Below are 288358 nucleotides of genomic sequence, written 5' to 3' on the forward strand. Positions count from 1 at the left end.
ACAATGAGTACAGAGCAGCAAAGTACTAGCCAAGAGGCGCCATGTAATTATTTTATAAATTATGTGAAAATGCTTATGTTTAACATTACATTTTGAAACATTTAACTTTTAAAATTTTTATACCATTTTAAAAAAAGGTGTGGAGGATGCCATTGAAGAGGCTGCTGGGCATAGTAGGCAAACTAGGGCCAAAAAAAAAAGACAGCCACAATTCACAAGGAAGGAGATGGAGGTTTTGGTGCAAATGTGCAACGACAACCTGGCACAGGCACCAAGGAATATGGGTGCAACCAAGAGATGGAAACTGTGGGACGACATAGCCAGTGCTGTCAATGGGGTGGGTGAGTTTGAATGTTCAACCCGGGAGGTCAAACGCCGGTACGTAAAAACTACATTTGAATAAAAAATGGTTACCGGTCCAAATACTGCAGTAATAATGCCAACTTTTTACCCAACAGATGGAGCGACTTCAAATATCGGCTTAAACAAAAAATGGCTGTTTGGGCTAGGCATGCAGGGGGAACAAGTGGGGGTCCCACCCCTGTGTCACTTGAGCTCACGGATTTGGAGGAGCTGGCCCAGGGGTGTGTGCAGGATGAGGAGGTGTTTGGCGTGTCAAACATGGATACCGACATGCCAGACTTTGCGGCTCCTCATGTTGCCCCAGGTAAATGTTGTAATGTTAAGAACTCAGAAATGTGTTTTGTAAAATATCTCATTTTGAATTTGAATATTTTCTCTTTTTTCACACAGAGATACAGGCGGATGAGTCTGCTCCAGAGGTGAGCTTTGGCCGCAGAATTTCTTCTGGCTCTGCAGGGGAGGAAGCAGTAGATCCGGCTGGGGACCCTGTGGCAGACAGTCCATGGCATTCCCCCTTGCAGGCAGTGGCCCTCCTCACTGATCTCAATGTTAAAATAGATCAGCACACCAAGATTCTGCTGAGGATGGACGCCAATCTGCTACGGCGGACACCCTGGAGCAAAATACTGTGGCCAATGTGAGAATTGCAAATGCCCTGGCAGAAAATACTGGGGCAAACGTACGAATTGCAAATGCCCTGGAGCAGCTCGTTTGCCAGCACATGTTGGAGCCGGCCTCCCTTCCTGCCGGAACATCAGGACCCTCCACCTCTGGCACAACAACACCCATCCCTCCAAATGTGCCTAGCCCTATGCCTAGTCCAAAGGCAACAACATCTGCCTCTGGCCAGGCCAGCCAAAGGAGCTCCCGGGCCCGTTCCGGCTCCCTCCAAACCCCAGCCAAAAGGCCTAAAAGGCGATGACAGCACTGGCTAATTACCCCACAATCCATCTCTGTGTTTGCCCCATATTCCTTCATGACAACAACCTCCCTCTCCTTTCTTGTGAATTGTTTTTTTTTTATTTTTTACAGTTCAAATGACACTTATTTTGTGTGTGTGTGGGCCAAATAATTTTAAAGTTTTTTTTCCTTATTAAAAATATGTTTATTGGAAAAACAAACGAAAAAAAATGGACACAATCATTTAATAAAATTATGATAAAAATCTGCAAAATTCTATTGATGATTTATTCCAAAACGGGATAAAAGGTAATCCCTCAAACAAACTTAGAAACAATAAAACGGAAATAGAAACATTTAATTTGTTAAACAAAACAAGGGTTAAAAACAATTTATGAGTTTGAATTAACACTTAGCAATAAACAAAAGGACGAATGGTTTCTTGTCCTCCAAAAAAAAAGCAAATAAAAAAACATGCGTACAATATTGTTTCCATAAAAAAGAAACACTTACAAATATTTTAAAAGCCCCAAAATAAAAAATATTTGTTAGCTAATTTATTGTATGACCCAGAAATTAGCAGCTGAGTAGTTCACCTGCGTTCGGATTTTAGCTACTAAAAAAGGTCTATTTCCTAAACAGATAATTCACAGCGCAGGAACTCAGTGCCTCCAATATAATAGATAAAATATATCGTCAGCCATGGGAGGAGCCACGGGGAAGCGCCTCAGGCACTACCGCTATTATTCATTTACATGAGGATCACTGACCAACAGTGCTGACGGCTGCATACACCGGCAAAACACTGCCAGCAGCCAGGATCCTTTCATCCCTTGGGGAGCATTGGACATCATTCCTGCTTGTCGCAACATAGATCCAACTTACGGGCTGACGGGTTACCAGGCTGCCTCTGCCATTGTGCTGAGCTCTACATGGCTTGAATCACTGCCGCACCTGCTGCATCTGCTGCACCTGGACCCCAGCCGTACTGGTGTAACTCGCTACTAGCATCGGCTGGTTAGCTGGAGATACACGTGGCATCCACTTTGTTCCTTGGAGATCAAGGACGTTGCTGGACACTCATTCACACATAGGTGAGAGCCCTCTTTGATCCATCTATAGGACTCTCCCATTGCGTATTCAGTTGCTAGCGCTTCACATCTGATTTATCCATACAATGGGATATCAAGTTATTCCGGGACAAGCATCCTAGGAGACCTCTAGTGAGGGCAGAAAACACTTTTTTTCTCCAGCTCAGCCGGATTATATCCATTGATTCAAATTTACATTAATGCATGCAAGTACTTATTGTTTATACAGCATTGTTTTTTGGTTTTGATTCTTTATTTGTTTTACATGTAATTATATGGTTATTTTTATATAACACCTTTATTATAAATAAATATATTTTATCTATTATATTGGAGGCACTGAGTTCCTGCGCTGTGAATTATCTATCTAATCTTCTTGAGTTCAGTGTACTTCTTTGGGAGTTTTGACACAACTCCCCACAGCTGCAGGACGGGTACCTTATTTATTTAATCAAATCAATAGTAGCGCCTGTTTTTAGGGATTTTTCTTGTTCCTGCTATTTCCTAAACACCTTACAAGCAGATTTGCAATTAAATGATGATTGTTTTTGTGACCTCAATTGATAAATCGCTACACCATCGATGAGCCCAGGGAAGTACGAAGAGACCATCGTCATTGTGGTAGACTATACCAGACCACAAGCTGAGAGAGCAGTCTTAATGGAAATTGGATGAGACAGTGACGTATCACTTGCTCCGTTCACATTTGGCGCTCGCATAAAATAATTTATGTATGCCCAAAAAACGCCTCGACACGCCTGCGTTTTCCCATCTCCACCCCCGTCACCACCCCAAAACAGACAATTCTGTCAATCACATTTGACATGTCACTTCCTGTTCACTGTGTCTACGATCGACTGAAAAATGCCCACAATCAGACGTACGCACATGCGCACTGTTACACCGACGCATGCGTGGTTGTACAACATCGACTGACTACGAACGAGCGGCCGCTTACGAGCGGCTCTGAATCAGGCCCTGAGATCCTTGAAGGAAGACAAGGATTTAATAATAAAACCAGTGGACAAGGGTGGAGGGGTAGTTTTTATGGGCAGGGAGAAACATATGGTAGAGGTGAACAAACAACTAGAGAAGGATGGTACATATAAAAAACTTTTGAATGATCCTACAATGCGAATAACAAAGGAGTTATTAGAACTAACAGAGCGTTGGATAAAGGAATTTTAAGTAAATCAGAATATTATTACGTTAACATTAAATATCCCTCAGTACCTACCACATATATTCTACAAAAAATCCATAAGGACCCCCTCCACCCACCAGGAAGACCGATAGTTAGTGGTACGAATAGTATTACATCTAACCTGTGGGCTATAATAGACTTTTACCTGCAACCACTGGTTAAAAAGACCAAAGCCTTTTTAAAATATACAGGCGATGTACTTAGAAAGCTAGAAAGAATGGAGTGGAAAGAAAACTTCATTCTTGTTAGTGCAGACGTCACAACACTTTACACTATTATTGATATGGAAAAGGATCTACATGCTGTGTCATACTTTTTAGAGACCTCTGAATACACGGTTGAACTAAAAAGATTTATCTTAGAAGGAATCAAATTTATTTTAACTAATTAATTATTTTTATTTTAATGGATTTTATTATATGCAGGTAATTGGTACCGGCATGGGAAACAGGTTCGCTCCCAGCTATGCCAATTTATTTATGGCGCTTTTGGAGGATCTAATGATATGGCAAGGAGAACAGCTGGGAGCAAACCTGGCCTCATGGCATCGTTATATAGATGATATATTGTTCATTTGGACAAGAACGACAAAAAAACTACAGGACTTCTGCTGTAAATTAAATTTAAACAATATGGCACTATGTATCATTGGTTCTTTTTATTTGAGAAAGAAAAATATGAGAACCCCATTGAATTGAACATTACCATAAGGAGTAAAAGAATCATCTTGGAAAGAGAAATAAGAAGGCTGATTCATTTAGAGAGTAAGAGCCTTTCTTTTGGACTTTTGTGAACTCTGACGAATTGTGATATTGTGCCATTGTGAATCACTTATTATTTTATTTATATTGTTTATAGAAAAAAAGAGTGAAGGTTCCTCTGCTGTATTCACAGGCAGCTATCAAGGCTTTGCGCAGATTTTAAATTGTTTTTTGCTTTTGTCAATCCATTCTTGCCTACCCCTGATTTGGCCGAGAGCCTCCCAAAAATCAGGTGCTGCTCCCAGCCCTCCGGAAAGGCAGGCAAGCCTCCCAGCGGCCACCGACCCCCGATGACGCAATTCACTCTGAATTGTGTCATTTTGGCCCCACCCCCTGCTTCACAATGCTGGTAATCTCTGCTTTGTGTAGTGGGGGCGAAGACAAAATTAAGTGATCATGTGGCCACGCCATCTGTTCCACCCATAACTGTAGTGTAAGCTGTCCAGCCTGGCCCCCTTGTGCTGGCCACGCCCCCTGCTATGCCAATCTGGCTGCTCCCTCCCAGAAGGGGTAGCAGGAATGTTGGCAACCCTGCGTCAATCTCTGAAACAGGGATCTTATGGTTTCCAATGCATTTTTCCGACTCAGATGATCCCCTATTGGGTTTAAACTCTTTTCAAAAGCACTATGCAAGTCTTCTATAGGACAATATACAGAAAAATCATGTAATCACGTCCTAGTAGATAATCACGTGAACATGTTTAATTACCAGTATGGCATAATTTATTCACCCAAGCTGTAAATAACTATCCAGATATATGGCTAGCTCTCATGGAGACTTCAAACTTTTAACAGGGACACATGTGGCATTATTGTATATAATTGTTTGACAAAGATATCACTAGTGGATCACTACTAGATATAGGGACATATTTATCAAGCACCCAGAATGTCCAGCAGACCTCCGAATTTTAGTGAGGTCCCCCACACTCTCGGGGCAGTAGTCCACCATCCCAATTTCCCGAAAAAAAAGCTACAGTGCAAATCCCTATTTCACATGCAATTTAAGGCAAAAGAAACCTGTATTTTATGAACTCTCTCTGTTAGGTAGGGATGTGTGCCGACCCCTGTGCTTTGGTTTTGGATCTGTATCTCCTTAAAGGTTTTGGATCTGGATTTGGTTTTGCAAACCACCCTCAAGTGTTTTGGTTTTAGATCTGGATTTTTGAAATAACAAATAGATAAAAAGTTTTAAAAACAGCTAAAATCATGTAATTTATGCAATCTAAAATGCGAAATTCAGATTTCAAATCCGAACCACAAAAAGATCAGAACCGCGACCCAGATTTACCCGGATCTCCTCAGGAGATTAGAACCGCGACTAAGATTTACCCGGATTCACGAAATTCGGGTGGATTCGGATTTCTGGAGAACCGAACCGCACATCTCTAGTTATAGGTGTAGGCCTCTAAGTACTATTGGCCCCTTCCTAGTATTTCTGGCCTCTGGATATCAGAAATATGTGCTCCACTAATAAATAAAGCGATTTATGTGAATCCCCTTCGCAAATAAAAATATTTTTTTCCCCCATCATAGGTAAAGAAAATATCTGTCCTCCCTTTGTAAATAAAACCTTCTTAATGGATTCAAATAATGTATAAGACCCTCTTACAATTGAAAATAATTATTATGCCCCTTACAGTATTTCTCATTATTACCTGAGTCCCCTGAGTATATAATTTTTTAACTGAAGTTATATTATGATTTATTGCCACATGTTTTCCCGAGTGTCAGGTTGCAGCCTGGGATCGGCCGCCTCTCACCTATGTACCAGCATCTTCGATCTCTCAGGCGGTCAGACGCCAGGCACGCGGGTGAGTAGTGGACTGAGTATTCTCCCCAGGGTTTGCTAGGACCTCCATGCTGCGTCTCCTTGTCACGATTGCGTTCATGGGCGCAGCCATCATATGATCTAGGCCCCCCCCAATGGTAGTCTTGCTGTCACTCAGCTGATCTCACAGATACCTAAGTATATTTAAGTCCGGCTTCATGAACAGGAAATTGCCTGTGTAACTTCGTTTCTTTAGTGTTTATTTGCTGAGACTGCATCCTAGGCTCCACACTATACTCTAGTGTTCTCTATCAAGAAATCTTGTGTTACTCATCGCTATTCAGCATCTGGATACCCAGTGACCTACCCTTTGCTATACAGCGTCATGATGACCGGCTGTTACCCATCCCTATTTAGTGTCTAGATTCCCAGTACAGCTATTAGTGACCAAAACAGTATCTGGATCTCCGGAGTTGTCTCCATCACGAATCAGTGTCTGATTCATTGTAGCAGATATTTCTTGACTACATTCCATCATCACTTCTCAATTACTCCTTGACTCTGCCAGTACCAGTTCCTACATTCCTAGTTCTGTCTCTTGTCTTCTCGCTTCTCACAGATACCTACTCTGGGGGCCGTGACCTGTTCACTTGGTGCAGCGAAACCCATATCCCGCTTGGAGGAGTCACTGGTGAATACCATCAAGTGGATTAGAATCAACGACTCAGAGTAGGTCTCATCAATATCTGAGAGTAGACTATGAGGAAGACATATATTGCCTCCTCGTCTTTTACCATCAACTCACCCAAGCCCCCCGCATCCGAGGACAATTTACATTGGGGCCTGACACAGAGTGAAGTAGGTAGTACTTACAATTATTGATCTTCTTTGCTAGTTCATGTAGCTTCCCGATGCTAATGAGTTAAGATTTGGCAAACAAGTCTACTATATAGACGGGCATCCATTCAGGGCTAAGCTTTCATTATCCACATTAAAGACTCCTCCAGATTGACGACCGGTTCATAAATGTAGAGCAGACACGCTTTCAAAACCTCTCTCATTTCAGGACAGCAGCAGACATTTGGGAACCCACTAGATTTGACTGGGTATCAGAACCAAGAATTATTGTTTGATTTGTGGAATTTTATGATTTAAAAGCTATAAAACGCCTAAAATCAAAAATTTTATTTTGAACTGAATCATATTTTAAGCCATAGGGGGTAATTCAATTAGCCCGGATAGTTTACAGGGTGTGAAAAAGGGTGGTAACATCTCAGGCTTTAATGCCTGGGGCTAGTCAACTAGAGCCCCTTTTTCTCACCTGGTAAATTAACTGTTAACGGGTGTTAACACAGAATCTCAGCCTTCTCAGGCTCGAAAAAAAAATTGCTGTTAACTGCAGCATGCCGGCTGCTTTCGGGACTAATTGAATAGTCCTGGGGGATCAGTTAGCCCGCAGTTAATTACCGCAGCTAATTGAATTCCCCCATAGATTCCATCCAATATAAGCTCTGTGTCCAGCCATGCTCCGAAAACAATGTTTTTGGAAAGATGGCTCTGTCAAGGAGGGTCCCCCTCTCTGGTTAGAAGACCTTTGCTACTAGATAATTTAATAATGTGATTTACTTAATAATAATCTTTAAAATGTGTCAGTAAATAACTTTTTGGGCAATTTTTACAAACCAATACAAGATTGATAATCCTACATAAGTGCTCCTGAAATCCTCCTTGCTATATGCTGTAAGTTTTATAGACAATATATTGAATAAAATCAGTATAAAAGTGCCAGATTAATCACAAGATGGGTGGGGGGAAGTCTCCTAGACGGTCCCACATATAGATAGATCACCGGCATCATACTGGCTCATGGAGGGAGCAGGCTGCAACAAATGATGATGTGGGAGGTTCATGAAGCAGGTGTCACAATTTGTGCTCACGGCACTCACAGCCACTCTGGCATTGTCACTGGCTTCAGCAGGGCACCTTGCTAGGGAGTACTGGGCAGCCGGCCTTTGACATTGAGGGCAGCTTGGTTTAGGAGGCTGGATAATGACTGAGAGGTGTCTGGGTCTGCTGCCATTGCCACCTGGAGCCCATCCCTAAGACGATTACGCCCTCTGGTAGCTATTATCAGCTCTGTTTGAAGTTATTAATTCCCCTATTTAAGGAGGAACTGCCAAGTAATCTGTGCTTGATTATTGCAAGTCTATCCTGCATTCTGATCAAGAACTTTCCTGTGACCTGTGTACTGGCATAAGATCCTGGTTTTTGATTCATCTTTGGGTTACCCTTGCCCATACTTCTGCCTGGATATATCTGATAACTGTGTACCTACCCTGCCTACTGACCACAGTTACCTCATTAATCCTTGCTTGTACATCTGCCTAGATACATCTGATCATTGTGTACCAACCTTGCCTGCTGTCCATGTTACTGTACCTCATTAACCCCTGCCCTGAGGCTCCCACAAACCTTAATACATCCCTGCAGTATAGTATTACTTAATGTACAAAATACTTTTGTTATTGGCAGACACTACTGTGGTATGTTGCAGTGGAGATTGACTTAACAATAGAGTGGTTTATTAACCAGGTACAAAACAGGTAGCAAGACAACACAGGGTTAACACTAATGCAGTAGGGACAGGAACATACTAGTTGCAGCCAGGAGCATACAGGGTATGCTGGACATTGTAGTTCATATTCTACATATACTATATATGTCAGCACATATACTGCAGTGGTGGCAATGGGATCTATGCAATATGCTGTGGTGGTGAAACAGTGGTCTTTGGGGTCTCATGAGGCCTCTCCATGCTGGGAGATACTCATATGAACGTCCACAGATGGTGCATGGAGGAATGAGAAAGATGCATTGTGTAGTCACAGGTGCGCAGATGCTGATTCAGAGGTTGCGCCTCCAGCAAGCTGCTGGGTCCTAGTGTCCCACAGCTGGTAAGGCTCTAGCAACACAGAGGCAGTGTAGAGCATGCCTGTAATATTTGTCAAAGTGTACTATTTAAGTGATATCTTATTTGAGATCCTCTACCATTACCACACTAAGGCCCTGATTCAGAGCCTGACGCTCTGACCAGAGTGCTCACTCTGAATCAGGGCCCACCTCCATAAATATGGAGCGTCCTCCTGGACGCTCGTATAGCTGTAGGTCACCACCAACAGCCTATACGAGCGTGCAGGATGATGGTCGCGATGGTCTTGACCATCGCGACCATCGCCAGTGCGAGCAGAAGCCTGCGGTTGAGTTTCTCAACCGCAAGGCCAGGAGTGATTTTGGCTCTATCAGAGCCAAAATCACTCCCACTGACATCACTAGTGATGTCAGTGGGGCCGGCTTCTGACGGTAGGCGTTCCCTTGGGTACGCCTCCGTCTGGCAGGCACGCCCACGGCACGCCCACCAAAGGGGGTGTGCTGTCAATCAACATCGACAGCACGCCCCCTTTGATCAGACACAACGAGCGAAGGAAAGTCCTTCGCTCGTCGCGTCTCGCGCATGCGCACCACCGACCCACTTGCGAGCGGACAGCCGCTCGCGAGTGGGTCTGAATCAGGCCCTAAGGTATTAAAATCTGTGCACTGGGCATGGTCTCGTGGCAAGGGGTGTTGTCTCATGAGAATGCCATGCCTGCAAACCACTTCCTCTTTTTTATCATGCTGGGGGCATGCACACCGCTCCAGGAGCTGATGGGCATGCCCACAGTCCCTTCCAGTGAATAAGCACAGCAAGCATGTGAATGAGTATTACCTTACCTATATGATTTCTCTGCAACGAGAGAACCTCTGAAGAAATTGATCCTCCATGGACAGGCAGTGTCTTGAGTCAGTATTCACTATTCATGCAGGAGATCTCATGGTCTGGAAGCCGCCTGTTTCCGTACCAATAAAGTCAATGTCATCATCATGCAACAGAGGTTCAACCAGATAATACATAGTAAAAGAAATTTTAGGGCAGGACAAAATGTGAGTTACCATTATCAAAAAATTTTATATTAATTAAATATATTTGCTCATGTGGTGCCATTTGCATCAGTAATATGATTTTATTAGAATTGTCTTACTGAAGATTACTGCGCCCCAGTATTTTCTTCTAATAGTACCAGTGGTCCTACCATCTTATTTGTGTGCCTCCAGCACCATCACCTTGGTGTGTCTCCAGCTCTCCCACCCCCCATTTGTCTCTCCAGTGCTATCCCCTGTGCCTTCCCAGCACCATCCCCCTGCTTCTCTCCAGCATCATCATTCTGTGTCTCCCCAATGCAATCATCCTGCATCTCCCCAGCGCCATTATCCTGCATCTCCCCAGCATCATTATCCTGCCTCTCTCCAACGCCATTATCCTGCCTCTCGCCTGCGCCATTATCCTGCATCTCCCCAGCGTCATTATCCTGCCTCTCTCCAACGCCATTATCCTGCCTCTCCCCAGCGCCATTATCCTGCCTCTCCCCAGCGCCATTATCCTGCCTCTCTCCAGCGCCAATATCCTGCCTCTCTCCAGCGCCATTAACCTGCCTCTCTCCAGCGCCATTAACCTGCGTCTTCCTCCTGCCCTAGCACATAATAGCCACCTCTACAGATAGATCATTTCCCCTTAGCACTAAATAGCCCCCTCCCCTCAGACAGATCATCTCCCTCTTGTACATGTAGCCATATTTTATACAGTATATGGCTAATATTTAGGGAAATGTATGTGGACATATCTGTACGTTTAAATAATGATCACAAGCAGAGGTGCTAGCGCTGCGAGATAAAGCTGTGATCTAATAAATGGCTAGGTGTTTATGCTATTACTTGATTATTGGTTTTCTTACATTAAGACGCATGTAAATTAAGCTAAAAGCTGAATGTAAGATATGGTGTAATCCACCTACTATACTGTAGGGTGGGCTTTCTTATGACAAGGTCTATTGTCCTGGTGTGATCCACCTAATAAACTGTAGGGTGGGCGTTCTTATAATGAAGTCTAATGTCCTGGAAGTATATATGGGGCCTGTGTTTGCAATAGCTTTAGGCAGGATGTTCTTATACAGCCAGTTGTCAGTACTTCTAATGCAAGTCACTGATGAGGTACTCCAAACAAATTGATTCCCTTTATCCACTGGTATATTTCAGTCTAATGATTCTCTTCCTCGGACGTCACCCATATGAGGAAAAGAGAGAGACCGGAGCATCAGGTGCAGGCATGCAATGGTGCTATGATACAAGGTATATTGTGCAAACTTACCCAGATCCTGTAGCGGGTTCACAGGTGCACCTGCAATCCCTGCTCCACGGTCCAGTGTGTGCGGGTATAGGGGTGGGTGGTGGTCTGGCTAGACCATATATACACTATGAACGTGGATGTATGGGAGTAAAAACTGTATTTATTGCCTGTCCACACACCTAGGTGCTACAAGTGGTACAGGTAGAATAAAAATGGCAATAATCACGTATACACATACAGTAGTGCCAAATGTAAGAGTTCAGGGGTAAAAAGTCTGTAGCTGGTAGGTCCCCAACGTGTTTCGTCCCCTGTAGGGACTTTTTCAAGGGTAGGTGGTCTGGTGGGCACAATGAACAGCCTTAAATACCTTAGTTAAGATCCCCATGTGGTGTTCATCATGCTGCTTCCGGTACGCGCTATCCACTGCGCGCTGGTCCCGTCACTAGAATGTACTAAACCCTCTGCATTTTGAGATGACTGCGCATGCTCCGTGCGCTATCTGTAGACACTACATATCATAGTAAGGTGTGGTGGATTTAGCTGTCTGTAACACAGCATGTATTGCAGCTATCTTGGTCTCCCCTGTCTCCCTAATGCAGGCGGCCATTTTGGGTGAGATTTTTTGCTGTGTTAAGCAACTATAGAGCCGTGATTCCCATGATGAGGCATTGTGTGCCGCAGGATAATTCCTTGTTTCCCAAACGGAATATCCCATACAAATTAAATGCACAATTATTTCCTATTACTCAACCATCCACATCTGTAGTGATATTAAGTGTACACTATAAGGTTAATCTCTCTTAATATAATGCATAATTCTAGTTAAAGGGGCAGTATAGTTCTATCCCCCATGTCATCCAGTTAATCCTGACTTACCATTGCTTTCTATTCTTATCTTACATATGTTTCAGAACTGTCATGCTGTATGGATGGGTATTCATAATATACCTCCTCACAAAAAAATTTATTTGGACCTATTGTACTCCATTGTTCAATGTGCATCTAATTTTGGACAAAAATTATGACTTGATCTACTCCATTGTTCAGTGTGCGTCTAATTTGGAAATAATGGCTAGGGTTCTTGTGATTAAAGGTACCATTAGAATTTAAATTAAGTTGTGACTTATATTCACAATATTGTTAGTATTGCATCCCCTTCTCCTAACAAAATGACACGGCTGTATTTTTGGACTTCCTTAAGGGTCAATATTTAGACCCTCCGGTTGTAGGGTTCTCATTTCAAATATCCACCGACTTTCTATTCTGTCAATTCTAGTTGTGTGGTCCCCACCTCTCCAATTGGGTTCAACCTTCTCTAGTCCAATAAATGTAAGACCCTCTGGTTTGCACGCATGTAAAAATCCCTTTTTAATATTGCTGATATGCTCATTGATTCTGATTTTAAGACTGCATGTGGTCCTTCCAATGTACTGAAGTTGACACGGGCATTTTAGTACATATATAATATTGCAGCTGTCACAGGTAATTGTGGCCCTGATTCAGACCCACTCGCGAGCGGCTGTCCGCTCGCAAGTGGGTCGATGTTCTGCACTGAGCATGCGCACGACGGAGGGAGCTCCGTCGTGCGCATGCGCCAGACGCGACGAGCGAAGGAAAGTCCTTCGCTCGTTGTGTCTGATCAAAGGGGGCGTGCTGTCGATGTTGATTGACAGCACGCCCCCTTTGGTGGGCGTGCCGGGGGCGTGACTCCCTGACGGGGGCGTTCCCACGGGAACGCCTCCCGTCAGAAGCCGGCCCACTGACATCACTAGTGATGTCAGTGGGAGTGATTTTGGCTCTGATAGAGCCAAAATCACTTCGGGGCTTGCGGTTGAAAACCTCAACCGCAGGCTCCGGCTCGCAGTATCGATGGTCGCGATGGTCACGACCATCGCGGCCATCAAACTGCACGCTCGTATAGGCTGTGGGTGGTGACCCACAGCTATACGAGCGTCCAGGAGGACGCTCCATTTTTATGGAGGGCGGCACTCATTCAGAGCGTGCGCTCTGCTCAGAGCGTACGGCTCTGAATGAGGGCCTGTGTCTTTTATCTTGTATTTCTTACCTGTTATGACCGATGTTATTTCTTTTGTGGGTGCCGTGCTTCTATACTTAAGTTGTATACATGACCTACATCGGCCGCAGTGATAAAAACCTGCATTTACCCTTTGCCCATCCAGGGTTTGTTGTCTCGAAAAGTTTTGTTTTGGTCTAATGTGATTCGTTACTACTTTCCTACCAATATCTGGTGCTTTTCGGAAAACTACATCAGGGTGATTAGGTAGTATATGGTGTAGTTTCTCATCCATATGTAATAAACCCCAATGTTTTTTTTAAATATTTTTCACCTTAAATGCAGACCCCGTATAATTAGTTATAAAATAAACTTTGTTTAGGTCTTCCTGTTGCTTTTTATCCTTGTATTCTAAAAGTGGTGCCCTCAGTTGTGTTAATGATCTAGTATAGGCCTTCTCTACATGGTTCATGTCATATTGCTTTTCTTTAAATTGATCTTTCAAGCTATTGCTTTGGTTCACAAAATCTGTTAGGTTGGAACAATTCCTCCTAATCCGAGTGAATTGACTCATGGGGATGCTATTTAACCAATTGGGATGGTGATTGCTATCGACCCTGATATAACTATTCACATCCACCTGCTTGTGATGTGTCCTAGTGTGGATCTTATTGTCCTGGATGAAAATATCCAGGTCCAAAAATTGGACCTGTTCCTTGCTGAAATTGGTAGTAAAAACCAAATTGCGGACATTCGCATTGATGTAGGTCCGAAAATTTTCTAGGGATGCCTTATTGCCTCGCCAGATGAATAGTACATCATCTATGTACCGTCACCATAGGACCAAGCTTGCTCCAAGTTCACAGAAGGACCAGATGGTATTGTCCTCCCAATGACTCATGAAGAGATTCGCGTAGCTTGGAGCAAACTTGGTCCCTATGGCTGTCCCGCACCGTTGCAGGTAGAATTCATCCCCAAACCACATGTAATTGTGGCTGAGGATGAACTCTATACCTTGTAAAATGAATGTGCCCTGTTGTTGGTCCAATTCTGTATCTTTATCCAGGAAGTATTTTATGCTATTTAGACCTTGAGTGTGGTTAATAACCGTATACAGCGACGTGACGTCGCTTGTGGCTAGCCATAACTCCTCGGTCCAAATGATATCTTGCAATACATTGAGTACCTGAGTCGTATCCCTCAAATATGATCTTTGTTTTTTCACATATATCTGTAAAAATTGATCTATGTATTGGGACAATGGTGCAGTTAGGGAATTAATCCCAGATGTAATCGGCCTTCCCGGTGGATTTGTCGAATCCTTGTGCAATTTTGGGAGATAATAGAACACAGGGATCACAGGGTGGGGGTTATTTAGGAATTCAAACTCGTGTTTCCTAAGGATCCCTACTCTCAATCCTTCTTTCAAAAGTGATGTTAACTCCTCATGGTAATTTTTTGTGGGGTCCCCTTTTAATTTGGTATAGGTGTCGGTATCTCCTAGGATTCTCATGGCTTCTTTCTGATAGTCCTCCTGATTGAGAATAACAATTCCCCCCCCCCCCTTATCTGCCGGCTTGATGACTATGTTAGTGTCTTTCTTTAAATCATTGAGCGCTTTAATCTCTAATTTAGTCAGGTTGCATGTATTGCGTCTTGATTTAGTATTGATTTTATCGATATCATTCATAACTGCCTTTTCAAAGGTCTGGGCATAAGGGCCCTTTAAATGACTTGGATTAAACTTTGACTGTGGTTTCAGTGTAGTGTGCCTGTATCTGTCACTATTCAGGTTATTATTCAGACCAGCTAGTTTATCCAAAAAATATTTTTCTAAACTGAGTTTTCTGGTGAAACTCCTTATGTCCATGTATGTTGAGAATTTATCAATCTTATTGCTTGGGGCGAATTTTAATCCTTTACTTAGCACTGAGGTTTGAGTTGGTGTTAATATTTTGCTACTCAGGTTATAGATTCCTATTGGGTGTTCAGCATTGGATTGGGATCTTGAACTTTTTTGCATTTTTTTCCCTCACCTACAGCCTCTTCTACCGTGTTTAATTTCCTTTTTTGTGATAATGGGTTCCGGTTCTTTGAAATGGGTATTTGAGTCCCTAAGTCTAAAAAACTGTCCCCCCATTTTTTTGCTGATGTGAGGTCCTCCTGCACAGCACTTAGTAATGCCTCTGACGTGTTGATGCTTGATAATGTGATTGGGGTGTTCCCCTCTGGAATGGTCTCTTTCGGGGCTAATGAATCCCTCCACCCTCTTTCAAAAGACTGCCTTACAGTATTCGTGTAATGATCCTTATTTGGGCTTGAATCCTTAATGGAATGAATGGAAAAGCTATTCGTATCATCCTCACTGTAGGTGCTCAAATTAAGAAGATCAATCACTTCACTGTTCACTGTTGGTTTTGTATGTATACGGGTCATAAACTGTTGGTAGGTTAGGTTAAATTTTTTATATATCGGGGTGCCTGAAGCATCATACTTTTCATATTTAGGATTTACGATGATCTTCCCTAATTTTTGATTGCTCTTAATTGGTGAATCTTGACGACTTGTACTAAATGTTGGTTTCCTAATATGCTTCTTGGTTTGTTTCTTTAATTTCTTTAGTGGGTCCTTTGACTTGTACCTGTGTGAGCTAATATTCCCATATCTGTCCCTAAATATTTTGGACAATTTTATTTTTATTATTTGTTCTTCTTCTCTATCTAATTTTTGTTTTATAAGTTGTTCTAAGGTTTGATATTCCTTATCTGTTTTGTATGGTTCCAGGCTAGTGTCTAATGTGTCAATCTCTTTTTTTATTTTTTCAAGTTCAGATTCTCTCTCTTTAATAATCAGTTCCATCAAATTAATAGAGCAATCATGTAACACTTTGACCCAATTTTTTAAGAACTCCACATTATCCTTGTTGTGAGTGGGTCTTTTCTTAATTTTTAATCCTTTGGGTATAAGATCTTGTGATCTGTACCATTGTAAAGTGTGTTTGTCCCACCATATTTTAGTTTCCTTCTCTAGTAGTTTCTCCAATTTCAGCAAGGAACAGGTCCAATTTTTGGACCTGGATATTTTCATCCAGGACAATAAGATCCACACTAGGACACATCACAAGCAGATGGATGTGAATAGTTATATCAGGGCCGATAGTAATCACCATCCCAATTGGTTAAATAGCATCCCCATGAGTCAATTCACACGGATTAGGAGGAATTGTTCCAACCTAACAGATTTTGTGAACCAAAGCAATAGCTTGAAAGATCAATTTAAAGAAAAGCAATATGACATGAACCATGTAGAGAAGGCCTATACTAGATCATTAACACAACTGAGGGCACCACTTTTAGAATACAAGGATAAAAAGCAACAGGAAGACCTAAACAAAGTTTATTTTAAACTAATTACACGGGGTCTGCATTTAAGGTGAAATATATTTAAAAAAAACATTGGGGTTTATTACATATGGATGAGAAACTACACCATATACTACCTAATCACCCTGATGTAGTTTTCCGAAAAGCACCAGATATTGGTAGGAAAGTAGTAACGAATCACATTAGACCAAAACAAAACTTTTTGAGACAACAAACCCTGGATGGGCAAAGGGTAAATGCAGGTTTTTATCACTGCGGCCGATGTAGGTCATGTAAACAACTTAAGTATAGAAGCACGGCACCCACAAAAGAAATAACATCGGTCATAACGGGTAAGAAATACAAGATAAAAGACACAATTACCTGTGACAGCTGCAATATTATATATGTACTAAAATGCCCGTGTCAACTTCAGTACATTGGAAGGACCACACGCAGTCTTAAAATCAGAATCAATGAGCATATCAACAATATTAAAAAGGGATTTTTAGGCCATAGTGTTTCAGACCATTTCAGGTTAGTACATGCGTGCAAACCAGAGGGTCTTACATTTAGTGGACTAGAGAAGGTTGAACCCAATTGGAGAGGTGGGGACCACACAACCAGAATCGACAGAATAGAAAGTCAGTGGATATTTGAAATGAGAACCCTACAACCGGAGGGTCTAAACATTGACCCTTAAGGAAGTCCAAAAATACAGCCGTGTCATTTTGTTAGGAGAAGGGGATGCAATACTAACAATATTGTGAATATAAGTCACAACTTAATTTAAATTCTAATGGTACCTTTAATCACAAGAACCCTAACCATTATTTCCAAATTAGACGTACACTGAACAATTTTTGTCCAAAATTAGATGCACATTGAAGAATGGAGTACAATAAGTCCAAATAAAAAATTTTGTGAGGAGGTATATTATGAATACCCATCCATACAGCATGACAGTTCTGAAACATATGTAAGATAAGAATAGAAAGCAATGGTAAGTCAGGATTAGCTGGATGACATGGGGGATAGAACTATACTGCCCCTTTAACTAGAATTATGCATTATATTAAGAGAGATTAACCTTATAGTGTACACTTAATATCACTACAGATGTGGAAGGTTGAGTAATAGGAAATAATTGTGCATTTAATTTGTATGGGATATTCCGTTTGGGAAACAAGGAATTATCCTGCGGCACACAATGCCTCATCACGGGAATCACGGCTCTATAGTTACTTAACACAGCAAAAAATCTCACCCAAAATGCCCGCCCTCATTAGGTAGACAGGGGAGACCAAGATAGCTGCAATACACGCTGTGTTACAGACAGCTAAATCCACCACACCTTACTATGATATGTAGTGTCTACAGTTACCGCACGGAGCATGCGCAGTCAGCTCAACATGCAGAGGGTTTAGTACACTCTAGTGACGGGACCAGCGCACAGTGGATAGCGCGTACCGGAAGCAGCATGATGAACACCACATGGGGATCTTAACTAAGGTATTTAAGGCTGTTCATTGTGCCCACCAGACCACCTACCCTTGAAAAAGTCCCTACAGGGGACAAAACGCGTTGGGAACCTACCAGCTACAGACTTTTTACCCCTGAACTCTTACATTTGGCACTACTGTATGTGTATACGTGATTATTGCCATTTTTATTCTACCTGTACCACTTGTAGCACCTAGGTGTGTGGACAGGCAATAAATACAGTTTTTACTCCCATACATCCACGTTCATAGTGTATATATGGTCTAGCCAGACCACCACCCACCCCTATACCCGGACACACTGGACCGTGGAGCAGGGATTGCAGGCGCACCTGTGAATTTGCTACAGGATCTGGGTAAGTTTGCACAATATACCTTGTATCATAGCACCATTGCATGCCTGCACCTGATGCTCCGGTCTCTCTCTTTTCCTCATATGGGTGACGTCCGAAGAGGTGAGTCATTAGACTGAAATATACCAGTGGATGAAGGGAATCAATTTGTTTGGAGTACCTCATCAGTGACTTGCATTAGAAGTACTGACAACTGGCTGTATAAGAACATCCTGCCTAAAGTTATTGCAAACCCAGGCCCCATATATACTTCCAGGACATTAGACTTCATTATAAGAACGCCCACCCTACAGTTTATTAGGTGGATCACACCAGGACAATAGACCTTGTCATAAGAACGCCCACCCTACAGTATAATAGGTGGATTACACCATATCTTACATTCAGCTTTTAGCTTAATTTACATGCATCTTAATGTAAGAAAACCAATAATCAAGTAATAGCATAAACACCTAGCCGTTTATTAGATCACAGCTTTATCTCGCAGCGCTAGCACCTCTGCTTGTGATCATTATTTATTTGTATGAGGTTGGGATACCTCTTTTGTGTATAGCAGCTAGAGGTAAAATTACAATCCTGTAGCGCGGACCACTATAGAGCATATCTGTACGTTTGGTGTATACTTCCAGGTATATATGGATAAACTCTTATGTTTAGATGTTATTTATTCAGAAAGGATTGTCACTATAATATAGGTAGGAAATATATATATATATCGAATATATAACTGCATAAGATAAAATCTATGTAATGGAGTGTATTATATGTATTGTGTATATTAACATTGTATATTGGGTCCTCGAGGTAGACCCAGTAGCAGTGGCATGAGACTACCTAGGAAAGTGCTAGAAATGGCATGAGCAGCTGGGTAGTCTATTAGTAATGCAGAGACAGGAGAGAAGGGTTTGTGCTGCTGGCAGATAGGGACTGGTCGCACGGATGTAGAGTGGGGATATATAGGTGCTGGGGTGACAGTTAAGTCAGTCTGCAGTTCTCCCTTCAGCACTCAGGTCGTATAACCTCTCTGGTACCGCTTGGCTATTAGGGACAGTTGGTGGCGGCGCCGGAGAGCCTACGGCACTGAAGCCAGTGAGGGCTCTTACCGTGAGCTGGGAGAAGTCACCGCAGGACCTGCTGAGCTCTGGCGGGCCGCAGACTTTGTATCTGCAGAAGTGCAGCAGTGAAAAGGGGCAACGGCCATTCCGGAAGATCCGGATGCTGGTAGTAAGCAGGATGCCGTATCAGAAGGGTGAAGAAGCGGAGAGTCACCTGACAGGCAGTTAGAGGAGGAGAGCCACGACAGGCAGCTACAGAGGCAGTGGGCAAGGCCTCCATTCGGTCTCCCTGTACATCAGCTAAACAGTGTAACAGAGTTGCAGTTACAGACAACTGGAGCCCTAGCCCACCCTTCATGATCAGCTGAGTCGCAGCGCAGAACGGAGCGAATGAGTAAAAGAAAAGTACACTGCCCTGCAAGCAGCATTAAGTAGCCACAGTAGTCCACTAATTGCCCTGAACTCAGGGAGAAACATATATAGTATAGAAGCTGACACCAATACTGTGGACACTGAGTTTCAGACTAAGGCCTGTATTCAATTTGGAGCGAAAAGCCGTTTTCGCGTGTTTTTGGCGAAAACTTTTTGCCGATGATGTAATTTTCGCATGTTTTGGTTTTACCCCGTATTCAATTTGAAAGTCTTTCCACCTAGGCGGAAAGTCAATGCAATGTACCAGGCGAAAAAGTGTCGCCTATGAATAGCAGGCAGAAAATAGTGCAGAATTGGGGTTTTGGGGTGCAACGTTGCGGGAACCCCCCTGCAGCCTTTAGACAGACCCCTAAAGGTAAACTGTGTAAAAAAAAATGTAAAAACATTAAGGACACCCCAAAAAATTACTTTGAAAAAGGGGGCGAAAAAATAAATTGGAGTGCAAAGTTAAAAAGTAGCGAACTTGACTCTGGGGGGGTCCCCAAGTATGCCCCAAGTTTTTTTTGATTGCAGGTGTTTGCGGCAGGTGGATTTTTCACAATTTTTTTAACTTCACTTTAGCAACTTTTAAATATGCTGACCCCCATTTTCAAGTACCCCAAATTTGCTGAGTTAACTTATTTTCTGCAAAAAATACTCCAGAATACTATTCTGCACCACGTATAGAAAAACGCTATTTAGCAGCTATTGAGCCAGTTTAAAAACTCCAAATACTTTCAGCAAGCCAAATCGGGGGGTACCATAGTGAACCCCCATGTCAGAGCATCTTTTGGGGGGTGTCAGGCTGATTTCCCCATTTCTGACAGTACTTTTCACCTATTTAAGTTTCGCCGGGTCCCATTTTCGCGTACTTTCAAATTGAATACGAGGATACGCGGGCACGCGCACGATACTTTTCTGCCTGCAAAACAGGCGAAGTAGGCTAAAAGTCCAGGCCGCGAAAAAGTATCGCGGCTCAGCTCAAACTGAATACTGCTCTAACAGGGAAAGGAAAGGATAAGACTATAAGACTAATGCAGAAACTAATTATTGGTCTTACATTTGCATTTATAAAGGATTCGGGGGAGGAAAAGGTAGTTTGAGGAAAAATCACTTCAGGAATGCTTTTTAGGCGGCTCCGTCGCTATGGGTCTCGCTACAAAGGGGGTGTGCTGTCGATGGTGAGTGACAGCACGCCCCGATTGGTGGGCGTGCCTGGCCAGACGAAGGCGTTCCCATGGGAACGCCTACCGTCTGGGGCCGGCCCCATTGACATCACAAGTGATGTCAGTGGGAGTGCTTTCGGCTCTGATAGAGCCAGAAGCACTCCAGGGCTTGTGGCCACGAGACCCTACCACAAGGTTCTTATCGCAAGCCCGATGGTCGCGATGGTCTTGACCATCGCGACCATCTTCCTGGCCACTCGCTATAGCTGTGGGTGGTCACCAACAGCTATACGAGCGGCCAGGAGGCCGCTCTAAAAATTCAGAAGGACGGCCCTGATTCAGAGCGAGCACTCTGTCAGAGCGTCCGGCTCTGAATCAGGGCCACTGTGTTGAACTTTAATGGACTTTGAACTTCCTTTTGCACTGCCAAGTGATACTAGGATCTATGCTCAAGTGGTTCTGGACATATTAAGGACCCTTATCTGCTACATTAATGAACTTCATAGGCAGAGACTAAAATACTGAGCAACGTTTTATGTGTAAAGGTATTAAACTTACTAATAGTTTATATTAGTGTAAAAGGTATTCCATTTGCATATGGAAGTAAAATTGGTGTTATATATGTAGTGAATCTTATATCAATATGTTTTTCCTCTGAATTTATGACATATGTAAATACAAAGTGTTAACCTACTATAAGCAGTGTGCAATACTTACCTCTAGGAATTGGAATAGCGTCATCGACGGAAACCTGTGGAGAAAAGTAACAGGTGGTCAATTCATTATAGTAAAGTGTTAATGCACCACTATTGTATGAATGACATGTCACATTAAATTCATCATATTACACCATAACTTAGGGTGTCTTTATAAGGTACGGGAGAGAGGGTTACATACAAAATAACCCCCCTCCCCTCAGGCTGATCATTATTTCCCCGCAGTACAGAATACGCCCCCCCAGACAGATCTCCATCTCCCCCCTTCAGCTAGTGCAGCTCTGCAGGCAGCCTGTCAGTCTTTAAAAAAATGTCCTGCAAGATGCTGGAAGACTGAAAGACTGGCTGCAGCAGGTGCCAATGACAGCACTGGGCTGCAAATTGCAATCACACTCACTCAGTGACTCTTACCCTATCTGAGTCTCCCGGCACCTGGTTGTCTCCACTACCTGTCCCCTCCTCCCTACAGTCCAGCTGACAAGCGGCAGCTCATGGAGGCCCAGCGAGTGCAGTGCAGACAGTGCTGCTGAAGTTACCTTTCCTGCCGGACGCAGACCCGCTCTGCTTCTGAGGAGTGTGACATCACTGACGTTTGTGTCGTGCATAGCTCTCTTTCTGCTTGGTGGGGATTTGCAGCTTCTCCTCTTCTCACAGTACCAACGTGCCGCACTACTAGCTGTAACTGGTAGCCGGCGTGCTGCCTGTCATGCAAGAAAGCCACGATCAGGTGACACGCTAAGTGGGGGCGGGGTCACAGGTGATAAGCGGCCCCACACACCAATAGGCCCACGGGGAATCTTCCTGCTGTAGGTAATGGCCAATCCGCCCCTGATTCCAGGTCTGTTGCAAGGCAAACTTGTGTGGCACCTGCTTATGTTGGCTGTGGCAGCTTCCAATCAGCTGATGACTTCACCATTTCCAACACCATTTGAATTTTAACTGATGTTTGCAGTTCTCTAGGTTTTGGAAAATGTCCCAGTGATCTTCCCTCATCTGGGCCTAATTCAGAGGTGTACACAAATCCTGTCTTGACAGCATGTTTTTACGCAGCCATTCTGCAAAAATATGCAAATGTCACAGCTGGTGGTATTTGTACTGAGACGTCCAGGGCGTCTCAAATCCATCGCTTGAATACACAGGCACAGCATTGTTCAGACATTGGTTGCATCATTGAACCATAGCAGGGGCATCTTAAGTGAGAAGGGGGCCCTGTGCACTCCTCGTGCGGGCCCCCCTCCTCTCTCCCCGGTGGCCGGCAGCCGACTAAAGCGGCTAGCCAACCACCGGAGCCTTAGTAGACTCCTGGCACTAGAGTGTGTCTGGAGTCTACTGTGCATGCGCAGAACGGAGGCTAACGCGCATGCGCAGAAAACCGGGAAAATGGCCACAGCGGCCATTTTCCGGTGTTCTGAGCAGCGCAGACACCCGACGTGGGACCGCAGACAGGTAAGTCTAAAATATTATGGGTGCAGTGTGTGCGGTGCGGGGCCCCCCTGGACCCGGGGGCCCGTGTGCCCTGCACACACTGCACCCATTATAGATACGCCACTGAACCATAGGGTTGCTCAGAATGTCCATCGGAAGCAAGAGCCTTTACAACTGCATATGAATTTGCCGTCGCACACTGACACATGCTCCCAAAACAGTCACAACACGTCTACTTTTCAGTTATCGCACTCCTGCTACCTCCCACAAAGGCTAACTATCTCTCAATCACTCTGCATCCAAATCCTCACTGCGACCGCCATCATTAATAAAACTTGGCACAGAAGTATCGTTCAAATCCGCAAACATTGGCATCCATCTTTGAATCAGACCCGGATTTATAAGATGGACACTGATACCAGGGAATATCCAAATGTGGGACTTTCCTTTACTAATACACTACAATTATTAAGATGAAACCGGGAGTGCTCTAACCCGGAGAAATGCATCAAGGACTAGAGATTGTGTGGGCACTGACACTGCCATATGGTCTGCTATTAGACACGGATTGTACATCTGGATTTATATCCCCATCGAGAGGAGATGGAGCACCAAATTACCGGAACAATTGCACGCCCACTGTCATACAAAGGCGGACGTAGTTCATCTAGCGGGACAAGTGAGTATTAACGTCCAGACATCCATCCACTGCCACTGGAAGTATCACCGAGGTGACAGCGTAGATCACTGCTAGCCACTATCACACCAGCAGATTAAGGCAGACGGACCATCCGTGCTCTGGTAATATCTGACTCCCTCCTTATAGAGGGTATAGTGCTGTTAAAAAATGGAATAATTGTGCCTTTCAGATCCTACGGGGCTTGCAAATAGGGCTGATGGCACAGCCCAGCCCTGGCTGTTGGAAGTGCTGCTAAGGCATTGAATTACTAATTAATAATGCGGCTTCATAAAACGAACTATGACAGATGGATCTGTATGTGCACTAGTCCTAATAAGTTTATACAAAACTTTCCCATTACAGCTCTATTTAACAAATTAAGTTTTGTCTGTTACAATCAGTGTTCTTATGACCATATAAATCCACCTAATAGACAGTGATCTGTTATCCTCTATGTTGTGTTTACGTAAGGGACTTCACGGTATATAAGAATTGTTCCCAGACTATGGGTCTCATTCAGACCCGCTCGCAAGCGCTCGCAAAAGGGTCGATGTTGAGGCCATGCGCACGCGCAGCGGCCGCACTGCGCGCGTGCAAGCCCCAGAGCGAGAGAATTTCTCTCTCACTACAAAAGGGGCATGGTGATCGACAGCTTGCTCTGATTTGTAGGCGGCCCAAAGGAACGCCTGCCGTTTGGGGGCGGCCCCACTGACATCACTCGTGATGTCAGTGGTGAGCTTCTGGCTCTATTAGAGCCGAAAGCTGACTGGGGCTTGCGGCAGACGAGATCCTACCACAAGGGTCTCCTTTCAAGCCCCGATGGTCGCGATGGTCTCGACCATCAACCTGATCACTCGCTAAAGCTGTGGGTGGTCACCCACAGCTTAGCGAGCGGCCAGGAGGCCAGATTTTAAATGTGAAGCGGCCGCCCTCATTCAGAGCGAGTGTTCGCATGGCTCTGAATGAGGTCCAATATACTGTGTCCACGGAAAGAGAGAGACTATTGATAATTTTTCTCTTTATCTTATAACACTGTGGTAATTATTCATAACATCATATCCCCATCTTGTAATACTGTTTTGTTTAAACATGTGTCATGGTTTGCCTTAATTAATTATAATACTAATGTTTATGCCAGGGCATATATGGACCGGCGGTGGCTGCGCTGGGCCGGGAACAGACGGGGCGTTCCGCGAGGCCAGCCCCCGTGACTCACAGCACGCCCCCTTTAATTAACCACGCCCCCTTCACAAGCGAGTGAAGGGCGAACTGCCACGGCTCATATACAGTCCCAGTCTGTCCCTGGTTTATGATAAGCATTTTTACGTATTGATTATCTTTAAATAAATATTTTTATATTGTTTTTGTTTCTTGGTCGTTTATATTTCTCATTTTTTAGCTGGCTGTAGAACCAGCTGTGGGAGCAGCCTGCTTGATTATGTTTATAGGTTATATCAACTTATTGATTAGCGCACCTTACTTTTTACATTTATAATTATTAAGATGTAATTTACGCTTGTTTACCAATTGTTTAAAACAGTTCTGTAGTTTATACAGTATTTTAATTTTATATCATGGATAGCGAAAGCAACATGCAGTCTCCTTTTGCAATTAATTAATGTGTATATCTAAAAAAAGATAATTTTCTGGACTGAAGAATGCATGTTGGTATCTTACTAAACATTTTATGGAAAGCGAAATAAACCTTAATCACGAGAAAGGTATTTTCCTGACGAAATCTATTTCGTATTTGAAACTGGAATAAAGATGAACAAAACTTTTTATTTACTTATAATTTTATCCAGATGAGCTGATTATTCGGTACCTGCATGTGCTAATAACATGAATGGCTCTCACCAGATACGAGTAGATACAAAACTTTTCCCAACTCCTACAAGCTGAGCTCTAATCTGTTGTCCTTTCTTGTCTAGGTATTGTGATCAGTGACTGCAGCAAGTATGAAAGTAACATTGATGATGTGTCAGTTTGCTAAAAGCAACTAACAACGTGCTCTGTGGTTGTCAACAGTATTCCCAAGTTTCCAACATGCTCTCAAATCATTTTTCCAACTATATTTTTTTTAGACAATATTTTGGCAAATTGACCACAAGTAGAAGAAGCCAATAAATCTCAAATTGGTCAAACAACTACAAAACTGCTTCATCTCTAGACTAGAATCCAAAACGTATGATTATATTTTAAATGATGTTATCCGGAAGAGTGTAACAAGCATTGTAAAAGTGAGACTGGGGACAATTTAATAAGCAGCGGGTTTGAAATCCCAGCAGTTTTGCTGCTGTGTACCAGCTGGATTACATCCGTCAGATTTACTAAACTCACCACAAAACCACAGAGAAAACACACTTTGGAATAGAGGGCCTTATTCAGACGCAGATTCCCGATGGTCAGGAATCTGCGCAGGACCCATACTGAGCATGCAGTCTGACAGCAGACTGTCAGTGATTGACAGTATGCTGCCGTTTATGGGTGGGGCGGGGCCAGCGACGGAATCCGTTTTCCAAAACAGAGGCGTGTCGCCGCAGTTGGGGGGGTGAGGGAAGAGGCCAAGATCTCCATCTGCTGCGACGGCCGATGGAGCATGGTCACTCAATCAGCCAACAATCACAAAGATGACCCAATGCTGTGTCCAAGGACGCAGCCAGGATCATTAATGCATGCAGGAGGCATGACGTCTCCTGTTGCATTACCTATAGGTGTCGGAACAGGGAGGGCAAGGGGACGATATGCCCCCCCATAAATTTCTGAGGCACCAGGGAACGGTGGTATAGAAATAGGCTGCACAGTCCCTGCACTGCACTGAGGAGGTGTAATGTGCAGGGCCGTAGCTAGGGTAGTGCGGCCGATGCCATGGCACAGGGCACCACAGGTCAGGGAGCGCTGTTTGGGCCTATCAAATTTCTGTTTATTATCATTCTTGCTTGTAGCTTCCTCTTATTTCATCCCCAGCATCTCCAGGTCTCTCCTATCTCTTCCTTGGCCCTTCCCCATGAAGCCATGGCCCTTTTTTGGGTGCATTATGTCCCTCTGAAAAATGAGGGGGCTCCAATTCTCTTTCTGGCACAGGGCACCAAAAAGTCTAGCTAAGGCTCTGGTAATGTGCTCGCTTTAAGTTAAAAGACTGCACATTACACTTTATCCTTTTAGCAGTGCAGGGGCTGTGCAGCCTATTGATATAACGCACAGCCCCTGCCTCCTGGTCCCACCCTCCCCTTCCTCTGTGGTACTGGCCTCCTGCTCCCCCATGCTACCGACCCGCCTCCACCCATCAACAGGTAAGTTGGAGAGAGAAAGGGAGCCAATGTTAAATTATGTTTTGCCGCCCCATATAAAATCGTTCTGACACCCCTGATTAGCATATTAGCAAGGACAATGGGCCTGATTCAGAGCCGCTCGTAAGCGGCCGCTCGTTCGTTCCGACCGATGTTCGCACAACTGCGCATGCATACGGATTTTAATACGCATGCGCGTACCAGTCAGTGCGGCCGAAAATCGTGTGCTCGCTAAATAGCGAATGCCTGCTATTTTGAGTGACAGAATGAGGCGTTTGTGGGTGGTAACAGGGGAAGGTGCTTGAAAACGGGGAGTGGAGATCCGAACGCAGGCGTGACGAAAGGTCAAAACGGGTGTTTTAAGGGTGTGCATAATTAACAAAGCAGCGTCATTGCCCATGTCACTTGGTTGTTTTATAGTTAGAACTGCTCGCATGATTGTAGTAGGAGAAACCAACCACAAGAAAAGCAAGCAGTTCATACGCCGTCCGATGTACTCGATTAATCTAATAAATAGCGGACATGACGTATGATGCGAGCGGCCAGGGGGCGTTTTTTTCGAAATTACATTCGCATGTTTCGTTCGCTCGTTCAGACATAGAGGCGTGAACAGACCACAAAGAGCGAACGGTTAATTTAAATAGCCAGCCCCTTTTTCTGGACTAGCGAGCGCAAATAGCGTCCGGCTGCTTGTGTGCGGCTTTGCAATTCCTCCCTCTGCTGAATCAAGCCCAGAATTGAATGACCCTCTATGTTTTTACCATTATAAGTATAGAAACCCCAAATTTATTACGCGTCGGGTTTAGAAACTGTAGCAAACCCACAGAAAATAAAATGAGGTGGTTGACAGGTGATCAGGAGGAGATGAATCACTATACACTTAGAGTATAGTGAGGGCAATCATTATGTATTGAATAAGGAAAAAGATAACATTTATAATTCTCTTAAGGAAGAAATACTATTTTATTAATATATTACTGTGTAAATGATTGCTTATTTTTTTATTAAAAGAGCAATATTATTTATTAATTAAAATAAAAGGGCAATATTAATTAATTAATTGATCATTGGTGTTTAAAAATATTTATATGATCGGGGTCAACATTTATTATTTCATGACTTTATAAATGGTGATTCATCATAAAAATATTTAAAACCCCAATTAACAATTAATATTACCGCTTTATCCCCTTCACTGTGGAGGACAAGTGGGGCTCATCATCAACATATACCTTAAATCTGCGGCTGATGAGTCAGTGTGATCACATGGAAAAAAACCCTGAACTATAGAAAAATCATGTAGTCCAGAGATGGGAGAAGGTCTCCCCCTAACCTAGCATTCACGAAGTCTTCTTACCGCATCCCGCATCTGACACTTCGCCGCTGCCTCGCCGCCCCGCACTGGCCACCACTCACCTGAGTGTCCTGGTCGTTGGCCCATGCTCCTCCTGGGTCCTCCGCCTTCTCCTAATCTTCCGGGTGCAGGGAGGAGGAGGAGGTCACCAACAGGAAGCTCCCGGGGCTCGGAGGGGGTGGGGACCCCATCACCCGGCGTCGGCTGCTTCGCAAAGGGCAGCTCTTATCGCAAGAGCTGTTCTTTGCGATACTAATCGCATATGTTAGTAAATATGCGATTAGTAAGGTTGCGGTGACGGGTGGAATGTTCACCGCAACCTTAGTACATCCCGCCCATTGTCTGGTGATCACCTATGATTGTGGAAAGCTGTGGTGGGATCAAGTGCCTGATCCCAGCACAGCAAGCAGAGATGTGTTCCCTGCGGCGCTGGGATGCTGTGTCTGCTCCCAGCGCCGGGTAAGCAGAGGCGGCGGGTAGCCGGCGTTGGGACAGAGTATCTGTTCCCAGTGCCGGTCAAGCGTTGAGCGCGGTGGGCAGTACTTGGCTCCGGGTGCAGGCTTACTGTAGCCCACCGCCCTGTAGCCTTGAAGCAGCGGCGGGTGGTTGGCTTTGGCCGCGAGCCAGCCAATCACGGCTCGCCGCGTCATAGCCCCACCCACTCGCAGCATCTTGTAATAGACGCCGGTGAGCAGGAAAAGTCAGTCTGGCGGCGGAGGGGGAGGAGAGAAGACCTCCTGAAGAAGAGAGGAGCATCGCAGCAACAGTTCCGGCGACCGCGGAAGAGGCCAGAAGACGCCGTGATCAAGACGGAGGATAGAAGGCACCGGCTGGAGGAAAAAAAGAAGAGGCGGTGCGGCTGGCCAGGACAGGCCAGCGGCAGAAGAATGCGGCTGAGGACCGGAGAGGACTGCAGTGGTTGAAAATAAAAGAGCTAACAAAGCTCCCCCCGCAGCGCCTCCACCATAACAGGTAGGCCCTCTGTGAGGCCTATCATTAACCCCTCCCTAGACCACTAGGGTTGTCGTGCACTAGGCCCGTGGGGCAAAGTAAGGCATTAGGCCTGTGGGCATATAAGCGGGCACTAGGCCCGAGCACTGTAAGATGGCATTAGGCCCTATAGAGTTTAATTGCCCCAATTAGGTGCAAGTAACCTGGGTATTAGACCAGGTCACTAATCAAGAAAGTAGGCGGGCACTAGGCCCGTGGATGCCTTAGGCCTGTACACATACAGGAGGACACCTGGCCCAATTGATTGAGCCCTATATAAAGTGGCCATGGGCATTAACCCCTCCATTAGGCAGGCTAGGAGCCTGAGCCACTGGTAAGACCCCATTGAGAGTGGCTCTTGGTATTAGGCCCAGTGGTATGGTAAGTAGGGAGCCCCCCCCCCCCCCTCAAAGTACCCAGTGGAGACCTGTTAGGCTCCCACTGAAAATAACTAACTCTCAAAGTACCCCGTGGAGAGCTTTCAGGATCCCACCAAAATGTAGTGTTTTCCCAGTCAACTAGAAAAGGAGCTGGCCAGCAGGTAGCAACCAGTTAAAGAGACAGTACCGTGTTTTACACACTGTAGGTTGAGGATGATAATGTCATAGTATGTTTAGTGACACAGGTTTAGTCCCTGCATGGCTGTGGTGTTTGATTATCTCCTTACAGGTCCCTGTAGGCGAGTGAGCAGACGAAGAACAAGAATGGACACAGGAGACAGCGCCGGAGCGCACTGCTCTCTAACAGTAATTGCCATGTACTGTAAAGCTCCTGTGATGTCACTAGTTTCTTGCTAATTCATAGAATACTTTTGCCCCTAGAGAATATAGTACATGTCACTTGCAGGTTACAAATGTTATCAGATCCACCAGGCCAATGTAAGCATGTTCCAAGCATGCACTCAGCTGTGACCTGGACATAAAAGCACAAGAGGCCGCATGAAGGTTCCACTGCGGTATCACAAATGACTCTGTTTTTCTGTTATTTATGGCTTGTAATTGTAGAGATTGAGATTAACTGGTACGGTGAATGTCCACTGACCTGAATAATACTCGAGGCAAGGGTACACTGCCAGCGCAAGGGATGAGAATCTGTCTCTCTGAGCTATAGAGAGCACGAGCAGCTAATTAGTGATAATACAGCTACCTACTGCTTTGTAGCACAGTGATATATAGAAAGTCATCGAGGCCAGAAGAGAAAATCACAAAAACACCAGCTGCAAATTTAGCAATATAATGATGTATGTACAGTTTGCAAAAGTATGCCTCTAATAAATAAACAACAAGCATTTCTTATGTATATGTGTGTGTGTATATATATATATATATATTTATTTATTTATTTTTTATTTTATTTTTTTGTGTATATTTGTTTTTTGCAGGAATATGAATTACACAATTTCTGCAATAGCCTCCCTTGAAAATACATATATTTATGACATGTAAGGTACATTTGGAGGGTAAAATATATATAATATATACAAGTTAAAGTGACAATAGAGTTCTTTCACTAGTTGCTATATATGCAGACAGAGGTAAATGAATGCCTACAGGGCCTGTATGCAGCAGCCCATCCTTCTCCATGCAGCAGAGACAGAAAAGACTATGGCACAGTACCGAGTCTTTGTTTATACCTGCACAATCTTTATGAAGAGATTAGATTACCCAGAAGATGTCACTGCAGGCCGATTGAATAGGATGGATCCACTGAAGACAAACCTAGGGTTTGTATTCAGTGCGGGCCCTTGTTGACCTGGGGTCCTGTGTACATTGGACAAGCTGCACCCATTACAGATATGCAATATAAGCAGATTTACTGTTGCATGAACATGCTAATTTGTCTGTCTAGTTCATGGTAACATGCACACACAAGTTCTGCTTTCTGGAACTGCCTCTGGTGAGATTTGTGTGATTGTGGTGGGTTATGATAATAAGTCCACCACTTTCATTGGTTTAACATTTTCTTTTTGTTTTCTAAAATACAGCTCAATTGTGCTTCCTCTATTTTTAAATGATTCAGACTGTCTTTATATGTGTTCTATTGGTATGGGTCTTTAAGCATATATTAAAGTTCTCCTTACGTGCATGAAATGCACTTGAATTGTAGAAAATGTTTCCCATTCACATTATAGAACAACTCAGAATTACCAGCACCTCCATTTTACTGTACAGTATATACTGTACAGTGGCTACAGTTTTGCCGTACCTCTTGCATTAAAACTGCATTGATTGTTTTAGTGCCCTACTGTTCTGTGGCTAACCCTGAATAAACAGTTAATCTGGGCAACCTAAACTAACAGGAAAGCAAAGTGTTTGAAGATCCTGCATCAAATCCGTTACCTGTATTTGGGCACAAAGGTTCGCAATTATCTCAGAATTTTGTCTTCAGTGTTCCATAATATTGGCAGGGCTGGAGCAAGACTCTATGCGGCCCTGTGCCAGCCCCGCCCCCATAACGTCTAGAAGTTACGCCAAGGTTAACTTAAAACTTGGCATGTTAGGGTGCCTAAGGATCAGGTTTGGGAATATTGATCTAGGCCAAAAGATCTTTGTTTAATGCTACGTGGCCATGTGGCCAAATAATATAATTTGCATTAGATTTTTACCTATTTTTATTTTCCTCACTGATGTGAGTATAACGCAGTGTTTCCCAACTCCAATCCTCAGGATTACCCTAAGGGGTAAATTTACTAAAGTGAGAGCTTTTAGAAGTGAGTTTTAGAAGAGATGTTGCCCATAGCAACCAATCAGATTCTATCTATTATCTTCTAGAAGGTGCTAGTTAAATGTTAAGTATAATCTGATTGGTTGCTATGGGCAACATCTCTTCTAAAACTCACTTCTAAAAATTCTAATTTTAGTAAATTTACCCCTAACAGTGCATGTTTTCCAGATCTCCTTGCAAAACCACAAATTACATAATTAATTTAATACAAACTGTGAATCTTTTAAAATGGGTCAGTCAGTAATAATTACACCTGTGCTTCAGCAGAGAGATGTGGAAAACATGTAGTGTTAGGGTTTCACACATTTGCTGAACATAAACTACATAAATTTGTACAGTGCATGCATACCCAAAAAAAGTCAGTATGCAGAATGGCAGACATCTTCTACTTGCGACTCATTTAGCTAGGTTGGACGGGGAGAGAACGGGCGCAGAGTTAGATCTTGATATAGCCACATATACATATCTGTCAGATAACGTATCTATTGAGGCTGGGCCAAGGTATTAAGCACAGATGTAGCTAGTACTAAAAAAAAAAAAAAAAAATTCTATAGAAATGTAAAAAATTTTTAATAAAACTTTTCCCACCCCAAAAATTATTCCCAGCAATGAACTCTTGGCCATGCCCTGTCTGACAATTTCCTAGTTGTTACTCTTTCCTTTGGAACTGTGGGCCTGATTCAGAGCCGCTCGTAAGCGGCCGCTCGTTCGCTCCGAGCGATGTTCGCACATCTGCGCATGTGTATGGGTCGTAATGCGCATGCGCCAATCAGTCATTGCGGTCGGAAATCGAGCGCTCGCAAAATAGCGAGTGCCTGCTAATTTGAGTGACAGGATGAGGCATTTGTGGGTGGTAACAGGGGAAGGTGTTTGAAAACGGGGAGTGGTGATCCGAACGCAAGCGTGCCAAACGGTCAAAACGGGCGTTTTAAGGGTGTGCATAATTAACAAAGCAGCGTCATCAACCACGTCACTTGGTTGTTTCTTAGCCTGAACTGTTCGCATGATTGTGGTAGAAAAATCCAACCACAAGCACTGCGAACAGTTCAGACGCCTTTCGATGTACTTGATTAATCTAATAAATAGCGGAGATGACGTAGGATGCGAGCGGCCAGGGGGCGTCTTTACAAAATAGCGAGCGCATGTTTCGTTCGCTCGCTCAGACATAGAGGTGTCAACAGACTGCAAAGAGCGAGCGCTCAATTTAAATAGCCGGCACCTTTTTCTGAACGAGCAAGCGCAAATAGCGTCCGGCTCTGAATCAGGCCCTGTATCTGGTTTATCATTTTCATTAGTCCCCCGCTGATTATTACACAGTATTTTCAGGATATGACTAGGCTGATCTGGTGGGAGGTGGTGACTTGTCACCTTCTGACCAGTGGCATCCCTCACAGCTAGGGCCGGCCCAAGCCAATCTATTTTGGTAAGCGGATATACATTTTGGCGCCCCTCAGTGGACCTTCATCTCAGCTCACTCATCCCCCCCCATGGAGCCCCTCACAGACCAGCACTCCCCATCACAGCTCCTCACAGCACTCCTCACCAAAGCCCCTCACAGTCCCCTCACCACAGCCCTCATATGCCCCTCATTGCAGCCCTCATATCCCCCTCATCACATCCCTCATATCTATCCCGCTTATCACAGCCCTCATATCCCCCTCATCACAGCCCACATATCCCCTTCATCACAGCTCTCTATCCGCTCATCACAGCTCTCATATCCCCCTCATCACAGCTCTCTATCCGCTCATCACAGCTCTCATATCCCCCTCATCGTAGCCCTCATATCCCCCTCATCACATCCCTCATATATATCCCGCTTATCACAGCCCTCATATCCCACTCATCACAGCCCACATATCCCCCTCATCACAGCTCTCTATCCGCTCATCACAGCTCTCATATTCCCGTCATCACAGCCCACATATCCCCCTCATCACAGCTCTCTATCCCCTCATCACATCCCTCATATCCCCCTCATCACAGCCCTCATATCCCCTCATCACAGCCCTCATATCCCCCTCATCACAGCCCTCATATCCCCTCATCACAGCCCTCATATCCCCTCATCACAGCCCTCATATCCCCTCATCACAGCCCTCATATCCCCCTCATCACAGCCCTCATATCTCCCTCATCACAGCTCTCTATCCCCTCATCACATCCCTCATATCTATCCCGCTTATCACAGCCCTCATATCCCCCTCATCACAGCCCTCATATCCCCTCATCACAGCTCTCTATCCCCTCATATCCCCCTCATCACAGCCCACATATCCCCCTCATCACAGCCCACATATCCCCCTCATCACAGCTCTCTATCCGCTCATCACAGCTCTCATATCCCCCTCATCACAGCCCACATATCCCCTCATCACAGCCCACATATCCCCCTCATCACAGCTCTCTATCCGCTCATCACAGCTCTCATATCCCCCTCATCACAGCCCACATATCCCCCTCATCACAGCCCACATAACCCCCTCATCACAGCCCTCATATCCCCCTCATCACAGCCCTCATATCCCCCTCATCACAGCTCTCTATCCCCTCATCACATCCCTCATATCTATCCCGCTTATCACAGCCCTCATATCCCCCTCATCACAGCCCTCATATCCCCTCATCACAGCTCTCTATCCCGTCATATCCCCCTCATCACAGCCCACATATCCCCCTCATCACAGCCCACATATCCCCCTCATCACAGCTCTCTATCCGCTCATCACAGCTCTCATATCCCCCTCATCACAGCCCACATATCCCCCTCATCACAGCCCACATATCCCCCTCATCACAGCTCTCTATCCGCTCATCACAGCTCTCATATCTATCCCCTCATCACAGCCCTCATATCCCCCTCATCACAGCCCACATCACAGCTCTCTATCCGCTCATCACAGCTCTCATATCCCCCTCATCACAGCCCACATATCCCCCTCATCACAGCCCACATATCCCCCTCATCACAGCTCTCTATCCGCTCATCACAGCTCTCATATCCCCCTCATCACAGCCCACATATCCCCCTCATCACAGCTCTCTATCCCCTCATCACATCCTCATATCCCCTCATCACAGCCCTCATATCCCCCTCATCACAGCCCTCATATCCCCTCATCACAGCCCTCATATCCCCTCATCACAGCTCTCTATCCCCTCATCACAGCCCTCATATCCCCTCATCACAGCCCTCATATCCCCTCATCACAGCCCTCATATCCCCCTCATCACAGCCCTCATATCACCCTCATCACAGCTCTCTATCCCCTCATATCCCCCTCATCACAGCTCTCTATCCCCTCATCACAGCCCTCATATCCCCCTCATCACAGCCCTCATATTACCCTCATCACAGCCCTCATATCCCCTCATCACAGCCCTCATATCCCCCTCATCACAGCTCTCTATCCCCTCATCACAGCTCTCATATCCCCTCATCACAGCTCTCTATCCCCTCATCACAGCCCTCATATCCCCCTCATCACAGCCCTCATATCCCCCTCATCACAGCTCTCTATCCCCTCATCACAGCTCTCATATCCCCCTCATCACAGCCCACATATCCCCCTCATCACAGCCCACATATCCCCCTCATCACAGTCCACATATCCCCCTCTTCACAGCCCTCATATCCCCCTCATCACAGCTCTCATATCCCCCTCACCACAGCCCTCATATCCCCTCATCACAGCTCTCTATCCCCTCATATCCCCCTCATCACAGCCCTCATATCCCCCTCATCACAGCTCTCATATCCCCCTCACCACAGCCCTCAGGGCCAGATCCAAATATGTTCGGTCGCACTGGGGCGCCGGTGTCCGGCAGTAGTGCACAATGTAGGCACAGGGGCAGGGCGCAGTGTGGGAAGAGGCGGGGTGAACACAGGACGGCGCAGGGTTCGGCGACACCTAGCGCCGGACCTGACAGCCCTCATGGACAGGTGACATGTACTCCCCGTGGCCCCACCCTGCTCCCGTGCACCGCCAGACATCACCAGCTACTCACCCGTCAACGCGACGTCACGGCTCCCCGAGAGAGGTGAATGGGGATTTTATGTACTGTATAAAAAAAAGCTGTGCAGGCTGATCATGGCGCCCTCTGCTGGCCGCTGCTCTACGCAGCTGCGTAGTTAGCGTAAAGGGTGGGCCGGCCCTGCTCACAGCGTTGTCACCAGGTGCGGGGAGGGATGTTGGCCACCGATAAGGGGCGTTGCCTCATGGGAAGGGAGCATTGTCTCATGGGAAGGGGCGTGGCCTTGCGGCCCAGACCCCGTTATCCTGTGCTTTTTACCGGAGGGTCTGAGTAGGGGGTGCAGGAGGTGCGGACTGCCCTGTCCTGTGTGCAGTGACGGCTCCCTCACAGTGTCAGGAGTCGAGTGCTGCACTAAATACTACAGTGCAGCACCATGCTCCTGTCACTGAGGGTGAGTCTGCACCTTGGTGTCATCCCTCAGCGGGCGAAACCCGGGTGTGCGGCCCGCACCCCCCTTGTGACGCCACTGCTTCTGTCATTAAATATGTGCAGATAAAGCTGAATGTGATAGTCACTACAGTACTTGTGCAGTGGTATTTATAATTCCATCACTGGAAGCTTTATTTATAATCAAGATTCTCACTTTATTATACTGTGGCTGAAATGTGGGCACACAGCTGAAGTACAACTATTGAAACATACAGTATAACGTAAATAGTTGCTTGTATCTGTATCTGAAGCTTCAACCTCTAATGAAGATCAAAGCTGGAAACACTATATAGTAATAGAAGTCGCCAATACATTAAAATTTCTCTGTCAGGCCTGATGAGTGCAGTGACTGAACCCGATATTTGTGTAAACCAATAGAAGGAGCCTCTGATTTTCACCTACAGTATAGCGAGACCTTTTGCCGTAGAGCACAATGAGCTCACTGGTGCCTCCAAGACTAAAGCGGGCCATACACGGGGCGATTTGAAAATGTACGAAACCTCGGTACGTTTTCAAATTTAGACCAATGCATCGCATGCTGTTGTGAATGGTAAATGATGCATCTTACAAGATGCTTCGGTTACCTATTTAACAGCATGACGGATCGCAGATCTTATGGTTTTTCCATAAGATCTACGAAGCCGATGTACAACGGCGGGGATAGGCATCACCGTCATACAGCATGCCAAACCACACACGATATGCACGATTAATCATTGCGATCGATCAAAATCGTGCATATCATGTGTAAAATTGCCCCATGTATGGGCTGCATAAGAGGTCTATTTACTAAGCTTTGGATGGAGATAAAGTCGACGGAAATAAGGTACCAGCCAATCAGCTCCTAACTGTCATGTCACAGGCTGTGTTTGAAAAATGACAGGAGCTGTTGGCTGGAACCTTATCTCCGTGCACTTTATTCTCTCAAAGGCTTAGTAAATAGGCTCCTTAATTCAGGTAGTGCAAGTTTACAACAAACTGGCACAGCCAACAAAGATATATGTGTGTGAGACAAATGTCCGTATCCCTCCCTGTCATCCCTTACGGGTGTATGCACAGCTCATAGACAGGGTCGGACTGGCCCACAGGGGTACAGGGGAAATCCCCAGTGGGCCCCACTGCCTGAGGGCCCCACCTCCTCTTCCTATATCAGGTTTCAGACAGTGCACTGAAATTATACATTGTTCCTCTATTACAGGGTCAGTTACTTGGTAGAGCAGGAATATGGATGAACAGACTATGCACTGTAGTATTCATGTTGTCTGCAGGCTATGTCCATTATAATGATTGGCCAAGCCTCTGTGGCAGCTGGTCACACCCTTTAAGCATAGGCCCCTACCAGTGCCTTCCCTGGTGGCCCTTTCATGCCTTAGTCCGACACTGCTCATAGACACGTATGCATAATGCATATTAGCGTAAGCTATGACTTTCCTTTTCTTAACCGAATTAGCCATTATAGGATCTCGTTCCCAGCAAGAGTCACTTAAAAATTATTTCTTAGAAATATTGAATTTACTAACAGGGCAGAATACTGAATATTGCTATATTTCCCCCAGGGTTGGTAGAAAACAAAAATGTTTTTTGTTTACAACGTTGTTTTTTTTTTGTTTGTTTTTTTGTTTTTTTAAACAGTTTTTTTTGCAATAATATTTTAATACAAAAAATTAATCCTGCATATTATATTACTGTGAAACATTGCTATGTATTAGAAACCTTGATCAATCACGGTTTAATGCTTTCTAACCATGGTTGGAAAAAAAAAGATTTTTTTGTATGTTTGTTTTTAAAAAAAAAACGAAAAAAAATTTTCCAACTCTGTTTGCCCCCAAGTGTTATACACTACACCTGACAAAGATCCACAGACATGGGTGGATAGAGCAGGGATTATACAGAACGCGGTAGTGATGTCAGGCTTCCGTCACACTGATGCAGTAATATTGTTGTACCAAGTGCAGATCTTTGTCACTCTGTGTCTGTAAATTCAACTTTTTTAAGCTGCAAATTATTTAAAGAAAGCACTCATGCTACCTTGTTTTCAATATGATGAACATGGACTACTGTAGGGTAGTAGAGAAATAAGGCCCTGATTCAGAGCCGGACGCTTTGACCAGAGCGCTCGCTCTGAATCAGGGCCCACCTCCATTAATATGGAGCGTCTTCCTGGACGCTCGTATAGCTGTGGGTCACCACCCACAGCATATACGAGCGTGCAGAATGATGGTCGCGATGGTCTTGACCATCGCGACCATCGGAACTGCGAGTAAAAGCCTGCGGTTGGGTTTTTCAACCGCAAGGCCAGGAGTGATTTGGGCTCTATCAGAGCCAAAATCACTCCCACTGACATCACTAGTGATGTCAGTGGGGCCGGCTTCAGACGGTAGGCGTTCCCTTGGGAACGCCTCAGTCTGGCTGGCACGCCCACCAAAGGGGGCATGCTGTCAGTCACCATCGACAGCACGCCCCCTTTGATGAGACACTCCGAGCGAAGGAAAGTCCTTCGCTCGTCGGGTCTCGTGCATGCGCACGACGGAGCTCCCTCCATCGTGCGCATGCGCAGTGGGGACCATCGACCCACTTGCGAGCGGACCGCTGCTCGCGAGTGGGTCTGAATGACCCCCTAAGTCCATCAAAATGCAGGCGTCATCTACAGTTTACTGATACAACATCAATTATTTCCCATTATATGATCAAGTGTGATCACTGCCCTTGTACTTGCAGAATAAACTCACCCAGGGCTGTAGCAAGACAATATTTTGCCCTGTGCTGAGCCCGCCCCCATACATGTGATGTCATGGCGTCCCGAAGAAAAGCGCCACATGGACATACCTCTGGAGTGGTGACCAGAAGGACACTCCTGGTGGCTCTATAGGTTTCCCCCTGGCAACAGATGCTGGCATCAAGGGTAAGCAACGGTTCTGCCCCCTAGGTCCTGTATCATGGCACCGATCGCCCACCCCTAGTTAAGGTGTGTACACACGGTACGACTTTACAGGACGATATGAACGATATCGATCATATCGTTATCGTTCATATTGTCCATTTGTTTGGCACCTTCCAACCCCCAAACGATGGACGATGCGCGAGCACGGATGGTCGATAACGATAATGACCATCGCCCGGGCATGCAGTCCAACCTGGTTGATTACTATAGGGACCAGCGATCGGTAATCACGGGTTGTTATAATCGTTTGGGGGTTGGTGATGTACTGGCTGACCGATATCAATCATCCAGCACATGCAGGAGGATCAGACAACGATATCGTTGTCTGATCTGACCATATGTATGCACCATTACTGCCCGGAACTCATCAAGTTTTCATGTCTTAAAAAGATGATTGCTGTAACCCAACTGGAAGCAAATTAAGTTAAAATGTGTCTCTTCATTAATTGTTGTGTCAGTTTGTCATCATTCTGTGAATTTGACTCAGAGCTAGAAAATGACTTCTCCAACACCGCTCGGAAAAATCTTTTCTAAGTCAGAAAAAAAGGAAAGCCTTATAAAATGTCTTTTAAAAATTACTTTTTGAGTCAGTATTAAGATTTGGGAATATATTCACCTCATGTTGAGAATTGTGCCACAAACCAAAATGCAGGAGTTTTTTTTCATTCTGATTCATCAAGTATTAACAACCGGGGAATGAGCGATGTCTGTCAGTCCGATGCAAGTGGTCAGATTAGGTGTGCCTTATTTTCTGCTCTATAAGGCACATAACAGAAAGTCTCAGCAACTATCATTGCACAGATATATTATTGAATAACAATAAAGGTCAGTGTAAAAGTGTAAAAACACAGAATATTTCTATGCCCTGTGAGTTCATGTCTGCACATCCACATTCTGGTCTACACCCTTCTTTAAGTTCACATTTCCCATTTTTATTACAAAACACTGCAGTAAAATGATCATTGGAGGGATGTACATTGGGATTCTCTTCGTTACATGTGATGTTTCCCCTGTGTGTGACTGGTTTTAGTACATAGAGACTAAGCGGTTTATTTACTAAGCAGTGTTAGGAGACAGAGTGAAAAGTGATAAGGTGCCAGCCAATCAGCTCCCAATTGTCATCTCACAGTCTGTGTTTGCGGTCTGTTGACGCCTCTATGTCTGAACGAGCGAACGAAACATGCGCTCGCTATTTTTTAAAAAACGCCCCCTGGCCGCTCGCATCCTACGTCATCTCCGCTATTTATTAGATTAGTCGAGTACATTGAAAGGCGTATGAACTGCTTGCAGTGCTTGTGGTTGGATTTTCCTACCGAAATCATGCTAACAGTTCAGGCTAAGAGACAACCAAGTGACGTGGTCGATGACGCTGCTTTGTTAATTATGCACATCCTTAAAACGCCCGTTTTGACCGTTTGGCACGCCTGCGTTCGGATCTCCACTCCCCGTTTTCAAGCACCTTCCCCTGTTACCACCCACAAACGCCTCATTCTGTCACTCAAATTAGCAGGCATTCGCTATTTTGCGAGCACACAATTTCTGACCGCAATGACTGGTTCGCGCATGCGTATTACAACCCATACGCATGCGCAGTTGTGCGAACATCACTCGGAGCGGACGAGCGGCCGCTTACGAGCAGCTCTGAATCAGGCCCACTGTCTCCTAACACTGCTTAGTAAATAGACCCCTAATTCTGAGATGGACGTTATTGCCACCATAGCTGGGATCCTGTACGCAGCTACTGTGCGAAAATATGCAAATGTCATGGCCGCTGGGAGATGTATCGAGACGCCTGGAGGCATCTTTGTAAATCCAAGCATCTGTGATGTCAGCAGGCTTGAGTGAGTATGAATGGCTGCAGGAAATGCCATGTCTGAGCCATATTTCTTGTGTACAGAATCGCAGACGCAAGATGTGATACGCCCCTCAAGCGGTCGCCACACGCCTGCGTTTTTAGCCGACACTCTTCGTTACCACCCCCAAACGCTCCCTGTCAATCACACCCCGAGTAATACTTTCTACGGGCAGCTACGGTAATGTACGTTGATGCATGAGGCCAATAAATGCTCAACTGCGAAAACATCAGCATAGCGTACAACTTTGGATCAGTCTCCTGGGTCAACATAGAGAGATGTGTTTTCCCATAAACATGAACCTACTATATACAAAAAACAGCCATCCCACAAAGGTATAGGCAATAAGGTGGTAGGTGTGTGGGAGGGGGGGTGTCGGGGAGGAATCTTGCTGCGATGACATGATTTAATGCACGTCACGTCATACGCGCTCATCCCAGCGAAGAGAGAAAATGAAAGAGTTATTTTGCTATGCTTTACTGCCAGGTTCAGAAGGGGCTTACATACTGCGGATGTGCAGCTATCAGACCAGGCGTGTGCACAATATAGCCTGCTGGGGAGGGATCCAAAAATCCCTCTCCAGGGACACTGTAGCCTATAGGCTGCAATGACTAATACCACCTGAAGTTGACATGAGCCATCGGCCCAAGGTCCATAAAGCAAAACACTAAAGGAAATGCAATTAGTCGTCCACACAGAAAATTATGGGGATGGAGGTACAGAATGGACATTTGGTTAAAGTAAGACATACTGAAATTTTAACCTGTTTAACCCATTTGTTAAATAGGCATAATATTAATATTGCCTTAAATATGTGGAAACAGACATTCCGCATGTTTGAAGGTAAATACTTAATAATACCACTTTCAGACAGAAAAAGCCAAAAAACAGGCTTTTACCTGGCATTTGTGTGCCGGGTTGTTTTGCCAGTCCCTGCCTGTACCCCCCTTCAGACAGAAGAGCAAATTAACGGGTCATACATTTTTACCCAGTAATTTGCTGATTAACAAGGGTATTTCTTTTGTCTGAAAGGGTCAACCCGGGTCTAAATTCCCAGGTCTCCGACCCTGGTAAATTTCTGGCTCGAAGTCCTGGGAATTTCGACCCGGGTTGACCCTGTCAGACAGAAAAAAAACCTGTGTTGATAAATTACCTGGTAGAAATGTATGTCCAGGTAATTTTTTTTTTCTGTGTGAAAGGGGTAGAATTAGGCCCCTTAATCAATAATCATATTTCTTAAGTTTAGACTAACCTTTCCATAGATGTTAGATTACTGTGACCCTTGTATCCAGCCCATCTGTGTCACCCATGTTTGTCTGCCCCCTCCCCTTTAGAATGTAAGCTCTCAGGAGCAGGACCATCTTCCCTCATGTGCTTCTCCTTGACTTAATTATACTCTAATACCCCTTTTACACCGGAGCTAAAACCCGGGTTTTTGAAGGGTTGACCCAGGCAGCTCCCTGGTGTAAAAGGGGAGAGGGTTGGATCGCCGGGTCGAGTGACCCGGCAATCCATACCAGGTAACTAGCAGGGTTTAACACGGGAGTAGCCCGTGAAACCCTGATGTGGGAACAGCGCACTCCGGGTCACGATGACCTGGAGTGTGCTGCTAGCCAGCCGATTGGTCCGGCTTCAGTGGTGCTTGGAGATGACGTCATCTCCAAGCGACCACTTTCACTCCGGAAAAGCCGGGTCTATACAGACCCGACTCCGGTGTGAGCGGTGCCGACTCGGGAATATCCAGAGTCGGCACCGGCAAAATTCCGGGTCTGATCCGGATAGGAACTCTGTTCCAACTCCGGGTCAGACCCGGAATTTACATGGAAAAGGGGTATTATTTACAATAGCACCCAAACCTTGGTTACAGACAGCATGCTGCTTATCTTATGCTGGGCATACACTATGTAATTATCTGTCAGATATCTGTCTGGTTGGAATGAAAATCTGGTAATATATGGGATCAAATAACATTAGAAATTTCTCCCAAACACTAGAAAACGGACCAGATTTTCCTTTCCACCAGACAGATTTGACAGATATCTGACAGACAATTGTAGAGTGTATGCCCAGCATAAATGTTATGCAGCAATGTATAAATCATGTATCTGTCCAGCATTGTTTGTACTGTTAATATCTGTTTTTTTCTTGTGTGCTTATTTGTTTATGTACCGTGTAAGGTGCTGCGGAACCCTTGTGGCACCATATAAATAAAGAATAATAATAATAATAATAATAATAATAATTTCTAAAAACAAAATCCCTACCTTACATGTGATATAGATATATATATATATATATATATATATATATATATATGATATATAACAAAACCTGAACACAATATGACATCATAAAAGCATTTTGCACATTTGTAAAAGACCTGATCTGGTTTTCATATTAGAGCAGTAATACCTCCTGGTCTCTGATTATGTGGATAAAATGTGTCATTCTTTTCTAACGACGATGATTTTTTTTCCTGCAGTTTGAGGTTTCTTGGAGCATAAAAAATATATCTGTGCAGTTTTTCTTTTTTTCTTCTTCTTCAGTTTCTGAACAAAGAAATGTAATCAAACAAGAGATCAGCCTGACATAGAAAAGTGCTCCATTTCATATGACAAGTGTCCCTTTCACATTGCTACAGCTCCATTGTACATTACTAGGGTCTTATTTACTATTATTTTTACAGTAAATGACAAGTCTGCCTTAGCATTACAGGTGTCCCATTGTATATTAAATACAGGTCTGTCTTGTGCCATACATTTTATATTATACCCACCATGTAACTGCTGCATTTACCAGCTAATATCACAACTGAGGCACTTTACAGTACACCAGCCTCCTTTCCCCCACTCAGTGCCCAGCCTGCAGAAAACGATGCATCCTGTCCCTTCCCTAAATCACTGGGAAGCCGGAATGAAACCTTTCCCACACCTGCAGGGAAGCAGGCTTTGTATCTAGAGCATGCATATATAGATTGTAGAAAAGCAAGCAAGCCGGCTAAATATCCTATGGCCAATAAGAAAGCAATAGGGATTGTACAATAGGGAGGTCCTGGATTCTCCAATCAGGCATTGCAATACATCACAACTACAGCTGAACTGATTAACAGCTGCAATTGCCCTGGTGAGCTCCAGTAGAGGAGTGTTTGCAGCGTTGCAGACACTTTACTAGTCTTTATGAACCTGCAAGGAGCGGAGGAGATTATGGGAAAAGGGACTGCAAGTGACCTGGCTGCATTTGCGTTATTTGTTTTATTACACGCAGCTCTTCTGTTTTCTCATGCTCTGCCTGCGCTACACTATTCTCCCACACTGGTCACTGGGACTGATTAACCATGATAAGGCTGCTGCTAATACATGTATCTGGAGCAGACTGTGCCAGGGGATGCAGAAGTAACACAGTGGGTGAGGACTGGGACTGAGATCCAAACTGTTGTGTGTTTATTTTTGTACGAGGCTCCTGAACCTGCTGTCAGATTCCTCCGGTCTCTGTGAAAGCTGGGGGCACGTTATAGAAAGCAGCCCAGCTCACTCTATGGACCTGGCAGAGGTACTGTACCTTTTATATGTACCTGAGCTTGATACATTGTATAGTGTTTATAAATATCTAGAAAATATCTATATACTTGTGACTTTTTTTTAATTCTGCTTGCTAAATGTTAAGTACTGAAGGATGACTGTGAAGTTTTGGTTGGGAGTAGTGACTGTAGACCAGGTTGCAATCTTACCCCTAGGGTTCCTGGTGGTTCCGAGCTCTGTAAGGCAGCGGTTCTCATTCTTGGTCCTCAAGGCATCCTAACAGTTCAGGCTTTAAGGATATCCATTTTAAGCAGAGGTGACTTAATTAACACCTCATTCATTTTGGTTTAGCTGTACGTGCTCAAAAATGGATATCCGTAATACAGGACTGTTAGGTTGCCTTGAGGACTGAGGCTGGGAACCACTGCTGTAGTGTGTGAAAGGACTTGATGGTCAGTTGTCTGAGTGATTCTGTTATTACTTCTAGTACATGGCGATCTTGTGCTGAGTGACTGATAACTCTCTTCATTTTGCCATCACTCCCTAACAGCCTTTGTTATGCCAAGTGCTGGATGGCCAGCATGAGAGATTTGGTTAAACCCTGGGTGTGTAAGAAGTGTGCTGGGTTGATAAACTTCACTCCAATCTGGTACACTTGTGGGTGATGGTTATTATTGCTGGAGGCTAAACAAGTCCCTCATGTAGAAGCATTGACAGTGATGGGGATAATAGCACTAGCACTGATGGGGATAATAGCACACTATTAAGATCACTTACAACACTCAAGATTAGAGATGCAAATTATATCAATTACACTTGTTCTTTTCTCAGGTGCTCAGTGTGCTAATAATAGAACTACAGCCTTATGTACTTTCTAATAGTACGCTGTAATATATAAAATTTGTATTTTCTTATTAAATGTTAATGCAATGCATAATGTGTGGTTGGTGTTAATAGACCTATATTCGTATATACACTACAAATGTATTTACGTGTTGTCATTTTGTGTGTAACATAAATAATAACGCTGCACATGTGAACAACTTGCGCCAGTGTTTTTCCCGCTGTGCGTATTTCGCATGTGGACACTTGCGCTTTGTGAATTATAAGGGGAAGATGCACAAACCCTAAGGGGTCTATTTACTAAGCAGTGTTAGAAGACAGAGTGAAAAGTGATAAGGTGCCAGCCACTCAGCTCCTAACTGCCATGTCACAGGCCTTGTTTGAAAAATGACAGTTGGGAGCTGATTGGCTGGCACCTTATCACTTTCTTATCTCTTTTTACTCTGTCTCCTAAATAGACCCCTGAAAGTGATAAAGTACCATCCAATCAGCGCCTAGCAGTTAGTTTACAGACTGTTTGAAAAATGATAGGAGCTGATTGGTTGGTACTTTATAACTCTCCAAGGCTCAGTACATTTCCCCCCCCCCCCAGGTCAGTTGCTTTCACACATAACACAAGTACAGAAGAAAAGTGCGATGGTGAAGACGTAAGTATGTTCCTTTAAGATTTGTCTTATTGGGTTACTCATATCTCTGAAATAAGTTCCTTAACCCAGGCAGATTCTGTGCCTATAAGACTGGTGCAGTTTGGAGATGGCAATGAGTGACACACGCCTGCTCCAAGTACATCCGTATCCCAGGTTTAAGTTTGCACTTATACAGTATGCATGCAACACACAATTCAGATGAGGAAATGGAAGTGTCTAGGTGCATACAGGATCTGTACATACACAAACAGGTAACTTTTGACATTTATTTGTAAATGGCCTCATATATAAATGTTGAGCTTTTTACCCCGCTGCTAAAAATCTATAGTATTACCTATATATGTCATATACTTTGGCTCTAATTCCCATTACATTTTGCAATATACTGCAAGCTGTAAAATGTATGACCGCGTGTGAAACAGATGAACACATTGATATCATGCTGAACAGGGTCCATTAATTCACAGTGAGTCCTTATTTTATGCTATACATACATATAGGCGCTCTAGGTCTCTGTAGGGCTCGCCTACCTCCACATCTAAAGCAGAATGCCCAGTTTGACTTATTCAGTTTAATGTTGTGAAACAAGCACCTTGCTGTAACCTCTCAGCTCTCCTCATTATGTACATGAATTGGAGCGGAGATATTTTTCCTACACAGTGGGAAATTGAACTGTCTGTGTGCTGCATTGTGGAATAAAAGCGTGTCAGTACAACAGGGGCATCTTTTGTATATTAAGGTAATAAATGGCAGAACTGGGGATTTCACTGTAATAGACTTCCTGTATTATACTGCACTCTTTTTCAGCCATATGCTTTCGTTCTTGACCTATTTTTTTTTCTTTGGTAATACTGTACGTTGCATGGTGTTCCTGTATAATCAACATGATCTGATGTTAATATCAGTGCTGGTATTAATAAGAACAAACCGAATTACATATCACATAAATAATGTCCAAACTTCACTGTCTGGAAATAAGCTTTCATGCATTCATTCTAGGCAATGTGCTCAAACTCAGATGCAATTTAAATGGTTATTATATAGGAGGGTATTTATCAAAGCTTGGGGTGAGTTAAAGTACCAACGAATCCGCTCCTGTCATTTTTCAAACCGTCCGTAAAATGTAAGTTAGAAGATGAGTGATTAGTACTTTTATCTCTTGCAATTTTAACTCTCTCCTAAGACGGGATGCATCAACACCAAAAATGTGGTCAAACCTCCGAAACATGCAGTTTTTGGAGGATTGACCGCATTACCCATATGCACCAAGCTTTGGAAGAGAGAATCATACCAGAGCTTGAACCCGATAGGCAACGCCATCCTAATATAAGCCTAAGGGCTTGTTTTCGGAGACTACCTCGCAATGGGTGCACATGCGCAGTAGGACTCCCGGGTCATAACCCGGGAGGGCTGCCATTTGCAGCAGTAATAAACGCCGCTATGCATGTGATAAGTGGCAGAATGCATAACATCCAAATTGCGATGCTTAATGCATCCCATCCCAAGTTTTGATAAATATCCCCCATATATCTTAGTTTAAAAACAAACCTGCAATAGTAGTTATTTGATTTCCCAAGTTCATAATCTAAAAGTTCAAGTGGCTGTGAATGAGTTGTTTTGAAAACAATAATCACATTGTGTCTGTGGAAGAACCTTGTTACAGTAGTTGGGTCTAACTTGCTGATATCTGTTCAATTCACCCACTGGTTCTGCCACATACTGAGCTACAGTATAAACGAGATGTAAAACACCTGTTACCTGGACCACAAGCTGTGTCCCAAAATCTGGTTCTGAAGGGGTATATGTACTAAAGTGCGAGTTTATAGAAGTGGAGTTGTTGCCCATAGCAACCAATCTGATTCTAGCTGGTGCGAGATAAATAAGTAGACTCTGAATGGTTGCTATGGGCAACACCTCCACTTCTATAAACTAGCACTTTAGTAACAGTGGAACAGATGTATTAAGGTTCAGAAAGTGATAAAGTGGAGAGTGAACAACGACCAGCCACTCAGCTCCCAACTGTCAAAAATGACAGTTAGGAGCTGATTGGTTGGTTGTTTATCACTCTCCACTTTATCACTTTCCAGAGCTTAATACATCTGCCCCAATACCGCTGAGTCTCCTGATTGTTGGATATGCGATTATATATCCTTCTAAGAATTACTGCTTTTTAGGTCACAGAACAAGCGCAAACGGGCACGGAGTGCAACTTTAATAAAAAGAATAGTGCTAGCCCCGCTGGCATAACTATTAGCATGTTAGTGAAAATAATATAAATGGCTATTGTTTTGCAGCAAGACAAATAAGAGAAATTGAGGCAGCAGTAACCTACAGTGATAACTACCAATTCATTGCACAGATGCTTTTATGCCATCAAAAACACAAACATAAAACGTAAACCCAGGCATTTAATTTGACCTGTAGAAAATCTAGAACAATGTTGCATCACAGCTGTAAACTATAAACTAAACAGTTTGGGGGGGAATTCAACTGTGGTTTGTGCGCCCTTAAGTAATGAATGCCCGATGGCAGATATTCAATTGTTTGCTGATCTACTGCTTGCATGAAATCTGCGAAAGTCGGCTGTTTGGGTGCACTAGCCAGGACTTTGCACAAGTTTATCCATTTTACATGGCTAAACCCAGTGCACTTGGGAGCGACCAGAGCCATAAGTAATGCAGGTGCACACAATCGCAAAAAAACAATTTAATTGCTCCAACGGGTGCCCATTACTTATCTCCGTCAAAAAAAAGCAATTTAATTCCTTCCTTTGATGGTAAAGTCCCCTTTATGAAAGAGTATGGGGTCAATCCAATTAGCCACGATGATCTCGCAGGTGCCAGTCATCGCTGCAATGGCCGCACTTTACGGCAGCCCGGATTAGCTTAAAATTGCTTGCAGCCCCTTAGGGCACAAAGCAAAATTCTGCGATTTTGGGCCGTGAAGAGTGCAAGGTGCTGGTCCATTGCCGGCGTATTAACTCTATTGCACCAGCAACTTGCACCCTTCGCATTTAATTGGATTGACCCCCTAAGAATGCATTTCATATTTATAAACACATCTTTGCTATTGCGATTCAATGCTTTGTTGTCATGTTTGTGGTTCCTGTATGATCCTGCAGAGATATAAGGAGAATTATTTTCTGCATCACAATAGACTTGTATAGCCGGTGTTTATCTATCACCTTGCTAAATCAGCTGTTGGGATTGCAGCACAAACAGATTTACTTTGTAAATACTATTTTATTATGTCAAGATAGAGCAGGAAATATCTCTGAAAAGATTTACAAGGGAAATTATGTGCTTTATGGAACTCCTGTAACACTACAGGTCCCAGATGTGGGACTTATCGAGTACTGAAGCAATTCAGGAATAAACTACTCAATCAGAATGGCTTGCTAACAATTGCACTTAGCTTTGACATTTGGTATAACATTTTCCCATTTGGGGTGCATTAAAATGGTCATTGTAAAGTTCTACAGCTTGTTCACATGTAACTAAAGCTGAGGCAAAAGCCAGGTAACCCGCAGTCTTAAGTATGTTGTAAAACAAGTCCTAACAATGTCCTTCCAGTCAGTCACTGTATAGCTCGCCTAAGCCTGGTATAGGCAATGTAATAAACTGGAATTCCCTCCCTCGCTCGACAAGACATTAATTTAAGTTCCCCAACCTTTAAGCATTCAATGTAAACTTACAGTACTTGTTCATGCCAGCTTATCAATTTCCTGAACCACTTGTGATCTTCTTAAGTTATTCTATCCAATTACATTACCTGTACACAGTTCACACAAAATTCTCATGTGTTTCTTTTCTACACTCAAACAACCCTCTGATACCAGACTAGCATTATTGCCGGATTGGATAATACAGGCCACCAAGCAATTTTTACCTTAGCACTCTGGACCGATAGGCAATATTAAACACTTGACCTTATGTATTATGTAATTCTATTGATTGTATGCTTAGAAGATATTCTTTCAGGTTTCAGAACAAATGGATGATCTATGTGCAGAAAGGAACGGCACTCTGGAAACCATTTTAATGCAAAAACAACTTGAATTTATTTGGTGCAAGAAACAGCAACGTTTAGGGTCTGCTCAGCTTTGATTAAGGGTCCCGAGCAGACCCAAAGCGTTGCTGTTTCCTGCACCAAATAAACTCAAGGAGTTCATGCAGTTGCTTTAATAAATAAATATATATATATATATATATATATTTTTTTTTATTTAATATATCTCAATTGCACAAGAATAGGTTATTAAATATTTGTACAAACGTTTTCACACTTGAAAGTTGCACAGGCTAGCTTTCTTTTAAACTGCAACTGCTGCTAAATCTGTCTTTTCATTGGTAATTGGGATTACACTATTAGTAAAGGGTTGTATAACCACCACCAAAAATGTGTGCTTAAACGGACTGGGGTGGTTACTATGGTAGTTTATGGTGTGCAACTGATATGGCAAATATGACGTCAGGGTGACCTGCCCACTGTAAAAGTCCACTAACCGCTAAATCATTTGATAAACTTTTGTCAAAGCCAGATGTGCATTTTAGAGTATTGCAGTTTTTTTTTAGTACGTTGCATATTAGTGCCATAGCAAGTTACAGTATGGCTGGCTAGGGCAATGATGCGCTTGGTGAACATACCATGAAAGTGAATGGGGCACATTGTACTAATTCTGCTACCGATACATACTGAAAAGAATGGCATTCGTACCTGCTCTTTGTTACTCAAATGCAACCGGTAAAATGATTTGATGGTCAGCTTCTGGCAGTTGTGCATTGTCGTCTTGTATTTGATTGTAGAAAACATCTATGACCTCGACTACTTGTACAGAACCTGATTTCAGAAAACGTTATGAAACCTTGTCCCCGGGAAAATAAAAATTGTGACATTACTGTACCCATAATAGCAGCATAGACATTTAGCTTTTATTATGCGCTGGGAAAAATGAAAGTTCAGATGTGAGTGTTATGGAGATCTGCACAACTTTTGATATCCTCTATAGTTTTCCATGGCAATGTATTATATAAATACTTAATCATATTCATTGTCATAAGTTCTGCAAGTTGTATTTTTTTTTTTTTTTTTCACAGATTGTCATGCAACTCCAGGCACACTTATATTTCACACATTTGCAGGCTATTTTAAGCTTTAATTGCATCGCAGATTTGTGTAATGATCATAGAACAAATGTAAAAGTCCAAATATATGTTTCCTTATAATTATATCAACACTTGTAAGTGAATTATAATTGTTTTAAAAGTATTAAACTCATTGTTAAGTTGTCACACCAAAAACTCAGCGGGATTGTTTTTTTTTTTTTTTTAAACTTGTTGATAGAATAATGATGACCTGCAACTCATAGCAGCCAATACAATAAGATTTTATTTATCTGACTTTACTGGTCTGGTATCTGGTAACTACTAGTATAAGTTGCAGCACATTTTAATACATTATGTTTGCAGATGAAAGAAAAACTTGGTGTTCTTCATAGTCTCGCCAAATTTATTATGTATGTTCAGATTGCACAGATCTGGTTGTTCCAATTGTTTGGTCAAATGAAAGTGTTAAGCCGGGTACACACTAGACGATATGTCTACATATGGGGCAGTGAGTACTCGCTGTGTCGCTGACTATGCGCACTCCCGCGCATCGTCAGCGACATCGCCCGTCGGACCTGCATGCGGGTCCGACGGCTGATATTGTCAGATGGGGGTCATGCTGTTGAATGCAACATGGCCCCCACTGTCTCGCCATTGATCCCGGCACCGGAAAGTGTGTACCCACTTGCCATTGCCGGTACCCCACCGGGTCCCGTCGTTAACAAGGTCTGTACACACTAGACATCGTCTAGTGTGCTCCGGCCTTTAGACTTGCACACCCCAAAGGGGTCATTAGCTGCCTGGATTTGTATTGCAGAATGTTTTGCCATTCTCAGAACACATAGTTATAACATAACTGGGATGGGTACGGGATGCCAGCACTTGGGATCCTGGCGGTCAGAATCCCGAAGTCAGCATCTCGACATAACCTAACCCTCCCCCAAGTGCCTGAACATAACCCACCCCCTAGTTCCTAACCCCACTACTCACCATCAGGATGCCGGCCAGGATATCATTTACCTCCCACATAACTGTGGGTTAGCTCTTGTGTGCCTACACTATAGAATATCTGGGAGAGTCCAGAATTTCGGGGAGTAGACAAAGTTCCCTCATCATATCCACTTCTGTAGTGGGGAGGACGGGTCCACAATGACCCGATTAGTTATGAATTGCGTCACTATGGCCCCTCTAAATTGCGCTATATTTGCCTAGGGGACTGAGCTATGGTGGCGCAATTCATGACACCCCTTTCTCCACCGGCAGTTGCCTTCAGAACCTTCACATCCAGGATCTCCTAGAGATGTGTCCTGCAAAAATCAAGTCTTCCCTTGTGACATTTCTAGCCCTATTTGCCATTCCATGCTTGCTGTGTAGTGCCTATTGGATTTGTGTTACAGGCCACATAAATTGCAGCTAGGAGTAAATAAAAGTCCCTGCCTTCTGTGATATGAACTGGCATGAAGAAAATTCCAGAGAATGAATGAATGAAAAAAAAAAAAATAATATAATTATATATGTGTATATATATATGTATATGTGTGTGTGTTTTGATTGCATTAGTGTAAATCTCAATCAGGCCCAAGGACTGCGGCTTGAATGGATCTGATCACTCGGATCCTTGCTATCCGCAGTGGGATCTGTCTGGACCCACTGATCTTGTTCAGTTTGCCTGCTGTGTCTAAATGCTGCTTGTGATAGGTTTGGTCTAGCCACGGTGTGAAACAAGTGTTATTCAGTACAGGCTGTGCGGTTCCCATAGAGATCAATAATTTCTATTATCTGGACCACTCCAGCTACAGTAGGCAAATGGGACCAGACAGATGCATCAATATAATTTCAAGTGGGTAAATAAACTTATTTTCTGATCTCAGGCAAAATGCATGTTAACTGCAATGCCGTCATGTATGTGTTTTACTATGCATTCACAAAGGTGTGCAATCTGTATTTTTTAAGCCTGCATCTGCGACTGGATGTTTATCTTGTTCAAGCCCAATGAGTGCTGAAACGTATATTAAAGCTTCTTATCTCATTGCGTTTGCCAGGTGCTCCCATTGAGATAAATGTAAGTTTTTAACTGCGTTGACTTGTGTCAGATACACTGAAATGGAACAAGAGGATGCGTTCAAAATCCATGGGTTTTTCTTTCCTTCTCATCCTTTTGCATGGGCTTAACTGGCTTCAAGAAATGCGGCTTAAACACTGAATTTTAATGCCAGCGTCTCCGTAACCTAACTTTGAAAGCTTCAGGATAGTGTTAGATATTATACTGTACTAAAAAAAGCAACTGAAAAGTCTGAATAACATTTTGTCATTGAAGATGAGAGAGAGAGAAGGGCATTCTGTCTATACCAGGGATGGGGAACCTCAGGCCCAGGGGCCGTATAAGGCCCCCGGAATAATTTGGTCTGGCCCTCTGAGCTTTTTTCTGCTAGCTTCATCTGGCTAGCAGTGTCCCTATAATGGCACCCTGCAGGCAGAATCTATGCAGCAGTGCCGTCTGGAGCGCCCTTAAGACGCTACAGATGGTCACACCGCTGCCCTTACAGCTCCCTGGAGCATCCTCAGGATACTCCGGGCATTGCTGTAATCCCTGGCGATTGTGACCCCGTCCCTGTGTGACATCACATTGAGGGAGCGTGGCCTGCCGTGGGCCCGCGAACAATGTTCTATATATCAAAATGGCCCTCGGCAGAAAAAAGTTCCCCACCCCTGGTCTATAGTATTCATTATGAAAGGTCTGTGCTTGTGCCATAGAGTTCGTGCAGCTGTTTGTATACAAAGCACCTCTGGGATCTACGTCTCTGCGCCTTGTAAGTACAACTTTGTATGCAAAATCCATGCACGTAAAGGCTGGTGCACATACGGAGATTGGGTCGCAGCTTACACTTATGATATCTTTGGACAGGGGTGGTGGGTTGGAGCTGGCAAGCATACAGTAGATCGTATATAATAAGAACGTGTTCACCAAAATGCGACTAAATTAGAACTAGAGATAGACTTCCCGACAGGTGCACATGAGTCTATCTCTTGCTGGTGCTTGACTCTAGGTGTAAAATACACATTTATGATGAAGACAAACAGCAGCCACTTCTGATTGCAGCTGGAACCTGACAAATGAAAGTATATAAATCCTTAGGGTGGCCTCGATACTATACGAAGTTATGGCCAATTTCATTATGAGGTGTAAAGGGGAAGATAACAGATGTTTGTTTTAAATTGAATTTCATTTGCAGAGTTATTTTATTTGTTTTCAACTGTATTATTACATGATAGATGCGTTATTTAATGCCCACAATGGGGCAGATGTATTAACTGCCGAAGCGTTATCAGCTTGCCTTATGTGCGCTGATACTGCTTCACCCCCATGTATTAATGGGGGGCTGGGCGGTAATTGACAGGGGCGATATGCGCTCCTGTCATTATCGGCGCTGCTATGTATGAATGGTCAGTTCGCCTGACCGTTCCGCCCGCTGAAGCCATCAATATCGACAGCTGCAGCTGGTGATGCCCTATCCCCACTGCAGGTGCAGTCTCTAGCAGGAATCGCTGGAGGGGGGAGTTTTCACACCCCCGCTCCGGCCAATGAGATGTTAATACATCTCCCCTTTAAAGCTTCCTGCTTCGCCTCGGTAAAGAGGCAAAGCAGGAAGCGTTATAGCGACACGATAAGTCCCGCTATAATACATCTCCCCCAAAGTGCATTATGGAGGGATCCCGTTGCCTAGAACCCACAATCGCCACCAGCGGCTTAAATCATGACCACAACAGCAGTAGTATATAAAATGATTTTTACTAGACAAGTTCTGTATCCCCAATGGCAGCAGCATCTCCTACCATTTGGTGGTCGGTAGGCTACCCCCCATAGTGCCTAACCCTACCCTCCCACTCCCCAGTTCCTAACCCTACCCCCTTAGTGTCTAACCCTAACCTCCCACCCTCCCCCCTAACACACCAATACTTACCCTCTGTATCCTGGCGGTTGGGATGCTGGCGCCGGGCCTCTGACCGGCATTGGGATTTCGGTACCGGCAATAGGAGCCTCTGCATCCAGACTGCCGGGATTCTGAAAGCATACCGGGCAGAGCACAGCTGCCAGCAAGAAGAAACAGGCCTTTTAACTTGAGATGGGAGGTGGGAGATGTGTGTGTGTGTGTGTGATTATATATATATATATATTCGGATGTTTAACCTTTTCCTGACTACTTATGCAATTTTATATGAGCTTAAAATGTTTGATACAGAAAGTTTGTTTTTTCGACTCTATCCCTTAGAGCCCTATAGGCCATCTATAAGGAGAGCAATGTGTACATAAATGTCCTGGGCCAGTGCTAGGTTTTTCTACCACTCCCCAAAACTCCTGAACTCGCAGAGAGAAGGACTTGGATTGGAGAACGGTGCCCACATCCGGAAGAATAAATACATTCAGCTCAGGGGGTCTGGCTCTAGTGCCCCATCTAACTGCTTACTGTGATTGTAGACCTTGTATCATATCATATATATACTTGCTGACTTTTAGTTGCTACCCTCTGGGAGAAATCCCGTGAATATGTGATTCTGTAGTAATGGGTTGGGACTAGTGGCGGCTCCAGAGGTGAGGCTGCAGCGCGATTCAAATATGGGAGCCACACCAACTGCCACTGATATTTGGGGTGGCAGTTGGTGTGGCTCCCCTATTTCAGTTTTGGATGCACTCCAGCCCCACCTCTGGAGCCACCACTGTTTGGGACTAAAATTCCATGAATCGTGCCAGTTTAAACCTGCACCCTCACTATGGAGCCTTGATTCCCGGTATTAACTACCCATCCTGCCCACTTCGCTAGGAAGTGGGCAGGGTATGGAAATCCGCCCACTGTTTCGGGGGTTCGGGAGACTACCTGAAAAATCATGAGTAACAAATATGACTTTTATACGTCTGAAATATTACATACACTGCACAAACTGGCTTGTTGAATGCTATTTATGCCTCCCCATGGGCTGGCCACACTCGTTCTAAAATCAAGCACCAAGAAATCTTGTATTTGCCCCTGGTATGGGTGCTGAAGAGTAAAGTAGTTGATAACAAGGTACAGATCTACCTGAAGAAGTTGAGTTTGGATTTTAGAGTTTGATCAGAACATCTTGGTGTTTTTTCAATTATTCACCCATTTTCAGATGCTGTGCATTTATTTTTTTGACTCTCTTATTTATGAACCTCTTAATATCTTATCTATTTTTGTCACCCCTGTGGCTGGCATTTTTCTTGCCTGCAGGAGGACAGATTGTTTCTGATGTGCACTCACAAAGCTGACACCCCACACATGATCCTGCATCTCAGCCTAAACTCATACTCACAAGATCTGATTCCAATCCAAGTGGCCAATGTTTGGGACCTTCTTCTGCAGAGTACTGTAGATCAGGGTCCTCACTACCTCACCAAATAAAAAACGAAGGGGACAATCTAGGTGATGACACCATTTGGGGACATTTTGCATCATAGTGCTAAACTGCTCCTATTACCCCCCCTTCCCTGCGATGCCACAAATCGTGGCAGGGTTGTGTTTCATGGCACCATGCACACATACCCCATGTCTCACTTCTGCTTCCCTTTGAGGATTTCCAATTGCAAAACAGTGTATAGGAAAGATTCCTAGACTGCACACCCCTAATATATATAATGGGAGGTGCTACCTGTTGAGACTTTATTGCAGGCACAAAAACAGACAAATCACAAGTGCACAACTCCAAATTACTGATTGCAAAATTTTATTGCATAATGTATATATAATCAATAGAGGTTTTTAGCATAATCATGGCCAAGGTTATGGGCCTACCCACCATATCCAGGTAACCTCTGTAGAGTAGGTCCCTAACATACTAGGGTTGAATCCAGAGAGCAGGACACCTCTAAATCGGCACAGCCGAGCCACCCCAGGGCATCACTATAATGAGAAAAGTGAAGTAAGAAAGGGAAGAGCAGCTACAGTAGGTGCATAAATATTGGGACATTGACTGAATATTTCATATTTTGGCCTCTATTCACGACCACAATGGCTTTGAAATGAAACAAACAAGATGTGCTTTAATTGCAGACTTTCAGATTTAATTTGAGGGTAATTACATCCAAATCAGGTGAACGGTGTAGAAATTACAACTGTTTCTATATGTGCCTCCCACTTTTTAAGGGGCCAAAAGTAATGGGTCAAACTAAACAATCCTAAAGCTAACTTTCACTTTTTAATACTTTTTTGCAAATCTTTTGCAGGCAATTACAGCCTGAAGTCTGGAACGCATAGACATCACCAGACGCTGGGTTTCATCCCTGGTGATGCTCTGCCAGGCCTCTACTGTAAATGTCTTCAGTTCCTGCTTGTTCTTGGGGCATTTTCCCTTAAGTTTTGTCTTCATCAAGTGAAATGCATGCTCAATCGGATTCAGGTCAGGGGATTGACTTGGCCATTGCATAACATTCCACTTTTTAGCCTTAAAAACTGTCACAATTGGTGTCTGCGAGTTACCTGTCTCAGGTGGTGATCGGGTTTCAACGGAGGCCGGCATGACTGGAACCACAGATGATGTAGATAGCTTTATTTACAAGACTTGTGTAGCAGTGAAAACTGCCTTTGATGATAAATGACAGAAACTGGAGGGACCGGACTGGGACCGGCAGGAAGACTTGTTGAATTTAACTGATGAACTTGACTCTGGACTGGAACAATGTGGACTGAACTGATGGGAAATCAGGTAATGCTGAGACGAGGGTTAAACAGGGTGATCCGGAAATGCTGTGACAAGGTTGGAACTCAGGTGCAGGCTGGATAGGATAATTGGGAATAACAGGTTTCAGGAAGGAATGGGTAGGTTTGGGAATTTTAGGTTCAGGGAGGGAGTAGGTAGGTAAAAGGAGCAGGAGTTGATCCACAGCAGGAAGCAAGGCAGGGTGACACGATGCAGGTTTACAGAGTGCCAGGGACCAACCAGGAGTAGGACTAGCAGCAGAGCACAGGCCAGGTATTGCTGTAACAGGACGACTGGATGCCAGGTATTACTGTAGCAGGTTTTCGGGATGCACCAGGGGTTGCTGTCAGCAGGCTTACTGGATTGCCAGGTTTAGCTGTAACAGGTTTTCTGGATGCATCGGGGGTTGTTGCCAGCAGGTTTACTGAATTGCCAGGTATAGCTGTAACAGGTTTTCTGGATTGCACCAGGGGTTGCTGTAGCAGGTTTCAGGGATACACTTGAATACAAAAACAGCATGAACCATACACCACGGGAAGACGAGATGTTCAGGCCCAGAATGCTATCAGGAGAGGATATATATACCATGGGTCTGGCAGCAATTGGTGGATATGGACACGTGGTCTGGCAGTAGCATTCTGAGTGGTGGAAGGCACAACATGCAGAGGGAGTATTCATCTCTACAGCTCTGAGAATCAGAACCACACCTGTGATTCCAATCAGGGCTAGCAGTGCTCACAGCCAGGTGCAATAATCAGAGCAAATCCTCCAGGCAAATTACACACACAGATCCATGGGGCAGCTGACAGGGGTAAGTCTCAAGGCAAAAAAGGTGACAACTAGACAGGGTCGTGACAAAAACTCTTTGGTTGCTATTTCAGTATGCTTCGGGTCATTGTCCATCTGCACTGTGAAGCGCCGTCCAATGAGTTCTGAAGCATTTGACTGAATATGAGCATATAATATTGCCCGAAACACTTCAGAATTCATTCTGCTGCTTTTGTCAGCAGTCACATCATCAATAAGTACAAGAGAACCACTTCCATTGGCAGCCATACATGCCCACGCCATGACACTACCACCACCATGCTTCACTGATGAGGTGGTATGTTTTAGATCATGAGCAGTTCCTTACCTTCTCCATACTCTTCTCTTCCCATCACTCTGGTACAAGTTGATCTTTGTCTCATCTGTCCATAGGATGTTGTTCCAGAACTGTAATGGCTTTATTAGATGTTGTTTGGCAAACTCTAATCTGGTATTCCTGTTTTTGTGGCTCACCAATGGTTTACATCTTGTGGTGAACCCTCTATATTCACTCTTGTGAAGTCTTCTTCTCTTGATTTTTGACTTTGACACATATACACCTACCTCCTGGAGAGTGTTCTTGATTTGGCCAACTGTTGTGAAGGGGTTTTTCTTCACCAGGGAAATAATTCTTCTGTCATCCACCACAGTTGTTTTCCGTGGTCTCCCGGGTCTTTTGGTGTTGCTGAACTCTCCAGTGCGTTCTTTCTTTTTAAGAATGTTCCATACAGTTGATTTGGCCACACCTAATGTTTTTGCTATCTCTCTGATGGGTTTGTTTTGATTTTTCAGCCTAATGATGGCTTGCTTCACTGATAGTGACAGCTCTTTGGATCTCATATTGGGAGTCGACAGCAACTGATTCCAAATGCAAATGTCACACCTAGAATCAACTCCAGACCTTTTACCTGCTTAATTGATAATGAAATAATGAGGGAATAGCCCACACCTGTCCATGAAATAGCTTTTGAGTTGATAGTCCAATTACTTTTTGGCCCCTTAAAAAGTGGGAGGCACATATAGAAACTGTTGTAATTCCTGCACCGTTCACCTGATTTGGATGTAATTACCCTCAAATTAAATCTGAAAGTCTGCAGTTAAAGCACATGTTTCATTTCAGAGCCATTGTGGTGGTGAATAGAGGCCAAAATATGAAAATTCTGTCAATGTCCCAATATTTATGCACCTGACTGTACCTAAAATTGTGCCTATTACTAGTGTGCGTAACAATACCAGACTCCATGCTTTTAAACCAATAAGGGAGGGTTGCTAGTCCAGGCTGAAGGCGTCTCCTCTCCCTCAAGTGTGTAATGAAGCACATTCAATGGAGTGTATAGGAAAGATTTGGTGGGTAGGCCCATAACCTTGGCCATGATTATGCTAAAAACACTCGATTGATTGCAAAATTGTATTGCATAATGTATATCTATTTATATATAATCAGTAATTTGGAGTTGTGCACATGTGATTTTGTCTATTTTTGTGCCTGCAATTACAAAACAGGGACGTATGTTCTGTGATATTATGCCAATTGTCGGAGATTCAAAATATTCATGTTTCATTTCCAAATTGTTATATGTAGGAAGTGTATGTTTAGATGCTGATTTGTCATCTCTTAGCCATCCCAGTATCTGACAGCGAGCATCTATGGTAGCAGGGGTCGGACTTACTATTCCTATTCTGACTAATTTTAGATGTTAAATTGTTGCCTTTAATTCCCTGCCAAGTTTAAGGGTGGTTAAATAGCAATTATCCCTTGAAATCTGTTAATATCTCCACATCACTGCCTCACCATGCACGCAGGGACGGCAATCTGAGTCCTCCTATTTGGTCACGGCTCAAATTCTTGTGTGCATGTATGATCATACATTTTTTTAACTGGTTCTTCTAATGTTCTGTTTAAGCACTTGTTGTGTCGGTGTAATGAACATATTAGAGCGCATTTTGGTATTGCAGTATTACTTTTACGTTTAGAATGTTGGTTTTGTTTTACGTAATGAATAACGAACACCGTGCTTGTTCTTCTACAGTAACAGCTGACATATTTTCTACATATGTCTCGTTTTAAAATAAATGTGGTTTGCTTTTACATTTTGCTGAAAACAGATGGAAATGCTTCAATCTTGTTTGTGAATAAGTTTAACACCTTCAGGATTTAAAGTGTCTGTTGATTGCAGAGCTGTGTGAAACACTGCTGCGTTATTATTATTATCTAAATATAATTAATAATTAAAGGTTTCTGTTGATCTGTTGCTGCGAGGAGTGCATTAAATGTTTGCTTTGTATTAGGAAAGAGCGGAAGAACATCGTGTTTTTTTATTTTGTTATTTTTTTTTTGGTATTTCTATCTGTAAAAGCTTAACCAGAAAATTATTTTAAAAAAGTCATACCTCCTCATGTCAGATGTTGTTTTTTTTTTTTTTTTTGTGGCTGTTAAAAATATTTATGATGCGCCTTTGACGTCCTCTTTTGTTTCCCGGCTAAACTAATATTTTCCTAACATGGGGTATCCAGCATTAACCACTGTATGGGCTACATTCCTGCATGGGTTACAAGGAGAGGGATACTACATACTTGCCTATCCCCTCAGAATGGCCGAGAGGCTCCCAAAAGTCGGGTGGCACTCCTGCCACCCGGGAAAAGAGGCAAGTCTCCTGCACCCTCCTCCACCGCCCGCACCTCCCTGCGGCCCTCCCTCCGCCCACTGGCAAACTCCCCATCCCCTTCCGCAGCCCCCCACTTACAGATCACAAGTGGACGATAAGGGGGGCGAAGACGCAATTCTCTTTTAATTATGTCATTTTAGCCCACCCCCCGCCATACAATGCCTTTTTTCTCTGTACTGTATAGCAGGGGGTGGGGCCATGATGATGCAATCATACCACCACGCCCACTGCACAGCCCACTTTCCTGGCCTCCACACCACCTCTCTGAGTGGGGCAGCAACATCTGAAAGTATAGGATACTGGGGTTCCCTCCTTGGCACTCTCCACTTGTGCATGCATAGTCCACAGAAGGAAAAGCAAAGTGATGGCGTTGGCAATAAATTAACTTCTAACACATTGCATGGATAGGATCCTTTGGAACCCCTGTCATTGTATGCCTTGTTTCATACATTTGGGGCAACTTTCATTTTCCTAGTGCCGTGATAAGAAATGATAATTATATGGTCTAAAACCCGATAATTAATAAATATGCCCCTTAGGCATAGATATTGGGCCTAAGTCGCACACAGGTCCAAATGCTGGCAAATTTTGAATGCATGTAAATTGCTAGTGTGACTATATGCATTTACTAATGTGTACACATCCCACTGCCCACTTTATACGCATACGAGAGCAGCCATCCTTATCATCGGCCCTTGCACCTACTCCATGTTAAGTGCAAGGGAGAGATGACTGAAATGAGTATTCCATGTTTGCTGCCGGAGGGGGCAGCCAGGTTGGCTCAGTGAAGGGTCGTGGCAAAGTGGATGGGCCGCTTGGCTTGAAGACGTGGTTTGCGTCATCGTAGCCCCATGCTACACAATGTTGTGATTACCGGCATTGTGAAGCGGGGGTGGGTCCACAATGACTAGATTCAGCGCAAGACGGGTAATCAACCACCCACTTCACTCAGTAGGAGACTCGCTCTTCTGGGCGTCCGGGTGCACCACCCAATTTTCGGGAGCCTCATGGCCATTCCGTGAGAGATTGCAAGTATAGAGCATTCCCTCTGCATAGCCACGACTCAAAATATGGTAAACTCTGGCTACGCACCCACAAGTTCTCTTGAGTATGCCCAGTTGCCACATAGTCACTACCCAGAAACGCCCATCTCACGGATGGAGAAAAATGTCCATGATGCAGCTGAGAGATAAACTATGGAGCATGTATAGTTTGCTAAAACTCTTTAGTTGTCACTTAATTTGAGCTTGTACATGACCAAGCCCTTTGTCCCTATAACTTTATATGGATTCATACATGAGCATGGTTAGTGCCAAACTTGGTAGTAAAATTTTAAACAAACATAGTAATCTATTTACTAAGTCTTGGATGGAGATAAAGTCCAAGCCAATCAGCTCCTAACTGCCATGTCGCAGGCTGTGTTTGAAAAATGACAGCTAGGAGTTGGTTGGTTGGTACTTTTTCTGTGAGCACTTTATCTCCATCCAAGCCTTAGTAAGACTCTTTAGACTTTACTCTCTGCAGTTTGACGGGTTTAGCGCCCCCTTGACTCATGATCACTCTTCTATAAAATGTAACATACCACAGCTTGATGTTTCTGTCTCCTGTCCCCCAAAAAAATCATAATACAAAAAAGCAGAAAAAATGTAGTGAGCAAAATCAACACTCAGGCCCGTATTCAATATTTGAGCGAAAAGTCCGTGCTGGACTTTTCGCTCCACATCGGATATTTTCTGGGGATAAAGTTTCGGGCGTGTGCCCGCTTTATCCCTGTATTCAATTTGGAGCCGGCGAAAACAGGAGCCTACGGAAAGGTAAGTATCGGGAAAAATAGGGGAATTTTCGGGAATTAATCCTGGGACCCCCCTAATGATGTTCAGACATGGGGATCACTGTGGGTACCCCCGTTTAGCTCTGCAGAATGTGTTCTGCATTTTTAAATAGCTGCGGCAGGTGTTTTTTTTTTTTTTTCCCCGAAATTAAAGAAGTGACGCAGAAGACCACTTAGGATTTTTCTTTTTGTTTTAAAAAGTGGTCCCATCAAATTTGGGTACATAAAAATGGGTACTAGCATATTTTTAAGTCCCTAAACATATTTTCTTTAAATTCTGCAAAAATGCACCTGCCGCTAATAGCCTATTTTAGAAAACACCTCCCGCACACTTACAGAATACCCCTGAACCTATAGCACTATTTTTAAACACTGTCCCCCTTCTTTTTTTTTTTTACCCCAAAACTTAAATTTTTGGGGGTGTCCCTATTTTTTTATTTTTTTTTTTACTTTTTTTGACAGTTTGTTTTTAGGGGCTATTCCCAGGGATGCAGGCTATTTTTTTTAAAGCCTGCACCCCTAAACCCCAATTCTGCACTTTTTTTCGCCATGTAAAACATGGTGAAAACTTATCCCCTCTTTTTTTTTTTTTTTAAATACTTTTCGCAGGTTCGAAAAGTCTTTGGAAAAAAAAAAAGAGGGGATAACTTTTCACCATGTTTTACATGGCGAAAAAAAGTGCAAAATTAAAATAGGCGAAAATGTCGTCATCGGCTATAAATTATCGCCGATTCCGACTTTTCGCAGCCTAATTGAATACCCCCCTAAATATTCCCAGAACTCTGGAGCTCTTACTTAACTCTAGCAATTTTGTTTTATGCCATTTTGCATATTGATTACCTGTCAGTACATCTGTTCTAGCAAAATGAAACATTTTAAATGTCATAATAGTTTTGATAACCTCATGTAGCTCATGCACATTGTACATTTTTAAATTTCATTTTTTTTAATCTTTTTGTATCCTGATAGACCATAGTAAGGCAGCCTGCGTGCCATGCAGCCTTCTGTGAACTTCTAGGTCATTTAGAAGTTCAGCATTTGACATGTTCACTCGAGAATGAAGCAAGAGAAAAGCCTTATTATTTTCATACTCTGCTGAATTCTCACGCTATCTCTAGCATTCTAGATCGACAGCGAAATCTAGTAGTAAAACACACAGTAAAAAAAAAAAAACACTTAATGTTTTCTAGATCTTTTGGCCTAAGTAGAGTACTTTAATTTTTATTATTTTTTGAAGGGGGAGGTGGTAAAAAATATATATATATATTTTTTTTTACTTTATACATTGTCATATTATGGTAATGATGATTAAGTGCACGCTATTATCCTGTTCTACTGTTAGAGGGGAACAAAAACATCAGAATAATTTTTCTTTTATGACCGAGAAGACCTTACAGATTTTTCCATTATTGTAGATGGAAAATGAACTGTGATGCTCAGAGGAATAACTGCTTTGCTTCCATAATGAAGCAGATTCCTTTAATCAAGTGGAAACCAATGGGGATACAAGAACAGCAGAAATGGCTTATTTTGCCTTTAGGGAGACATTCAGATTAATGCTGGCAGCCATAAATAGTAAATGCTGAAGAAGGATTTTTAATTATTTTTTTTTCCTTGTCATGTGGAAAGAAATTCATAGTTGCCAGCCAACCTATTACACCTTCCTTTATGTTTAAGTAAAAACAATATATTTTTTTTTTTATTCAATCTATTTGGTATCTTTAGATAAGTGGACACCTAGACAAATAGGGGAGAGGGTGGGGAAAAGCCAGTGCCTAATTGGATCCTTGGCATTTTATTAGCAGCACAGAGTGTTTCATGTGTAGGAAAGTGGAAGGGTCTTGGCCAAGGTACATCCGTTGTCCTCATCTGAAGGGGAATTGGATAAACCTGGGTTCAGTAAGCCGTTTACTATATATACTGTAGTTAATTTAATACAAGCACCTCAGTTCAGCTGAAGAGAATCCATGTTGACATGGTGGAGGGACCCTGGGAGATCTTCCCAGACATTGATTATGACTCTCTATCTAAGATGTAAGCATGGATCTATAAAACTACTTGTATACCCGTTCTCCTCTCACACGCCAGAGTTTGACAACAGACTCCTGCTTATTCTGATCTAATCAGCGCATGTTATTTGCAAGCTTAACAAGTAGCTAAACATGCAGACGAGAGCCAGTTACCTAACCCCACAGAGTAGTCATGTGAAGCTCTAGTCGAACTGATCTAGGAAGATTGTGGTTGTAAATAAGGTTTCTCTAGTTTCAAAGGATGTGTAGTGGTGGATTTTTACCTAGGGGCTGGAGAGCTGTAAACCCCCCCCCCCCCCCACCACCACCACCCCCAATGTAATCTGACACCCCCCAGTAGACTCCCAGTACATGCACTTTCATTAGAATCCCTTTCATCTATAGGTCGGTCAGGCAGGCAGACACAAGAGGAAGGTATTTTCCCCGACCAGTAAATGCCAGTCCTGGCTGTGATTAGCAATATGATGCCACTCCCCTTCTATTCCAAAAACCTTACCTTGCCTCTAGGAGTTGCAGTCCCTAGCAGCTGTTTGTGTACGTATATGCAAGTCTTGTTTGGTGTCTTTTTATTTATTTTTAGCCTTCATTGTTTTTCCGCGATAGTGACAAACTGGCGACCGGATGGTCTGATATTGGCAGACCGGATGGGCAGATATTGGTAGCCCCTTGAAGTCTAAAGATAGGAGCAGCCACTGCATATGTGTTTCACTGATAAAAATGTACAGTAATTCGGTACTGTGCGTTTCGATACATTTACAAACGATAAATCATAGTGATTTATTTTTTGATGTTTGTCACTTGCCTATATTAAACAGTATGCCAACCCTGCCCTCATTTGGAAAATAATTTTAGGGAGACTACAAAAGCAAGACCTATGTGCGTGGCACTGAAAGGGCATGAAAATCTCCTCCTGAGCACGCACACAGATTTTTTTTATTTTAATATCCTAAAAGGAGTAAGATCCAAATGTGATATGAGGCTGTGCCAGGGGCAGTTTGAGAGGAGGGGGTCAGTTTGCACTCTCCGAGCACCACCTTCTCTCGCTGGCGCAATTAAAGAGCCAAAGTCTACTACACAGGTCTTTAGGAATATGCCGCCCGTGCCATGTTACTGGAGATTTCAGCAACATCTGTGCCAGAATCCAGAGAGGAGAGTATAATATATGGGTGCAGTATGTGTATAGTGGACCGCATGCACACCACACCCTGCACCCATTATAGATATGCCCATGAGCTGTGTTTGCACCAAATATTTAAGTTTTGCAAACCATGTACAGCTGTTACAGTAGAAAAATGACAGTAGAAATTTTTTTTTGCAATGATCAGAGAAAGAACCTGAAAGATGACCTGGCCAGTAAGTCACCACTAAACTAAAATCAACATTTTTCACTTTACTGTAAATGGGGCACACACCTGGCCAACCCACTGGCCTACTGCCCTGCCAACCGAGCAACCGATTTGGTAAGTATACCCAATCGGCTGCTCAGTATGACTGGCTAGACATCACAACTTGGCAGGCATATAAATTTGCCCACCCATTTGTGATGTCATTGTCAGAGGTTCCTGCGGAAAGAAAAACGAGTCAGTGTCCCAAACACACCGGCAGAGGTAGCAAGTATTGTGAAAGCAAAAAAGATGGCCTTTAGGAAATACAAGCAGACGCAAAATAATGAGAACAAAGGTGTATCTTGTAAAACAGAAGGAGGCTAAGAAAGTAATCAGATGTGCAAAGGCAAAAGCTGAGGAGGAAATGTCACAGTCAGTGGGTAAAAGGGGCAATACTTTTTTTAAGTATACAGTATAAGCGAAAGGAGAAAAACAAAAGGTGGAATCAAAAGACTAAAGACAGAAAGAGTGAGTCTTGTTGAGGGAGACAATGTAATAGCTGATCATCTTAATAATTATTTTTGTTCAGTATTCATTACTGAGAGAGAGGGCAAGGGGCCACAGGTAAGTTGCAGGTGTAATCAGAAAAATGAGGTAGGAACAAGCACATTTACAGAGGAGAAGATCCTATCAGAACACTCAAGACTGAAAGTGGATAAATCAATGGGGCCAGATGGGATACATCCAAGGATACTAAATGAGCTTAAAGGGTTGCTGGTAACACCATTAACAAAATTATTCAACCAGTCACTAGCTACTGGAGTAATTCCAGAGGACTGGAAAAGAGCAAATGTCCCACTGCACAAAAGTGGAAGCAAGGAAGAGGCAAGCAACTACCGACCAGTGAGCTTTACATCAGTAGTTGGGAAATTGATGGAAACACTCTTAAAAGAAAGAGTCGTAGATTATCTCAAATCCAGCAATTTGCAGGAACCCAAACAGCATGGATTTACTAGGGGGAGATCATGTCAAACAAATCTTTTTGACTGGGTGACTAAGGAAATGGATAAAGGGGGGGGGGGCATAGATATAGCTTACCTAGACTTTAGTAAGGCTTTTGACACTGTTCCACATGGCAGACTGTTAAATAAACTGGAAAGCATGGGATTGGATACAAAGATAGTTGAATAGATAAGATCATGGCTGCAGGATAGGAAACAGACTTGTAGTAAACGGAGTGCAGTCTCAAGAGGGAAAGGTTACCAGTGGAGTACCTCAGGGATCTGTACTTGGACCATGCTGGGAGGTCTGACATTACGGTCCATATTACATGGTGGGTGGTCTGACCTTATGGTCCATATTACATGGGGGGAGGTCTGACCTTACGGTCCGTATTAAATCCTAGAAACACAAACTTGCAGCTCAGGCTTCTTTAGCTTCCGGAAGGTGACCAGTGGTTTTACACCTGTCAAAGCAGATAATGAGTCTCCAACTCTCATAACCAAAAATGAAAGTGAAGGAACATCGATATCTAGATCATAATGAGTTGTTTTTTTTTTTTTTTTAATTTAATTTGTTCAATAGACTAAATGAAAATGCACTTAGTCAGGATACATTGTGTACTTTCATGTGCATTAAATATCCAAACATGACCAATTCTATGTACAGTCTATTTTTTGCCTTCACAGAAAAGTAATTCACATATTATGGAGTTTGTCATAGGGTGCGGTGTGGGTTGACTGCATCAGCGGGATGCCCACGAATGTGTCGTCTTTTTTTGTTTGTTTGTTTTTTTAAATATAGCATCCCTAACCCCAGTGTCCTTCCCTGGTCATTCTGCCAAGATGTGTACTCCGCTATTCTTTAATAAACAGGTCCGTTCTTTTGTTACAACCATACTTAAGTGCAAATGCAAAGGGACAGATGGTGTTCGTGTTTGCATGAAGAAATAATGGGCAAACACTTAGTATGGTGTTACAATTCTCCGTTACTTTGCTATATTTCCCTATTTTTTTTTTTTTTTTTATTCATGAGGGTTAAAGCAACTAGACCATGTGATTTATGGATTGCTTCTTCATTCAAAGATTAGAAAAAAAACTCTACATAAGATTGAAATAAAACTTTGTAACGATTGTATATATTATTATAGTACTGTCTAATACCCGCATATATTTATTCATACTTGCCTACCCTACCGGAATGGCCGTGAGGCTCCTGAAAATCAAGTGGTGCTCCCAGCCACCCAGAAAAGTGGACAAGTCTCCAGGGACGGTCACATACCCACGGACCCCTCCTGCATCCCCACACACACCCCCACAGCTGTGGGAGGGGGCGAGATTACATGAATCGCATAGTTATGGCCCTGCCCCCTGCTTCACAGTGCTAGTTATCTCTGCATTGTGTAGCCACAATGACGCGGTCACATCCCCAAGAGGGGACAGCCAGAATGTCGGCAAGTATGTATTTTTTACCTGTGTTTGTGCTATTACCATACTTACCTACTCTCGTGGAAGTTGCGGGAGACTCACGATTTTTTAGGTAGTCCCACGCACCACCGTGCAACTATGTGACTCTCTGATACATTTGAAAGTATTTTTATAACTTTATGCTCTAGGTCTGGGGCATATAAAGAGAGGAGGGGGTCCCGTGTGCAGTCTCCATGCAGGCCCCCTCCTCTCCAGCTGGCAGCACAGATCAGTAAGCTCTGGCTCTGTGCCTAAGTCTACTGCACATGTGCCGGTCTCCGGGAACATGGCGCCCACCTCATGTAAAGTGCCAGGAAAATGCCCACCGCACCATTTTACTGGTGATTTGTGAAGCACTGCCACTGCCAACGCGTTACTATGAAGTGGCAAGTATTAAACCTGGATGCAGGGTGTGCAGTGTGCCCCCCTTGGACCCAGGGATGCGTGTGCACACCACATCCTGCACCCATTCTAGATTACGCTACTGCTTTGGTTACAAGAACATACGTATAGATCCATTTCCTCTCATTTCATTGTATTCAGGTTCATATGTAAGTAAATTGTGTCTAGTGTAATTCCAGGTAAAGGCAAGTGCTGACCTCATTGTTTTTATGTATTTATTCCCAATGTATTTAGCACATCCTATGATGATGGTTTTGTTTTAGATCATATTTACTATTTATTATATTTATTTATATTATGTTTTGAAATGATTACATAAGGTATAGCTGCCATACCCACTTTGAAACACCGTTCTCTATTGATTTGTGTCCTTAGCAGACCAAACAATTTGCAATTACTTAATTGTTCTACTCTCATGAAGCTACTGTAGCGGACGATCTTTCTCAATAAACATGAAAGAGTATTGAATCTCCTGTAGTTATCTGCATACAATTAAAGTTGCGTAAGAGACATTTGAAATAGTAAAAATAAACTGGTGAGGGACTTAAAGCAAGCATTTCTGTTTTAATATGGAGTATAGAGAAAGTTATTATGTATCGGTAATATATACCAATTTTATGTAGATTGAGTTCATTTATGGTAACAGGAATTCTATGTCTTCTTTTACAAACCAGATTCCCTTTAATGTAAAACTGTAGCCAGATCTAATTTGCCAAATATCTACTAAAAAAAAAAAAACTCCTATATTTAAATTTCATATACTTTTTTTTTTTTTCTTCTCTGTAAATCTCTTTCTGAGCACAAATCAAATTGACAGTTTTAATAGCAGGCTGTCTATTCATACAGTATGATAACAAATATTTTCTAAGAGAAGTAGTCGATGAGGTAAGGTACAGTAGGATGGGAGGGATTTTTCCATCCTACCTTATGAGTATTAGGAGGACTAGTTGTAAGGTATATGGTTAACAAGAACTAGATCCTAATACAGAGGTACCCAGACTCTGTCCTCAGGGCACCCTTAAGCTACGTACACACCTATAGAAATCTGTCCAATCTGTCTGGTGGGAAGGAAAATCTGTTCCGTTTTCCAGTGTTTGGGAGCAAATTACTATTGTTGTTTGCTCCCATACATTACCAGATTTTCCAACACACCAAACAGGCTGCGTACATGATTATAGATATCTGTCCAATCTAACTCCAGGTTTTAAGGATATCCATGCTTGACCACAGTACCGTAGCTACCGCTTCCGGTGCAGGACACGCTCTCTCTGTATGACATCACGTGGAGGGGGTGTGGCCTGCACCCGGCGCTGGGAACGGGTGATTACAGCAATGACCGGAGCATCCTCTGGATTCGCCGGGGTGCTGTAAGGGCAGCGTTGCGACTGTATGGAGCGCCTTAATGACGCTCCTGGCGGCACTGCTGCAGAGACTCTGGCTGCAGGGTGCCGTTGCAGGCACCCTGCTAGCCAGATGCAGGAGCTGTGGGTGTGCGGCGGTGCCACCCACAGTGCTGCACTCTGTACGGCCGCACTACTCGCACACCCCTAGTTACGGCCCTGCTTGACCACAGGTGACTTAATTAGTACTTCGGTCAATTTGATTTAACCACCTATGTTCAACTATGGATAACTCCTAAAACCTGAACTGTTTGGGTGCCTTGAGAACAGTGTTTGGGAACCTCTGTCCTAATGGTTAAAATGCAAATGGATTAAAAAAAAAAAAGCATTGCTGAGTTGTATAATATGTTCACAACTAATTCCATACTTTAAAGCAAATCTAAGAAATAATAAGACCAGAGTTACTAAGCTGATCCATTGGCAGTTGTTGCATTGAAGATTTCTGATTGAAACTGTATAGGGGCCTATTTATCAATCGTTTCTCACACCCTTTTCACATTATTTTAGTATCCATTAAATGTATCAAAAAGGCTTTTGAAGCAGTTCTCATAAAAAAAAAAAAAAGAAAAGACTTCAAGCTCTTAAATTCGCATTCTTTTAATAAGCAAAGAGCATTTCCTATATTTGTAATGGGAAATTCGATCGGTTTCAGATTTACTAAAAGAAATAAAAAAAAAAAAAATACTGGGAGGGAGCCCTGCAATAATAATGCTATTTGGAGATGGCGTTAAGCAGGGTTCCCCCCACCACCCACCCTTTTCACATGTTCTTGCTCAGCCTTCCCTGCCTGCTGAAAGGAAGAGCAGTACCCGGATTAGGCTTCTGTGTTCAGCCATGTGTATCATATAGGCCACAGGCTGATCACAGTAAAAAAAGAAACCCATCTCCATTCGGTTGATCGGTGACCCGCGAGTTCCACGTTCACTCAGTCATCTGATTGGTCAACTGATATGCTATGAAGTCCCAGCGGCATCCTAAGTTTACTGCAGGAATCAGATGACCAGGTCTCCAAGGAGCTCACCAATCACCTGAATGGAGAAGTGTTAGCTGAGCAAGGAGCGTGGGGGGGGAAAAGAGCAGACGATCCATGCACAGGCACAGTCTCTGTATTTTTGTGAAAAATACCTTGGGAAGTGAGGAGGGAGAGGATTCGCTTGTACAGAGCATTCTCCCAAGCTATGTCCATGCATGCGATATTTGATACATCCTTGTGATGTATTCAAATAACGCAATGCAAATTTATCACATCCCATCTGCATCTGAGATGTGGATTGTGATAAACATGCCCCTTAGTGGATCCAGGAACTGGAAGAGGGAGTAAAATACACTTGGGAGAATTGGCAACCATAATGCCTTTAAAGGTCTGCACCATTTTTCTGACCTTAACCGATGATGTTTATAATTTATTACAATCCCACCGGAGAGAAGATAAATATACCACCTGTTGGCATTGTATCCAAACCAGGTACAAGATAGGTAGAAATAAGGAATGGATTCTGGAGGGGGCAGGGTGCAAATTATATTAATTCTATGCAGTGACCTGACTATTTATATGACTAATATTCATTAGGTTTGAGGATCACTTCCCAAGTAATGTTTACATTTGATTTTTTTTTTTGTGTGGCCGCCTTTCTCCTCCCCTGGACACAAATGTTGCAGTAAAGTAATTATTTGTGCAGTGCAGTGTGGTGTCTTATACAGGTGCATGAATTTCATGCTCGCTTGGCAGACTAGTGGGGTCTCTGTGGAACTGGTGGTGTTAGGCTGCTGCGGCTTAGGTCCTGACTCTGAGGAGAGCTAAAGTTCTGGAGGTCCTCCAGCAGCATTGGGCAGTGGTGCCCTGAGTGGGTGGGGTAGCTACAAAGTATTCAAACCTCTTTGGGGGTGTAACCACACACTGCAAGATGGCTCAATGAAACTTTTTTGGCGCTCAACCACGTCATGGTGACTCATAGTATATGTAGAGAGCATCCGAAGGGGCATAGCGTAGCCATACCTATATTGCGGCCTGCTAGCCACCAATGATAAATAAACCCTTGTGGAAATGGTTCTTTACAGTAAGAGCAGTAAAACTGACACTTTCAGGAGAACTGGCCTTAGAAGACACTGTAGAAAAATGTAAGAAAAGATAAGATATTTCCCTAATGTTACAGAAAGTACGATGATCCTGCCATTAAAAGCATATTTTGTTAAGTTTGTTGAGATCATTCTCTGAATTGTCATTATGTGGTCGAAAAGAAATGTTTGTATCCAGAAGGAAGATTGACCTTCAATAGGATCTTTCTTTCAATCTAAATACCTTTTGTAATTAACAAACTCTCGTATCAATCACAATTAAATCTCTCTGCATCTGTCAGATATCTAAGATCTTGGGCTTTCCAGCTTTTATTGCACTTAGCAGCTACCCACTGGAAATGCTGAAGATGATATAATATTGACCTACAGAAAATGAGATAAAAGTCAAATGAAAATACAGTATAGCAATAATAAATGTAAACATTTCATATAAAACATGGGCTTTTGTGATTTATCAGATAAGATATTTTAGTTGCATTCTCATGGACGGCTTTTGTGGTGACTACAAACTAGTAAAATACTGTACTGTATAGTGCAATTCAGGGACAAAAGCAAGATTTACAAAGGTGGTAGTTACAAATGCCTTCATATGGTATAAAGAGAAACTTGGGGGGAAAAAAATTACAGAAATCTAATTTAACAGTTTTAAAAATAATAGTGTGTATGTGTATATGTATGTGTGTGTGTGTGTGTGTGTGTGTGTGTGTGTGTGTATATATATATATATATATTTATATGCACACACTCTAATTGACATGATAGGAATTTGTAACCCAAAGTTTTTATATATATATATATATATATATATATATATATATATATTATATATCATTAATTATACTATTGTCTGTCTTTTATCTAGATCAAATCACTCATTCATGTGTATGTAACACGCTTGCCTATTCTCCTGGAATAGACATACAAAAAAGAGAAGTAGGTACACAGTAGGGCGCATCACATCAAAAAAATGAAATGTCTAATTATGGCATACAATAAATGCATTTAATACGTTCCTTTTGTAATCGTAGGTATCTTGTACTGTAGTCTGGAGGTTCACATATATATCTTCTCCTTGTTATGAGCGATGTGACATATGAAAAGAAGGAGAAACCACTGTATCAGTCATCAGTACTCTTGTGTGAAAAATATGAAAAGTGGAAAACAGGATGTGTGGAACAAAGTGTGTAGAGCACCCCTCCACACAAACAGTGTGTACCCCACTCACAGAAAAAGGGTGACTACTGAATCCTCAAAAGGTATCTTTTAACTTTCCAATCGCCCAAAAACGTGATTCCTCAGTTGTATAGTCTGCGTACCATAACTCACTTATAGAAATAAAGACGAAAGCCTCAAAAGGTATCTTTGCATGCAACAATGGCGTACCACAACTCACTCTGACACCAGCAGAATCCTCACATCAAGGTTTCTTTTCCTGATATTAGTATATTCACTCTTTCTGTCCTCAGGTTATAATATAGTTTCCATAAAAAATATATATCTCAACATCAGGGATGGAAAAAATCCAAAAAAAGGATATGTTTATTCAAAGAAGGAGCAACAGCATCCAAACACATAAAAAGCAAAACAAGCACACATCAGTCTATTTCTCCAGCAGCAAGACTGTTTTGTAAAAAATTTTTTTAAAACATCTATGTTAAAAATAATTAAAAAAATTCTTTCAGCCATGTGGAAAATGCAGTTCAAATTCTCATCCACATACCTCAGCAGGCTGAATGTATAAAAATACGGTCACAGAAATCCTTCAAGTCAACGCGCGTTTCGGCTCAACCTGGAGCCTTTGTCAAGACATATGGATAAAGTGTGACTTAGTGAATAATTTATACTCCCCCCCCCCCCCCCATCCTATCGGAATAGGGCATAAATTTAAAACAAATACTGACAGGTGTGGGAAAACCTCCATACATCCACCCACTCGTCTAACCTCGCATGTCATCCCCACATGGATTGGTTACACAAGGAACCCCGTGGTGTCTACATCATCCGAAACTGGAAATGTATACCCGGAGACCTGGCGGTGCAGCATATAATGCTGACCGCGTCTCCGAAGATTAAGGGCAAGTGTTTATTTCCTGTATCACCCCACGTGGTGTCCGCATCATCTGGGACCGGAAATACGTAACCGGAGACCTGGCGGTACGGCACTTGAAGCTATCTGCATCTCAGGAAACTGAGGGCGGAAGTTGGTTCCCTGTCTCGCCACACATCGGAGGCGAAACTAGTGAACAGCAACCTGTAAACAACACAGGAATTTGCATTGTCGTCTTGGTAACCTAACAATATGGCATATGGACAAAGTGACCTGACCTTAAACATGACCAGTTATTGATCTTCATGGTACAGATTTTTACCCACATGAACAATATACAAAAAATATCAAATGTACATACACAAATACAAAAATAAAATCAAAATGCATATGCAAATTCATGTTGTCGAAATCTTCATATATGAATTCACAAGTGGCGCAGGTAAACTATAAACGAAGGTCTGGAGGGAAGAGAGGAGGAAAGTTTAAAACACCCCTCAATAAAATTAAAAGAAGGAAAAAAAAGAGGAAGACAAAGAAGGAAGAATCTAGGGTTAACAATGGAACAGAATGTGTGGATATTCTGGAAGACACACAAATGTACCAAGAACTGTCAAAAGTAAAATTTTTTAACCTAAGTTCACATATTTTGTCCAAAGACGAGACATCACTGTTAGAAAAGGGTCTCAAATTTGCCCCTAGCAACCCTATGAATTCATTTAATATTTTTGTGGATGTACAAAAATTTATGAGGAAGCTTACCTTTTTAAAAAAAAATTTTTAACCAAAATGAACAAGTAGGATGGATCTGGAAGAGACATCTGTCACTCCATTCCATCCTAAGTCTATATTTTATCCACAACATGTTAGGGGCCCTTTTTTTAGATACTTTTTGCGCTTTGGTTTTAGAAGATTTACGAAAACTAAATGTAGGAAAAAATACGGGGAATATGAGTAAGTTTAACCTAACCTTCAAAGAAAGAAAAGCATTAAGGGATCTGAAGGGAAATAGTAACATCGTAGTGAAACCAACAGATAAGGGTGGCGGTGTTGTCCTATTTAATATTGGGGACTATGAGACAGAAATTAGTAGACAGCTTGATCGCAGCCAAATGTATAAAAAATTAAGGGGAGACCCTACAAATTCCACTCTGCTTAAATTGAAGGATTTGGTAGAGAAGTATTTAAAAATGGGTACCCTCACTGAAAAGGAGGCACAATTTATTGTTAATGAACACCCAATAACTCCAGTCATTTATATATTACCCAAAGTGCATAAAAGCCTCACTAACCCACCTGGGAGACCGATAATTTCTGGGATTAATTCGATATCATCGAATTTGTCGGAATTTATCGATTTTCATCTGCAGCCTTTGGTAATAGGTAATAAATCTCACTTGAAAGATACGAAGGATTTTCTGAAATCTGTGGCGGATTTAAGTTGGAATGATCATTTCTTGAAGGTGACAGCGGACGTTAGTTCACTGTACACCATCATTAATCACGACGTGGGTATTGAGGCAGTGAAATGTTTTTTTGACAGAGTCCAATTTATCCGGTAATCTACAGAAATTTTTGCTGGAGAGTATTGAGTTTATCCTTCGGAATAATTTCTTCCTTTTCAAGGATGAATTCTACCTCCAGAAGACTGGCAGGGCGATGGGCACCAAGTTCGCGCCAAGCTATGCCATCCTCTTTATGGGCAAGTGGGAGGAGGAAGCCGTATGGGGTTGCGGCGGGCTTGGCGCAGGCTTGGTGTCCTATCGTAGATACATAGACGATATATTTTTTGTATGAGAGGCGACCGATTGAGTCTAGATGCTTTTTGTAATCATTTGAATGGTAATACTAAGAACATCATTCTGACTTTTGAATTCAGCAATGTAAGTTTAAACTTTCTGGATGTATCCGTATATATTGAAGGGGGGTGTTTACACACTAAAACGTATATGAAACCAACAGATTCTGGTGCATACATAAATAGAACCAGCTGTCACCATAAAAACTAACCAGACTAAAGAGAAACTGTTCAGAACCACAAGTGTTTCTCTCCCAGGCAGATAATAAGAATAATAGATTCAGGGCATGTGGGTATGAGGAGGCGAGCATTAGTAAAGCCTTAAACAAAGTTAAAAATCTGGAACGAAAAGATCTCCTTAGGGATAACCCAAGAAAAATAGCAGAGGAAGTAGGAGGTAAATTCCAATGGGCCTTTATTACAGAGTTTCCAGATAAATATAAATCGATAGAGAGGATTCTACAAAAACACTGGGGGCTATTAAAAAAGGATCCCGGATGATGCGGACACCACGTGGGGTGATACAGGAAGTACACACTTGCCCTTAATCTTCAGAGACGCGGTCAGCATTATATGCTGCGCAACCAGGTCTCTGGGTATACATTTCCGGTTTCGGATGATGTAGACACCACGGGGGTCCTTGTGTAACCAATCCATGTGGGGATGACATGCAAGGTTAGACGAGTGGGTGGATGTATGGAGGTTTTCCCACACCTGTCAGTATTTGTTTTAAATTTATGCCCTATTCCGATAGGAGGGGGGAGTATAACTTATTCACTAAGTCACTTTATACATATGTCTTGACAAAGGCTCCAGGTTGAGCCGAAACGCGCGTTGACTTGAAAGATTTCTGTGACCGCATTTTTATACATTCAGCCTGCTGAGGTATGTGGACGAGAATTTGAACTGTACTTTCCACATGGCTGAAAGAATTTTTTGATGTATTTTTAACATAGATGTTTTAAAAAAATTTTACAAAACAGTCTTGCTGCTGGAGAAATAGACTGATGTGTGCTTGTTTTGCTTTTTATGTGTTTGGATGCTGTTGCTCCTTCTTTGAATAAACATATCCTTTTTTTGGATTTTTTTCCATCCCTGATGTTGAGGACAGAAAGAGTGAATATACTAATATATCATGAAAAGAAACCTTGATGTGAGGATTCTGCTGGTGTCAGAGTGAGTTGTGGTACGCCATTGTTGCATGCAAAGATAACTTTTGAGGCTTTCGTCTTTATTTCTATAAGTGAGTTATGGTACGCAGACTATACAACTGAGGAATCACGTTTTCGGGTGATTGGAAAGTTAAAAGATACCTTTTGAGGATTCAGTAGTCACCCTTTTTCTGTGAGTGGGGTACACACTGTTTGTGTGGAGGGGTGCTCTACACACTTTGTTCCACACATCCTGTTTTCCACTTTTCATATTTTTCACACAAGAGTACTGATGACTGATACTGTGGTTTCTCCTTCTTTTCATATGTCACATCGCTCATAACAAGGAGAAGATAAAGATATATATGTGAACCTCCAGACTACAGTACAAGATACCTACGATTACAAAAGGAACGTATTAAATGCATTTATTGTATGCCATAATTAGACATTTCATTTTTTTGATGTGAAGCGCCCTACTGTGTACCTACTTCTCTTTTTTTTTGTATGTGTAGATTAGTATTTTTTGAAGTGGGTGTTCTTCATATGAGTTTGTAGGAATATTTGGGTTGCTGTGCGCAGTGGGTTTGACATTTTCCAATTTCATTTAAGTGTCTATTCTCCTGGAATGTCCGGTAGACTCCTGTATCTAGTCTACTTCTGGAATGAAGTGGGCAGGGCCGTGATGGTGCCGTTCAGTGTAAATTGCGGCTCCCCTTGCAAAATGGTGTGACCTGTGGCTGTTTGCAGTGTTGAGGCAGTACCACAACCCCTGCAGTTGATCCTTGGACTTACACCTTCAGGATCTTCTGAAGGGCAGTCCCACTAAATCGCCAATCATGCTGTGTGACAACCTATCCCACGTGACCATATTTTTATGGGGATGGGTACAGGATGCCGGTGGTCAGAATCCCGATGCCAGCCAGGTTACAAACCCGTCGCCTCCATATAAGTAAGCCTAACCTAATCCATAACTCTCCCTCCCCGTAACCTAACCCAAACCTCCCCCCTATTGCCTAACCCTATCCCTCCCTCCCTGCAATATAAATCTAACCTCCCCCCGCAGCCTAACCCTAACCCCAGTACTTACCTTTGGGATCCTGGAAGTCGGTATTCTGAACAACAGAATCCCATTGGTCGGGATAATGACTGCATCCCTTTCTATGTGCCATCTGCTCTATAAATGGTGTCTGCTGCTGAGGAGGCCCTTTAAATCAATGGCCCAACATAATGCACAAATAACTTTTTTGGAATGCCCCCACTGAAAAACAAATGTTCACAAACCTGAGCATATTCATTAAAGCCAAATATAGTTCTGCATTTCTCATTCATTATGCTGTACACCAAGATTCTGTGCAAGTACCTAGTGCTGCCGGAAAGAGTCAATTGATGACACATCAGTCTGATTGCAGCCTGGACAGGTTGCGGTGTAAACTTATTCAAAGTAACATCGTAATTGTATCGTCGTTTCCCATCCCCCGCAGTGACTACACTGAAAGATCAGTCGTTCAGTGTAGGCACCCTCCATCATCCCCGAACATGGTCAATCTGTTATCGGCAGATTGACCAGCATGTTCGGGCGATGATTGATGTCGGAAACCACCCTGTGGGAGCACCCATCGCCGGTCGTTTCCATCATTTGCATGCCCGATTTGTGCCCAATTAACAAGCGATTGAATGATAACTATGTCGTTATCGTTCAATCGCTCTGTTTAATCGGATAGTGGATACACGCCTTAACTGACCAAAGTCCTCACAGGCTAAATCACAGCAATAGATAGCAGTAGGAACAGTGACACCTACACAGCTGTTTAAAAAGAACTACAGTAATATAAAGGTTAAAGACAAAAGTGAAATATTGTGTGCAGGCACAACATTGTACAGTAATGTCAGACAGTTTTGTTTGCCTTTATTTTTTATCAGTAAAATACAATTTGAATTGAATGCAGGATAAAGTAACTGGTGGGAGTTTGGCAGTGGTTGAAGTATTACGTAAGTTGTGCGTGTGAGGTTTGTTCTGGGAATATCTAAGGTGGGAATGAATGTATATAAGGTGAGAGCAGAACAATGCTTTAAGTGATAGGTAAATAATTCTGTGCACTAAATCCAACTGTGAGCAGAATTTAGCACTGTGCCTATATTTTTGCATGGGAAGATGTCTTGTGACTTGTTGAATGTTGTAGGACAACATTCTGCTTATTTTACTTAATGTTATGGTGTAATTCTAAAACGTGTAACCCCTGTTGTCCTGACAACAGGTGATGGGGTTCCCTTGAACTTGATCCTTCTGTCTTCGGTGCCTCCATCCAAGATGTTTGATGCTGAACCATATGGTTGGCATGGCAAACCCCAGAGTAAGGAGGAACTATGTAATTTTCCTTCAGATCAATAATAGGCACCAGTAGAATATTTTACCCATGAGGGTATACATTTTATTAACATAAAATATTATTTTGAAAGCAGTAGTAGTTCTCTACTCATATCAAACATCCTAATAATAAATTCTAATATGACTGCACTTGCCTCGGGATGCTTTTTGTTAAGTTATCATTCTATATCAATAAACTTGTAATACCCAAACTTAAATCTTGAGTTCTCTGCTATATACTGTATGAACTATGGGCCTGATTCAGAGCCGAACGCTCTGACCAGAGCGCTCGCTCTGAATCAGTGCCCTCCTCCATGAAAATGGAGCGGCCTCCTGGCCGCTTGCATAGCTGTGGGTGACCACCCACAGCATATGCGAGCGTCCATGATGATGGTGGCGATGGTCTTGACCATCGGGCTTGCGACGGAGACCCTGCGGTAGGGTCTCGCTGCTGCAAGCCCTGGAGTGATTTTGGCTCTATCAGAGCCAAAATCACTCCCACTGACATCGCTAGTGATGTCAGTGGGGCCTGCTTCAGACGGTAGGCATTCCCATGGGAACGCCTCCGTCTGGCAGGCACGCCCCCAGCACGCCCACCAAAGGGGGCGTGCTGTCAATCAACATCGACAGCACGCCCCCTTTGGCGCGAGACCCGGAGCGATAGAGAGCCCGTCGCTCGCCGGGTCTCGCGCATGCGCACGACGGAGCTCCCTCCATCGTGCGCATGCGCAGTGGGGGAACATCGACCCACTTGCAAGCGTCCTGCGCTCGCGAGCGGGTCTGAATGACCCCCTATGTCACGAACTCGCACAATTTCCTGAATTGACTTAGAGGAGATAGGCCTTTTGTTTACTCTTGTACTCTATTCTGTATAATGTAACAGATTTTCCGCAAAATACACATACACACTATGCTCACTCACTACCTATAAACATACACTATAATCAATCCCTAGATTAAAACTTACTATGCATCATGAACTCAACCCTATACAGTTAATGTTGTGGCCATTAAACTGTTGGTACACATATGTAAATTGAAGTAAGACCCGGGTCTCAATTCTATGGCCTGAATTAGTTTGGAGCTTTCACTGTCTCAACACTAAGATACAAATTCCACAGAGTATATTTGTCACAATAGTGTGTAGAGTGTATACTTTCCATTTACTCTCTGTTTCAAAGTAGTTGGCTCTCCTTGGCATAAATTCAATAGCCGATTCATAGTAGGATTAAAGATTGCAGTTCTCCAGAGTCTTGTATCTGTCAGGGGTCAAGTATAGTTTAGATTTTCCCTGGCTAGTTATGGTGTAATTCCTTTAGCTCTAAAGTACATATAAAATATTGGCAGCTTCCAGTATTTGCCAGTGCCGATATTTAAAGGGACTCGAGAAATCCGATAAAAAGTTGGTTAACTATTAATAAAGTGTGCATATATAGCAGGATTTAAAGGTTCCTATTTTCTGTATCAGGTACGCCTAAATGTGAGTGCTGATCTAGATGTGGGCATGTGTAAAGAAAATCTTTATTACTGCTTCTGAATGATGACTAGAATCTTAACACATGGCTAATTCCCTGATCTCCTTCAACTGTACTACAGAAGGGGCAGCTGGCTAATTGTGTGTGGAGGATGAGTACTTTTCCTGTAATTCAGCACTTGGACACCACAGCTCCTTCCCTCTTCTCACTCGGGCAACCTGAACTAGCTCCAGCTCCTGTCAGCTACAGCCAATCTGCCTCATGGTGATGATGACATGTTTCCCTCTCTGGTAGTACCGGTCCTCCCACCTACACTCTGCACCTTCTTCTCCTGCTCTGTGTGGAAGTCCCTTTCAAAAACAGGTACCTACCAAGGATCTCGTCTAACTGCCCCGCCCTTCCCCTCTTATGTCCTTCACATGTTGTTCTCACTTCCCGTCCCGGGCTCAGTCAGCTGCCTGACTGTTCTCGAAGAGCCACCATGCTCTTCCCCACAAAAGCCTGGGAAACCCTGGCCACTATCCTACACTCTGTGCTTCATATTCTTTATTTATTAAGCTCCCAGTATTGTAACCTAACTTCAGGGGGCTACAAACCTAAAAAGTGTATCTTCCCATGTATAAAACATTAAGGGGCCAATGTATCACGACACTGATTTTGCATATTGCAGCAATTAGAAATTGTTTATCACTGATATGTATAATAACCCCTTGCAGGGACACAAACGCCAATAAGAGCCCATGCCTGTGAAGAGAAAAAGTAAAATGATGGCCACAGCGATCACTCCTAGATTTGGATTTTTTTTTTTTTTTCAATGTGCGCCCATCAGACGATGCATGAGCAAGCATTCGTTAATAGTAAGCCATTCTGTGGATCCCTCTCTGCAAAAACAAGTCACACAAGTGTAGGCTATACCCTTCAATGGCTGACGCCATCTACAAATGTAGGCTATTAGAGGGGCCAAGCTTTATACATCAATTTGATTTAAAGGTTGAGGGAACACTGCACATATGTCTCAATACAGAACATTAATATTCAATTCATGTAGTAAATCTCTGAATACAACGGATTTTCCACAGAATATGATTTATACACATGCCCCTAACTGTATGTCTGTTCTACTTCAGCCATAAGGTGGCTGTCAGAGCTGCACTGTCCTGTCATTCCTGTCCTCCTGCTCTGCATGTCCCTTTATTTTATCGGGCATGTTGGTGTCACAAGACAGCATTAATCAACTGTTGATAGCTTCCCCTTCATCTCCGGAATACATTGATATGAATAATGTATCAATAACAAGAACTTGCAATCAAATTATTGGGCACAATTACTACAATACATTTTTTTTTTTTTACTAGCACTTTTAATATTTGATTAACTCTGGAGAATGTAATGAGCCTTTTGATTTTAATGTGTTTTTTACTGTGTCAGGTGACATGATTTCAGTGTAGACGTGTCACGTGTTTTGAATTGTAAACCAACCTTTTAAGACTTCTTTTTCGCATTTGCCATGCAAAACCATTTTAATTTTAAGTAACTAAAATAACTTAACACCTGCCAGTCAGCATGTATTTTTCAGATTTTTATTTTTAAATTGAAGATGAGATCTTCATAACAGCTTAACGTGTCTGAAAATAGCTTGTATGACACTGTAGTTTTAAAAATTTGCAATCTAAATCTGGTTAACTTTGCATTAGAGATGTGCGCTGACCCCCGTGTTTTAGTTTTGGATCAAGATTCATCTTCGTGCTTTGGTTTTGCAAAACCACTCTCAAGTGTTTTGGATCTAGATTTTTTATTTTTTTTTATTTTAAAATGATAGTTTTTAAAAACTGCTAAAGTGATGTAATTTTTGCAATCCAAAACCCAAAATTCGACTTTAAAATCCAAATTGCTGGAAGATCACATCCGCGACTCTGATTTATCCGGATCTCCTCAGGAGATTAGAACCGTGGCTACGATCTGTCCGGATTCACGAAATTCAGGTGGATTCGGATTTCTGGCGATCCGAACCGCACATCTTTACTTTGCATATACTGTATGGGGGCTTCTTGTCCTAGTGTGAGTGTTGTGCACCTATTTGGAAGCCTGCTCACTCTCATTTAGCAGGGCTATACTGTCCAGGATCAATCAGAGTTCATTTACTACTTAGCAGTGCTAGTCTCCAATTTTGTGTTTACATGTGACTCTGCAAGGAAACTGAAAACTCAAATTTGAACTTTACACTTCTAAGAAAAAAAAATAATTAAATGAAGTCATTTATTTGAAATATGTTTTAAAACTATTATGTATTAAAAATGCTTTTTTCAAAAAGTTTTTTTTTTTAACTGCTTTTAGTCTGTAATTGCCATCCTGATCTGGTATATGCTGTCATCATGTCATCATTCATAATTTTACACTGGCTCTATTTCTCTGCCTGATCAACAGGATAGTGTGCTGACGTGTTTAGTCATCTAGGACTTCATCGGAGGCACTCTCTCAAGTCCTTAATGGGGAAACACATGAAAACGTGGCTTGGGGTACTGTAGGGTCACCTAACAGTGGTTCTTTCTTTCATTTGTTCATGGACAGCATTTCATGTACAGGGCCATTCCATGTGACTGAATGGGACTTTTGTTAATTTAGAATAATTTGCGCTGTAAGTATTAGTATCATGAAGTCTGATATGTGAAATAAAGAATACTTGTATAGTACACAACAAATGTTTTATTTTCTAACACAGAGTATATAAATTCATATTCAATACAATCTAAAAAATATATACAACCGGTTGTATTAATAAAACCATGGTATATATCTCTATACACACAATTATGTTAATCCTAAAAAGCTATATAAACCTGAGCTGATTGTAAAGAATAAAATCACTCTTAATAGCTGAATTCCCTTTTGTAGCTTTATAAAAATATTGCTCTCTTTGTATCAATTAGAAGTTAATTTTCACCTGGTATCTGACTTTTTTTTTTTTTTTTTCACCTCTCATTCCACTGAAGATAAAATATGTAATGTGTGGACAGGTTAAATGGCTGCTTTCAATGAATGACTTATAATGATCTTCCTTTTATAATATTAAATTCTCCAATTATGTGGGTTGCTCAATTCCTGATAAGTGGCACGGAATGAATATCCGGATGCATAAAGATGGTGTTTCAAAGGGAGCCATATTCGCATGCCATGTTGCACGGATCTCCCCACTTCAATCGCCTCCGACCGTCTGTTAGTCCTCCCGGGGCACTTAATTAATCCACACGTAGGCCTGTATGCGTCCAGCAGCTGACCCCTGTCTCAATGGTCTCTACAGGACAGATGATATCCCCGTTATGCAAAAAAAGGAGGAGACAGCCTCAGCAGCAAATATTCCAATATGGGTATATACCCCCAAACGATACCAAGTCCACTTGGTGGCAAAGCAGGTAAATCCTCTAACTAGATTCCTTTCAACCTGGGAACTTTATCAAAGAGACTTTTGGATAAATTTAAAATGAAGTCCCATTCCATGAATAAGGTTGAATAATGAGATTAAAATTTTCTGTCTTTTAGCATAAATTAGTTAAAACTTAACATTGATTCTAGTACAGGTTGAGTCTCCCATATCCAAATATTCCGAAATACGGAATATTTTCAGCATGACTGAGATAATGAAACTTTGATTTTTGATGGTTTAATGTATATAAACTTTGTCTAAGGCACAAATTATTAAAAATATTGTATAAAATAACCTTAAGGCTGTGTGTATAAGGTGTATATGAAACATAAATGAATTTCATGTCTGTACACAAACTTTTTTTGATGCACAAAATTATAAAAAATATTGTATAAAATGACCTGCAGGCTATGTGTATAAGGTGTATATAACACATAAATGCATTCTGTGTGTATATTTGGGTCCCATTCCCAAGACATTTCATTATAATATGCAAATATTCCAAAATACGGAATATTCCGATATCCAAAATACCCCTGGTCCCAAGCATTTTGGATATGGGAGACTCAACCTGTAATATAAAAGTTTAAAAAAAAATAAAAAATTTGCAATGTACTTGTGACAGGATGGGAATGCTTCCAAGGTAACCGAACATTAAACTTCTGTGAAATTAAACCAGGCTGGGCTATGAAATTTCATGTGCAGAGTAAGCACACCCAATGGTCTCAGAATATAATAATCTAAATATTTGTTAATTTTCTCTTTCTACAAAATAAAAACAACTGTCTTGGTGACTGAGTGGGACATCCAGTGTGATAGAAAGGGACATGTGCAGTTTTGTTGTCTAATGGAGCATGAATGTAAGTCACACAGCTAATTGTGTGTGTGTGTATGTATGTGTGTTTGTGTGTGTATATATATATATATATATATATATATATATATTATTATATTTAGTAGTAAATGTGTACAAAACATTATATTATCATTGAGTCATAACAAACCTTTTAAACTTTCTCTTGAAATACTGCTATTCACGTGCATTTGTTCCCAAAAGTAGCTTTAGGATTAGCATTTACAGAAATACTAGTGTTGCCACATATCTCTCTTCACCAGTATAGGAAACACTGATGTTTTGTAGACAAAATTTACCTTGAAAAAGCAGTGATTTTGCTCATTTATTTCTTGTCAGTTTGGTTTAATTTTCTATGGAATGGCCCTACAGATTGCTTAGTAGAAATGGCCATCGGTGGGGCCATCAGTGATTTCCATTGATGGCACACAAACCATCTCTGGTGAACATCAATGGTTTGCACCCTCTCGTTGGCCACCGCTGCTGAGGGATGCCGGGCCACGAGCCAATAAAAAATGGGGGCAGGGCTTAGTAGCCCCAGGGGGGAGGGGGGCGGATCTGAGCTCTGTAAAGAGAATTTTTTAAAAATCGTCTCCCAGTCATCCATCGATGGCAGAGAACCATTAGTTCTCTGCCATCGATGGCAAAACTAGTTTACATCAGCCGGCCACCATCGATTGTTTTTTTTTTTCTTTTTTATTAACGTCGATAGCCATCCTTCTTGCTTAGCGTGTTGCGAGGGGCAAGCTGCTGTATTCTCAATGAGCCTGATGTGGAAAGAACATACGTTTTTATTTATTGATTGATTAAGAAAATCTGCTGGTTTAAACTATAACTAATGGATACCTTGACATTATAACACTATGTTGATACATTATGGATTTTACAATATTAAGTGACGCTCACAATATATATCTATAAGTGTGTGTACCCTATAAAGTATAGTTTAGACATAAACCTTACATTTTAATATAAGAGTATGTTTTGTACATGTTTACTTTTGATGTAAAGGCTATGAGCATGACTCTATGAAAAGCATTACAATACATTGCAAGGCGCTGCGGAACTTTTGTGGTGCCATATAAATAAAGGATGATGATGATCTTAGTAATAATAACATGAACATAAATATTGGACCAATTCGTAGCAGGATCTCTTCTTACGAAACCATCTCACAGGCTCTAATTTAATACCAGCTCCATAAATATTGATGAGTACTAAAGATGCTGTAAAAAAATAATGTTTAACACAAAAAAGTATTTACATGATTCTTCTGCTCCATTACTCTGTTAAATCAAGAAATTGATTTAACAGTAACAACGTAGTAAATCATAAAATGTAGCCTCACCATGAAAGTATCTATTGGACGGAACGCAAGGGATTTCTGCGTTTAAAAATAAATGGATTATTAAAAAGGTTCTTTTAATAGAAATCTGAAGCGCGTGTTTCATGCACTTTTTCTGGTAGACTAAATTGTCAATAGCTCTATTCTTTTTGGTGTATTGTAAGTGATTTCCTTAGTGCTTTGTAAATATTTTATGGACCATGTTGGAAATATGCAGCACACTTTTTTTTTTTTTATTATTTTATTTATGGTAATGGTAAATCTGGTTTTCTTTTATAAATTCTAAATTGTTAATGTTTTAAAAGTTTATCAACCAAATGGAAATTGGCAATTTTACCTTCTGAAGTTGGCACAAGCTTAACAAACAAACTAACCTGCGGAAGATCTCCTATGATTGGGCAGTGCATAACTACCACCATTAAACAGCCCTGGCTAACCTATGGCTCTCCAGCTGTTGTGAAACTGCAAGTCCCTGCATACCATCCCACCGATCAGCTTGTAAAACTTGCTGGAACTTGTAGTTCACAACCGCTGGAGAGCCACAGGCTGGCAAGGCCTGCTCTATAACTTTCTCCATACATTTGTGACGAAACAAGTAGTAATGCTTATAAAATACAAACTATGAGCCACCAAGTTTTGGAAGCCATGCAGTGCCAGATTTTACCTAGGGGCTTCAGCCCCCCCCCCTACCGGTCAAATCCGCCACCTCAGTGAGTTAGTGCAGTTCGTGACTGCACTGGGTACACTGTGACTCGAGGTGGCTTCTTGCCAGTCACTTTTTATTAAACTGGTTTATTATGGATGCAACAAGAATGGAGCTGGTAAATACAGGATAAGTAGTTAAAAAATTGCATATCTTATTCAGAAGTAACCACGTCCACACTTAGGAGAGGCTGGGTAGGTAGTCCCAACATGTTTCGTCATTCAGAACTTCCTCCTTTCATTTTTTTTTGTTGTATTCATAATAAAACCTTTTAGTTCTTTTTAATGAGGGATCATCTCTATTTGATTTGAAGCTCTCCACCTGCCTATCTGGTTTATGCTAATAGAATACTAGAGGCACACAGGAAGAAAATCCCAGGAAATAGCCTGTAATAATATATAATTTTATCATCGGTTACACAGTCCTCATTTCTGTTTCTATGCTATTTATATACTGTGTGTATGTATATGTATGTATATATATTTATATTTTATAAATAATATTACATTCAAATGGGATGATTAGTATAATTTCTCTGAATTGGTTAGAAGGCACAATGTTCTCTATGACTACATGTAATTTCTGGAAAGTATTAGTGTGTTTTCATCAATAAATAGACCTTACTAACTGTTTTGGGGGCTCGTTTACATTTGGATGTTAGTCAGTGCTAGGACACGCCTCTCAGAAGTAGCAGGACTTACCCACTTTAACGCACGCTCATAGGTGTTGCTTTCACAATCTCCCTGAAATGCTTTTTCAACAGTAGGCAAGTATGGTGTGTCCATACAGTATATGTATATATATATGTGTGTAACTAGAAACCCTCCTGGAAAAATCCTGCGTTTGCCCCTGGGCCCAGTGGCTTAGGGGGCCCAGCAAGCAAACCACTGCACCGTGCAGACTTTTTCAATGAACAGGTAGGGATAGGAGGGGGGAGTCACACGGACTGAGTGGGACGGGTCACTCACTTTGTCTCCACCCGCCGCGGCTGCAGAGCTACTGGTCTGAAGTCCTTGCGAGATTTCATCCTCCCGTGAGTCTCTCTTCACCAGGCCTCTGACGGTGGGCAGGGACTGGGAGGGAATTGGCGCTGCAGTGAGTTGTCGGAGGCGAGTGGAGTTCAAAGGAAGACCGAATGCTGTTGTGAGTGACACTAAGAGTCAAACTGTGATGCTGCAGCCAGCCTCCATATTTGTATGTGTGTATTATATATATATATATATATATATATTTATTACACACAAGTGTGTGTTTTGTATGTGTACATATATGTATGTAATGCGTATATTGGAGCTTATTCAGACCCGCTCGCTGGCAAAAAGGGGCCGGATATGTAAATTAAGCGCTCTCATTGCGTCGTGTAAGGACGCCCACTGTGTGTTAGCGAGCTACGGCAAAGTGTGCTCGCAAGTGTCTGGAAATGTATGATTAATCGGGAGCATCGTGAGACATCGGAGCTGCTCGCAGCCCTTGGGGTTGCCTTTACCCACCACAAGCACTGCGATCAGTGCTGGCTGAAATACATGCAGGTGACGTCTTCTTTGATGCTACTTTGCTAATTATGCACGCCCTTTAAACAGCGTTTTAAGGGACTGACACACCTGCGTTCGCAACACCATTCCCCCGTTCACAAGCACTGTGAACACCCTGTTACCACCCACAAACAGCACTATCTGTCACTCAAAGCAGCGACCTGATAGTGGCTTACGAGCTACCAAAATCAGGTTGCAATGAATTGCTTGCGCACGTGCACTGCGAATTATACACATGCGTACATGGGCGAAAATCGCTCACAGCGAGCGATCTTGCCTTAGCGGGTCTGAAGAAGGTCCATAGTGTAGTGTATAATAATGACATTGAAAAAGTTTGCTGGATATGATATTTGTTAATGACGATGATGAGGAGATGTGATAACGATAGAGTGATAGGCAACACTAACCACGCCTCTTGTGTGGCATTCAACATGCCCACTCTGGTAGAGATCTGCATTTGGGGGGCCCCTTTAAAAATGTTGCTATGAGGCCCATAAAGTTCTAGCTACGCCCCTAGATTCTGCCTTTCACTCCAAGAACTAGTGACTTTCTTTGCATTTTTCAATTTATTGGTTTATATATTTGGAAACATTTCCACTAATTATATGTTGTATATTGCATAAAGTTTCTTGATTTGTGCGCTGTATTTTTACCTTTTAGGAAGTAATGTGGAAGTGAATAATCACTGGTTCAAAGTTCAAACAGGGGCGTCGTAACGATTTTATGTTGTGGGTGGCATTATATTAATTTTGGCGGCGCTCCCTCTACCATTCTCATCTCTCCCTCCTTCCAACTTACCTGTTGCTGGGCGGTGGGCGCATAGGCATCGGAGTAGCATACCCTCCAACATTTTCCAGTAAGAACCCGGTACATGGGGGGCGTGGCCACAGATAAAGGGGCGTGGTCACGTATAAAGGGGCGTGCCCATGGAGGCTGCAGGCATCGGGCGCTGGCTGGTTTAGAACTTGCAGTAAGTGTTATACTGCATGTTCTGTATGCTGACGCTGGCGACGGTCAGGGCAGAGAAGCACGGAGGTCGGAGAAGATCGGGCTGTCACTCAGCAGCGCTGCGGGAGTCCTGTGTCCCAGCAGTGCTACTCAACTGCTTAAGAAATCTGGTGAGTGTACCAACCCGGTGCAAAATGGTACTGCCCCGTTTGCCGGTACAGGCCATTAAAATACGGTACTGTACCGGCTAAAACAGTATAGTTGGAGGGTATGGAGTAGCAGGAGGCAGGGACTGGAATGGTGGCCGCGGACAGTCAGGGGCTGTGCCTTATAGCATTAGGCTGCACAGCCCCTGCACTGCATGGAGGAGGAGGGGTAATGTGCAGTCTTTTATCTTATAGACTGCACGTTACACCAGGGGCCATGCCGCCTATTGCTATAAGGCACAGCCCCTGACTGTCCCTGGCCGCCGCTTCACAGTGTTTGGGGAGTTCATCTTCACCTTCTTGCTGTCGGGAGCAGCATGGGGACTGCTTTGGTAGATTACACTTATAGCATACTTGCCTACCCTCCCGATTTGGTCGGGAGCCTCCCGAAAATCGGGTGCCGCTCCCGACCTCCTGGGAAGGCAGGCAATTCTCCCGGCTGCCGCTCACCCCTCCTATCCCCCCCCGCTATAACCCCTGTAACCCCCGCAGCGGGCAGGGGCGGTGACACGTTTCACGTCATTTTGGCCCCGCCCTCTGCTGCTCAATGCCTATTTTATCGGCATTGTGTAGTGGGGGCGGGGCCAAACTGCAGTGATCGCGTGACTCCGCCCCCGCCACGCCCACAAGTGACGTCACCCGACCGGCCACTCCCCCTTGTCTCGGCCACGCCCACCCCGTCCTGCCGATCTGGCTGCTCCCTCCCGGAAGGAGCAGCCAGAATGTCGGCAGGTATGACTTATAGTCAATGTGTATAATTATGCAGAAGTTTATCAAATGCATTTATTACACATAGCTGTAAAATAATAAGCATTATAAAAATAGGTGGTCTGAAAAAAAAAAAAAAAAACCTTCTAAATTTGTCATTTAGATTTCTTTCATGTAGTAGTTTGTTTTAATAAGTTAGTCTAGTAATTTAGTTTTAATTACTTATTTGTATGCAGATTTTGTTTATACAATATTAGCTCACTCTCCGGTCCCTATGGCAAACATTCCCTTATCACAGTTTGAAAGTAATCATCTCTGTTACTTCATGTTCATTAACACTAGAGATATTTAAAAGACGTTTATGTTGGGACTCATGGAGACTTGTCTGGAAATTGTGCTCCCAATTAAAAACTGGTCTTCATTATTTTAATTGCAATTTATTTATTTATTTTGCTAATAATTATCAGATGAAGGGTACAACTTACTTCTGATTTGGGCGCTCCATACAGTGCAAGGAAATGCTGATAACAAGCGGTATATGGACAGATCCTAATTATCCTCCATGTAAAAAGAGAGAGACTTGCAGAACGCCGTCCACTTGTTAAATCATTGGGGTCTTTTCATTATTAATAAAAAGTATTTGGAGATAATTTAAGTTTAGAACTCTCATGGAGTTCTACCTAATCACCGGAGGAATTCATCATTACTCTCCTTAATAAGTATCTATTCCGTAAAGCTGTCATTCTTGCGATGACAGCTTTTCGGAAAATAGATACTTAGCTCAGCCTTCGTAATGCATACTGCACATGTGCTGCTTCCATTCACCGAATGCATAACAGCAGTGGTAAGTGTTTTTAAATAATATTTAAAGTACATTTTTTTTATTTTTTTTTATTTATATCGCTACAGCTTGAAGCGTCTCACCTCTGTCTGTTCCCCAGTGGCACTTCTAAGGGAAATGGTATGAAATGCCGGCGGCTCATTAGCTGCCGGATGAAATACTGATGCCGGAAGCCCGAACAGTCTACATCCCGACTTGGTCTGGTAAGTACCCTAACCTTCCCTTAGTGGTGCCTAACTCTACCCACCCCTATTCCCGCTCCTTATACCTAACATTCCCGGGGGGGGGGGGGTGCCTAACCCAAATCCCCCCAGTGGTGCTAACACTCCCCGGGCAGTAGTCCCCCCATGGGTACCTAACCCTCCCTCCCCCCAATTCCTGTGGGGCTAAAGATAGGCATCGGTATTTCAACACCTATCTTTAGTTCCGGGTCGGGGTTCCATCGTTGGGATTCCGACAGCGAGCAAAGTAGAAGAAGCACTTACAAGGGGATGCAGTCAGATTACCGGCTGGTGGTAATCTGGCTGCATTCCCTTGTAAGAGCTTCTACTATTTTATGAATTAACTGTTTAAAGTAAATGGTTAAATAAGTGCTTACAAGTGCCACTGGGGACCAGACAGAGGAGAGACATGCTTCTCGCTGCAGCGGTTGGGTAGGGAGCCTGCAAGGACGCAGCGCCGATAGGGGAGCTCCAAAGCAGTCCCACTGCTTTACAATCTGCTGTGTAAGCAACAGCTTGTGAAGCATTTTGGGGGCTGTATGCCCTCTGAGGATGGCGTACAGTAACACCAGCAAATTCCAAAAATTCAGAATTTGATGAATGCCGCACTTGTAAGCGGTGATATCTCCTGCATTATCAGTTTTTAATGAATGGCTCCCTTTAAAAATTAGAAATGTTGGTCAAAAAAAAACTTTACTTAAGTTATGATGAATAGGACCCATTGTCTTATAAATAAAGCGCATAGCGCCGATATTGGATAGTGATGTCCACCTTCATTTGCACTAGGGAGGATGGGACAAGAGGAAATTGGAACTAGAAAAAAGGATGGGACAATGGGTCTAAATTAGAGTTGAATGCAAAGCCTGTCACTGCTTTGTCTTCATTTGCAGCGGATCTGTGAAGTAATCCATATGACGCAGCTGCCATTTTTTGTACAGAAATGGCTACCGGCACCTTCTCAGATTATTCGCTTGCTTTCAAAGATACAGCATCTGAAGGAACATCGGATCTCTGAGTAACCCTATGTACTGTATATAGCTGACCAGTTCAAATGGGTATAAACTTGATAGACAATAAAACTAATTTTTCCATTTATTTTCATGTAAGGAAATGCTGATAACAAGTCTGTATACGAAACCCAAAGGAACTTGGTGTGGAACTGAATATACTTTTTTTTGAGCAAATTTGAAATAAGGCTTATTAGGGGATTAAATATGGAGTTTTATTATCCCTTTGATATCCGTTTTTCTTCTTCGGGGTCCGTGGGGTCCACAGCCATTACGTTTGGGTATGAATCCCGGTCACCAAACAGTTAATACAAACGAGCTCTCTGCTCCCAGGATGCACCGGGTTTCCTCCTCATATACCCCACCTCCTGCCTCAGGTAGCCAGTTCTTCCTGTTTGGTGTGTTCACCACATAGACAGTGGGACTGCTGGAGCAGTCCTGCAGACGAGTACAAAAAAAAAAAAAGTTTTACTCTCTATCTCAGCGGGTGGCCTGAGCTGTCCTGGAAGCAGCCTCGCACCTGATTGGAGGCGCACCGGCCACCCGCTGCAACTACCTCCTCTGGCGCCGCACCGCTAGCCTTGGCAGGGGATTCGGCAGGGGCTTTCTGGCCCTGGACCGCAACCGGTCAAGGGGATGGCAGGTAAGCAGGTGGTCGCAGCGGCCGCTGACGCCAGGACCACGTGGCGGTCCGGCCTCCGGCGGCGAGACTGGCCGGAGGCGCGCTGCAGTCAGGCATACGGCTTGTTCTCCTAGCCTAGACCGCCGGGATTTGATGTTCCTGACCAGCCGGGGCTTGTGGTGGCGGCCAGGTCAGTTTACCGGGCAGGTCCAAGCAGCATAGCGGAGGTACGCTTCCCTGGTGGCCCCTCCCCCAATCCACACGCTAGTTCAATCCTCTGGCACAGTTGATTGTGGATTGTTCCTCCCAGCCTCCATATAGGGCAGCCAGAGTGTATGTCAGTTGCTCTCTGAATGCTGCTCCTACAAGAGGGACGCTGGGCAGTCTCCCTGTATACCTTGCCTACTGCTGGTCTAGGTTTTTACAGGGCTCTATCCTACCTAAGCTTAGGCTGATTGTGGTAGTGAGAGCTTATATGCATATGGCTCGCAGAGTATTTATGCACGACATGTGATTGTTTATGGATACTGTTTCTTCTGTAAAAGACCTGTAATTCCTGTATACTGTCACTGTCTCTCCCCTGCCCTTGCTACAGGTGTGTGGGTTGAGAGTAGAAAGCAGCACATATATTCTCAGAACCAGTGGCATAGTGATATGTCTGAGGAGTCTGAGGGTCAGGTGGCGGAAGCCCCATTGCTGATATCCTGTGTAGCCTGCAAGGCAGGTCTGTCCCCACAGGACTTTCTACAAAATGGGCTTTGTGGGAACTGTTTCATACAGCCACCACACCAATTAAGTTTGCCTGTTTCAGGCCCTGAGCCTCCTTGGGCATCATTTTCTCAGGTGGCGGAATGGCTGGCTGCCCCGGTACCACCGGTTTGGGGTTTGCCTCAGCAGATGCATCCTATGCCCATGATGTGGCCGCCTTGGATGGAACCTGGTGCTGGTAAGGTTATGGCATCATCCTCAGGGTTTTTTCAGCCTCAGGCTGTCAAGCCAAAGCAGCCTAAATCTAGGCGCCATGTACCACCTTACATGGGTGAGTACTCGAGTGCCTCCTCCGAGGAGGAACAGGCACAGGACTTTTCGCAGGAGTCTAGCTCCGAGGAGGGTGATGATCATTTCCCAGTAGCCGATGTCCCTTTTCTGATAAGGGCTGTAAAATCGGTGTTAAATTTCGAGGAAGGGGATCTTCCGCTTAGGAAAGCCCCCCTGTTCAAGCGCCAAAAAGTGGTTAAGGCAGAATTCCCAAAGTCTGAACATTTATCAGAACTAAAAGAATGGCACTTCTATATCCTTTTCCAGCAGAGGACTGTGCCAATTGGGAGAATCCACCATCAGTTGATGCGCATGTGGCATAGCTGATTAAACGTACCACCACGGGCCTCTTATTTGGGTGATGCCGCCTTGGATGCAGGGATCCTTTCCTCTAAAGTTTCAGCTGAATTTGTGGTGGCACATACGATCCTCTGGTAGAAAGATTGGAGGGCAGATGTCTGGTCCAAAAAGGCCCTAGAATTCCTTCCATTCACAGGAGGTGTGCTCTTTGGTCAAGAACTGGACAAAATTGTATCCTCCATGGCAGCCTCAAAGACGGCAGGTTTACCATCAGCAACCTTGTCTAAATTGAGGAGGGCGTCCTTTCGGGGGTTTTGGCCGCAGGGCAAGGCCAAAGGTCAGCCCTCAGCGAGATTTCCACCAAGAAAGGCAGGACCCAGGAAGCCCTGGCTGAACAAACGTCCAGGATCTAGGGTCCAGGATAAACCAGTGGCCTGATGGGACTGGCCTCCCCCTGGGGGATCCCAGGGTGGGGGGCCGACTGCTTCGGGAGGATGCCTGAGTTCGGGGAGTTGTTTCCCGAGGGTACGCCCTGAAGTTTTGGAGGACTCCTCCTCAAAGGTTCTTTTGTTTAAACCTGCAGGTGGGTTCAGAAAGAGCTTTGGCCCTTCAGAATGCTACTCTTGCCTTACTAGCATCAGAAGTAGTGATTCCGGTGCCAGAGAACCAGTTCAGAGAGGGGATTTACTCCAATCTGTTCTTGGTTCTGAAACCGAAAGGGTCATACCGGCCTATTCTAAATCTGAGAGAGCTCAACAAATTTATTCAAGCCCCCTGGTTCAGGATGGAAACTTTGCGATCGATTGTGTTGCCAATGGAACAGGGGGGCTATATGGTGTCCCTAGACATACAAGATGCATACCTTCACATCCCAATCACACAGGCTCATCAAAAATTTCTTCGTTTTGCGGTAGGGGAGGACCATTTTCTGTTCCAGGCCCTGCCGTTTGGCCTGTCCACAGCCCCTCGGGTATTCACCAAGGTGATGGCAGTGATGATGGCATGCCTCAGACGCCAAGGCATCAGGATTTTGCATTACTTGGAGGACCTCCTGTTGCTGGGGCAGTCCCCACAGCTGTTACAGGATCATTTGAGGCTGACAGTATCATGTCTGTACAGTCACGGCTGGATCATAAACTGGCAAAAGTCGTCACCCTGTCCGGTACAACAGATGTGTCATTTGGGAGCGAGATTGGATTTCATGGTGCAGAGAATATATCTGCCGGAGGAGAAGATCCTCTACAATCATGAATACGCAGGTTGCTTTGCAACAGGCAAATATCCGTTCTAGTAGCCATGCAGGTCCTGGGGTCGATGGTGGAAAATGCTCAATTCCACTCCAGACCACTGCAGCAATTCATTCTGTCTCACTGGAACAAGGATCATCGCACGATCAGGTCCCAGCTGCTGCATCTCTCTCCAGAGGTATGGTTGTCCCTGACCTGGTGGTTGCAGACAAAGCATCTCAGGCAGGGTCGCCCCTTTTGGGTGTCGGATTGGACATTAGTCAAAACCGTCCGCCAATGTTCAAGGTTGGGGGGCGATGACTGGGTAACACACTTTCCAAGGAAAGTGGTCAGTGACGGAAAGCTGGCTACCGATAAATATCCTGGAACTAAGAGCTATATTCAAAGCTTTAGTGCAGGCTCAGGAAATCTTAAAGGGCAGGTCGGTGCAGATACAGTCGGACAATCACACAGCGGTCACCTACCTAAATCATCAAGGGGACACGAGGAGTCGGGCCGCCTTGGCAGAGGTATCAAGAATCCTGGTATGGGCAGAGACTCATCTGCCCACGATATCTGCCGTGTTCATTCCAGGAATCCTGAATTGTGAGGCCGATTTTCTCTGTCGGCAAGAGATAAATGCAGGGGAATGGGCCCTACATCCACAGGTTTTTTGGAACTTTGTGGGTAGGTGGGGTCTACCAGAAATAGATCTGATGGCATCAAGAAGGAACAACAAGGTTCCCAGGTACGGATCCTGGACAAGAGATCCGAGAGCCGAGTTTGTAGACGCACTGACAGTAAAGTGGCGTTACAAGCTGGTATATCCGTTTCCCCCATTTGCTCTTCTGCCCAGAGTGGTCAGAAAGATCAAACAAGAGGGCAGCACCATCATATTAATAGCTCCAGCATGGCCGAGACGGCACTGGTTCACAGATCTACAGTCTCTCTCCATAGACACTCCATGGCCTCTGCCATTGAGACCTGATCTGTTGCTACAGGGTCCCTAATGGTACCCATATCTTCATCGGCTATCTTTGACGGCATGGCTCTTGAGGCCTCCGTGTTGAGGGAAAAGGGGTTTTCCGAGTCTATTATACGGACGATGCTGAAGGCACGGAAACCATCCTCAGCCCGTATATATTATAGGGTTTGGCATACTTTCTTTCAGTGGTGTGAACTGAAAGGGTATGATCCACATAAATTCCTGATATCCAGAGTGCTGGATTTTCTTCAAAGCGGTCTGGAAAAAGGGCTACACCTGGACTCTTTAAGGGTACAGGTGTCAGCTCTTTCAGTCTGGTTCCAACATAAAATTGCTCTGAGACCGGATATAAAGACCTTTTTTCAGGGGGTGTTGAGGATTCAGCCTCCCTTCATTTCCCCGGTTGTTCCGTGGGACTTGACTCTAGTTCTGAAGGTTTTACAGGCTCCTCCCTTCGAGCCTTTAAATTCAATAGACATCAAGTGGCTAACAGCAAAGACGGTATTCCTCCTTGCTATGGCATCTGCACGTAGAGTGTCGGATTTAGCTGCGCTTTCCTTCCAGGAGCCGTTCTTGATATTTCATCAAGATAGAACAGTACTACGTACTAGGGATGGTTACCTTCCGAAAGTGGTGTCTAAATTTCATATTAATGAAGAAATAGTAGTTCCAGCATTTCAGGGCACAAGTCTCTCACAAGGTGAGGCTTCCCTGGATGTGGTCCATGCGTTGAGAATTTATGTCAAACGCACGAGCAAATGGAGGAAGTCCGATTCACTTCTTGTGCTTTATGGTTGTCATAAGCGTGGCTGGCCAGCCAATAAACAGACACTGGCCAGGTGGATTCGCATGGCAATTTCATTGGCTTATACACAGGCTGGTATGCGTGTGCCGGATTCAGTGACGGCACATTCTACTAGGGCGGTAGGTCCATCATGGGCGGCCCGCCGGGGTGCTTTTGCTGAGCAATTATGTAAAGCAGCCACATGGTCTTCCATCTATACCTTTGTCAAATTTTATGCCTTTGACACTTTTGCCTCTCAGGATGCCTCCTTTGGGCGTAGGATTCTCCTCTCTTCCGAGAGTCAGGAGCGTCCCCGCCCGTAGGGTTAGTGCTTTGGGATATCCCCAACGTAATGGCTGTGGACCCCATGGACCCCGAAGAAGAAAATAAGAGTTATGGTATAACATACCTTTGTTAACTCTTTCTTTTTCTTCGATGTCCATGGGGTCCACAGGACACCCACCCAGACGCACCTGTAGTTCTGGGGGAGGTTTTCCGTAGTTTCTTCTCTTGAGAGTCTGGACTCGTAAGTATGGGTCTTTTCTTACTTACCCTTTGTTTGTCTCTGCCTGCTTGAGCTTGTTAACGAACTGACTACCTGAGGCAGGAGGTGGGGTATATGAGGAGGAAACCTGGTGCATCTTGGGAGCAGAGAGCTCGTTTGTATTAACTGTTTGGTGACCGGGATTCATACCCCAACGTAATGGCTGTGGACCCCCTTATTTTTTTTATATCTTTATCATATATCTATATATATCTCTATCTATATATACTTTATACCCATATGAACTTGTCAGCTCTGTACAGTACTGTGTAATTGTAGACATCCTCATTGGATGTAATCTATTTTGTTAGCTCGCTAATGATCCCACCTGCTTCCACAAACAGAAATCTTCAAAACATGACCTGTTGGGAAAATTTGAGGGTTGAGATTAAGAAACTGGTTTATACAATTTCTCTACACAAGGCATCTTTATGTATTAGGGATCTGTACTTTTAGGGGTCCACTACTGTGCATCAGTGTGTAAAATTGCTATGTGTGTGTCTCTGGGTGCCCCGAGTTTGTTTGTTGGGGGTGCCAGTGGGAGAGCTGAGACTGTTGGAGAGCCTAGTTACAGAGAATACTGGGACCTGAGCTGGCAAGTGTTGGGGGAGTGCAGCTCATACTTACTGACTTTGAACTCCCTCCTTCTGGGAGGGAGCTGTCGGTCTTTCACAGTGTGGGGCGTGTCGCGGCAATGTGAAGCAGGGGCAGGGCCAGAGCCGGATTTAGACCTCATGGGGCCCTAGGCAAGATACCGGTTTTGGCGCCCCCCTCCACCAAGCAATCCATAGCACTATATTTTCATTCCAAATTCATGCTGCTGTACAGGACCCTGGTGCGCCAAGGCCTTAAATACACTTGATTTTTGCTAAGGTTTTCAGAGTTTGGCCCCACTGATTGCCCCCTCTATAGCTCTCACTGCCAGTCCATATCACACTGACTCTCACAGCGATCACTCATTCAGCACACTGACGTTCATCCCAACCCACTTGTTTCCCCCATAGCACATTGACCCCCCCAATGCACACACTGACCCAGTTACTAACCCACCTCACAGCACCACATACTACCCCCCTTCAATGCCCCCTCATTTATGTACTAAGCACCTCGTCCCAGAGGGTAACGCCACCATATGCTCTTCGGCACTAACACTGTGTAGTGGCTAAAGTTGTTCAGGTGGCCTGTGTGTATGTATGTATGTGTGTATGTATATATATATATGTATGTGTATATATATATATATATATATATATATATATGAACAAACAAGACAAAGGCGGCACACCCATATTGACAAAAACACAATAATAGTCGATGCTTTACTGAGGGCGGGGGGCTGACCCCGAAACGTTGATATGTAAAGCATCGGCTATTATTGTGGGGGTTTTTTTCAGGCTGGGTGTGCCGCCTTTTTCTTGATTGTATATGTGGAGGGGTACATTTCCCCAGGGTGAGCACCTCAGCAAGCAACCAGTTAGATTGGATCAAGTATGAGTGCCAGTAACCTTTGTGATAGATAGACACGCATATATATATATATATATATATATATATATATGCACATGTACGTGTATACATATGTGTGTGTGTGTATATATATATATATATATATATATATACACATAGTCCAGAAAGCTGCACTCACTGTTATAAAAACTCCAATAGTGGGGTGCTCCATTATAGACATAAAAAAGTCCAGATGTAGATAAAGTCCAAATGAATGGGATAGGCACTCACCAGTTAGTAGAAAAAAGTTTTAATCACTCACATGATGTAAGACAATAGTCGACGTTTCGGTCCAGGTAGACCTTTATCAAGACAAGAAATTCACCACCATGATTCAGCCACAGGTAACCCCTGTGGCTGAATCATGGTGGTGAATTTCTTGTCTTGATAAAGGTCTACCTGGACCGAAACGTCGACTATTGTCTTACATCATGTGAGTGATTAAAACTTTTTTCTACTAACTGGTGAGTGCCTATCCCATTCATTTGGACTTTATCTATCTATCTATCTATATATATATATATATATATATATATATATATATAAAACATATATAAAATACATACTTAGAGTATATACACATAAATATACACACACACATTGAGATTGAGATATATATATATATATCTCAATCAATCGAGTGTTTTTAGCATAATCATGGCCAAGGTTATGGGACTTCCCACCAAATCTTTCCTATACACTCCATTTAATGTGCTTCATTACACACCTGAGGGAAAGGAGATGCCTTCAGCCTGGACTAGCACCCCTCCCTTATTGGTTTAAAAGCATGGAGTCAGGTATTGTTACGCACACTAGTAATAGGCACAATTTTAGGTACAGTCAAGTGCATAAATATTGGGACATTGACAGAATTTTCATATTTTGGCCTCTATTCACCACCACAATGGCTTTGAAATTAAACAAACAAGATGTGCTTTAACTGCAGACTTTCAGATTTAATTTGAGGGTAATTACATCCAAATCAGGTGAACGGTGTAGGAATTAGAACAGTTTCAATATGTGCCTCCCACTTTTTAAGGGACCAAAAGTAATGGGACTATCAACTCAAAAGCTATTTCATGGACAGGTGTGGGCTATTCCTTCGTTATTTCATTATCAATTAAGCAGGTAAAAGGTCTGGAGTTGATTCTAGGTGTGAAATTTGCATTTGGAATCAGTTGCTATCAACTCTCAATATGAGATCCAAAGAGCTGTCACTATCAGTGAAGCAAGCCATCATTAGGCTGAAAAATCAAAACAAACCCATCAGAGAGATAGCAAAAACATTAGGTGTGGCCAAATCAACTGTTTGGAACATTCTTAAAAAGAAAGAACGCACTGGAGAGCTCAGCAACACCAAAAGACCCGGAAGACCACGGAAAAACAACTGTGGTGGATGACAAAAGAATTATTTCCCTGGTGAAGAAAAACCCCTTCACAACAGTTGGCCAAATCAAGAACACTCTCCAGGAGGTAGATGTATATGTGTCAAAGTCAACAATCAAGAGAAGACTTCACAAGAGTGAATATAGAGGGTTCACCACAAGATGCAAACCATTGGTGAGCCACAAAAACAGGAAGACCAGTTTAGAGTTTGCCAAACAACATCTAAAAAAGCCATTACAGTTCTGGAACAACATCCTATGGACAGATGAGACAAAGATCAACTTGTACCAGAGTGATGGGAAGAGAAGGAAAGGAACTGCTCATGATCCAAAACATACCACCTCATCAGTGGAGCATGGTGGTGGTAGTGTCATGGCGTGGGCATGTATGGCTGCCAATGGAACTGGTTCCCTTGTATTTATCGATGATGTGACTATTGACAACAGCAACAGATTGAATTCTGAAGTGTTTCGGGCAATATTATATGCTCATATTCAGTCAAATGCTTCAGAACTCATTGGACAGCGCTTCACAGTGCAGATGGACAATGACCCAAAGCATATTGCAAAAGCAACCAAAGAGTTTTTTAAGGCTAAAAAGTGGAATGTTATGCAATGGCCAAGTTAGTCCCCTGACCTGAATCCGATTGAGCATGCATTTCACTTGATGAAGACAAAACTGAAGGGAAAATGCCCCAAGAACAAGCTGGAACTGAAGACATTTGCAGTAGAGGCCTGACAGAGCATCACCAGGGATGAAACCCAGCGTCTGGTGATGTCTATGCGTTCCAGACTTCAGGCTCTAATTGCCTGCAAAGGATTTGCAACAAAGTATTAAAAAGTGAAAGTTAGATTTAGGATGTTTAGTTTGTCCCATTACTTTTGGCCCCTTAAAAAGTGGGAGGCTCATATAGAAACCGTTGTAATTTCTACACCGTTCACCTGATTTGGATGTAATTACCCTCAAATTAAATCTGAAAGTCTGCAGTTAAATCACATCTTGTTTGTTTCATTTCAAAGCCATTGTGGTGGTGAATAGAGGACAAAATATGAAAATTCTGTCAATGTCCCAATATTTATGGACCTGACTCTGTGTATGTATGTATTATATATATATATAAAATATATATGTATGTGTGTGTGTGTATATATGTATATATATATATATATATTTGCATACACATGTACATATATACACATACATGTGTGTGTGTATGTATGTATATTATATATATAAACACATTTAATGCTATAGGACCCAGTGCCTTTAATAACAGTAGTTGCATTTTATTTGGTGACAAAAAAAAAAAAGCCCTTCAATACTGTCTTACTTTTGTGATGGCAAGATGCTGACTGACTGTGTGACACACTGGCTCAGCCACAGCCATCCCCAGCAGTATTGTGGCATGTTCCAGCTTCCACCTTCTCTTCTGTGGCTGTGTGCCCAGCGCCCGCCCCTTCTTTCACGTCACGCCCTCTTCTTCCCTGCAGCGTGCACGCCAACCAGTCACTGGGAGCCGCAGGCTGCTACTCTGTGTCTGATTGGTCCACCGCCGGCCCGGCAATTCAGCACTGCTCTGCGGCGCCTGTGGGGACTATGTGAATGCTACTGGAGTGGCTGTGGATCGCGTGGTCGGATCCGAGCGGCGGCGGGGGGGGGGCCCGGGAGGACTTCCCTCCAATTACCCTTTAATCCAGCCATGATCAGTACGCTTCATCCCCGGGCCCCGGCTGGTGCGCTCAAAACTCAGAGCAGCACTGCAGGTTCTCTCCAGGGCCAGATTACCGGGGAAGCCCGGCTACGGGCCCCTTGGGACCCGCAGGGCCCTAGGCGGCCGCCTAGGTTGCCTAGCGGTAAATCCGGCCCTGGGCAGGGCCACGATCATGCGATTCAGTGCGAATCGCGTCACTGGTCCCCCTGCTGCCAGAGTTCATCATGGAACCGCGGGGGAGGGGCCTGGGGCCAGGAGGCTTGCCTGCCTTTCCGGGGGGCCAGAAGCGATTTTCTGGAGGGTAGGCAAGTATGGTGCAGCTGCGAGATTCTGCCCAGGTACAAAATGACTGAACAGCAGCATTTAATGCAGCTTCCCGCCTCTACCGACTTCTAGTTTTCTTCATTATAGGTTTCCAAATAAGTGGTCCCGACCTGCACATAACCACTTTTTTTTTTTTTTATGTTTTGGCTTGTTTCATTCAGTGTTAGAGAGAAACAAAAATCTCATTCTGCAAATATTTGAATTCCTAATTAACTGGCGTTTTGAAGTCTCCTATGTAAATATTAACATGTATTTTAAATCCTCAAGTGGAGAACAGATTTATTTTCCTAATTGTACACCTGAAACTCCGGAAATTCAGCTCCATTCCTCCAGATTTTTTTTTCCTTTAAACTACAGCAAACATTAAATGCCTGGAACACATAATGCAACAGATTTATTTACAAAAATACTTTCCACAGCATTGTCGCTGCCAAAATCCACTACTTAATGGATAGATAAGATGGCTCAAACTGCATGGGGTGGAAGCAGACTGCCCATGTTCCTCTTTGTGTATTCACTTTCAAAGGAAAGGCAAGGGCACTGCGATGTAATATTATTCTAATGTAACACAAAGCTTTTCAATATTAATACATAATAAAATGACAACACACTTTTTTTTTTTTTATTATACCACAATGTTTGAAAGCCATGTAGACTTAAATGCAAAAATAACAAGGTCATCAATCTAAAAATAACTTAAAACAAAACAAAACACTGATTTATATGACTCTATTTCTAGTGAGTGAAGTGTGATTTTAGTTTTATTTTACTATTCCAAAGTTTACTGCACAAAGTGTTACTCTTCTGTGGCTGCATTTCACTAGGAAACTAAGCTTTATTATTATCGCCACCATAATAAGCAGCACTATACAGAGAATGTAATTTACATCCGTGCCTGCCACAATGATCTTACAGTTTGAAACCTCTAATAAACAAGCATATGCTGTATAGATACACATACTGGGGCCGTTTTTTAGTCTGTAGCCCATTCACTTATTGTTTTTGCAGAGTATGAAGAAACTGGAGAACATAGAGAAGGCACAAGAAAACACAGCTAGAACTAGGTATGACCATCTGTAGGTTAACCATTGATGGAAACATTGCTGGTTGATCTCGATGGTATGAAACCATCGGCTGGCAACTATCAAATAGTTCATCCACCGATGATCATCCCTGCGTTAGTAGTTGCCAGGCAGCAGGCCAATGAGGAAGTGGGGGCGTGGCGTTGTGGATTGTGTTTAGGGGTGGAGCTAGGCTCCGTGACCTAGCACATGGAGAGAAAAACCAACATAGTTTGGCTATGTGCCATCAATGGTGGAGAACCATTGAATCTCCACCATCAATGGCAAACAATTGCCCATTGGTATTAACTATCGATGGCCATCCCTAGCTAGAACATAACATTTCCTAGTTGGGGCTGTGAGGCAACACTGCTAACTACTCTACACAGTTCTGTATGAAATCAGAACATTTCTGGAACGGTGAAGGTTCTACTCATGGATGGTGTTATGTATAATAACAGGGCAGAAGATTATACAAGTGTCACATATCAAATTCATCTGTGCAATCTTGTGAAGTGGTTTGTCGCATCCATTTGCGACGAAGATGCATTTTCGGGCACAAAGAGGCGTTTGGCGCAAGCCGAGATGGGCTGTTTGGAGACACATTTGTACATTCTCGAAAATATTGGTTCAATCCACAAAATAGCCGTTTCCTGTGCGTATTTTTGTTTGTAGTGGACAGTGCTGCTTACGTAAACCCATTGTTTCTCTCAAAGCTTTAAACAAAATATTGCCATTTTGCTCTTGTTTTGTTGTTGTTGAGATGCACATTGAAAACTCAAGTGTTCTACTTTTTGTTTTTAAGATTATCTGTGTCTCTGTTTGCAAGCAAAACACTGAGCTAACCTACTGTAATCCGAAGCTCTTCTGACAGAACATTTGATCCTTTTGTCTGTTTTGTTTGTGTGAAATATGCATTGAAATATTTTGACTGAACTGCTGACGTTGCGCTTAATTAGAGAGCCCATCACAACGCATGCAAACCTGTAGCAACTGAGAGCAGCGGGTGATGACAAGGATGATGCACGTGTCAGCTCTTATGTGGCAGGTGTGTTGCAAATAGATGGGGTAACTTTGTTGTTTTTACAACATTCTTTCATTCTTTTTATTTATTTTTTATTTCAATTTATTTGTTTCTGTTGATTTTTCTCAGGTTGTTTGCTTAACAGTGAGAAGTCATGAATATCTAGGGAGAGATCAAATCGTGCCAAGGGCTTTATTTATTATACGGAGGCAAGTGCTAGATCAGTGGTCCTCAATCTTTTTCAGCCTAGCATACAATACAATACAAGTGGGCAATACAATACATAAGTGGCGGTCCAAGGGGAACCGATGACGTGATTCGTGCTAAATCAAGTCATCATGTCCCTGCACAATTATTTGTAATCTTAACATTGTTTAACCAGGGTGGGGCCGGGATGATGCAATTGCACCCCCAAGCGTGCCTCACGCACCTAGTCATCCCACAACGCTGTGCCGGCCTGGGCAGATTGTCGGCAACAATGATCCCTCTCTCTCTGTCTATATATATATATATTTTCTTATTCTCTATCCGGTCTGTTCAGAACATGCTAATTAGCATTGCTTTGCCAAAGGGTCTTTCTTAATCGTATCCAATATCGCCAATTCATAATATATTAAAAGTTAGAGTCATTGTACAGAGATTGCTTTACTGAAAAATGCAGAAGATGTCTATTCTGAAATAAAGTATTAATAAGATGAAATACATAGACAGGAGTTTGAAGGTTACCTGGTAATAAAAAATAAATTGAATTTAAAAGGGTGATTTTTTTTTTTCCTGCTCTATCTTTCAGCAGTTACAGATAGGACTTCCAATGCAATATTCAGCTCATACTGATTAGCGGTAGCTACAGTGCTGGCATCTCAACTGCTTACTTCACCGACAACAACTTGAATGCTTGATGTTCTTGAAGCTACTTTTTATATCTATAATAAAAACTTCCTGGAGTTATCCCTACTTTTTTCATCTTTTTACCTCCATCATAAGGGCACTATTATTTATTAAAAAGTGAAAAACTCTCTCTCTCGAAAATGTTTTTTCTAGAAAGATGTTATCTCCTGGTCAAGAGCTACTGCTGTGCCGTCACTGGTGCTAGACCCCACCAGCAAAAAAAATGGAAGCCTATTTAACAAGGATTAGGGAGGCACTCCAGATAATGATAGCAGAATGTTTTTATGTAATATGTTAAAAAAAAAAAATTAATAGTTTATGCAGTTCTCCATATCCCAATACCCTACTCTATGTGCAAAAGATATGATTCCTAAAAAGCCTCAGTTACGCCCAACTATGCATTGCCCAAAGTTGCATTAAGCGTCTCTGACCTTTACCAATGTGAGCATGCACCATTACATCTCAACTACGCAGGTGACCCACAGAAATCATGAATTGTCAACTGGAGTCTTCAGAGGTGACAGCGCCGGCAAAAACAACCTGATTTAAAGTTATGAGGAGGGAAGATCTAATATGCAATGTGCAGGCATATTTATTTATTTATATTTATATATGTATGTATATATATATAAAATGTGTTTGTGTGTAGTTTTTAGAACTCCTTTCAATTCATCACAGTTCCGCATATTTTGCACCAAAACAAAACAAAAAAAAAATAGCAAAAGACACATGGTAGCTGCAGATGTGCCCAGATGGTTTGTTGCTCCATATGCCATGTAGTGCTCCATGCATCTCGCACCACACACTACGCCATGAGTCGCGCCACACAGAATGTTACGGAACATAGCGTAGCACTGGAAAAAAGTCCTAATGTGTAATATAACTTTTTGTCCACCAGGTGTCACTTTTCCTAAACTACACAGCGCATGCGTCTGATTTCCAATGCATTTTCTGTATCACCGCCTGATGATTGGCTGACAGAAGCAGTGATTCTGTACAATATAGTACAGCGTTTTCCTCATGGAATCAGAGCTGTAGAATAAAGTTTTAAATCATTAAGTGTGTGAGTCCTGTACTTTTATATGAAAATATTTCACACACATGCACAGCTCTGTATTACACACTGACTGTGCATTTTGAAGCTGCACACTTGCATCAATGTCTCCTCTGTCCCAGACTAGTGATTTCATGACTTTAGGGATTATTAGCGGGCTGTTTGAAAGAGAGATCTCTGTATTAGAAACTGACTGTGCATTTTAAAACGCACACTTGTGGCACTGTCGGCACTGCCCCAGATGCTAGTAGCTAGTAGCGGGCTCTGTTTAAAAGTAAGGTCTCTGTGTTACAAACAGTGCATTTTAAGGCGCACACTTGCGCACTGTCAGTTTTATTCACCACTGTTTTCTGCACCACTGTATTCTGCAGTTCCGCAGTGACCAACACATTCATAGTAGCACATTAGCTGTCCTAGCAGATGGGAGATGGTATCCTTGGCAATGGTCACCATTCATCCCCTTTTCAGGACATAAGGGCAGACCTTGAGCTGACTGCTTATATGGCTAACAGAGCATCCTTTTATTATGGTAATGAAAGGCTCTTGCTTGCTTTGGGGAAGGGACCTGATCCACTGTGTGTGACTCTTGACCTACTGGGCATGCGCAGTGCTATGAGCCTCCATACGCCACAGCATAGCGCAACTAGCAGGGTTCTACATGGCTATGGAGTAGCTCCACTGGGCATGCACCAGAGAAACCATGTGCAAGCCCCAAAGTTTGTAATCCAGGGACCCCTGTGACTCAGACACCACTATTAGTTTCTAAAACATGCATTCTCTACAGTATATATGTCTGGGACAGTGCCACAAGTGTGCGCTTTTAAACGCACAGTCAGTTTGTAATATACCGACACATTCATAGTGGCACATAAGTTGTTTTAGCAGATGGGGGATGGTGTCCTTGGCAATGGTCACCATTCCTCACCTTTTGAGGGCACAAGGACAGACCTTGAGCTGACTGCTTATATGGCTAACATAGCATCCTTTAGTATGGTAATGAAAGGCTCTTGCTTGCTTTGGGGGAAGGGACCTGATGCACTATGTGTGACTCCCGACCTAGTGGGCATGCATAGTACTATGATCCTCCAAACACCACAGCATAGCACGACTGGCACATGGAGTGGCTCCACTGGGCATGCGCCAGAGATCCCATTGCAACCCCTGGAGCAGGCAGCCACCACAGTGCCGACTGTGCCACAAGTGTACGTCTTAAAATGCACAGGTTGTAATACAGAGACCACATTCAAACAGGCCACTACTAGTTTCTAAAGTCAAGAAATCATTATAGTGTCCAAGTCTGGGACAGTGCCGACGGTGACGCAAGTGTGCATCTTAAAACGCACTGTAAATTTGTATTACAGAGACCCCACTTTCAAACAGCCCACTGCTAGTTTCTAAAGTCAAGAAATCAATATAGTGTCCAAGTCTGGGACAGTGCCGACTGTGCTGAAATTGACTTCAACCGCATAGTCAGTTTGTAATACAAACAGAACCCACTACTGATTTCTGAAGTCATGAAATCACTATAGTGTCCAAGTCTGGGACAGCGCCAACAGTGCTGCAAGTGTGCGTCTTAAAATGCACTGTCAATTTGTAATACAGATACCCCACTTTCATTGCGTGTGACTCCTGACCCACTGGGCAAGCGCAGTACTATGATCCTCCATATGCCATAGCATAGCGGACTGGCGTATGGAGCAGCTCCACTGGGCATGTGCCAGAGATCAAATTGCAACCCCTGGAGCTGGCAGCCACCACAGCACCGACAATGCTGCAAGTGTGCATTTTAAAATGCACAATCAGTAATGCCTCACTTTTAAACAGCCCACTACTAGTTTCACTATAGTGTCTAAGTCTGGGACAGCGCCGACAGTGCCAAATATAAATTATTATTTTCCAGGGCTCGAACCTGGCACAAGACGATCACCTAACCTCTAACCCGCAAGGCGATCACCTAACCTCTAGCCCACATGCCAGCTATATCAAGAACGACACAAAGCGGGCTCATCCTTGTGCACTCCACCCACCCGCTGCTGTTTTTAATGATAAAAAAGTGTTTTCCTTTCAAAATATTTTACTAGTATGTGTATATATATATATAATATACAGTACCCCACCATTAGAGAATAATTCATCCTATCTCATTGAAAGCTGTGCGTACATCTCATTAATCTACGGTATCAGTTATATCGTTAACTACACTACTGCTACAATACACAGCAACTACACTACTGTAAAGTTATGAACAGTATGTGTACTGATTTGCGTACCGTTCTTATGTGATATTAAAAAGATTAGTTGTGTGAACATGCATATACAGTGCGTGAATGTGATATCCATCCAATTTAACAGTATGGTATTCCGTACAAATTACAACAGTGGAGCACTCGCAGACCCAGCGGTTAAGCGCTGTATTACATGTTGTAGCATATCTTTCATTGAATGCCAGGGTACGCCAAAGTCCAGCCATCACGTAACGTTCCATGGTGCGACACAGAGGCGCTATGAGCAACAATCTAGCTGGGCACATCTGTACATGGTGTATGAAATGTATACAGTAGTTGCAAATGGACCTGGTCTGTTGCCGAGGGTAAAACTGAGCTGGGTAGATCCCTGATTGGATATGCTTATGTATACCCTGCCATACCTCCCAACTGTCCCGTTTTTAAGCGGGACGGTCTCAATTTTCAGACATTGTCCCGCCGTCCTACTTGCAGGCAGTGTACCGAAGGCGGGAGGGGGTGGAGGTTGAGGGAGCATTTGATCACCGCTTTATTTAGGATATCCAATTGTTGGGTGGTATCATGTATCTGCCAGTTTTAGAGGAGGGGAAGACACCCTCCAGTGGACGTGACATAAACAAACCTGAAGTGGCCCTGTGTAGCCTGACCATGCCTTCTTCTCATGAGTTTGTTCCCCTGATGCCCAAACTGAAAATGTTATTGGGAAGCTGCTACTCATACATGTCAGTGGTAGATGTCAGAGGCAGGTGTTCCATTTGGAGGTGATGGGGGGGTATTATATGTATTAAAGAGAATTTGCGTGATAATCCCCCAAAAGCTGCAATTCCCCTCGCACAATCAGCAGACAGAGCATGCGCAGTGCGCTGCCGGAGTCCTGAAAGTAAAGTGATTGCAACAGCGATCACTTTACTTGTACAAATCGCAGGGACAGGCTCAAATTGTAGGACCTGTCCCTGTATGTGTATTTTAGTACATCCCGACAATCAATAATTTATAATTGCCAAAATAAACGGCGATAAGAAATGATCATTATTGGGTTTAAAACCTGATAAATGATAAATATATCCCAATGACACTCATACGGGGTTTTTGGGTGCCCCAAGTCAACTGCCTAGATGGCCCTAATCTCCCAATCCCCATGAGTTTTATATTTTATCTATGTGCACGATTGTTGATTTTTGTTAATGTGTATGGAATGTTTTATTTTGGGTGTATTATTGTGTGTATGTAAGCATGTCATTAGCATTGGCTCCCTGTCACAGAATGCACTAATTACACACTGCACGCTACATGTGCATTGTGTATACTACAACACCTGTGATGGGTAGAGGCACCCACTCTGAGCATCCGTCAGAGAAGGCTTCTGCTTTGAGTGGGGGAGGCAGTGGACTGTATGACGCACACCGTAGAGCACATGGGTAAATCATGTGTGTGCTTTTGTTGTTAGCACAATGTGTTACAGATGACAGCAGTTACTAGACAGGAAAGTGCTGACTGACTTGATAGACAACCCCTTTGATACTGTAACACGCTGATTCATTTCATGCATTAGGCTTGTTTCATGATTACCTTTTGTTGACTTCCAGCAGAGAGATTTGAATACAGATTATGTTTCACCCTTTGGCGCTACCATCAAATTGAAAAGTCTCTTACACTTTTACGCCTCCATAGAGACCACAAATCACAATGATGTCCTCCACATGGAAATCTTCCTTTACTTTCTTCTCCAATTCCAATTTAGTGTAATAAATTCCAACTCCAATTCCTTTGTGTCGATTATCTCAAAAGAAGAAAGATACCAAAAATAGTGCAATACTATTTGTGAAGACACATGTATTGATTATGACAATAGGACACTCACATTTCTAAAGTGAAAAAACAGCATGTAGTATCCCCAATCTGATAAGTCATAGGAAACTCCAAGTTCCGATGTGGGTTAAGTCAAAGGAAAAAGATAACCACAAATAGTGCAATACTGTATGTAAAATCACACGTATTTTTATTGAGACAACAGAACACTCACATTAAAAAAATGAAAATCAGCATATAGTATCGCCAATATGATACATCACATGGGAAAAACAGGATGGGGGTACCAATGGTAGATGTTAAGTGGAGAGGTACCAAGGGTTCCAGTTACCAAAATAGTCCCTCACTCAGTCCACAGTTTCCCCAATCTCAGCGTCCCGTATGCGGTCACCTGCTCGTTATTTCATTATTCAAGGAATATCATTGGTCCATGGATATAGTGCAAAACCGATCTTAATAGATCATTTAAAGTGCAAATGCCCAGAGTAGGGTTTTAACCAAGTGTCTCTGAACAGGCCAGACTGCCAGCTCCCCCCAGGTGTGAGCAGAGAGATTTGCTACATTTCCAGAATATTAGACTATAAATGTGATGCACATTACATCAATGTATTTAGAAGTAAAGATGTGTGCAGAACCGCATGTTTTTTGTTTTATTTTGGCAAAACCGCCCTTAAGTGTTTATAGTTTCGGTAAAACCACTCTTAAGAGGTTTTTTTTTTGTTTTGTTTTTCTGTCTTGGTTTTGGATTGTGTTTAAAATTGGGAAAAACAGTTAAAATCATGTAATTTGGACCTGTTTACATGCAATCCGAAACACAAGACTGAATTTTTAGATCTAAGTTCCAAACTTACAGCACACCCGAGCCGGGAACTCTGCACCCCAAAAGTGACCTGAGCTGGGACTCTATTCGACTCGGAACCCCAAAGTTCGGATGTATTCAGTTTCCAGGAAAAGCAAAACCGCACGTCTTTATTCAGAAGTAAATCTGCACACTTGTTTTACTTCACAACTCAATCTCCATATTTAGATTCAAATATGTCCTATTACCCTGTCAACTGGGCTATCTTCCTGTCCTCGACTTGTCATTCTTGTCTCTCTCTCTCTCTTTCGCTCTTTCTCTCGTTTCCTATTATTGCCCTTTTGTGCCCTCATGACAGGAGCACTGCAATGCCCACTATCTGGGACTCCCAGAATTTCACTGCGCGCAATTGCCATAAAATGCAGCAGCCAGGCTATTAACTAACCATACCTGCTCCTTCCACACAATACCTGCTCCTCATTCCTTTCAATGTCTCATTGACTATTAGAGCCCTACCTAACCAGGCATAGTTACCTACTCTCCTGAGATGTCTGAGAGACTCCTAAATGTCCTCCCACCACTTCCTAGTACAATGGGTGGGATGAGTAGCATAATGCCACAAATAGTGGGTCCAAGAGCAAGGGGTAGGGTCAATATGTGGCATTATACCTCACGGGGCATAATGACAAGAGGTGTCAACCCCCACCCCCATTAGTGCTCGGTTGCATTTCTTCTCCAGGCATCACTTGGAGGGAAGAATTACAAAGTCGGGAAGCATGTAACTTATACTTATACTCCTACTAGATTCACAGATGAATAACCGTTAGCAGTACCTAGAATCTTCCATATTTAATTTGGGGGTTGATATTTTAACTTTATGGCTCCTACAATGTTCCAGAGCAGTCCACTCTATAACATTTCTAAAACACACTGAAGACTTACCTGTTTACGCAAGCATTTCACTAACTGCCCTTTTTGAAAACGTTGTTTTTCGGAGTTTGCTGCCGAGAACAAGCGCCATGTTCAGACGGCGCTTGCTCTTGTAGCCCTGCTCCTTCCGATGGAAAGGAGTTCCGGGGATGCGAAGAGGGATCCAATCGGATCCCTCCGCTGCCTCCTCACTACCTCCTCTGTGGCTGTGCGCATGCATGACCTCGGTTCACGTATGTGTAGCCGGGCCGACGGGGATGAGGTAAGTAATGCAGCTACATCTGACAGCTGCTTTTCGGAGCATTTGTCCCCTAACCGGAGCAATGATGAATTGCTCTGGTGTAATCTATCCCCTGCTACAAGTTGGTTAGTTAAGTATCCCTCGCAGCGAGTTCAATACTTCATCATCGGAGGCCATACGGCTGTCGATGATGAATAGGCCCCTCAATGTGGATTTATCATCTGTTTCTTTTCATCTCAGGTATGTGAATTTCCTTGCCATCCTGCAAACTACAACTCCTAATCTATATTTGCACTGATGTAAAATCAGCTGTGTATTTAAAAGTATGTGTGTAATATTAGTACATGATGCTTGTAATTGGTATTGAAGATTTTGTTCAGTGAAGTGTCCTTTATGGCCTAGTGTTTACTTAACACAGGGTAATTCAAGTCCTTTGATTAGATGGCCATGTGGCTTCAGCTGTAGCGTGTATTAATCAGATGTACTATATATTTGCATTCAGTTAAGGGGGCTGTTGTCTGAGTTTGGAAATATATGAAGTGAGGAAATTACAAAGTGTGAATAATTTTGAAATCACAGTTAAAAAAACAGTTGAACAACATCTGAGAGCTGGTAATTCCAAAATTCTTTTTATAAATTGTCATGTTCAAATATACTGTCTGACCATGTCTAGAAAAAAAAGTTGTACAAGCAAAACTCTTATGGTGCGTACACGCGGTAAGATAAAAATGCACAGTATGAACAATAACGATACCGATCATATTGTTATCGTTCATATCATGCCTCCAACCCACCAACGACCTGCGATGCGCGGGCACGTATGGACAATAAAGTTATCGTCCATCAACTGTGCATGCAGGCCAACCTGGTCGATATCGACCAGGTTACTGTAGGGGTTGCTGGCCATTGTTGGTAGTGTGCTGGATGATCGATATCAATCATCCAGCACACCAGGAAGGTGCAGGGAGATCGTTCAGCGATATCATTGTCGATCGTCCCATGTGTATGCATCATAAGAGCTAGGTGTGCAAATGCCAGAAGCATTACTGACAAAATCCCTGAACTAATTGCAATAATGACAAGAGATGGACTAGATATTGTAGCAATTACAGAGTCATGGTGTAATGAAAACCATGACTGGGGCATAGCTATACCAGGCTATACTCTATTTAGAAAGGACAGAATGGGGAAGATTGGAGGAGGAGTAGCTATGTATGTGAAAAACAGCATAAATGCTGCTATGATAAAAAAAAATATTGAAGAGAAAACTGAGGCCCTTTGGGTGACCATAGAAACGGGGACAAGGTCATAATTCGTACTGGGGTGGTCTATAGACCACCTGGACAGGAAGAGGAACTGGACAGGTACCTATTGCAGAACATTACTAGAATGGCTTGAAAAGGAGAGGTCATAAATCATGGGAGACTATAATTTACCGGAGGTAACTGTGAGTTGTCTGCTGCTAGTTCCTCTAGAAGTGGGCACTTACCAAATTCCCTTCAGGGAGCATCTCTAAAACAATTGGTGAGGGAGCACACTCGCAAAAATGCTATTCTGGACTTGATACTCTTAGGATCCAGTGATCACCAAGCAGTATGGTTTAGTATAAAGACAGGGTCCAATTCATGCCATACACAAAGTGTTAGATTTTAGGAAGGCTGACTTTGCAGAGATGGAGAGATGTGTTACTGTGTCAGTGACAGATTGGAGGAACTTGGAAGGAGCGCAGGAGAGGTGGGAAAAAAAAGCAATACTAAAGGCTACAGACCTTTGTATTAAAATGGTTAGGAAAAGCACCAGGAAAAGGAAGCCAGTGTGGTTTATAAAAGAAGTATCAACTAGTGAAAGCAAAAAAGATGGCTTTTAGGAAATATAAGCAGACCCAATATAATAATGACAAAGAGGTGTATCTTGCCAGAAGGATGGAGACTAAGAAGGTGATTAGGCGAGCAAAGGCAGAAGCTGAGGAGAAAATGGCCCAGCCAGTAGATAAAGGGAGCAAGACTTTTTTTTACGTATAGATGTGAAAAGAGGAAGTCAAATGGAGGAATAATAAGTCTTAAGACAGAGACTGAGTATATGATTGAGAGAGACAAAGAACTAGCAGATCTAAACAATTATTTTTTTCAGTATTCACTACAGAATGAGAGGGGAAGGGCCTACAGGTAAGTTGCAGAGGTGTTCATAAAAATGAGGTACATGATCGGACCCTCTCCTCTGTAAAAATACTAACAGAACTCTCAAAATTGAAAGTGGATGAATCAATGGGGCCGGATGGGATCCATCCAAGGATACTAAAAGAGCTTAAAGGGGTTCTGGTAACACCATTAACAGAATAATTTAATCAGTCGCTAGTATCAGGAGTGATTCCAGCGGACTAGAATAGAGCAAATGTAATACCACTGTACAAAGATGGAAGCAAAGAAGAAGCAAGTAATACAGACCAGTGAGCCTTACATCAGTAGTGGGAAAAATTATGGAAACACTATTAAAAGAAAGAGTGGTGGAATATCTCAAATCCAACAATTTACAGGATCCCAAACAGCATGGGCTTACTCAGGGAAGATCATGCCAAACTAATCTTATTGACTTTTTTTGACTGGATGACAGAAGTAATATATCAAAGGAGGGCCGTAGATGTAGCTTATCTAGACTTTAGTAAGGCTTTTGACACTGTCCCACATCACATGCTGATAAATAGACTGGAAAGCTTGAGATTGGATTCTGTGAAGATCTTGGTTGCAGGATAGGAAACAGAGAGTTGTAGTATATGGAGTGTATTCACGGGAGGGAAAGGTTACCAGTGGAGTACCCCAGGGATCTGTACTTGGGCCAGTACTTTTTCATATCTATGTTGGTGATATTGCAAAATGGTATTGAAGGGAAAGTATGCCTTTTTTCAGATGACACAAAAGTATGTAACGGTGGACACACCAGGAGGGGTTAAACAAATGACTGAGGATCTGGGTAGACTAGAGGAATGGGCAAGAACATGGCAACTACAGTTTAATGTCAAAAAATTAAAAATCATGCACTTGGGTTTGAATAACCTAAAGGCTAAATATATGATCAAGGACACTGTAATGGAAAATACAAAGGAGGAAAGGGAGTTAGGAGTCACCATTTCAGATGACTTGAAGGCAGGCAAGCAATGCACCAAAGCAATGAGGAAGGCAAGTCAGATGCTTGGTTGCATAGGGAGAGGAATCAGTAGCAGGAAAAAAGAATATCCAAAAAGCCATATCTCCAGAAGGATATAAATACATTAGAGACGGTACAAAGAAGGGCAACTAAAATGGTGCATGGCCTACAGCACAGAACTTACCCAGAAAGACTAAAAGATCTTAATAAGTATAGTTTGGAGCAGAGAAGAGAAAGGGGGGACTGTTAAACTTTCAAATACATGAAGGGTTGTAACAAGGTACAGGAGGGAGATATTCTTCAAAGGAAGCGAAGTACAAGAACATGAGGACATGTTGTGACACTGTAGTGAGGTAGGCTCAGAGGAAATTTGAGGAAAAACTACTTCACAGAAAGGGTAGTGGATAAGTGGAATAGCTTCCCATCAGAGGTGGTTGAAGCTAAGACACTGACGGTCGAACATTTTAAACACGCTTGGGATAAGCATAAGAATATCTCTTAAGAGACCTTAGGTGCAAATAGGGTCGAAGTAGCCAAAAGGATAAATGAAAAGGAACAAACTAGATGGCCAAGTGGTTCTTATCTGCCATCAAATTCTAGGTTTCTATACATTGGTAACATCAGCCCCTCATGCAGAATCACAGCAAGTCTGACCTGTCTCGGAAATTGCAAGTCTCGTCGCACAAAGCGAGTACTCAAGCTGCAAACAGTGGCTAATTTATGCACCCCACCCCCAAACTCTGACATCCCATCACTCAGTCTGCGATGGCTTCGTATCTACGTACGTGATCGCAGTGCGATCACAATGCTCACCCGTGCACTGGGGTGCGATGCATGAGCAGTATGCACCATCGGCCAATCTGCGTTAGCTGTTGCAATTGCGGTCCCTGATGAATCAGACTCTCTGTCCTTTGTGAATGCAAAGCATTCTGTAGCTTGGTCCTGGCAGCTAACGCCATCTTTATATGGCGTTAGCTGCTGTATCTTATGGGCTTCAGATTGCCGAAATCACCAGGAGAGGTGACTATGGATACGCATGTGTGCGGTCAGCAGAGTGCAAATGTGCAGTGTCCCAATAGAGAGGTGATCACATTAGGGCGAACAATAATTGCCATAACGGCAATAAGAAAGTTTATAAAACCCAATAATTGATAAATGTAAAGTATTTTGAGTCCTTCTGGGAGACAAGTGCTACATAAAATAATTAATTAATCTTATCATGGGCGGGCCAGGCCGATACAGTTTTTGTATTTTGGGCCGTGTGCATGCGACAGACGGCCGGGATTCGGTCAGAGGACACTCCCCAGCCACTCCGATTGTGCTTTATTATAAATATGATCAGAGTGGCCGGGCAGCATCCTCTGCCTGTCACACACCATCCAGCTATGCCAATGGTGGGATTTCTCCACAAACTGATTGATGGATGGCTAGAGCCATCCACCAATCACAGCGCATTAAACTGTAAGGGCTGAGAGATGATAATGCTGGAAGTAGCCAGGACCAAGTCAGTATATTCGTTATTTGCTTTATATTGTGTTATCGTCTCCACACAAATCTGACATCCCATTTTTAATAGGGTTGGAACATAATGATTTTAAATGATGGGGTCAAATCTGGAATATGATTTTTAATCAGGAAGATGGATTAGATGTGGGGTAAATTTTTGGATGAGGACGGGAAGGTCAGTCCTATTATTTAATATTTGTGACTTTACCAACTATTTATTGTCACGCCCCTTTTTTTGTTGCTGTATTCTGGTAGAATAGGCGGGGGCCACTTGCTTGTGTTTGCCCACAGTCTGAAAGTTGCCAGCCGGTCCCTGATTATTTTACCCCGTGTATCTGTCTTACTTTATTTTAATGAACATTGCCTTCTCTCTCTGCGGCTACTATCACCTCTGCCATAGCCAGCATATTTTATCAACAATTTTATTGGTATTTTCGCCCTCAAATTAGTTGCCCTGGGACCCCTGAACCTTAATCTGCCTTGGCTGGCGCATTCTCAGAAGAGGCCTCTGCTCTAATCTAATGAACCATCTCAGAATGTGGACAGAATGTTCACACATCTCCATCAAAATTTCTATGGCTCCCCTCAATGCTGTGTTCTACCCCTACATACAAGGATGGAACACAGCTATCCAACGTTTTGGGAATACACAAGTTTTGATGGGGAACATTGACTGCTATAGGCCAAATAGCCTAAGGCTTCTCTTTTCCATCCTTGTGGTATTATCTCTGTTTTGTCCATCATGCTATATTGATGGTGTCTGTGTCCTGTTTCATGTTTGCATTGTCCCCTCCTTGACTACCAGGGGAAAATTTACTAAAGTGTGAGTTTTAAGAAGTGGAGATGTTGCCCATAGCAACCAATCAGATTCTATTTAACATTTAACTAGTACCTTCTAGAAGATAATAGCTAGAATCTGGTTATTATGGGCAACATCTCCACTTCTATAAACTTTCACTTTAGTCAATATACCCCCCAGTTTATATTTGACCCTATACTGTATGTAGGGGTGGAACACGGCATTGAGGGGAGCCATAGAAATTTTGAGGGAGACTACGAAGATATCTGTCCACAATCTGAGATGGTTTATAAGATCAGAGCAGGGGCCTCTTCTGAGAATGCACCAGCCAGGGCCAGAGTAACTTCTTGGGTGTGTCAAGGCAACTAAGTTGTGAGGGCCTCTACCAATAAAACAGTTTGTAAGGTACGCTGGCGATGTTATTAAAAAGTATACTGCGTACATACTCCCAGCACCACAAATATGTAAAACACACTGTAGTGCCCCCATTTCACATATGCTGCACTGACCTCCACGCTGGCAAAGTAGCTGTGTGTGGGGGGGCCCCCTGGTGACCACCCCAGTCTTCCAGTTAATCTGGCTCTGGTGCTAGCCCCTTGCAAGTCCATTGAAGTCCTGAATGGAGCACCACTACCCATGCACCAGCCTCATAAAAGCGATATTAAGCAGAGCTGGAGCCTTAGGAGGGTGGACTGTCATATGCGGGATTCCCTCACTGCAGTGGCAGTAATTCCACTACTGGCTGTATGACTACACACTACAGACTTTTGGCCATGGCCTGACTATTCTCCTCTTGTGACTCATGCTCTTGGATGCTGTTGGTTTCTGTTCTGTCTATATGTCCTCCTAGTATATGCAGGTTCCTGCACTGCAATTCCACCCTCTCTCACGTCCAGATTTACCATCTCTTGCTGATTGTTACTGTTCAGCGTCTCTTGCAAGAGGACAGAACATGTAGGTCTCTGTCTGTGTGTGTGATGCAAAGAATCTAATGTGTCAGCTCTCCAGGCTGCTTGGTGCCGGGTTGGTCAGTAATGTGCTGGTAAATCTGCTTGGAATATAGATTGTAACGTAATGAAAAACACAGCTTTGCAATTAAGGCAAAAGCATTTCACATAACGAACTGTAACTGAACTTTAATTACTTTTTTAGTGTTATTCCTCCCTAGGTGGAAATCTTCTTGTGGTGGATAACAAAGGTCTCACTAAGAAATGCAATTTTAGATATTCCCCTGAAACTAATTAGAACAAATTTAATTCTAAAGTAAGGGATGCTAGAGGACTAGAATGATGCTGCGGAGCCTTACAGACTATGGGAGACGATATGTAGCCAGTCTAGTAAGGAAACCGCTGCCAAATTGTAGCATTATTTTCATCTGTACATTTACATGATGGAGCAAGTGGACACAAAACATGTATGGACATTTCAGTTTCAGGAAAGGAGCCCAATGAAAAGGTTTATACCAAAGATGCTCTTTCCTCTTAAGCATCATAGTTTAAATATATGAAAATATAAAGTTTTGTGTGTATTTGAATCCTGCCGCACCTAGCGAGTTTTAGCAATCTGCATGTGACCCACAGCGATCATATGTCTCTTGGGGGATGTAGTTAGCAACCCAACATGCGGAATGCCAGCGATCAAAATACCGGCGCCAGAATCCTGACCGCTTCGGTATCCCGGCTCCCGACCGCTGGAACTTCGAAGGTAAGAATCGGGGAGGGTTAGGGTTAGGCACTAGAGGGAGGTTTAAGGTGCGGGGAGGTTAGGTTTAGGCACTAAGGGCAGGGACGTATCTATAATGGGTGCAGGGTGTGTGGGGAAAGAGGGCCCCTGGGTCCAGGGGGCCCCGCACCGCACACCCTGCACCCATAATATTACTTACCTCTCCGAAGTCCCACGTCGGTGCGGGGGTCCGGCGCTGTAAATCGACTGTAAAATGGCCGCGGTGGCCATTATCCCATCGTTTGCGCATGCGCAGTACATGGGAAATGAGCGCCGCGCCATTTTCCCGGTGACCTGTGCATACACTATAGACTTTGGGCACACTCTAGTGCCCAGAGTCTATAACTCCGGCGCTGGCTGCGCACAGCTCGGTGTGCTGCCGACCACCGGGTGGAGAGGAGGGGGCCCGTGTTGGAGACTGCACACGGGCTCCCTCCTCTCTAGAAACGCCCCTGACTAAGGGGGTGGTTAGTTTCAGGCATCGGGGAGGGAGAGGTAGGGGCAAGGATTAGTGGTAGGATACTTACCTAAAGGTGTCAGGATTCTGACTGTGTGGGTGCTGCTGTCGTTGTTCTGACCACCGGAAACCCATGCCCAACCCGCATTTTGGATCTCTGAGCAATTCTGAGTTTTATGGATCTCAGGGGTTTCTCTCCATCCTTGACATAGGCTTTTTCTGGGTCTCAACTGGGCGTACACACGGAACCATGTTGTGGGTGAGTAGGTAGAGTTGCGACCTTTAATGAGTCATGTGGATGGAATTTATGGTCGTATCTCTTGCACCTCGTATGTGGATAGGATCAGTGCCGATACCTATGATGACAGTGGCGCTAACACAGCCGTGGCAGTTTGTAATTGCACTAGACTTCTGATCGCAGCTGGAGTATGAAACTTTGTTATAGTTACGTGGGACTCTGTCAGGCTCAACAAGCTGAGAATTTGTATATGGTCTGGACCCCCATCCTTAAATAGCACCTCTTGAATGCTGAATGCAAATGAACTACACTAAGTTTGATATAACTCTCAGAATCGAGGACAGGGACCCTAAATTCGGACTGTCTCGCCTCAATAGGATCAGGTGGGGAGTATGTTTAAAACACTATTACTCTGCACAGTTCGGTTTTCCAAAACCACTGTCCTGTGTTTGGAGGGACATAACTGATATTTTTTGGGTAAAAAGTATAATCTATGCATCAGGGTGTAAAACAATGAATTACATTTTGCTCATAATTTTCCTTTAAACTTATTTGTAGCCACTAAAAGTAAGGGACAACATGTTGATATTGTATATAAAAATGCACAATGTAAAATATTGTTTTGGGAGTGGGAGGGTGGATGGTGACTGAAGGGTGATGTTAACTTAACTAAAAAAGTTTTTTGGTTGTGCTGGGACTTAAAAAATATAGTGAAGTTGGAAATGAATGTGCAGGAGAGAGTTACTGACAAATGGAATGTGACTGTAGAGATTAGTGACGTTGTGTCTCTGGGTGAATAGTCCTCAGCGTCAGACGGAATCTATGGCATTGTAGACGAAGGCAAATCAAGATAGAAATTGAAAAGCTGAACATCCGTTTTTGCTTTAAAATTCATTTGTGTACCACTTGTATTTATTTTGATTTAACAATTTATTCTACATGCTTTTATCCTGCTGGAATGAAATGGAACAATTTGTGTGCAAATCGAGCAAGGAAACGTGTATGGACGAAATGTTAGATGGATTAGGAATGCATCAGAGTGCGTGTTGGCAAAAACTGATTTGGCTGTCTCTGTGTAGTAGCATCTGGGATTCTGTAGTACCCAAATTGCCTATTTCCCCAGTGTCATAGTTGTTGACTGCAGACATTTTCAGATTTCTCCATGTTTGTCTAACTCTGAGGTTCTCAAAACTGCTCTCTGGGTTCACAAACAGGGCATGTTTTGTGGATTTCCTACTATAGGCATCAATCCTACTCTATTCAATTTATCTAAAAGCATAACATGTTCTCCTATAAGAGAATCCACAAAACCTAGCACCAATTATTAGTAAATGAAGGTTGAATTAGAAATATGGATGTAGATGGCCTATTATGTATAACACACAGAATAGCAAACACTAGATCACTGTTTATTAACTGTAGTCCTCAAATACCACACTAGGTCACATTGAGAGAATTTTCATGTTGTGGGAACAGTTGTGATATTTAAGGACTCAACAAAATTGAGTGAAACCGTACGTGGTTTGTTCCATCATTAATCATCTTACCTTTTGCCTCTGAGAGACTGAAAACATGGCCTTACGGGCTATTCCTGTATTAGGCAAATGGAATACAATTACCCTTGTAAGGTGTTACACTTTACTTTCAAACAGAGCTGTTACTCCAGCAAAGAACCTTGTGATAGAACGGTATGCAGTCGGGAAGCCGGCGGACGTAATCCCGACAGCCGGCTTCCCGACTGCTTTATCCCAGCGAGGGTTAAATGACAGGCATCTAAATCTAGATGCCTGTCATTTTTACTGGCGCCCGGCATCCCCATCGAAGTGATGCCGAGCGCGGATAGCCGCGTGGGGGAGGGTTAGGTTTAGGGCTCCTGGGGGGACTTAGGGTTAGGCACCCCCCCGGGGGACTTAGGTTAGGCGGCGGGGAAGGGGGGGTTAGGTTTTGGCATTTAGAGGGGGGATTAGGGTTAGGCACTGGGGGGAAGGTTAGGGTTAGGCACCCCTAAGGAGGGTTAGGGTTGGGGGGGAGGTTAGGTTAGTAAATACTTACCTTGGGACGATAGGGATTTTCAGCCATGTCGGCCAGCCACTGTTGGGATTTGAACCGCCGGACGTAATTCATACCGATTCCGATAGAAAACTAGGGGCTCCATTAACAATGATACTATTTGCAAGTTTAGTATAGGTATGCTTACTAATATGGAGCCAGTATTTAACTAGACTTGCCTAGCGATGTATGCCTCCTCTGCAGCATCCTCTCCTGTGTCACTGGCAACCTAGTGATGGGTTATTGACTAATATGAAATAGCAATGTCCATCTGCTTTAACCCAATGAGGACATAGTGCTTTAACCCAGCCTTGAAGCCAAAAATGCTTAGTTGGTGAAAAAGTTCCTTTATAAACAGTGGTAAACTAAGCTTACTGCTGTTTGCTAAATGTTGAACTGATGTCATAATCTCTTTTAGCGTCAAACAAATGTTAAATGGGTTATGACTGGTTCTTATATGGAGCCCAATGAGATACAGAAAAGAGGACTCGTTCCTGGTGTAATACTGTTCTCTATTCTGTGGTTCGCTGCCCTGTGCCAGCCCCACTCCCTTTGCACATGACATCATATCATGTATAGGAGGCTAGGCCAGCCAGCATCTGGAACCACGGCAGTGCATGGTGCATCTAGAAGACGCTCTGTGCCGCTGAACACACTGCAGGGTGCCTGCCTGTAGCATCCTGTAGGGGAACATGGTTTTGCCCAGGTGCAAAGTAACTTGCTTTTTCATTTTTTGAACTTTGCACCACATAGTGTATATATTACTTGTAAATTTCATTCAGTATTGAAAAATTATTGGGGCTCTATTTACTAAAGTGAGAGTTTTTAGAAGTCGATATATTGCCCATAGCAACCAATCAGGTTCTACTTAATATTTAACTAGCACCTTCTATAAGATAATAGCTAGAATCTGATCGGTTTCTACCTGCAACATCTCCACTTCTAAAAACTCTCACTTTAGTAAATTTACCCTCTGGTCTAATTTACTACACATAAGTTTCATCTCTACTTTATATTAAACATAAATTTCTACTGTTAGGAAATGGGAAAGATGATCCCTTTTTTATATTGCAGAAATAGTATAACCAGAGGAAAGAAAGATTTTTCTTACAATGGCTGTGCCATGAAAATGCAGATATGAACCCCTGTGTCAATAATAGAACAGAATAATAATAATTGAATATTCCTTTCATCTCGGAAACCTTCCAACCTGCTCACTTGTTATGTTCCTGAGCAGATGAAATAATTGGTCTCCCATGAGGTTTTACCTCATTACTAATCCGATTTTTATGGTATTGCAGTTTATCAAGTTTTGCTAATTTTTACTTTAATTAGTTTCTCAAGTCAATATTTGATTATATCTTTACATTAATTTGGTTAATGTATGTTCAAAATATTCCCATGTTATGACCTACATAATCCACATTTTCTCCCATAAAATATGCAGACATAACATTCAAGATTCTAAATTTGTTAACCTATTTAAAAAAATGTAACACATGCGACGCCTACAGTGACATTGCATATGTGGGACACTGATTTGTAGCTACTGTGTATCTCATACGGCATAATTTATTCCCTTGCCTCAGCATGAAATGCCATGACAAATGCAGATACCTCCATCTGAGAGTAGAAAGAGCCTCATACTAGTGTTGATACACTACAAAAATTTTTTATCATTAAGCTCCAACACATGCCTGTAATACCCCAAAGGTGAGGATGTTGGTGGTGTGATGTGAGCTAGAGTTATTTTACTGGTAGTCTTGTCTACTCGGCCTCCAAATTTTCAGCAGCAACTCCTAACTAGACCATACCCTAGCAGAGAGGCAAGAGTTCCCCAACCAGACAGAAAATTGCAGACAGGATTTTGCGACCAAGTTATTTAGACTACAGCTTGGTACACACTAAACAATTACACTACTCAACAAAATGTAAAACAGTCTCTGAATCTGTGTTTTCAAAAAGTGGGCCTCTAACATCGAAGCTTGATTTGAAAACAAACACAAAAATCACCCTAATATGGACAATGACTATCAAATAATTGAATATAATTCAATTAAATTGACCATATTGAATACTAGATACAATTCAGTAATTTGCCTGCAGACCTACAGTACTTAATATTTCAATTAATTACCTACAGACATACTCCATTTGTAATAAGATAGATGTGTACTGTATCACACTTTAATTATAGAATTGGAGTGAATATATTGAGGTCAAATAGGATTATACACTCTAAATGTACTTTAAATATGCAGACCAAATAAATTTCTATTCCCTACATTAAATTGATAGTATTGAAGAATAATGTCCTTAAGACAAAAGAGCAGTGTCCCAGTGACTATAAGAAGGTGGACCTAACATTAACAACCCAGGTAACTATTAATGCTGAAGGTATATGTTGGGGCCCTTTAAATAAAGAAAAATGCATGTCTTCTCCTTTTAAGATACAAACATTGAGTGTTGTGCTAATAGTTGGGTTACTTGAATGGCTCACTCCTAGTGGCACATACAGTACATTATTAAGATGTAACTTGATTGAACTAAAATGCTACTTGGTTGCATGTAGGGACAAGGGGCCTGATTCAGGCTCGTTCATTATCTGCGTACGCTAGCTAGATGCATATGCAAATTTGTCAAAGTGACGCCACGGGAAGCAATCGCTCGCCAAGGCATAAGCACGCCCACCATGTCTTAGCGAGCGCCCACTTTGTGTATGCGTACGCCCAATTGCACAGGCAGAGCCGCCCACAAGCAACACGTCATCTCCAGGAAGTGTATTAAAACATTGGTACATCGAGCACCATCGGCTGTGAACGTAGTGCTTGAGGTAGCTTTACCCTACTGCAAGCATTGCGAAGAAATCAGTGTAAAAAAAAGGCAAGTGACGTGTACTATGACGCTGCCTGTTAATTATGCATGCCTCTAAAACGGTGTTGAAACACTCAGGCACGCCTGCATTCGCATCTCCAACCCCCCTGTTATTAGTGTCCTGCCCGTTACCACCCACAAACGGCCTCTCCTGTCACTCATTACCCTGGGCTGCCTTTGCTGGGCGAGCGTGAGGGTTGCAATCGCAGTGTGTAGATTGCGCACGCGCAGAACGAAGTGTATGCATGCGCGTACACAGAACATCGGGCCGCTTGCGAACGCACAATGCGAGCGAGCGGCTTTGAATCAGGCCCAATGTCCATAACACATAAGTGTAAGTGTGTGCAATAATTGATTTTATCTCACTAATTCTTGGAGGGCTCCTGGGACAGCTTCCCCTCTGAATACAGGCACACTTGTTTGATAGATAAGACTTTATGAATTTGTCACTGGTCTTTAGGATATAATGGCTGTTGCTGGCTTGAGGGCTATTTAAATCGAGTGAAGCTGTTGAAATAATAAATTTTTTAAAATCTGATTTAGGGGGTTATTTACCTTTGATAAATAGATAGTTGCTGGTCAAGCTGATAATATGAAAGTCTTTGTCAGTCTAATGGGGAGTATCCACTTAGCGATATACAAACGAGAGCACAATTGCGACATTGCAATCATGCTGTCGTTTGTATAGCTAGTGATGTGCCTATACTGAGCATTCACTCGTTCAGTCCCGGCATATCCCTCATCCCCGCACATGCTGAAAACCTGACTAGATTGTCAGGTTGACCTGCATGTACGGGCGATGTCGGATGACGGAAGTGACCCGCGGGCACGTGCATCGCGGGTCGATTCCGTCCAAAACATGCCTGATGCATGTGCGATTTGTGGATACCTCCCATTACTTTTCCAGTTCCTTCTGTATACTTTGCAGGCATATTGCCACATATGAATGCAATTGTCATATCTGTGTATACCTAGTTCCCTGTCCCCGTGTTGGGACCATACAGGTGTCCATTGACTGTCCCACTTCTACCATTCAGGGTGATACACTGGTCATCTTGGAATATGATGGTATTGCAGATGAGTCCTTCTGCCAATCTAGAAACATACGGACAGCATGGTATTTTACTGGTACTGCTAGATTATTTCCATTTGTATTGGAGCACGAGTAGACATGGCCCAATTCCTTCAGCAGTGAAAATAGTTCCATATGCAAAATAGATTATCTCCACTGATTTGTGCATGTAAGTGAGTGTTTGTTTGCTTGGGCCTTTCAGAAATTTTCTCTGTTGCCATAGTATGTAACATGCTTTTTTTTAATGTGTCTTTTTTTTTTTTTTTTGCACCTGAAACAATTTTATTCTTATGTAACTTTTGACAATTGTTACAAACAAGAATTGTCCATGTAGCTGTGGTTTTTATTTTGGTTTTTTTTTGTGTGGTTTTATATCTTGACATTTAAATGGGTTGGGTACCAGTGCTAAAACTTTTACTCTACACATGGAATATTAATTGATAAACCGCTTCTCTGCTAACTTCAAGATGCTCCTTTAAAAGTACTATTCGAAATGCAACACAAATGTTTTTGTAAACTGACACTATCTAATTTACAGCAGGTAGAATTCAGAACGATCGTTGGGATGTAGCGGTTGCAATAAATTATTGAAGTGCATCACAGTTACTCTGGAAGGTTTAAAGAGCATCTGAGTAGCATTAAATGTAAAAGCGAGTAAAAAATGGCTGTGTTGAGTACAGCTTCTCATAATGCAGTCTGCTCTGGTCTTTCTCCACCTCCCAAGAATTATAGGCGCATTATACCATCTGCATCATTTATATCTACATGGATTGCTTCCCTCTTTCCGGTCACGGGTGTCCTTATTATAACATGGCTTGAAATTTCATTCCAGATCCCTTGACTTATCATGCATTTTGAAGTTGGGCTGAATTTTTACTTAAAGACCATTTGCAAATTGAAAAGACTTTCACATTTTTTATGGAGTCATTAAATGTTTTATTAAGACAACTTTAAACTTCAATTAATACGTTATACTTAGTGATAAAGTGTGTACGTGTGTGTATATTATTATTATTAATTTATTATATATATATATATGTATGTATGTGTGTAATAAAAAAAAATATATATTTTTTTTATTTTTATAGTGTGTGTATGTGTGTATATATATATATATATATGTATGTATGTGATATACACAATTTCTTTTTCTTTTTTTTGGATACGCAGAGTTATAGAATTGATTTTAATTTCAACATGCTTTCATCTAAACCCTTGCCTCTATTGTGGGTTGTTGGACCCATTGTGCTGTTTTGCCTTTCCATTACACATACACAAGGTATTTTGGTATACGGCATAATAGTCTACACTTCTCTGCATCTATCGCAATTACAAAGTATTAGTTTGAAAACTTGAGTGATCTCTGTGCAGCTGGAACTGACATACCTGTTATTTGCTGTTCCTCCAAAATTACTATAATCTTCCATCTTTTTTTATTATGTAAGTCTATTTTTAAAAATGACAAAGGTCTGAAAGAAACTGTTGAGAAGTCTAATTAGCGACACTTTGGGGAAGTTTAGTGGGTTATTTCTTTAGGTTGTTAGAGAGTGGAATAAAACATAGCTGTGTCATTAATTGCTGGTTTGACTAATAGAGGGCCATGATTTTATTGATGTACTTACTAAAGCTACTTACTAAATAAATTCAATTTTACACTTGATTGCATATAATATTGCACCCACAAACTTTTACAGGCTCTTTCTGAAACTGACGCGATTGCACCACCATGTCCCCGCACCGCCGTCCTTTGCCGTGGCCATGCCCCTTACCCCCGGAAGGGGCAGCCAGAAGGTCTGCAAGCTAGACATTTCATAAACCCCATCTCCTATAAACATTCCTCCATTGCCATGCTTACTACAAGATCAGGAACTCACTCCTTTTTACCTCCCCATTGTTCTCAGAGCCCTCACAGGAAGATCTTTGGGTGGTTGTCTAGTTCAATAAGGCCAGAGTTCACTGTTGGTCTAAATTAAAGTATAAATGGATAGTGCAGTGAATGGCACACAAGATTTAGTTTATTATTTATTTTTTTTCTCCCCATGCAAAACTGACCTGTTACCTAATCTGCGAAGGCAGCCATTTTGTGAGCAGAATCAATACTGTATTCTGTGCAGTGTGTTCTACTTAATCTTAATACAATGACTGCTGTTTTTAATCTCTATTATGTTTATTACTTTAATGCTACATGGAAAATCCTTATTTCATACTTTACTCTTTCATTTGCTATACTTTTGCTGGGGGTTACAAATTATCATATTGTGTGGTGTGTTTCATTGTAATCTAAACACCGTTGGGTGTGATGGTTACTGCTGATGACATTTCCCACACAGCCGCACGGAAACCTTGAGGTGCTAAAACTTCTTGCCGTTTTCCTTGAAGATCCTTGGAGCTAAGTTGTCTTTCTCTATACGGTGCAGTTAATTGCTGTGGAAATATTCATGTAGACTTTTATGACTTGTTAAGTCACTAATTATGTAAGATTATTCTTATATAAAGTATTTGCATGTCAGATTCTTAAGCCTTTCCAAAACTTACATTTTGCTCTCCTCCAGCAGAACGACTTCAGGCATGACTGTTGGAGATTAGTTTAGGGGAAACGGTCAGTTAGAATACATTATCATTATTATTATTATTGAGCAATTAAATTATATTGTAATTGGCAAATGTGTACAGTGTGTGTATGTATATATTTTTATTGTGATAACTTGGGGTAATTAGCTTGGTAGAGTGTCAGTGGGTGCAGTGTTGGGTGCTTGAATCAGGGTCCACACATAGCATTTCAGGTTATAAATAAAAGAAAAGTGCTTTACTGTCAGCATAAATCTGGAAAGAAAAATAACAAACTCCTAGCCCCATTCGGGCACTGACTCACTTCTTCACCCCTGACTAACCTTGGGCGACAAGTCTGCAAATAAAAGTCCAAAGTCAGCTTAGTCCTGCTTCCTGCAGGTTAACACAAGTCTTTAGTTGAGTGGTTGCCACAGCCTCACAGTCTAGCCTTCTTTCTTGCAGTCAACATAGCTTAGTCCCAGAGTATGGTAGCCTTCCCTGTCTCCCACAGGTCTAGGCTCAGGCCTCCTGGCCCTCAATGGCTTGCTAGCACAGTGAGCTCTGTCTGACTGGCCTTCCTCAGTCCTCCCTGGACTGAATCCACTAGGTAGCCATTAGGTGAGTGAACACTTGGCTTTAATTCACTCCTGTGTGGGCAGATCACTCCAGCCCCATCTTTACATTAACATGTACATCGTCATCTATTGGTGACTTAATATATTGCAACTTTAAACTTGATGGATTGGCTCTAACAGCCGCCAATAATAAAGCAGTCCCTGGCATCTTGATGTAGCTACTGCTGGTGTGTCAGAGGATAACTATAACAGCATGACTTGTTTGTACCGCATTCTTACAGAGTATACTAGAGATGAGCTGCTTCAGTTTCTAGGAAACCGCACCGACGCAAACTTAAGTGATACGTGTGGATCTGAGCGAGGACTACGATCTCCCCTACCATTTTTGGATTCCAAATCGAGGTAAAATGTCATCTTCCCAGCATCGGATCTTGCGTGTTTTGGATCCAATATAAGTTCCTCCCGCTGTGATTCGGGCACCATTTGACGCCGGACCGCCGGAAAGAGAGCAGTGTGACAGTGCTGAGCTCAGCTGACCTAGGCTAGAGGAGTTGGATATTAGATAGGCCTAGGAGAATTGACATGTCCCTTAGTGTAATACTGGCCGAACTAGTTTTTGATGTAGGCAGTCAGCAAAACATTGTTTTATTTTTATAGTGCAGGAACATCTATAATGTAATATTACTTACATTTGTACAACTTCTTGTTGTCAGTGTCACACTGATGCTACTCTGCAGCAACTTAACTGAGTACTGCAGCATAAGTTCCATTAAACTGCACACTGAATTAAACCAAAACACGGGGGTAGGCGCGCATCTCTACCGAACGTTTGAACAGGTAAGAGAAAACACAGGGTCATCGGTACCACATTGAATTCCACCTTGCTTAGTGCTTCCTCTAGGCTGTGCCCTCTCTACCATCTGTCTCACGTCTGCACCTCCCTTGTTATCCTCATATGTACTATATATGTTTTTTATGTGTGATTTTGTTTTTATGTGTGGTAGACAGAGTTACAAATCACAGAGTTTTGTGGCACATTACCAATACATGAGTATGATGGCTGGAGATTGTTGTTCCCTTCCTCCTGTAATCGGTTATATGTAACTAATTACACTTTAGGTGCTGTGGAATATTTAGTTCTGTTGTAACTAACAATTTGTACATTTTAATGCATGACATGTGTCCACCTCCATTGTCTAAGCTATTTGGATTTTACTGCATTAATGGTCTTGGCGCAGTAACAAAATGAACTCTTAGCCTGACACAGTGAGGGCAGCCTGACAGACTCATCTGCACATTGTTATCTGTTTTGTGAAGGTCAGGCTCCAGAGGGAAGGTCACAGGGCCCCCCGTTACATATAGACAGAAAAGGGGTAGAAATAGAAATGTCCTTTAAAAGTATCATTGACCCATTTTATCTGGCCATAAGATAATCGTAGGGAAGTTTAAAAATCCTACAATAATTTAAGATGACAAAATGCAGGACAGTGAATTTAATTATTTGCTTTGTTTTTCATAAATCTCATATATTAGAGGGTGTAGCTCTCTGTTCTGAGAGTGAAATGTGGATAAATGTAACAAATAGTTTTTTTTATCAGTAGACTATGGGGTTGATACAGCATTGCATGCAAGTGCAATGCTGAATGCAGATTCCTGATTATCGGGAATCTGAGTGTTCGCAGGACACATTCCCTGCATGATCACACGCAGTCCCTGCTATGCCTCTGGCTGATTGACAGGCAGAGGCATTTACGGGGCGGGGTGGGGGTGGCCCCGCTTTCTGGAAGTTGCAAGTTTAGTCCTTACTCGGCTGGAGGCCATCGGTCGCGATGGTTATTGCAGCCTGCGACCTTGGTCGCACACTGGGATTGCAAATGCAGCAGGGGATGTCAGACACCCCCTGCTGTATTTGCATATTAGCAAGGATGGAAGCTGCTTGTGTGCGGCTTTGGAATTCCGTCCTAAGCTGAATCACCCCCTATGAAACCTCATGCATTGAACTTGCTGCACAAAGAGCCTTTCCTTTATTGACTATATTGCATGACCTTCTCTGTGCTCTCGACTCCTCTGCAAACTGGAATTGTGCCTACTTGCGTGCAGTGTGGAAAAACTCTGCAGAGATGCACTGTGCATAAGCATAAATGTCACATCAAAGTCTTCCTTCCACCACTTTATAACCACTGTTTACCATAACTGAAACTTTACTGTTTTAAGAGAAAACAGAACTTTGTTTAACACAATCTATAGCTTAAAGTAAACATGAGATTGATGGCACATCAAAACTTTTTTTTTTTTATTATATGCCACTTTAGTTTTTGTGCATAAAGTTTTTTTTCTAACATTGTTCTAAGTACAGCTACAGTAGATGACCGTCTGTCCTACAAAATGCAGCATCGAGGAACAAAATGAGTTCCATTAAAATGATACAGTAGGTTGATACCAAAGATTCAACAGCCGTGATCACCTCTAAAAATATTCTTCTACACCCCTTTAATCTCATTTCAATGTTAGATACTGGCCTACTATCCTGTAATGTCCAGAAGACTGTTGAATTTTTCTTTGAGTTATCCTGGACTCTCAGGAGAGTAGCCCATCCTCCTGGATCCCACCCACTCCCCAGTAAAGAGGGAGGGATGAGGCAAATTGACATTATTCGCTGCAAGTTGCATGCTTGTAGCCCCCACCCTCTGCAGACTGATGCAGAGAATCACAGCAGTTTGCAGAGGGGGTGGGTGGGACAGTGATGATGTAACCCCCCTTTACCCTCCAAAGGGACACCAGGTTACTAACTCCCATTTCACTAGTCTAATGTACCCACCTATTTCCTCCCTATAAGTGGTACATATAATATTATCAGTGCCTCCACCCAAGTATTAGTATGTAGTGTGAGCCTACTTGGAAAAACCCTATTATGCAAATATTAGAACAGTGTAATAATAAATTGAGTAATGCAGTTAAGTAGACTTGTAGTTTAATATAGATGTCTATCATACTTAAAGCATATACAAACTATAACCATTAATAATTGCCTGCATTACCATATACACGGGTATTAGGTTTCTTTTGATAAACACATTTATAATGGGAAGCTTAGACCCACAGAGTTACATTTTACCTTGCTACATTCTTAAATACATAGCATACAATAGAAATTACATAACAGGTACACAGGTCTGAGGATTATATGATACCCTAATCCCCCTTCTAAAAAGGTAATACACTAAGATTAAAGAGTCTATCTCACTAGTCCCAAAGTTTACTGAAGCTGTGTAAGGTGAGTCTCGTTTCTGCAATAAAACATTTAGTATCCAAGTCAATATACTGCTCCCTTCCTCTATATAGCGCTGACAAAGGGCTATACAAAACAAATCTAACATTAGATCATCAGTTTACAAATTAAATGAATGAGTCTTGTAGGAGTGGAAGCCAGTGCTATAGATACTATATGGAATTTCTTCCTAAGTAAGGCTAATATTATATTCCAGCAATTTATGGTTTCTTTCTGTCTTAGATTTGTATCCAATAGAGCTGCAATTACTCTGACTGAAGTTGCAGTCTTTTCTGCTCTGTATATTTAGATATTGTTGTGATAGATAACTGATCTCAGTCCTTAAATATCCACAAACCGTGTTAATGCTACTTGCTTCAGTCCCCCGAATTCCCCCTATAGCAGAGAATTTCTAGAAGTGGTTACCTTAGTTCTTTTTAATGAGCCACGTGTCTTCTATATTCCTCTCTATTATTATGTAACGCCACATAACTGCACAACTGTAGTAGTCTAAAAAATAATCCACTATATACTGTAGTAGTTTGGGCTTATTTTCTACTATTGGAAAGGGGTGGACATCCCTATACCCCTCAATACATCCTAACTTGTGCTGATATAGTTGAGACAGGTACAGTATACTGTACTGAGCTGTATTGATATGGAAACTGAGGGTGCATCTGTGGGTGTGGATTGTTTCAAGGTTACTCATTGCGACACACTTTTGCGAAGACGGCACTACTGCTGCATGTGCCCCCTCCTTGTACAGACTAGTCCACCTATCTGCTTGTGTCTGGGGACTTAGATGAAGGCTTGGCCTTCCTACAGAGTATAAGAGCAGCAGCTACTCACTCCAGCACAGCTGCTGCTGCTGCCCTGTCCGATTTGGATCCCAGCCACCGCTCCGTCTCCTGAACATGACTGGCACCTCTCTACTGCTTTTGGCTATTGCAGGCTCTGCCTCCAGTCAGACTGTAGCCACCTGCTCCATGACGCCGGCAGTCTCCCTTCCACCATTGGCCCCAGTCTGAGCCAGCCGCCTCCTCCCACCAGGGAATTCCCCAACCAGTGTGTGTCCCTCCGATCCTCTCCGCCACCGGGACCACCTCCCGCGATGCCACCGGCATGGCAGGGTGAGTACCGCTGCCCCAGCTCAGCTCCCTCTCTGGCTGTGCCCCCCTGCGCCCGGCAGCTCATCACCACTCACTGGGTGCCCAGGTCACAGGAGGGCAGGCACTGGAGGGAGGGAACAGCAGACTGCCTGTCAGCTGCTGCTAACAACTGTTATATATCCTCCCTCTCACCAGATCCTCTTTTCCTGACAGGAACCAATTCATTCCCACCTATATTACTCCGCCCCTTTTCCTCCTGTGCATCCAGCACTCTGTAGCACATCCTCACCACAGAGATACAAAAGCACTACATAAATTGATATGTTAATACATAAAATACATATATCATGAATTGTGACTATACATATATATATACAGTCAGGTGCATAAATATTGGGACATTGACAGAATTTTCATATTTTGACCTCTATTCACCACCACAATGGCTTTGAAATTAAACAAACAAGATGTGCTTTAACTGCAGACTTTCAGATTTAATTTGAGGGTAATTACATCCAAATCAGGTGAACGGTGTAGGATTTACAACGGTTTATATATGTGCCACCCACTTTTTAAGGGGCCAAAAGTAATGGGACTATCAACTCAAAAGCTATTTCATGGACAGGTGTGGGCTATTCCCTCGTTATTTCATTATCAATTAAGCAGGTAAAAGGTCTGGAGTTGATTCTAGGTGACATTTGCATTTGGAATCAGTTGCTGTCGACTCTCAATATGAGATCCAAAGAGTTGTCACTATCAGTGAAGCAAGCCATCATTAGGCTGAAAAATCAAAACAAACCCATCAGAGAGATGGCAAAAACATTAGGTGTGGCCAAATCAACTGTTTGGAACATTCTTAAAAAGAAAGAATGCACCGGAGAGCTCAGCAACACCAAAAGACCCGGAAGACCACAGAAAACAATTGTGGTGGATGACAGAAGAATTATTTCCCTGGTGAAGAAAAACCCCTTCACAACAGTTGGCCAAATCAAGAACACTCTCCAGGAGGTAGATGTATATGTGTCAAAGTCAACAATCAAGAGAAGGCTTCACAAGAGTGAATATAGAGGGTTCACCACAAGATGTAAACCATTGGTGAGCCACAAATCAGGAAGACCAGATTAGAGTTTGCGAAACAACATCTTAAAAAGCCATTACAGTTCTGGAACAACATCCTATGGACAGATGAGACAAAGATCAACTTGTACCAGAGTGATGGGAAGAGAAGAGTATGGAGAAGGAAAGGAACTTCTCATGATCCAAAACATACCACCTCATCAGTGAAGCATGGTGGTGGTAGTGTCATGGCGTGGGCATGTATGGCTGCCAATGGAACTGGTTCCCTTATATTTATTGATGATGTGACTGCTGACAAATGCAGCAGAATGAATTCTGAAGTGTTTCGGGCAATATTATATGCTCATATTCAGTCAAATGCTTCAGAACTCATTGGACGGCGCTTCACAGTGCAGATGGACAATGACCCGAAGCATACTGCAAAAGCAACCAAAGAGTTTTTAAAGGCTAAAAAGTGGAATGTTATGCAATGGCCAAGTCAATCTCCTGACCTGAATCCGATTGAGCATGCATTTCACTTGATGAAGACAAAACTGAAGGGAAAATGCCCCAAGAACAAGCAGGAACTGAAGACATTTGCTGTAGAGGCCTGGCAGAGCATCACTAGGGATGAAACCCAGCATCTGGTGATGTCTGTGCATTCCAGACTTCAGGCTGTAATTGCCTGCAAAGGACTTGCAACAAAGTATTAAAAAGTGAAAGTTAGATTTAGGAGTGTTTAGTTTGTCCCATTACTTTTGGCCCCTTAAAAAGTGGGAGGCACATATAGAAACCGTTGTAATTCCTACACTGTTCACCTGATTTGGATGTAATTACCCTCAAATTAAATCTGATAGTCTGCAGTTAAAGCACATCTTGTTTGTTTCATTTCAAAGCCATTGTGGTGGTGAATAGAGGCCAAAATATGAAAATTCTGTCAATGACCCTATATTTATGCACCTGACTGTATTTTACCTCATGAATTGTACATTTATAAATATTACATAGATTTATAAGTACAGTTCTTATTTTAACCCTTAACCAGGGTTACAATGACACAACTGCATCTCCACGTTCTGTGCACCTGCCCCTTGGTCTTCCCTTTCCAGCCAAAAAAGCAGGTAAATATGGAATGTTCCTATTCTGTACTTTGCAAAGGGTTCACTCTTCCACTCCTCCTGCCGTGTGCAAACATCTGCGTCTGTGCAAATGCTGCCATCTTTCATTACTCTTTTATGTGCCTTATCTAGAATCTAGGGGCACATGTTCAAATTGAAGTATACAGCGGGACCAGTGCTGATTTTGGCCTGCACTTAGTTAACACAGAAGTCGTTTACAAACGCGTTAAATAACTTGCTTCACTTGTTAGACTTTAATATCGGTCGTGGAAAGCAGAATTAGCTTAAAAAGAGAACCAATGTAGGTTTTAAAGAAAAGGCCCTTTTTTATTGCTGCTATAAGATACATTTGCAAATGCAGAGAATTAATGATCCATCAAGCGACCAATATTTCAAAAGTACTTTGTGCAGTAAAACTGTAGATGACATCACTCTCTAAATTAGTAAACACATTTTTCAGGGCCCTTATCTGCAATGTTAATGCATTATATTTTTGTACCTAACAGCTTACATTAAAATGACAAAATATTGTGGAAAAAAGGAGAAACTGGGTTTGTTGGGTATGATCAATGGCACAGATTTCAAAACAGGCATTTACATGTGCATATATTTCCCATCAATCTTTCCGCTGCAAGATATGGCTGAGGTTGCATGAATAACGTCTTCCCATAACTCACAAGATATCGGATTTTACAATTATGCTGAAAAAATACGCTGAAATTTCTCAAACTACATACATAAATTCCTAAGCTCTAACCACTAACTTCATATACCATTGAATTATGGGATTATTAAAACCGCAAGTCAAGCCACAGTTTATAAATATTATAAATCAAGGGTGGTACTTCACTCGGCAGAATAGCGCTCATGTGACACCCTCCTGTCTAGATTAGCAGTGGTGTTATCGTGGTCCGATGGTACCCATTGGTGGATCCAACAGCATGTGCTGGACTGCAGAGTAGCATGTCTCTACTCTCTCACTGTCTGTAGTGCCACTACATAGCGGCCAGTGGGCAGGAGATAAGTATTACAGGGGTTGAGTTCCTCTAAACCCACCCTTGAATGTTCCTTTGCAAACATATCTGCTCTGAAACTATATGGATATTTGCTATCAAACATAATTATTTTTAATAGCCAAACTTATTCATATGGCCTCACAAAGGTTCTGCAACATTGTAGAATGGGGTGGTTCTGATCAAACACCAACAGAAAATACACAATGATCAGACAGTAACAAGTTGCATAATACAGGAGGTGCAGTATAAAAAGGGAAACAAACAGGGGGTATGCCATTGTAAAGCAAGTTTGTGCCCAGAAACTTGGTCACCATAAACTGGTCAAGAGGCTGGAGATGAGACCTAGAAAGCAGACATAGGGGGGAATTCAATTAGCTTTTAACTTTTTGTGCATTAAGTTATCGCACCCATTGAACGCTAATTTAGTTTATCGCACCTGTGCACCATCCAGTTTTTTGTGCAGTTCTATTGCAAAAGTCGCGCTGCAGCATTCGCGCAATCATTATTGCTGCTTTTACCCGCGATAAGTATTGTTGAAAATGGGGAAATCTGTCTGTACCCAAAAAAAAGGCAGAGATATAGGTAACGGTATAGAACTGTATTAGTGGCCCTAATAAAATTGGGGTTCTTAAATTGTGTAAAATAGCTGTTTTATGCACATTTCTAAAGCCGTCAGATAATGGTAGAAAACTATTTTTATGCAAAATAAATGTTCTTAAATTGGGGCTGCATAAAAATACCTATATGTATATATTTGTCTTTAAAATTCACTTTTAAAAAATCTTCATAATACGCCAAAACCAACCTGCAATCTTAAAAATACCTGTCCCATTTATACAGCACCCCCATATACATGTCTCACATCACTTAACCCATTTTCCTGAACTTTGCACCTTAACACCCCAAAAATGTAATTATTGGCCAAATTAAGCTAATTCAAAAGTTATTTTGACCTAATTTGTCATTAAGGAGGATGTCTCAGTGGATATAATCCAAGTCTTGACATTTTTACCTTTTAAAATAGGGATTTTCCCCAACTTTTGTGGGGAAAATGGTATGGCGAGTTTGCACCCACGAAAACTGCAGTGAATAGGATTGCGCAATAAGCATTCGCACGATTTGCAGTTATTCACGAAAAAGCGGCTTATCATGGCTAATTGAATTCCTCCCATAGACTATTGGTCATGTGTGGGAGGTGTATAGGATGGTAGAAGCAGGAAAATCTGAGGGTCCTGTTCATGAGACTTTATAAAGTAGAACTTTAGCTGTGCGTGTTAGACTGGGCACCTTGTACCAGGTATGGGTCTGTAAACATGATTGACATGGGCACTAGAACACATTAACATCTTCATGGCCCTATGGTTGCGGGACTCTATCCCAGAACTCTTAAAGGACCCCCTGAAACTTGTGAATGCCCTGGGTATTCTGGGAGACTAGACAAGTCTGCTGTAGGTTAGGTTCATAATATTATAGTGCATATAAATTTAGCACATAAAAACAGGCGTTATGTGGTGCCACTCGAAGTTGTGGATAACCATTTTTGTTTTTTTGGAATGACTCAAGTTACGGATCCCTGCATTCTACATTGTACCTTAATTTGAGCACAAGCCACAGTCTCACACACACACCAAGATACACATTTTAAAACAATTATATAGTACATGCAGTTTGTACCAAATAAAAGGACCCTCATTAATTGTATAAGGCCCCAGGCAATGTTCTTAATTAAAAGATAATCCTTTATTGAACATTTGCTCCGCAAACATTTCCCAGTTTGCTTCCCAACATTTTTTATTAACATTAAGTATATCAGCCAGTAGGGAGGCATTTTTGCTTTAATACTGTAACCAAGCAGAAACATGTATTATAGTTATATGTACTTAGGTATAATCATACTATACACAATGTAACAAAAGGATGTCCCAGTTCCATTTGGTTATATATGGATGACTGTTACCAGTGGTCAGGAGCGGGGGCTTGGCTCTTAGGGAGAATCTGATTGGCCGCTTGTAACCTTTTACAGTGCAGGTATCTCCCTTCCTCACTGGCGATTATAGGTGCAGTGTACGTAATCATTTTGGGTTCTTGTTTGTTGCTTCTTTCCCATTCCAGCTGCTATCTCCCAGGTCCAGAGTATTTGCATAGCTGATTACCTGACCTCGGGGTGCTTACTATTCTCCTTATTGCCACATCAATGAGCTTTTCTTGGGGTCTTTTGTCTAATACTGACTATTGGGAGTACCTGTATTCCAGATGTATGCATGGGGACCTATCTTACATATACATTTACACAGCTGTTTTGTGTCCCCTACATAATCCTGTGCTGGTACCCATCTCAGAAGAGAGATCTTGTACTGCGTGCACATGCCCTGGTGGCAGATGAGCACCTGTACACATCCAGCTCTAAGTGAAAGGGCTCTGCTAAAGTCAAGCACCATGACTGGCCAGATCTAGTAGTATATTCTGCTCACCGCTGGATCCCAGCTACCAGTTACAGCCAGAGAGGTCAGTGAACAGACAATATACTTAGGGTTGGTTCCCTTCCTACCAACATTGCAGTCTATCTTCTATTTTATAACCCAATATATATTTTATAATTTGGTCCAGTCCTGTGATCTTTGCAGTGCATTATAGTGAATTACAGGCTCGGATTGGCTAATTGTTTCGGCTAGATAAACAATATGATAGCAGCGCTAAGTGGATAGAATAAAAATAATTTAATACAATTCACAATAAATAATAAACAAATATGTAAACTCAGTACTGAGAATGATGATGAATGATAAAATCAACACATAAACATATAAAAATATGTAAAGTGCATTCATAAGGCATAAGCTTGAAAAAATCCTGTAGGCACTAAATATTGCAGTATGACCAATTGGATATGCACCGTGGGATAAAGTCATATATGGGTAGCAAAGTCCAGTGTTAGTATAGGTATATTACCAGTCTCAGATCACAATGATGAGGGATACTTTAATTAGCGATGGTTTTCATAGATGTCATAGTCCAATGCAAACAGATGAAACCTTGTGGTGACCAGATGCTGGGTAGTTTGCACAAGCATCCCATTTCCAAACTGTGCTCCACGATCATAAGGTGCTAGGTCCAAAAATCATCCAAAATGATGTGTGCCAAAAGCCAGGGTATAAATTACCAACGCGTTTCGCTGCACAGAGGCAGCTTTTTCATCTATGAAGACCATCGCTAATTAAAGTATCCCTCATCATTATGATCTGAGATGGGTAATATATCTATACTAACACTGGACTTTGCTACCCATATATGACTTTATTCCTCGGTGCATATCCAATTGGTCATACTGCAATATTTAGTGCCTACAGGGTTTTTTCAAGCTTATGCCTTATGAATGCACTTTACATATTTTTATATGTTTATGTGTTGATTTTATCATTCACAATCATTCTCAGTACTGAGTTTACATTTTTTGTTTATTATTTATTGTGAATTGTATTAAATTATTTTTATTCTATCCACTTAGCACTGCTATCATATTGTTTATCTGGTTGTATAGGAGGCTGACCACTTCACCCCCCCCCCCCTGCCCAGCAGCTGCTTGGAGAAGCAACATGTAACACTACTATATATCTTTACAGTTCCATTCCTCCTAAAAGTTTGGGCTAGTCCAGTGACTTTTCTTTTTTTGTGCTCTGATTATATGTTGGGCATAATAATATCTACAGGAGGCCCTTTGGTATCATTCAGACCCCTAAGAGTGACTCTGAGATTGTGTCACTAGAACTTTGCTGGTCAGCAGGAGACCTGGCCACTGCAGCTTTGCTCATCTCTAGTCTAGTCCTTAAACACCCTGCTTCTCACAGCTGCAAATGTTTCCTATCCCTGTGAACATTTTAACGGCTTGAATGACTCCCGCATCAAAGATGCTTATTCACAGAAAAGAAAACAAAGGCAATGGAGCAGATGTATTCGAGAGAGAGAGACTGACTCTCTATCTCTCTAATATGACAGTTGGAAGCTGATTGGTTAGTACTTTATCTTTCTGCCCTATAAATCTTTCCAAGGCTTGAACAATCACCGTCTAATGTGTACATTCGCCCAAGTACAGATTTACAAGCATCTTTGTGATTGGACTGACCCTATCCGTACAGTAGTTTACCTCTCTGCCTCATCTCTCTCTCCAAGGCTTGATGAATCTCCCCCCAAGTGTGTGCATTTGCCCATGTACAGAGTTATAAGCATCTCCGCGTTCAGGCCAACCCTATCCGTACACTTAGATATTATGTGTTCCCAATAGCAACCAATCAGATCTTGTCTTTTATTTTCTACAATGTAATGGAGAAAAGATAGCTAGAATCAGGTTGCTATGGGCAACACCTCCATTTTTTTTTTCATTTTTAGAAGCTTTAGTAAATCTACCCCATAGTTTCATAGTTATTGTCTTGATAAGTGCGCAGTGGGGGCAATCGCTGTCCCGGGGCCCTCCCGTACCTTATCAACCAGCCCGGGCCCAGGTAAGTAGTACATTCCCCCCTTTCGGTGCTTACAAGCAGCGCAGACATAGGGGTATATTTACTAACGTGGGTTTTAGAAGTAGAGATGTTGCCCACAGCAACCAATCAGATTCTACTCATCATTTATCTTGCACCTTCTAGAAGATAAAAGCTAGAATCTGATTGGTTGCTATTGGCAACATCTCCACCTCTAAAAAAACTTGCTCTTTAGTAAATATACCCCATAGAGTCCATTTATTTTTATAGAAATGAAGAGACTCATGTGAAATATAAATAAGCAGTAGAATTCTGGATTCTAAAATTGCTATTATGCTACAATAAGTGCTCCCAGGCTGTCATGGTAACTTATGTTACTAGTTTGTAAGGTGACATAGATTTGCTTTTAATTTCCCATGCCCGAGGCACACTGCATGGCTTTGCTGAGCTAGTACAGAAGACGTATAACAGATTGACAGGAGTGCAAGTATCTGGTGTGAAGCTGTTTTTGCATTTGTCTGTAAAATAATGTGATATAACTGTACACTTTGATTTAAACTTTGGCCGTAAAAAGTCTAATACTTTCTTTCAAAGATGTGATGGCCAGTGCTTGGGGAATTCTGATAACACTATTTAAACTTCTTTTCTCCAATGGCACGCGCCCTGAAGGGCGACCTTATTTTTGGCAACTGGAACATTTTAATAGTGAAATTGAGATTCTACACATCCTGCCCGTATAGGCAGTGCCCCCTGCTGTCACCTAAAAGATATAGATGACCGTGTGACTGTTGTTGTAAGGGTCAGCGAGATCCTTACAGTCTAGATTTGTTCCTTTTTCTTGTGTAAATGGAAACTGATTCTGTTCTAAAATAACCCCATATATGTTATTTTACCGGTACTAGAGGCAACAAGTAGTGAGATAACAACACACTGAACATTGATACTCAAAATAAGGGGGGCTGGGCAATCTATCATGTCACTCCTAAATATCAAACCTGGATTGATAGTATTGAATAGTATCACCATAGTCATGCCCTTGTAGAGAAGTGGAGAGCGTGACCTCGGGTTTTTTCATGCTCCCATGCTATACCACTACCCTGGCCTACTGCTAAAATGTTTTTGAACCAAAAATCCATCAATACATATATTGCCTCCCAATAGTCTCCATTCATCAGCTCTATGTACATTTACCAGACACAACACCATGCAATTATAGAGCACAATGGTATATGCTGGTTATATTAATAAATTAAATAATAATGTACATTGGAGCAGAGTGGCTCCATATGTAATGTGTTGTTAATATAATATAGTGCAGTTCTGTTAACTAGGGGGGGCAGAGCTGACCGCCGAGAGGACTGAGTCATTTTGTGCATTGAGCAGGGTACACAGCAGTGCAATATTCTGCATGGTAATCTATAATCTTCTTTTTTTTTTTATCTCTCGCTCTGCCTGAAATCCTCCTCTAGGCCCATCACCAGAGGTTGGCCATGCAAAGTGTACAACTGCATCACTAATGCTCCTTCCACACAGAGATTTGGACCCAGAAAATTGCAGGGGCAAGCCGGCTCAACCCGGGTCCTTTCTCTGTGTGAAAGGGGTCACCCGGGTCAAAATTGCGACCAGGATTGAAGCCCCGGCAATTTTAACCAGGGTAGACCCTTTTACACAGAGAAAGGACCCTGGTTGAACTGGCAATTTGCCGGGTCATAATGCTTTACCCGGCAATCTCATCTCTTGTGTGAAAGGGGGGTAGGAGCTGTGACCCGGTTCTAACCCGGGTTCAAAAACCCAGGAAATACCCAGGGTCCAAGCCCCGGCTTCTGTGTGAAAGTGATATTCTACTGTAGTTACCATATTTGCCTTAATACACAGAAGAACCCAATGTTCGTAACCCTTGATAGAGTGCCATGACTCTATTTACTATTGTACTAGTGAAAACTATTTGAGCTAAAAATTGAGATCCTTCACTTATCACAGAAAGGGCAAGCCGTGACTTCACTATTTTCACTGAGGCCAAAACTTGATGCGGGCTATCTATTATGCACCGATACTAAATCCCCCTAATTCGACTTTCTACATTCATTGTATATAATGCATGTTGACCATCCTCCCCATATTTTCAGTTCTGTTTGCTTCTATCATGTATGTTCTCTGTGGGGCCAAGAATGGGGGTTCTGCCTACATTGGACCTGCTCTTCTACCTGGTGTAAAAATTTATCCCAAGCGATTGTGACCTCAGTCATACCCTTAAAGGTGCCTATCCACTAGACAATTAAAATGAGCGATTGAACGATAACTATCTCGATATAGTTTGATAATCGTTTGAACATCGTTTGAAAATCGTTTAAAAATTTGGTCTTTTAGACATCTATCATCGTGCAAACATGCTGGTCAACCTGACGATATTGTCAGGTTCAGCATGTTTGCAGATGATTGATTGTGCCTGCACTGAACGACATATCGTTCAGTGTGGGCACCCTGCAGTGTAGTGAACAATAACGATATCGTTATCGTTCAGTCTTTTCACTGTCGGGTAGTGGATACCGGCCTTTAAATGTCTCTGGTTTTGGCCAGTTATGTGATTCATGCCCTCATCGTTAGAGAGCAAATTTCTGAAAAATCTATTGTGCCAAACATTAGAATGAATGTGTAATACACTGAACTACAACTAGCTTATACAGTGTATGGAAGCCAGGTCGGAGATATATATATATATAATATGAAATATAGATGTGCTTCCTACAACAGGGCTCTTAAGTAGGTTAATTTGTTTTCACAACAGGCAACATTTGATACCAACTGGGATATCAACAATTGCTGAGTACATTACAAGCAGATGGCAGATGCAGGCTTGCATATTAGTAGAGTGATGATACAGAATTTTTGCTCACAATGTGCACTTTATGGAATATCTTTCTGATTCATTATAACTAGAGAAATTGCAAAGCAAAGTGGCTTAATTCCCCTAAGCAGTGGAGATGCGAAATGTTTTATTGAGAACGTCAAATGACCCCTATAGCAATATACCCGGCAAATGTATCATCACAAAACGCCTGACCACTTAGAATATTCTGGAGTGAACTGAGGCGCTTGCTATGTATTGATGTTATCACTCGTAGTAGTAATAATAATTATGCATGCTACACTTAATCAACTAAATAATCATTAAAGAAAATATTTTGATCGCTGTTTCAGCATGGTTATAACAGATGAAAATCAGCAAATAAAGCACTTTTGTTTTATGTATGAAGGCTTTTTTATATGTTTTAAAATCTTTAATTTTATATTTGCAATTTTATATATTAGTTCTTATTTTTATTAGGGATGTGCAGGCTCGGTTCTACTCGGTTCCGTTCGGTTCTTTTTACCGGATCTTATTGGCTATCCAAAACTCGTGACAGCTGAAACCCAATAAGATCCGGTAAAAAGAACCGAACGGAACCGAGTAGAACCGAGCCTGCACATCCCTAATTTTTTTATATATATATATATATATATTAGGGGTGAGCGGGTTCGGATTTCTGAAATCCGAACCCCCCCGAGCCCCCCCGATCCGAGTCCGATCCGAGTCAGGCTCGACATTTCCCGCCTGACTCGGATTCTGAAATCGAGGCAAAACGTCATCTTCCCGCCTTCCGAGTCTCGCGGGTTTTGGATCCTATATAAGGTACCCACGTCGGCGCCATTTTCTCACTCGGCTGTGGACAGTGAAGAGGGAGGGTGGGAGTTAGGGCTGTGTAGTGTAGTGTAGTGTAGTGCTGCTGTTGTCCACTACTTCAAAGTCCATAGGGGCTGGCTGTGTTGTGCTGTGCTGCTGTTGTTAATAGGGGCTGTGTCCACTACTTCAAAGTCCATAGGGGCTGGCTGGACTGTGTTGTGCAGTCAGTTCTCCATAGGGGCTGTGTCCACTCCAAAGTCCTGTGCAGTGTCCCAGTCCTAAAGAGGTGCTGTAGTGTTGTCCAGGGGGTGCTCTGTCCATCAGGGGTGCTCCCCCCAAGTGCTAAAAATATAATATATTTTCTGTGTTTGTGAATTGTGTGCGCAGTAGCCGCACGTGCATCAACAAAGTAGTGCCAAGCGTGCGCCTGTGTCATAAGTAAAGGGCCGGCTGGCTTGACCGTTAAGGGTGCTGTAACCCCCGAAAGTACACTCCAGTCCAAACCAAAAAAAAAATTATTTTCTGTGTTTGTGAATTGTGTGCGCAGTAGCCGCACGTGCATCAACAAAGTAGTGCCAAGCGTGCGCCTGTGTCATAAGTAAAGGGCCGGCTGGCTTGACCGTTAAGGGTGCTGTAACCCCCGAAAGTACACTCCAGTCCAAACCAAAAAAAAAATTATTTTCTGTGTTTGTGAATTGTGTGCGCAGTAGCCGCACGTGCATCAACACAGTAGTGCCAAGCGTGCGCCTGTGTCATAAGTAAAGGGCCGGCTGGCTTGACCGTTAAGGGTGCTGTAACCCCCGAAAGTACACTCCAGTCCAAACCAAAAAAAAAATTATTTTCTGTGTTTGTGAATTGTGTGCGCAGTAGCCGCACGTGCATCAACAAAGTAGTGCCAAGCGTGCGCCTGTGTCATAAGTAAAGGGCCGGCTGGCTTGACCGTTAAGGGTGCTGTAACCCCCGAAAGTACACTCCAGTCCAAACCAAAAAAAAAATTATTTTCTGTGTTTGTGAATTGTGTGCGCAGTAGCCGCACGTGCATCAACAAAGTAGTGCCAAGCGTGCACCTGTGTCATAAGTAAAGGGCCGGCTGGCTTGACCGTTAAGGGTGCTGTAACCCCCGAAAGTACACTCCAGTCCAAACCAAAAAAAAAATTATTTTCTGTGTTTGTGAATTGTGTGCGCAGTAGCCGCACGTGCATCAACAAAGTAGTGCCAAGCGTGCGCCTGTGTCATAAGTAAAGGGCCGGCTGGCTTGACCGTTAAAGGGTGCTGTAACCCCCGAAAGTACACTCCAGTCCAAACCAAAAAAAAAATTATTTTCTGTGTTTAGCCGCACGTATATATCAAATCGATATAACATAAATGGAGGACCAAACTTTCTCCGATAAAAATAAAATAGAGAAAGATCAAGAACCACTTCCTCCTAGTGCTGAAGCTGCTGCCACTAGTCATGACATAGACGATAACATGCCATCAACGTCGTCTGCCAAGGCCGATGCCCAATGTCATAGTAGAGGGCACATACAATCCCAAATGGCAAAGTTCAGGAAAATGACCTTGAAAAAGACATTTAAATCAGCTGAAGAGAAACGTAAACTTGCCAATATGCCATTTACGACACGGAGTGGCAAGGAACGGCTAAGGTCGATCCCTAGTATGTTCATGACTAGTGGTTCAGCTTCACATGACGATGGAAGCCCTCCTCCCACTAAAAAAATCAAAAGAGTTAAGCTGGCAAAAGCACAGCGAAGAACTGTGCTTTCTAAGAAGATATCACAAATCCCCAAGGAGAGTCCAAGTGTGGTGGTGGTTGCGATGCCTGACCTTCCCAGCACTGGACGGGAAGAGGTGGCTCTTTCCACCATTTGCACGCCCCCTGCAAGTGCTGAAAGGAGCACCCACAGTCCACTTGCTGATATGCAAATTGAAGATGTCACTGTTGAAGTACAACAGGATGAGGATACTGGTGTAGCTGGCGCTGAGGAGGAAGTTGGCGAGGAGGATTCTGATGGTGATGTGGTTTGTTTAAATCAGGCTCCGGGGGAGACAGTTGTTGTCCGTGGGATGAAAAAGCCCATCACGGTCATGCCTGGGCAGAAGACCAAACATTCCACCTCTTTGGTCTGGCAATATTTCTATCCAAATCCGGACAACAACTGTCTTGCCATATGTACCATATGTAAAGGTGAAATAAGTAGGGGTAGGGACGTCAACCACCTAGGAACATCCTCCCTTATACGGCACCTGCAGCGCGTTCATAAAAAGTTACTGTCAAGTTCAGAAACTTTGGCTAAGACCGTAAGCAGTCCAGGGACACCTAAATCCCGTTGTCCTGTTGTATCCAAGCGCCTGCAAACCACACCGTCAACTCCCTCCTCGTCAATTTCCTCCTTAGTTAGGATCGGAAGTAGTCCTGCAGGCCATGTCACTGGCATGACTGACTCTCCTATCCGGGATTCCTCCGGAGGATCCTGCATTGCTACGCCTACTGCTGCCGCTGCTGCTGTTGCTGCTGCTGGGAGTCGTTCATCATCCCAGAGAGGAAGTAGGAACACCACTACTTTTACTAAACAATTGACCCTCCAACAGTCCTTAGCGAGGAGGATGAAGTACGACAGCAGTCATCCTGAAGCAAAACGTATAACTGAGGCCTTGACTGCTATGTTGGTGTTAGACGTGCGTCCGGTATCCGCCATTAGTGCAGTGGGATTTAGACAATTGATGGAGGTAGTGTGTCCCCGGTTCCAAATCCCGTCTAGATTCCACTTCACTAGGCAGGCAATACCGAGACTGTACAGAAACGTCAGAAAAAGTGTCCTCAGTGTCCTGAAAAATGCCGTTGTACACAATGTCCACTTAACCACGGACATGTGGACAAGTGGAACAGGGCAGACTAAGGACTATATGACTGTGACAGCCCACTGGGTAGATGTATCACCTTACGCAGCAACAGCAGCAGCGTCACCAGTAGCAGCATCTCAGAAATGCCAGCTCGTTACAAGGCAGGCTACGCTGTGTATCACCGGTTTCAGTAAGAGGCACACCGCCGACAACCTCTTAGAGAAACTGAGGGAAATCATCGCCCAGTGGCTTACCCCACTTAGACTCTCCTGGGGATTTGTGATATCTGACAACGCCACCAATATTGTGCGGGCATTACATCTGGGCAAATTCCAGCACGTCCCATGTTTTGCTCACACAATAAACTTGGTGGTGCAGAATTTTCTGAAAAGCGACAGGGGCGTGCAGGAGACGCTTTGGGTGGCCCGAAAAATTTCTGGCCACTTTCGCCATTCAGCGACTGCGTGCCGAAGACTGGAGCGCCAGCAAACACTCTTGAACCTGCCCCGCCATCACCTGAAGCAAGAGGTTGTGACGCGGTGGAACTCAACCCTCTATATGCTTCAGAGGATGGAGGAGCAGCAAAAGGCCATACAAGCCTATACATCCACCTATGACATAGGCAAAGGAGGGGGTATGCACCTGACTCAAGCGCAGTGGAGAATGATTTCCGTGTTGTGCAAGGTTCTCCAGCCCTTCGAACTTGCCACACGTGAAGTCAGTTCAGACACTGCGAGCTTGAGTCAGGTCATTCCCCTCATCAGGCTTTTGCAGAAGCAGCTGGAGAAAGTGAAGGAGGAGCTAAGACGGAGCGATTCCGCTCGGCATGTGGGACTTGTGGATGAAGCCCTTCATTCGCTTTGCCAGGATTCCAGGGTGGTCAATCTGTTGAAATCAGACCACTACGTTTTGGCCACCGTGCTCGATCCTAGGTTTAAAGCCTATGTGGTGTCTCTCTTTCCGGCCGACACAAGCCTGCAGAGGTGCAAAGACCTGCTGGTGAACACACTGTCAGCTGAAGCGGAACGTGACACGTCAACGGCTCCTTCTTCATTTTCTCCTGCAACTGGGGCTGCCAGGAAAAAACTTAGGTATCCTAAGCAACCCGCTGGCGGTGATGCAGGGCAGGCAGGACCAAGTTTGGACATCTGGTCCGGACTGAAGGACCTGGCAACAATTTCTGACATGTCTACTGTCACTGCATATGATACTGTCACCATTGACAGAATGGTGGAGGATTACATCGGTGACAGCATCCAAGTAGGCATGGCAGACAGTCCATACCTGTACTGGCAGGAAAAAGAGGCAATTTGGAGGCCCCTGTACAAACTGGCTCTATTTTACCTGAGTTGCCCCCCCTCCAGTGTGTACTCCGAAAGAGTGTTTAGTGCAGCCGGGAACCTTGTCAGCGAAAGGCGTAGGAGGTTGCTTCCACAGAATGTGGAGAAGATGATGTTCATCAAAATGAATTATCAGCTCTTCCAGGGAGACCAGCCTCCAGAAGGTACAGAGGGACCTGTGGTGGTGGATTCAAGTGGGGACGAGTTAATACTTTGTGAGGATGAGGATGTACACACTGAAGAGGGTGAGGAATCGGTGGATGAGGAGGATGAGGATGACATCTTGCCTCCATAGAGCCAGTTTGTGCAGGGACACATTAATTGCCAGCTTGTTTTGTGGGGGCCCAAACGAACCAATCATTTCAGCCACAGTTGTGTGGCAGACCCTGGCGCTGAAATGATTGGTTTGTTAAAGTGTGCATGTCCTGTTTATACAACATAAGGGTGGGTGGGAGGGCCCAAGGACAATTCCATCTTGCACCTCTTTTTTTTCTTTGCATTATGTACAGTTTGGGGCCTAGTTTTTCAAACTGCCATCCTGTCTGCCACTGCAGTTTCACGCCTAGATGGGTCACGTGTTTGTGCCGCCCACTCGTGTCGCTTAGCATAGTCATCCAGCTACCTCGGTGCAACGTTTTGGACATAAAAACACTATTGTGAGGTGTGAGGTGTTCAGAATAGACTGGAAATGAGTGGAAATTAAGGTTATTGAGGTTAATAATAGCATAGGAGCAGAAAAACCTACAAATTCTGTGATTTTAGCTGTTTTTATGCTTTTTTAAAAAAAAATACAGATCCAAAACACAAAACCCAGAACCCAAAACACGGAAGGGTGGTTTTGGCAAAACCAATCCAGATCCAAAACACGAAGAAAGATCCAGATCCAAAACCAAAACACAAAACACGAAAAGTGGCCGGTGCACACCCCTAATATATATGTATGTATATACTGTGCGTGTGTGTATATGTATGTATGTATGTATGTATGTGTATGTATATATATATATATATATATATATATATATATATATAATTAGTGCAATTGATAGCCCAAATCTGGTATTTCACCTCCACATGTATGAGCTTGGCTAGCTTGCTTGTGCATACACATATATACAGAGACTGGCTCAGCGGAGTGTTCTGTTACCATTTAACACTCTGGTCCATTATTACTGGAGCAGCTCCTCTTTCTGCAATCAATCAATCGAATTTATTGTCACTTCCACATTACAAAAATGTATAGGCCCGTATTCAATTTGAGGCGAAAAGCAGTTTTCGCGTGTTTTTGGCGGAAACTTTTCGCCGATGATGTCATTTTCGCCTGTTTTGACTTTACTCCGTATTCAATTTGGAAGACTCTTCGCCTAGGCAGAAAGTCAATGCAATGTAATAGGCGGAAAACTTTCGCCTATGAATAGCAGGCGGAAAAAAGTGCAGAATTGGGGTTTTGGGGTGCAACATTGTGGGAATCCCCATTCAGCCTTCAGACAGTCCCCCCAAAGGTAAACTTTGCCAAAATTTTTTTAAAAAGACTTAAGAACACCCCAAAAAATCACTTTGAATTTGGGGGCAGAAAAAAAAATGTTGGGGGACAAAGTTAAAAACTAGCGAACTTGACTCTGGGGGGGGGGTCCCGAAGTATGCCCCAGGTGTTTTTTTCATTGCAGGGGCTTCCTGCAGGTGGATTTTTCACTATTTTTTAAACTTAACTTTAGCAACTTTAAAATATGCTGACCCCCAATTTTCAAGTACCCCAAATTTGCTGGGATAAGTTATTTTCTGTAAAAAAACCTCCTGAATACTATTCTGCATCACTTATACAAAAACGCTATTTAGCAGCTATTGAGCCCGTTTAAAAACACCAAATACCTTCAGTAAGCCAAATCGGTGGGTACCATAGGGAACCACCATGTCAGAGCCTCTTCAGGGGGGGTGTCAGGTTGATTCCCCCAAATCTAGCATGACTTTCCGCTTGTTTAAGTTTCGCCGGGTCCCGTTTTCGCGTACTTTCAAATTGAATACGGCGATACGCGGGCATGCATGCGATACTTTTCTGCCTACAAAAAACGCGATGTATGCAAAAAGTCTGGGAGGCGGAAAAGTATCGCGGGTCCGCTCAAATTGAATACGGCGATACGCGGGCATGCATGCGATACTTTTCTGCCTACAAAAAACGCGATGTATGCAAAAAGTCTGGGAGGCGGAAAAGTATCGCGGGTCCGCTCAAATTGAATACGGCTCCTAGACTGAACCAGACCAATTGGCTGAATGAAGCAAACTATCTGTTAGTGACAATGACTATTTTGGCTCATAATGTAAGGTGAAATTCTGGTCTCAAACAGGACCAGCTGCTGGATACCAGACTAGCTTTTCCCTAAAACAGGGGTTCTCAACTTCAGTGCATCAACAGGTTATCTTTAATCATGCACAGGTAAGTTAATCTATTTTGCTGGGTCAGTAATTATCCCACCTGATTCCACATAAGGAAATCATGACCTGTTGGGAGTACTTTAGGACTGGAGTTGGGAAGCACTGGTTCTTCTTGCAATCTGTTTTTTAGAGCAAAGTATGCCACACTAATTGCCTGTGCTTCCTCCTGCAATCACTGTTTGAGCTCAGTGGTTGGGAGCGCCAGTATGGGTGCCACACGTAACCACCTGCCAATACATCCTTGGTCACCATTATAATTATTATAGACTTTGCCGACCAGAGATGCCAAGGAGTGATGGAAGATGAGTGAGGTGTCACAGGCCAACATTAGTGACCTAGAGGGTGGAATTACCCTATCTGCACCCGCCACGATTATAAATCGGAACAAAACATTTAAAATAAAACAAAAAAAACAAAGGGCAGTGATCAATAGGCTACAAATGATCTTATTATGTTTTTTAATTTTATCTTCTCTAAACAAGCATTGTGACTTTTGGAAATAAATGCAAATATGCATAGCAATTATATCTCTGTATAGTTTAAATTCTGTCTTGTGTTTTACATATTCTATTTTGTCTATTTTGCTCCACGTAACGTTGTGTTTAGTAGGCATATAATAACTTTACATGTGCCCTGGCTCCAGACTGCTGCCTGCTGCTCATTGTGTGCCTCGTACCTTGTGTCTAGTAGATCACAGATAAAAGTACAGATTGCAGATGCGGGTCAGCAGATGTACGCCTCGGGTGCTGTGAGTTCAGGGAGAAGGGAGAATGTACAGCACAACCTATGACAGGGCTGCCTAATCTAGTCCTGGCCAAGTCATTTTAATATGCCGAATGCAGATGATATTTTAAAGGGATAGTGTCGAACCTGCAAGACAGCATGTGATGCACATTTGTTTGATCTCTCTGACACATCCTGAAGGCAACATGCTGGGATGTTATCCATGCCTGCTGATTGCTTGTGTTGTGCACTAATGTGTTAGTTCTCGGAATTAGTTAGTCCATTACAGAGAAAATGTTTTCACCGTCATTTTAATGGCGCTAGCTGACTTACAGGAGAACTCCAGCTTCTGTCACGTTGATCTCACAGGCTGATTTATCTACTGCTTGTATGACAACAGGTAGGATCAGGCCTGTTCATTGGGAACAATTGTGTCTACGCAGCAGATTTGTTGTCGTTAAGGTGCCTAAACACTTGGCGATTTTTTTTTTTACACGACCTGGCCGATTTCGACGCATTGGAACGACAGATCGTGCAAAAAGTGCCCAAATCGTGAGTCCCCACTCACTATCTCGATGTGATGCGCGTCCCCGCTGGTCGCACGTCACATCGTCAGATCTGCCGTGCTGTAGGGCAGATCTGCCAATCTGGGACACAAATGCACTGGAAAAAGTCTGGATGCACGATAGAGCGTTTGTAAATTGGACACTTTAAACACCAACTCGTGTGCAGAGCTGCCGGGGAGGAGTTTCAAGGGAAATCGTACACTATGTCGGATCATGTGCAGATCGGTAAGTGTGTGCTAACAAAATAAAACAATACTAATCTGCTCTGAAGGTGGTGTACTCCTGTAAATGCTTTGGAGAGGGGTTATCAGTGGTGAGAGATGGATTGTATGTTTCCAGGTTTCTCACATAATCTAATCATTTAATGCTACCCACTTTTCTTTTTATTTCGACATATTAAACAGTTGTATTATATACTTCTTAAGTTAAAAACATCCCTTCCTTGGCTATTAATAAATAATTTAGAAGTCATAACATTTTCCAGACCCCATTGAAAACAAGATGTTCGCTCACTGCTATCGCAGCAAAATAAAATTATATATGCATACACACATACTAGATGATGTGCTCGGATTTACTTACCTTAGATATTTACGGTTTCCAATTTTATCTTACCACTCCAGTAGCACATTAATCCTTTGCCTCTATGGTTATGCACCCCCTTCCTCACTGTTATAGTAAGACCTTACCCTCCCTCACCTCTTTAGTAACACATTTCACTCCCTCACCTCTTTAGTAACACATTCCCCTGCTCACCTCTTTAGTAACACATTCCCCTGCTCACCTCTGTAGTAACACATTCCCCTCCCTCACCTCTTTAGTAACACATTCCCCTCCCTCACCTCTTTAGTAACACATTCCCCTGCTCACCTCTGAAGTAACACATTCCCCTCCCTCACCTCTGTAGTAACGCATTATGGTGCGTACACATGGACAGATATTACAGGATGAAAAGAATGATAATGATATCGATCCTATCGTTCAAGTTTATATCGTCCTGTTTTTGGGCCCTTCCAACCCCCAAACGATGGTCGATGAGCGGGCTCGGATGGTCGATATCTACCATCGCTCATGCAGGCAGGCCAACCTGGTCGATATCGACGATCGCGGGTTGTTATAGTTGTTGCAAGAAGAACGTTATTCACAGTAATGTTTGCAAATGCCGCATTGGAATATTGACTCAGTTTTGTTGCTCCATGGTCTGTTTGAGCTTGATAATGTTGCAAGTGGGAATGGAGTCCATGGAAACCAGGAGGCTGACTCTGATTCAAACACCACGTCGTCCGTTTCTGCGTCTATCGGTTGTTCTCGTCTCCACTGTAGGCAAATGCTGCTACAAAGCTCTCCCTGCTGTACATCTATGCATCCGAATGTGATGACCACTGTCAGTATCAGTAACCGCTGAAAAAACGATTGATAAATGATCACACGCCACCATTGTTTGCACCATCAAAGTCTGCACCAGCCCTATGGCAGGTGTCGTTCCTCCATCCTAATATGGCCTCCAATGTGGGTGGCTGTGCGTTTGCGTATGCAACAAATTTTAACGAGATGCTCCGACAACCCCATAACACGCCCATAAGACGTATCATCTCCGTGCCCTCTAAGCCACCTCCCTGTCACCGCCCAGGGATGTCCAAATACATTTTCAACATATTACTGTGACCATGCAACTCAATCACAACTCCGACTCTATGGTCACGCTATTGGGACAGAAGAAAAATTGGTTGCATTGTGTCCAACATCGCCAGTGCGTGCATCTCCAAATCAGGCCCCATGTGTTCCATTTTGGGACCAATTTCCGTGCGTTGCATTAGCGGGTACAATGCACAAATTTGTCACTGGTGGCTATGAACCCTAAATGGTGCATTCAAGCATAGGGAGACACAATTCTATCATATGAGACACTTTTGGGGCTTATGTAATAGGGTACGACTTGCAGCCGCTGCGGGAACTCCTGCGAGTCTTCCCGTATTTTCAAAGCGGCAATCATTTTAAAGGCAAAACCAGCTTGGTTTTGCCTTTTAAAATGATTGCTGCTTTAAAAACATGGGAAGACTCGCAGGAGTTCCCGTAGCGGCTGTAGATCGCACCCTATTACATAAGCCCCTTTATCTCCTCTTTCCTTTACTGTGATAAGTTATTTGTGCTGTCTGGCTTGTTCATTACTGATCTATACTATTTTTGGTGTTGGTGTAAATATGTAGATTTAGTTGCCTGATGAGACACTAATTTAAACCTTTGTACCATGCCTACCCACAAACAACAAATGGCTACACCCACATTTGGAGCAAGAACCACCCCCAAATCACAAAGCCCCCCTCATTTGCACTATTTTTAGAGTGGAAAAAATATATACTCTAGAAGACTTATGATGTGCCTAATGGTACACTTTTATAGTTTGTTTATTACAGATTAGAAAAATTGGCGAAACTGTGGAGTTAATTATTCACCTAGTTACGCATTGGAATTATGTTCCAAGTATTTCCAGCCTTATGGTACCTCATTAACGTTGTGCAGTCTTTCTGTAAATTAATAAATTCTGCAAAATGAGGATTTAAAAATGCAGTATAGAATGGTCTATTCTCAGGGAAATAGAGTAACTGACAAACATATTGCCATAACTACTCACCATTTGTCAAATGGCTCGTTCAACTAGAAAACTCAACTTTTCACTGTAATTTTACTCAACTCCTAGATGATACGTTGAGTTTTGAATTAGTGTTTTATTTTTTAATTTTTTTTTGTGATTATCGCTCACCTGCTGTGTACAGTGTTTATATACAAGGTTGTGATTTAGACCTGAATGCAATAACATTTGTGCTGTATAAATGTGCACCTCATGTGAAATTTGTCTCACTATAACATTCTAACATGCATAAACTCTGCCGCTGCAGAAGTATTTAAGCTGAACACCATGAAAACTTGCTACGTATGTTTCTGTACTATAAGTTTGAAGGTGTACAGTACCTATTTTAAATTGTGTGTACAGTAGCTCAAAACAGATGAGGAAACCTAAATGTGCAGAAGCACATTTGCACTTCTACAAATGGCCAACTTTTACGTTCAAATATAAATCCTCTCCTTATTGAGAATGCAAATTTGGGCTAATATGATGTGCCCCTTTAGCCATTAGACATGTTGGCGAGTTATCTGAGAAGTGCTAGAATAGTTGGGTGCCGGAGACCTTTCTGCCGCAACGGTCAATAATCACTAGTGACCAAATAGATGTATTATGAATTTAATTTTGACCTATATGTAGACATACTACTAAATGATGCCATGCCTTGGGGAACCCTGCAACCGAATAATGCGGTGTTGATTTACTGTAGGCGAAATAATGATGAATGATTTAGTCCTGTCTATAGTCAACAGCTGCATTATGAGAGGACAGAAGTGATTTTAACTATTTATAAACTAAATTCTGCAAGATCCTTGCCGTGATCTTGAACCCATCCTAATAAAAGCACATATACATATTTATTTGTGTGATAAATAATTCAACATGCCTTTTTCTGATATGCTTGTCTGAAAGTAGATTTATTTGTACAATGCAGCAAAAAGGTTTATACAAGTTTTTAATTTAATCTTTGAGAGAATGATAGAATGAGTTCAAGGTCTCTAAACTGTTCAGAGAGAGAGAGAATACATTTTCATGTTTAAGCTATAATCTTTCTTTGTCTGTTCTCTTATTTTAAAGGGATATTTCGAGAAATAAGTGATCCTTGATTTTTTTTCCATATGCTTAATGAATGCTTACATAAAAGGGATACTGAATAATAAAAGGGATGGGGAGGATGAAGGATAGACAACCATCACAGTATTCTTATAGATAATGACATAGTCATGGTGTTCCTATGTTTGATACTGAGATGTACATTCACCTTTCATCATTGCATAAAGGATGCATCTGCCATTATTGGCTTATTTGTGAGGTTGATATATATACAGTTTCCACAAATTATTTGTTTATAATAGAGGCCAATAAAGAGGGGGTTCTTCCATTTCCAAGCTATGGAGGCAATAGTGGTGACCAGTATTTGCTTGTCTAATCAGCATAAAGGCATGCATACATTTTTTGGTAGCCTATGGAGGAGAGTTCTATGGGGTTGAGGCCATTGTAGGGTTGGTGTGAGCCCGAAGATCAGTCTGACACCTCCACCCAGGGATGGCTACCAGAAGTTTGGCAACATATTTACATGTCATTGCAGGTCATGCATCAATGCGGCCAAATTTGTCACCATCTTTTGTAGACTATTTGATGGTTGAGTCAATGTTGGTGCACTGATGCGTGGCACTGAGTCAGTGCTTTGATAACAGCTTGGGAACATAGGAAAAACAATTGGAAAAGAAGGTAAGAGATGGTGGCAACCAATACTCCAGGAAGAACCAGTGAATGTTGTTGTCTAAGCTAAAGAAATTAGTATGGTGACACAATGGTTAGCATTGCTGCCACACAGGATCATGTGTTCAATTCCCGACCAAGGCCCTAACTTTGCGATGATTGATTGTATGTTATCCTCATGTTTGAATGGGTTTTCTACAAGCTGGCTAATTAGATTCGGTGTGTATGAGAGTATATGTGTGTGTATGTATGTATACACATGCTTGTGCTTTAGATAATTTAGACTGTAAGCTCCAATGGCACAGGGATGTGAATGAAAAATATTCTCTAATTAAAATGGTGGTGTGATGAGTTTAAATTGTAAGGTTAAATTGATCAAAACTTTCTTAGTTGGTCTATCAAATTGGAAATCCCAACATCTACCCAGGTTTTGTATCCAAATGTTGGTGCCACTTTCTCATCATATCTATACATAGTATAAAATAAAGTCCCTGGTAGGAGTCTGTCTGTCTGTTCGGGCTAATCTCAAGAACAACTGGACTAACTTTGAATGTTTTTCTCATGGACAACTTTACGTGGCCCTTTTGCGTATCACATCAAAACTAAATCTTTTAGTGATGATGTCAGGAGGAAAAATTACTAATGTCGTCTACAAGGCAATCTTTTAAGACCTTGGTTAAAAATAGACTATCACCGTAAATTCAAAATTGCTGCCATGCAAAGCCGGGATGAGTCGTTAGTCCTTAGATATTCCACTTTTTCCCTCGCAGTATAAAATTAGGGATGTCTGTTTAGGACAAGTATTAAAACATGGGAGGGATCAACGCAATCCACCCAACTGTGTTATGTTATTAAAATGTTAGAGGGGGTATTTAGCTCAAAAAGGTCTCTGGGTGATTGGGGCAATTGGTTTTTCTGAGTATTTAAGAGGTCTACAGCTTTTGCAATAAAACATGGGAAAGTAGAAGCGTAGCTGAAATGTGAATAGGGAAAACCTCTGTTTTGTTTGTGTTTTAATTTATAATAAGAGAATTTTCTGAAGGATGGATTGCTGCCAAATAGACTTTGGGATCAAACAGGGACACGAGAATATCATTAGCAAATAAAAATATTTTATGATCACTGCCATGGATCACATGACCTTTTATAGCCTGGATTGATCTAATTGCTTCTGAACCATTAATCACATTGTAGGGGACAAGGGTCCTGCAATGTGTCATGCTGTTATTAATGAGAAAGTGGTTATATATCATTGGAGATTTAGCCGAGGGATATGAGCACAATCCTCGTATTGCTATCAGAATATACTTTACCTGTGGCCAGTGCTATTTTTCTAGCAAAATAAATCCAAGAACTCTGGTGGGATTGCAACAGGTATAGGCAGGGGCAGATTGGGAATTGAAAGTGGCCCTTGAAAAAACTGTGAAAGTGGCCCTAGGTGCGCGTGATGAAAAAGTGGGTGTGGCCTTGTATAAAGGGGTGTGGCCTAATGTGAAACACCATGCCCACAAGGTACTCCCCCTGTTTCAGGCATGTCGGGGCATGCCTACCACTCCAGGAGCTGATGGGTAAGCTCACAGTCCCTCTCTCCAGTGACTAAGCACATCAAGCATGAGAATGAGCATTTTCTTACCTATATGATTTCTCTGCAACGGGGAACCTCTGAAGAAATTGATCCTCCCTGGACAGGCAGTGTCTTGAGTTGGTATTTGGTATTCATGCAAGAGATTCCATGGTCTGGAAGCCGCCTGTATGTGTCGCAATAAAACCAATGTCATTATCATGCAACAGAGGTTCAACCAGATAATAAATGTGGGTTTCCCATATCAAACAATTTTATATTAATAAAATATATTTGCTCATTTGGTACCATTTGCATCAGTAATATGATTTAATTAGAATTGTTGTCTTACTGATGATTACTGTTCCCCAGTCATTTCTTCTAATAGTACCAGCATTCCTACTGTCCTATATGTGTGTCTCCAGCACCATCGCCTTAGTGTGTCCCCAGACCATCTCCCCATGTGTCTTTTCAGCACCATCCTGTGGTGCCTCTCCAATACCATCATCCTGCGTCTCCCCAGCATCATCATCCTGTCTCCCCAGTGCCATCATCCTGTGTCTCCAAAGCATCATCATCCTGTGTCTCCCTAGTGCCATTATCCTGCATGCTGCCCTAGCACAGAATAACCCTCCTCCCCGCAGATCATCTCCCCTTAGCACAGAATAGTCCCCTCCCCACAGATCATCTCCCCTTAGCACAGAACAGCACCCCACACACAGATCATCTCCCTTAGCACAGTATAGCCCCCTCCCCCACAGACAGATCAACCTCCCCTTACCACAAAATGACTCCACCTCACAATCATCATCTCCCCCCTTGTATAGCAGATCCCCTCTACCCCACAGAAAGACCATGTCCCCTTGGCACAAAATAACCCCGCCCCACAGACAGATCATCTTTCCCTTAGTATAGCAGACCCCCTCTCCCCCACAGAAAGACCATGTCCCCTTGGCACAAAATAACCCCACCCCACAAAGATCATCTCCCCCTAGTATAGCATACCCCCCCACAGAAATATCATCTCCCCTTAGAACAATGAGCCCACCCCACAGACAGATCATCTCAGTATAGCAGCCCCCCCCTCACCCACAAAAAGACCATCTCCCCTTGGCACAAAATAACCCCGCAGACAGATCATCACCCCCCTAGTATAGAAGACCCCCTCCCCCCCACAGAAAGACCCTCTCCCAATAGTTCAGCATCTCCCCTGCAGATCTCCCCTCCCCCTTAGACAGATCAACTCCTCTCCCCCTTAGACAGATGATCTCATTCTCCCCTTAGCAGGCCCCCCAGACATCCCGAGTCCAGTATCCAGACTCCATCTCCCAGCCCCATTGCCCTGCTTCACTGCTGCAGCTAGCCAGATTGTCTCCTCTCCGCTCTGCCCTCTCCCTAGGCTGTGAAATTAAACTTGACACTTCGCAGCCTTGGGAGGGAAGAGAAGAGCGGAGACAATCGGGCTAACAGACTGACTGGGCAGCCACAACCCCCGCCGCAACTTACCTCCTTTGCAGTCATGCCAACGGCCGCTGTCACCCGTGGGCCACGCCTCTTCCCGTCTCCCGTTTTGAGTCCTCCGCGGCGTGTGACAGTGACGACGACAGCATGCTGGGCGGGATTTAAATAGGCTGCCGCTGACCTCTCTTCTCGCGAGAGAAGACAGAGCTGACAGGCTGCCGGGTGCCTGTGAAAGTGAGTCTCTACAGGAGCCGGTGGGTGGCGCAAATAAGAAGGTTGGGCCTCACACAAAAGTGGCACCGCAACCAATCGGCCCACCAGGATTTTTCCCGCAACAAGTACCTGTCAATCTGCCCCTGGGTATAGGTAACACAAGGCAGAGCCAGGACAGGAACCAGAAATACCAAACAGCAGCTACAGGAACAGTGACCAGATAGCACAACTTCCACAAGAAACTATCTCTGGACAGGCAGGAATGGGCTGACTGCCCTATAACAGAAGTCAGAACCAATCCCGTATAAGCAAACTAGATCAACCTCTGGTAGTGCCACTGTGAGCAGCTGACTGCTGCATGTTCACAGAGGCTTCCCAGCTGGAAGCAATCCTCCTTCCCAGCTGGGAGCAATCCTCCAACCCCACTGTGGTTGTCTTTGTCTGTTAACCCACTCAGCTCTGGCCGGACCCTGCAGCAGATATGAGCTGTCACAACGTTTTATAACAAGCGAGAGGAGTGCCAGACTCTGACTAAGCACAGTACAGCTCCACCTACCTCTTCTTTCCTCATCTTAACATGGCTATCCAATTCAGAGTACTAACTGCGTAATGATGAGCGCAGCGACTTACCCAGGCCTATTCGATTTAAGCAGTGGTTGGAGGCAATTAAAAGGTTTAGGAAAGCCATCCCTAATTACTGTACCTCATTCTTAAATATAGCTGTGATTGTATTGGTTGCTTCCAAGAGAACCACTTGGCTGTTGTAGTTATCATATCGCAACCAGCCAATCCACTTAGTTCTGAGTGGATGGGTCATGAGGGACAGCTAAAGTCAATGGCTTGGAGTAGGTAGAATTGTGAATTTACTACACAGACAAACAAAACCGGACTCTTGACCGACCAGCAGAAAATCAAAAGATTGACTTTGCAAATTACTGATTGCATTAAGTGAAAAATGTTGTGAAAGCAGCTGTCTGCCTGGAGGTGGCGGTCAATAGGACCTCGATAACCCTATTACCACTAGTACCAATAAATGCAGTTACCTGGTTAAGGTCTTTGTGTGGCCTAACAGTCACATTCACATCCGCTTGCACCCTACTGTAACCACCATCTCAATAAGCTACATATATCAACAGGTTATAGACCCAGATACTAAGGTGCCCCAAGTATGAAGAAACAAAGTTCCTGTATTTTGATCAGTAAAACTGAAAATGCACAGTGCAGCTGCAAGCATGTCTGTCTCCAAACTAAGTAGTTCAGAGAACTACGCAACATGGAAGTTCACTATGAAGGGGCAGCTGAAGTGGGAAAAGCTGTGAAAAATCACCAATAATCCAGGTGAAAATCCAAATCCTTATGAAGTGGAAAGGTCCATGGTTTATTTCCTGCAGCTGTGTAACATGCTGCCAGATAGAGACACTATCACCCCACAGAGAGTTGTTATCTGCTTTTTTTCCCCAAATACCTTGCAGAAAATGTGTTTATTCAGACAGCCTTTCTGGTCCAGTTTCCTCTTTTTGCCCCTTTTAGCAGCCACTTCTGTATCTTTTTAACCCCCTAACTTGTCACTGTTTTCTGCTTCTGTAAAACCAGAAGATGACTAGGCCCATCATGTTGTTGCTGTTGCCCATAAGAAATCAACACAGCTTCTATGACTCTAGGCCTGATCTTCGCAATCAAGGTTATTTCCATTTTGCGCGAAAAGTCTTAATATATGAAATTCTCTAAACACTGAATGCTTCTTAGATTTATTATAGTATAGCCGTAGCCAAAAGTTTTGAGAATGACACAAATATTGGTTTTCACAAAGTTTGCTGCTTCAGTGTTTTTAGACCTTTTTGTCAGATGTTATTATGGTATACTGAAGTAAAATTACAAGCATTTATAAGTGTCAAAGGCTTTTATTGACAATGTCATTAAGTTTATGCAAAGAGTCAATATTTGCAGTGCTGACCCTTCTTTTTCAAGACCTCTACAATTCGCCCTGGCATGCTGTTAATCAACTTCTGGGCCACATACTGACTGATGGTCACCCATTCTTGCCTATTCAATGCTTGGAGTTTGTCAGAATTTGTGGGTTTTTGTTTTTCCACCCACCTATTGAGGATTGACCACAAGTTCTCAATGGTATTAAGGTCTGGGGTGTTTCCTGGCCATGGACCCAAAATTTAGATGTTTTGTTCCCCGAGCCACTTAGTTATCACTTTTGCTCCATCATGCTGGAAAAGGCATTGTCCGTCACCAAACTGTTCTTGGATGGTTGGGAGAAGTTGCTCTTGGAGGATGTTTTGGTACAAATCTCTAGTCATGGCTGTGTTCTTAGGCAAAATTGTGAGTGATCCCACTTCCTTGGCTGAGAAGCAATCCCACACATGAATGGTGTCAGGATGCTTTACTGTCATTCTTCTTGTGGGTTTAATATACCAAAGCCTGGTCAGTCAACATGTCCCACATTGATTCACTATGATGTGGAAAGATGTGGCTTGTAGCTCAAACGCATGCACAGCTGGGTCAGGAATATGCCGAACTCTTCATAGTCGCATTCAAAACACAAGGATGTAGCAATTTTATTCTCCAGCATAAACATGGGCACCATCGTTTGTTCCCAGTCAAAAAATATTAAATTGTATCCGCTGCAAGGACTGCTTGCTTCTGTATGCCAAGTTACCTTTTTGTGTATGTCTGAGAAATTTTGTAAAGCATCACACCACAGCTCTACCCTAGCATGATCCATGTTGAGGCTAGTTGCTCCCAGGAGAGAAGCATATGGCCATATGGTTATCACAGACCAATCAAAACCAGCCAAGCACCATAATCCTTAGAGGAGAGACTTAGCTGAAGTTGATGGTTTGGAGAAGGTAGAATTACCAGTGATGAAGCTAAGGGTGATAGGTTGCAAAATGTAAAAATACTGAGGGATGAAGCAGAAGCTTATATACAGACAAACAAAAATATACTCTTAAAACCCCAACAGAATTGCAATTATGACTTTGCCTGATATGAGTGAGGGCCTTATAAAGGCTGCATACAGACGAGGTATATGTCCTAATTAACTTGACCCTTGGCAAAGTGCTGATTGATTACTGCACATGCTTTATAACTTAATGCAATGTAGATGGTGAACTCCCACCTGTCATCTTTACATGGTAGAGCTGCAGTTATAGATCCACACAATACCCCTCAAAAAAAAAATCTGGACTGTGTAAGATATTATGAGACCAATTAAGATAATAAACTGTCTTTTCAGCATCCAGAGACATTAGTGGATAAGGGCGTTGGGAGACAGATGCAGATTACAATGAATGTTCCACTGGTGTTGCCCGGCCCATAAATAAGACCAACTTGACCATATTGGATCAGTTCTGGAATAATTATTTGTAACCTGTTAACAATCTTTCACATAAACTAAAAAGGTCTGCGTTTCTAACAGTGCAATTGGTCTATAATTTGTACAAATGGGTGGTCCTTTACCTATTCGGTATTGGGACCACTTCTGCTTCTTTCATATACAGTATGTGAAAACCTGAACTCCTGCCGGAGGATAGGAACATAGTGAGGATTGCCGGACCCCGGTAATTTGGGGGACCTAGTCTAATGGCAGTAGGCGTGGCTACGCCTCCTTAAAAAAAGTAAAGAAAATAGTTTTTGCTGCACCGTGGGCAACTCAGCCAGGGGCAAATACGAGAGCTTATGTGATCAGTGTGATCGCTACCCCCCTTTCCCACTGCACTACCAGTGAAGACTGCTGCTGGTGCGGATCAATGGCAGCAGCCTCTCTGGTCCTACTGCAGCCCAGCACTGACAAGTGACAGGTAAGGAAGAGGGGGTAGGCGGGCGGCGGACCTCCGTCATGCCCGGGCACAGGCAATTAGTACTCCCTCCCTTACCTCTCGGTGCCCCTGCCGGCAGAGACTGAATACATCAGTCTCATTGTTGAGGAAGTGCGTAGCAAATGGAGCTATTGAAGGAGCTGTGTAATAATTAGGGAATGGAGCACTGGCTAAGGGAAGGTATTTTGTTGCTGAAGATATCGGATATGTGTAAGTAGTTAATGTAGAGGCATTCAGTGATCATTTTTGCTGTTGGTTAAGAGGCGTTTGGGTCACCTTTTAGAGTAAAAAGATGAGTAATACCATGAAATAGTCTGTCAGAGTTGGATTTTTTTTCTTTGGCTCCCATAGAGGTAAATATATATGTGAGATTCTAGACCTGGTTTACAAACCTGTAATCTTGTGGGCTAGCAATTTGTCCGCTCTATTTCCTTTAGTATAGTTACAGCTATCCAAGTCAGGCAAGATCTCTCTCTATATGCAATAAATTTAGTTAACTTAATTCATTCTTGAATTTCAAGTGACAAGTGGTCTATTTCGCTATCTTAGTGGTATGTTTCCTGTACTGCAATCTGAGCTGGTCTTTATTTTTGTGATGAAAGGCTCATTTTTGTGCTTTACCCTTTATCACAGCTTTGTAAGTGCACCACTGAATTGTAAGATTGATATCTGAATTGTGCAAATTGTAACTTAGAGATGTACGCTATGCAGCAGCTGAGTCTTCGGACGCCGCCTATATGCTAATAATAATGCTGGAGAGGCCTGAAGGACAAAGACTCCTCCAGCCAGAATTTCAGATACGATTCCTGCCTCCGAAGTCACAGGATTGGATCAACTTTGCGAACATTGGTCTCAGCGTTACCAGAAAATAGGGGTGACATGCTTCTGTGTACAGGAACGCTGCCCAGTGCCGCACCCTTAAGAAGCACGGCTAGCGATATCGCAGGACCCATTCTGCACATGCACAGAACAGATCCTGCCATCGGAGATGTATGGAAACCATCGGGCACGCGCACTGGCACACTTTTGTAACTGACTTCTGTCCCAGCATGGACTTTTATATAAATTTGGTGGAATCCCAGTTGCAAAATGCAGCAAAAAATGCTGATTATTAGCAACAGTTTTTCGCTCTTTTTACTACAGTAAATGGAGCGAGAGAGAAAGTGGAGAAGTTACCTCAATCAACCAATTAGCTTCTAACTGTCATGTATCTAGCACAGTCTTTGAAATGACAGATGCTGATTTATTTGCTTTGGGCATCTAATTGACTGTCTCTCTCCAAGGCTTGATACATTTCACCTTCTCAGAATCAACTTTATTGGCCAAGTATACAATCGTATACAAGGAATTTGGCTCCGGTAACTCCTAGCCAAGTACTCACTTAACACGGCAAACATACATTCACAGTATGCCCAATCATAAATAACAGACAGATAAGAGCCTTTTAAATAAAACAATTAAGACCTTGATATTTCCAGTTAGGAATTTAACCACAAAATCAGCTGTGGGAAAAAAACTTTTGAGATGTCTAGAGGTCTTAACAGAACATGATCTATATCGCCTTCCCGACGGGAGCAGCTGAAACAGATCATGACCAGGATGTGCTTCATCCGCCACAATGTTGCAAGACTGCATCTTGACCCTAGACAAGTATAACTCCTGTATAGAAGGAAGTTCAACTCCAATTATCTTTATTGCAATTGTAACTACTCTCTGTAATCTGGCCCTGTCTCGTTCACTAGCTGCACCAAACCATACTATAATTGAGATACATAAGACAGACTCTATTATTGCCGAATAAAACAGCGTCATCAGTTCCTTTGGGAGATCAAACTTCCTAAGCTGATGTAGGAAATACAACCTCTGATGCACCCTCTTAACAATAGCATCTATGTTTTTCTCCCACTTCAAATCTTGGGAAATTATAGAACCCAAAAGTTTTAAAGAATCCACCACAGATACAATAATGTTCGCTATAATCAATGGAGACACAATAATAGAGTGTCTTCTAAAATCGATAATCCTCTCAACTGTCTTGAGCAGGTTTAACTCTAAAGGTGCGTACACACTGGGCGATTAAAGTGGACGACTGAACGATAACTATATCATTATCGTTCAGTCTTTCACTTTATCGTCCATTTTTTTACCTAAATGATGCGTGTTCCCGCAGGTCATTCATCTTTATCGTTCATCAGGTAAACATGCAGGCCAACCTGACAATATTGTCAGGTTGCTGCATGTTGGGGAATGGGGGAGAGAGCCCGACACTGAACGATATCGTTAATGATATCGTTCAGCGGGTGTGCTCAATGTCATGAACAACATTGAGCACATCCTGCCAGGGACACACTAGACTTTATCGCTCAGGGAGCATATCGTCTAGTGTGTATGCTCCTTAAGTTATTCTGGCTGCACCACTGCGCTAACCGGTCCACCTCTCTCTTATAAGTCGACTCGTCCCCGATTCGATCAGGCCGATAACCGTAGGGTAATATGCAGATTTCAAGAGTTTGACCAATGAGTACCCAGAGGTGTAGTCATTTGTGTATACGGAAAAAGCAGAGGGGAAAGGACACCTCCTTGGGGAGCCCTAGTACTAATACTCTGTTCACTTGAAGTAAACTCCCCCATTTTGACATACTGCCTCCTATCCACCAAAAAATCTACAATCCAACAATTAGATACCGGAACCCCCAACTTGACCAGTTTAGAAAACAGAATTTCAGGAACGATTGTGTTGACCGCTGAACTGAAGTCCACAAACAGGACCCTCACATAAGTACCCAACAGATCAAGGTGCTGCAAAATATAGTACAACCCCATATTAACCGCATCCTCCACTGATCTATTCGCTCTATAGGCAAACTGTAGGGAATCCAGAAGGGTACCTGCCGATCTCTTCAGATGGTTCAACACCAATCGTCCAAACATTTTCATAATTACAGACGTCAGAGTAATAGGTCTGTAGTCATTTAGGCCCGTAAAAGAACACTTCTTACAGTAGGTATCTGCACAACTTTGGAACACTTGAGACAACAAGGACCCACACACTTCTCCAGGGATCTATTAAAGATACCTGTAAAAATGGTGGCCAGTTATTCAGCACAGGTTTTCAAAACAGATGGTGACAGACCATCCGGAACAGGTGCCTTCATGGGCCTCAATCCTCAATCCAGCAACCTCATCCTGTCTAACCTGCAGCCCTGATAAAGTACTCCTGAGCCCAGGTATAACAATTTGAGGGGGTTCTTCCACTTTGGAGGAATAGTCAGAACTAGTACAAAGAACAGGATCTACTTTTTCAAACCTACAATAAAAAACATTCAGCTCATCGGCCAGTTTCCGACTTATGACAGTTTGGGTAGGTGCTGACTTGTAAATAGTAGTAGCTTGCATGCCTCTCCACACTGATACAGAATCATTGGCCGAAAATTTCCCGATCAGCTTATCTGAGAAACCCTTTTTTGCAGTTCTAATCTCTTTAGTCAATGTATTCCTCGTCTGCTTAAACCGAACCTTATCCGCACTACTGTATGCCTCCTCCTTGGCATTACTAAGCTGCCTAAGCCTCGCATTAAACCATGGTTTGTTGCTGCTAAAGGAGCAGAATGTTTTTCCTCACAGAAGCTAACATACAATGTCATATCAGTTACAGTAGGTCATCTAAATCAGAAGCTGCAGCCTCAAAAACACCCCAATCTGTACATTCAAAGCAGGCATGGAGATCCGATTTGCCTCATTGGTCCATCTCTTCAATGGTCTTAACCTTAGGCTTAACAGATTTCAGCATCTGCCTATAGGTCGGGAGTAGGTGGACCAAACAATGATCAGAAAGCCCCAGCACTGCACGTGGAATAGATCGATAAGCATCCTTTAGAGTGGTATAATAATGATCCAACATGCGTTCATCCCTAGTTGGATACTTAACATGTTGTCTATACCTGGATACTTCCCTGCTCAAATTTGCTCTATTGAAGTCGCCCAACATAATAAGCAATGAATCTGGAAATTTAGACTCCAGATCATATATTGGAACTGCCAATTGATGAAATGCTTCATTAACACATGCTTGAGAGGGAATATCCACCCCAATCAAAATTAATGAAACAAACTCTCGTGGAGAATAAAACTGTTTACAATTAATGAAGAATGACTCCAGATCTGAACCAGAAGGCCTGTGCAGCACTGTAACATGTGTACACCAACCTTCACTTCTATAAAAAACATATCCCCCGTTCTTTTGTTTTCCTAGAAAATTCCAATATACAATCTGCCCTATACAGACAAAAATCCGGCAAATACACGGAGTAATCAGAAATAAGCGCTGAGAGACAGGTCTCTATAAAACACAGGACAGATGATCCAGAAATGCCAGTACTTGCTCTTTCAAAAAGCAATAAGAGCTCAATTGACAACTGCACCGCCGGGAGAGCAGACCGATGCCCCCTTCTACTCCACCTTACCAGAGCACCGGCTCACCATTCCCGCCTTCACTTCCCTCCAGGGCAAGCCACAGCACACCCTTGTTTCCTTTTACCTGGAGCCTGAACTACAGCCCCTGCACCTCTAACCTTCTTTCCTCCATTGGCAGCAAACTCTAGCTCTAGCAGCCGCTTCTGACACCAGGCTACATCTGCCTCTCCTTCCGGCCTCCAGCCCCGACCCCAACCTCAAGCCTTCATCGGCAGCATGCACCGACCGTCCCACTCCCTGCAATCCAATCACACGGCAGTACAATGTACGAGCAAGGACTGGGCATACTGACACAAACACACAGTACAAGGTGCAGCAGCACCAAGGCAGCCGTTCACGGTGCCATCTTAACTCCACAGATCCAAAAGGCAACATATCTGGAGGACTGTGTCTGTATACAGCATCATAGTCTCTGAATGGGAGTACAAGAGACCAGGAGCACTGGTGTCAAGGATAGTGCTAAGGTTGAACATGAGAGCCCATAGTAGCTTCCATATTAAGATGAGGTTACATAGTAAGAGGGAGGGATAAACCGTTGGAGGGAGAACTGGTGATAAGAATATTGAAAGAGTGTGCTACTGTGCAGACTCCATCTTAGTGTCCCTCCAGGGAGGCTTCATTCCCTTTACCAAGGTGGCCACTGTGTGTAATACTGCACATGCGTGGGCGCCGCTGTGTAAAGTGACATGGTGGGAGTCGGACGTCTCCTACCTAGCTTGTGAGACCCGGTGATATACCATCCCAAACTCTGTTCCAGGGTCCTGCACCGCTGTCCGCAAGAGTCATACACTCACCGCCTTGTGAGCTGTATGAAGCCATACTCTGTTCCTGACCAGTGTATATGTAACAGTGAGTACGGCTGTACCGGCTACTGCTGAATAAGCCACAATCACTGGTTAAGTGCAAGGGCTGTTCATAACTTTAGTCTTCCGCTGGTGTGTGCCTATCAGCTCTGCAGCTTAAATCACCTGTGCGCGCACACATCATTTCCAACAAAAAAAAAGGGCAACGGAGGAGAGAAAAGTGGAGATTTAGGAAGAAGGATGGTAGGCTTTGAAAATGTAGTGTTTCGAGTGCATGTTTCAAGCTGGTGATACTGGTAGAAAGTCTGGTGAGGGAGTGAGTTGCAGAGGAGGTGGTGGAGTGGGAGACATTTTGGAGACTGGCATGAGAAGAGGTAACAAGGTTCAAGGTTGGCAGAGAGGCAGCAAACGGAAGAGGAGCAGAGGTGTCAGGAGGGAAGGTGGACAGAAATGTGAATGGAGATATAGCAAGGGGCGGTGTTAGTAAGTGCCTTGTAAGTGAGGGTCAGGAGCTTGAACTGAGTAATGAGGGTAATGAAGAGCCAGTGAAGCAGGTTGCAGAGGGGGGGGAGCCAATGTAGAGTGTTTACAGAGGAAAGTGAGGTGAGCAGCAGCAATCCATGATAGATTGAAGTGGATGAAGCTGGAGAGGAGGAGGTTAGAGTAGTCCAGTTGGGAGATAATGAGTGCCTGATCCTAGAGATGTTGTAGAGGTGGAGACCATTGTATAAGAGATATTTTGACTGTGTGGGGTGAAGAATACTTAGAAGTCAAAGACAGCAGATTTGGGAAACCGCCAGGAGGGAGATGTTTTCATCCATGTTATCAACCTTATTTGGACCAGAGTTGTGAAGGAGAGATATGGTATTTAGGGGAATAATTAAGTCCAGGTAAAAATATCAAAGGAGGCATAAGCAGAACAGAAATAGAGGCCAGCCTATGACTCTGGAGAAACATTGTTTTCTCTGTAACTTCGGCTTTGGGGGGAGAGAGAAGCCATATTGTTACACCCTGTGTGCCACCTCCTTGCTGTAACTTGTTAGTTTGGAGTGAGCTTTTTTTTTTTTTTTTTCAAATTTCTATAAAATATTCTCATAAACAATAAAAATGCAAGGTAAGGAGTCACAAGAAGACACAGAAATCAATGTACTAAGCGGCAGGTTTGCCAGGGTTTGAAAATCAATCAGATCAGCCACGAATTGATGACAGGTTCATGGTCAAAACCAAAGTATTTACTAAAGGTAATTGGCCCCTTAAACTGAACCCTACACCAATCCTGCTGTGAAAACGTTGTGGTTTTGTAGTACTGTATGGAACCCCTTGGGTTTGTGCACCCTTGTATTTAAGAAAAATAATATGCATAAGTTCCCCCAAAACCAGAAATAAAACTTCCAGCCTTATAGTGGAAAAATCAGGTTGACAAAAAGCGTTACCATGAAATTTCCACTACCAGCACTTGGCTTTATCAGTCAGGGCTGGTGGTAGTATAGCAGGAGGGCACAGCCTGACAGTCCCATACCAAAGTCCTAACCAACCTTAGGCTGGTGAGCACAGGGCTTCGTTCCCTAGGGGAAACCGGCCCTGTGCTGATTATTTAGAGATTGTGGTTATGCGTTTATTTATGGAAAAATGTTGTGAATAGATGGAATTACGGTATGTAGATTTGTAAACCTCATAACCACAATCGCTTTTCAAATCAATATTTCTAAATGATCTACAGTATATACAAGTGGAAGCTAATTTCCTATTGCATGTTATTTCTTTTTTTTTTTATTTCAATTTAATGAGGAACTATTTTTATTCTTCAGTTAAACATGCCAAATTCCATGTGCAACCTCTCAATAGAATTAAAGGAGATTTATGCATAAAATGTTCTAAACTCCAATATTTAGTCTATATTTCCTTTCAATCCAAATGTCAAATGAGAAATGGAATAAATGTAGTTAAAACTAAAAACCAGTAAGAAAGTTTTCATGATATTTAAAATGAGCGAAGAATCCATTATGAAAGGTAGCCCCCTAACGCCCAACTGTAACATCGAAATCGACTGTGTAGTAATTTGGGCAGGTATAAACTAATACTTTATAGATCAACGAAGAATAAATACATGTTGAAATTCACGGTCTTCTATTACAATGTAACTAGTATTTAGAATATAGGTTATTGATCAAAACTTTCCTTTGCCACAAGTGATACCAGATCTACAGCTGAAAACTGAAGACCAAAACAAAACTTATATTTCAATACTCAGCTAAAATATAATAATCTTCGTTTATATCACTAGTTAGAAAGCTCTCATTGTATTCATCGTCTTTAACCCCAACTGTGTTCATAATTGGGATTGGTGCCACCTTTGCAGATGTTTTCTGTACAAGCCCAGAAGACGAGCATCATGAAAACAACTTAAATATGCTGAATAAAAGCACTATGCAATATTCCCTATATGAGTTCTAACAGAAAAAGCTGCAATTATACACTGTACAGATACATTTGTATTTTCTGTTGCTCTTCAGCAGAGGACAACTGTCGTCCTCATCACGTGACCTTATGACAGTAACAGCTCCATCATGTCACCCACCTTGGCTGTTCACTTATATTGGAACCTTTACATGACCTGAAGAAATGGAAAATGTAACCTTCCCTAAATAACAGATGAGGGATTCTACGCGTTGACATTTCTATACAAATCTCTCTCTACATCTCTCCAACCACTCGATCGGCACCTGCTGTATTTGTGGAGAGCTGCAATCTCACACTGTTTGCAGTATAAAACCGCTGACTTACTAATTAACACAGAGCTTGTTAATGTTGCAGAAAATCTGTTTTACAATGTGGCAAGACCAGTCATGTGCTATTATTTGCAATACTGAACGCTATCCTAACCTCAGACGTTTCCATTACTTAATAGTATCAAGTGCATGTTAATGACTGTACTAGATATGGTTGTATCTGTCTGTCCAGTAAAAAAGAAAATGTATATGATGGTCTCGGACGTCTTTCTGTCTGCTTTCTGATATTATAGCCCCATCTGCAGCTAGCAGTGATCATAAGCCTCACCCACAATGTCATGTGCTGCCCTGGAGCGTTAGGACATGTCCCCAAGCTGTTGTGTTGTAAGCATCTTATCACACCTAAATAAGATTGGCATTTAAAGTTTTGGGGGGAGATAAGGGGATTATAGGATACAGATAAATATAAGTGCACTGTAGTGTTCCAATTAACGCGTCAGGATCAGCAGCTTAACAATAGTTTGATTTCCAACAGTGAGATAAAATGACAAGCTAGGTTATGCTTCTAGATGACATATCTCACCCTATCTCCTACGAAAGATCAATGGCTTCATCTGTGTTTGATTATTTTCAGTTTGTCATCAATTAGACGTGTTACAATAACAGACTATAGACCATATGGAATTTTGTGCTAGTAAGTATCCTGGTTGCAAAATCATTCTGACGTCCTACATTGTAGCTAATCTCTCACCAACCTCCAGGCACATACTGTATATGAAAGTGATGCAATTATCTGATCGTTTCCAGCAATATGTATTTCGGTGATCGGCATACTGAATTCTCTGTTCTTAATGTGGATGCTGCAGACCCCTGTGGGCAACATTGCTAAGTAATGCCGGGTACACACGACAATATATATCGTCTGATCCAGCCGGATCGGACGACATGTCGGCAACATTGTCTAGTGTGTACCCTCAATGTCACTGCAGGTCCCTAGGGGTGGCACCGTCGCTACCCCACGGCATCGGCATGTGGCTTGCAGGGTACCTGGAATGGCACCCTACAGCATGTGGAGCTGCCCGGAGCATCCTTAGGATACCCCATTGTCATGTCGTCACAGGCTCAGGGGTAGGCGCGTCACAGGGTAGCATAGAGCCCTGGTCTGGCCCTGTTTGTCTATACATTAAATGTGAACAATGGGAAGTCTAGCAAACTTGCATTATTCAGTCCGCGAAAAGCATGATCGCAATCCTTAACACCTCACATGACTAAAGTTAAAATAGAACAGCGCTGGAGCAGGGCACCCTGCTAACCAGACGCAGGGGCCATGGGGCAGAGACGGTGCAAAACCCCGGGCCATGCACCCTGGGTGACGGCACCACTCGCACACCCCTCCCTACAACCCTGAAAAGGAATATGGCTTATATGGGGCAGAAAAATCACCCATTACCTACATAGTACAGGATGTAAATGTAATCAAATTTGGGATCCTTCATTTTGTTGGATGTGCGCTGTCTCCTCTGTTGCCGCAGGATTCTCCGGGAATCTGTACCTTAGACGGAGGTGCACTGATATTAGCGCAGCCTCCAACCTGCCCTGAATACGCTTCTGCGCATGCGTGGTTTGTATACATGTTTTCCTCCTCTGTCCTCCATATTGGAAAGACGTGCCCCTGAGTGTGTTATGAGCAGAGACTGTATATATGACACTAGAGCCTACAAACTAGGGCTGTGTCCCCACCGCTAGGCAGAGCATATACAGTACGCCAGTGCCATCACTGTGTATATGTATAGCTGTGTGCTTTACTACACTGCACACTACCTGTGTTAACCCCACACGTTCCTGGCTGGACCTGTTGCACCTGTATGCATTGCACACCCAGTGGCAAATGCAGGATTTCTACAGAGGGGTTTCCAAATGCTTGATTTTAAAGCAAGTGTGGCCAGTCCACGAAGAGAGCACAATTTGCACTCAACCAGCTATAATATACATCATACGTAGGTATGAAGTAATTCTGACATACTGTACAGTATACAGGACCAACTATCACCACATCCCATTACATGCGGAAGTAGGGCCATCCTGTCTGAGCCGAATGTTTCTTTTTATTTCTTATGTGGGATCCATTCCAGATCATTTGAGCAAGTTCGGGAATCTGGGGGGGGTGCAGAAAATGAACCTTGCACTGCCCTGGACATAGATGTAGAGATTGGTCTCCTTACTGTACAGTATGTACTGAATAGTGTATTATTATACAGTATTAATAATTGACTCTATAGATGGTCTATATTAGTACACCCCTATCAGTGCATGTTTTCCAGATCTCCTAGTTGGTGCACAAGTATATTAATTACTGGCTGAAACATTTTAAAAGATCAACTGGTACTGTAGTGCTAATTATTTCATTTGTGACACTGAGGGGGATCTTAAAAAGGCATGCAACTTTAGTATTATATGCTATTTCTATTGTGGTCATCATGGGTGGGCTGGGGAGGGGGCTTTCCAGGCAACCGTAAACCCCCTCCCCCTGCGTTTGCCTATGCATACCTGCTGCATTAACCCAATGTTACCCTGCATCCTGTGCAGGGGCGCCGAGAGGGGGGTGGGGCGGGTCCTACGCCACCCCCCCCCTCCCTCACAGCAGCTCAGCACACAGCGTGTGCTGAGCTGCAGTGGGAGAATGCTAGTGGTTGCTGAGCAGTAGCCACAGCAGTCTCCTATGCCTGTTGGGGAGAGCGATCACACTGATCGTGCCCCCCCTGGCTTTGTGCCGGGCTGAGGGGGCTCAGAGCGCCCCTCTCCCCAGCGCGCAGCGCTGAAATTTATTTCTTTATTATTATTTATTACCCGGGCCCGCCGCAGCTCTTGGCGGGCCTGATCCTGAGTTTCACCTGGTTAATAAACCAATCCTTTGTGTGCACTATCCTCCATCACACACCACAAAGATCCGTATTCAATTAGAGGCGAAAAGTCGCAGCCGGCGAAATGTTTTCACTGCTGCAACCTTTTCACCTCATTTGCCTGTTTGGTGGCGAAGTTATCGCATACTTTCACAATGCACGTACCTGCTTTTCGCCCTATTCAGTTCCAAAATAGGCGAAAACGTAGATGTGCGAATGGTGAAACTAGCAGAAAGGACAACTTATTTTGGGTAAATCAGTCTGTACCCCATTAAAAGCCTAACTCACCCAGGAAATCAATACAGAAGTGTATTAATAGCCCTACTAAAAGTATTTTGGGTTTTTAAATTGAGATAAAGGGCATGCATATTTGTGTGGAAAAATGATCTAAAGCAGTTTCTTTTGTGGAAAATAGTTGTTGTAGTTAACTTGGGGGTACATTTAAATGGGTACTAGTATATTTTTGTGTCCATAAAGTGCAGTTTAAAAAAATTTTTAAATACACCTGCTGCAGCCACCTGCAATCCTATAAACACCTGTCCCATCCATACAACCCCCCACAATACCAGACCCAGGGCCTAATTCAACAGTGCATATTAGAACACTGCTGAACGCAGATTCCCCTTGTTCGGGAATGTGCGCAAGCGTCAGACCCATTCTGCGCATGAGCAGAACGGGTCTGCGAGCCGGCACGTAAACTGGCAGCAGACTGTCAGTGATTGACAGTCTGCTGCTGTTTGGAGGCGGGGAGGGGGCGGCAATGGGAGGGAAACTGAGGCGTGTCGCAGCCGTCGGCTGATGAAGATTTCCTGGCCTATTCCTCGCAGCTGCGGTGGCCGGCTGCGTGACCCCATGGATCAGCCGATGGTCAGCAGAAGTATCTGATGCTGCGTTGGACGACGCAGCTCGGATATGTAATACAGCAGGAGGCGTGATGCCTCCTGCGGCATTACCGTATCAGCTCCCAAGACGCTTAGCTATTCCATCTGGAGCTGAATCAGGCCCCCAGTACTTTTATACCCATTTTCAAACACTTTTTTTTTTTACTTTTGCGCCCCAAAAATGATATGACTTTTTTAGGGGGAAATACGATATTTCTTTTTATATATATATATTTTTTTTACTAATTTTGTCTTTGGGGGGTGTCCAAAGGGTTCTGAACCAAGTCCCCACATTTTTAGACAAAAATAGGGATTTTGCACATCTTTTCTCCTGCCTTTGGGTGGAGCAACTTTTTCGCCTGTTTTTACGTATGGAGTTTTCGCACATGCAAAAATGTGGTGAAATTTAATAGGGCGATACTTTGGAAAGTGGCGAAAAGATTGAATCGGCGAACGATTTTCGATGATTGCGGCTTTACGCCTCTAACTGAATACGGGCCAAAGTTGAACAAAGTCTGAGTCCACAAGACCCTCCTAAATTTATTTTTGGCCAAGACGATTCTGTGTGATGCAGCTTCATATTACATCAGATTACTTTATTTAATAAACCCCACAAACCTCTGATTTTTGGCTGTTTTGCTACAAGATTTAAGCACAATTTTTTTTTTTATTTTAAAGGCAATAGGCCTAAATGCTTTTCATTGCCTATAAAAAAAAGTCATTCTAAATCCTGCCAAAAATAACACATTCATAAATAAATCCCATTGTCTTTGTTTACGACTATTTTTGTAATACATACAAAAGCCCCAATTATCCAGAGGTGTATTAATATCTGGAGGACAGGGGCTCCATACTGTACCCTCTTTTCAGAAAGATTACGCATGCGTAGAAGACTGAAAATACTCTAGCACAGCGTCATTGCATTTGCAACCGGTGTCATCTTCCTGTGTATATATCACACCAGTGTCAGAACCTGAACTGTATCCCTGTTTAAATATAAACTACATTTGCTAAGGTTCCATTGTTGTCGCTGGAGTATCCTTCCGGGCTGCTGGCGTGTATATGGAGTATACAGAGAGTTAAAGTGATCCTCTATTCCTTGGGCGTCGTCTGCTTGCTGGGGTCTGTGATTACTTGGTTTTCTAAACCTGGTTCTGTCTGGGTCACATGCTTTAACACTTCCAATGGATTTCATGCATCTGGTATAAAAGCCTGTTACTAACTGAGCATTGTTGTCTGTGCAACGTTACCTTCAGGTTCTTCCTTGGACTCCTGCTAGATCCTCGCTGTACTCATGGGCTGGCTGGCAACTTTCAGCCTGGGGGGCAAACACAAGCAAGTGGCCCCGGCTTTTCTACCAGCACATTGTGAAGCATTTAGGAGCTTGATCCTGATAGGGTAATGCATGAATGCACCAGGAAAACCCTGCCCCCACCCTCCCGCTACATTATTAGATAAACGTTTAGGGGGAGGGAAAGGGCACGGCAATGCAGCACACTCTATTTATACGTACACCCACCCGTGCAATATTGGGGACAAAAAAATATAATTCTCAGTACTAGGAACCGATAATTAATAAAAATGCAGCTTTGGGGCCCATATTAATGTATATTTAAATACAAACATTATATATATATACCTCACACAGTCCCCACCCCCCCCACCAGTGGTGTATCTAGGGGTCTGAGCACCACTGGCAAAGTAATGGCCTGCGCCCCCCCCATATTTTCAGAAGAATTACATCCTCTACTTATATTGTTGAAAAATAAAAAACTTAAAATAGATATTAATTTAATATAAAAAGTACCCACCTTCACTGACTAGTTTCTGCCTAAGGGGGGGAGGGCACACTGATATCAGCAGCTCCCCGTCCACATACTACTGACCACTGTCATGATCGGCAGTCCTGATTTCTACCCCCTGGCCACGGGTGGCACCACCAGGCAGAGTCCCCCCTCGGCCGGTGCCGCTGGCGAGTGCCATCCTGGCCAAGGGTTAGATACTCCCCTGCCCTCCGCACACACAGCTCTCGCCACTCACTCAAATATTTCCCCTCATATAGCTCTCCCCTCCTTACACAGATCCCACCCTCTCATATCTCTCCCTTCCTCACACAGTCCTCCTCAACACACAGCTCTCTCCACTCACCCATACAGCTCTCTACCCACTCATTCAGCTCCCCCACTCACACACACAGCTCTCTTCAATCACTGAAATCACCTCCTCACACACACACACAGCGCTGCACCCATCCAGATCCCCCTCACTCAGAACCCCCATATCACAAAAATCTTTCCCTTTACTCAGATACCCTCTCACACAAACACACTCCCCAATCACTCAAGACCCCACAGTTCTCCACCCCTTCCCCTCCCTCACACAGCACTTCACCCACACATAGATCCCCCTTCCCTAACAAAGAACACACAGGGAAGGGGGGGCGGGGGATCACCTGCTGAGCCTGCATGACTGAGAGAGATTAGTGCTTTCAGAGAAGGGGGTGTGGTGTGGGCGTGGCGGGAGCACCGAGTACCGTCCCGCCCACACCACGCCCCCTTCTCTGAAAACACTGATCTCTCACTGCTACAGGCTCAGCACGTGGTCCCCGTCATCTATTAGGGTATGTGACTATGTGCTGACACGATGTGCGGTCAGCACATATCTCCGGAGGACCACCCCATAGTTTGCCCAGTGCCTCTGTGTCTGCTGTGCCCCTGCTCATTCTAGCTGGCGCAGCCTGACACTGACAGCCGGGAGGCAGGCACATGAACCTCTTCGGCTGTCGCTAGTTTATGCACGCAGCGGCGGCCCTAGTGCTGCACGATTGCACCGGCCCGGGGGGCAGATGGCACCCTGCCCCCCGGCCCAGTCCGCCACTGGCTGTACTTGATATATGCTGTGGACGCTTTGCCCGGTTCTGCTACAGATGCTTGACGGCACTACAGATCCCAGCGCTGCTACTGAACTCTCTACTGCAATACTAAACCTAACTCTGCTGGTAGTCTCCGCTGTACTACTAGCCTAGATTTGCTGCCGTTTCATGGTCTCTTCATGTTTACCTTCAACTAACAGTTGACAACTGCATCATAAAAGTTTCTTCACTCCGGACCTCTGCCTCATCTCAGGGCTCAACCCTGCACCTCTTCACACCGGACCTCCGTCACGTCTTGGGGCTCAACCCCATACCGCATCTTCACTGCACTTCAGGGCTCAACCCTGCACCTTTCCACACCGGACCTCCATCACGTTTTGGGGCTCAACCCCAGCACCTCCTCATACCGGATCTCCTTTGCACCTTGGGGCTCAATTCCATACCGGATTCAGTCACGTCCCGGGGCTCAACCCCGCACCGCTCCTTACCGGATTTTCAGTTACGTCTCGGGGCTCAACCCCCGCACCACTTCATACCGGATCTTTGTCATGTCTTGGGGCTCAGCCCCCATACCAGATCTTCGTCACCTCACGGAGTTCAAATCCGCACCTGTTAGTTGGTATGATATGAAGTTTGTGCTATATGAACTTTAGTTCTTGCGTGGCTATCCTGACACCTGTTTGTTGCGATACTCTGAACTTTGCTTTATGGAGACTTTGGACCTCATTCAGACCCAATCGCAAGCGCTGAGCGCTCGCAACCGGGTCGATGCGCTGCCCCAGAGCGCGAGAGAAATTCTCTCGCTCCGGAGCTCACTACAAAAGGGGCAGCTGTCGATGGTGATCGCCAGCTCGACCCATTTTTCTCGGCATGGCGGGGGGTGGTTTCACAAACGGAGGCCTTAAGCGTCATCGACCACGTCACTTGGTTGTCTTTTAGCCTGAACTGCTCGCAGTGATTGCGGGAAGTAAAACCTACCACAAGCACTGCGAGCATTTCAGGCGCCTTTCGATGTACTCGAAGAATCTAATAAATAGCGGAGATGACGTATGATGCGAACGGCCAGGGGGCGTCTTTACAAAATAGCGAGCGCATGTTTCGTTCACTCGCTCAGACATAGAGGTGTCAACAGACCGCAAAGAGCGAGCACTCAATTTAAATAGCCGGCCCCTTTTTCTAAAGGACCGTTCGCATATAGCGTCCGGTTCTGAATCAGGCCCAGTGTCTTCAAAAATGAACTTACTAGTGGGCATCTAATAATTCTAAATATATCTTTAGCAGGGTTGATTCTACTAGCCACAAGTGCCCTCGCTGCCAGAGTAAGTGTGACTGTATACTCTGCTGTATTACATTCTGTGATGTTTGGGCTAATGGGAACACTCCAGTGGTTCTCAAACTCCATTCTCAAGGCACTTTGACAGTCCAGGATTTAAGGATATCCATGCTTGTGCAAAGATTGTATAATCAAACTGACTGAGGTACTAATTAAATGACCCTTGAATAAGCATGGATATCCTTAAAACGTGGACTGTTAGGGTGTCTTGAGGACCCAGGACCTCATTCAGAGCCGCTCGCAAGATGCGATCGCTCGCTTGCAAAAAGGGGCCGGGTATGCAAATCAAGCGATCGCTCTTTGCGCTGTAAGGACGCCCTCTATGTCTCAGTGAGCGACGGCTGTTTGCGTACGCTGGACTATAAAACCTCCCACCTGTCACTCACAGCACACGCCATCTCCGGAAAGTGTCTGATTAATCGTGAACATCGAGGGACATCGGAGCTGCTCGCAGCGCTTGGGGTTGACCTAAGCTACCCCAAGCACTGCGAGCAGTTCTGGCTAAAATACAGCCAAGTCACGTGTGCTATGACACTACTTTGCTAATTATGCACGCCCATTAAAGCCGTTCTGATGGTCAGACACACCTGCGTTTGCACAACCACTCCCCCGTTCACAAGCACCTTCGCCTGTTACCACCCACAAACGGAGCAATCTATCACTGAAAGTAGCGGCCCGACTGCGTGCTACGGGCGAGCACTTTCCCATCGCACTGACTGGTTCGCGCACGCGCATTGCGAATCATACGCATGCGCAGATTGCGAAAAATCACTCAATGCGAGCGAGCGCAGCATAGTGTCCGGGTCTGAATCAAGCCCCCAGTTTGGAAACCACTGGACTTTTCCCTATAGCTTCAGCTGCAAACGCATATAAATCACATCACAATGTAATACAGCATTTTGTGCATTACCATTTGCTGATAAGTTGTGGGGCCAAAAGTCATTTATATATTAAGGTGGCAATATTCATTTATTACTTCATAATTAGAGCACTACTATGTATATATGATGTAGGGTGCTATTCTTTATTTTATTTAGTTATTAGACATTTACTTTATTGTGGAGGCACTTGCCTTTTATTTGTTGTATTATGGGGACAACACATGTAATTCTACAAATGTGCACTACAAATGTAACTATGCACAAGTAAATTCTGGCTTCTGTAGTTCTACAGGTGCAAGCTTGCAAGAACAGGGATGGCATGTTAGTCTATGCTGACACTTGTAAAACAACAAAAAGGACACCTATTCTGTATTTTTACAGTATTATTAACCCAGTACCCAATAGTCAAGGATCCAGGAGAGGCACAGATCTACTTAGCATGAGGCTGATGCTCTCTAGGTGCAGGAGCTCGTACTGAGAGGCTGGGCTTTTGCAGATTTAAGGGAAGGTTTTTATTGTTCACGTTTGGTGTTCTGACAGCATGCTTTTTTTTTCTTCCCTAATAAGTGGTATTTTGCCATTTGTTTGACAGACCTCCACTTAATATGTTAGATGCTTTTTATTAGTTTCAAATAATGCACTTTAGTAAATAACATGGTTTACCAACCACACATTAAATCACACAAAAACCTGCGGTTTGGCAAAACCTCATTTTAGTAAATCTGACCCAAAGTATGTAATAATTTTATTCTATAACTTGGAATTTGGATCTGTCATTTATATACCAACAATATTTCCCTAAATGTTTGGTATACATGCTAGCTTATCCAGGCCGGTGCAAGGTTTTGTATACATGCTAGCTTATCCAGGGCCGGTGCAATATTTGGTATACATGCTAGCTTATCCAGGGCCGCTGCAAGGTTTTGTATACTTGCTAGCTTATCCAGGGCTGGTGCTAGGTTTGGTATACATTCTAGCTTATCCAGGGCCGGTGCAAGATTTGGTTTACATGCTAGCTTATTCAGGGCCGGTGCAAGGTTTGGTATACATGCTAGCTTATTCAGGGCCGGTGCAAGGTTTGGTATACATGCTAGCTTATTCAGGGCCGGTGCAAGGTTTGGTATACATTCTAGCTTATCCAGGGCCGGTGCAAGATTTGGTTTACATGCTAGCTTATTCAGGGCCGGTGCAAGGTTTTGTATACATGCTAGCTTATCCAGGGCCACTGCAAGGTTTTGTATACATGCTAGCTTATCCAGGGCCGCTGCAAGGTTTTGTATACATGCTAGCTTATCCAGGGCCGCTGCAAGGTTTTGTATACATGCTAGCTTATCCAGGGCCGGTGCAAGGTTTGGTATACATTCTAGCTTATCCAGGGCCGGTGCAATATTTGGTTTATATGCTAGCTTATTCAGGGCCGGTGCAAGACTTGGTATACATGCTAGCTTATCCAGGGCCGGTGCAAGGTTTGGTATACATGCTAGCTTATTCAGGGCCGGTGCAAGGTTTGGTATACATGCTAGCTTATCCAGGGCCGGTGCAAGGTTTGGTATACATGCTAGCTTATCCAGGGCCGGTGCAAGGTTTGGTATACATGCTAGCTTATCCAGGGACGGTGCAAGGTTTGGTATACATGCTAGCTTATTCAGGGCTGGTGCAAGGTTTGGTATACATGCTAGCTTATTCAGGGCCGGTGCAAGGTTTGGTATACATTCTAGCTTATCCAGGGCCGGTGCAAGATTTGGTTTACATGCTAGCTTATTCAGGGCTGGTGCAAGGTTTTGTATACATGCTAGCTTATCCAGGGCCGCTGCAAGGTTTTGTATACATGCTAGCTTATCCAGGGCCGCTGCAAGGTTTGGTATACATTCTAGCTTATCCAGGGCCGCTGCAATATTTGTTTTATATGCTAGATTATTCAGGGCCGGTGCAAGGTTTGGTATACATGCTAGCTTATTCAGGGCCGGTGCAAGGTTTGGTATACATGCTAGCTTATCCAGGGCCGGTGCAAGGTTTGGTATACATGCTAGCTTATCCAGGGCCGGTGCAAGGTTTGGTATACATGCTAGCTTATCCAGGGCCGGTGCAAGGTTTGGTATACATGCTAGCTTATCCAGGGACGGTGCAAGGTTTGGTATACATGCTAGCTTATTCAGGGCTGGTGCAAGGTTTGGTATACATGCTAGCTTATTCAGGGCCGGTGCAAGGTTTGGTTTACATTCTAGCTTATCCAGGGCCGGTGCAAGGTTTTGTATACATGCTAGCTTATCCAGGGCCGCTGCAAGGTTTTGTATACATGCTAGCTTATCCAGGGCCGCTGCAAGGTTTGGTATACATTCTAGCTTATCCAGGGCCGCTGCAATATTTGTTTTATATGCTAGATTATTCAGGGCCGGTGCAAGGTTTGGTATACATGCTAGCTTATCCAGGGCCGGTGCAAGGTTTGGTATACATGCTAGCTTATCCAGGGCCGGTGCAAGGTTTGGTATACATTCTAGCTTATCCAGGGCCGCTGCAATATTTGTTTTATATGCTAGCTTATCCAGGGCCGGTGCAAGGTTTGGTATACATGCTAGCTTATCCAGGGCCGGTGCAAGGTTTGGTATACATGCTAGCTTATCCAGGGAGGGTGCAAGGTTTGGTTTACATGCTAGCTTATCCAGGGCCGGTGCAAGGTTTCCCGGCGCCCTAGGCAGAATTTCAGCCTATTACTCCCCCACAAATGTGTGTTTGTGTGTAAGTGTAATGGTGCTGTAGACCGTGTATTATATACACATACACACAATATACATTGCTTGTTAATATATTATATATAATATTACATACTGATTACAGTCCACTGCAGGCAGCACTCATTCCTACTCCCAGGCTTTCAGCCTGGGTGGCATCCATCCTCGTCTCTGAAAAGAAGAGAGGAGGAGCAAATGGGGAAGTACAGAGCTGGCCTAGGGGCGGGCGATTGATTTATTGGCTGGCTTTCACAAACAAGTGAAACCAAAAGCTGCAGGAGGCAGCCTGACTGAACCCGGCCGGACACAGGGCAGATGCTGTGGGGGCCGGGGAGTGAGGAGACTGTGTGCAGCACCGTCGCTGCACATTGTCTCAGTCACTGACAGAGTGGTGGCCGCGGCTGGCTTTACAAGTGCCTCGGCTGCCGCGCTGACTTTACACAGGGCCACTGTCTGTCATTATGGGTGGCGAGCTGCACCCTCCAGTGGCCGGCGCCCCTAGGTAGCTACCTAATGGTGGCACCGATCCCTGAGCTTATCTATCTATGTGTGTGTGTGTTCTTACTGAGGACAATCAAAGAAAACAGCAATTGTCTCTAAAGTGGGCAGTCGTGTTATTAGCAAAAATCAAGAATTGATAGGAAATAATTGAAAAAGCTCAAATGGTTAAAAAAAAAAAACATTAAAATGTTCATACTCCAAAATGTCTAAATTATGTCTCTGGCAAGATCTATTTATCATGCAGAGATTTAGTCAGTCCGGGGCCCATTTGGCTGCTAACATTGTAATAAATACTCTGTGATTATTATTACATATTGTCACATCTACTTCACTCAAATATTTTTTTAAAAATGTTTTTTTTTTCTTCACATTTTATCAGACCCAATCCATTACTTCTAAAGTAAAACCACATTTTAATCTGACACTGCTGGAACCCTTGGCATTAGGGGCATAGCAAGACAGACAGGGGCCCCTTAATAATTTGTTTTTTAACAGTTTATCCATTTTGGTTTTAAATGATCTAATATTTGCACCTTCTGCTTCCTTAGCTGACATATATGATTTAAATTGAATATTGATTAGCATATAGTCAGTATTATAAACGAACAAATATAATTATTTGTCTTTAAAAAATGATTAGTCTCCCTAATCCTAAGTGGTATCTGATATAATGTGGTGTATAAGAAGGCTAATCAAACTGGAAGTTATGCTCCTTGCAGACATGGGTGAATGGGGTAGGCATTCACAAACCACACCTCCTCACAGTGAGGAGCGATGACTGTAACTAGGGTGAGGGCCAGCCCCCGAAGGTGGCCCGGGCCCCATTACAGCCGAACTGTCTACATCTTATGTACCTATGCCCGTGCTTGGCATATAGATATATTAACTAGAGGTGAACAGTTTGGTTTTTGAGAAAACCAAACAAGCCCGAACTTAGGGGTTCCAAGCTGAACTGAGTCCCAGTTCGGAGTCACTTTGGGGTTCTGAGTAGAACAGAGTCCTGACTCAGGTCTTCTGGCAATTCGGAACTGTGATTTAAAAACTGGATATCTCGTGTTTTGGATTCAATTTAAGTCCCTCCCTCGTGGTTTCAGGTGCCGTGAGGTGGTCAAAGTTGACTGGAAGTGAAAGTTATTGATGTTGGTAGATTTGAGCTTTTTTTTAAATACATTTTCAAAGAAATTCGATCCAAAACACTTGAGGGTGGTTTGGCAAAAACAAAATACAGGGGTGTCTCTAATACAAACACCCCACAATTACAATAACAAACAATCTGGCTAGCCAAAGCTGGGCCACTTACTGTAAATAGCTGAGATACTGTACCATGCACTTAATTTGCTCTTTTCTGCTATAATGCAGAGAAAAAAAAGATTATTCCGCACAGGACATACAAATCAAGAATGAGATAGAAACCAATGTATTTGTATATACTTTAAAAGAGGTTAAATTTCACGTGTCAAAGTAAGGTTTGGAGGTGGTTCAAAGAAGCATGATAGACAGAAGAAAAAAACTCCTCCTCCTTGGGTCACAATAAGTTAATTATTGGTAATGTCAGAAGAGAAGACTACACATCACCAGTTAAAGGAAGTGTTTAATACAATTATGTCTGTAAGGCATATCACGGCCGAAACTTGGATTTTTGTCACCCGGGGCAAGGCAGCAATTTGGTGTGTGTCACGGTGTCTATGCAGCAGCCTGTGTCCCGCCCTTCTTGTATCCAGGGACGGATTAAGGCTTTTGGGGGCCCCCTCTAATATGGCCACAGTGCCGCCCCTGGTGACCTCCTCACAGGCCCTTGCTGTCTCTCCAGCCCAGAGTTCCCCAACCACAGTGTCTCCCCGGCGCGCAGCCCGCACACTTACCTTTTCCAGCTGCTCGCCGCGGCACCTCTGCTGCCTGCTGTGTCTGCCTTTCAGTGGGTGCAGCGTTGCGTAACATCATGATGTCAAGCGTGCTGCGCCGATTAAACAAAAGAAACTTTATTGCAACAGGGGTGGTCAGTGCAATAGTTACAGCAGCTCTCCAGACTGTCCCCGAACCGTTACCTGCCTGTGGTACACCTGTGCCCCTAGTCCCTCTATCATCAGGCCTGTGTGTGTGGGGGCCCTCCTGTGTGTGGTGGCCCTGGGACCATTGCCCCTGTCACCTCCCCCATTAATCTGGCCCTGCCCGTATCACTTCAACTGTCTGTATGTCTCCTCCCTACATCTCTGCAGCAGCACCCTGTGTTTGCATTACTTCTCCCCCCACCACCACTCACCTAGATCTGCTCCTTGCTGCTCCGTAAGGCAGCGGCGGTGGCAGGCTCCTCACACACTGTTCTTCAGCGTGCATGACGTCACCTTTCTCAGCCAGCCCGGGGAAGTGCTGTGTGGTGCGGCGACGACAGCTGCAGCTGCCGAAATCTATAGCTACAGTTGTCACAATGGTCAGTGCCACTGACCGTTCCTGCATTTGCCTGCACATCGGTGCACAATCTTGAAGATAGGAGTGCTATGCACCCCTGTCATTTCAAACACATCTCCACTTTAGTACATGGAGGAGAAGCAGTATCAGCGCACATGACAGGCGCTGATGCCACTAAACCCCAAATCACCGGTACTTATACATATTTACTTATTGCATCTATATCTGTATAAATATATATATATATATATATCTTTTATCCATATATACACATACACGTAATACAAACAATAAAACACCCCGTGCACATTATTTATTGCAGACTGACATATAAACTGTACACACTAACCAGTACATAAAGATTTTTTTTTTCTTTTTTTTTTATATAACCTTTATCTGCCCACCCCACCAGCCACTTACCTGGTTTCTGGAAGCAGCCATGAGCACAGAGAGGAGTAATCAACTCAGGAGGCAGAATTGAATGGAAAAGGGAGGAGGATGGGAGACAGGATAGGGGGCACCAGCCTGGAAAGCAGCTCAGCTCATTGGTGGCTTGTCCCAGGGGAGGGGCCAGCCACTGTGCAGTATTCGCTAAAAGGGGCTGTTCATAATAATCCAGGAGGACAGCAGTTTCTAGAGAGGACTACTGTGACCCAGATGGTTCCACCCCTCAAAACTCCACCCCCTTCAGAACGCTGCTCTGTGTGTGTCAGATTGGCCGTGAACACAGTCTGCATGTCTCCCGGCCGCAATTTGTGCCTGATTCAGACCCGCCCGCAAGCGGGTCGATGGGGGGCATTGCGTGTGCGCAAGCCCCGGAGCGAGAGAGAAATTCTCTCGCTCCGTGTCTCATTACAAATGGGGCGGCTGTCGATGTTGATCTACAGCTCGCCCCATTTTGTAGGCGGGGTGGCTGGACATACGGAGGCGTTCCTGAAGGAATGCCTGCCGTTTGTGGGTGGCCCTACTGACATCACGAGTGATGTCAGTAGTGAGCTTCCGGCTCTATTAGAACCGCAAGATCACTGGGGCTTGCGGCAGACGAGACCCTACCACTAGGGTCTCGTCGCAATGGTCGGGACCTTCGCGACCATCTCCTGGCCACTCGCTAAAGCTGTGGTCACCCACAGCTTAGCGAGCGGCCAGGAGGCCGGGTTTTAGAAAACGAAGCGGTCGCATTGATTCAGAGCGAGAGCTCGCTGTTTGCGAGTGTCTCTGAATCGGGTCCTTTATGCGCCTGCGGCCCCTTTTAGAAGCATTTTGCTGGCCCGGGGGCAGATGACATCTTGCTCCTGGTCAAGTCCAGCCCTGCCGGCGACGCCCCCTCGAATCTGGCGCCCGGGGCACGTGCCTCCATAGCCGCCCCAGTTGCAGCACTGTGCATATCAATCCTTACTAACATTTTGCCATTATCCAGTCAGAAGTATGATTCAAATATCATATAAAGTTAAACAGTGGATCAATACCTATTGCTATTTCTGTCAGTTATTCCAAAGTCCTATCTACGGCACAACGCTAACCACATACCATGAATGCTAAGAAATAATGTCTGGTGTGTGTTACTAGGAGGCAGGTCATTGATTAAGATTGACTGAAATGAAAAAGACACATGGACACCTTAGAGATAATCTCAAAGAAAACAAATATATTGGGGTTCTCTCCAGCAAAACAGTATGTCAGACAAATCTTTCAAGGAAAAATAAAACTGTTTTTAACAGATAATCCTATCCTCTCTAACACATTGTGTCAGATGAATCCTTCAAAGTACAGAGATGTCTTAGGCGGCTAGTCATATCATCACCAGAGTCCTGTTCTCATATAAGTCAGGACTCCTCTCCCAGTGTAGATATATCAGCAAATACAGAGCACATATTAACTGTGTTCCAAATTTCAATGCAGAACTCATATACAGTTTCTGTAATGATGCTTAGCATGAAATTAAATTTTCTAATATAGCATGCTCAAAGTAGTATATTCCAATATTCACACCCTAAACCTAACACTCCCTCCCCGCTGCCTAAACCTAACCTTACCCCCCCCAGTGCCTAAACCTAACCTCCCCCTCCCCGAACCCTAAACCTCCCCCTAATGCCTAACCCTATCCCTAACCCTCCCCCTAACGGCCGATACTTACCTTCGAGATAGAAAACAAACATATAGTAAACCAGCGCTGTCAGAAATCCAATTCTGCTTGATAACGCAGGGATGTCTTTGATAACGATCTATGCTTCTAAGGGCAGCTTCTTTGTAACAGCAGGATGTCAGAAACTTACCTAATGATACTCCCACGCATTCACATCAAGGTATCTCTTTCAGTTGGTAATAAAGTAACAGCTTCACATAAACGGAGTGACACTTACAATTAAATTCTCACTCTCGTTCCCAGAAAGGTATCTTTATACTCCCCGGCTGGAAGTAGAATACCACTTGTCCAGGTAAAAAAAAAGTAGTATTTATTCACATGGAGGTAACGACAAACATATTTCCAAAAAGGTAAGGAACAAACAGGAACCAGGTGTCTATAGCCCAAGTGCTGCAGTCATCGGAATCTGGGGTGAGAATCCGCAATTTCAGTTCACCTCTCCATGTAGGTCCTTGTTCAGTAAAAAGATGCACAGCTTCAACGTGTTTCAAGGGGCCTTCCCCTCTTTATCAAGAAGTGCTGTCATCTGTCAAGTGGTGGGTTTATAAGCCTGGTTTCTTCTGGTCATGTGTTGAAATTCCACCAATCACATGAAGAGCTGGAAACCTAAATGGCCGGTACTATGCATACACTATAACATCCTCAGATCACAATGGAATAACATTTAATATAAACATGCTACATTTATAAAAAGTCTCTCCTAGAGATTATTATCCATCCTCAATCAACAATGAATGCATCTAATATAGACATGTTACATAAAAATCTAAAATAGATAAAAGTGATCCAAATAGTGACATCATGATAAATACCTATTAAAAATAAAATATACAGTACATGTAATCCAAAATGGATAAAAATGGTCTAAAATGTTACATCCTGATAAATATCCATACTAAGACCAATCCTAAAATGTAAAATAATAAAACATATGGGAAATATGAATAAAAACTCAAAACGGCCAGAAGCATAAGGGAGAGAAGAAAAAAAGGAAATATTATCAAATATGAAGAATCATAAAAAAATTCCTGAAATTCATAAAAACCATTTAGTTTCAAATTCCACATTCAAACCATATGGAACTAAGGTTTGTAACTCATACATGGTTCTCATTTCAACTCTTGTTAATTGGGTCTCAGTGTTTTTGGTACTCCAATGTCCTTAGTAAATTCTGTGGTATTAAAATTTGCAGAGACTTAATATTGCAATTATGTTTCTCCTTGAAATGTAAAGATAAATTATCGGAATCATAACCCTTTTTTATATTGCGTACATGTTCCGAAAGGCGTTCTTTTAGCATCCTACCTGTCCTACCAATATACTGGTCGCCACATGTACACTCCAGTAAATAAATAATGTTTTTAGTCCCACAGGTGATGAAGTCTTTTTTGGTGGTATTGGATGCATACTCTGGTATCTTTTTTTCAGTGCAGACATTTTTACACATCACGCACGATCCACATCTGTAGAAACCTTTTGACAAAATTCTCGTAGTCATTTTGTCCATCGGTAAGGCACTAGAAACAAACAGGTTTTTTAAGTTGTCGGCCTTTCTATAGATGAAACTAGGGTTTTTGCGTATAAATCCTTTCAATAACGAGTCTCTTCCAAGGATTTTCTAATGTTTCTTAATAATATATTCAATTTGTTTATGTTGTGAGGTAAATTTTGTGATGAAACATACCCCCATATTTTCAGGTTTTTTTTCTTTTTCATCAGATGTTGACTCTCTAAAATGGTATTTCTAGGTGTGTCTCTAATTTTATTTTTAATATCTCTAACCATACTGCTATCATACCCTTTATCAATTAATTGCTGTTCCATTACTGCAGCTTGATCATCAAATGTCTCAAGGGTACTGCAATTTCTCCTTAAGCGTAGGAGCTGGCTCTTAGGAATACTACTAATCCAGTTTTTATGATGGTTGCTTATTCTATTAATATAGGAGTTGCAATTAGTTGACTTGGAGTAGTTTTTGGTATACAATTCACTTTCCTCCACATAGATGGTTAGATCTAAAAAATTTACCTCTACTGTGCTGCTCGCAAAAGTGAGTTCTATATTGCGATTGTCATTTAAATAAAAGCAGAAATTATTAAGACTCTTGTCATTTCCATTCCATATAAACAGCACATCATCTATGTATCTGATCAATAGCTCTAGGCTGGCACTCCACTGGTGGTCAGACCATATCGTCTCCTCCTCCCAGTGGGCCATAAATAAATTGGCATAACTTGGTGTCAGCCTAGTGCCCATCGCCGATCCAGATACCTGCAGGTAAAAATCACCTTGGTACCAAAAAAAGTTATTATGTAAAATGAAGGAAGTTCCTTCCAAAATTAAATTCTTCAGAGTTACATTTAAACCTTCCTTATTAACATAATGTTCTAAAGCTGTGATGCCTTGATTGTGCTATATGATCATATACAAAGATTTGACATCTGCGGTCACTAAAGTAAAACCTGATTGCTACTTGATATTACTGATCTTATTGATGACCGCCATAGTGCCCCCCACACACACACCTTAATCAGCGGTCTTGAACCACTATCTCAGACTTACTTCTTAAAGATTTAATTGCTTTTCTTTGTATGGTGGTTAAATTCTTTCTAGGGATTTTAAATTCCGTCCTTTCTAAATCTTCCCGTACACAACGTTCGAAGGTTTCTATAAAGCATCCCCTTTTGTGTTTGGGAAGAAAGTGGACTTTTTGCAGAAAACATTAATGTCCCCCATCGGGAAATCCATATTTTCTATGTTCTTTTCCAAAAAGGATTTCTTTAAACATAACTTTCTAACAACTTTCTGGAGATCTAAAAAAAAACTTCAAACTTATCTATGCTATTGGAAGGAGCAAATTTTAAACCTTTTTCAAGGATCTCTTTTAAGTCTTTCTTTAGAGTGTACTTGCTAAGGTTATAAATTTTAGTTGAACCCTTACTTTCCTTATCAATATCTGGGACAATTTTGTCCACAGTCTCCTTCATGGGTGATGCATTAATCTTCTATTTTTCTTTTATTCTTCTTTTCTTAGACATTCTGTGGTATTTACCTGCTCTGTGTCCCCTTTATCTGATCCCTCTTTTATTAAATAATTTTAACATGTTTTGTTTCTGTGTTAGGGTTATCTTTCTCTCCGTGGATCTCTGGTTTTCCATAAAAAATCCTCCGTTTGATTATCAAATCTGGAGTTCCTCCTCCAATTATCAGTTGGAGGTTCTCTTTTAAACCTTTCTTGTGCTTAGTACTTCCTTTTGTCCTCATTATATATATTATTGTTACTGCAAAAGCAACCTAAGAGTTTTTTAAGGCTAAAAAGTGGAATGTTATGCAATGGCCAAGTCAATCCCCTGACCTGAATCCGATTGAGCATGCATTTCACTTGATGAAGACAAAACTGAAGGGAAAATGCCCCAAGAACAAGCAGGAACTGAATACATTTGCAGTAGTGGCCTGGCAGAGCATCACCAGGGATGAAACCCAGCGTCTGGTGATGTCTATGCGTTCCAGACTTCAGGCTGTAATTGCCTGCAAAGGATTTGCAACAAAGTATTAAAAAATGAAAGTTAGATTTATGATTGTTTAGTTTGTCCCATTACTTTTGGCCCGTTAAAAAGTGGGAGGCACATATAGAAACCGTTGTAATTCCTACACCGTTCACCTGATTTGGACATAATTACCCTCAAATTAAATCCGAAAGTCTGCAGTTAAAGCACATCTTGTTTGTTTCATTTCAAAGCCATTGTGGTGGTGAATAGAGGCCAAAATATGAAAATGATGTCAATGTCCCAATATTTATGCACCTGACTGTATATAAAACATACATATGTATATCCACACTAAGATACATACACATATACATATACACACATACATACATACACATGCATACTTATTACTTACATTTCTGATGAAACAAGTACCTCGCGCCGGTATTGGCTTCGCCCCCATTGTTATCGGAGACTGAATAGTGGAATCTCTCCATGGGGAGAGGGGTAATGCAAGCTATGCAGCGATGGTAGGAGCAGGCGTGGGCCCCCTCACATTCTGCCAGTGTCCGGGCCCAGGACTCTAGTCTCGGCAGTCTTGATGACGGCATTTCCACCTAGAGCCAGCCAGGGGTCCCTCTATACACTGCTGAGAACCCCATGTGCTTTTTTTTGGCTACCCTGGGGCTTTGTGAATAACGTAATAGGTAAAATCCAAAGATAACCAGTATTGCCAATTATAGGGAGGAATTCAATTGTATGCTATTGGCGCAATGTGCCATTCCGGAACAGCAAATTGCGTCCATTAGTGTTGTACGTTTTCCTTCGCAGCTGATACAGGTGCGAGGGAAAACTTGCAAAATCAGCACTTCCATAATTGCCCGATATGGGCGCATCCAGCATTGCTGTGATGCCCAGAGGCACATCACGTACTATTGAATTCCCCCCATAAAGTTCTTGTATAATTAATGTAACTAAAGTGAAACATAACCAAATACCAACTTCCCAATGTTTCAATAAAACCATCATCGTCTGTCACTTAACCTTGGGGGGCATTAAATTCAGTGCCAGTTTGTTAGGTTCCTGGGATGAATGCCCAAAGCTATTGAATTGCCCGTGCTGCTGTTCCACAAATAGTGGATTTCTGCTTTATACCTCCTGAGATGCAAGCAGAGATCCACGCCAGCTAGTGCCTCGGGACAGCATCATGTTTGGTAACAGCATCATGCCCAGGACTTAAGTCGGAAAATGCAGTTTACAGTGATTAAGCCACAGGACTTAGTTGCAGTAAACTGCACCTCAATTAAGTGTCGGGAGTGATGCGGGCAATTGAATAGCTCTGGGCACTGATCCAGGGAGTTTAACAAACTTGCGGTGAAGTTTAATCTCCCCCCGCCTTAGTACAAAAAACTGGTGACCAACATAATTCTGAGTGCAGTTCACGGTATTGTACAGAGGGCAACAGAGCCACGATGACGCTATTCAATCCAATGGCGGTTGAAAGTCAAAAACAGTAAACAGAATGGCACCAATTGGATATTCCTAATATTTACATTTAGGATTTACTTTGTTATTTTCAAGGATTAGCATTTATTAGTAAATAGCATGAAGTACACACAAAACAAACCAGACATTAAAATATGCTACTATTTAAAATCAGAATAAATTAATATAAATAAGATTTTGCTAATTATATATACTTTTGAATAAATGATTGTTCAGATTCTTGAGCATACAGTTCCAGTGCCTTGAGGGAACTGGTATCCACTATCCCTACAATTCTGCACTCGCTGAATACTTGTTTGCATTCATTTTAGCCAGAACTCTCTGCGTTTCAGTTAAATCTGGCTCAGCAGATGACTGTGCCATCTTTGAATTTAATTATTAACGCTTTTATAAATAGTTGATGTTATGATTACAAATGCTAATTTCAGCTGTACACTTTGTCTATGCAAAACACCAGTTATTTACATGCAAATAAGGGATCTGGAAAAGATCCACAAATTTAGAACATTAATGTGCTTTCATATGTATACATTAATAGCGCATACAGTTTATAGCATAAGCCAAATTATTCCTTGAAATAGCTTTCTTTTTTCTTTATTCTTTTTAAGAGTATTACACTAGTGTGTGAAGTGCCTTTTTGTAACTGTTGTCAGTTCAGTAACGTTAATGGGTCTCCACGTTTGATATGGTATTTTTTTTTCAGGCACAGAGCAGAACTCTCTCAGTTCATTAAGGGCAATATAGACGCAAATATGTCTAATGTTTTGAACAAGACTCTATTAACTAGATTAAATTTCAAGATTCTTAAGTGGAGCTGGAAATGCTGGTTTAATATGTATCCAAGAATGGTACCAATTGGTATGCACAGTTCCAATGGGGTTTGGGTTTAGCAGTTGCCCTATAGGGGGGAAGTGAGTTTCCCTCAATCAATAATAAATAGAAGTGGGCACGGCTATTTCATAGACACTTTAATATTTATCTCTATGTTTAAAAATATAAAATAAAGAAGATAGTAATATAATGTATATTTGAGGCGGACAGTCATTTTTAACTCGGTGTCCTGAATCTTTATGTCCACACATCAGGTAAATGTACCTGTATACTCTACTCCCGGGATGAAGTTATGAGACCGGTGGCCGCGATGCGGCATTACATATCGATTCCCTCCCGGGATGTAGTTATGAGACCGGTGGCCGCGATGCGGCATTACATATCGATTCCCTCCCGGGATGTAGTTATGAGACCGGTGGCCGCGATGCGGCATTACATATCGATTCCCTCCCGGGATGTAGTTTTGAGACCGGTGGCCGCGATGCGGCATTACATATCGATTCCCTCCCGGGATGTAGTTATGAGACCGGTGCCCGCGATGTGGCATTACATATCGATTCCCTCCCGGGATGTAGTTATGAAACCAGTGGCCATGATGCCACCATTCCGAGCGAGGTAAGTCCGGGGCGCCCTTAGGGTTAGCTGCGGGTGGGGGAGTGTTAGGTTTAGGCATTGTAGCGGGGTTAGGTTTTTTGGGAGGAGGTTAGGCTTAGGCACCCCTACGAGGGAGGTTTAGGCACCACTGGAGGGGGTTAGAGTTGGACACTAAGGGGGAGTGTTAGATTTAGGCATGAAGGGGGGAGACTTGGGTTTAGGCACAGATGGGGAGGGTTAGGGTGTGGGGTAGGGAGGGTTAGGGAGAGAAGGGTAAGTATACTTACCCGACACCTGTCAGATACCAACCATCGGGATGCCGCTGTCTGTATTCTGACAGGAGGCATCCCGACCGCCGGCATTAAATACCGATTCTTTCTCCCTTGTCTCCTCTATAGGTGGTGATGAGGATGAGTATAGAGACCAGTGTTTCTGGGAGTGAGCTGCTATAGGTGGGGATTGACCTACTGTGCTTTCAAAGTGTTGAAAGTACCCCTATTGGTTACAAATAATCCGTGATGTTAAACAGGTGTGGACACATATAGATTGTTACCCTTTAAAGTGTTCAGATGAGCAGCATTCAGAGTGCAGTTCCGATCTTTTGGTGCTTGCTCTGTGTCAATGAAGATGGCGCCAGCTGCTATGCCAGTACTGGGTATATTCAATAGTCGCTCACTGGATAAAAGACCGATATGGAGATGCCGTCTGCTCACTGACGCATTTCACTGTAGAAAACCGCTTCCGGAGAGGCCAGAGTATTGTCTCTATATGTCAATCCTGGTTTAAATGTTCTATGCATTGCTCATTAATTGTCCACATCTGTCTGTTCAGCACGTAATGAACCAAAATATCACATAAATCCACAAATAGTACTGAAAGAGGAGACATATTCTTCATAAAGTAATTATATGTGAATACATAGAAAAAAGCATTTTTTTAATTTGTATATGAATAAGGTTGTCCGATCATGTGATCCCTAACGTCACATGATCAGGATTGCCTAACGTATCCTCTCCATTCACCATACCTAGGTGACGCCAGGTGACAGAAAACCAGAAAACAGAAGGGAACACGTTTTTATACATGGTGATTCTTCAATAATGGTTTCTTCTTATGCAACAGTACAGTACCTTACAAAGGGGGGCGTGTATAAAACCTTCTACAGAGAACAAGTGGTGTTGCCATAGCAACCAATCATCTTCTACCTATCTTAAGTACATTCCACAAAAGGACAGAATCCAATTGTTACTCCACCTGTCCTCTTAAGAAAGGTTTGATACAACTCCCCCCAAAGTTCAAAATGGAAAGTGTGTGTGTGTGTTCTAGCTCAGAGGTTCCCAAATGCGGTCTTCAAGGCTCCCCAACTGTTCAGGTTTTAGAGATATCCATGGTTGAGCACAGGTGAAGTTATTAGCACCTGGGTCAATTTGATTTTACCACCTGTGCTCAACCATGGATATCTCTAAAACCTGAACTGTTGGGGTGCCTTGAGGACTGCGTTTGGGAACCTCTGAGCTTAATATAAGGGGAGAAAACATGAAGGTATTGGAAGGCAAACCTAATAAGGAGTGTATGACACCTATATACAATTACTTATTAAGTGTTCTCCACTTTTCCACTAATGTTGTTTAAATTGCTCTTGAAATTTGTCTACAGTACTTTGTTTAGACGTCTCTTTACACAGATGTGTGGAGGTATGGCGTACGTGTTTATCCTCTAGTAGCTGTCAGGTAGGATTTTTCCGAAGAAAAGCTGTCCGCCTTTTCCTCTCAAGCTGTCAAGCACACTCCCAATATAGTGCCTGATGAGAAATTAGGTCAGGAGGTATCGCCTATTTTAGAATCTAGAGTGATCTGAAATTTCACAGCCGGAGTACTTAGCAGCACTTCAGCGAGTCTGCCAGAGACTACAATATTAGTACACAGCACTTTAATGCAAGTCATTGAGCACACTTCCGAGCTTTGCCATTCTAGGTCTTTATCCTCAATTACTAAGGCTTTAGTTAAATCATTACAATGAAGTACATTAACCTAAAGCAGAGCAGACAATATAATCCTCCTATAAAATTATAATGCACCATATATACTATAGTAAACCTTTATCATAGCACAAAACTCTGCCATAATATTCCTGAGCAGAAGTAATGATACTGTAGTAAAAGGAAATATTTGTGAAACAGATTAACTGTAGGTGCTTAAGTAGATATGGTGGCAAGAATCACCCTTTGCATTATAAAATATATCAAAATAGTTAAATTCTCTCTCTCTTTCTCTCTCTCTCTGGGCTCTATTTACTACTATGCGCATTTTGAATGCAGATTGTAGTGTGATATTACTGACTGAATTCGCATTGCGAATGCGAATTCAGGCAATATCACAGGGATTTACTACAAATCCCTTGCAGGGACAGAGCTTGCGAGAAAACTCTGTCCCTGTGAATCCCCTCCGCACACTAGTCACGGTAGTGACCAGTGCCCCGTGCATGCGCCGACCGACCGCCGCTGCTACCCCCCGGGGCTAAGCCCCACCCCCGTTGTTAAGCCCCACCCCCCACAATCACGGCACACACCCCCCCCACCCGTGACCCCACCTCTCCCTTAATTATACTTGCCTGCATGATCCGGGCTCCGGTGATGTCTTCCATGTCCTCCGGTCAGGTGATATCCCATACTGCACTGGGACCCGATCACCTGATGACCGGGCCGCAGTGCAGCATGGGAGACCAGCTGACCAGAGGGAGGACATCACCGGAGCCCCGACCACCAGTCCCTAGAGTCAGGTAAGTAAATTTTTATTTTACTTTTTTTTTTTTTTTTTTTTTCAGTAAATCAGTGTGTAGTCTGTTTAGACCACACAACTGATTACTGGGGCCAGCTCTGCTCTCCCCGTTAGAGCAGGGCAGGAGTCCGGTAGCCGGGGGAGACCCTGGATAACGCCACCTCCAGGTGGCTTTATTATCACAGGGCTTTCCCCGGTATTTTTTCACAATTTATTTTTAGTAACTTTGGCCAGATCACATTTCCCATTACAATTATGGAAAATGTGATCTGCTTACTAAAAATAAGTGATACTTAGGGGTTGGAGTAGAATTTTGCGAATTCTACTCCAATTGTCCTTTAGTAACTGTAGGTGATACTAAAATAATGTGAAAAGGGTGTGAAAACACCCTTATTCACTTTATTTTAGTAAAAAATTGTTAATAAATAGAGCTATATATATATATATATATATATATATATATACATACACACATTATGATTGCTAAAGGTGAGCGGTTCTTTCTAAACCATTTTGCCACATATTACCGTGATTCTGCAGTCGCTCACAGGAATACCAATGGGATCCAGTCAGTTCACCACTTGTGTGAGTGAATATATGAACAACAATGGATGCCTGTTTGGATGGGTGATCTTGTGATTAACACACACTATTTATATTTCCAAAATCATGTAGTGAAAAAAAAAAATTAGCACAATATCGTGCAGTAATTAATTATACTATATTTTGGAACACCTCCACAACATTTGTGGAAGAGTTAAAAAATAATCATTAATGTACATAAATATCACACCAAAAACCAATCCAGGTGTCCTCCCACCGTCTTCGTGATTAGATTCATTAGAGCAAAGCTTTGAATAGCATATTTATATTTCCTATTTCAGACATCTCCAAGTGTCAGACCTTTCCAGCCCGCAATGTGGAGTAACCTAGATCGGAGTCCCTTAGGTATTTTTTATTCCTAAAGGGAAATCTGAGTGACTAGAGATCCTGGCATTATCACCTTTTAATTGAATGGTCTACAGTATAACAAAAGAAAAAAAAATACAGTCACATTGTGAAAACATAATATAACACAATACAATATTCCCTTCTTGGCGAGACAAGTTCCCTGATGGCGCAAACATATTGTATTATATCATGCACAAAGCAAAAGCCTAGATGGAGTGCCAGGCTAAAAGTCTTAACGCTGCATCAGTCCTTTATGTATCAGGTGTCCATTGTCACTCCAGACTGTAGACCTGACGCATTTCAGCCTTCCAGTCTTTATCAAGGCGCTCACTCACAGCTACATAGCAGATTCAGTTCTACATTTCGCCATAAAAAATAGTTTTGCAGATCTTTGAAATTTCGGCAATATAGTCTGAGTACTGCTTTTGCTTCACAATATTCTGTGACTATGGGGCCTATTCATTAACACATAAAAATCGATGGCGGTAATTAGTTTTAGAACTCGCATGGAGTTCTACCTAATTACAGGAGGAATTCATCATTCCTCCTCTCCATAACTATCTATTCCAAAAAGCTGTCATTTTTGCGATGACAGCTTTTTGGGAAATAGTTTTTCCTCACTACTCTAACTTACCTCAGCTTTAATCAGTGCTGCGCATGCGCTGTTACATCCATAAACCCAGCGCATGCGCAGCACTACTTAGAGCTGCGGTAATTTTGTGTACCCCCCCTCCGCTCACCTCCCTCCCGTCCCGCACTTACCTGTCCGCGCAGCAGCCTCCGGCTCCGTCCTGCTGGTCTGACACATGGTCTACCAGTAGACCACAGTGCAGAGTAGAAGAAAAAAAAAAAGTTTTTTTTTTTCTAATCTTTATTGTGTTCTGCTGGGAGAACACAGTGTCCGACCAGTCTCTGGAGCCAGAGGACGTACTAGAGCGCTGGAGGGAGATGGCGGGGGACTTGTCCAACTTGAAGCAGGTAAGTGGTCACCTGCTATTCGCCACCTCACAGTGGCGGATAGTACTTCCATCAAATTCCGAAAATACATAATTTTTGGAATTTGATGAATACCATAATTTCCACATCCCCATACTAATGTATGGGGAGTGTGGAAATTAACGCAGGGGAACTTAACTAGGAGATATCAGTAATATCTCCTGCGTTAAGATACTTCATGAATACTAAAATAACGTTATTTAAGGAAAATGTCCTTAAAAACGTTACTTTAGTGTTGATGAATAGGCCCCTATAACTGGAAAAATTGTCAATTCATTCTGCTGTATAGTGTGGTTGGGGTAGGGCTGGTGAGCCATTGAGGCCCAATTTCACTAGTGCAAACATTTGCAACGAAATGAAGCACAAGTCAAATATTTAGCTCAACAGATTTGAACATACCACTTATTTCCAGTCTGGTATAGAGTAAACCGGTAACTATATGGCAATCCCAATGACATAGATACAGTGATTGATGGGAAATGATTGATGTCGCTCCCAGGATAAATGCACCTTGTGTCAATCCATAACATTTATGATTGTTTACCTGTCTGGTGCCACAAAACTGCACAAATCATACAAAATATATGAAAACAGAACAAGTACACACAAGGCTGATGAACTAGGCACAGCCTTGAGAGAGATAGGAGACAGGGCCCGGCATGCAAGAGTTTGCGGTCTGCAGGGAGAGGGCAATGCTGAGAGACCATGCATGTTATTTGTCATGTATAGAGATTTATGAGTGTATAGGATTTTGTGACAGCCCCACTCACCATTTCTGTCACACCTGATAGGCACAGCGTAGACTTTCTTTGCTTTCAGGCTAGTCCAGGACAAACAGAAGCTACAATTCAGAGGCTCTTTGAGTGAGTGTTGAATCACAGCTGATAACCTTCAGGACAGGTCTCATTCAGCAGATTGCAAAGGCAAAGTGTGTGGAACGTAAATGGATTTCTAATGTCTGTGTGTTCCTCTGTTCTATTATTACTTCTATTATTCCACAAAATAATGTCTTATCTGATAATAGAGTACAATACTTTAAAATCTTCAATTCAATAATTACAAATTGAAATATTGAAAAGTACACTTATTAATTAGATCTTACAAGGACAAGGGGGAACATGATTCGGGGTCATATAAATGAGTTGCTCATCCCCTTCTTCCACCGAGATGGCACTTGTGCTGCGACCTCCTTCACACTCCAGTCACTCCTGGGGGAGAATACATACTTATGCTAGTGCATGTGTTAGTGACTGGTGACAGAGAGGGATCAAAGGAACCCCCCTTTGAAAATATTTGCGAAACAGTAACCTATAGGCTATCACCATCTACAGATGGTGCTAGCTGCTGGGGCCAAAGTCCAAAATGCTTTGTATTCTGGAGCTTGATAAATCCGACTACATAGCAGCCCCCATAAAATCCTATGGGGGCTGCTTTGCAATCAGAAATGGAGTGGCATTCCATGTTAAATACCAGGGGTCCTAAATATTTGAGGCTACCCCCTTAAAATGACTTGTATTGTTCTGTTTTGACGGTCATCTGTAGCTGGTATTGCGGTGGCTCCTTACATACGCACAGAGACACCACTGTCCAGTCATATGTATCTGTGCTGCTGTCAGAAGCCTGTAGCCTGACCAGGTTAATAGATAGTTTGAATCTCTGTTAAATAAAAAGTCTCTAAAAGGAGCCTCCTCTGTCTGTGTTCTAGTAGGGAACCAGATGGGGTGGAGGTGAATGGGAGATAATTTGGACAGGCATTATAATAAGGAAGTTCAATGTGAGGTTTACAAAAGAGTATGTAGCTAAGGGACTAGACAAGTAGTTCGGAAACTGCGCGCCGCGGCACCCTGGTGCCCCTCAGGACACTTGCAGAGGTGCCTCAGGTTGGTGGTCCAGCACCAAATCAAATTCTTTATGGTCAATGTCATGTAAATCTTGTGCACAAACCTGTCCACCACTATACAGGTTGAGTCTCCCATATCCGAAATGCTTGGGGCCAGGGGTATTTTGGATAACGGAATATTCTGTATTTTAGAATAATTGCATACCATAATGAAATATCTTGGGAATAGGACATAAATATACACACATAATGCATTTGTTATATATACACCTTATACACACAGCCTGCAGGTAATTTTATACAATATTTTCAATAACTTTGTGGCTCAAACAAAGTTTGTGCACAGAAATGAAATTCATTTGTTTCATATACACCTTATACACACAGCCTGAAGGTAATTTTATACTTTTATAATTTTATATTTTTAATAATTTGTGCCTTAGACAAAGTTTGTGTACATTGAACCATCAAAAATCAAAGATTTCATTATCTGAGTCATGCCAAAATTATTCCGTATTTCGGAATGTTTGGATATGGGAGACTCAACCTGTATGACTTAACCTAAGGATGATAGGGGAGCACAATTTATTTCACTGTGCTACTTGACTACATTTTTTTTTTCAATAACAAACTTTTGGCTTAGGAGTGCCGTGAAACAATGCTGATGCACTAGGGCGCCGTGATTCAAAAAAGTTTTGGAAACCACTGGACTAGACCACTAGATAAAACTGAAACTAATCACTTGTTTCAGGCAAAATCAGAACACACACATTAACATAAAGGTTAAGCGAGATAACTTTGATTTAACGGTGAGCAAGGACAATGTAAATAGTCATAGTGTCTGTGTTGCATTTTTTATTTCTGCATCTAGCAGCATAGTTTTTCTTTCACAGCTGATCTATTTGATTGACAGACAGCCACGTTGTGGCAGGGTTGATGGGGGGAAAAAACGGACAGTTTCCTCTGAGAAAGAGAAAGGCATTGACAGCAGATGATGGTTTCCTCTCCCTGAATAAGACAAGCCAGGGTGGAATCGTTCTCTTCTAGAACAGCACTGACGTTTACCCTTACAGTGCTGCCGTTTATTTTTTGCTCTGTTACAACGTTTTCAGATCTCCAAATATAATCTAATATAAATTTCTCAAAAGAAATAATGAAATAAAAAAATACAACTATTCATTAGCACATCAAGTCTTCCCACAAGTATGTTTGTTATCTAATCCATAAAGTATTAGGGATGAGGAAAATGTTCTAATTTTAGATTCAGACTTTTTTTTTTTTTTTTTAGTAACATTTGGCAATCAATCCTCTGCTAAAAAAAAAAAAATTATTAGCAATTGGCTCTTGGTCTCATTTTCTTCATTAACTTTTTGCTGTGACACCACTTGAAAATGTACAGGGTGGTCAGCAGACCTCTGAAAACACTGTGAAAGAGCAATGCTCTGGCTTCATGTCAAGCCACTTAAACTATTTCTTCAGTAAAACAACCGTGCTGTTTGGTTTAAGTGAGACTAATTGATGTTGAAAATAACCCTTGAAGCATTTGAGAACAAATCAAAGTCAGATGCTGACCTCTATGCAAATCATTTGGGATACTCTTAGGGGCAATATCACTTTTGTGAAATTATTTTAGTAGCTTGCACTGGAGCAAAGGTGCGTACACACTAGACAATGTGTGTACCCAGCGATATCGGCAGTGGCGGGACCCGGCGGAGGTGCCGGCATCGGTAATTGCTGATGCCGGCAACAACGAATGACGGTGGGGGGGGGGATTCATCAGCATTGCATTGCTAGCTATATCCCCAGCTTGTACTGCAAATACAGACTGGGGATATTGTTAACGACCCGCGGGAACACACATCGTTAGTGATATAGTGTGTACACACTAGATGGTTAAACAAAATTGTCGTAACGATGTGTTATTGACAATACCATTTAAAAATCATCTAGTGTGTACGCACCTTAAGAGTGAGCGGTAAAGAGATTGGACCGTAAAAAAACAAAATGTAAAGAAGTAATCATGTACTGTCTGTAGATCTTTACACCAGTAGAAGGCTGAAATCCATAAAGAATCATTTTTTGAGTATGTGTGTATTATGCTGCCTTAGGTTTAGAGAGGGAGGATTACTGGTCCCCAGAGCAGAACACAACATTTAGAAATTTAATTTATGCACCTTGCAATATAAACCACAGAGATCACAATGTAAATGACATTTTATACACAACCTCAGCCTTGGGGTTTATAGACAGTCATGCTTACTTCAGCGCTCTGTTATTTTGTAAGAGTTAAAGGCTCCTGCATACTCCTGAACTCTTTGGGAATTGAAAACTATAAAAATAAGAAATAAATAATTATTAGGAAGTGGCTTCTGCAAACAGTGATGGGTTATATGGAAGAAAATAGTTTGTAGACCTTCATGGAAATGCACTTTATATAAAGTCTTTAAAAAAAAAAAAGAAAACTAAATACTGTGCTGTACATACTGTTGTGAAATGGTGACACTGAAGAATTTCCAGTTGCTAAATTCTCCGTGAGCATTGAGAAGACATATGGAGAAGTGAGAACTACAATTTCTAGATCCACTATACATCATGTCACCCTTCTCCAAGTGCATTTGGCGGTGAAATGAAAGGTGCAAGCGGAATACAGGTGTCAGATGGGGTGGACTGTTAGGCAGGTGGGTCATCTCTAAGTCAAGGTTGTTTTTTTACATTGTACAGTATGTCTCAGATACAACTTGGTTATTTCTCAACTTTTTGAAGAAGCTCCTTCTTTATTGCCTAAAAGAAATGTTCTTCTGAACGATTCATGGGGACAAAATAGATTGTGTATTTGGAATATTGTCATATCTTACAGCCAAACATTCTATTATCTTCTAATGTGTATGTTTTTGTTTTTTTGTTTCCTTAATAGATGCATTTGGACACCATTTCCAGTGTTCTGCTCTTTTCCACTTCTTACATTTCCATTGCGCACATGAGCTCACCAGCTGGACTTTGCATTTTTTGGAATTGACGTCTCGATTTCCCTCTTCATGGCCGTATATTTGGTCTCCGCGTTCCTCCTACTGACCCAGTGTCAGACGGCTCCTGTTGACTACCCACCTCTTGAAAATTCTTCCCTTTCAGAGGCTTTTAAACTGGAAGTGGGGGAACTCTTCAATACAAGTGAACTCTACTCTCCCCAGCCTCCGGGTACCATTCGCCGCATGCCTCAGACAATCATTGTGGGAGTTCGGAAAGGTGGGACCAGAGCGTTACTAGAAATGTTGGACATTCACCCAAACATTGTGGTAGCTGCGACAGAGGTACATTTCTTTGACTGGGATGAAAATTACATCAAAGGGATTGACTGGTACAGAAATCTTATGCCGTTCTCCTTCGAAAATCAGATTACTATTGAGAAGACTCCTGGCTATTTCACATCACTGCAGGCACCAGAAAGGATACATGGTATGAACAGCTCCATTAAATTGCTTCTGATTCTGAGAGACCCGACGGAGAGGGTCATATCCGATTACACCCAAGTGTACTACAACAGGCTTGAAAATCATAAGCCAGTACAAACCTTTGAGGGCATAGTGATTAAAAACGGTGCACTTAATACCAAATATAAGGCCATCCAAAGGAGCTTGTATGATATCCACATGGAGAGGTGGCTAAGGTATTTCAGTTTAGATCAGATTCACATAGTGGATGGTAATACTTTAATAAAAACGCCACTGACGGAACTGCAGAAGGTGGAGAGGTTCCTGGAGCTCCCTCCTAGAATTGTATCTTCAAACTTTTACTTCAATCAAACTAAAGGATTTTACTGCATTCGAAGTGATGGGAGAGAGAGGTGCTTACATGAGTCCAAAGGGCGCCCCCACCCTGTCGTGAACGAAACTGTCCTACAGCAACTATACTCTTACTTCAGAGAACACAATCACAGGTTCTACAGAATGGTTAACCAGTCCTTTGACTGGCACTAGCACCATTTTACTGTGTTAGACCAATTAAACTTTATAAAATGCTAAGCTGTGAATTAAGCCAACAAGAAGCATTTAAAACTTATGGAGCTGAGGATGAACTACCTGGCTCCAACAATGGTACTCTACAATTATTTGTAAAGAACAAGGCCATATGACCAAGTGCAAAGATACGTTTGATAAAACTTGTTTAATAAGCAAATACGGAACCCACAATGCTACAATTGTTTTCCCTCATAGTGTAAATATTGATCTGAACATGCATTATTCTGATTAGTCTTTTTTTGGTGTTTTTTTTTTAATAATAAGAGTGTGTATAGAGAAATACATAGGCCTTGTGCAGTAGAAATTGTTTGAAAACCTTTGATAAATTACTCATCTTTGGTAACAATAAAATGGAAAGGTTTCTTATCAAAATGTCTATAAATGTTAAAGTAACTAATTTTGTATCCTTAATAATGAATATTTTATTGCGATCTTTAAAAATCCCTGCTTTTAGTTGCAATTTTATTAAATGTTGTACAGGTATTCTGATATAGTAATAAACTGTGAAGCACTTTGTACATTAGTATGAATGGTAAAATTGGTTAATAATATATTACAAGAAGCTCAGCTAACAAATTAATTGAGCTAATATCTATCCTATGTACACTGCATCTTAGCAACATGTATAACTAAATATAATGTATTATGGGTTTAGTCATTTAACACCTTCAGGACACAATTAATTTTTATAATTTTATACTGTGTAGTTTTTTACTATTGATTAGTCATTTCTTAGACTGTACAAGTGAATATGTGCTTTCTTATGTATATAGAGGTTTTTTATTGGTAGCACATTGAAATAATTTATTTTACAACCATTAGGGAAAGAATGACAAATTATTATTATCCTTTATTTATATAGTGCCACAAGGGTTCTGCAGCACCTAACAAATGACATAAACAATTGAGCAGAACAAGAGAATAGTGACTTACAGTACAAGACAATGCAGGACCAGTACATGGTATATAAACATTGCAGCAACAGCAGTTATAACACTCAAATAATAAGTAGTACAGTGGCAGACGTCATGGTTTAGGTGCCGTGAGTGATACTACGGGAAGGAAAAACACATGAGGAAGAGTGTCCTGCTCATGAGAGTTTACAATCTAAAGGGTAGGGGCAGACAGACAGACGCGTGACACAGATGGGGTAGATAGTGAGCATGGAACACAGTGTTTATACAAGAAATCCCCCCTCCCCCTTGAATACATTTCCTATGGTTACTTTTATTACAATCACCGGTAATGACTGTATATGTTTAGCTCTCCCAGATATAGGGGTCTATTTACTAAGCTTTGTTAGGAGATAAAGCGAACGAGGGTAAGGTACCAGCCAATCAGCCCCTAACTGTCATGTCACAGACTGTGTTTCAAAAATGAAAATTAGGATCTGGTTGGCTGGGCTGGTACCTTATCTCCATTCCCTTTATCTTCTATCAAAGCTTAGTTAATAGAACCCATAGTACCAAACATGTCCTTAGTATAGCATTACACTTATGTTTTGTATAGACAGCATTTATGTTTGACTTCTGCTACAGATCACAGAGCAAGGAACCAAATAATCCGGACATGGTGGCTGTAATTGTGTACTCCAGTCATGGGGTGGACATGCAGAATCATGTTCCTCCCACCAATCTAAAACTTATGTTTATAAACTATGTTGTAACTTCCTCGCAATGTAGCAGAATGAACCAACCTAATATGTGTGGACTTTTATGCCAACTAGTAAATGAATCACTAAATTTATTTTAAGAGAAAACCCCTGTATGAGGTATGAAGGTCATAAAAATAAAAACTATAAAACCAACTGTATGAAATCACAAGAACAGAACTTTAATGAAATTGTTTTATGCGTGACTTGCATGTTTTTCTAGCTTCCTATTGTGGTTTATAAAGTGCCTTCTGTTGGCTAAGGAACCTTTACATATAAATTATAGCAATAATGATAGTTAGGCTGCCTCAGCATTCATAGTAAACAGTTACTTATTTTTACTTAAAGAGTAACTCAAGTGCAAATGTAATCCACCTAGCCTTTAGAATGTAAGCTCTCACGAGCAGGGACATCTAGACATCTACCCTCTTGTGCATCTCCTTACTTAATACTTTCATCTACTCCTTACTCCCCACTAGGGCTCCTAACTCTTGGTTCATACACCCTGTTGCTTATTTGAGTGTTATGATTGCTAATGCAAACTGGTTTCTTGTTCACTTATTTGTCTATGCACACTAAGGTGCTGTGGAACACTTGTCGCACCATATAAACTATGATAATAATAATAGGATTTTCCCTGCCATATTGTCCCTTGCCCCACTATTGCCACTGGAAGCCCCTATCCCTGAAACTCACAAATGGCTCTATTATCACACTACAATGCAGATTGTAGTGTGATATTATCGACTGAATTTGCATTGCGAATTCAGGCAATATCACAGGGATTTACTACAAATCCCTTCTTGCAGGGACAGAGCTTGCGAGAAAGCTCTGTCCCTGCTAATCCCCTCTGGAGCCTTATCACTGTATTTTCGTAAAAAATACTGTGACAAAGTGCCCGCGCATGCGCCGACCGGCCGCCGCTGCAACCCCCCCCGGTGCTAAGCCCTGCCCTCATCGTTAAGCCCCACATTCACGGACCCCCCCACTCCCTTAATACCACTTACCTACAGTCATCGGTGCTCTGGTGATGTCTTCCATGCCTCCGGCCAGCTGATATCCCATACTGCACTGGGAAGCGATCACCTGATGACATGGCCACAGTGCACCATGGGAGACCAGCTGACCGGAGGGAGAACATCACCGGAGCCCCGACCACCGGTCCATGGAGTCAGGTCAGTAAAAAAAAAATTTCACTTTTTTTTTTTTCATGGCAGAGATCAGCTTGTGGTCTGTTTAGACCACACAGCTGATCACTGGGACCGGCTCCGGGCTCTGCTCTGCCTTTTAGAGCAGAGTAGGAGCCTGGTAACCGGGGGAGACCCTGGATAACGCCACCTCGAGGTGGCGTTATTATCACAGGGCTTTCCCTGGTGTTTTTTTACAATTTATTTTAAGTAACTTTGGTCGGATCACATTTCCCATTACAATTATGGGAAATGCGATCTGATTACTAAAAATAAGTGACACTTAGGGGTTGGAGTAGAATTTTACAAATTTTACTCCAATTGCCCTGTAATAACCGTAGGTGATACTAAAATAATGTGAAAAGGGTGTGAAAACACCCTTTTGTACTTCATTTTAGTAAAAATAATGTTAATAAATAGAGCCCAAAGTCTTAAGAGATGGCGCCAATGAGCAAAAGCTGAACATCTGCTTTTGGGACACATGCCCCACTGGCAGATCGGACAAGGCAGCTGCATAAAACCATTGTACTAGCTGTGGCGCAATTGCTGAATGTAAGAGACAGGGCCCTCACAGGATTGCTACCGAGCTGGATGCTTCTCCAATTTGTCCTCTGATTTTATTATGCATCTTAAAACATTTCTCCTTGTTGAAAAATTAGCTATAGTATTTACTGTCTGTTTTCACCTCCTTGTTCAAGTGTCAACCAATTAACACTGCAGCATTCTCCAGACCTGTGTTCTCAATGCGGTTCGCTGTGCATAAACTAAGTGTAATGGGGTTTAGTCAGTTGGCCTCTCCATACACTACATTGCAAGCTGCGTGCTTGCTTCATTGCACACAGCGTTACTTGAGTTACTCTTTAAGTAAAAATAAGCGTGATGCATTGAGTGCACAGACAGGGCCGTATTATAGGCTGGATGTATGGGGCAGTCACCCAGGGGCTCCCACGCAATTGGGGCCCCCACACTGCCGCAAACATTCCGGGCCACTATGAACCTCTCTGGCTGGCTCACGGCAGCAGAAAGCACAGTGACAGCGAACTTTGTCACTCACTTATAGACTGTGGCTGACGAAGGAGGCCCCGTCCCCTTGCTAACATAATGCCTCGATTCACTGGTATATGGGCAGGGGCGGGGCTTAACGCCATGAAGTGTCTGCTTCCATTAGAAGCCTGATGCTGCACATCGTAGTAGGGTAGTGTGTACGTGCTCCCTCTCTGACTCTTTCTCCTTCCCTCTCTAAAGCCCTCATGGCTTCTCTGTATCTCCATCCCTGTCGCTCCCTCTTTTCTATCTTTCTCCTTCCCTCTCTCCCTCTCTTTCTCTCATTCTCTCTCCCTCTCCCCCCACAGGCCTTAATCCAGCCCTGAGCACAAGTATGGCAGCAGAAGGTGAATACTCATTTTATTTTGTGCTGCTTGTAGGCAATCAGAAGTGCCAATTGCAAATGCATGGCTCTGTGCAATAATAATTGAGATCCCATCCCACTAGACAGGGCAAAGCAATGGCCATAGAGGGCATGGCTTCAGAGAGGGGTGTGTCTAGTGTCTAGCTCTACCAGCCTTCAATGCCCCTTAAATGTTGCACACACTCCCTTCGCCTTGCCAGAGCCATGGGGAAAGTTTTCCTTAGGCTCCTCCAATTCTAGGACTCGCCTTAAAAGTATAGCTAGTTAAATCCAAATATGAGGGCCATAGGGAGGGAGGGGGGGTCTGACCCTGTGCAGTCACAACCCATAGGCAACACCTACAGTACCAGCTGGTCCACATAATGTTATTCTGCACACTTCTGTCATTCAGCTTTTTAAAAAAAAATCAGGAGTGCACTAAGCGCAGGGTGCTATGCACTGATGTAAGATAATAAAGAACGTCCTTGGGTGCTTCTAGTATTTCCACACACAATATTTGAACGTAAAAGCTTCCTTAGGTAGGAATTACATAATACCGACAACAAAAGTCACATCCACCTGGACATGTTCATCTATCATTCCAAGGGAAAATTTGGCCACAATGATGGTACCAGTATTCCTTATTTCTCCCAATATTCTTGAACAACCGAAACTCCACATGGATTTACCCAAAAGAGAAGAGGAAATTTATATGGTGTAGAGAGTTTTCAACAAGCAAAGTTATTTATTAAAAAAGAAAAGAGTGCCAAATGACACAGTGACATAATCAACAAAACAAAAACTTGTGGCATCCAGAATGAATATACAGTAATTGTGCGGAACCGTACCGTGCTAAACAGGGGCGTTCTGGAGTCTGCCTTCTTTGGCCAAGGTCATTCACAGGATCCCTCACGAGTTTGTACCCAAATATATTAGGATGCCAATTTTTTTTAAAATAAAAAGGGGTGTGGTTTAACAAAAAGGGGCATGTCATCTCTGAAAATCCCTTCGGGGGTGTGCCCAGCTTCCCCGGTGATGCTGGGCTGCCCCCAGAGGCTAGTGCCTGCACTGTCGGCTACTCCTCTGTGATAGGAGACGAGTGCTGCAGGAGAATGTCACACAGCAGAGGAGGAGCCAGCATTTTGGTATAACCCCCACGAAGGGTGACACCCGGTGTGGCCCGCACCCATATATCGACGCCACTGAGGAGTTTATTTATAAAGCGTTGAGTTGTAAAACCCAGTGTTTCTAATTATGTTTATGCCCGATATTTAAAGGGCAATGCTTTTACTAGCCGTGTCTTTCTAGTTAAAGCAATGCCCTTGTGGAGAAGTTGCCCATAGCAAACCATAGAGCTTCTAGCTATCCATTATAAAGTACATTCTATAAAGTGATTGGTAGAAGCTGATTGTTTGTTATGGGCATCTTGTCCACTCTGAGACTCTTTAGAAGGCTTGATATACATATGCCCCTAAGTTGGTTAGTGGTTGTTCAGTGAAAAAAAGAAGTCACATAGGAAGATATGCTACCTTTCCTAAGCTTCTAGTTACAGATCCACCCATCACATGCCAAGGGTGAGAAGGGGGTATGATTTTAATGTGCCAAGTGCTACGTCAGCAGCTACTGAATTTTAGGACATCAGACTTTCTCTATAGACCGATATTGGAACTGTGACCCTTTCCTATCTGGGAAGTACTGCATTTCATTCAGGAAGTTTGAGTCCATATTAATAAAATATGTATTTCCCACTTAAGGGAATAACATTATTTTGAACAAAATATTAAGGGCCTCATTTATCAACAAGTTTTATCACACGCAACAAATTTTTCAAACAGATGACAGGAGCTGATTGGCTGGAGCACCATTATCATACGCAACGAGTTTTAAAACTGATTGCGTGTGATAAAACTCGTTGACAAAATGGGCCCCTAAGAAACAAATCATATATTTTTTTTCTATATTGCTCTTTCCTCAAAAATCACAATACAATGCTGGTTACTATTTCTGCACCAATGAACAATCACTGGGCTTTATTTAATAAGAAAGAACAAAAACCTGTAGTTACCAAAGCAATTATCTTTGAAGTCACTCAACATTCAACTTAATTACCATATATAATTTCAAATCTATCTGGAAAACTACTCAGGGTTCTGTGCTTGAGATTCGGCCCTGGGCCCAGAGCTGTATCTGTAATGGGTGCAGTGTGTGCAGGGCACATGGGCTCCTGGGTACAGGAGTGTCCCACACAGCCCACCCTACACCCCAGGGCAAGATCCAATCGGGCTTAGATTGGCACCATTTTACAGCAATTTCTGTAAAAGAAAAAAAAAATCTCAAGTTTTTCTGAAGACAAAACCAGATATAGGGCACTGTGCCAGGACCCTTGCCATCTTCTGTACATGCACTAGCACCATTTTTCCAGTGCTGGGGGCCCACACAAGACTGCGAATGGGGCCCCTCATTTGTTAAAACACAGACACTGGGCTGATTATTGTAGCACAATCTGTGTGATGTTCAGAAGTGCGGGGGTCACTGCATGTTGTGTATGTTTTCACATTGTCTATCTATAACCCAAGTTTTAAATGAAATGATTTGTTTAAGGGGCATTGGAGTTAAGTGTTATTTCCCCCTGTTTGGTTTTATTAAAATCTGTCAGCTGATGATTCCTCACTTCACCTTCCTGCGACTTTGCCTCCTCTGCTCCATAATTCAATGTCAGCACTTTGGCCTTACATATAGGTCAATTAAATGTTGCACACTGTGGGGGTTAGGTACGGCATCCCGACAGTCAGAATCCCGACGATCAGAATGCCGGCAGCTGGATCCCGACAGTGAAAATGCAGCCGTATTTTCAGGATAAACCTTCCCTAGTACTAAACCACCCCTCCTGCAGCCTAACCCTCCCCTTCTTTATCCAAACACTCCCTTGCTGCAGCCTAACCGTCCCCTTCTGTACCCTAACCCTCCCCTCCTGCAGCCTAATCTTAACCCACCCCTCCTGCAGCCTAATCCTTCGCTTCTGCACCCTAACACTCCCCTGCTGCAGCCTAACCCTCCCCTTCTGTACCCTAACCCTCCCCTCCCGCAGCCTAACCCTCCCCTTCTGCACCCTAACCCTCCCTTCCGCAGCCTAACCCTCCCCTTCTGCACCCTAACCCTAACCTCCTGCAGCCTAACCCTCCCCTTCTGCATCATAACCCTCCCCTCCCGCACCCTAATCCTCCCCTCCCGCAGCCTAACCCTCCCTTCCTGCAATCTAACCCTCCCCATCTGCACCCTAACACTCCCCTGCTGCAGCCTAACCTCCCCTTCTGCATCATAACCCTCCCCTCATGCACCCTAATCCTCCCCTCCCGTAGCCTAACCCACCCATCCTGCAGCCTAACCCTCCCCTTCTGAACCCTAACCCTTCCCTCCTGCAGCCTAACCCTCCCTTTCTGCATCATAACCCTCCCCTCCCGCACCCTAATCCTCCCCTCCCGTAGCCTAACCCTCCCCTTCTGCACCCTAACCCTCCCCTTCTGCACTCTAACCCTCCCGCAGCCTAACCCTCCCCTTTTGCACCCTAACCCTAACCTCCTGCAGCCTAACCCTCCCCTTCTGCATCATAACCATCCTCTCCCGCACTCTAATCCTCCCCTCCAGCAGCCTAACCCTCCCTTCCTGCAACCTAACCCTCCCCATCTGCACCCTAACACTCCCCTGCTGCAGCCTAACCCTCCCCTCCTGCAGCCCAACCCTCTCCTTCTGCATCATAACCCTCCCCTCCCGCACCCTAATCCTCCCCTCCAGCAGCCCAACCCTCCCCTCCTGCAACCTAACCCTCCCCATCTGCACCCTAACATTCCCCTGCTGCAGCGTAACCCTCCCCTCCTGCACACTAACCCTCCCCTCCCGCAGCCTAACCCTCCCCTTCTGCACCCTAACCCTCCCTTCCACAGCCTATCCCTCCCTTTCTGCATCATAACCCTCCCCTCCCGCACCCTAATCCTCCTCTACCGTAGCCTAACCCACCCATCCTGCAGCCTAACCCTCCCCTTCTGCACCCTATCCCTCCCTCCCGCAGCCTAACCCTCCCCTTCTGTACCCTAACCCTCCCCTCCTGCAACCTAACCCTCCCCATCTGCACCCTAACACTCCCCTGCTGCAGCCTAACCCTCCCCTTCTGTACCCTAACCCTCCCCTCCTGCAGCCTAATCTTAACCCACCCCTCCTGCAGCCTAATCCTCTGCTTCTGCACCCTAACCCTCCCCTTCTGTACCCTAACCCTCCCCTCCCGGAGCCTAACCCTCCCTTTCTGCACCCTAACCCTCCCTTCCGCAGCCTAACCCTCCCCTTCTGCACCCTAACCCTAACCTCCTGCAGCCTAACCCTCCCCTTCTGCATCATAACCCTCCCCTCCCGCACCCTAATCCTCCCCTCCATCAGCCTAACCCTCCCTTCCTGCAATCTAACCCTCCCCATCTGCACCCTAACACTCCCCTGCTGCAGCCTAACCTCCCCTCCTGCAGCCTAACCCTCCCCTTCTGCATCATAACCCTCCCCTCACGCACCCTAATCCTCCCCTCCGTAGCCTAACCCACCCATCCTGCAGCCTAACCCTCCCCTTCTGAACCCTAACCCTTCCCTCCTGCAGCCTAACCCTCCCTTTCTGCATCATAACCCTCCCCTCCCGCACCCTAATCCTCCCCTCCCGTAGCCTAACCCTCCCCTTCTGCACCCTAACCCTCCCTTCCGCAGCCTAACCCTCCCACAGCCTAACCCTCCCCTTCTGCATCATAACCCTCCCCTCCCGCACTCTAATCCTCCCCTCCAGCAGCCTAACCCTCCCTTCCTGCAACCTAACCCTCCTCATCTGCACCCTAACACTCCCCTGCTGCAGCCTAACCCTCCCCTCCTGCAGCCCAACCCTCTCCTGCATCATAACCCTCCCCTCCCGCACCCTAATCCTCCCCTCCAGCAGCCCAACCCTCACCTCCTGCAACCTAACCCTCCCCATCTGCACCCTAACATTCCCCTGCTGCAGCCTAACCCTCCCCTCCTGCACACTAACCCTCCCCTCCCGCAGCCTAACCCTCCCTCCCGCAGCCTAACCCTCCCTTTCTGCATCATAACCCTCCCCTCCCGCACCCTAATCCTCCCCTCCCGTAGCCTAACCCACCCATCCTGCAGCCTAACCCTCCCCTTCTGCACCCTATCCCTCCCTCCCGCAGCCTAACCCTCCCCTTCTGTACCCTAACCCTCCCCTCCTGCAACCTAACCCTCCCCATCTGCACCCTAACACTCCCCTCCCGCAGCCAAACCCTCCCCTTCTGCACCCTAATCCTCCCGCAACTTAACCCTCCCCTTCTGCACCCTAATCCTCCCGCAACCTAACCCTTCCCTTCTGCACCCTAATCCACTCCTCCCGCAGCCTAACCCTCCCCTCCTTCACCGTAAACCTCCCCTCCCGCAGCCTAACCCTCCCCTCCTGCAGCCTAACCCTCCCCTTCTGCATCATAACCCTCCCCTCCCGCACCCTGATCCTCCCCTCCAGCAGCCCAACCCTCACCTCCTGCAACCTAACCCTCCCCATCTGCACCCTAACACTCTCCTGCTGCAGCCTAACCCTCCCCTCCTGCACCCTAACCCTCCCCTCCCGCAGCCTAACCCTCCCCATCTGCACCCTAACACTCTCCTGCTGCAGGCTAACCCTCCCCTTCTGCACCCTAATCCACTCCTCCCGCAGCCTAACCCTCCGCTTTTGCACACTAACCCTCCCCTCCCGCAGCCTAACCCTCTCCTCCTGCACCCTAACCCTCCCCTCCCGCAGCCTAACCCTCCCCTTCTGCAGCCTAATCCTCCCCTCCTGCACCCTAACCCTCCCCTCCTGCATCCTAACCCTCCCCTCCCGCAGCCTAACCCTCCCCTCCTGGACCCTAACCCTCCCCTCCAGCAGCCTAACCCTCCCCTTCTGCACCCTAATCCTCCCCTCCCGCACCCTAACCCCCCCTTCCGTAGCCTCACCATAACCCTCATACATACCGTTAGAAGTTGTCTGCATTCAGACTCATCGGGATCCCGCCGCCGGTATTGTTAGTGTCGGGATGCCAACTACATCCCCAATGCAGACCTGTTCTACCTGAACTCAGCCCTATTCTCCTTCTAATACAACATATCAATGTGGTTCGTGCACCTTGTTGAATTAGCACTTTCTTCTGTGACTCCTAACGTTAAATGAAAACATGATTGAATGTGGACTAGGAATGAAAAGATTCAAAGCAGTGAGACAACATCTTTATGCAATAATGATCCAGTAACGGTAGCGGTTCCTTCTTTAACACAAAAGAACATTTTCTTAAAAACAGTCTTTGTCATTCTTGCGTCAATATGGATGCTGTGCCGTTTCCTTCTGATACGTCCTATTTGTACTCTGTTGTTTGGATTTTATACAGCGCTGTGAGTAATGGCTTTAATAGAAAACTGACACAGATAATTACAGCAATCCGCAGTGCACAATGCCGCTTGGAGGGAAATCTGTTCATTTCAAGTGTTTTTCTAACAAAGCAAAAACTCTGTTCCAACATCACTGGTGGAATATATCTCCTTTCATGTCTCCTCTCTCCCTCTCAGCCTTGCACTCGGCATGTGTGTGTCAGGAAAATAAATCCAGGAAAAGGACAGATAATGGGGGATTTGTATTAATAAAACATGACATCTCGTTATGTATGAAGTGATTAAATATTTAAATGGAAAAAAATGAGCATAATGGGTATAAATGAAATCAATATTTCTTTTTCAATTTCAAACTATGCAATAATACTCAAATAAAAAAAGATAGATAGATATAATTAGTATAGTATTCAGTGCTTCCAGTTACCTATTCCAGGTTTTCTAATGATAATTCTAAAATGTGTTGTGTCACCCTAAAGTAGGTGGAGGTGCTTTCCTGGGCATCTCTAGGTCACATGGCATCTCTAGGTCACATGGCACCTCAAGGATGTTAAAGGGAGTATTCTGTTAGTAATTTCCAATACAATACACTGTATTCCATCCATACCCAGCTTCACCACTGCTAGGTTTCAGGGAACTAGTTCTGGAAAGTGGGGTTTGTAATGTATTTTATTGGCTCTTGGTGCTTTCATTGGCCCTCTGCCTGTTATTTTGTCAGTGATTGGAAACACACACTAGCTCTTTTGATCCAACACTATTAACCTTACTTTCTTTGTAAAGAATACATTGAGTGGAGGGTGCCCAGGGGGTGTGGGTATTACATTGTTGGGCACAAGGCACCAGGACAGCCATCTCTCCAGTTCAGCTAGTTGGTGAAATGCGGTTGGATTAAATGTTAAATGGGGGATAGAATTATTTTTATGTTTATAGACAATACAATATTTTTTCATCTTTGTAGCACTAATATGCAACTTAATTTTATGCCTGGCAAGAAAAACAAATGGGCGATAAAGCTAATGTCAAATACCCTTTTACCTCACTTCTGTATGATCTTGCCAATTATCCTTGTGAAATTGGCATCTAATTAGTGCATTAGCAAGTCTGAATGCTGCCTGACTGTGCAATGCTGCCACCTTCTGTTTTAGCCTTGTAAGTGCTCTGTATTCACTGCTGCTTGTATCACAGAATTATATATTATGGGAAAGGCTGCTGATTGTATTTCTTAGCCTAACGACACGGATTAAGGTCTGAATATAAAATATACGGTGCACCTTCTGTACCGTTGGATGTCATACGTTTACAGTACATTGTACACACCAGCTATGACCAGTACATTGCACAGCTCAGCAATCTTAATAATAACCTCAACAGTGGTGTCCAGCATTAACTGTAATGCAGACCAACAGCATTGACCAGTATTTATTGCGTTTCAGAAATGAACAGTATAAGGGGAAAACCTGTGGCAAAATAATAATTGTATGTTTTCTATTGTTTAACAATATATGTTCGTATATTTTTGTACTATGTCTTACAGCAATCAGACTTTTTTACTTACTTGCCAACTCTCCCTCATTGTCAGGGAGACTCCCTGAAATAGTAGTAATCTCCCTGTCTCCCTGAAGAGTCCGCCAATCTCCCTGATTGCACCTTACCCCCATTATGTAGCTGTTATATACTTAGGGGCAAAAAAGCCCAGATATATATATATATATATATATATATATATATACAAATGGTTTAATCAGTGTAATCTCCCTGCATTGGTTGTAAGGCACAATGATCCATATGGTTATATACAATTTCATATAAGGTTTCTCGTGGCCACTTATATGGAACCACTTGTAAAACACAATATATGTACAACCATGGCCAAAAGTTTTGAGAATGACACAAGTATTGGTTTTCACAAAGTCTGCTGCTTCAGTTTTTATGATGGCAATTTCTTTATACTCCAGAATGTCATGAAGAGTGACAGGGATGTCTTAAGAGAGGAGGGGGCCCGTGTGCAGTCCCTGTTCAGGGCCCCCTCCTCTCTCCCTGGTGGCAGGCAGCCAACTGACGCGGCTAGCCAGCCACCGGAGTTTTAGTAGACTCCGGGCATTAGAGTGTGCCCGGAGGGTACTGCGCATGCGCAGAACACCGGAAAAATGGCCACGGCGGCCATTTTCCGGTCTTCTGAGCAGCGCAGACACCAGACGTGGGACCACGGACAGGTAAGTCTAAAATAATATGGGTGCAGTGTGTGCGGTGTGGGGCCCCCCTGGACCTGGGAGGCCCATGTGCCCCGCACACACTGCACCCATTATAGATACGCTGAATTGCAATTCATTTCAAAGTCCCTCTTTGCCATGGCAATGAACTTAATCCCAAAAACAACATTTCCACTGCATTTCAGCCCTGCCACAAAAGGACCAGCTGACATCATGTCAGTGATTCTCTCGTTAACACAAGTGAGCATGTTGACGAGAACAAGGCTGGAGATCACTCTGTCATGCTGATTGAGTTAGAATAACAGACTGCAAGCTTTAAAAGGAGGGTGGAGCTTGAAATCATTGTTCTACCTCTGTTAACCATGGTTACCTGCACGGAAACCGTGCAGTCATCATTGCTTTGCACAAAAAGGGCTTCACAGGCAAGGATATTGCTGCTAGTAAGATTGCACCTAAATCAACCATTTATCGGAATATCAAGAACTTCAAGGAGAGAGGTTCAATAGTTGTGAAGAAGGCTTCAGGATGCCCAAGAAAGTCCAGCAAGCACCAGGACGATCTCCTAAAGTTGATTTAGCTTCAGGATCGGGGCAATACCAGTACAGAGCTCGCTCAGGAATGGCAGCAGGCAGGTGTGAGTGCATCTTCACGCACAGTGAGGCGAAGACTTTTGGAGGATGGCCTGGTGTCAAAAAGGGCAGCAAAGAAGCCACTTTTCTCCAGGGAAAACATCAGGGAAAGACTGATATTCTGCAAAAGGTACAGGGATTGGACTGCTGAGGACCAGGGTAAACTTATTTTCTCTGATGAATCCCCTTTCAGCTTGTTTGGGGCATCTGGAAAAATGCTTGTCTGGAGAAAGAAAGGTGAGCACTACCATCAGTCCTGTGTCATGCCAACAATAAAGCATCCTGAGACGATTCATGTGTGGGGTTGCTTCTTAGCCAAGGGAGTGGGCTCACTCACAATTAACCCTGCTGATACTGTCGGATCTACTATTGCTATTTGCCTAGCCTCACTACTTCAAACTACTAATACAGTCTTCTTTATCACTAGGGGTGTGCACCGGCCACTATTCATGTTTGTATCTGGATCTTTCTTCGTGTTTTGGATCTGGATTGGTTCTGCCAAAACCACCCTTCCGTGTTTTGGGTTCTAGGTTTTGTGTTTTGGATCTGTATTTTTTGAGAAAAAAAGCATAAAAACAGCTAAAATCACAGAATCTGTTTTGTTGTCTGCCACACGATTGTGGCTGAAATGATTGGTTCGTTTGGGCCCCCACAAAATAAGCTGGCAATTAATCTGTTCCTGCACAAACTGGCTCTACAGCGGCAAGATGTCATGACAGGTGTGCCGATGACAGTGACAGGTGTGGCTAACACGCACACAAAAAAAGTTTTTTTTTATTTATTTACTTTTCGGGCAGCAGCCTTGCCACAGAAGAATCCTTGAGCATGGCTGCTGCTGCTGGGAGTTGATTTTCTCATCCCAGAAGGAGACCAGGAAGAGTGCTTTCCAAAAACAGATAAACAATTGACTTAGATAATCCTTTGCAAACCTTCTAAAGGCATTTCCCAACCTGTACAGGGTCATAGTTAGTTAGTGGCCTCAAAGTGCCACTTAACCAGCACAGATATGTGGACAAGTGTAAAATCTATGGTTTAAGGCAGGGGTAGCCAACCCTGGTCCTCGAGAGCTACCAACAGTGCATGTTTCCCAGGTATCCTCACAGAATCACAACTTTAATAAATAATTAACTCCACCTGTGGATCTTTTCAAATGTGGTGCTGAGTAATGAATACACCTGTGCACCAGCAAGGTCATCTGGAAAACGTGAGCTCTCAAGGACCGAGGCTGGCTACCCCTGATTTAAGGCCTTACATTGTGTCTTTCTTGAGAATCCCGCACCTGCTTCTGTGGCTAGGAGCGGCTTTTCATCCCAGAAGGAGACCAGGAAGAGTGCTTCCAAAAACAATTGACTTCAATAATCCTTTGCACACCTTTTGTAAAGGCATTTCCCAACCTGTACAGGGACATTAAAAAAAACAAAGTTAGTTAGTGGCCTTCAAACTGCCGTTGTTCCTACTGTCCACTTAACCATATCAGATATGTGAACAAGTGGAACAGAGCATTAAATGCAACATTTCAGATTTAAGGTTTTAGTCTTACGTTGTGTCTTTCTTGGGAATTCTTTCTTGAGTGCCATGCCTGCTTGCTGGGAGTGGATTTTTTTCATCCCAGAAGGGGACCAGGAACAGGAAGCATGCTTTCCAAAAATAAACAATTGTCATATATAATCCTTTGCAAACCTTCTTTTCTATAAAGGAATTTCCCAACCTGTACAGGGACATTAAAAAAACAGAGTTAGTTAGTGGCCTTGAAATTGCCGTTGTTCCCACTGTCCACTTAACCATATTACTTAGATATGTGAACAAGCAGAACAGAGTATTAAATGCAACATTTCACTTTAAGGTTTAAGTTTTACGTTGTGTCTGGAAATTATTGAGAAAGTAGAAAAAGAGCTCCACCACAAGAGGCAGATGACTAAACTCACACACAAAGGTTTAATAGAAATAGATGCAACACCAGATCAGATGTTTACCCTGGAGGATCTGTCTGATTCATCATGGTGCCCCCAAGATTGTGCAAATTCTGCCAAAAGAAACTGACACCACACCTAAACATAAAAGTCACCTTCTGGATGTGAATTGTCTTATTTGCATGGGGAAAACTAACCCTCAGATGGATCTCAGCAAGTGGAGAACATTGAAATCATCATTAAAAACCACAATGGAAGACTACAGTGTGGAGAATCTTTCTTCACAGTCAGGAGAGGCCTCAGAAAATGTGAAAAAAAGATGCTCTAGGTGCTGAACTTCAAGGGATTTACAGCCTTCAAAGTGTCTGGCTATAACACCCACCTTGGGCATTTTTGGGCAGCGTAGCCCTGCACCACACAGGATACCACCTGTAAAATTTATTTGTATGAGTGTACCCCTATAGCAGACAGGGCAGCTCCTGTAAAAAATATTTGTATTAATGTACCCCTATAGCAGACAGGGCAGCCTCTGTAAAAATTATTTGTATGAGCGTACCCCTACAGCAGACAGGGCAGCCTCTGTAAAAATTATTTGTATGAGCGTACCCCTACAGCAGACAGGGCACCCCCTGTAAAAATTATTTGTATGAGTGTACCCCTACAGCAGACAGGGCACCCCCTGTAAAAATGATTTGTATGAGAGTACCCCTACAGCAGACAGGGCAGCCCCTGTAAAAATTATTTTTATGAGAGTACCCCTACAGCAGACAGGGCAGCCCCTGTAAAAAATATTTTTATGAGTGTACCCCTATAGCAGACAGGGCAGCTCCTGTAAAAAATATTTGTATTAATGTACCCCTACAGCAGACAGGGCAGCCTCTGTAAAAATTATTTGTATGAGCGTACCCCTACAGCAGACAGGGCAGCCTCTGTAAAAATTATTTGTATGAGCGTACCCCTACAGCAGACAGGGCACCCCCTGTAAAAATTATTTGTATGAGTGTACCCCTACAGCAGACAGGGCACCCCCTGTAAAAATGATTTGTATGAGAGTACCCCTACAGCAGACAGGGCAGCCCCTGTAAAAATTATTTTTATGAGAGTACCCCTACAGCAGACAGGGCAGCCCCTGTAAAAAATATTTTTAGGAGTGTATCCCTACAGCAGACAGGGCAGCTCCTGTAAAAAATATTTGTATTAATGTACCCCTACAGCAGACAGGGCAGCCTCTGTAAAAATTATTTTTATGAGTGTACCCCTATAGCAGACAGGGCAGCTCCTGTAAAAAATATTTGTATTAATGTACCCCTACAGCAGACAGGGCAGCCCCTGTAAAAATTATTTTTATGAGTGTACCCCTATAGCAGACAGGGCAGCTCCTGTAAAAAATATTTGTATTAATGTACCCCTACAGCAGACAGGGCAGCCTCTGTAAAAATTATTTGTATGAGCGTACCCCTAAAGCAGACAGGGCAGCCTCTGTAAAAATGATTTGTATGAGCGTAATCCTACAGCAGACAGGGCACCCCCTGTAAAAATTATTTGTATGAGTGTACCCCAACAGCAGACAGGGCACCCACTGTAAAAATGATTTGTATGTGTACCCCTACAGCAGACAGGGCAGCCCCTGTAAAAATTATTTGTATGAGAGTACCCCTACAGCAGACAGGGCAGCCCCTGTAAAAATTATTTTTATGAGAGTACCCCTACAGCAGACAGGGCAGCCACTGGACAACACAGCACTACAGCCAGTCCCTATATGGACAAGGACAACAGTAACCAGCCAGCCCCTATGTATTTTATATGAATATGACTGTATGATTGGAAACAGTAGCCAGCCAGCCAGCCCCTATGGTCAGCAACAGCTCCCTCCCTCTTCAGTAGCCAGCCGTACTTTATTATTTTTTTATTTCTTTATAACAGAATAGTCTGTCTAACACACTGAGCTCCCAGCTCCCTCCTAACTCACAGCCGGAATGAAAAATGGCGGCAATCGCAGGACCTTTATAGAATCCAAAACCCGTGAGAATCCGACAGCGGGATGATAACGCTTTGCCTCGATTTCAGTTCCGGGCCAGGCGGGAAAACCCGAGTCTGACCCGGTTCCCGGCTCGGATCAGGGGGGCTCAGATTTCGAATATCCAAACCCGCTCACCCCTATTTATTACTAATTTTCTGAAACCATTAGATCTTCACATATATTCCCCTCAATTAAAAAAATAAATTAATTACATTGGGCATACACATTTATAAGCAGTGTTCTTTCACCAGCTTTTTTGCAAATCTTTAGCACTATCTTTCTCATACAGACACTATTCCTACTTCTAGTTTTCCTCCCCCTTCTTACCTCATCCACATCATGACCATCTTTTCTTCAAATTCTCCCTATACTCAGTGTCTACCTTATCCTTTATTCTGCCTCCTGTTCCCACCTCTATCCTGCCCCCCTAGTCTCTTCCACCTCTTCCTCCCCTCCCCTTCTTTCCCCTCCTCTGTATTCCTCCCCTCTGCTTCCATCTCCCTCCTCTCTTGTTACGCCACTTTCACACCTGCCTTCCAAATTTGTATCACCTACAGCAACCCTAATAATCTCATGGATTACTCCAACTCCCCATTACCCCTCCTTGACGATCATCTCTCTTTTAACCTATCACTCTCTCCCTCTCTGCCTCCAAAGGCTACCATTACTAAGCGTAACATTGACGTTATTGACACAGTTTCCTTATCCTCCCTACTCGACTCTCTTCTCTCCCCGATTCTTTCTCACTCCTGTCCTGAGCAAGCAGCTTCCTTATACAATGCCTCCCTTACTTCTGCACCTGACTCTGTTGTTCTGGTGATCACTACTCACCCTTGCAGATCCACACCTCATCCCTGGCATTCCAAATGCACCAGATACCTACAAAAGTGTTCATGTACCGCCGAGTGACAGTGGAGGAAATCGCGCTCTAAAGCTGACTTTCTCCATTTTAAATGTATACTCTCATCCTACGGTGCTGCCCTTTCCCTCTCCAAACAGTCATATGTCAAGAACCTCATCTCCTCCCAGTCTCCACTAACTATAGGTGTTCCCCAAGATTCTGGCCTTGGACCTCTCCTATTTTCTCTCTATACATCTTCTTTAGGTGAACTCATCAGCTCTTTTGGCCGCCAATATCATCTCTATGTTGATTGGAAAACATTTCCTCCCCTGACCTCTCGCCCTCTCTCCTCATCTGTATCCCCAACTGCCTTTCTTAAACTCAACATGTCTAAGACTGAGCTGATCATCTTCCCACCCTCCCGCATAACCTCACTTCCCACAATTTCATTATCTATTAACGGCACAACTATCTCCTCTAGCACCCAAGTGCGCTGTCTTGGAGTTATCCTTGACTCCTCCCTCTCCTTCAAACCACACATTCAGCACCTCTCACAGTCCTGCCACTTCAAACTCAAAAATATTTTTAGGATCAGACCCTTTCTCACCCTGGAGGCAACCAAAGTCCTCATACACTTACTGGTCATCTCCAGATTGAACTACCGTAACCTCTTTTTATATGGCCTCCCTGACTCCCACCTCTCTCCACTCCAATCTGTCCTCAATGCTGCTGCTCAACTCATCTTCCTCTACAAACGTTCTACATATGCTTCCCCTCTCCCCTTCCCCTTCAGAACCCAATAAAAGGTTCTTACACTCACTTACAAAGTCCTTACCCAATCCTCTCCCATTTACATCTCTGATCTCATCTCACTTCACACTCCTGCCAGCCCACTACGCTCAACAAATGCATGCCGCCTCTCTTGCCAACTGCTTACTTCCTCCCACTCCCGCCTCCAAGACTTTGCCCATTGTGCTCCCTACCTCTTGAACTCTCTCTCTCTCCCTATCAGACACTCCACCTCTCTACAAATCTTCAAACGGGCTCTCAAAACTCACTACTTAATCAAAGTCTTCCAGCTCTCATCCTAACCTGTTGCTCCATGCTTCTTCCTGTCTACCCCATCTGTGTCACCCCCTATCTGCCCCTCCCCTTTTAGAATGTAAGCTCTAATGAGCAGGGCCCTCTTCCCTCATGTGCTTCTCCTTCCCTCACTCATACGATCATCTACTCCAAACTTCCCACAAGGGCACCTAACACTTGGTACAGTAGCTGACGTCCTGCTGCTTATTTTTGTGTGTTATGACTGCTATTGAAGCAATGTATATAAACTATAGCCTTATCCTGTATTGTTTTGTACTGTAAGTTGCTGTTTGTTTGTTTGCTCATTTGTTTATGTACTTTGTGAGGCGCTGCGGAACCCTTGTGGCGCCATATAAATAAAGGATAATAATAATAAACATTACCATTTAGGACATTCAACTTCACAGTCCTTCTCTACTGGACTCTTCTGCAATGGGTGCTTCAGCAATGAGGACATTATGTTTATTGTTTTCCGTAGCCAGATAATGTCAGTGTTAGGTTTGCACCTGTCATGTCATCACTATAGTCTGCCACCACAATATTGATTCACTGTCCCAGATCCAATAGTTACTACAATTCGACTTTAAATTGTTATTACTTTGGCTGCCTGATGGGACTGCAGAAAGCAGTGATGGACGAGACTGATTCAACTTTCCAGGGTGGCAAGTTCTGCACAGCGGGTTTGCTAATGATTATATGCTATTTTTGATCAACATCACAGGACTAGCAGAGTGCAAATGTGAAGTAGTGATTATGTATACATTTATGTAAGCGTTATATACTAGCGCTAAAATGTCACATCTCTTTTTATACACAATTTAATCTGATTTAAATAAGCAATAAGAAAGTTTTATATGGTCTCTCACCCAAGGCCTGGACTATTATCTACACTTTTGCCATTCTGTTTCTGTGCTCTTCTGTCTTGCTTGGATCTTCTGCTGAGATGGTTTATTGTGCTCAAAGCAAGCGCAGAATGTGGTTATTTTTCCTAAAACCTAAGTTACTAACAATGATTTATATAATGCTTATATATTACACAGCACTTTACAGAGAATATTTCCTTTATTCACTTCAGCCTCTGCATCAATGGAGCTTACACTCTAAGGGCCATATTCAATTGCCGGTGAAAACTCCATTGCTAGAATTTTCTCCGTCATCTGCACTTTTGGGTGCGAGAAAGTATTGCGCTCATCCCTGCGTTTCCCCATATTCAATTACAAATCGGTGAAAACGGGACCCGGCAAAAATGAAATGAGCTAAAAAAAACTATAATTTTTGGGGAAATCAGCCTGACAACCCCAAACAGATGCACTGACATGGGGGTTCACTATGGGAACCCCCGAATAGCCCTGCGGAAGGTATTTTGGATCTTTAAATGGTCTCAATAGGTGCTGTTTAGAGTCTTTGGAAAAGTGATGAAGAATAGCATTTAGCAGGGTTTTTTTGCAAAAATAAGTTGTTCCAGCAAATTTGGGGTACATGAAAATGGGTGCAAGCATGGTTTAAAGTCGCTTAAGTGAAGCTTTAAAAAGCGCAAAAAACGCACCTTCAGCAAACACCTACAATCAAAAAAACACCTCCCCCATACTTGTAGGCACCTCAAAATTCTATTTTGCTAGTTTTTGCGTTTGTGGCCCCACCTTGTACTTTTTCGTCCCCTTTGTCAAAGTAATTTTTTGGGGTGATTTTAAAAAAAATAATAAATTTGCGGTTTTTTTACGCAGTTTACCTTTGGTGGACTGTCAAAAGGGTGCAGAGTGGTCTCCGCACCTTTGCACCCCAAAACTGCAATTCTGCACTTTTTCCGCTGGGTATTCATAGGCGAATCTTTTCCGCTGGTTACAAGGCGCAAACTTTTTGCACCGTTGAAAAGTCTTTGCAATTATATCAGGCTGAAAGTTTCCGCCTGGCGAAATGACGTCATCAACGAAACTTTCTCGCTGCAAACGGCTTTTCGACGGCAATTGAATACGGCCCTAAGATGTAAATGTACTAAGTGATACTGCTGTGTTAATGCTGCTCTTGCTTCGCCTATTATAAAGGTGAAGCAAGAAGTGTTTTACGCTTAATGTATTAGAAAGCAGCGCGCCAAAGTGGGTGAGCAAATATACCCCATTGGCGACTTGTTCAGAGCCGCACAATGCTTGTTTTTAGTTGACCGCTGCAGCGATGGAGTCTCCTCTCACCTCTAATCTCTTGGGAAGCTGAATGAGAAAAGAAGTTAAACTAACTTTCTAGACATGCCATCATTTGATTTTACAACATTTCATTCTTCTGTCACACTCTTCACGTGAGGAGAAGCAGTTATCATCGTCTTCTACTGGTGCAATAAGTAAGTTCATAAGTCTATTTTATTTGTAATGATACCTGCATCTCCTAGTACTGGCATATTTGCCTATGGCAGCGTGATAAGCATGCCTGTTTTAAGCACTGGAGCAGGGAGATTTTGTGCCCTGTACCGGCCCCACCCCCTGAACATGTGATATCATGACATCACAAGGAGGGAGTCGCAGTCAGCAGGGAGCAGAGCATCGCACAGGCGGCTCTACAGGCTGCTGATTGTATCCCCGGCTCCTAATTTGGTGGCTTTATAGCAGCTACTGGCTGCAGGGTGCCATTTCAGGCACCATGCAAGCCAAATTCATGTCACGTGGGGTAGTGACGGTCAGGGCCAACTCAAGCCCAATTTTTTAGGTAAGCAAATATTTTTTTCAGCGCCCCAAGGGGTACTGTTGCGCGTGCTGAAGGCGCTCGACCAAAAAAGATAAGGGGGCATGGTCTGGTGGGAAAAGCTGTACACATACCTATAGCGTCTTCACATATGTACAACTACATATTTTACACAAAAGCCTTGTATTGTTCTCTCCCCTGTCTTATATTGTCATTCCCTCCTCTATACAATACATTGTATTATTATCCCTGCTCTCTCTGTCTTATGTTGTCCGCCCTATGTCTCAAATTGTTTTCTAACCAACCATGACATGTAATGTACCCCCATGCAGTTTGTTCTCTCCCCCTCTGCCTTGTATTGTGTCCCCCATGCCATGTATTGTTCTTCCTCCCTCTGGGGTCTAGTTACTAAGCAATGTTAGGAGTGAAAAGTGATAAGATGCCAGCCAATCAGCTCCCAACTGTCATCTCACAGGCTGTGTTTGAAAAATGACATTTGGGAGCTGATTGGCTGACACCTTATCACTTATCGCTCTGTCTCCTAACACTGCTTAGTAAATAGACCCCTTTGTCTTATATTGACCTTCCCCATGTCTCATATTGCCCTTCCCCATGTCTCATATTGACCTCTGTTCCCTTCATACCTTGTACTTACATCCTAATGTCCTTTCCTCTCTCTCACTACTGATAATATACAACTGCTGTCAGTCCTCTCGTTCTACTCTGTCTCTCCCGGGGATCAGCAGCCACGGCCCGCCGCCTAGTGCTTCCTTGCAGCGCCGCCATCCACCGAGGACCAGTGAGTAACTCACTGTCTGTGACTGCCGCGGTGCCCTCCTCAGTCTGGCACTCTACGCGGCCGCATACCCGGCGTATAGGTTGGGCCAGCCCTGGTGACGGTGCCACCCCTCTCTGTGTTTACCGTTTCTGCCTCTTTTTTCCACTTACTGTAGTACATTTTTCCCCTTCATTTCAAACCACACAGACACACACAAGGGTTAATTTCATCAGGAGGTGGCTGGAAACCGGAGCCCCCACGCAACTCCCTCTGCTTTGAGGCAGCAATGCTATCCACTGTGCTGAGCAACCTATTCTGCAGAGACTTGAAAACCTTATCAGTACAATGTTACCTTTGTAATTTCAGAGACCCAGCGCTCATCGTTGCACTGGGAAATATTTAATCACCGAATTTTAAAATGCAATTTTGTTTTATTTCTCATAGGCGTTATCATTTCATTGTCAGAAGTTCCTGCAATGCACAATCCGTCAGGCTGTCATGCTCCACACTCCCTGTACAGTGATAAAGTGCTCCGAGACTCCATCCTTCTTCAGGAAAGACAGGTCAGAGAGCTGCAAGTGTTGTCAGACAACTTCTAGGAGGTCACAGAACTTCAGGAGAATGCTGCTAGAAAGATTGTATGAATTCATACATAAACTACCAGTTTACATACTTTTAACTCTTTGGAAGAAGGGTAAAATTTACATTCAAAGCCTTTTAGAAATATTTTTTTAGGCTAAATAAATTAGAAGGGGAGGGAAAGCTACCTATGGGGCAAAAATTCAGGAGAGATGCTATACCAGCTGCATGGCCATATAAATACAGGTGTAAGCATTAATTGTAACTATTGCAAATATGTATTTATTTAGTTTCATATTTTTATGAAGTGCTAAAAAAAATCAAATGCACTCAACAAATACAGATTTGCAATAGTAAGGAGGTAATAAATTACATATATATGTAAATTATATAGCAGCGGCCGATCGACGCATGCGCAGTGCCTTGTCACTGTATTTTTTCCAAAAAATGCAGTGATAAGGCTGCGGAGGGTATTCGCAGGGACAGCTTTATCGCAAGCGTAATGTGAAATCAGTCGGTAATATCACACTACAATCTGTATTTTAATGTGGATTGCAGTAAATAGAGCCCAGAGAGAGAGAGAGAAACGTCAGCCAGGGACAACTACTAGTACAGAATAATGGCAATAATGGCGGTCACCCCCCACTGTGAAGGGACACAGCTCCAGATGTCTAAGCAGGGCAGGAGAATTTCAGGACTCTTCCATAGTGCTGCAGAGATATATAACAATGGCAGGTGTACAGGTGGGGTAGGATCATTCCCCATTACTGTCACACTGTCCACATCATTTCCCTTTACTGTCACACTGTCCACATCATTTCCCTTTACTGTCACACTGTCCACATCATTTCCCTTTACTGTCACACTGTCCACATCATTCCCCTTTAGTGTCCTGCACTGTCCACATCATTCCCCTTTAGTGTCCTGCACTGTCCACATCATTCCCCTTTACTGTCACACTGTCCACGTCATTTCTCTTTACTGTCACACTGTCCACATCATTCCCCTATAGCGTCCTGCACTGTCCACATCATTCCCCTTTACTGTCACACTGTCCACATCATTCCCCTTTAGTGTCCTGCACTGTCCACATCATTCCCCTTTAGTGTTCTCCACTGTCCACATCATTCCCCTTTAGTGTCCTGCACTGTCCACATCATTCCCCTTTAGTGTCCTGCACTGTCCACATCATTCCCCTTTAGTGTCCTGCAGTGTCCACATCATTCCCCTTTAGTGTCCTGCGCTGTCCACATCATTCCCCCTTAGTGTTCTCCACTGTTCATATAATTCCCCATTACTGTCACACTGTCCACATCATTCCCCTTTAGTGTCCACACTGTCCACATCATTCCCCTTTAGTGTCCTGCAGTGTCCACATCATTCTCCTTTAGTGTACTGCACTGTCCACATCATTCCTCTTTAGTGTCCACACTGTCCACATCATTCCCCTTTAGTGTCCACATTGTCCACGTCATTCCCCTTTAGTGTCCACATTGTCCACGTCATTCCCCTTTAGTGTCCACATTGTCCACGTCATTCCCCATTACTGTCACACTGTCCACATCATTCCCCTTTAGTGTCCACACTGTCCACATCATTCCCCATTACTGTAACACTGCCCACATCATTCCCCATTACTGTCACACTGTCCACATCATTCCCCTTTACTGTCACACTGTCCACATCAATCCCCTTTAGTGTCCTGCACTGTCCACATCATTCCCCTTTAGTGTCCTGCACTGTCCACATCATTCCCCTTTAGTGTCCTGCACTGTCCACATCATTCCCCTTTAGTGTCCTGCACTGTCCACATCATTCCCCTTTAGTGTCCTGCGCTGTCCACATCATTCCCCCTTAGTGTTCTCCACTGTTCATATAATTCCCCATTACTGTCACACTGTCCACATCATTCCCCTTTAGTGTCCACATCATTCCCCTTTAGTGTCCTGCAGTGTCCACATCATTCTCCTTTAGTGTGCTGCACTGTCCACATCATTCCTCTTTAGTGTCCACACTGTCCACATCATTCCCCTTTAGTGTCCACATTGTCCACGTCATTCCCCTTTAATGTCCACATTGTCCACGTCATTCCCCATTACTGTCACACTGTCCACATCATTCCCCTTTAGTGTCCACACTGTCCACATCATTCCCCATTACTGTAATACTGCCCACATCATTCCCCCTTACTGTCACACTGTCCACATCATTCCCCATTACTGTCACACTGTCCACATCATTCCCTTTTAGTGTCCTGCACTGTCCACATCATTCTCCTTTAGTGTCCACACTGTCCACATCATTCCCCTTTAGTGTTCTCCTCTGTCCACATCATTCCCCTTTAGTGTTCTCCACTGTTCATATCATTCCCCTTTAGTGTCCTGCACTGTCCACATCATTCCCCTTTAGTGTCCTGCACCGTCCACATCATTCCCCTTTAGTGTCCTGCAGTGTCCACATCATTCCCCTTTAGTGTCCTGCAGTGTCCACATCATTCCCCTTTAGTGTTCTCCGCTGTCCACATCATTCCCCATTACTGTCACACTGTCCACATCATTCTCCATTAGTGTCCTGCACTGTCCACATCATTCCCCATTACTGTCACACTGTCCACATCATTCTCCATTAGTGTCCTGCACTGTCCACATCATTCCCCATTACTGTCACACTGTCCACATCATTCTCCATTAGTGTCCTGCACTGTCCACATCATTCTCCATTAGTGTCCTGCACTGTCCACATCATTCTCCTTTACTGTCCACACTATTCCCCATTAGTGTCCACAATGTCCACATCAGGGCCGGCTCTAGGGGCGTTCCACCTGAGCGGTCGCCACCCATAGAGGACGCCCCCCTCCCCAACATCCCGATTTCAGCTGTCCCACTGTTCCACCCGTGGGCCGAAGTGGCCCACGGGTGGTTAAATCGGGAGGTTGGGGACCCCCCCACTGCCGCATGTGCATGTGCACGGCATCCATTCAGTGACGGGAGAGGGCTGGGAGAAGCTCAGCTAGTGAGGCTCCCCCTAGCCTGACGTTATTTGGAGGTGGACACGCCTCCTAATAATCTCACATATGGGGCGTGAACTATGGTAATTAGACTTCGCCGCTCGCGTAGATAGGGAGCCCTGGGGGGCCGGCACAGGGTGCTCCGACCCCTGGAGCCGGCCCTGGTCCACATCATTCCCCATTAGTGTCCTGCACTGTCCACATCATTCCCCATTAGTGTCCTGCACTGTCCACATCATTCCCCATTAGTGGCCTGCACTGTCCACATCATTCCCCATTAGTGGCCTGCACTGAACTCATCATTCCTCATTAGTGGCCTGCACTGTCCACATCATTCCCCTTTACTGTCCACACTATTCCCCATTAGTGTCCTGCACTGCTCCCAGGGTAAAGATACTGAGGTGAGGGGAGGAGGGATGGGGATGGGATCAGCCCAGGTAAAGAATGCACTTCATCACTCACCTGACAAGGGGTTGGCACACAGATCTCATCTCCCCCAGATGATAACTGGCTCTTCTAGTATGCTTCTGTCTCCCTGCGGTGCTGAATGATGCTGCTGCAGCTGCTGCTCTCAATTTAGAAATCTCCAACGCTGGTCACTGACAGTGAGAGCCCGCAGCCCACCTCACTGTGACATCCTGTATTTGCAAGCACTGCAGCCAACAGGGATTGTCACAGTCAGAGGCAGAAGTGCACAGCAGTCCATCCGCCCCCGACATGGAAGGCTCCGCCCCCGACATGGAAAGCTTCGCCCCCAACATTGAAGGCTCCGGCCCCTCCCTTCGAGTGCCACTTGTATTTGGATATAGAAGTGAGTGAGTTGAAGGTTTTAGAAAAAGAACACACATATTAATTAGCCATTGTTAGGGGCCCCCGCCTAGCATCCTTGCTGTGTAAATTGAATATTCTTGGTAGGAGGGAGGGGCTTCGAGTCACTAAGGTCCACCAGGGAATACTCCGGCTCCCCGGCAGGCCAGTCCGTCTGTATACATACAGTAGTAAGGAGGGACAGTAGACAAGTATGGTTCGTATGTTGGTGTGGAGTGTCGAAGCTGGATAATTGGCTGAGACAAGATCAGCTTAAAATTAGATCGTAAAGACGCCATCTTGCGACTGGCCACAAGACGCCATTTTGCGAATGGCCACCCAAGCGCCATTTTAGATAAACTCACACTTAAGTACATATGGTGATATTACTATTAGCATCATGTGATTGCATATTTCACCATTTCTCATACACACATTAATATGCACAATTGCGCTGTTAATGAGTCGCATATTAGCGAATGCATAAGATCCTGTATGAAAACGCTGTTTATTAGCTTCATGCGCACACATCTGCCCCAAGTTAACTAGTGTCTTTATATCAAACCCCAAATACTTACACAGTACATAGTCACATAAAAGGTCTCATAAGCTTTAAAGTATAAGATTCAAGTTTGTCCATTTATTATAATTGCTGAGAAATAAAGGTTATTTGGTAGCTAAGGTTTAATACACGATAAGTAAGTCATGTTTGATATTATACCTATCTGCACTCTTTCAACAGCATTTTGATATCGTCAGTGTGAAGATCGCAACATGCATTCTCAACTTATGGACCGCAGAGACTTAAAGCACCGAAATGTACATTATATGACCAACTGTTAGGATGTGCATGAACAGGAAACCAGAGACAACCAGTTGTTAGAGGCTGGACTGTGTCAATTTGAATCAACCTGTTAAATGCTCTGCAACAGATGCATCCTCCTGGGAACCAATGGCATCAGCGACAAGCCTCTCTATTGTGTTGTCTGTTTCTGTGAGAGTATAAACGTGTGTGTTATGACCCCAGTCTGAGTCTTCTTGCTGAATGCTGATAGACGGGGGTTTCTTGCTGAAGCCTACATCTGGTCCCTATTACAACAGGGAATTTTAATTTGTACAGCTAGTGTAGCCAACAGTCCCATCTTCCCGGTGAAGAAGAGTGGTGGGAGGGGTTATAGGCTGGTACAAGACCTTAGAGGTGTTAATAAAGTAGTAGAGAGCCAATTCCCCGTAGTGCCAAATCCAGCTGTCATTCTTATGCAGATCCCTCCAAACACAACCCATTTCACTGTCATTGACCTCTGTTCTGCTTTCTCCTCTGTGCCTCTCCAACCTGACTGTCAGTATTTATTCGCATTTACATACAGAGGTGTACAATATACATGGACTAGGTTGCCCCAAAGTTTCATAGACAGCCCCAGTATCTTCTCCCAGGCCTTGCACGACTGTTTACAATCTTTTCAACCTGCCAATGGATCTGTTATAATTCAATATGTGGACGATTTATTGCTATGTTCTGATTCGTTTATGTCATGTTTGAATGATACTAAACTTTTGTTGCTTCATCTCTCGCATACAGGACACAAGGTTGCTAAGGACAAACTACAGCCGTGCCAATCCAGAGTAAAATATTTGGGACACTGCCTAACCCAGGGGTTACGACATCTCACAAATGATAGAATCCAGGCCATACAGAACATGACACTGCCACAGAATCAACAGCAAATCCTTACCTTCTTGGGAATGTGTCTAAACTGTAGAATGTGGATCCCAGGTTTTTCTATTTTGGCCTTGCCTTTGCAGGACTTAATCTCTTCCTCAAAGCCCGATTGTGTCATGCACACAGAGGAATCAGAGCAGGCTTTCCTTAATCTTAAGGATAGTCTGACAAAAGCACCTGCATTGGGAATACCTGATTATGAAAAACCTTTTGATTTGTATTGTACGGAAGCCGATGGTTGTGCTGCAGGTGTCCTCACACAAAAACATGGTGATGCCAGTAGGCCCGTAGCATACTACAGTGCCCAATTGGACACTGTTTCAAGATCACTCCCCACCTGTTTGAGAAGTGTAGTAGCTACCGCTCTATTGATGAGTAAAAGTGAGGACGTAGTATTGGGTCATGATATGATTGTCTATACTCCCCACGCTGTATCTGCTCTGCTGAACTCTGCTCAAACCAGACACGTCTCTTCAGCTAGGTTTACCATATGGGAACTAGCTCTAATCGCACCTGCAAACATCACTGTTAAATGTTGCAGCACGCTGAACCCAGCAACGTATTTATCATATGTACAACATGATGTACAAAGGGTGGAAGGAGATAAGTTGCTGGCAGGAGGTGAGTTCAGCGGACATAATGATGCACACGATTGTATGGAATATCTGAATCAGACCTTTACTGCTAGACCTGACATACATGACACACCTTTAGAGAATGTAGATGTAACTTTTTACACAGATGGCAGTTGTCATAGACAAATAGACACAGGTGAATTATGTACAGGTTATGCTGTTGTAAATGACACAGACATCGTAGAAGCTAAACCTCTTGGTCCTCCTCACTCATTCAGGTGGCAGAGTTAGTAGCACTAACTAGAGCGTGTGAACTGGCAGCAGGCAAGTCTGCTAACATTTACACTGACTCGAGGTACGCGTTTGGGGTGGTGCATGATTTCGGGGCTCTATGGTATCTGAGAAATTTTATGACAGCAGCAGGCACACCAGTTGCACATTCCCGACACATAAAACATCTTTTAGAAGCAATCCAACTGCCCAAAGCGGTGGCAGTAATTAAGTGTAAAGCCCACACATGTGAGGATGATTTACTGCCAAGAAAATAGTTCAGGAATTTGTATGCAGATACGGTATCCGTAAAATCATCGAGAGTGACAGGGGTACTCATTTCACAAGTGATGTTTTCCAAAATATGTGTAAGCTGATGGGTATTAATAGCTGACTTCACACCCCCTACCGTCCACAAGCCAGTGCCAAGGTAGAGAGGATGAATGGGACTATTAAAAATAAGTTAAGTAAAATCATGGCAGAGCCTGGACTAGGATGACCAGAAGCGTTACCGTTAGTCCTGCATAGCATAAGGACCACTCCTAGACCCCCTCTAAATCTGTCCCCATTTGAAATACTGTTCAGTAGACAACCTCATTTGATTATAAGTCCACAGGAAGACTTGAAAGGTAACAACGAGGTAACTGTAAAGTATCTTATATCAATGAGTAAGCAATTAAAACAGCAACAGCAGAAACTGAAATTGTTGTCCCATGATATGCCTGAAACTAACTGTCATGATGTTGAAACCGGAAGCATATGTTATGATCAAAAATTTCTTGCGTTCAGGTTGTTTGACTGATCGGTGGGAAGGTCTGTACCAGGTGCTGCTGACAAGTACTACATCTTTGAAGGTGGCTGAGAGAGATACCTGAGTCCATTCCACTCACTGCAAAAAGGTCAATCAACAGGTGGAGATACAAGTTGGAGACAAGGCTGATAGCGTGGACCTGTCGATCGCGAACTTGTTCCGGGAGGATTGAAAAGGTCTTAGTGAGATACCTGAACTAAAGAAATTTGAAGGTCTTGTTGTGGCAATGGATGGGCCTGCTGTGTTCATTTTCATATTCTCTTTTAGAGTGTTCACCATTCTGGTTGGATCTGCGATACCCAATTTCTGTGATGGGGGACCGATTGAGGAGATGGGAGCTGATGGCAGTGCTGATGGAGTGGAATCAGGAGGAGTGTTATGTCAATCAGGGGAGTGTCTGACCAATCTTAGTACCGTTATTGTTAAGAGAGCTGTTATCCCGGATACTCGGGGATGGTGTGGAAGTTTATCGTCTGAAGATTCCTGTATTTCTGAGCTTTGTGGGTCCCTAGTTGATGAGAACTGTATTCAACGGTGCCAGCCTAAATATAACCCATACTGGGGTGGGTATCCTTTAGAGGATTATCATAGCATGGTAGGCAAAATATTAAATCAAACTGATTGCTGGGTGTGTTCACATGTGCCACAGGGACAGCATAATGTAGGGTTGGTGCCATTTAAACTGAATATCACAGAAATTTTAGAATTGCAAAAAGGGAAAACATTGGATGGAAAACTCCTCTCATCCAAACCACCTCATTTTAAACTCTATCAATTCCAAGTAGATAGATCACTTTTGTGTTTGAACATAACCAACCCCAATAAACCCGGGGGTTGGGAAGTGACAAGGAATAATCAGATGATGACCTTTTCACAGAGAGCTGATAATGAGTCCGTAAATCATGATCTGTTACGTTCAATTAAATCTAGTTGGAAACATTTTAGGTACCGGTATACATTGAGTTCCACCAAAGAACTTATTGGTAAGGTACCAGATGATTATTGTGCTAAAATAATACAACCAGAAACTTGCATATACCAGATGGAAGAGCCTGAGATAGGATTGTTTGCAAGGGAAATGTGTTTAATGATAATGATGCATACCATCCCTTATGTTCTCCCTGATAATGTGTATTTTATATGTGGAAGAAAGGCGTATAAGTGGCTCTCCCCGAGTTCCAAAGGTTTGTGTTACCTGGGAAGGGTAGTTCCAGAAGTTATGACCCTCACACATGTTGAAATGCTTGGTATCCATAAAAACACACCATCACCATACCTTCACACGCAATATGAACACAGCGACAAATGAAATATGATACCTGGTGACGTGCATAAAGCCACTCAGTTAATTAGTGAGACAACTGGCTTCCAAGTTTTAATCGCACTGGATCCCACCAGGATCGCTCGGGGTACATTAAATTTTAGATATATTCAGGAACTTGCTAAATTGATAGATAATATCACCGAGATGTATGATGACACATTCAGGTATACAGTGAGAGAATTGCAAGTGTACAAGAAAGAACTGGTGCAACACAGGCTAGTGTTAAATTATTTAACTGCTGTTACTGGAGGGTACTGCGTAACTTTGGCCACCCAATTTGGAGTAAAATGTTGCACCTATGTCACCAATGATACCAGCGACCCCAAGGAGGTGATAGATTGGAAGATGGATGAAATTCTGCAGTTAAAATGGGAGTTTCGTAAGAACCATAATGCTTCAGTGGCTGAAGTAGGGGAGAAGATAGAAGGATGGGTTTCATGGCTGAACTCAGTGAAATGGTTCTCAGGTCTAGGGGAATGGGTCCAGGAAGTAATCGCCAGCATAGGCAAATTCTTGATCCTTATACTGATTGTCATCATAATAATTGGCATATGTGTCCGGTGTGTTCCTATTGTGTTGAAATGTGGAAAATGTAAATATAAAGTAAAACAAAAGAACGAAATTATGATGGTGGTCAGTAATGACAATATGAAAACCGAGGTAAATATAGAACTGCATTACAACCCTGAACTAGGAAATACCATCATTTAATGTATTATATTTAGACCTGCATAGAATGTATTATTGAAATGTTATTTTTAAAACACCTCAGATAATGAAAAGTCTCAAATTCCCCTTCAAGACTGCCTTTACAGGACTGGTGTATCCCCACACCTTTCACATGATCTTCCAAGATGCGCGGTGTGCGTATAATAGTAGTTTTATGTCCGCACTCAGAGACACATTATTGATGGATTAAGAACCACCTTGTGCCATCCCATAATAACACTAAATAATATATAAATGTAAGCCTAAATTAATTTTTAAAATCAGATTGTGATAGCATGTTGTTCGCTATCAAAGGGTGGACTGTCGAAGGTGGATAATTGGCTGAGACAAGATCAGCTTAAAATTAGATCGTAAAGACACCATCTTGCGACTGGCTGCAAGACACCATTTTAGAAAATGAGATCGCAAGACGCCATTTTGCGATTGGCCGCCCAAGCGCCATTTTAGGTAAACTCACACTTAAGTACATATAGCGATATTACTATTAGCATCATGTGATTGCATCTTTCACCATTTCTCATACACACATTAATACGCACAATTGCGCTGTTAACTAGTCGCATATTAGCGAATGCATAAGATCCTGTATGAAAACGCTGTTTATTAGCTTCATGCGCACACATCTGCCCCAAGTTAACTAGCGTCTTTATATCAAACCCCAAATACTTACACAGTACATAGTCACATAAAAGGTTTCATAAGCTTTAAAGTATAAGATTCAAGTTTGTTCATTTATTATAATTGCTGAGAAATAAAGGTTATTTGGTAGCTAAGGTTTAATACATGATAAGTAAGTCATGTTTGATATTATACTGATCTGCACTCTTTCAACAGCATTTTGATATTGTCAGTGTGAAGATCGCAACATGCATTCTCAACTTATGGACCGCAGAGACTTAAAGAACCGAAATATACATTATATGACCAACTGTTAGGATGTACATGAACAGGAAACCAGAGACAACCAGTTGTTAGAGGCTGGACTGTGTCTATTTGAATCAACCTGTTAAATGCTCTGCAACAGATGCATCCTCCTGGGAACCAATGGCATCAGCGACAAGCCTCTCTATTGTGTTGTCTGTTTCTGTGAGAGTATAAACGTGTGTGTTGTGACCCCAGTCTGAGTCTTCTTGCTGAATATTGACAGACGGGGGTTTCTTGCTGAAGCCTACATCTGGTCCAGAAGCGCTGCGAATGTATAACTGTACTTGGGCCTGTATAATTCTTTGCGCTAAATTGTACTTAGATCATAGCATGTAACTGACTGTACTTTTACTTGAAATATCACTTTGTGCTTTGGAACCACAGGTAAAAGGTCTGGAGTTTTTATTTACTATATGACTGCGTACACAAAATAGCATCATCCTTAGAGGTTTATAGGCAGGATATTAGAAGGTATAGGCAGGATATTGGAAGGTATAGGCAGGAGTATATAGAGGTTCTAATTCAATATCCTTAGGAGCTATAAATATATAAACGTATGTATACAGGTGTGTCCTCTTACATTCTTGCCAATCGTGCTACAAATGTACGGCATGCAATTACCTGCAGCAGCATACGCTACGGTACACTATGGAGTGCACTGTGATCACACCATGCAATCCTATGGAGTCACGGGTGCGAAAGCAAAAAGCAGTGCATGTATCCACCTGCCTAGTGCCATGCATGGCGCGATTTGCAAAGATGTAGCAGGACACATCTATATATATATATTAGGGATGTGCAGGCTCGGTTCTACTCGGTTCCGTTCGGTTCTTTTTACCGGATCTTATTGGGTTTCAGCTGTCACGAGTTTTGGATAGCCAATAAGATTCGGTAAAAAGAACCGAACGGAACCGAGTAGAACCGAGCCTGCACATCCCTAATATATATATATATATATATATATATATATATATATATATATATATATGTTTATATATTTATAGCTACACAAACAAATATGAACCATATTTGCCTACTCTCCCGGAACATCCCCCAGTCTCCTGAATCTGGGAATAAAAGGCAAGTCTCCCATGCCCCCTCGCCGCCGGTTAGTTGATCATGGCCCCAACGCTCGCTTTACAATGCCGGTGACAGCAATATAGAGCGGACCGGGCCGCAATGATTGCACCATCACACCGCCTGCACCACTCACCTGATCACACCACAGCCCCCGCTTCCCCACCTGGTTGACCCCAATCACTTGTACAAATCTGCGTCAGATAATAAAGCTTGATTGAGAATGAAGGACCTGGCAGAATAAAAGGACAAGGCTCTCTTTATAGAGGACGGAGCTCCAATTTATGGAGACAATAATGATTGATTGTTGCGTTTAATTCTGGATATGTGAATAATGATTCCTAACTTTCCTGTTCACTTAATGCATAGGTGAATGCAGGTCCGTTTGGGGAGCGGAGAGGGCACTGGAGAATCTACATACAGAGGTGCAAGTGCTCATTTTCTTATCATGGTAACTAGAGACTCAGCTGACTATATAATAACCTTAATGAGCTGTCTAATCCATAATAACCTTAATGAGCTGTCTAATCCATAAAAACCTTAATGAGCCATCTAATCTGAGGAATGACACTGAACTCCTGCCATTATTTTAAATATCCTTTAGCTGTAAGTACAGCAAGCAGGGCCCCACGTCTTCACCTTTATCTTAAAGTATATTCTGTATTGCGACAATGGTTTTACATTGTATTGGTGAATGTTCAGTGCTCCAGAATATGCATACCTCCCGACATATTCCCCCGTGGTAATCATTACACATATAGCTCACAAAAGGGGTGTGGTCAACTTCATAAGTGCTAGGTTGCCCTCAAGCCCCTAAATATTATTAAATAACATCTGTGTGCACCAGAGGTTATTGCTTTTGGCATATGTGGCACCTGCTCACCTGGTCCTGTCCCCGTTCATTGTGGTAAGTTGAGACATACAACTTAATACCAGGCAAGACAAACGTGACCTGCTGAATGGTGGGACCGCTGGGAAGTATGGTCTATGTTGGTGTACAGCATAGTAACTATAAATCATTGCTGTGTATAGTTCTGTATTTGCAGTGAGTTTTGCAGGTGTAATCACAACTCCATACACCTAGTAATACATAGTTCTGCATCTGCAATAGCGAGGGAGGGGTGGAGGGAAGGCATTTATCTAAGATAGCTTAAGGACAGAGCAGGAAACATTATCCTTAGAAACCAAACATCTTTTACATTAACTACCATTTTATAGCATGTACTTGACAAATGATATCTAAAAAAAAAGGCGACATGGCCTTGCAGCAAGGGGCATGGCCTTCACGTGAGATTCCGTAACCGTGAGCCTCACCCGCCATTTTCATCACGCTGGGGGCATGACCGGCGCCCCAGTCCCTATCTCCAGTGAATAGATGCCGAGCGCTTGCAGGTTGAATGGCAGGGCTATCCCTCCAAAATTGGGACGGTTTGGAGGTATGCACATGCCACGGCACAGACCACACCCCCTCTATGCAGACCACACCCCTACATCAGTAGTCACACCACTCCCCATGCTTGTCACACCCACTGCGGCAGCACACAATAGACCCTTTATACATTTCAGCTCCAGGCCCATCCGGACCATAATCTGGCACTGGGTTAGGGTAAATAAAGTTGGTGGTGTGAATAGTTTATGTTAAGTTCTGAGCTGTACCCCTTCCAAGTTCAAGTCTTAACAGCAATGTTAAGTGGAACACTGTAAAGGGAAGCCATTGTGGGCTGAAGCAAATAATGCAGATTACTTATCCACTGCGAGCTAGAGATGTCACGGAGGTACTGCCTTGCTCCTAAGTGGACTGAATAGCTTCCATCTGACCAACACCTCTATATCCTGGCATGCAGTGACGAGTATCTATGGCATGTCCTGCACCAGCGTTATGGCCTGCTGTAAGTTAAGGGTCATGCAGCAGTAGATTTTGGTTTTTGTCCCTTCATGAAACTTTTCTCTCTCCTGTGTCCTCCTATTCATCAAACTGTACCTCACATCCTGGCTCATCATATATAGATATTCATTTTTCTAAAAATTCTTTGCTACTCTTTATAAACCCCTCTTCAATGGGAAACTTTCTAGGGTGTAGGAAAATACAATGAGGGTGCAGGACAGTGTAATAAAATGTATTACAAGCACTCTAAAAAGGACTAATATAGGCGCGGAATGGGCTGGCGGGGTTCCGGGTAAACCCCCGGTGGGCTCCATGCTTCGAGGCAACGCCCCTTTCGGTGAGGGGCGGGGCTTAGCAGGTCCGCTGTCAGTACATGACAGGAACAGTTTGGGCACAGAGTGTGATTGTGACTGTCTCTGATTCCTCCGGCCCCCGGGATTGCTAGTTATACAGTCACTTTCTGATTTTTGTTGGCCCCTCCCCCGGGACCAGCCACGCCCAACAATTACCTGCGCCGTCGGTCTCCGGTCCTCTTCTCTGGTCTGGTGTTGGGTTTCTGCATCCTCCTGTCAGAGGGCAAACTGTCACATTTGTCTCCAGGCAGCTCCCGTACCTTGGGCGGAGGTAGGCACAGCACTGCACATTACCGTAAACCGCAAACAAGACACCCTACAGGCTGACAAGCTGTAAGCAAGATAAGTAGGACTGGCATTTTTACATTTGTAACTGCATTTAGCTCCTTAATGTTGTGCAGCTACTAAGCACTGCATGCCATGCCAGAAGGCATGCTGGGATTTCTAGTTCCAAATATGTATTGTATATTATGCTATGGCCACATTAGTGTTTGTAAGATTATTTGGTGAAGTTAGATTTACAGTTAGCTTGGGAGTAATACCAACAATGTAGTAGCATAACATCACATATACCAGATATTTGAGTGCAGACGTTTTTGGGGGGCAGCCAAAAATATTTAGTATCCTCCAGAGTCTTCTATGGGGTTTGGTGTGCTGCCGGAATTACCAAGCTCAGTGCTTGGCCCCGATAGGTTAATGCCAACTCCAGATGGCGCTACTCTATAGTAGGGATGTGCAGGCTCGGATAGGTTCGAGTTTGCACGTGGAGTTCGGATTTTTCCCTCCAAAAAAACGGAACTCAGAACGAGGCAAAACGTCATCTTACATGGACGAACATCATCATTCCTGGTCTTTTGTCCAGGAATGATGATGTTCGTCCATGTAAGATGACGTTTTGCCTCGTTCTGAGTTCCGTTTTTTTGGAGGGAAAAATCCGAACTCCACGTGCAAACTCGAACCTATCCGAGCCTGCACATCCCTACTCTATAGTAGCCTCTGGGCTACTAATTCACACATTTTTCCGCTCCGTCGGCCTCCGGTGACGCATGCGCCAGCGTGACATGTATACACAGTAGCTGCCGGGGACCCGGGCCAGGAAGCACTGTGATAGCGTTACTCTATCACACTGCTTACATCTTTTATGCAGGGAGGGGCTCTTATTGGAGCCCATCTCCTGGCAAGAGGATTTGAGTAAATTTGCATGAACATATTAATTTTCCCATTATGAATTTGGGTAAAATAATATCACATCCACATTAAGACTGTGGATTGTGATAAATATGCTACTTGGTGATTTAAAGCTTTAAAGAATATTGAAGTTTGTGACGGAAATAGGCAATGTGTCTAGACACAGATATGAGTAACGTGTAGAAGTTGTGGTCGATAGTGAATAGCAAAACGAGAAATGCATTTTTTATGTGTCTTAGACCCAGTTGTGCATAACATGTAGAAGTTGCATTTCACAGTGAGACACAAAACAGTAAATTTGTGTATTTTGTGTCTCAGGCACAAGCCAGAAGCTCCAGGGTAGCTGTGGGATACAAGATGAATGTTATTGGCAGTATTATAATCAGGGAAGTGTAAGATTTGTGAGCATATGTGTGTAAATAATATTTGTAATGTGAGCTGATAATAATTATTACAGATGAGCGGGTTCGGTTCTCAGAGAACCGGACCCACCCGAACATTGCAATTCCGAGTCGGATCCAAGACCGGCTTGGGTTTTCCGGCCTGACTCAGACCCAAAAAAGAGGCAAAACGTCATCCTCCTGCTGTCGGATTCTCGTGGGTTTTGGATTCTATAAAGGTCCCGGTGATCAGCGCCATTTTCACTCCGGGTGTGGATGGTGAATTGAACAGACGTGTTGCTGTCACTGTCTGTGTCAGTGTGTTGTCCAACTTGTCCTGTCAGGGTCTGGGGCTGAAGGCTGCTGCTGTGTTGTCCATAAAGGGGCTGGGGCTGCAGTATATAAAGGGGGGCTTCAGGGGGGGCTGCAGCTGCTGTGTCACTTGTCCTGTCAATCAAGGGGCTGCTGCTGTGTTATAGATAAGGGCTGCTGCTGTGTTGTTCTGTCCATCAAGGGTCTAGAGCTGCAGTCCATAAAGGGGTGCTGTGTTGTCCAGGGCTCTGTCAATCAGGGGTGCTCTTCCGCAGTGTAAAAAAAGATGTGGGTTTTTTTTTTATGTTTTATTTTGTGTGTGTGCGTTAGCAACTTAGCTGCGCTATTATTGTTTGGTGACACTGCCGGCTAGACCGCAGTTTATCGTCAACGTATTTGTGACTCTGCACTGCAGGCGGTATGTCCACAGGGGTGCTTTGTTGTCCATAAAGAAGGGGTGCTGTCTGTGTTGTTCATCAAGGGTCTGCTGCCTCGTTAAGGGGTGCTCTGCCCCAGTGTAAAAAAAAAAGTTAAATAAAATTAATATTATCAATCCACATAAAAATTATAAAAAAGATGAAGTGCAAATACGTTTAATGCAAAAATTAGTTGTGTATATTGGTCACATACATACATATTTACATGGTACATACAGTGCGTAAAGCAGGCTTAGGTAACCTGAAGCATGCCACCTGTTGTTGACAAATAACTCCCAGTAGGCCCAGCAAACATCACAGATGCTGGGAGTTCTAGTTCAGCCGGAGAACTACAGGCTGCTTTCCTCTGATGTAAACAGCAAGTCTTGGTCCCACTATCCCCAACAACCTCCCTGAGTACAAAGTAAACGTCTGTTTACAGTATGTTCTAGCAGCACCTCCACAAGCAAGGCCACCTCATATCTATTATATGTATAAAAATTTAAAAACCTCCTCCAGATCAAAGATGTCTTTTAGGAACTGAAGAACTTGATCCTAGATTGATCTTCCCTCATAAATTTGCTTAAGTATCAAAACATTAAAATAAAAGAGAAATTAAAAACGAATCAATCCTTCCATCATTTCCCTGTCTTGGCCCATAAACGTATTCCAATTCTCCCAGGTCTCTGATCTAGTTCTTGATTAATTAAAACATTCTTGGTTTTTAAACTTCCTAGGGGTCGTATAGTTTATTAAACTGCCATCCTGTCTACCACTGCAGTGCCACTCTGTTCCATGTTGGAAGCAGAACTGCCACATGTTGATGCCGCCCACTGCTGTTGCTTAGTTTAGTCAGCCAGCTGTGAGGTGGTCAAAATTGATTGGAAATGACTGAAAATAACTGTTCTTGAGGTTAACAATACTGTAGGAACAAAAACAGGCTCGAATTATGTGATTTTAGCTGTTTTTATGATTTTGTAAAGAAAAAATACAAATCCAAAACCAAAAGATGCAAGGGGCAGTTTTTGCTAAACCAAATCCAGATCCAAAACACGAGGAGAACCTCAAAATCAAAATCAAAACACGGGGGTCGGCGCACATCCCTAATAATTATATATGACTATGTTATTTTGTGAGTGTACAAATGAGTCTGCAATCACTTCCTGTTGTGCACAGCACATGACAGTCAAGATAGCTGGTTACTTGGTATTGAGGATTACAGTTGACTTGAGAGTGCCTCAGGTCTGGAGATCTGCTTGGTTTGTCTTGACAAAGGCCTGGTGAGGGCTGAAATGTTGACAATTATCTGTATCTGAACCTGTGAGTAATAAAGAAGGTTTTTGGAAGAAGCCCAGTGAGTGCAATCTCTTGACGTGTGTGTGTATGTGGTTCACCCGGCACACCCATAATTGGACAATTGGGTGGGTAATAGCCATCTAACAGGCTATGGTGCCAACGAGAAGTGCAATAAGCATGAGTCTGCCAATGATGAACTGCGAGCTCTACAATGTGGTGTAATGTGAACTGAGGACACTATATAGAGCATAATTTTAACTAGGGCACTACTATGGGGCATAAAATGAACTGCTTTGGAAAGAGGTTTCCCTATAGAAGCATTGGGTGGAGACTCCTTCAAAATGTTCCTATGGCCCAGAAAGTTCTAGTTACATCCCTGCGTAAAGGACTGCCTTGGCCTGCATGACAGAGAGGAAACTGCTGGCAGAATACAGGGAAATGGTTAGTGTCAACGTGATACACAGTGTGTGTATGTGTGTGTGCAGGGGTGTTTCTAGTGAGGAGGGGGCCCGTGTGCAGTCTCCTCTCCGTTTGGCAGCCGGAAGCGCTATGAGCTGTGTGCGGCCAGCCAGGGCCGGTTCTAGACATTGTGGAGCTCAGGGCGAAAGTTCACAGTTGCGCCCCCCCCCCAAAAAAAAAAAAAAAACCACAACTTTTTGTAAATGACGTTCCTCTGCACGCGCTGAAAGCACACGCGCTTCCAGAAAGGGAGCGTGTCCTTGCGGAACACCCCCAATTCATCAAACTGTGGGGCGTGCCCAGCACTTATGAAGGTGCTGGGCTTCCCCCAAGCTCTCCCCTTGTGGCGAATAATTGCCATGTGCAGTAATGCGCCTTACACAGTAGTGCCCTTTATAAATTCATTATGCCACATGCAGTAATGCCCTTTATAAACAAATTATGCAACACGCAGTAATGCCCTGTACAACACATTATGCCACACACAGTAATGGCCTTTATAACACATTATGCCACACGCAGTAATGCCCTGTATAACACATTATGCCACACGCAGTAATACCCTGTATAACACTTTATGCCACACACAGTAATGCCCTGTATAGCACATGCCACACACAGTAATGACCTTTATAACACATTATGCCACACGCAGTAATGCCCTGTATAACACATTATGCCACATGCAGTAATGCTCTGTATAACACATTATGCCACACGCAGTAATGGCCTTTATAACACATTATGCCATATGCAGTAAATCCCTGTATAACACATTATGCCACATGCAGTAATGGCTTTTATAACACATTAGGCTACATGCAGTAATGCCCTGTATAGCACATTATGCCACATGCAGTAATTCCCTTTATAATACAGTATCCCCAATTCAAATTACGCCACACATTAGTCCCTTATTCATGTTATGACACACAGTGGTGCCCCTTTTACACAATGCCCAAATTAGTGCCCCTTATACACAAGGCCCACAGTACTGAGTAGTGCCCCTAATACAATACCCACAGTAGTAGTGCCCCCTATAGTAGTGCCCCAGTAATAATGTCCCCTATAGTAGTGCCCAAAGTTGGAATGCCCACTATAGTAGTGCCCAAAGTTGGAATGCCCCCATTAGTGCCCCCTATAGTAGTGCTCCCAGTAGGAATGCCCCCTTATAGACATGTCCCCAGTAGTAATGCCCCCTTATATACATGCCCCAGTAGTAATGTCCCCTTATAGACATGCCCCCAGTAGTAATGCCCCCTTACAGACATGTCCCCAGTAGAAATGCCCCCTTATAGACATGCTCCCAGTAGTAATGCCCCCTTATAGACATGCTCCCAGTTGTAATGTCCCCCTATAGACATGCCCCCAGTAGTAATGCCCCTTATAGACATGCCCCCAGTAGTAATGCCCCCTTATAGACATGCCCCCAGTAGTAATGCCCCTGTATAGACATGCTCCCAGTAGTAATGCCCCCTATAGACACTATAGACATGCCCCCAGTAGTAATGCCCTTTATAGACATGCCCCCAGTAGTAATGCCCCCTGTAGTAATGCCCCTTATAGACATGCCCCCAGTAGTAATGCCCCTTATAGACATGCTCCCAGTAGTAATGCCCCCCTATAGACATGCCCCCAGTAGTAATGCCCCTTTATAGACATGTCCCCAGTAGTAATGCCCCTTATAGACATGCCCCCAGTAGTAATGCCCCCTTATAGACATGCCCCCAGTAATAATGCCCCCTTATAGACATGCCCCTAGTAGTAATGCCCCCATGCCTCCCTTCTGAAAAATAAAAAATACAAACACAATACTTACCTTAGGCCCCGCTCCTGCGTTCGCTGCCGTCCGGTCCGACCACGGCTCCATCACGGATCTATGGGGGAGACGTCATGACATCCCTCCCATAGTGCTCTCTGCTAGAGCTGGAGCTCTTGAGTGAGCTTCGGCTGCCTTTGCAGGGAGGGAGCCAGGTGCCCGCTGATAACAAATATCAGCGGGCGCCCGGCAACGCGGGGGGGACCGGCGCTGGTTTTTTTTTTTTACCTTGTGGGGACTCGGTGGCACCCTCTAGGGGCCGGCGCCCCGGGTGACAGCCCTGTTAGCCCACCCCTAGAACCGCCACTGCGGCCAGCGCCGGAGTTATAGACTCTGGGCACTAGAGTGTGCCCAGAGTCTATAGCGCATGCACAGGTCACCGGGAAAATGGGAACGGTGGCCATTTTCCCTGTACTGCGCATGCGCAAACGATGGGTAAATGGCCGCTGTGGCCATTTTCCAGACGTTTTTTACAGCGCTGGACCCCCGCGCCAATGTGGGACTAAGGAGAGGTGACTATATTATGGGTGCAGGGTGTGTGGTGCGGGGCCCCGCACACCCTGCACCCATTATAGATACGCCCCTGTGTGTGTGTGTGTGTGTGAGAGGCACAGTGTGTTTGAGAGGCACAGTGTGTGTGTGAGGCACAGTCAGTAGCGGCTCCAGACATGGGCAAGCTGGCCCATCGCCTGGAGCGCTACTGTTTCCGGAGGGCTCAGGAAACGCCCACCTCCCTCCCAGCGCTATGGGCTATATTTAAGCTCAGCTGGGAGGGAGGGAAGGGGCAGCAACACAGGATGGCGCTGGGCGCAGCACAGCCTAGCGCCGGCCCTGGGCACAGTGTGATTGAGTGGCACAGTGTGTGTGAGAGAGAGAGAGGCACAGTGTGTGTGAGAAAGACACAGAGTTTGTGTAAGTGTGAGAGGCACAGAGGGCCTCATTCAGAGGCGGTCGGAGGATGCAAGCGGTCGCTCAGAAACTGGGCGGCCGCTTGCATCCTGACCGCCCGCCTCTGTTTCGGTCGTTAGGCTGTGGGTTTACACCCACAGCTCTAACGACCGCTCGGGTGATGGTCGCGATGCATCGCGACCATCGGGGCTTACGACGAGAACCTAGGGTAGGGTCTCACTTGTCGTAAGCCCCGGAGAGCTTCTGGCTCTGTCAGACATCCCTACTTGGATGCTGTCACCAATGTAATCCACCACCATTCTGTCAATGGTGACAGTATCATATGCAGTGACAGTAGACATGTCAGAAATTGTTGGCACGTCCTTCAGTCCGCACCAGATGTCCAAACCGGCCCTTGAATTATGACACAGGCGCACGCTTGGCGCTGCTACAGTGTTGATGCACGTGCAGCTACAGTGCACACAATTCACAAAGACAGAAAAAAAAGAAGAATTTTTTATTTTTTGTGGAGCGCACTTTGGGGGTTACACCACCCTTTAACAGACAGACGCACGCTTGGCGCTGCCGCTTTGAGGATGCACGTACAGTGCAGACAATTCACAAACACAGAAGAAAATGTTTGTTTTTGTTGGAGTGCACTTTGGAGGTTACACCACCCTTTAACAGTCAAGCCAGCCGGCCCTTTACTTATGACACAGGCGCACGCTTGATGCTACTTTGTTGATGCACTTGCGGCTACTGCACACACAATTCACAAACACAATAAAAAAAATATATATATATTTTTTGGAGTGCATTTTGCGGGTTACAACACCCTTTAACGGACAAGCCAGCCGGCCCTTTACTTATGACACAGGCGCATGCTTGGCGCTGCTTCTTTGTTGATGCACGTGCAGCCAGAGTGCACACAATTCACAAACACAGAAAATAATTCCTCCACCATTCTGTCAGTGGTGACAGTATCATATGCAGTGACAGTAGACATGTCAGAAATTGTTGGCACGTCCTTCAGTCCTGACCAGATGTCCAAACTGGCCCTTGACTGATGACACAGGCGCACGCTTGGCACTGCTGCTGTGTTGATGCACGTGCGGCTACTATGCATACATTTCGCACATAAACACAGACAAAAAAGAATTGTTTATTTTTTGTGGAGTGCACTTTGGGGGTTACACCACCCTTTAACAGACTTATGGGACATGGGCGCACGCTTTGTGCTGCTCCTTTGTTGATGCACGTACAGTGCACACAATTCACAAACAAACACAGAAGAAAATGTTTTATTTTTGATGGAGAGCACTTTGGGTGTTACACCACCCTTTAACAGACAGACGCACGCTTGGCGCTGCTGCTTTGTGTATGCAGGTGCGGCTACAGCCCACACAATTAACAAAGACAGAAAAAAAAAGGATTTTTTTATTTTTTGTGGAGCGCACTTTGGGGGTTACACCACCCTTTAACAGACAGACGCACGCTTGTCGCTGCTGCTTTGAGGATGCAGGTGCGGCTACTGCGCATACATTTCACACACAAACACTGTAAAAAAGATTATTTTATTTTTGTTGGAGCGCACTTTGGTGGTTACACCACCCTTTAACGGACAGACGCACGCTTGTCGCTGCTGCTTTGAGGATGCAGGTGCGGCTACTGCGCATACATTTCACACACAAACACAGTAAAAAAGATTATTTTATTTTTGTTCAAGCGAACTTTGGGGGTTACAACACCCTTTAACAGACAGACGCACGATTTGTCGCTGCTGCTTTTCGGATGCAGGTGTGGCTACTTTGCATACATTTCACACACAAACACAGAAAAAAAGATTATTTTATTTTTTGTGGCACACACTTTGGGGGTTACACCACCCTTTAACAGACAGACACACGCTTGTCGCTGCTGCTTTGAGGATGCAGGCGCGGCTACAGTCCACACAATTCACAAAGACAGAAAAAAAAAGTATTTTTTATTTTTTGTGGAGCGCACTTTGGGGGTTACAGCACCCTTTAATGGCCCTTTACTTATGGGACACATGCGCACGCTTGGCGCTGCTCGTTTGTTGATGCACGTGCAGCCACAGTGCACACAATTCACAAACACAGAAAATTATTTTTTATTTTGTTTGCAGTGCACTTTGGGGGTTACACCACCCTTTAACGGTCAAGCCAGCCGGCCCTTTACTTATGACACAGGTGCACGCTTGGCGTTACTTTGTTGATGCACATCCAGCTACTGCGCACACAATTCACAAACACAGAAAAAAAAAATTATTTTTTGGAGTGCACTTTGGGGTAGCACCCCTGATGCACAGATCACCCCCAGGACAACACTACAGCACCCCTCTAGGACTACAGCCTTTATGGGACACTGCACAACACAGTCCAGCCAGCTCCTGTAGACTTTGGAGTGGACACAGCACCTATAGACAACTGACTGCACAACACAGCCCAGCCAGCCCCTATGACAGCAGCACAACACAGCCCAGCCAGCCCCTATGGACTGAGTGGTCACAGCCCCTATGGACAACAGCAGCACAACACAGCCCAGCCAGCCCTAGCTCCCACCCTCCCACTTCACTGTCCACACTGTCCACAGATTTCAGATCCGAGTCAGGCGGGAAAAGTCGAGTCTAACTCGGATACGACTTGGATCGGGGGGGCTCGGATTTCAGTAATCTGAACCCGCTCATCCCTAATATATATATATAATATATAATATATATATATATATATATATATATATACACTCACACACTGTATGTATGTATGTATGTATATATATATATATATTACACTGTATGTATATATATTAATTGTTTATATATGTAGTATATGTATGTATGTAGTACATATATATAGTGTTCCCGCTAGGCTGTTTTAGCGGGGCGCTGCACCCTGCCCTCTATCCGGAGGACAAAAAGCGCCCTGCCCTCCTTCTGCAAAACTCTGCCCTCACCGTGCAGTGCACTGCTAAGACAGCCTGCGGGTGCCGTCTTCACCCGCGGGTTGCAGTGTCCCGCGGGTGGGGAAATGTGCAGTGACCCGGTCACCGCCGGTGAATAGACGCTGGGCAGATTCTACCTGTCAGCAGCGCTTGGGGGGGCTGCCCGGCATGTCCGTAAGTGCCGGGCACGCCACAAGAGTGACGAAAAGGTGACGCGTCTTATAGACACGCCCCCTTTTCGGCGCACACGGAAGTGCCCTCTCTGGCGGCAGGCTAGAGTGAACACTATATATGCACAGACATATGTACTATATACATATAGTACATGTATTTATGTGTGTATATATATAATATATATATATATAATGTGTATATATATATATATATATATATATATATATATATATATATATATACAGTATATGTAAACTATGTCAGGTGCGGCACTCCACGCAAAAAGAAATACCTCAGAGTCGGCTTGAACATGTCAATGTTTCAATGCTAATTCACAGCATTTCCATTAGAACAAATGCTGTGAATTAGCATTGAAACGTTGACACCTTCAAGCTGAGTCTGATTATTTCTTTTTGCGTGGAGTGCCGCACCTGACGTAGTTTGTGTATCTGGACATTGTGAGGGCAACCAGGTAAGTAACCATGATATTACAGAGTGCCGGATCATTGAATTTTATATATATAAATATATATATATATATATGTATATATATATATGTAAATACCCATAGAGAGAGAGAGGGTGCTGCTGCAGCTGGATCAATGAAGGGTGATGATCAATAATCATCACCCTTCAGTGATGTCGCAGGCCAAATACTGCAGCTGTGTTGGCCTCCTGCCTCGGCACTGCTTCACTACAACGCCGAAGCAAGCTCAGCGTGTGCGTGTTGACACATTAGCAGCGGTGCACACGGTATGGAGGGAGGTGGGAGTGAAGGATGGAGGAAATAGGCGGGCTCGAGTCTGTGCTGTATTATCAATATAGATCTGCCAGCTGCTTGCTATCTGATTTATCCCATTTCAGGGGCCATAGTGTGTGGCCGTGATGTCCTCTGTATTTTTCTGGTGGTCGTTGGAGTTCTCTGTATTATATGGCACTCATTGCAATTATCTTTATAGTGTATGGCGGCCACTTGGATGCTTAATATATTATATGGTGGGCACTGATGTTCTGTATTATATGGCACTCACTGCAACACTCTCTGTATTATATGGTGGCCACTTTAATGCTCACCGTATTATATGGTGGAGACTGTGACATGGTCTGTATTATATGGAGGTCACTGTAATGCTCTCTGTATTATATGGTGGTCACTATGATATTCTTTGCATTATCTGGTGGTCACTGTGATGTTCTCTGTGTTATATGGAATGCCCTCAGCATTATGTGGTAGTCCCTGTATTGCCCTCTCTAATATATGGTGGTCACTGTAATGCTACGATCCGAGTCCGATCCGAGTCAGGCTCGACTTTTCCCGCCTGACTCGGATCTGAAATCGAGGCAAAACGTCATCATCCCACCTTCCGAGTCTCGCGGGTTTTGGATCCTATATAAGGTACCCGCGTCGGCGCCATTTTCTCACTCGGCTGTGGACAGTGAAGAGGGAGGGTGGGAGTTAGGGCTGTGTAGTGTAGTGTAGTGCTGCTGTTGTCCACTACTTCAAAGTCCATAGGGGCTGGCTGTGTTGTGCTGTGCTGCTGTTGTTAATAGGGGCTGTGTCCACTACTTCAAAGTCCATAGGGGCTGGCTGGACTGTGTTGTGCAGTCAGTTCTCCATAGGGGCTGGGTCCACTCCAAAGTCCTGTGCAGTGTCCCAGTCCTAAAGGGGTGCTGTAGTGTTGTCCAGGGGGTGCTCTGTCCATCAGGGGTGCTCCCCCCAAGTGCTAAAAAAATAATATATTTTCTGTGTTTGTGAATTGTGTGCGCAGTAGCCGCACATGCATCAACAAAGTAGTGCCAAGCGTGCGTCTGTGTCATAAGTAAAGGTCCCGGCTGGCTTGACCATTAAAGGGTGCTGTAACCCCAGAAAGTACACTCCAGTCCAAACCAAAAAAAAAATTATTTTCTGTGTTTGTGAATTGTGTGCGCAGTAGCCGCACGTGCATCAACAAAGTAGTGCCAAGCGTGCGCCTGTGTCATAAGTAAAGGGCCGGCTGGCTTGACCGTTAAAGGGTGCTGTAACCCCCCAAAGTACACTCCAGTCGAAACCAAAAAAAAAATTATTTTCTGTGTTTGTGAATTGTGTGCGCAGTAGCCGCACGTGCATCAACAAAGTAGTGCCAAGCATGCGCCTGTGTCATAAGTAAAGGGCCGGCTGGCTTGACCGTTAAAGGGTGCTGTAACCCCCGAAAGTACACTCCAGTCCAAACCAAAAAAAAATTATTTTCTGTGTTTGTGAATTGTGTGCGCAGTAGCCGCACGTGCATCAACAAAGTAATGCCAAGCGTGCGCCTGTGTCATAAGTAAAGGGCCGGCTGGCTTGACCGTTAAAGGGTGCTGTAACCCCCGAAAGTACACTCCAGTCCAAACCAACAAAAAAAAATATTTTCTGTGTTTGTGAATTGTGTGCGCAGTAGCCGCACGTGCATCAACAAAGTAGAGCCAAGCGTGCGCCTGTGTCATAAGTAAAGGGCCGGCTGGCTTGACCGTTAAGGGTGCTGTAACCCCCGAAAGTACACTCCAGTCCAAACCAAAAAAAAAATGAATTTCTGTGTTTGTGAATTGTGTGCGCAGTAGCCGCACGTGCATCAACAAAGTAGTGCCAAGCGTGCGCCTGTGTCATAAGTAAAGGGCCGGCTGGCTTGACCGTTAAAGGGTGCTGTAACCCCCAAAGTACACTCCAGTCCAAACCAAAAAAAAAAATATTTTCTGTGTTTGTGAATTGTGTGCGCAGTAGCCGCACGTGCATCAACAAAGTAGTGCCAAGCGTGCGCCTGTGTCATAAGTAAAGGGCCGGCTGGCTTGACCGTTAAGGGTGCTGTAACCCCCGAAAGTACACTCCAGTCCAAACCAAAAAAAAAATTATTTTCTGTGTTTGTGAATTGTGTGCGCAGTAGCCGCACGTGCATCAACAAAGTAGTGCCAAGCGTGCGCCTGTGTCATAAGTAAAGGGCCGGCTGGCTTGACCGTTAAGGGTGCTGTAACCCCCGAAAGTACACTCCAGTCCAAACCAAAAAAAAAATTATTTTCTGTGTTTGTGAATTGTGTGCGCAGTAGCCACACGTGCATCAACAAAGGAGCAGCGCCAAGCGTGCGCCTGTGTCCCATAAGTAAAGAGCCGGCTGGCTCATTTCTTAAAGGCTGGTGTAAACCACAAAGTGCACTACTCTCCAGCAAAAATAAAAAAATATTTTCTGTGTTTAGCCGCACGTATATATCAAATCGATATAACATAAATGGAGGACCAAACTTTCTCCGATAAAAATAAAATAGAGAAAGATCAAGAACCACTTCCTCCTAGTGCTGAAGCTGCTGCCACTAGTCATGACATAGACGATAACATGCCATCAACGTCGTCTGCCAAGGCCGATGCCCAATGTCATAGTAGAGGGCACATACAATCCCAAATGACAAAGTTCAGGAAAATGACCTTGAAAAAAACATTTAAATCAGCTGAAGAGAAACGTAAACTTGCCAATATGCCATTTACGACACGGAGTGGCAAGGAACGGCTAAGGTCGATCCCTAGTATGTTCATGACTAGTGGTTCAGCTTCACATGACGATGGAAGCCCTCCTCCCACTAAAAAAATCAAAAGAGTTAAGCTGGCAAAAGCACAGCGAAGAACTGTGCTTTCTAAGAAGATATCACAAATCCCCAAGGAGAGTCCAAGTGTGGTGGTGGTTGCGATGCCTGACCTTCCCAGCACTGGATGGGAAGAGGTGGCTCTTTCCACCATTTGCACCCCCCCTGCAAGTGCTGAAAGGAGCACCCACAGTCCACTTGCTGATATGCAAATTGAAGATGTCACTGTTGAAGTACAACAGGATGAGGATACTGGTGTAGCTGGCGCTGAGGAGGAAGTTGGCGAGGAGGATTCTGATGGTGATGTGGTTTGTTTAAATCAGGCTCCGGGGGAGACAGTTGTTGTCCGTGGGATGAAAAAGCCCATCACGGTCATGCCTGGGCAGAAGACCAAACATTCCACCTCTTTGGTCTGGCAATATTTCTATCCAAATCCGGACAACAACTGTCTTGCCATATGTACCATATGTAAAGGTGAAATAAGTAGGGGTAGGGACGTCAACCACCTAGGAACATCCTCCCTTATACGGCACCTGCAGCGCGTTCATAAAAAGTTACTGTCAAGTTCAGAAACTTTGGCTAAGACCGTAAGCAGTCCAGGGAGACCTAAATCCCGTTGTCCTGTTGTATCCAAGCGCCTGCAAACCACACCGTCAACTCCCTCCTCGTCAATTTCCTCCTTAGTCAGGATCGGAAGTAGTCCTGCAGGCCATGTCACTGGCATGACTGACTCTCCTATCCGGGATTCCTCCGGAGGATCCTGCATTGCTACGCCTACTGCTGCCGCTGCTGCTGTTGCTGCTGCTGGGAGTCGTTCATCATCCCAGAGAGGAAGTAGGAACACCACTACTTTTACTAAACAATTGACCCTCCAACAGTCCTTAGCGAGGAGGATGAAGTACGACAGCAGTCATTCTGAAGCAAAACGTATAACTGAGGCCTTGTCTGCTATGTTGGTGTTAGATGTGCGTCCGGTATCCGCCATTAGTGCAGTGGGATTTAGACAATTGATGGAGGTAGTGTGTCCCCGGTTCCAAATCCCGTCTAGATTCCACTTCACTAGGCAGGCGATACCGAGACTGTACAGAAACGTCAGAAAAAGTGTCCTCAGTGTCCTGAAAAATGCCGTTGTACACAATGTCCACTTAACCACGGACATGTGGACAAGTGGAACAGGGCAGACTAAGGACTATATGACTGTGACAGCCCACTGGGTAGATGTATCACCTTACGCAGCAACAGCAGCAGCGTCACCAGTAGCAGCATCTCAGAAACGCCAGCTCGTTACAAGGCAGGCTACGCTGGGTATCACCGGTTTCAGTAAAAGGCACACCGCCGACAACCTCTTAGAGAAACTGAGGGAAATCATCGCCCAGTGGCTTACCCCACTTAGACTCTCCTGGGGATTTGTGATATATGACAACTCCACCAATATTGTGCGGGCATTACATCTGGGCAAATTCCAGCACGTCCCATGTTTTGCTCACACAATAAACTTGGTGGTGCAGAATTTTCTGAAAAGCGACAGGGGCGTGCAGGAGACGCTTTGGGTGGCCTGAAAAATTTCTGGCCACTTTCGCCATTCAGCGACTGCGTGCCGAAGACTGGAGCGCCAGCAAACACTCTTGAACCTGCCCCGCCATCACCTGAAGCAAGAGGTTGTGACGCGGTGGAACTCAACCCTCTATATGCTTCAGAGGATGGAGGAGCAGCAAAAGGCCATACAAGCCTATACATCCACCTATGACATAGGCAAAGGAGGGGGTATGCACCTGACTCAAGCGCAGTGGAGAATGATTTCCGTGTTGTGCAAGGTTCTCCAGCCCTTCGAACTTGCCACACGTGAAGTCAGTTCAGACACTGCCAGCTTGAGTCAGGTCATTCCCCTCATCAGGCTTTTGCAGAAGCAGCTGGAGAAAGTGAAGGAGGAGCTAAGATGGAGCGATTCCGCTCGGCATGTGGGACTTGTGGATGAAGCCCTTCATTCGCTTTGCCTGGATTCCAGGGTGGTCAATCTGTTGAAATCAGACCACTACATTTTGGCCACCGTGCTCAATCCTAGGTTTAAAGCCTATGTGGTGTCTCTCTTTCCGGCCGACACAAGCCTGCAGAGGTGCAAAGACCTGCTGGTGAACACACTGTCAGCTGAAGCGGAACGTGACACGTCAACGGCTCCTTCTTCATTTTCTCCCGCAACTGGGGCTGCCAGGAAAAAACGTAGGTATCCTAAGCAACCCGCTGGCGGTGATGCAGGGCAGGCAGGACCAAGTTTGGACATCTGGTCCGGACTGAAGGACCTGGCAACAATTTCTGACATGTCTACTGTCACTGCATATGATACTGTCACCATTGACAGAATGGTGGAGGATTACATCGGTGACAGCATCCAAGTAGGCATGTCAGACAGTCCATACCTGTACTGGCAGGAAAAAGAGGCCCCTGTACAAATTTGGAGGCCCCTGTACAAACTGGCTCTATTTTACCTGAGTTGCCCCCCCTCCAGTGTGTACTCCGAAAGAGTAGTGCAGCCGGGAACCTTGTCAGCGAAAGGCGTAGGAGGTTGCTTCCACAGAATGTGGAGAAGATGATGTTCATCAAAATGAATTATCAGCTCTTCCAGGGAGACCAGCCTCCAGAAGGTACAGAGGGACCTGTGGTGGTGGATTCAAGTGGGGACGAGTTAATACTTTGTGAGGATGAGGATGTACACACTGAAGAGGGTGAGGAATCGGTGGATGAGGAGGATGAGGATGACATCTTGCCTCCGTAGAGCCAGTTTGTGCAGGGACAGATTAATTGCCAGCTTGTTTTGTGGGGGCCCAAACGAACCAATCATTTCAGCCACAGTTGTGTGGCAGACCCTGGCGCTGAAATGATTGGTTTGTTAAAGTGTGCATGTCCTGTTTATACAACATAAGGGTGGGTGGGAGGGCCCAAGGACAATTCCATCTTGCACCTCTTTTTTTCTTTGCATTATGTACAGTTTGGGGCCTAGTTTTTCTAACTGCCATCCTGTCTGCCACTGCAGTGTCACTCCTAGATGGGTCACGTGTTTGTGCCGCCCACTCGTGTCGCTTAGCATAGTCATCCAGCTACCTCGGTGCAACCTTTTGGACATAAAAACACTATTGTGAGGTGTGAGGTGTTCAGAATAGACTGGAAATGAGTGGAAATTAAGGATATTGAGGTTAATAATAGCATAGGAGCAGAAAAACCTACAAATTCTGTGATTTTAGCTGTTCTTATGCTTTTTTAAAAAAAAATACAGATCCAAAACACAAAACCCAGAACCCAAAACACGGAAGGGTGGTTTTGGCAAAACCAATCCAGATCCAAAACACGAAGAAAGATCCAGATCCAAAACCAAAACACAAAACACGAAAAGTGGCCGGTGCACACCCCTAATATATATATATATATATATATATATATATATACACGCACACACACACTGATATAGAGGAATCCACAAGCACATCTAATAAAATAGATCAAAAATCTGCTACTGCAGGTATGTGTGTAATTGATTTTGAATTTCTTGACAGAGTGGTGTTATACATAAATGTCCCCTGTCTCCAAATAGCCACACGTTGTGCATCTGAGACACCTCACACACACTTTCCTGCTCGATAGAAATTTATTCTTTTTCACCACTTACCGGGAAAGATATCTCAATGGACAACCACATCACCAATATTTTTACCATGTCTGTAACAAGGTATCAACCTTGAATCTGCCAGGTTGTTACATTGCTACAGATTCGGTCAAAGTTAACCCTTACTGCCCTGGTCAAGTATTGCCATTATTTTCTATCCTAAGAAGGCAGTTAATGTATTAATTTACTGCAGTGGCTAGGGATGTGGAATGAAAACGTATAGAAATATGCCAAAATCAGTGAACAATTTTGGATATTTTTTTTTATTATTCTGAACTATTCTTAAATAAACTATTCTAGCAGTCAAGGAACGAGAGACCATACAGTTCTTACCATTTCACAATAAAAACATGTTTTCTTGTTATAGCTCCACCTTAAAGTGGTTTATGGTAGGCGCCAGATATGCCCACCTGGAAATAGCCACACACCCTGTGTAGACCACACCCATGCACTCATCATACCTCCATATCACTAGTCACACTGACACAGCGCTTGTCACACACCCCTGCGGTGGCACACAATAGGCCCTTCATAAATTTCAGCTCCAGGCCCATGTGGACCTTAATCTTGCACTGTGTGTGAGAGGCACAGAGTGTGCGTCAGTGAGTGAGTGGCATAGTAAGGGAGGAAGCAGATCCTCATCAGCTCTGGCGGAGTTTCATACCTATAGTATTGTGGTGTTCATATCATGCACAGGAGTGCATGTGCTGAGCTTTGCCTGCGGTGACTGCTGTGCCTGTGTCCGTCCCATAGTGCACTGACTCCTCCTGTCCATCCCAGCCTGCGCTGACAACTCCTCTCCATCCTGGTCTGCTATGATCCCTGCTGTCTGTCCCAGTCTACGCTGATCCTCCTGGACGTCCCGACTGTCTACTGTCTCCTATCTCCGGCTGCATAGAGCTCTCCGGTAGTAGGGTCTATGGTGTGACCACGAGGGGAGGTGGGTTTTGTTGTACTCCTGGCTCCTAGATTTTAGAAAAATTTGTCAAGCCCTGGGTTAAACACACCCCTTCAGCGGGCCCTTGCTGCTGCATTTCCCTGGTGGGCCCTTAATGCCTAAGCCCGACACTGGACTAATATAATAATACATATATTTTTAAATGAAATCCTAATAGTTGAAGCTCTCTGTAACAGATTGGTATTTGCCAGTATATTCTATGTAGTCACAGGCTCCCCTACTGCCGTTAGTTCGTTACTTCCTATTTGCATCCAATCCTTGCTTTCTTATTTGGCCGACTGCATATGCACTACTTTACCAATGCGTTTCATCACTATGGGACTTTGTCAGGGAAATAGCCCACGCTCGTCCTGGTAGATCATTTTCAACTAAACAGAACACATCCCTATTCTACCAGCATTTTAAAATGATCATTATTTATTTTATGTTGAAATATGAAAACTATACTAAATATATACTGAAATAATTATACTAGGTAAAGTGATACCATAAGGGACTTTCCATCCCTGCAATTTTGCTTCCTTAGACTCTGGCCTTTGGAATCCTCCACAAATCAGGCAGTGATACCAACCTGGGAATACACATGATTGACCGGCGGTCGGGATGCCGGCAGTCAAAAGACCAACAGCGGCATCACGATGTTCAGGATCCTGACAGAGGTCGCTATGTAGCCTAACCATGACTCTCCCTCCCCCTAACCCTCACCCCGGTGGTGCCTAACCCTAACCTCCCCCTGGTGGTGCCTAAACCTAACCCCCCTTTCCCGCACCCTAAACCTAACCCTCCCTGGGTGGTGCCTAACCCACCTCAGGAGGTCCCTAAACCTAACACCCCCCATCTCCGGCCTAACCATAACCCGCATACGTTGGTATCTTCATCTCTTTGGGATGGCGGCATCGGCATTCTGACAGGCGTCGGGATTCCAGCATCGGTATATTGACGTTCGGCATCCTGTCCGTCGGCATCCTGACCGCATCCCACAACCTGTATATGGATGCTTTATACTGCACTCCGTTGGGAAAAAAAACTCACTCCAAAGCCAGTTGCCATAGTGAGAAAGTTAAAACTATAATAATATGGAGATGACATAAAACGTTTTTCAGCGGTGTTATTATTAAGCCCATTGATATCAAGAAGAATAACTTTTATGATAGCTAGCAGAAGAATTAGGGGTCAGGCACATTCTCAGATCTTGTTGGTTTCTATGATAATTTATTTTCTGTAGGACAAGCAGGCAAACACGGGCCCCGGTCAGCGGCTTCACTACTTGCATTCATAATCTCCGTTGTATTGAATAGAGAATTCAACAGTAGCAGGTAAGAATAACCCTTATCACAGGCACTGTGACAGCTCATCTAATTCAGGGACCATAATAATAGATATTTGGAGTATAACTGTCACATTTGTTTTCGCAAAGCGCACTTCAACATAAAGCTGCAGACTGTTGTGTTGTGTAAGTAGAAATTCAATCTGTGAGGAGGTAATGAGCGCAATCCGGTTAGGCTCATCATTTTCTAGTTTGTCTCTATGTAAATGCACAGCATGCTACAAGTCACTTAATTGCTACATATACAAATCAATCACAAATGCCAATATATCGAGTTTATATTCTGCTAGGTATTAATGGGGACACATGAAATCACAGTTTACTCAAATAATGATACTGCATATGAATAATGTATACCAGATCTCATGCGTTTAATGTTACACCTTGTCTCAGAATAATTGGGATGCTTTGCTTCCAGCTTAAATGCCCCAAATCCTAATGGGAATTGTTCTGTAGACATCTTATTTTTCACTGAATATGAGCTACAGTACCTGGAAAAGTTACCACAGGGAATGTTTCTGTATTTATTCCTTTATATCCTTTTTGTAACTATAACATTACGTGTCAGCTTGTTTTATCACTTTCATTGCAACAATTTGTCCAGTAAGGTTTTAATAATGCCATAAATCAGATATAAGAATATAAAATGTCAGCATTAGCCGTATGGTCTCTGAATAGTGCGATATGGTTATATATTATTAAATATGACTGTGGGGGAGATGTACTAAGCTTTGGAGAGAGTGAAAGTGGAGAGTGATAAACTACCAGCCATTCAGCTCCTAACTGTCATGTTACAGACTGTGTTTGAAAAATGACAGTTAGAAGCTGATTGGTTGGTGCTTTATCTCTCTCCACTTTACCTCTCTACTGCACAGAACATAAACTATCTGTCATTTGAGACCGAATTGGAAAAGCGCTCACCTCTGAATCAGGTTTACAGTGACATGTTCCCTATAAGACCCTCCACCTCTCACCAAAACCTCAAATGGTCTCTCAAAACCCATTTCTTTATCAGAGTTTTCCAGCTCTTCTCCTAACCCACTACTCTATGCTCCTCGAACACTCTCTCCCTTCTGTATCACCCAAGTTAGAATGTTTCTCCCCGATAGACTGTACGCTCCCATGAGCAGGGACCTCTTACCTCATGTATTCTTCCTCTCCTTACTTTTGCAATAATCCGCTTCTCTTTGGTATTCTACTGTCAGTCAACCAGTTGCAAAATTACTGTTTGTATCAAGGAAGTGGAAGACAGGGCCAAGTGGATGGTAGATGACTGTGATCTTTTAAAAGAGATGATAGGAGTGGATCTTAAAGGTGGAAAAGAAAAAAAAGGACTGAATTAAGACCTCTTGGCAGCCTAAGCAAATTCTTTTTCTGGTCCCTTACCACTGAGCCCTAGGCTGGGGCTTACGTTTCTTGTGGATAATATGGATCTGGCTCAGGATGAATGTCCCAGAGGGTGAAGGGAAGGGAGAATGGAGAGTAAGATATGTACGCTGCGATCTCGTATGTCTCTAGCTCTAGATAAGACAGCAACAGCAAGAAGAGTGGTTTTGAATGAGGAGAACCAGGTTTTGGTGATGGTGAGGAGGTTGGGGGATGTGGAATGAAGGTCAGTCTATTGCATACTTTATGTTCCAGAGAGCACAGGAGAAGGGGAAAGAGGGAATGGGGAGATGTGGATAAGATTGGTAGAATTCCTGGAGTGCAAGTGTGGGGGGGAAAGGATTTGGAATGGAGGGATGGGACGTAGCAGGGTTTAGAGGAGAGTGAGTATTGTTGAAAGAGAAGTGCGCTACTGCGCAGACTCCAGTCTTCCTGTTTTCCAAGGAGGCTGTATGCCATGTCCCAAGATGGCCACAGATCTAACTACAGAGCATCTGAAGGGGCCATCTTGTCCTCTACTGTGTAAGAGTGACATGGTGGGAGACAGAAATCTCCTACTTTGCTTTTATGAGAGACCTGGTTAATATAAATCTGTTCCAGCACCCTGCACTGCTATCCATTTATAGCATACACTCACAGGTTAGTGAGCTGTATAGTTTCTTGCTCCGCTCAAGCTACACTCCATTACCAGAGGGCATGTAACAGTGAGCACCGCTGTACCTGCTATCTATAAATAAACCAACACCACTGGTTAAGCACTTGGGCTATTAATAGATTGTGTCATCTGCTGGTGTGTGCGTACAGTACATAACTCTGCAATGTCAACACTTGCACACACATCATTTCTAACAAGTAAGAAACTATCATTAAAAGTGAGGTAGGGGGTTAGAGTGATAGGAAGAGAGAACGTGAAGGCATTGTGGAGGGGAAGAAGGTCGGGAGGTACAGAGGGGAGAATGTGTGGAGGCAGTGGCGGAACTCCTGGAGACAATGGAGTCATTTGCCGCCGGGCGCCAGCCCTGAAGGGGGCACCTGGCTCCATTATCATCCGACCGGTGATCGCCGCTCCACCTCCTGTGGTGTAACTACGGAGGATGCAAGGGGTGCGGTTGCTACTGAGATATACTACTGAGCTCCGGGTCCCGCAGTGCACTATGGAAGTGATGTCATGACATCACTCCCATAGTTTAGAGGAGCGGGCGCCGGGGACGGACGGCAGCAGCATTGGAGCGGGGTTGAAGGTAAGTTTTTTTTAATGTATATGTGTGTGCGCGTGCGGGGGGGGCACAATACTGGGGGCTTAATACTGGGGGCACAATACTGGGGGCACTACAGGGGGCTTAATACTGGGGGCACTACAGGGGGCTTAATACTGGGGGCATTACTGGGGGCACTACAGGGAGCTTAATACTGGGGGCATTACATGGGTCTAAATACTGGGGGCATTACAGAGGGCTTCCTACTGGGGGCACTACAGGGGGTTTCCTACTGGGAGCACTACAGGGGGCTTACTGCTGAGGGCACTACAGGGGGGCTTAATACTGGGGGCACTACAGGGGGCTTAATACTGGGGGCATTACTGGGGGCACTACAGGGGGCTTAATATGGGGGCATTACAGGGGGCATAATACTGGGGGCATTACAGGGGGCTTCTTACTGGGGGCACTACAGGGGGCTTACTACTGAGGGCACTACAGGAGTCTTAATACTGGTGGCACTACAGGGGCCTTACTACTGGGGGCATCATATGGGGGCACTACAGCGACATTACTACTGGGGGCACTACAGGGGCCTTACTATTGGGGGCACTACAGGGGCCTTACTATTGGGAGCACTACAGGGGCCTTACTACTGGGGGCACTGCATAGGGGGACCACTACAGGAGGTACTGCATAGGGGAAACACTACTGGAGGCACTGCATAGGGGGACCACTACTGGGAGGTACTACATAGGCGGGCACTGCATAGGGGGACTTCTACTGAGGGCACTGCATAGGGGGACCACTACTGGGGGCATTGTATAAAAGGGACTGCATAGGGGGGTGGCGAAAGCTGGGGGGGATTTTAATTGGGGGGGGGAATAAAATTTATCTTGCCTCTGGGCACCTGGGATGAAGTTACGCCACTGTGTGTAGGCAAAGGATACTCTAGCAATGAGAGAGTGAAAGAAGTTCGGGGAGGTTACTGGTCTACCTTGGAATAAGCCTCAAGGTAAAGGAACAGATTAGGGTGCAGAAATGGGAGGGTGAAAGAGTGGGAGAAGCACATAGATGAATAGAGGAGAGGTACATGGGGAGGAGCGAAGCACGGAGGAATAAGAGTCGATTATTGGTGAGAAATACTGTTCCTTATGTATAGAATAGAAAGTTTCTGATACAAAGTATAGAAAGTTGCTGATACAAACTTTAATATGTAGATACATAAATCTTTTATTTCATATTGTTAAACATGTACTTGCTTGAACAGTGGGCCTGATACAGACCCGCTCGCGAGCACAAGCGGGTCGATGGTGGCCCAGTGCGTATGACGGAGCTGGCTCCGTCGTGCGCATGCGCGAGACCCGGATAGCGACGGGCAAACCGTCGCTCCGGGTCTCGTTCCAAAGGGGGCGTGCTGTTGCTGTTGTGTTCCCATGGGAACGCCTACCATCTGGGGCCGGCCCCACTGACATCACAAGTGGTAGAGCCGAAAGCACTCTAGGGTTTGCGGCAACAAGACCCTACCTTGACCATCGCGACCATCTTCCTGGCCGCTCGCTATAGCTGAGGGTGGTCACCCACAGCTATGCGAGCGGCCAGGAGGTTGCTCTGAAAAACAAGAAGGACGGCCCTGATTCAGAGCGAGCACTCTGTCAGAGCGTCTGCCTCTGAATCAGGCCCTGTGTTTGTATAACATATTGTCATGTATTCTTTATATATATATATATATATATATAGAATTTATTTTTATTTAGCACTTATTGAGTATGCTGTGCTTCTCAGCCCTCAACTGATGATTAGAGATGTCAACTGTTAGAATGGCTGAAGTCATTCATCGCCTCTGATGTAACCAGAGACGGCCCTAGGCATAGGCAAACTAAGCAAATGCCTAGGAGCATCCAAAACGGCCTAGGGCTGGCGGAGGTTTGGGGCAAGCACGGGTAAGACACCTGCTGCCAGCTGTGCAGAGACTCTGGCAGCTGCTACTGCTGATGCGCAGTGTCCATGATTGGAGCTCAGCTGACAGCTCCGATCAGTCCTGGCAGTAGCAAACAGTGAGCGGGCAGCTGTGTTTTGCGGAGGTGGGGCACATGTTTTTGGGGCCCCCTATCCTCTCTCCTAGTGTTTATCCTAGTCCGTCACACCTTCCCCATCTTCCCCAGCACCTGTGTCTGTCACACACACCTCTTCCCCAGCACCTGTGTCTGTTACACCTCCCCCTCTTCCTCAGCCCCTATGTCTGTCACCCACCCTCCTCCCCAGCCCATGTGTCTGTCACACACCCCTCTTCCCCAGAACCTATGTCTGTCACCCCCTCTTTTTCCTCAGCCCTTGTCTGTCACCCCACCTCTTCCCCAGCACCTGTGTCTGTCACACCCCCCCTCTTCCCCAGCCCCTTTGTCTATCACACCCCCCTCTTCCCCAGCCCGTGTCTGTCACCCCCTTTTTCCTCAGCCCTGTGTCTGTCACCCCCTCTTCCCAAGCACCTGTCTGTTACACCCCCCCTCTTCCCCAGCACCTGTGTCTGTCACCCCCCCACTCTTCCCCAGCTCCTGTGTCTGCCACTACCTTCATCTGCAGCTCCATTCCCACCACTCACCCTTTGATTCTCTAGTCCAGCCCGCCTCAGCCAAAACTCACCTACTGCGTTGCCTGTGTTCTTCAGACTTCTCCGGCGGGTGGCTCATGACGTCACGCATGCTGCGCCAGCCCAGCCTCCCTGTTGGGACGTGGGAGGATCTAGCCGGAAGCCTGCAATCGTCGTGCTGGGTGCCCTGCTTACACAGCAGGTGGCAGAGGCAAGGGAGACTCATGCACTGGGCTCCCGAAGTTCCTGAGGGTTCAGGGCCCCTTGGAATCTCGGTATCCGGTACAAGTGTCCCCTTTGCACCCCCCTGTCGCTGGGCCTGCCTGGGCGGCATGCACCAGGACGCGGCCAGCCACCCTGAGCAGCTTGCTGTACATCGACTCAGGCAGCTCTGCAGGCTGCGCTCAAGTAAAGTACATCTGGAACTGGGAGATGGCCGACCGGAGTGCTGTGGAGCTCACTGCTGGGAGAGGGGTGCTCTGCTGGAATAGGGGTGCTGGGTGAGGGTGGGTGCTGAAGCTGTGCTGGGAGAGGGCTGGGGTGTTGGGTGAGGTGTGTTGTGCTGGGTGAGGTGGGTGCTGTGCTGGGATAGGGGTGTTGGGTCAGGTGGGGGTGCTGACACCGTGCCGGGAGAGGGGAGTGCTGTTCTGGATGAGGGCTGGGGTGATGGAAGCTGTTCTGGGAGAGAGGTGCTGGATGGTGTGCTGTGATCTGTGCTGGGAGAGGGGTGCTGTGCTTGGTAAAGGATGCTGAGAAAGGAGTGATGGGTGTTGTGATCTGTGCTATGCTGGGTGAGGGGTGCTGTGATCTGTGCTATGCTGGGTGAGGGGTGCTGTGATCTGTGCTATGCTGGGACAGGGATGCTGTGATCTGTGCTTGGAGAGGGGTGCTGTGATCTGTTCTAGGAGTACAGCACAATGGGGGAAGGTGTCACAGCACAGTTAGACCACGCCCCTTAAGTGATACCACGCCCTTTTTCAGGAACCCATGGGGGGGCACCACCCAAAATCTTGCCTAGGACACTAATTTGGCTAGGGCCGGCTCTGAATGTAACCACAGATGTGGAGAAACATTTCAGGCAGATAGGATTGTGAGTTGCAGTTTTCACTGCAAACCTGATTCATTACGGATCGCAACTGCAACAGCGTACGCAGATTGGTCGATGGTGCGTACTGCACATGCACATACGTCACAGTGCACGTGCGTGAGGTAGCATTGCAATCGCTCTATGATTACGCAGGCAGCAGTGGCGTAACTTCATCCCAGGTGCCCGGAGGCAATGATAAATGTTGGTCCCCCCCAAATTAAAATGTACCACCCCCCAGCACCTATGCCAGCCCCAGCTGCCGCCCCCCTATGCAGTTCCCCCAGTAGTGGTCCCCCGATGCAGTGCCCTCTGTAGAGGTCCCCCTTTGCAGTGCCCCAGTAGTAAGGGCCCCTGTAGTGCCCCCAGTAGTAAGCCCCCTGTAGTGCTCCCAGTAGCAAGCCCCCAGTAGTAAACTCCCTGTAGTGCCCCCAGTAATGCCCCCTGTAGAAAGCCTCCAGTAATGCCCCAATAATGCCCGCTGTAGTAAGCCCCCAGTAAAGCCCCCTGTAGTAAGCCCCCTGTAGAAAGCCCCCAGTAATGCCCCCTGTAGTAAGCCCCCGTAATGCCCCCAGTAATGCCCCCTGTAGTAAGCCCCCTATAGAAAGCCCCCAGTAATGCCCCCTGTAGTAAGCCCCTGTAAAGCCCCCTATAGTAATCCCCCTGTAATGCCCCCTGTAGTGCTCCCAGTAATGCCCCCTGTATTAAGCTCCCAGTAATGCCCTCTGTAGTGAGCCCCCAGTAATGAGCCCCCAATAATGCCCCCTGTAGTAAGCCCCCTGTAGTAAGCCCACAGTAATGCCCCCTGTAGTAAGCCCCCGTAATGCCCACTGTAGTATATCCCCTGTAGTAAGCCCCTGTAATGCCCCCTGTAGTAAGCCCCCGTAATGCCCCCTGTAGTGCTCCCAGTAATGCTCCCTGCAGTGCTTCCAGTAATGCCCCCTGTATTAAGCTCCCAGTAATGCCCTCTGTAGTGAGCCCCCAGTAATGAGCCCCCAATAATGCCCCCTGTAGTGAGCCACCAATAATGCCCCCTGTAGTGAGCCCCCAGTAATGAGCCCCCACTAATTTAGTGTGTCCCCCCCCGCGAGCGCACACGCATACAAAAAAAAATATAGCAATACTTATCTGAAACCCTGCTCCAGTGCTGCTGCCTTCAGTCCCCAGCGCCCGCTCCTCGGAACTATGGGAGTGACGTCATGATGTCACTCCCATAGTGCATTGCGGGACCTGGAAACGGAGCTCAGGAGTGAGCTCCGTTCCTCCGGTTACCGCCGGGGGGAAAGAAGGAGCCGGGCGCCCGCTGGTAACACACTCAGTGGGTGCCCGGCAAATAGGGGGCGCGACCGCACCCCCTGTATTGACGCCACTGGAGGTGGAGCGCCGATCAGCGGCGCTCCATCTCCATAGCGGTGCCTGGAATGCCCGGGGGACAATGGAGCCAGGTGCCCCCTTAAGGGCTGGAGCCTGGCGGTAAATGACTCCATTGTTTCCGGGAGTTCTGCCACTGGCAGACAGGAACAAAGCCATCGCAGAGTGAGTGACAGGATGTTTGGGGGTTGTGACTGGGGAGTGGTTGGAGAAACTCAAATGTGCCTGTCCATTTGAACGCCACATGGGCGTGCATAAATTGGCCACTGCGACAGCATACGCAGCTTCAGCACTCAATGCATGCAAGGAGGTAGCAATTTCTGAGTAAGGTCAGACCTGCTGTAATTGTGCGTGATGGGCCGATGTTACTCGATGTTACCGATGTATACACAGGACTGCAATGTATTACTGATGTCCGATAGTGGTAGTGGGTGTCTCTATGTTGCATGTGCGACGGCTTTGCGATTGCACTAATTAGCATATTTTCACAGCAGACCTGCATGGGTAATCGCAGCTGCAATCGCGATTCGTAATAAATCAGGCCCCTTGTCGGAATGTCGGTATGAAATACCGCCGGCGGTTCGATTCCCGTCAGCGGCAGCCCGACAAGAGCAGAGTTAGAAGCAGCGGAAGCCCGACAGCGCTGGAAATCCCGATCGTGGATAGGTAAGTATCTACTAACCAAACCTAACCCCCTAACCCTCCTTAGGGGTGCCTAACCCTAACTTCCCCCCCCAAGTGCCTAACCCTAACCACCCCTTCCCCGCTGCCTAACCCTAAGTCCCCCCTGGGGGTGCCTAACCCTAACCCTCCCTCCCCCTAGCCTAACCCTAACCCTCCCGGGGGGGTGCCTAACCCTAAGTCCCCCCCGGGAGCCCTAAACCTAACCCTCCCCCCCGCGGCTGTCCGCTCGCGGCGCCCGGCATCACTACGATCGGGATGCTGGGTACCAGTCTCCCGGCGTCGGGGAAATGCGGGCGTCTGCATCTAGACACCCGGCATTTCACCCTTGCCGGGATATGACAGTCGGGTAGCCGGCTGCCGGTATTTAGGCAGTCGGCTTCCCGATTGCTTCCCCCCTTGTCTGTTAAGCTGGGTACACACTGGGTGATCTATCTGCCATTCAATCGAACGGCTTCTCTAATTTTTTTTTTAAATAGAGTTTGCACATTAAAACTTATGGAGACTAAAGCACTGTTATTAGAGAAAATAAAAGGTGGAGAAATCAGTGATGATTATCCTTACTTTTCTTTATTCTAAATAGTGAGAAGCAAAAAACGAAAAAGCTTTCTCCAGCCTTTATTTTTTTTACTAAATAGACCCCGTATAAAGGTTACAAAATGGCAGTCTATTTATCTGTGCTAATCCACTGCAGTATTTTAGTGTTACAGAAAAGCTTCAATCTACTTTCTATACGCTACTAAATTAAACACAATTGTACAGCTGGACAATGATTTCCATGGGTTAGTGGGGAAGGGGAGAATGTCATTTTGTAATATCAGAGGTTTCCTAGTGATTTTCTGGTGTGTTGCACCCACAATATAGAGGCTAAGGGCAAAATTTACTAAGCGGCGGTGGTTTCTATTCTATTCAAACCCTGGGGGTTTAGTGGCGGTTTCTATTCTATTCTAAACCCCGGGGGTTTGGTGGCAGTTTTGCAGTGGTTACTAAATGACAGCCCTGTTCAATTCTATTCTAAAATGTGTTTTGATGGCAGTTTTGCAGCGGTTTTGGCCTTAGTAAATCTGCGGATAGCAAAACCGCCGCCAACCCACAGTAAAAGCACATTTTAGAATAGAATAGAACAGGGCTGTCATTTAGAAACCGCTGCAAAACCGCCACCAAACCCCCGGGGTTTAGAATAGAATAGAAACCGCCACCAAACCGCCAGGGTTTAGAATTGAATGGAAACCGCCATCAAACCGCCGCTTAGTAAATTTTGCCCTAAATCACTGAGAATTGACCAGAAAACCATGATTTTTAACACGAGATGTCACAGTCATCGTCCTGATTTTTCCTAACGTTAAACATACAATTCGCTAGATGTAATAAACATCAGTTACAAACAAAAAGTGCTGTGAAAAATACAGGTTGTTGTGACATATGAGCTACTGTAGCTGCATTTCCAGCTACCTGACCTGTCACTGTGTTTATTCTAGCTTCCCTCTCTTCTTCTCTAATAGGCCCATGTTTTTCATCATTGGGTAGATTCCACTAGAACATAGGGCTACCCTTACCTAGAGATAACAGACCAATGCTGAATATCATTGAGCTCATTCTGGTATCCCTGGACTGTGGGTACTAGGGGCTCTATTTACTACAATCCGCATATTGAATGCAGATTGTAGTGTGATATTACCAATATCACAGGGATTTACTAAAAATCCCTTGCAGGGACAGAGCTTGTGATAAAGCTCTGTCCCTGCGAATCCCCTCCACACACTTATCACAGTATTTTCGCAAAAAATACTGTGACAAGTGCCCACGCATGCGCCAACCGTCCCCTGCTAAGCCCCGCCATTAAGCGCCCCACCCCCTGCAATTGCAACGACCCCCCTCGTGACCCTCCCCTCCGTTAATTACACTTACCTCCGGTGATCAGGACTCCGGTGAAGTCCTCCACGACTCCAGTCAGCTGATCTCCCATCCTGCACTGGGACCCGGTCAGCTGAAAAAAAAACAGCTTATCATGCAATTAAATACATATCTATATATACCTATTAGCCTCATTTTTCTATTCTCTATTCTTCTGGCATATAACAAGAATTAGTTAACACCACCTCCTGAGATGGTGAAAAGTTGTGGAAAACCCCTATTTTAAGGTAAAAATTTTGGAATTTGGTTCACAACCACTGGGACACCCTCCTTAATAACTAATTAGGAAAAAAAATATTTTTTAATTAGCTTAATTTGGCCATTAATGACATGTCATATTTGGGGTGAAAATGTGCAAAGTGCAGGAAAATGGGTTATTTGATGTGGGACAGTTATATGGGGATGCTGTATGAATAGGACAGGTTTTTTAAAATTGCAGGTGGTTGTTAGAGGTGTATTTTAAAGTTTTTTTTAAATGTCTTTAAATGACACAAATATATACTTATAGGCATTTTTATGCATCCCCAATTTAATTTGAACCTTTATTTGGCCCAAAACACTTGCTTTCTAACATTTTTTGACTGTTTTATAAAAAGGCCTATAACAGTCATTTTACACAATTTAAGAACCCCAAAAACTTTTATTAGGACCAATAATACACTTCTATACTTTTATCCTTTATAAATTTGTGTTTTTTGGGGGTACTGTCAGATTTCCCCATTTTCACCTACACTTTTCACTGGTAAAAGTAGTAAGAATTACCGCGCAAATTATGCAATATGACTTTGCAATTGAATTGCGCAAAAAAACAGGAGCATGCACGGATGTGATAAGCAAAATTATCACGCGATAGGTGCAAAAACTTAATGTGTGACAAGTGATAGCTTTATAATGGCAAAATTAATTCTCCCATTAATTTTTTCTGGTGCCCTTAGAATATTACTATTAATAAACTAGTGCCCCATTGAGAAAAAAATCAATTATACCCCCTGTTAAATTAAGTAAAATATTTCCCCCTTATAATATTTTTTTACTGGCAAATTGATAAATTAAACAAGAATTAACCCCATTATTTAAAAAAAAAAAATCACTTATCCCTAATACACATCCAGTCAGGAGCACAGTAAGCCCTGTGTCTTATCTTGAAGACAAGATTCTGATTGGTTGTCCAAGTATTAACAGGCCGGACTATCTGATTTTAATTCATTGCATGGCCAGGGCTTTTCTAAGCAAGAACCTGCCAGGACATGTTTTTAAGAATTACATTAGGGAATTATTATTATTATTATTATTATTATTATTATTATTATAATTATCATCATAATTATTATTGGATTATTATTATAATTATTATTATTATTATTAATAATAATAATAATAATAATAATAATAATAATAATAATAATATATTTAATTATAAATGGTACATTTCAATTATATCATTTATTAGGGAGTGCTACTTGTATTTCTATTTTTGCCAGGGGCACTAGTTTATTAGTAATAAAATTCTAAGGGCACCAAGGGGGGTAAAATATATATATTCTAATTAATTTGATACCCATACCTCAGGTGTACTTTTTATTTTTAATGGGACAATGATGCATACTTGCCTACTTTTGTAAAAGCATTTCAGGGAGATTGTGAAAGCAACATCTATGAGCCTGGCATTAAAGTGGAGGTGTACTACTACATCTGAGACACGTGTCATAAAATTAATTTACATCCAAATGATGTAAAACGATCCCCAAAGCAATTAGGAAAATCTCCTTGCTGATGAAAACACACTGATACTTTTCAGAAAATGCATGTAGCCATAGGCATCATTGTGCCTTAACCAATGCATAAGTGATAATAATGATCATTTGAATGTATATACCTGTTTTTATATACAGTATAACAGCTACATAATGGGGGTAAGGTGCAATCAGGGAGATTGCTAAACTCTTCAGGGAGTCAGGGAGATTGCTACTCTTTCAGGGAGTCTCCCTGACAATCAGGGCCAAGTTGATAAGTATACAATGATGTGTGGCATTAAAAATCCATCCCACATTATTAGAAGTTTGGGGTTTTACCTCCAAATTACAGTATCGGCAGTGATAAGCCACAATCTGTGGCTTTGCCCTGGGTGTACACTGGCAGATATATTGGCCGATCAATTGATCGGCCAATAAATCGTATGCCTGTCGGCCAGTGTGTACCAGCGATATGACTGTGAATGACATCATTCACAGTCATATCACGTTGGCTGTGCTGCACAGCCAATGGCAGATACATCTGCAGATATATCTGTCCATTGTTCTGTGTATACTTGCAGCAGCAGCCGTGGGGAGGGGGTCGCAGCGCGGCCCTTGGCCGCCGGTACCTGCCGGCAGATAGAAGATGATGGTTGTTCAGTGGGTATGAACAACCATCATCTGCAGATATATCTGCTAGGTGTGTACCCAGCTTGGATACCAAAGGGTGAACGTCTTATGTAATCCTGCTAACACTTTGCAATTTGATTCACTTTGTTGTTATGGACCCTGCCTCAGCTAACTTTCACCACTGGACATAACATGCAGAAAACCTGCCATGCTGTAGGTTAAGAGCGTGGTTTATTTTTGTATAGTTTATTATTCAAGTATAACATTTGAATTTCCCTAATAAAAGCTGGAACTTTATTTTTGGCCTCTGAGCAAATATTACTATTGAGCATTGTGACTCCTCATCATAGATGACTATTATTTTATTATTTGTTATTGTAATATATGCTATATGCTTTGATATAGTGATAAATTATTTACATGTTTAGATTGTTTTGCATAGTTTAATATTAAACACTCAGCACTTCTAGATTAGTATTTTTTTATTTCTTTGGATTTAACAGTGATCCCATCTATCTGCATTTAGCGAGTGCTTATCTGGTTTCTATTGTAATTTTATATAAAATGTAATAGATTAGCTCATATTTTATGTTTTTGATATTCGAGTGCTTTAGCTGTTTGCTTTTAGTGACTGGGTTTTACAGTTTCTTTTCGTTTGATACGTAGCTCAATCATTTTGGAGAACTCTGATTATATAAAAGTGGGTTGTTATAGGAATGTTTTTTTAAAAATAAATTCAAGAGAAAGATTGACAAATAGTAAACATACTTCTCTAACTTCAGATATAAATGAATATATTTACTGCCAGAGCTAAGGGAAAAAAAATCTCTTTATTTGCATCCCCTGGCCCCATTCTGTCAACACATCACAGAGATTGTTCGATGCACACAGATGTATTCTAGCGATGCTGGAGCCTTCATTTCCTGCTGTCTGTTTCAACATATTAATAATAGGATGAGGCTTCTGGCACATTACAGTAAATTAATATTCTATTAAGTTAACTTAAACATTGTCTCTGAGAAAAAAAAAAACATAGCATACATTACATGTCCTTCTCAGTTGCTGATCTTCTTGTATTCCAAAAATTACTGTGCTTGTTTTTGTATAATAGCCTAAGGCTGAATTGCTTGAAAGAAAATGATTTTACATTATCTCCTAAACATTATTATGGCTGTCACTGAAAGTAACATGCCTTCTAAGTGTGTTCCTCAAAACCACTTTGGTAGTTGGTGGTATATTACAGGACTGTCAAATAAAGCTAGTATTGAGGTCACACAACATCGCTTGACAAGTATAAATCATATAGAGGTAGATTACTGCATAATATTAAACTTTAATAAGATTAACAAAGACAATAGATGGAATGTGTGCTTTTATATTATTTATAGTTTATTAGTAAGATTAATTTAACCTGTGGTATATTTAGGGGTGCAAGGATCATGGAGCAAATATTATGCTGCTGTGCCTTGGTCCATGGCACATGTTATGGATCTACCTTCAATAGTTAGGTTTCTAAATCTAGACTATCAAAATGGTATAAATTCTAAAGTATGCGTCATTGTGACTTGTAAATGTGTTCTTGTTTTGGGGTGTCTTTTGGAAGAAAACAAACCTTTAAATTAGGGGTGAGCGGGTTCGGATTTCTGAAATCCGAACCCCCCCGAGCCCCCCCGATCCGAGTCCGATCCGAGTCAGGCTCGACTTTTCCCGCCTGACTCGGATCTGAAATCGAGGCAAAACGTCATCATCCCGCCTTCCGAGTCTCGCGGGTTTTGGATCCTATATAAGGTACCCGCGTCGGCGCCATTTTCTCACTCGGCTGTGGACAGTGAAGAGGGAGGGTGGGAGTTAGGGCTGTGTAGTGTAGTGTAGTGTAGTGTAGTGCTGCTGTTGTCCACTACTTCAAAGTCCATAGGGGCTGGCTGTGTTGTGCTGTGCTGCTGTTGTTAATAGGGGCTGTGTCCACTACTTCAAAGTCCATAGGGGCTGGCTGGACTGTGTTGTGCAGTCAGTTCTCCATAGGGGCTGTGTCCACTCCAAAGTCCTGTGCAGTGTCCCAGTCCTAAAGGAGTGCTGTAGTGTTGTCCAGGGGGTGCTCTGTCCATCAGGGGTGCTCCCCCCAAGTGCTAAAAAAATAATATATTTTCTGTGTTTGTGAATTGTGTGCGCAGTAGCCGCACGTGCATCAACAAAGTAGTGCCAAGCGTGCGCCTGTGTCATAAGTAAAGGGCCGGCTGGCTTGACCGTTAAAGGGTGCTGTAACCCCCGAAAGTACACTCCAGTCCAAACCAAAAAAAAATTATTTTCTGTGTTTGTGAATTGTGTGCGCAGTAGCCGCACGTGCATCAACAAAGTAGTGCCAAGCGTGCGCCTGTGTCATAAGTAAAGGGCCGGCTGGCTTGACCGTTAAGGGTGCTGTAACCCCCGAAAGTACACTCCAGTCCAAACCAAAAAAAAAATTATTTTCTGTGTTTGTGAATTGTGTGCGCAGTAGCTGCACGTGCATCAACAAAGTAGTGCCAAGCGTGCGCCTGTGTCATAAGTAAAGGGCCGGCTGGCTTGACCGTTAAGGGTGCTGTAACCCCCGAAAGTACACTCCAGTCCAAACCAAAAAAAAAATTATTTTCTGTGTTTGTGAATTGTGTGCGCAGTAGCCGCACGTGCATCAACAAAGTAGTGCCAAGCGTGCACCTGTGTCATAAGTAAAGGGCCGGCTGGCTTGACCGTTAAGGGTGCTGTAACCCCCGAAAGTACACTCCAGTCCAAACCAAAAAAAAAATTATTTTCTGTGTTTGTGAATTGTGTGCGCAGTAGCAGCACGTGCATCAACAAAGTAGTGCCAAGCGTGCGCCTGTGTCATAAGTAAAGGGCCGGCTGGCTTGACCGTTAAAGGGTGCTGTAACCCCCAAAGTACACTCCAGTCCAAACCAAAAAAAAATTATTTTCTGTGTTTGTGAATTGTGTGCGCAGTAGCCGCACGTGCATCAACAAAGTAGTGCCAAGCGTGCACGTGTGTCATAAGTAAAGGGCCGGCTGGCTTGACCGTTAAGGGAGCTGTAACCCCCGAAAGTACACTCCAGTCCAAACCAAAAAAAAAATTATTTTCTGTGTTTGTGAATTGTGTGCGCAGTAGCCGCACGTGCATCAACAAAGTAGTGCCAAGCGTGCGCCTGTGTCATAAGTAAAGGGCCGGCTGGCTTGACCGTTAAAGGGTGCTGTAACCCCCAAAGTACACTCCAGTCCAAACCAAAAAAAAAATTATTTTCTGTGTTTGTGAATTGTGTGCGCAGTAGCCGCACGTGCATCAACAAAGTAGTGCCAAGCGTGCGCCTGTGTCATAAGTAAAGGGCCGGCTGGCTTGACCGTTAAAGGGTGCTGTAACCCCCGAAAGTACACTCCAGTCCAAACCACAAAAAAATTATTTTCTGTGTTTGTGAATTGTGTGCGCAGTAGCCGCACATGCATCAACAAAGTAGTGCCAAGCGTGCGCCTGTGTCATAAGTAAAGGGCCGGCTGGCTTGACCGTTAAGGGTGCTGTAACCCCCGAAAGTACACTCCAGTCCAAACCAAAAAAAAATTATTTTCTGTGTTTGTGAATTGTGTGCGCAGTAGCCGCACGTGCATCAACAAAGTAGTGCCAAGCGTGCGCCTGTGTCATAAGTAAAGGGCCGGCTGGCTTGACCGTTAAAGGGTGCTGTAACCCACAAAGTACACTCCAGTCCAAACCAAAAAAAAAATTATTTTCTGTGTTTAGCCGCACGTATATATCAAATCGATATAACATAAATGGAGGACCAAACTTTCTCCGATAAAAATAAAATAGAGAAAGATCAAGAACCACTTCCTCCTAGTGCTGAAGCTGCTGCCACTAGTCATGACATAGACGATAACATGCCATCAACGTCGTCTGCCAAGGCCGATGCCCAATGTCATAGTAGAGGGCACATACAATCCCAAATGGCAAAGTTCAGGAAAATGACCTTGAAAAAGACATTTAAATCAGCTGAAGAGAAACGTAAACTTGCCAATATGCCATTTACGACACGGAGTGGCAAGGAACGGCTAAGGTCGATCCCTAGTATGTTCATGACTAGTGGTTCAGCTTCACATGACGATGGAAGCCCTCCTCCCACTAAAAAAATCAAAAGAGTTAAGCTGGCAAAAGCACAGCGAAGAACTGTGCTTTCTAAGAAGATATCACAAATCCCCAAGGAGAGTCCAAGTGTGGTGGTGGTTGCGATGCCTGACCTTCCCAGCACTGGACGGGAAGAGGTGGCTCTTTCCACCATTTGCACGCCCCCTGCAAGTGCTGAAAGGAGCACCCACAGTCCACTTGCTGATATGCAAATTGAAGATGTCACTGTTGAAGTACAACAGGATGAGGATACTGGTGTAGCTGGCGCTGAGGAGGAAGTTGGCGAGGAGGATTCTGATGGTGATGTGGTTTGTTTAAATCAGGCTCCGGGGGAGACAGTTGTTGTCCGTGGGATGAAAAAGCCCATCACGGTCATGCCTGGGCAGAAGACCAAACATTCCACCTCTTTGGTCTGGCAATATTTCTATCCAAATCCGGACAACAACTGTCTTGCCATATGTACCATATGTAAAGGTGAAATAAGTAGGGGTAGGGACGTCAACCACCTAGGAACATCCTCCCTTATACGGCACCTGCAGCGCGTTCATAAAAAGTTACTGTCAAGTTCAGAAACTTTGGCTAAGACCGTAAGCAGTCCAGGGACACCTAAATCCCGTTGTCCTGTTGTATCCAAGCGCCTGCAAACCACACCATCAACTCCCTCCTCGTCAATTTCCTCCTTAGTCAGGATCGGAAGTAGTCCTGCAGGCCATGTCACTGGCATGACTGACTCTCCTATCCGGGATTCCTCTGGAGGATCCTGCATTGCTACGCCTACTGCTGCCGCTGCTGCTGTTGCTGCTGCTGGGAGTCGTTCATCATCCCAGAGAGGAAGTAGGAACACCACTACTTTTACTAAACAATTGACCCTCCAACAGTCCTTAGCGAGGAGGATGAAGTACGACAGCAGTCATCCTGAAGCAAAACGTATAACTGAGGCCTTGACTGCTATGTTGGTGTTAGACGTGCGTCCGGTATCCGCCATTAGTGCAGTGGGATTTAGACAATTGATGGAGGTAGTGTGTCCCCGGTTCCAAATCCCGTCTAGATTCCACTTCACTAGGCAGGCGATACCGAGACTGTACAGAAACGTCAGAAAAAGTGTCCTCAGTGTCCTGAAAAATGCCGTTGTACACAATGTCCACTTAACCACGGACATGTGGACAAGTGGAACAGGGCAGACTAAGGACTATATGACTGTGACAGCCCACTGGGTAGATGTATCACCTTACGCAGCAACAGCAGCAGCGTCACCAGTAGCAGCATCTCAGAAATGCCAGCTCGTTACAAGGCAGGCTACGCTGTGTATCACCGGTTTCAGTAAGAGGCACACCGCCGACAACCTCTTAGAGAAACTGAGGGAAATCATCGCCCAGTGGCTTACCCCACTTAGACTCTCCTGGGGATTTGTGATATCTGACAACGCCACCAATATTGTGCGGGCATTACATCTGGGCAAATTCCAGCACGTCCCATGTTTTGCTCACACAATAAACTTGGTGGTGCAGAATTTTCTGAAAAGCGACAGGGGCGTGCAGGAGACGCTTTGGGTGGCCCGAAAAATTTCTGGCCACTTTCGCCATTCAGCGACTGCGTGCCGAAGACTGGAGCGCCAGCAAACACTCTTGAACCTGCCCCGCCATCACCTGAAGCAAGAGGTTGTGACGCGGTGGAACTCAACCCTCTATATGCTTCAGAGGATGGAGGAGCAGCAAAAGGCCATACAAGCCTATACATCCACCTATGACATAGGCAAAGGAGGGGGTATGCACCTGACTCAAGCGCAGTGGAGAATGATTTCCGTGTTGTGCAAGGTTCTCCAGCCCTTCGAACTTGCCACACGTGAAGTCAGTTCAGACACTGCCAGCTTGAGTCAGGTCATTCCCCTCATCAGGCTTTTGCAGAAGCAGCTGGAGAAAGTGAAGGAGGAGCTAAGACGGAGCGATTCCGCTCGGCATGTGGGACTTGTGGATGAAGCCCTTCATTCGCTTTGCCAGGATTCCAGGGTGGTCAATCTGTTGAAATCAGACCACTACGTTTTGGCCACCGTGCTCGATCCTAGGTTTAAAGCCTATGTGGTGTCTCTCTTTCCGGCCAACACAAGCCTGCAGAGGTGCAAAGACCTGCTGGTGAACACACTGTCAGCTGAAGCGGAACGTGACACGTCAACGGCTCCTTCTTCATTTTCTCCTGCAACTGGGGCTGCCAGGAAAAAACTTAGGTATCCTAAGCAACCCGCTGGCGGTGATGCAGGGCAGGCAGGACCAAGTTTGGACATCTGGTCCGGACTGAAGGACCTGGCAACAATTTCTGACATGTCTACTGTCACTGCATATGATACTGTCACCATTGACAGAATGGTGGAGGATTACATCGGTGACAGCATCCAAGTAGGCATGGCAGACAGTCCATACCTGTACTGGCAGGAAAAAGAGGCAATTTGGAGGCCCCTGTACAAACTGGCTCTATTTTACCTGAGTTGCCCCCCCTCCAGTGTGTACTCCGAAAGAGTGTTTAGTGCAGCCGGGAACCTTGTCAGCGAAAGGCGTAGGAGGTTGCTTCCACAGAATGTGGAGAAGATGATGTTCATCAAAATGAATTATCAGCTCTTCCAGGGAGACCAGCCTCCAGAAGGTACAGAGGGACCTGTGGTGGTGGATTCAAGTGGGGACGAGTTAATACTTTGTGAGGATGAGGATGTACACACTGAAGAGGGTGAGGAATCGGTGGATGAGGAGGATGAGGATGACATCTTGCCTCCATAGAGCCAGTTTGTGCAGGGACACATTAATTGCCAGCTTGTTTTGTGGGGGCCCAAACGAACCAATCATTTCAGCCACAGTTGTGTGGCAGACCCTGGCGCTGAAATGATTGGTTTGTTAAAGTGTGCATGTCCTGTTTATACAACATAAGGGTGGGTGGGAGGGCCCAAGGACAATTCCATCTTGCACCTCTTTTTTTTCTTTGCATTATGTACAGTTTGGGGCCTAGTTTTTCAAACTGCCATCCTGTCTGCCACTGCAGTTTCACGCCTAGATGGGTCACGTGTTTGTGCCGCCCACTCGTGTCGCTTAGCATAGTCATCCAGCTACCTCGGTGCAACCTTTTGGACATAAAAACACTATTGTGAGGTGTGAGGTGTTCAGAATAGACTGGAAATGAGTGGAAATTAAGGTTATTGAGGTTAATAATAGCATAGGAGCAGAAAAACCTACAAATTCTGTGATTTTAGCTGTTTTTATGCTTTTTAAAAAAAAAATACAGATCCAAAACACAAAACCCAGAACCCAAAACACGGAAGGGTGGTTTTGGCAAAACCAATCCAGATCCAAAACACGAAGAAAGATCCAGATCCAAAACCAAAACACAAAACACGAAAAGTGGCCGGTGCACACCCCTACTTTAAATGAACAAGTACTGATATTGCATGCTTGGAAAAAATCTTGGTACTTTGGTGCTGATTTAGGCTGATGAACACTGGAGGTAATGTGGATTCCCAAATATGGTTTAGAAATCATAACCTGATTATCACAGGAATGGAATCAAAGTATAAATTATGAGCTAAAGTCAGAATGTCCATCGAAAAAAAATAATTAAATTCTATTTATTAACAAAGTAATGTGGGTATGCGGGGGGGGGGAAGAGGGGACATATTGGTGTGCAAAAGGGATATCTTTATGTGCTGGGGGGCAGGTTGGTGTGCAGAGAAAGGGCATATTCATGGTGTGCAGGGGTGCTGGCATCTTGGTGGGCTGTGGGCATGTTGTCTGCTGGGAGGCAATCAGCCGACGGGTCACTTGAACCAATGGTCCAGATTAATATCAGACCTGGTAAAAATTTTCTGGGTTTAAGTAGAGTTGAAATATGTTGAAACCACCAGAATCCCGCTACCTAACTACAAAGGACAGCTGTGTCAACCCCTAGTAAAAGGATATATCAGAATATTTAATAAAATGTTGGAAAACGCAACCAGCCGGATTTGCACCTTAGATAACAGTATATATCTGCTGCAGTCAGAAAAAGGAAGCGTTGCCAACCTCACATAAACCACAATGTAAAAAACACAATTGACTGCATTGCTATATCCTGAAATACAGTAGTCACCAGAAAACCAGCATATTCATAAACTATACATTTTACTTTATTTAAAAATGATTGTATTATATTTACACAATGTGACTGCAGTCCCTAAATGTAACACTTGTATTGCACTCTAATGAGATAAACTATTGCAATAACTGTCAATATACTGCAAAAATGTGTCATATACTTTAAACTATTGGCAGCACAAAGCTGTCACTAATAAATGGCAACAATATGTTCTAAAAACCTCTGAACTGATAGCAGCATGAAAATATAAAATGAGGTTCATCAAAATATTACATCCAAAAATGTCCCTAGTATACCCTGTGTAAACCCCCAGAACTCACAGACGAGGTGTTCTGCCACTAACAGCCACCCGTTGTTCCCTTAGAACTAGGGGCCTGATTCAGACCTGCTCGCGAGCGCATAGCGCTCGCAAGCGGGTCGAAGGCCGGGCAGTGCGCATGCGCGAGCCCCGGAACGAGTGAAAACTTCACTCGCTCAGGGCTCGCAGCAAAACGGGGAGGCTGTCGATGTTGAGCGACAGCTCGCCCCGTTTTGTAGGCGGGTCGAAGGGGTGCCTGCCGTTTGGGGGCGGCCCTACTGATATCACGCGTGATGTCAGTAGTGAACTTCCTGCTCTATTAGAGCAGGGAGTTCACTGGGGCTTGCGGTGGACGAGACCCTACCACAAGGGTCTCGTCACAAGCCCGATGGTCGCGACCATCGTGACCATCACCTGGCCGCCCACTAAAGCTGTGGGTGGTCACCCACAGCTTAGCAAGCAGCCTGGAGGCCGGCCAAAAAAAAAAACAGGCTGCCCTGATTCAGAGCGAGTGCTCGCTATTTGCGGGCGCCTCTAAATCAGGCCCTAGGAACGTTCACCGGTACTTAGGCGGCCGCCTGGATTTAGGCTCAAAGTAGTAGTTGTTTACACAGATCTACAAGACTACCAGAGTAGATTATGACACCCACAAGAGCCGGTAGCTGAGATGCGGCTGGTGCAGCACTGGTGGTATAGATGCGGCTAATGTAGCACTGGTAGTATAGATGCATTTAAAGTTGCACTGGTGATAGCGACGTGGCTGGAATAGCTTGTGGAATTGATGCAGCTTAGTAGCTGGTAGAATTGATGTGGCTGGTATCGAGATCAGCCGTGGTGCAGTTATTACCGCCAGAAGATACGATTCTGCCTGAGGATTTGAGGTGCGGCTTGGTTAGCCATGGCACTGCTAATGGAGCTGGAGGATATGATGCGGCCTAGTGACTGAGGTGCGGCTAGGTTAGCCATGATGTGGCTACTCGAGCTGGAGGTTTTTAAATGCGGCCTGGTGACTGAGGTGCGGCTAGATTAGCCGTGATGCAGCTACTCGAGCCAGATGCGGCCTGGTGACCGAGGTGAGGCTAGGTTCCCCGTGATGCGGGTACTCGAGCCGGAAGTTTTAGATGCGGCCTGGTGACCGAGGTGTGGCTAGGTTAGCCGTGATGCGGCTACTTGAGCCGGGGGTTTTAGATGTGGACTGGTGACCGAGGTGCGGCTAGGTTAGCCGTGATGTGGCTATAGCCGGCAAAGCCATGAGGACGCTGTCAGGTAATAAAACAGGAAGAGAAAAAATCAGAACCACAGACAACCGTTCCGTGCACACAATACTCTTGGTGTCGTCCGGCGTCCAGATCGCCTAGCAACCAATGATGCAGTTCCTGCATGGCAGGCGGAAGTGGTAGATGTGGTCACTGGAGTGCCGGAGAGTGACAAGTATGTAACAAAAATAAATCATAAGAGGACCAGCCACAGTTTCTGTAGCATTAGGCAACTATTGTCGGGGATCCATGTTAATAAGGATTTAGACAGTATATGCACTTCTTTACTTATATGGTACCATATTCAACTTCTCCCGGTTTATCTATAGGCATGGATAATGGTCCTTTAATCCTTATGATCAAACCTGCTAGGTTGCCGCCTAACTGATGTCGTGTTCAGCAGACTGGTAGTCCTGGGATCTCTGGCCATCGGCAATTGATGCACACTGCTATGCCTTGTGAGCAACTGCAGCGGCTCCCTATTCAGTGCTACTTGTAGCCTGGGGGGAATGTCACTTACCACTCCAGTGGATGTCAGGATCGCAGTCCCCAATATTTCTGAGGTCACTAACTGGGGGCTGCACACCATGGTATATGCTCGTACTTCAAGTGACTGTAGCAGCTCACAACCCTGTGTTGTGACATTTCATTCCAAGGGAATATTGGCCATTATTATATGTAAAGCACTTACCTTTTGCTTGCGGTGAGAGAGGGGTGTGTGTGTGACCTTGCGGAAGGACATGTTTCGGGGCAGTGGTGGCACTGGGGTCACCCTGTGTGGCAAGCGCGTGCCTTTGGCATGTGCAAGCAAAGACAGGCCATGGCTTTGCTGGAAGGGAACATGGCTTCGCAGCCCCCCCCCCAGCCCCCCAGTTTTATTACTCTGGGAGCATGTCCAGCACTCCCGGAGATGCAGGGCTGCCCACAGAGACTCTCCCTGCATTTCCGACTCCTCCTCAGCGACCGGGAGCTGGGTGCTGCACTGTGATGTTAGTGTACAGCACATGGCTCCCTGTCACTGAGGAGGAGAGACATTTTGTGTCACCCCTTTGGAAGGTGACACCCAGTGCGTTCCGCACTCCCGTAGTGATGTCACTGCTTCGGGGGAACCTGTAGCCATACTTCAAAATCCTTAACGCTGAAGTCCATGACTGCCAGCCCATGCTCTTGCACCTAAATTTCTCATCATATGATCACCATATAAACCCAGAGCGAAACAGATTGTGCAAGAGGTGGAGATAACAAATCAAACTCATGGGTTCAGCAGGGCGCGTCTCCAAATAGCAAGCTGCAAAAACATACATCCCACCAAGCCAGTTATAGTAGGACCTGTATGCCTCCTCACCAATACTTCCTTTCTTTTTGGCAGCCAACAGTGCCTTTCAAGTCTAACTCATGAGAGTGATCACATCTATGCAGTGTCCAGAGAGAATACACTCCCGAACCCAGAGTATCATGCCCAGGAGACGAACTACATCTGCTCAGGCTGCCTCAGAACACAAGCTGCTGCTGCTGC

The 288358-nt window shown here is 43.8% G+C and overlaps 1 protein-coding gene across 2 annotated transcripts; it reads left to right on the top strand.

The window, feature by feature from the left end:
• Positions 1-44671: 44671 nt before the first annotated feature.
• On the top strand, positions 44672-208864 carry LOC148518899 (heparan sulfate glucosamine 3-O-sulfotransferase 1-like). Of its 2 annotated transcripts, XM_088477003.1 has the most exons (3): positions 44672-45156; positions 92901-93035; positions 207080-208864. In XM_088477003.1, the coding sequence occupies exon 3, from the start codon at positions 207201-207203 to the stop codon at positions 208137-208139; it is 939 nt and encodes a 312-aa protein (XP_088333129.1). In that variant the 5' UTR covers positions 44672-45156; positions 92901-93035; positions 207080-207200; the 3' UTR covers positions 208140-208864. The 2 variants fall into 2 exon arrangements, with proteins under 2 accessions (XP_088333129.1, XP_088333130.1); XM_088477004.1 differs by lacking the exon at positions 92901-93035.
• Positions 208865-288358: the final 79494 nt, after the last annotated feature.

This window comes from Taudactylus pleione, unplaced genomic scaffold, assembly GCF_031769625.1.
Source record: "Taudactylus pleione unplaced genomic scaffold, aTauple2 ptg000198l, whole genome shotgun sequence".
Taxonomy (NCBI): domain Eukaryota; kingdom Metazoa; phylum Chordata; class Amphibia; order Anura; family Myobatrachidae; genus Taudactylus; species Taudactylus pleione.

Excerpts from the sequence above, each read along its gene's own strand:
- LOC148518899 (XM_088477003.1), top strand. The coding sequence starts at position 207,201 with ATGGCCGTATATTTGGTCTCCGCGTTCCTCCTACTGACCCAGTGTCAG.